Source organism: Halichoeres trimaculatus, unplaced genomic scaffold (assembly GCF_033239565.1).
Source record: "Halichoeres trimaculatus isolate MK-OKI-2021-1 unplaced genomic scaffold, fHalTri1.1 fHalTri1_scaffold_20, whole genome shotgun sequence".
Lineage (NCBI taxonomy): Eukaryota > Metazoa > Chordata > Actinopteri > Labriformes > Labridae > Halichoeres > Halichoeres trimaculatus.
In genome coordinates this window covers 8,661,328-8,891,470 of record NW_027437198.1, presented here as the reverse complement: position 1 = coordinate 8,891,470, position 230,143 = coordinate 8,661,328, and the positions used below count along the sequence as shown (strand labels likewise).

Here is a 230,143-nt window from a genome sequence, read left to right as displayed (position 1 = left end):
GTATTGGCTTGAAATTCGCTCACATGATAGATTAGACCCTGCTTTACAAACATTCTTAAGGAAGTTGTTATTTCAGACCCAGGTTTTGAATGGCAAGCCTTCAAAGTTGGTGAATGCTCTCAGCTCCTTCCATGTAAACAAATGGGAAAACACTTTTAAGGTTGGGCAGGCTGCCACATTTGGGCCTCTACACAAAAAAGTAAAAGTCGTACAGCTTTAAGAAATTACATGGTTGGATCCCTGACAAAATTTCCCACAAAAATACTACGTTTTTAAACAGATACAGTCAACATTTTGGCCTATATGACGAGTTGGTTGTAAACTTTTGGGAATTTGAATCCTCTCTCTGCTCTGATGATGTCACACACTAATTAGGAGTTCCCTGCAGCTGGTCATGTGACTCAGCAGAGGAATTAATACATTGTATCAACTGTTATAGCACTAAGAAGGCCAGAAAGGGATGAAAACCTGACCGTGGAGGTGACACTGGCATGAGGGACTGGCGAGAGCATCAAAATTCATCCAACACTGCCTCCACCTTTTTTTAGACAAACGCTGAATATTGCCATTTATCAGCACCTCTTTCTTAAAACTTCTTTGAATCCTTCCAGCTCTGCAGCAGTGTGATCATATCACAAACTCATTTGGAGTTCAGTGCAGCTGCTCATGTGACTAACTAAAGCTGGAAAAATGCTGATGTTTTCCCACACTCACATTATAAATATATTATCCCATAATTTCCCCTCTAATGACACCAAGGCACACTAAAACTCCTCTCGTTTCCACAAGGAATGTCGCACAGACATCAAACCAACGTCAAAATGTTTGTCTCATTGACACTAAAAAAATCATATGCTGACCTTTCCCGGATAGGAAGTCGGCTATTTTCCTTTAAAAATAACATTTCAACACATTTTTACCCTTTCTACTTTCATTCATCGCTTACTACACCCCCTAAGCATGCTCAAAATCTCACAAAAATTGGCACACACTTCACAATCGCAAAAGATGTTGATATGATACCAAACCTGACCCCCCAACATCCCATAGTGTGCTCTCTAGCGCCATCTAGGCACACTAAAATGGTCCCAGCGGTCAGTAGCAATGCTACTTGCAGCTTTAGCTAATTCTTATTTGACTTCACGGCGCGGGAAGATGAAACATGGAGACTGGAATGACACAAAACAACCCTGTTGTTTTTTTTTTTTTGTTTTGTTTTTTTTTTTTTAAATGAGGGTTTGAAGTGTTTTTGTTGGCTTGCAGAGTCCTGGGAACAAACCAAAGTGCGCTGTCTGAGTGAAAAGAACCTGCTCGTCCTGCTGTGCAGCGTTCCCCTCGTCCTTCCTGACATGTCTGAGCACAGACCTCCCCTCCGTCCCATCGCTCCCACTCTGCGTGAATGAGAAGAGAATGACAGAAAAAATGTCTGCGTATAAATCAGGAGTCTGTGAGTGAACAGAGGTGGCAGCAGGAGAACAGAAGCACCTGGAACAATGCGTCATCCAGGTCCTGTGTCTCAGCCTGTCAGAGTTTCTGGAAAGCGTCTGTGCCCCGTCACCGTGAACGGATTCTTCTGTTGTGGTGAAAAGCAGCATTTCAGAGCGAGGCCTGCTGCCGCATTGTTCAACAGACATTCCTGCTTTGCTTTTAGAGCGGAACAATAACTCTTTGCTGACTTTGTTCTGTGTGTTCAGAAAGCTCGAGTGCCTGCAGACGCCAAGCTGTTTTCATATTTGTGGTTCAAAGTTCAGTTTACATTCCTTCCCAGAGAAGCACGTCCCCATTGTCAAACACTCAGCAGGTGACAGGAAACATGCTGCTCTCTTACTAACCACGTCACCTGAGGATGCTTGGTCCCTTATTCTGCAACAATTACATTTAACTTACTTTGTGACATCAAGTTAGCTTAAAAGAGGAGTTTTAAGAGTGAAAGGGCTGGGAGGAATAACATCAGCGGATCTCCCACAAGTGGGATGTGAGATTCTTTAAAACACCACAGAAGAAGAAATGTGACAGGTGGGCTCTGAAACACAAGAAGGTGCAAAATATCAACAATAAAAAAAAGCTCAGTGCAGATAATCCCAAGGACTAACACACAATGCCAAATAACATGACAAAGACACAAAATACAAAATGATGTAGGGAAAAAATAGATTGATGTAAATTTCACAAAGACAAAAAAAATAAACTCTCCTTAAAAGATAACCGCCGACCTTAGACAATAACACTTCAAACAAAACACAAGATAATGCAAAAAAAAAAAGAATCCCAATACAGAAAATAAGAATAACAGAAATATATGAAGAATGAAAAGATTTATCAGTGTGATAGATGACAAAAAATCAAACCACCACTGCTGCTTTGAAATCAAAAGAGAGACAGAATAAGGAGTTGAGAGGAGAGACGAGGAACTATGAAGAGAAGCAGAATAACATTTAAATCACAGACACACGCATGCACACACACACACAACCTTTAGAATGACACAGAACAACTCAAAGAGACACTGAAGTAGCATAGACTAATTGTAAACAACATACTGAAATCAAATAAATTAATGATTCAAGAAAGTAGCATCCTGACTCAAAATAATACAAAAAAAAGAAAACAAAATTACACAAGAAGAGGTTTTTTAAATTACGTTTTTAAAAAAGTGGTGAAAATAATGTTTGCAGGTCAAAAAAAGGTCAAAATTAACCAAATCCTTCCTGAAAGGGTGGAGGTGAGACGTAAAATAAGTACCACAGAAGAAGACACAAAGGAAAAGGTGTCTATAGTTTACATTTGTTGCACTCTGTCGTTTGCAAACCCCTCAGGTGTCTTATAAACCATTAACAGGTGGATTTAGTGTGATAATAACAACAATAGGAGTAATACAGACATACAAATGAACCTGTCACACCAACAATGACGCAACACAAAATAAATCCTCTGAAGGTATTTGAAGGCAGTGAAAAGGTGTGACTCAAAAAGAATACAAAGGTATGAGTGTCCCGGCTTCACAACAGCAGAGAAAAGAGAGAAAAAGGGAGGGAGAGGAATAGTAATGCCACAGGCGGGGGGAGAGGCCTCAGAGGGAGGGAGAGGTGAGCTGCAGGTTAGCTGTTGGTGCTTCATTAACAGACTTTTGCAGCTCTGCAGGATTCAGGTGTCTCATTTTTACCAGAGGACTTCTGTGCTCTTTCCTGTCAGTCCAGTTCGTCCCTCAGGTTCACTGCAGACACAGTCTGTTTATCTTCAGTCTGTGGAAACATTCAGATCACTCTTCGTCCTGTTTTCTTCATCAACGTGAAGGACTCTGCAGTCAGAGGCTCGGTGGATTTCCCTTTGTAGGAGGAGGATGAGCAGTTTTCTGTTCTTCATCCTCCCAGCTTTGGGTGGATACGCTCTCACCTCGGTGTACCTGCTGAAGAATCCGCTCATTCTGCACAGGAGGAAACGCACGGCCTTCCACTGCACGCATATCTCACACAGAGGAGGTAAGACAGAGAGGAGGAGGTGCGTGAATCCTTCCACGCTCAGGGTGTCAGGGAGGGTTGATGAAGTATTTGTCTCATCTTGCTGCAAATGTCTTAAATGAGGAGAGAGTTTAATGTTTCAGCAGCCAGCTTAGTTTTGTAGCCTGTGACCCTGAACCCCTGAACCCCTCTGCTTGTTTCAGGATGTGGAGAGAGGATAGAGAGCACAATGGAGGCGTTCACACAGTGAGTATCAAGGAGGGCACAGAAACATGTCACATCAAGCCACAGGTCCAAAAATGGATATTTTATGCCAGTCACTTTTTCCAGCTCCCTGTAAGTGGACTGCACATTCATTTTTGGAGGGACAAAAGGAACACACAAATCGAGCATCCTAACTTAAAAGAAAACCCATTATCTCTTCAACTGAAATTCAAAACTGAGACAAACTAAAACATCAACTGTGTGAAGTTTCTCTGTTGAACTAATGACTATTCTACAATCATTTGATTTCTTAGCCCCAGATACAAGTGGACCCTAAGTTTTTAGAAGTGTTTGAAGAAAAAAAAACTTGTGTTAATGGCTTGTGTCTTGTGTAGATGGGCAACAGCTACAATTTTGTATGGCTTTAAAATGGACATCTGAGCACCTTCAGATTTACTGGTTTCATTGAGTGATTATTCAGCCTCATAAAATGCTCCACAGTAAATGATTCAGAGAGCAGACTGTGACGCAAACTTTGGAGGAACCTCAGCTCTCTGGTCGGGTTATTAATCAACAATCAGAAGAAAAATTTGAGCATTTTTATGCATCTAAGCTGCATGTTTTAATTTCTCATATAAAATTTGAGGAGATTGATTCTTAAAACTCTGACACTGCGTCTAACAAACACGTTTTAACTGTTCATCTCTCCTCTGACTGCAGCTCCGTGGCACAGGGCACACAGATGCTGGAACTGGACTGTCATCTGACGCACGACGGACATGTGGTGGTGTCACATGATGAAAATCTGTTTAGACAGACTGGACATGACGTCCCCATGTCCTCTCTCAATCTACAGGTCAGAGGTCAAGGGTCACAAAGGTCTAGCATCATATCAAATTTGTCTGTCAACTAATAACTCATTTATATTTCCCTTAAATCTCTTCAGATGGCTGTAGATAAAATCAAAATAATTAAATCATGATGATCCATCCACATGTTACTGTTTTCAGGACCTTCCTCTGTATAAGGAGAGACTGGAGGTGACATTTTACACAGGTGAGTCTGTCCTCCCATCCTGGAACTTTAATCATTAACAAAAAGCCACTTAATGTAGAAGTAGGTCAGTTGTGTGTGTGTGTGTGTGTGTGTGTGTGTGTGTGTGTGTGTGTGTGTGTGTTTGTGTGTGTGTGTGTGTGTGTGTGTGTGTGTGTGTGTGTGTGTGTGTGTGTGTGTGTGTGTGTGTGTGTGTGTGTGTGTGTGTGTTCTTTTCTTGTCTTCATATTTGTCTCCCCTCCCTCCTGCAGGGCGTTTCAGCAGCGGCGCAGACAGGAAGTTCGCTTTGCTGGAGGATTTGTTCAGGAAGTTCCCAGAGATTCCCATCAGCATTGAGATCAAAGAGAACAACAGTGAGCTGATAGAAAAGGTACAGTCCACCAAAAAATGTCAGTGCACGTCTGAGGTCCCTCTGATGCCCCCAGCTAGAACAAAAACACCATATAAAACAAAACTCTCAAGTAGGGGAGACTGGGGACAGTTGCAACAAGGGACGGTTGCAACAAGCCTTATTTCTCTAATCAGAAACATGCTAGAGTGATGACACTCACACTGCACATGCTCAGTTAGACCCTCTAACCACCAACAAGAGAGAGGCCATATTGAGCATCTGGTCCTGCTTCTATCAAGTAAAGTTGCTTTGGAGGAATGAAAGTAGCTTTTTTCATGAGCTGTTTTTTTTTGTCATACTGTCCTGACCTTATGTATAAGTGAATCCAAACCTATCTAGTTTGAATCACTGTTTGTTGACTATTAAATGACATGGTGAGCATGTGTCAATGTCAATATGGCTAGCTAGCACATGGCGTTTTGTCATGACTGGTACCATGGGGACAGTTGCAACTGTTTCAACTGTCCCCATGGTATTAGGTTAGTCATATTAGAAGAGACCACACAACCATAATTTTTAAGATTTTTAGTTCAACATAGGCAAAATTAATATATTTTATTGCTCATGATGAACAGAACAGGCAATCATATGGAGAAACTAACGCTAATGATAAACAGAATAATTTCCCAAATAGCTTGTTAAGCAAAAATGAGCAATTAGTTATTGTTGTATGTTGTATGTGTCATATAAACTTGTCATATGGTGAATGAATCATCTAAAAAAAAAAAAAAATAAAAAAAAAAATCATTTTTTTTGTCCCAAAATGCAATATTGAGTTTTTATAGCTTCAGTAACATCTGCACATTGACTCAAGGTAGGCCCATGTTTTAAACAAAACAAAACTAATTAAATACCTTAAAGCTGTACAGAAAAGAACATTGAATTCTGGGTCACAACATTAGTATTTGTTCTATTTAGACAAAACACTGAGGATAATTAGTGAAAAATTAATGTTTTTTTTATATGTTGCAACCGTCCCTGATCTGTGTTGCAACTGTCCCCAGGTTTGGGGTCAGTTGCAACATCTGAATTCCTCTATTCAAATGAATATTCTGATTAATATGTTATATGTAGCCATCTTTAAATGGTATGGGCATTTAGCAGACAGATGTAGGTTTAATATGTAAAGATTTAGTGAGACTAGTCCAAATATTCTCTAAGTAACTGAGAGTAATGTAAAAAGTGTTGCAACTGTCCCCAGTCTCCCCTATGACCTGCACATTTGTTCCCATGTCTGTTAAAATAAGTTTCAGATGCACTTTATCATCATCATCATCATCACAAGTATCATTCCTCTTGTCCACCTGTGTATGCAGGTGTCTAACCTGGTGAAACGCTACAACAGAGATGAGATCACCGTGTGGGCCACTGTGAACTCCAGCATCATGAAGAAATGCCGCAGAACGGTAAATCACCACCAGGGGGAGACAGAGTCACAGCTTTAAACACACAGTGTAATGACCTCATGACATTTTTTTCTGGCTTTAGATGCCACAAGAGCTTAAAACAGGTGAGATTAACCTGTAAACTGCTATGAGACCTCTCTCTTGACTTAATACAGTTCAGCTGGTTTAACTGGCCTGATTTTCATGGTGAATACATGTTTCCAAAGCAAGAACATAATCCGAAATGTAAAAATAAATTGAAAAAGGCGGTAAAAAAAAAAAGAAAATAAATCATACATGTTTGCCTTGGCACAAGAATGCAAAAACTCATCTGTGACATACAGTGACTTTCTATGAGCTCTGCTGCTGAGATAATATTTTCCAGAAGGATCTGAAACTGTTACTCAAGGTTAGAAAGCCTGAGAGTTTTGTGAAAAAAACATGCATCTACTTCTTATATAAGAGGGGAGATTAATTTCTGGTTTTATTTGTCCTGTTTCACAACTCTCTTCCCCCTTACTGTAGAACTGCTCCATGCCGTACAGTTTCACGGTGAGGCGAGGAGTTTGGATGCTGCTCCTTTTCTACAGCGGCCTGCTGCCCTTTGTTCCTTTGGGGGAGAGTTTACTGCAGTTCTACCTGCCACGCATCATCAACAGGTATGACAGCACAGACCCTTAGATGCTGAAAGCCTCAAATAATGACGCACTGGCAAAACAAGAGCTAATAATGGTTGCAGAAGAGAAGTCACAGCCATAACATGATACTGGAAACGCCAGTCATTCAGTCATAACAAATAAATCTAGAATATTAAAAAAACAACAACAACAACAAATAAGAAAATGTTTAGATTTTTATTTTTATTTTTAGTCAGATGTTTATATTTTTACTCGGACATGAGATATCTCTTTTTTATCCTATTTGTATAACTTGTTTAAAAAATGACACCTTGAGGATGAAATTTCATGCTACCTATGTGTAAACCTGTACTAGTATGACAATAAAGTTTCTTGGATCTTGAAAACACATCTGAACAAAATAGAAATTCAGAGAATTTGTGTGCTCTTGTGTGTTTGTACTGAGATAACTGTTTCTGATCTGTCTCTTTTTGTGTCTTTGTGCTGCAGGACGTTTATTCCTGAGAAACACATGCTAAGAAACAGACTGCTCATCGCTCTGCTAGAAAAGTGAGTCAAGTTTCGAAAAAGGACACTGCAGCCTTCCTACAGCAGACACATTAACATTCAAAACACAAGAACGGTGCCTTTCTTGATGAATTTATTCATGGTATCATTCTAGAGTCACGATGAGGAAGAGTCTTTTTGATCACCTGGCAGCTCGAGGAATTCAGGTATAAAGCTTTTCATTTCTCAATCATTCAATCATATTTACTCTTCCAAGTTCAGCCACTCATCACCAGAGCTGATCGTTTCTCTGCTGTCGGTAGGTTCATCTGTTTGTGTGCAACGAAGAAGAAGATATCAAGGCTGCGTTTGAAGTGGGGGCCACAGGGGTCATGACTGACTACCCAACTCTCCTGACAAACTACCTCTGCAGGACCAGAAGTCAGGACTGATTCCAGACACACCTGCACACGTCAGCAGTGACAACAAACTCAGGAAAAGGCAGCTTTAAAAAATGTGAAAGAGAAGGAAACACAAAATGTGTGAGTCCTCTCTTTTTGCCTGTGAGAGGATGAGTGGGAGGGTTAAACATTTGACAGTTTTCAACCCTTTATCTTAAAAACTAGGTTTTTCCACAGTCCTCCAACCACAGACAGTCAGTGTTTGGAAACACGTGTGTCTCTCTGTACGTTATCCCGAACTGCTGGAAGAAGATCTGCTTTGAGAGCAATGTAGAAAAAGCTAGCACACAAACACGTGAGACAAATATGTTACTTAAGCTGGGGTTTTTTTGTTTTTCGACCACAGAATTAAACACAAGTTACCTCAAACAAAGCCACTTTTCTCCATGTTAACCATATGCATGTAATTCTAGAGGACATAAACGTGTACATTCATGAATACCCCATGTAATCTGTGAGGATTATGTAGAAATCCCAATCCCTGTGAGCCTGAGCCTTTCTCATCATTTTTACGTCTGTGTGCCTGTATAAAATAATACTGTAGTTGGAATGGGTTCTCCTCAAAGGAATACTCGCCTGTGTTTGTTAGAGTTTTTCCTTTTCTGTCGTCAGTTGGCGTAAAAAGTCCAGTGTTTGGGTCTGGAGTTAATGTGCAACCAGCTGACATCCCTTTTCTCCTGATAAGAGTGAACGTGACTTTGTTTTGACTGTGTCTGAAGTTTAGTCTGTAATTGATCAGTTGAAGCTGGGTTAAAAAAAATAAACGACCTGAAACAAACCTTAATTAATACATTTTTTTTATTTCTATATTTTATTTGTTGTGATAAAAGATGACAAAGAACAAAAACAGTAGCACTGAAATGAAGGAAAGAAAGTACACACTTACTGATATGTGAGCACATGTACATTATATGTATGTACATACATCAAAGGATCACTTGTCTGCTATTCATGCATCATGAAAAATGGTTTTAAATGTGCAGTAAAGCTCAGGTGTGTCCTTATTTTCCCAGGCTGTGTTCAAAGTCCGGCCACACTGCTGTGATAATAATCAACCACCCTGTTTGTGAAACAAAGGCTGTATTTTTCTGCCCTGCTTGTTCATGCTCTGCCGTGTGACGATGAATTAAAGGCACATAAGTGGATCAGTAGATGCAAAGAGCAAAGGTTTGATTTAGTGACCTAGAAGAGAAACAAGGTTCTTGTGATCCTACCCATGGCTTTTTAGCTACCATTTACGGCTCAGAAAGCATGATCAGTCACATTTTTTGGAGTATAGCTGGATTAATGCAATTAAGTTTGGTTTGACTGACACATACTGGGACTAAATACCCTAAAAATACTGTGTTATTGTGCAAAATTCCACTGAGAGGGGAGGCTCTTAATAAATCTGATGATTAGTCAGAATTAAATCTGCAATTATTAATTGTTTGCTCAGTGCAGGGGACAAAACTTCACAGATTTAATTCTTAAAGTTGAAGATTTTCTTCTCAGTTTTTGATTGTAGAGAATACCTTTAGACTTTATACTGTGTATTGGATGGACAACAACCATAAAATCATCTTGTTTGGCTATTGAATTTTGTGATGCAGTTTTTTCCTGGTGTGTCACGTTTCCTCAAGTTATAACCAAACATTTTACACCATATATATCATTACTTATTATTATTATCCCTGTTTTGTCTGTTCTTATATAATGTATATGTTCAAATGGTCTCTCGGGGTAACCTTTTGGATTTGTGATATAGCTGCTCTGCAAATCAAAACGATGATCTAACCAAAGTGGAGTCCTCTTCAAACATCTTACCCCCTAAGATGAGTATTGTGTAAACCTGAATTGAACAGGGACATGTATCACTGATATGCTAATACTTTATCTAAACTCCCTGGCTGAAGTATGTTCACTGAAAGGAGGAAGGAAACCCTCTGCCGCAGGTTAGTAATACAAACATATCATAAAACCACAACAACCAAACCACTTCCTTTTACTCACTGTATACAGTGTCAAAGTATTACTTGATTGCGTCTTATAAAACGAATACCTTTTCTTGGAAAGTAGTAATTTTTCAGCCAGTTTGTGGGACTCAGGTGCACTAAATGATATGAAAATTAGCTAAATACGTTTATAAACTGTACAGTAATCAAACTGATAGCTACACAGGGGTCATATGAAATCGAATCTGATTGGTTGACCCACATTCTGAACGTCAGCCGCAGCCTCTTATTGGTGGACGGGGTTTGTTTTGCACTCTGCAGACTTCCTCCTCTGCGTGTTTTCATAAACAAACCACATTTTTCTCCCGCCGGTGCCGCAGCTCGGTCCTCCTACTGTCAGCCTGCCAGCATTGTTGGATTTTAGCTCCTGAATTTTAGCGAGCCCGCGTTGGGAAAGGTGTCAAACTGATCTAGTTGTTTAAAAAAGAGGCAGGAGGGTAATACAGAGTCTGACAGTCTTTATTGACCAAGCCGCCGCAAGCGCGTGGCCGACCGTTGGACCGAGCCGAACTGTCGAACATTTTCCCTTTTTATTGAGCGTTTTTTAGCCACCAGCTGCATTGGACTGTTTCATACACCTCCAAGGTCTACTGTGTTATCAGGTGAGTCGACCAAATAGGGAATATTCTACAATGCGCATCTGGGCTGCTGTTAGCTAATGTTTGTTGTGACAGCAGCGCTAGCTCGCCAGCTAACACACAGCCTGGTCTAGTTCAAAATTAGTACAAATGTATAACATATGAGGCCGTTGGTTTCATCATATGCAGACGGTCACCAGTGTTGGACTGTACAGAAATGGCGCAGCACACGGGGGCAGAGGCTTTGGATTTGGGTTAACTGATTGCATCAATTGAAGCGAGGACTGAGCCTGCATTCGCGTACTGTTGGGGTGCTTGGAGCTTTCAGGTTGGGAAGTCGTATTGTCCTAATGTGGGCACAACACGGAAACCACGAGCTAGATGTGTGATTAATTATTAACTCAGGTGACTCGAGGTCGTTACGCGTGAAAAGCGACGACATGATACAACCTAACACAATTCTAAAAATTAGTACAAAGCCGAAAATTAACTTGTGATACTAAAGACTTTATTATTTAATGTTGGCTTTTGAATCTTAACCGTTAGTTTCACGGCTGACCGACTTGTGTACAGACTACAGACTGATCCCAAACGCCGAATTATATTCCAGAAACACGTTTTCCCGATTATACCTGCAGCACGTGAATGCAGACTTTGTTTAACCATTATGAACCAGGAAACAACTAATGCAGGTAAAGCCCTCTGACCTTTCTGCAAGCCAAGCTTATCTAATGCACAACAATAAAGGTTTCAGTCTATTTTTACTCTGACTGAATGTCAGTCTGTGGAGTGATCTTAAAATGACACAGGGCTGCAGTCCAGATAGTATCTTACATACATCACCCATTATCATAACTCTCTTGAGCTTGAGCAAAACCTGTCTAAAAGGGACCAACCTAAGACCTATTATTCTTACAGCAGGATTGATGCCAAGAAGATTTACACCTGCTTGGACTTTGTCTTGAAGTTTTGATGCAAAAAAATAAAATAAAGTAAACAAAGAAATGGAATTGGGAGAAAGGGACAGCATTGCAGATCCAATGTAGGAACAGAAAGTGAGATCAGTGCTACCCGGCATTGCAAGAGTAAAAGAACAGGCTATGAATAATTGTACTCAATTCACTTTGAGTGTGTGTGCAGGAATTTGCTAAATCTTTTGTAGGAAATTAACAAAGTTTATAGCATAATACTAGCTCCAGTAAGCAAAGCTTATTAGGTAACAGTTAAAGACTGAAATTCAAAACTTTTCCCTTATCGCTCTTTCCCCTGGCATCAATAGTCCTCTTCATTTTTCAGTTAACTTGATCGATGAAGTGTCAAGCTTTATTCTTAACTTGAAAATGAGTTTTTGCTTGTAGTAGCGTACTATTTGTTTAACATTTGATAGTAGCAAATGCAAGTGTGACCAGCCAAAAGTTGTGGGTAAAGTACTACATTGATTGCCAAAATAAACATTGATGTGACCAGCAGCATGTGCCACTACCAGTTCATTTAAATGGGTCAGTTAATGTTTGCAGTTTTATTGCTCTTATCAGATGTATTGGATGATGAAAAAAAAACAGTATGCTTAAAATACCCTAGTTGCTACCGTTCTTACAGCAGACATTGCAGTCATTAGCTTTAACTATTCAATCTACAGAGTTGTACCCTGTATGTTAGCACTGCTGTCGCCTTCACAACCTCTCACCACCCTCCTCCTCCTCTTCCTCAGTCATGGTGAAGCTGACTAAGGCCAAAACATTCCAGGCCTACCTGGACTCCTGCCACCGTCGCTACAGCTGCGTGCACTGCCGCGCTCACCTGGCCAACCATGATGATCTCATTTCCAAGGTGAGTCTGCTGCCCTTTTGTTGTTAATGATCCTTTCAGGTGGCTCATAATAGCAAAGCTTTGTTGGCTTGCACATACTTTGGAAAGTAGTTTGACTGGAAGAACTGGACTTATCTGAAGCAAATCAGAGCTCTGCAGAATAAATGTTTAAAAAATGTACACAAAAATTAATGTCTTATTTTGTCATCTAATGTCCCTCCATGTCTCCTAGTCTTTTCAAGGCAGCCAAGGGAGAGCCTACCTCTTTAACTCTGTGTGAGTATTGTTTTATGTTAAATGTATCTACATTAGTGCATGCCAACTTCACAAATCTGGACATTTTTGTAGACTTCATCTTTAATTTTGACTTATTTACATGGGATCAGATAACTTCAGAGTGGGCTCAAACAAACTTTAACTCATTAAAGTAAAGAGAAAAACATTTCCCATGTGATCTTTTTTGTTTGGCCTTCTGTTCAGATCTTCCTTTGTATGCCTTTGTGGCGAAAAGAAGGTGGAGGATCAAACGTCTTCTTTGTTGCCCAACTTGTAATTTCTTAATAGTTGATTTTTACATCGTACCCATTGCCAAGTATCAGCCATGCTTGCTTAACCAGTCAACAGATAATTTGATTTGCTTTAGAGTGGACCTTGAAGTTGGGTGAGTTCACTTTAGTCACGCTCCCACTGGGTTAGTGGGTCAGAAATACACAGGCTCACTGTGATGTGAATCCATTAAATAATATAATCTAACTTAATCAGCATGTATTCACTTAAAGTTATCTCAAAGGTTTCTTTAAAAGAAATCATGTCCCCATTTGTTCTGGGAACTTATTGCAACACAGTCAGTGTGCTCACTCGCTGTTCAAGCTTACCTCAGACTTTTCTCAGTAAGCAGAGAGTTTACTGTGAAACGTTTTGTTTTTTTAAAGAGCTGCTGTTTGAAGACTCTGTTTGCTCGCAGGGTGAACATCGGCTGTGGTCCTGCAGAGGAGAGGCTGCTGCTCACGGGACTGCACGCAGTAGCCGACATCTACTGTGAAAACTGTCACACTACACTGGGCTGGAAATATGTAAGTCAGCCCCCTGTGAATAAAAAGATTAGCCAGTTTTGTGCTAGACAAATGAGTCAGCATAGTCCCTTTGTCAGATGCCTTTTATGTGGGTTTTGATTCAGGGTAAAATTTCACACATTGATGGAGCTCAATGTGGTCTGGTGCAAGAATTACATCCTACATCTTTGTTGCTTTGTCTCAGCACCATGCATTAATCTTGATCTGTGTGACTGAAAAGCAGAAGATCTTAAAGGGATAGTCCTTTTTTTTTTTTTTTAAGTGGGGTTGTATGAGCTCTATGTGACCACTAAGGACATTAGATACAGTAGAAAGGTGTCTCCTCTCCCTCTGTAAGACACAGACTGTAATCGATGGTGACGAGGCGCTAACAGGGAGAGACCGTAGCAAATTCAAAGGCTATTTTCTCTGCCTACAAGAACTAAAATCAAAAAGTAATACCACAGTTTAAGAGTACACTACATAAAATATTTTCTAAGTGCATTAAGTCTTCGGAAATATAAACATTTATCCAGACCCAACTAACTGGTCATGTGTCCTTCCGCGCAGCGCTAGTGCGCTCCTTCCCCCCTCCTCCTCTCAGCTGTAGGGAATGTAAACAAGCTATGCTTCAGGTGCCGGTTGTAGCCCTGTGTAAGTTTGATCAAGTATCATAATTCTTTTGTTTGTACTTTAAGGATTGTGAGGCAGCGTAGGACATTCAAAATGAGTGACTATGACAGCGACGATGAAGTTCCATTCACTTTGGAACCAAAAGGATACCTGTATGAACCGGAGTACACAGAAGAGGAGCTGCTACAGATGGCGACTGAAAGGAATACAGAGGAAACATCCACGGACATTTTTATATATATTATATAAATGTTTATATTTCCGAAGACTTAATGCACTTAAAAAATATTCTATGTAGCGTACTCTTAAACTGTGGTATTACTTTTTGATTTTAGTTCTTGTAGGCAGAGAAAATAGCCTTTGAATTTGCTACGGTCTCTCCCTGTTAGTGCCTGTTTCCTCGTCACCATCGATTACAGACTGTGTCTCACTGAGGGAGAGGAGACAACTTTCTACTGTATCTAATGTCCTTAGTGGTCACATAGAGCTCATTAAACCCCACTTCAAAAAAACTGAACTATCCCTTTAAAGCTGTTACTCAACTTCTTTAATGCAATACTTTTTTGCAACCTGTGGCCTTTTTGACGAGCAGTTTGCTCTCTCTTCAAAAAGTGTGAGCTGCTTTGAGGTTGATTCTTGTCCAGCCTCTTGCTCTGTCATTCTTCACTCTTTTCTTTGTCGTTAACCTCCCTTGTCCGGCCATAATTTCTGTGTTGAGATAAAAAAAAAAAAAACTAAAACTGGTCACAAGAATTGTTTTCCCAAAGCTTCTGGCTCTACTTCTCACAAGAGATAGTTCCTGCTCAACACAAATCATTGAGTTTACAGACAGGTTTATTCGAAGTATTAAAGTTACAGATTGTTCCTTTCATTCTTTGTCTATCATCAACAATCATTAGCACCAGGAATGTGCAGGAGACAACAGGAGCAGACCGGTTTTGTCGCCCCTACCTGGTTTCATAGCAGCTGTAGGGCCAAATGTGTAATTGTATTACATCTGCTGTTACAGAGCCACAAATGTTACGTGAGAAGAACAAAAGCCCCTTGGTGTAGACGGATTAATCCCTTTTATTATGCTGTTGAAAATAACATGGTGTAATAACAGAGAACAGCCAGAATTATTCACATAAAGGCCATAATTGGTCAAAAGCTTCAGTGAGGAGTTTTTTTAACTGGTTATGAAACAGGCTGAATGAACAGTGGTGCCTTTTTATGCGCTAGAAGGGAAAATATAACTTAATTTTGTCGTTTTAATGCCTGTAACTGCTGCAAAAGGACAACTACAACTACTGTCCTTGACTTTTTTTACAGCAAATGTTTATGTTCCTAAATCAAGTAAAGATTACTTTCAGCAGCATGAATAATGATAACCATCAAACAATGATGATGTTATGAGATCTTATTTCATAAGCGTTTTTCTGCCCCCCCTCTGCAGGAGCAGGCCTTCGAGCTGAGTCAGAAGTACAAGGAGGGGAAGTACATCATTGAGCTGTCCCACATGATAAAGGACAACGGCTGGGACTGAGAGGGAAGTCTTCGTCTTACTCCATGACTTTTTCACAAGTTGCATCCTGCTCGTCGTCAAAGGGTTCCAGTGTAGCTTCATCATCCCGCCTGTGTGCGGTCAGCCATCGCTGTGCCACACTTTCACTTCGTACAGCTTTGCCAAGAATAGCATGTGATGCCTTATCTTCTGTTCTTCATGTTCTTCAGTGATCACAACAACACATTTGCTGAGATTTCTATCCCAATTGGTAGTTGTGCTGAGACATGGACTGAGTGAGTAAAGGGTTTGTGTGCGAATGACTGGAAGACACGTGCGCATGTGTGTGTGTTGGATTTTAAAGTGCTTGAGTCATAAAACCCTTATAATGACCGCTGTTCATTGGGGCGGGGCCAATGCATGTCAAACAGTCTGACCGTTCAGATTGGGTGCAGATAATTAGGTCTTTTTGAGTTTAAGGTGCACAATTAGACACAAACGGCCAAAATCAAGTTAAGTCTGTAGGCCTCTTTAACCTGTAGATCAATTTTAAGTGATTTAAAGGTTTGGGACAACATGGGACAGTGGGAGAGGCTTGTTTTTTATCAGTGAATTCATGTTTTTTATATAAAAATAGAAACTGTTGTTCTATCTTTGCCAAATGCAATCAAGATGTTGAATTATTAGTGCTTAAACCTGCAAAAGTCTCTTGAAAGAATTCTAAAATTTAGAGTGTAAGTGTTTGAATGGATAGTTTTATTTTGAGCGTGTGTGTGTGAGAGTGTGTGTGTGCGTGCTGAGACGTCTTTAGCTGGATGCTTCTGAGATGCATTAGTTTGGGATTCACATCTAGAGTTTCCTGCACAGCCTGGGATATTGTCACTTTTTATTCATGCTGACGAGATCTATATTTCTTGTTTGTGTACAGCCTTACACCGAGCCACCCTTACACACACATTTACTCATTTGTGTCAGAGCAAAGTGTGATTAGGATTATGTAGCATATTTATGGCGATTTTTTTATGTCTGCTTCTTTCATTAAAGTGTATTATTTTAACCTAATCTTTCATTAAAATGCAGTGTGTCTGAATCCTGCAAAGTCCAGTTTTCTTTTCGGACAATCAATATTGATTTATAATGTGACATCCCAACACAGGTGTACTGAAGGTAATAACAAGCATTAATTTGATGTGAATGTATTCAAAGAAAAAGAGATGTTATATTGGGTATTTTTTAATCTTTGTTGTTGTTTCTCATCCCTGCATTATCCTGTGAAGTATACGTACTTCATTTATCACTATTTTATTACACCTTTCTTACATAAAAAAGAAAACGTCAGCATGTCACAGGAACTGAGAGGGAACGCCTGAATGCTCAATGAGCCAGCAGAGGGTGCTGCCACTTCACATCCGTCTGACCAGTTTAAAACATCTATTATGTAGTTAGTTTTTATAAACTGACTGCATAAATTGGAAGAAACTGCACTTAATTAAAAAAGAAAGTTATCTTAACAATGCTATACTTTGTTGTTAAAGTCCACTCAGTAGTCATGTGATTTGTAATGGCTTCATTAGTCAAGTAATGTTTGGAATAGAAAGACCAACGAATGATGAAACTTAATTCTAGAAAACTTTAGAGTAAAATTTAGTTGTGGCTTGACTCAACCATTGCCTGGAGCACTTACATTTCCCCTAATGTGGTCTGTTGATTGATGAAACTGCCAAACTATAAAGTGAAAACACAGGTATGCTGGTAATAGTAAAGAAGCTAATTTATTTCCACTTACAATAAATATAGATAACATATTAGTAAAAAACATTTATTTGGTCTCATGTCACTGAGCGTGTGCCACAGAGCAACAAATGGTCATTTAACGTCAGTCATACAAGATAAACTACAAAGCTCTTCTTACAGTTATTACTGGTAGTCTGATGGTCACATGAAAAAGCTCCGACCAGAAACTGAAACTTGCAGTGGAGAGGCTGCTGACAGTCATGTGTGCACTGTATTTTTTTTCTCATGTGTGATCTGATCTGCTCTCACATTTCACTCCTGAAAAAGTCTTTATTCTAAGTTTGCTCTGTAAGTACAATCTCATGACACAACTGAACTTTTTAGAGGTCACACTTAGTGACAGGCTGTGGGAAACTTTGAAATAATTACGCACAGAGGGGGATAATAATGTTAAAAGTTAATTCTTAAATTCTTATTAACATATTTAGGAAGTAACCATTGTCTCTTCACTTAAGAAGCTAACATTTGCATGAATAAAATAGTGCAACTCGTGGGATGATGTTTCTCTTGCAGTTTACATATATTCTACATTTGACCTACACTTGTGATAAAATTTGGCCTATGACAATATCAATTTAAAAATGACAATACATTCTATTTGTGTTGTATCCTTCAAGAATGTTTTTTGGCTAATGTTTATCTGGACTTTTATCTTAAATATGGTATTTTGTACATAATTATTTTAATGGTATAGATTATTAACAGACAGTTTTTCTCAAATGAGGTCTCAAAAATTATGTATTAAAAACTTTGACTATGAAGGCTTTTCAAGAAGTGTCATATGGGATATATGGACTACATTTAATACAATAAATCAGTGGAAAGGTCACACAATGTGGTTAAATAAGCCTAAACGTGAATAACATATTCTTTTTTGGCAGACACTAGAAACACAGATTCCCTTCCACAAAGTCACCTTGACAAAAATAGCTCCAGGATGTGTCATGTGTCACTCTATCGTAAATCGTAATAAAAATAATAGTATGTTAAAACCAATAAAACAGCGTGGTGTTGATGTAGATTAACCTTTCCCTGCCATGTTGTGTCATGATGGGAATAACATCCTGCAGGGACGGACAGATGATCAGCTAGCATAATGGACAGAGACGTTGTTTCACTACGCTGCATTCTCCTCTTCTGTGTGCCAGCTGTTGGAATTAGCTAATAAAGAGTAAAAACAGAATGTGTACTGGATTAGAAAACGTGTTTGACACCCATTTATAAATACACCAGCGGGTAGTGACCACTAGCGTTTCAACTGCAGTCAGTGCACTTGCAGCAGAAGATACCACGGTATATGCAAAGACTCTACAAACTACACGTTTAATACATTGTGATTTTATGACCTGCTGTTGAACGGAGTAGCTATAAAAATTTCTACCTATGGTTTTTAATCGCAACATTAGATCAAACGTTTGAGTTGACGACGGTGGTTTAATTTCAGGAGCTTTTTTGTGATGCGCACCCCCATGTTCACACAAATGGTTCCGTCCGAGGTGGCTGAGATCATGTGACTTTTTCCGTTTCGCCATTTTCCTCCTCAACACCGGTGATCTTCCTGGCAGCTACGTCTTCACCCCGTCTCAGTGTTTAACCTCTCCAGCGCTGACGGTGGGAAACGGGGAATACCCGAGACGAAGATCATATCCTGCCTTGTCGCTGCATCGCCCCGAGAAAAGTGCGAGAATGTCCTCTGAGGAGAGCCCCGAGTACTCGCCTTTCTTCGCAGTGATGGGAGCCTCTGCGGCCATGGTGTTCAGCGGTAAATACACCAGCTCCTTCATATGACATCTCACAGCCTTAGGTGGTATTATATAGCTAACAGAGTGTGATGCATTTTGAATTCTTGAGTCGTTATTATAATAATCGTGTTGATAGGAATGACCGCGTTGCAAAGGCGTGTCCAAATGGGTGGCCAGGGGTGGCACAGGCCCTCCTGACATCTGATTGGCCTCCGAAGTGCCACCCCAAGATCCAACACCCTGATTAGTGACATGTCTTGTCAGAGGCTGGATTCGTGTTGACATTAACTACTGAATTTCAGCAGGGATCTGGTGTTTTTTTGCATAGTCTTTTCTGGGTACTTAAAACTGTAAAAAAAAAAAAAAAAAGACTTTGAAAATGTATGCCATGAAATAGATGCATATGAATTTATGAAAATAATCAGTCGTCATGCAGTCACTGGGTTTGCTCATACCTCTGCACTATCAGTGCATCCTTTTTCTGAGCTCAATTATATAGGAACCTGGTAAGGCAGCGATACAGAGGGTATTTTAGTTTAAGATACTTTGTTTTTCCCTCTTTGGGGAAATTATTATTTTTTCACACCTGATCATGCCGCATGTATTTATGTGTGTGATGTCATATCTGGTATGTCTTCCTGCAGAATTGCAGTGTCCCAAACAGGCTGCATCTTATACACCAACACAACATTTAAGAGGGAAAGGGTTATAAATGTAATATATTTGTGTGTATGTATGCATATATTTATGCCACCCCTGCAGGAGTCGGTGCCTGGGTTTTAGCCACCCTCTACTACGGTGGCTGGACACGCCCCTGCTGTGTTAGTTTGAGTGATAGCTTGCAACAGCTCATGCATACCTGCCAGGATTATGAGGAAGATGAAGAGGGAGCTTTTCACCAACATGAATTTGCTGACCACAGACTAGCTCCTCACAGTGTTAACATATAACCTGACCATCTCCTGATGTGCCAGGTCATATCAGATCATAGCTGGGAGGATGTTTCCTAGCAGTTAATGGTCAGTGACTCATATAGCTGATCATCTGTAGTATGTCATGCTGACATTTTTACATTTTCTGCACAGAAAGATCCAGATCTTCTTGGATCACAACATAAAAACATTGATGCTGTTGTCTGGTCATCATCAACATCAGTATGGGGGAGCTAAAGGCACATTTCCCCTTTATTGCCATTTAAATTTCTGATCTGTTTTGAAAAGCTTGCAACAAGGCATAAAAAATTACATGAAATGCATAAATAATAGACATGCACCTATTTGTTGCCGATTTCCTTAATTTTTGGGGATCAGTGATTGGCCCATCTTTACATATGAAACTGATTTTATATATCTCCAGGAAGGTCTGACAGCCAGCCATTGTTGCTTTTTGCTCTGAGACCTAAAACTCACAACACTTTATTGGTTGTTTGAGTTAAACTGTTAAGTTTTTATTGTTTCACAGGTATTGTTCAATGATTTTCAAAAAAATAAGATTGGAATATTGAGGGAATATGCTGTCAGTTTTAAAAAATAAAAATCGGTATCAGCCCAAATTGGTATCAGCAGATTAGGCTTTTTAAAGATCAGTGACCGGTGCACCCCTAATAAATGAGCAAAGGGAAGTTATGTTACACATCTTTCACTTATACTATGGGATCACATAGACACAGAAGAGGCTGATATCTACTGAGACCTTTCTACTACTTTTGTAGAATAAGTTAGTCACAAACTAACAGCAGAAACCATACATCTTGAGATGCTATTTAAACAAAAGTGTAATTAACTTGAACAGGTCGCTGAGTGGCACACACCCAGCTGAATCACTTCACCTGTAGTTAAATGAGATTGAGTTTTATTTTAATGTAGGACAGAGAAGTTCCTCACACTGAGGTGTCGCTGAATTGTATCACATATTTCAGATGAGTCTGTTTTGTGGTTTGTATAATTTAATCTATAAAAAAAGTTTGTGTTATGTTTGATTCATTTAGTGAGTAAAGATAATATGTGCAGCAGAAAAGAGGTTTTTTTCTTTTTTAATAAACAGTTTAATTTCATTTCTTTCCCCTCCTGAATGTTGGAAACTTCTGACACAAAATGCAATCATTTGGGCAAAAAAATACCCTGAACCCCTTAGATGCATGGCAGTGATGTCTTGTTTGAAAGTCATTGCATTCAAGTGTTCAGGTCTACTCTGACCCAGATTTAAAGCCCATTGAGGATTAAAAAGTGGGGCCCATCCCATATCAGTTTTGTGTTGGATACACAGGGTTTTACACCCGTTTATCACAAACCTGTCTGCTCCCTCTGACTGATTTTACATCCTATCAGACCGGGCCCCCAATTCCTTTCTAGCTTTTCTCTGGGAACTCTGCTTCTCCTGTTGTAGATTAAACATTTCATCTTCTCACACGATGTCAGGTTATTTAAAAGGGAATCACACCCGGTGTCAGTCAGGTTCTGTTTGAGATGCCCCGTTTTTAGTGGCGCAAAGAGACACCAGGACTCCAGTTTGAATCTGTAAAACATTACCCCCCTCTGTGAGTTTCTGTGGGCGCTGTTTAAGTGTCATTACACTTTTTTTGTTCACTGTTGAATTGATCCAGAATTTCTTAAAGTGACAAAAAAAAGAATAGAGAGCTGCTGTTCTTCAGTGTCTGTCCTGTGTGGAGTAACTACACATTTTCAACAAAAAGAAAGAGAATTTGTGTTTAACTGTGAATGAAAATGAGTGAGAAAAATAGATTTTTATTTTTTGTAGGAGTGGTGTTTTTTGTGCTGTCTCAGATCTTAGGGGGGCAGTGACGTTGTCGGCAGCAGGGGCGGGGTGCACAGCACATGAGAGCGAATGTTGCATCTTCAGAGAGAAGGCAAACATGACGCGCAGAAATCAGACGCATGTGATCCGGGCAAGAGAACGCAAGCTTGTTTGTGTGTGTAAATACCAAGCGGCAACCCCTAGTCTTAGAGTATGAGACAATGCTGAAGTGCTAAAATCTGCTGTTTCTCGAGTGTCCGCTTGAGGCTGGCTCTGGAAGTACAGGAAGTCAAATATACACCAAGCCAAAGGAAGCCGTTTTCAAAGCATAAATTAACATATTTGCAGCCTGGTTTAAAAAACGTCTCCTGTCTGAGTCGCTAGCTTCACGATCGGCACCCACTGTACAGGGGGTGATTTTTTTTTTCTAACTCGCCCAATCAGAGGCACTGCTCAGGGTCACGTGACTGACAGGCCCCCTATAGCTGTATGCGAAGCCCTTGCCACTACCAATATGGCCTCGATAGCTGATGTGCTTCATTTTCCGTTTCAGAAACAGACAGGTTTAATACAGTCTATTGTAAATATGTGCACGTGTTTGTTGTCTGTGAGCTCGTTTGGGCGGAACGTCACTGTGCAAGAAACAATGTGAGGAGAAATGTGAACAAGACGATGTACAAACGACATTCAGTCATGCAAAGTAGATGAATAACGTAAGGCTTTTTAGTCTGTAAAAAAAAAGAAAAAAACACAAGGTATTGACCTTATCTATGAGAAAGCTCACTTTTTATCACTTCTGCTGTGATCTGGCGCTATATGGAAAAAAAATTAAACTGACTTTGAGGAGAGGGGGGCTCCGTTGGAAGGGCGGGTTGCCCCCCAATACACTGGTAGGGGAAACACCTTGTCACATTGGGTCTGATGATAGATATTGCAGTGTGATAAGTATATAAGCTAAAACTTCATTAAATGACATTCATTGTTGCAATATCAAAATCCATTAGGCCCATAGTCTACCGGATGCAAGAAAAAATAAACAACATGTAAGACTCATGATAATATTAATTATTGTCTGTTATATTCGTGTAGTATAGTTTTACTAAATCATGCTGCATTATTGCCTCTGTGTTATTTAAAGTCTGCACGTTTTTTTTTTTTCCTCCATGATTAATCTACAGAAACTGTCTGTGTTATCACATTAGAGCAGCTTCTCACTTGAGCATGGTGTCTCCTGCCGATAAAAAGAGACAATTTGTGCAACTCTGCTGCCACCAGATGTCTGTCATGGTACTTGAGGGAGACGCTCAGGAAGGAGATGTAGAGTTTTAGTTGGTTTTCCTGCCATCAGCAACCTCCCAGAGAAACAAACTGTTAACTGCTGTAACGGTGTTACCTCTGGGTGTCTTCACCTGCAGGGTGATAATGATGGTGTTACTGTGAGAAAAACCTGCAGAGAGAAGACATTGAGCTTACAGTTTTGATCATGATTACAAATAGCTGAAGTTTATTTGTGCCCCTTGTTTCCAATCCACCTCTTGTCTCTTCTTCTAATCAAATAAAGAAAATATAAAATCAAAGATCTTTTGACTGTTAACATCAGAGAAAGCATAGAAAAAAGGAACAATTAATGAAACAACACAAAGGAAATTAAGAAAGGATGCGCAATGAAGATGGACTGAAAGGAAGCAATAACAGGTTATAATAATGAAAAGGCTATTTCTTTTAATCAATGTGTGAGACAAGCTGACCTGACATTGTGTATTTAAGATGCCAGGGTGTTATTTAGATTCAGAGCTGTAAAGACCAACCATTTATCATTTATAGATTTTTTTCTATCGGTTTTTAAAGATGCCTTCAGATTTCATCCATCAGACGTTTGGTCTGCTGTCCTTCGACAGATGGCTCGCATTTTTATGTACGGAGGACTGACAGTCCTGCAGTCTGACACTTTTCTCTCTGTCTGTTACCTGCACGTCAGGCTTGGTATCCAAAATCAATCATCTGGATTAATCACTCTCACCACCTTCCGTCTGAATCCATATCTTCTCTGCTTTGGTTTTTGTTTTTGAGAGTAATCACCGACTGCCTGAACAAATAAATGACCAGCTTCCCTCTCCTCTCTCCTCCTCCTCAGCATTAGGAGCGGCGTATGGGACAGCAAAGAGCGGCACAGGCATCGCTGCCATGTCTGTGATGCGGCCAGAGCTCATCATGAAGTCCATCATCCCCGTGGTCATGGCTGGAATCATCGCCATCTACGGGCTGGTGGTGGCGGTGCTGATAGCAAACAACATCTCTGAGAGAGTCACTCTCTACAAGTAAGACGATGAGAAGAGTTTCTCTGATTTTCACCTCATAGACACTTTTAGACACAAATCCTCAAACCAGGCCATAAACTGCAAAACTGAAAAGCCACCAGGAACCAAACCATCTGAGTCTTAAGTTCAGTGAAGAACCAAGAGAACCAGAGTTTTGAAAACTAAACTCATCCTATAAGATACTTAAAGAATAGATGTCACTCAAGGAACAAAAAATAAAATTAATAGTTGAAAGCAATGGAAAATAAAAAAAATACATTAGTACAAGGTTTTCTTCTCTTGTTTTGAATCTGAGCTCTCAAACTGTGAAGAGCTGCTCTACATCAGGCTGGTGGCCACATAACTGTTGTGTTTTGTGCGTTGTCAGGGAGATTCAGCAAAAAACAAGTGTGATGTCAGTCAAAAATTAATCAGCAGTGCCCACACAGACTCACCATTCAAACAGCCAGATGAGCTGTTTTTAGATAGAGCTTTTTATCAGTTTTCAACATGAATTTTCACTCAGTTCTGTCCGTGTTTATTTGGGCCGTGATATTTGTTGTCATAAAGGTATTTACTCACACTATCTCAAGCTGGATGTCCTGGTGGCTTTAATGCATGTAAACATTTAAGACCAGGACACAAGTTAACATCAAAAGCCTCTTTCCAACATGCACTTGTGCCATGTCTGTGAATAGCATGATGCTACTCTGCCCTCTGGTATTCCTTCTGTTGCTGGGTTAGCATGGCTCGTCCATCTCATTGGAGATAGATCTTACGTTCCTACTAACGATGGATGAAAGGACAGGTCCATGTCATCACTTCTTAGCTCACACCTGAGAACCAGCACGTTGTCTTCACCTCCTTCTCCTCACCTTGTGGGAAAACATCAGGCCTTGCACCAGTTAGCAGTGGCATGCTACAGGCTGCTAACAGCTGAGTTCACATGTAAACAATGCAGCTATGGTTACATGTAGGATCTCCAGACAAACACAGGAGAAAAAGTAGTAAAAATATCACTAAAGACAAAACCAGTTTGGTGTCCATGACCAACAGATGAACCATACAAAGAAATGATCCACTCCAAATACAAAGATTACAAAAAAAATACAAAAAAATTACGAGAAACGGACAAAGAAGAGAGAGCTGCTGCAAAAGGCAGCCATAGCCAACAGGACGGCGCCTAGCAAGTAGTAGTAATTGCCAAGACTTAGCACACTTACTTTGTGCTGCTCATGAGTTATCAAACAATTGCTGCAACAGTGTCTGAGATCCTGTCACAGAGTCATGCTGTGTGAAATAATACGATACTCTTCTCTGGCTCTCTCCAACAGGAGTTTCCTGCACCTCGGTGCTGGTCTGAGCGTGGGCCTGAGCGGTCTGGCAGCCGGGTTTGCCATTGGCATCGTGGGTGACGCCGGTGTGAGGGGCACCGCCCAGCAGCCCCGGCTCTTTGTGGGCATGATCCTAATTCTGATCTTCGCTGAGGTGCTGGGGCTCTACGGCCTCATCGTGGCCCTCATCCTATCTACAAAATAAAGAGTCTGCATCAAACACCATCTCATTCATTCCACATCGAAGCAGCAAGAACAAATAGGAGATTTTCACCTACTTCCATTACACCCGCCGGTCTGACAGGACGGGATGGCGACAGAAACATGCTGGCAGTCAGATTAACAGCTGTGTCCTCGATAGGTGTGATCCTTCCATATTGTTTAAAGCCATCCAGTTGTGTCAGGTGTTGTGCGTACAGAACGGGCATGAAGATTTATTGGTGGTTGTGGGATGATGTGTGGACAGTCTGCTTGATTTGTTGTCTGATCTTAACCTGTACAGTGATCCAGAGTCCCTCCACCCCCTGTAAATGTAGTAACCAGTCTGTGCTGTGAGTGTGAATATCAACGTTTACCCCCCTGCCCATCCCCCACCCTTCTTTGGGTTTTGTTTTCTGTTGGTGGTTTTGATCATTCTCTGTTTGAGACTGCTGAAAATTTGTGCACATTAGTGTTTTATTTTTTCATGTTCTGTTTGGGGACCATTTTTGAATCACAACGGTGAAGAGCTTACAAGACATATTTTTTTTTCACTATTTATGGAAAGTTATGAAGATTTTGACTTAATGAAACTGTCTAAATGGAATAATACTGTTTATTGAAAACCCTATATACATCAAAATATATAAATTATCTGTGTATAGTTAGTTAATTGCACTGTGGGTAATTGTTCAAAGTGCTTGGAATTCCTCTGGATGTAGTGTGATTATTAATGGAGGATGTCCACATGTTGACATGGGGTTGACAGTGTGTGTGCAAGCGTGGTGTGTATGAGTGGCACGAGTGTGTGAGTGAGTGGGTTTATGTTTAATATGACATTCTCAGACACTAGTATCGTTTACCTGTAGTGCTGCTGTCTTAAGTTTTTGTTTGTTTTGTTGAAGGTGAGAGCTCACTGTTCAGCCATGCCTGTCAGATTTCCAAATAAAACTCAACCTCCTCCAGAACATCCCAACGAGCCTCTTTTTGTTCATTTCCTGCAGTGTCGCACAGCTGTGCAGCTCTTGTTTGCTGCCGTAAGCTGAAGATCACAAGTCAATTCTCTCAGCACAACACAACAATCTGCCCTGTGTGAAGACAAACATGTAAGTGATATACAGCAGGTCCACAGCAGCAGGATGTTTGCAGGAACCAATGAGGGGGAAAAAAAGGCTCAAAAAAGCTTCCAGAAGATTTCTGAAAAGGAACTTTAGAGAAATGTTGGTAATCGAAGTCTGAGCCAGCAATTACTGTAAGCTTTAATAAGTGAAGTTTTCAGCTGACTCTTAAAAGGTGGAGAAGATGTCTGTCCCCAAGACTCGGACTGGTAGGTCTAATTCCCGCAATACTTTGAGATGCAGAATTTCAGGCACCACAAGCAGGCCTGCGTACTGGGAGGATAATGTTTGGTACCTGCATTGAATATTAAAGGTGAGTGGGTAAGAAGTGTTTGCACCAGGTCTCTGACAAATTGAGTCTGTGAGGTTTTTTTTTCTCTTATTTTAATAAAAAAAGAAACCCTTTGGAATACAAAGCTGGAATAGGCAAAACTGAGGATAGCATGTACAAATATTTTGTTTTAGTATTTTCACGAGTTTTTACTCACTTAAATACTTATTTTCTGCAAATATTTTCCTTTTCATGAAGCTCTGTGCTTTTTACATTTTTTAAGAACTTTACACTTTTCAAAACTTAATAAAATAACAATAGTGTCCCCTTTTTCCCATAATAATCAGCTGAAAACATCCGATCAGTATCATCTTATAATAACTTATTACTGATTAAAAAACCTACCCAAATGTGCAAGAAATTGTTATAACCAAAAGAAGTTATATAACAAGATCTTAATGTAATGCAAGTGTTAAAGCAAATTAAAACTTACATTCACCATTGTGTTATGAAAGACATTTTAAGTGTTTTTTTTTTTTTTAAGTTGACTCTAACTGAATTGACTTAAATTAAATTGAAACACTTCATTCATCTACGTAGAAAAAGACGGTGCCCGTGAGATCCCTAGGAAAGTCCTCAGTGGGTTTCCTCACAACCAGGTTTCAGGTCCAACTTTTGGAAAAAAACAGTTTTTGCGTGCTATTTTTCAGGGCAAAATAGGCCTGTTTTAAGCTCACAAAAAAATAGCCCAAGGGCCCCCAAATTTCAAGGGTTTCGTCTGTGAGGTCCCCAGGAGCGTCCTCAGAAGGTTTTCTCAAAACCAGGTTTTGGGTCCAACTTTTGGAAAAAAAAAAACAGTTTTGGTGGGCCATTTTCAGGGCAAAATAGGCCTGTTTTTAGCCTTTCACCAAATGGACGGTAATCCCCCAAAATGTACCGGGTTGGGTTGGGGGCTGAGGACACACTCATGGGGACCTCACAGACCTCTCCTAGAAGTTTTGGAGCCCTTGGGCTACGTTTTGCCAGCAGGTCACACAGGAGGCTGCCACGGCCACAAATCCTGCTTATCGTTACTGCAAAAGACAGAAAGTTTTACCATAGTTCAAATTAAGAGGCCTACTGTTTTTTGATGGCATTAGCGCATTAAATTCTCTACGTGAACGTTACATTTGTAATGATGAACACACTTATTTCTTACACTAATTTTTAATTCTGCTGATAGGAATGATGTCTACAACAGGAAAAGTGTGAAGTTTAACAAATCACGGTCATCTTAATCTTGATTTTGACATTTAATATATTTTCATATTCCTATCACAAATAAAATGAAAATCATCCCCCTGCATCCAACAGATGATGACTTTCACAAGCCACAAAAATAAACAACTTTAATATTTCAGCCATTTCAGTCCTGGTATCCTGTGATTGTCCGTAAACACGAATAGCAAATACAACATTTTCCAAAAATAAAATCAATTAGATAGGATTCAATTGAGTGAGCCAAAGTGGAAAAACATCCTGACTCACATACAATGTCTCTAAATCCTAAGTTCTATGAACTCTAAAATGATCAAATAATGTTAATGTCATCATTAATTTTACACACCCTTTAGGGGTTATTCCAGTATCTCTCGAGTATCTTTGAGAAGAACTGATGTGTTTTCATTGTGAGCCTGAAATTAAGGTTAAGGGAAGAAGGTATCCCCTCCTGGTGATTGGCATCTCAGAAATTTACATATATATATTTTTTTTATTGTTGTTTGTTTTCAAGCTATTATTATTATTATTATTATTATTATTATTATTATTATGTTTTATTTCTTGTGGAATCAATTTTACATACCATGAAAAGTTAGTGCAGCCAAACTTCAGGGCCACCATATTTAGTGCCACCAATGACTTAAGGTTTTATACTTTTTTGGTTGAGTTTGATGATGAAAAAAAAAACGTATTGATATCTCAAGTCATCGTTTTGAGATAATTCCTGCTCATTGGATAAAGTTTATTATACTTAGGTAGAACTGCTATGAAGCACTTGTATGGTCATGTAAAGACTTGTTTCTTATTTTTTCCACTGTTTATGTACAAATTTTTCCCCACACAACGACAGCAGTGTTGAACATCTCTGTGTGAGTCCTCTGTCCCGCAGGGATCCAGCCTCTCTGTTTTTGTTTACGGTCACACTCATGTTAAAGTAGGTCATGGAAAGAGGAAGCTCAGCTAACCGCGCATGCAGTCTTCGTGAAGTAAACATTTAACTAAGGTGTCCTCAGGGAGCATCTTGTCTGAGGTGTTGTCGGTGGTTTTCCTTGAATGCAGTTCGTGGACAACAGTCAGGTAAAGTAAAAGCTATCATATAATTCAATGCTGTTAGCAGCGCGCTGCTAACAAAGCTAGTCGATGAGCTACCTTATGACAGCTAGCTTTGAGCCATAGCAGGGTTATACGAGTGCTGTCATCTTTTTCTAACCTCTCTGTTAAAGACAGTGGATACTAAGTGGTAAACGACATTTGTCAGTGTAATTTGACTAGTGATGCCTTTGACATGTCTGTTAACATGATAAAACCTGCACGGCTGGACACTAACGTGGCTAGGCTAGTTAGCTGCTTCGATTAGCGAGGCTAAAGATGAGGAGCAAAGCAAGATCTTACATTTAGGAAAAAAATGATTTTATTGCCTTCGTCAGTGATCTCTGAGCTGAGACAAGACTGCTAACAGTTGGTTAGAAACCATTTAGCGTCTTAACATGATGTGTCAGTCTCTACGATGGAGTGATAGTTAACAGTGTCTAAATTACTGGAAAATGTTTGATTTGAAGGGATGTTTTCTAAATGATCAGTTGTTCGGTTTCTTTATCTGCTAGAAGTGGTAAGGGTAAAAAAATGACCCTGTCGTTGTTTCTTACATTGTGACTTTTAAAAACACATCTATTCATAATCTAAAAATAAGGATACGACTGCTAAGCGTCTCTGAATAATACAGAAATAAGACAAGGACTGATGAACACATTTGAAACCATCTTGTGTTATAACCAAATATTTGTGTCGTGTTAAAAAAGGCTGGTAGAAGATTTTTTTAACCTAAAAGAATTTCAGTTTGTTTTTAGTACTTAAATTTGTCAAAAATTACAAAATTATGTTTAATAACAGGTGTGTGGCAGAGGATCACTTAATTGAAAATTGCACACAGTTTACCACACGCTGTTGGACTGTTAATAATATGAATATCGGGAATGTGAAAGCTAGTTTAGGCAAGAAACCCAAGCCACACTCACACATAGATGCCACACACATACAGTGGTGTGCAACATAAACCATGACAAGAAGAATTGTGTGTGTGTGAAATGTATAGTGTGCAGGGAGCCACTTGTAACATGCCTGTGTTTAATGAAAAAAAGTAAAAAATAAGCGCCTTTGAAGTTGATTGTCTGTCATGTCATTTTGCATTTTAGCCTCTGGACTGATGCAGCTTGTCTGGCATCAGGTCTGATATTGAACTGACTGGCAGGCTCATCCACTGGTCAGACTCTACTGCTGCCATGTCCAGGCGGAGCAGAAATAGTCCTGCTTGGCGATATGTGTGGGGCGGGATACGGCGGGATGCTGATGCACGTGCACTTGTTTTGGCCTCAGAAAGTGAAGAATGGAACTATGAGCGTTTAGAGGTGAGCATGAAGGGGGTGTTAACTAGGGCTGAACGATTTTGGAAAAAAATCTAATTGCGATTTTTTTAGACCAATATTGCGATTGCGATTTAGCATACGTTTATTTTATTTTATTTTTTTTTTGGGGGGGGGGGTGTTATCTTCTGCATTATTCACTTTACACAAGTTTTAAGTCATTTTATAGTATGACTTACCAACAAAAGATACTGATAGCATTTAAACATTTTTTTTGCATTTTTTTATTGAAAAAGAAAAAGGAACACGGGAATTTTACTGACCCTATAGTTTTCAGTAAGAGTAACAAACCATACAGAATAAAGTGATCAAGGGGTATGGCTCTACGACCTACTGGATGGATCTTTGTAGCCCACAGGGTTTTTTTTGCCAGAAAAAAACATCATTTTGACTTTTGCTGGTTTTAAGGGAGAACAAGTACAAGTTACTTTATTCCTTCCAGGTCTGTTTACATGAAACTTTTTTTTCTTCTAATTGCAGCCTTTGTGATTTGAAAATTGCATTCTATTACATTGTGATGTCGGTTTAAAATCGATTAATTGTTCAGCCCTAGTATTAACGTTGAAATCTGAACAGGTATAGCAAGTGTGTAGACATGTAAGTTCTTGTTAAATATTTGTAATGATGCCCTTTGTTTATAGCTTGTGCTGAACATGTACACTGTGTTCCCATAACAAGAACAAAGTTCACATAAGGTATCCACTGTGTACATTGATGCAGTTTTGTTTCTTTCCATGCTTTTTTCCAAAACGATTCATTTTTTAACAGTAAGAGGAAAGCTGTTCTGTGCCTGTATATCATAGCCAGACTTTGAAGATGTTTTGGAGATATTTGTTTTAACAATTATCACAGCAAAAAAATAGCAAAACCAGCACTATGTTGTTAGATAAGCAATCCTACTGATTCAGTCCATTTTTTGATGATGTTGCTCTTCAGTACAGTGATTCAGACTCTGAGGCCGACTTTTCAGCAGTGATGGTCCCTCCAGTGCCCAGCGCAGTGCCTGTCACCGGAGAGTCTTACTGTGGCTGCGATTCTCAGGCTGAGAGCAGCTATAACCCTCGTCTGCGAGGTTTTCACCAAGTCAGAGACTGCCACTGTGGAGAGGATGACCAAGGTATGGGACAGCTCACACCACTTACAGAGCTCTGTCGTGTGTTTACGTACAGATTGTATTAAATTAAGTTATTGTGTTTGAGTAAAAAAAAAGATAAGCCTTTGAAAAACAGCAACCCTCCGTTCTTCTAGAGTTTGACTGGGTTTGGGATGCAAACAGCCGATCCACAGCAACAATGCTGAGCTGTGACAATCGTAAAGTGAACTTCCACTCTGAGTACAGCTGTGGGACGGCAGCGATCCGCGGCTCTAAGGAGCTTGCTGACGGTCAGCACTTCTGGGAGATCAAGATGACGTCACCAGTGTATGGGACAGACATGGTAAGCCGCTATGTCTGACTGCTTATGACTGACCTGAGAGTGACATGTAAACCCAGATATCTTAAATAATACAGAGTTGGAATAAATGTTTTGTCCAAACTTTTATTTTCTTACAGATGGTTGGTATAGGTACTTCTGATGTTAATCTGGACAAATACAGACACACGTTCTGCAGCCTGTTGGGGAAAGATACAGACAGCTGGGGTCTTTCCTACACTGGTAAGATGAACAGCTGTTCTGATGTGTAACTGGTGGGCTTCTGTGTTGTATTGTGATTGCTGATAATGATGATGTGAGGCAGACAGACGGACAGAACCTGTCAACATTAAAGTTAACATTAGGGGTTAACAGAACAAAAGAGGAGAATGGACAGGACCAATCGAGAATAAGAAAGAAAACAGAGAAAATACAAAGAAATGAAGGGCTAGAAATCACAATACCAGACATATTTGAATCTTGAAGTCTTGACAGTTATCCATTGATGATATGTTAAAGATGCAGACACATATCTGACCCTGTGCTTCTTCTCTGTTGTAAGTGTAAAAGTAACATCTGTGATTGTCATCCTTTTTGCAAGGCTTGTTGCATCACAAAGGAGACAAGATGAACTTCTCATCACGGTTTGGACAGGGCTCCATCATTGGAGTTCATCTGGACACTTGGCATGGCACACTGACTTTCTTCAAGAATCGAAAGTGTATAGGTCAGTAGTTGCAAATAAAAGTCAATACTGGTAGATTCTAACACTTCAAGTATAAACTCACCAGTAACAAATCTAAACAAGACATCTGATAAAAAAGGGATCATGTGCAAACTTTAATACACAGCCTCTGAGAGTGGAAAGATTTAACACATCAACTCAAATCTTTTCTCTTTGTTCTTGATTCAGGTGTTGCTGCCACAGAGTTACAAAACAAACGGTTTTATCCAATGGCGTGCTCCACTGCAGCTAAAAGCAGCATGAAGGTGATCAGATCGTGCTCTGCTCCCACCTCACTGCTCTATCTCTGCTGTGCTCGCCTTCGCCAGCTGCTGCCAGACTGTATAGACACCCTAGACGTGCTGCCACTGCCTCCGGGCCTACGTCAGCTTCTTCACAACAAACTGGGTTGGGTGCTCAGTCTTAGCAGCAGCACCACAGAGGAAACACCTGATGGGTCTGAGCGCCCCTCACGCTCTCATGACCCCCCCTTGGCTGGACCGTCGTCCTCTGAGAGTGACTCAGAGGGCTGCACGTCAGACCCTGAAGCCTATCAGAGGAAGAGATGTCGTTGGACATGACTGGATGGTGTGATTCCTACCTCCTCGCCAACACTGGTAGACGTTACAAGTGGCATCTGATGGAGTGTTTCCTACCTGCCTCAAGTTTTCCCAACATTGTTATTCCGTATGAAGAAAATACAAACAGGGTCAGAGTAGTACGAAAGTGCAAAACTGTGACAGCAGAATTTCTGCCTGCAAGTTTTTACTGTGATCTCTCATGACATCCACACGTCTTCACGCTCATCATGCATTCAGTATCCAAAGCAGCTTCAGTAATAGGCTCAAAATTATGGTGTTGGTTATATTATCTGTTACTACATGTGTTTGGGGACTGTACAGTGTAACACTGAAGTCAAGTATGGCCACATTTTGGTCGTCATCGTGGCTTTTTTATTGCAAAAAAAAAGGGGATTCAAAATAAGAGAGTATATTTTCAGTGTTTTTATCATGTATGCAAGTAATGTATATCGTTCTTAATGTAAATGTTATCATTCATTACCAGAGTAATATGTTACATATTTTACTGGTGTGTATGACTTTCTGTTATATTGCCAAAGTAAAAATCAGAGGGACACTGTGTCCTGTAAAGGGGAACACACAGTAGGTAGAGTGCCGTAGGTTCAAGTTTTTTTTTTTTTTTGGTAACATTTCTTTTCTACAAGTAACAGCTGTAAGACAAACTCTTCAGCTGTCAAAAAATTGAAAACAAAATAGAATTAGAAGTAACCTGAATGTTCTCTGCCCTAAAAAGAGAAGATAAGTTTTATTTTTATTTAAAAACACAAAATTTCCGTTAAATAATATGGGAAAACAGTAAAAGTCATGTAAGCTTGTTGCTCAAATATGACCAAATATGACTTGACTAAACATGTTTTCTGCTGCAGGACTTTTAGATCTGGTCGCAAGAAATTTAAGTTACTAAGAAGAAACTGCTGCACATTTGCGTTAAAGTTCACCACTGTTACACTTTATATGTTTTTAAGATCTTTTTAAAATCGTTTTTTTTTTTGACAAACAATCTGATATCACAAGCAGTTTTAATGTCAGAACTCTGCGCTGATCCATTTATGCAAGCTTGTTCTCAGTTTCTCTAAGCCTGGCTCTATCACTTCCTTAACACAGCTTGTTTTTTTAGCACAGCCACACTCAACTTGAATCATTTTTGTATAACACTGGTTTTAAAAAACCTTTGATTCAAACATTCAACCACCAATTTTCTAGCCCCATGTTAAGATTTATTAAGTATTAATATGTTATGAGCAAAAAAAATGTTGGATTTGTAAATAATGTTAAGATTCTTTATCTCTTAGAGTATCAAACTATATAAAGATATTAGTGTTAAATAGTGATTAATCCTGGTGTTGGAGCATCGTAGTATGCAGGTTTCTGGTCTGATCATGTTTCACTCCTTTAGGTTCAAGTACACAATGCTTCGGGTACTATGCAATACAAGCATCTTATGTGATGACGTAGAAACATCAGTGTTTGAAAAGTCCTCCTTATAAAGGTACAGCGGACCATCACTCACGAGTAGTCTAACATGACACTCTTGTTTTCTAACTTATCCCTACAGACGTAGAAATGTAACCACCGAGTGGTCAGCTGTTGACTGGCAGTGTACTTATTGTCTCGTCTCACAGTACTTGTCTTCACATTGATGCATCCAAGCACTTTTTTCTTACTGTGTTACTGTAAATAAAGTCTTAAGTGTTTCTTCTGATGCCCATACTAATAATACTGTATGTAAAGACCTCCACTCGCCTTTTTCTGTATCAGCATGGTTTTCAGCTGAAAATAAAATGAATGATAAGTATGCACCAAGGACTGAATTTGTATATTACTCCTTTGGATTACCTTTTAATATCAAAATTTCTTCCAGGAAAGAACATGAGAGATAAGCTGAGATCACTAATGTTTTTTTTTATTTTCTCAACATTGCGGAACAAAAGTCTTCTGGCGTGTTCCCACGGAACTCTTTGTAAACGGACCAAGTGTGCAGTGACTGTCTACCTTGTGTTCGGAGGTCAAGTAGCTTTGGTGCTGCTTTTCAGTGAAATTCAGGTAAGTTATTACAAGTTAAACTGTATTATATATCGGGGATAGTTAAACAGGTTGTTGGTTGTTGTTGGCTTTGGAAATTTTTTCAAGAGGCCTCTTTTTAGAATCCAACGCTAGCTAACAGCTAGCTCAGATTAGCCCCCGGACTGAGAAACAACATAAAGATGTTTTAAAGCTTTAACTGCCTTTAACATATTTTCTCACCGCCTGGAAAAGACTGACCATGTATTATATTTTATTAAAATTTTGGGCTTAATTTTTAGTAGCTGGTGATCCTTTTGTTTTCTACTAAAAACGAGTCTGAATATCTGAGTTCCAATGAAGAGCCTAGAAGGGTTAGCTCAGTAGATACTTTCCTTCATGATGAACGTGTTGAATATTTTTTCGTCAGTTTTTCAGTGCAGAAAATATCCACAGTACATGATCTCAGTTAACTTTTTTTTAAAAATTAGTAGGGAGTAGAAATTCATTGATATCTTTGTTGTTTTTTCAGTCTTCACCTTATTGCCTCTCATTATTTTATGCTAACCTTATTTACATATAATTTATAAATATGAGCCGACGTATGCAAAGTAAAATAAGTTAAAGAGAACAATAAATATGTAACATATTTAGTACATCACCCCGTTACAATCAATGCTGCCTGTTTGCACATTAATAAATATTTAATGTAAAAAAGGCCACTGTGGGTTTGAATAATCTTCTTCACCTCCAGCAGGATAGTTGCTGACACCAGTCCATCAGTGGGGAGAATCCGCTGCACATCATACAGTCATGGTGAAGAAAAAGCGACTTCGTTTCATCGCAGAAATGGCTCGGAAGATTCGGGCATATAGAGAGCTTAAGTCCCGGCCACGAGAGTCTCAGAAGTACGCCCTGGACTATGAAACCATGAAGCGGCCTCTCACGGGGAAGATGCTGCCTGTACTGGCATGGCAGGACGTCCGCAGGGAGAGTCGCCTTTTCTCCCTCATGGCAGGCATGAGGATGTTTGGAGTGGGCCGTCTTTTCACCAGGAAGTCGTGGCTGGAAGATCATCCAGAGCCAAGCTACTGGCAGATCACCAAGGTCAAAGTGGACTACATGTCTGAGGTGAGAGCCAGGACCACATTCATGCACTACTGATGGGAGATTGAGGACAGTGGTATGTCTGGACTATTTTGGACTATCTACTATCTACTGGAGCGGCTTAACTGGGGCACTGACTCATGTGAGGGGATATAATATGTGTGCACACACAAGTGACACGTTGAGTCATACCCACCTCTCTGGACATGCTCTGGGGCAAAGTTATATTTTAAGAATCAGGAGAAAAACATAAAAAAAAATTTAAGGGGGTCTGATGAGACACCACTGATAACTCTGCACTACTCTTATTTTCTAGAACATGGATCATGGCAAAGCATGGGGTGTCCTCACCTACAAAGGTAAGTCTTGATCCTTTTACACTGGATTTGGAGCCAGGCCTTATGTACAATAAAATTCATCTTAGCAGCAGCAGTTTTTATTCAGGGTGTCCGCGGGTTCTTGAAAAGTATTATAAGTTGATAAATCAATTTTGGGAAAATTAAGGGCCTTAAAGAGTATTAAAAAGTCTTAATTGTGGTTTTATGAGGTATTAAGTTTCATAGGTATTTAAGCTTTGACCCAAAAAATATCCATGAATATTTATTTTCCTCCTTGCAACTGTCCCCTGATTGGGACGTTCAGCATTCAGCTGATAAAGTTCTGAAATAGAATAGAATAGAAAAGAATAGAGTTATTTTATAGTATAGAATAGAAAATACTTTATTTATCTCAGAGGGGAAATTCAGGAGTCACCACAGCATTTATGAAAACAAAAATAAGAAAGAGTATAGCAAGTGCAAAAAGGTCCATAAGAAATTAGATGACGACAGCCCGTCCACCACTCATCCACCACTCTCCAGCCCAGCCAGTCTCCACCTACACAGGTTATAGATCCCAAACTGGAAAAATGTTGTGTTAACAGCAGAAATCAATGGGGTCAGTAGAAAAATACAAAAATAAAAAAGAATAAAATAAAAAAAATACATAAAGACTCTAGTTACAATAAAATACAACAATAAGGATTGTGAGTGATATAAACACCAGCTATAAATTAATGTCATTTCTAGTTTCATCAAGAGAAGTTTAATACAACATTAAAGCAAATCACACATTATCTCCGGCACATGTCCTTAATTTTAAAAATGATTAAATAATTTCTCATTTTCTTCAGCAAGTTGGCCTCGAATAACTGCTGTTTCTTGTTGTGGGAGTGTCGATAAACCTTTAGTTTTATTTGTTCTTTCAAGCCTTATTCCTCCTTAGCTTACATCATTTCTGTAAAAATGTAAACTACAACTGTTAAAAAGTGGATTCCAACAACAACTGAAAGTTGCAATAAAGTCTTAAAACTTTTTTAAAGGTTTTTGAAAAAGTCTTAAAAAGGTATTGAAATCAACCTCAGGATTTTAGCATATACCCTGTTAGTGTTGATTATAATATGACTTGGCTGGTTTTGTGCTCTGCAGGTAAACAAGAGAATGAGGAGAAGGAAGTGGATAAGGTGATGTACCATGACTGGCGCCTGATTCCTAAACACATGGAGCAGCAGTTTAAGGACTTTGAGCCTCTCCCTGAGCCCCCGGTGCGCTATGTCACGTACCCTCCCCTGCTCCGCGCCATGCTGTTTGCCCAGCATAAGAAGCAGAGAGGCACTTTGATGACCGAAGAGCCTACACTACCCTTAAAGAGGGACGTGATACTCAATAAAGACTATTTCCGCACACAGGAGCAGGAGAGGCAGAAGAAAGAAGGGACAGCTGTGTGAAAGTCTCTAACCAGCTGTGTGAAGGCCTCCGATCTTGGAAATTTTGGACCAAACCAGTGCAGGCAGAAATGTGACCCTCTACTGTCTGAATTTTGTTAAAGCCTCAATGTCCAACAAAATCCAGGACTCCGCTCACTTCACTGTTGGGTTCACTAAAAGCAGCTCTGTGTGCCATGTATTTCTTGTTAATGTTGTTAATATTAAATAAGAGTTAAAGTAAAACGCATATCAGTGTTTTTTGTTTGTTTCAATGTTTTTGATTTGTTCATACACTACTCTTATGACCTGAAGAGTTCCTGGTAAATAAACTTTTATTCTGGGAGTCAATTTCAGGCACCTTCCTGTCCCACTTTCACAACTTTCATGTGCCCACACCCATAAAACATGCACCCAGTGCTTCATGCCAGCACAAATGTATATGAATTTTTACTTATTAAACATTGTATTTGTTGAGCTGGTAAGCTGCATACTGGTCAGTGTTTGCAGTCAAATTTTAATTCACAGATGACTTTAAAAAAGTTCGTTTTGAGTGGAAACTATTTTCTGCATTAATTCTTTTAAAAACATATAATTTAAACTTCTTAGTTCTCTTGTACACATTATCCAACTTCATGGTTGTTACACATGTTGCCATCGGACTTTTCTAAGCCTCGGACGTAAGTGCGTGCGTGTGTACGTTACGTATGTACGTCCTCCTTCGTCTCTCCTCCGGTTCGCCTCTCTGTCCACCGTTGACAATGATCTGCTTTTTTCTGTCTATGTTTGCCTTGTTCTTCAAGTCAGGTTGGTTTTTTAAAGGTCATGTTTACTTCTTTCATATTTCTCTGTAGTTAAAAATACTTCCATGACTCTAGACTATTTATTTTGTGCATAAGTCTCAGTTTCCTCCACCAATGATCTGGAGACACTGGCTGTCAGGACACGGGAGTGGAGTGGAGTTAAACGGTGAAACGATCAGGTTAAAAACCTGGGATGAGATGTTTGAAACTGTTCAACATGTTCAGCAAAGCTTGGGGAAGTCACCCGAGTATTAACCGAAGCTTTTCTGCCTTTTCGTAAACAAATGGAAAGTTTTAGCATGGAAGTTTTGAGCGATATGTGCGGTGTGCTTTGCTAGTTTGCAGTTTAAGGATGACTACTTACTAATTTATTATTTAAAAATTACTTTTACTCATTGTCTAGCCATTGACTGCGTATCCACGTGTCTCCGTCTGAGAACAAGTTGAGTCAGTCTGTGTTCGTTATCCTATTAATGATGCGTTCATGTGCTCCTCGGCTTTCTAAATGTTCACGTTCGGAAAGTTCTTGTTTCGGTGAATATACGAGCTTCTGACTTCGAAAGATTTGATAAAAATTTAGAATTAACGAAGGTGTTTATGAACATGATCACGTGACCTGAAAACACGATATTATCTGTTTTAGCGTTTTAATTCTAATCTGCTACAAAGACTAATTTATTGATTACCAAGGAACCAGTTCAAAGCGGTCAATTTCACTATGTGAATAGGGAATATGGAGGTATACTATGCTGTTATATTGGAAAATACTTTTATGTTGTTCGGTAAAATCAGCTCAATTTTTAGAAAAAATAAATTTCTAAAAAGGAAATTTATCATGAAAGTTGATCCAAACATTTTTTATCGACTTGCCAAGGCTGAATTTCCGATTGTTAAAACGTTACGGTGTGTTGTCCTCCTGATTTGATTACTTATTTCAATAAAAACAACTTTTTCCGATTTTTCCATTTTCACCTGAACGCACCTTTGCTACTGCGCTGTCATTGGTGCCTTCACGGTCCATATGCGCTGCAATGGGGCCGAGAAAAAGGTCACGGAGAGACCCGCCGCCAGAACTGGAAGATTTGGTAGTCAAACATGTTCGGATAGGAGAAAGTGGTGAGGAAAGACGAGCAGAAATTATCTGGAGCTGCAGTGACAGACGGGGGGAAACTGTACTTAGATTGTTGGCTTAAGGGAACTAAACATGTAGAGACCTAAAGTTCCAGTGTATGTGCACTAATGCATGGTGCTGTGAGCCTAATGTGTGTGCAGACTGTGTGGAAAGAAAATAAAAACTCATCTGTGTCTCCTCCTGACTAATAGTCCATGAAAAGGTGCATGCAAGTGTTCTTTTTGTTTTATGTGCACTGTAAAACTTGCTTGTCAAATGGACCAAAGCTCTTATGATTTTTTTTTTTAACTCATGTCATAATCTCTCATTTTTTCCAGGCTGGACTGGTGTGAATGAGCGCACATTCATCGCCGTCAAACCTGATGGCGTGCAGCGAAAGCTTGTTGGAGAGGTTGTGCGTCGCTTTGAGAGGAAAGGGTTCAAACTGGTTGGACTCAAACTTGTGCAGGTGTTGTGGTCTTCTCCCTCATCCCTCTCCGTCCGACGTCTGTCTTTATAAACTTAAACTTGATTTTTTTGGGGCAACCATAAGCTCATTTTCAAATGTTGTGTGTTTAAGGCCTCTGAGGATCTTCTTCAGAAACACTACTGGGACCTGAGGAGTAAACCCTTCTTCAGAGCTCTCATCAGCTACATGAGCTCTGGTCCTGTCGTAGCTATGGTGAGATTCTCCTTTAAACTGCACTTGATGTCACAGAGGGCTCTCAGATTTACCAATAACTTACCAAAAAAGTCATAGTTTGCTGTCCTTCAGAGAAAACAAAGACGCTTGAGTGAAGAAGGCTTGCACTTTACAAATCTTTAGATGTAAGGAAGAAAAGCAGCAGATTTCCACGGCAGTAATCTTTGTTTTCCCCAGATCTTCTTAGATTATAAATGTGATGCTTGTGGAAAATATTTGAGGTAGTCCTGTGTACACCAATCAAGTTTACTTGTGTGTGTTCAGGTGTGGGAGGGTTTAGACGTGGTGAGGACGGCACGGAAGATGTTGGGAGAGACAAACCCGGCAGATTCGCTACCTGGAACCATCCGAGGAGATTTCTGTGTGGAAGTGGGCAGGTGAGATCTGAGATAATTTACGGTATCCTCAGCTGTGGAAGAGGCTGACAGATGTTCTGTCACGTATAGATTTTAATTTCCCTGTGATGATAATCTGATTTTTTACCTGTCACAGGAACGTGATCCATGGCAGTGACTCGGTGGAGAGCGCTCAGAAAGAAATCTCTCTGTGGTTTCAACAGAACGAGCTGCAGTGCTGGGAGGACAGCAGCAGACGCTGGATCTACAACTGAAGTCTGCAGGTGTTGTGTTCCTTTATCCTGCAGGTGAACCAGTGTTTTTTTTTTTTTTTTTTTTTTTTACCTTGGTGTCTTTAAGGATACATGTCAGTAAAACTTTGAGTCAGATTTCACTGCTTTTCATTGGTTTTCTGAACTACACATCTGTAATGTGGTCTGGTTTTTATTTTGTTTAATGTCACAAAAGTTAAATGCACTTTGATCGACTGGTGTGGAGCAACTAATAAGACAGAATACAAGCTCCATATAAAGCCAAAGAAACACTTTACATTATAACAAAGTTGATAAATTGTTGTCTTTAGAAGCAGGAGGAGACAGCTGCTCAGAAACACAGAAACAGTTCACCTCAGATTAGGAAAAGAAATGCTTGAAGTCCTCAGGAACACGTTTACAACTTCTATATTTTGTGCAGTGATAATGAGTGATTCTGTAATTTAGGGTACATTTGCTTGTACATTAAGGGTACAAGCAATGACCAATTTTACAGTGGGTCATTTAGGTGATATTTCACTTTTATTTAATGTAGAAAGTTAACAGGTTCCATCATTTATTTAGCTAAAAATACTAATCATGTTTTGGAATTAGTGATTAATGTCAAGTTTGCTCTTCAAAATTAACACTAGAAAACATGTTTGTGAATATTTTTTCAGTATTTTTGTTTAAAATATTCATTAAAATATGACAAAGGTGTTCAAAAAAACTAGTTTAATAATTTATATTAGGGATAGACCGATTTTCAGCCGGGCCGATATCGGCGCCGATATTTGGCATTTTGGGGCATATCGCATCGGCTCATTTTTAATCCAACAGCTGATTTGAAACCCATTCTGAAACCAACAAGACTGTGTTGTTTTGGCTCTGATGCTTCTCTGCACAGAGTTTCGCCCTGTCTACTCTATGGAAGCCCTGGATGGTCATTTAAAATCAGTCATGTGAAACCAAACAGAAAATTAATTTGACTGCATTACATGCTGGTAAAAGGCAGCACAAACACAATTCTGTCCAGTTTTATTACAGTTAGATAGACATTTTGGAAAACTTTATTCACTGTAGAAAACTTTAGCGATTTATTATTTTAAGTTTTCATTAAACTTTTTAAAACATGCTGCTAAGCCTGGGAGCTATTCAATAAACTCATGCTTGAAGGCATTTGAATGAAGTTTGTATTGTTCAAATTTCTTACGCCAATGTTTTCACCCTGAATGCAAATGAATATCGGCTTCAAATATCGGTTATGGGTCTCCTTGCCTATTAATAATCAGTACTGGTATCGACCCTAAAAAATCCATATCGGTCTATCTCTAATTTATATGGATAAAATAATTCATTTTTGTGTGTTGGAGAAATCAGCGTCAACTGTGTTACCTGCTGAAAAAAGGCCTATAAATCAGCAATGGTTTACTCCAAAGTCACATGACGTAAATCAGTTGAGGTCCCATCCTTTTTTGTTGGGAAACATGAAGAAAGTGTTGCATATTTTAACTCCTCCCTAATTTCCTCCTCATCAATATTTCATCAATATGATTGTCTATTAAGGGTGCGCATTAACTGTTTGTCAACTGTGTTACCAACATTTTCTGCTGCCCTTACTATAGATGTTAAAGAAAACAAACTGTGAAGAAAATGCACAGAAATATAAGGTGATTGAGGTCAGGTAGAACCATGTTCAAGGTTTGCAGTTAGCACAAGAGCCAAACAATGGAGAAAATGTCAACGTGTTACCCATCATAAAATGTAATGCTGTAGGGTCTGTAGGGTCTGCAGCATGGTCTTGCATAGAAATGTTGAATAATTCTAAATTCAGTATTATATGGATTTATGTTGGAAAAAAAATAGTTACATCTTTTGTCCATAAAACAGTTGACAAAATTATGCTCTAACTTTCATTAGTAACTTAAATATTTAAGAATTCATTCAAGCTTAAGCTTGCCAACTATTGAATGTAGTACATTCCAGGTGTATCATTTGCAAAAAAATACTTAATGAAACAGAAAAAACATATTTTTTCACCTTTTTGTTTACCTGAAATGCTCCTCTAATTATAGAATCACTCTAATAATGTTCGCTGCAGGAGTCTCTACACCCTGAAATACTTAAATGAGATGTAATGCTCCACATCATGTTGGAGTGAAAACAGTTTGTTGCAATAATTCAAAAATGCTTAGTAAAAAAAGATCTCAGGAAAAAAAGAGGTGTTTCTGGGTTCGCTGAAGTTTTTCTAAAACATTAGATTATGTTTACGATATTTGATGAAGCAATAAAATGTTGTGATGAACACCAACTTAAAGGTTTTTAATCTGCTGAAATAAGAGCGTGCTTTATTTCTCAAATTGTAGGATATGTGGTCATGGTGTGTAAATGTTTTGGATCCGCTTCTGCTTAAATTTGCGCATCAGAAACACACTTCTGATCTTTTTATTCCTCTGAATGAGCATCTTTTTTTATTAATGGAAGAAATTAACCTTCACAAAACAAGTAATTGCCTTTTTTGCATGTTTTGTTCTATTTTTCTATAACTTTAAACATAGTTTCTTTCAGCGTGTTTCAGCCTGTGTGAGATTATCACCTCACTTTTGATTACTTGAATGTAGAGGTTTGAAATCGGTGCTTTGAAGCTCTAAATTAAAAACAAACTGCTCTGATTTAATGCTGTGCTCATCGCTCTGTGTTGTGTTCAGTTTTGTTACACTCAGGCTAGAATCACTTCATGACATTGAATCCAAAGTGTCAAAAACAATAAATCTTTCAGGTTTGGTTTGTTTCGTCTGTGTTGCATTTTGAGAAATCCACACAAAGGTTCAGTTTTCAGCACACAAATATGTTTAATATTTAATCCACACAGATAGATCGATGCATGAATCCATACTGAACAGAGAGGATGGGCTTCAGTGTGTCTGGAGATTTACAATAATCCCTGTACACAACATTAACGAGTCACTGATCACCTGCTTCACACTGAGCCAGTCAGAGGAGAGAAACCAGACCCAGACTGAACCCTCAACACGACACACTCACCCCCTGCGACTGAATGAGATAACCCTGCTCACACGACTTCTGACATCCACATCAGACAGCTGCACCGGGAATGTAAAGGGTCCGTTAATGCCCGCTGAGTCAGGGTAGAAAATGAGCAAAGTGGCAGGAAAATATTTTAGGAAACAGCCAAAAAAAGCCAAGAGATTTGTTCCAATTAACCTCACAGATTTAACAAGCCAAACTTTACATTCACCACAACCTGAAAGCAAATACAAGACCTGTGACTGGATTTGATCTGACCCCATAAACACCCTACATCTGTGAGCTCAAACAGGAAAATTAAAATCAGTGTCATCATTAACCTTCCTGTAGCTGCTTCAGGCTTTGTTTTGTGTTGTGTTGTTTTTGATAAATTTAATGCATGGCAGGGCTCAGGGCTTCGCTGTAGGACAAGGTGGAGGTTTCACAGGTGACAAACTAAGTGGAGGAAGAGGAGGAGGAGGGCAGATGCAGGACGTTTGAGGTAAATAGGAGGAGATACAGTGTGCTTACGGGGTGAATATAAGATCGATACAGAGGAGGGAGGTAGTTATGAGGCTGGGTTACAAGGCTCATGGAGATAGTTACAATGCCCTGGGAGGGACAAACATCATGGCAGGCAGATTATAGATCAGGAGGTACTTACAAGGCGTTAAAGTTACAAGGAGACGGGGCAGGAAGGGGTCGGATCGTTATACACGGCTTGGAGGGTCGTTTTAGAGCCAAGGGGGACTTTTACATGACCGGGGATAATTACAAGGTTTGGGCTGCTGGAAGCTTTCCGGGCGGAGGAGTGGGAGATAGTTTCATTAAAGGGGAGGGGGGCAGGTGAGGTGTGACCCGGGTGTCACTCAGGTATGTAAGACACCTGCCACACGATGATGTGGCTCCGCTCGGCTTTGCACAGTGCAGGTTTCATTTGCGAAGCTCCAGCGGAGGCGTCCCCTTCCTCCGTCTCATCATCCTCTCCATCACCTGAAGAGGACAAACACACAAACAAACATTCTGTTTCATTTTTTTCCCCCTATATTATCTTCAGTCTTTGACAAAAGGTACATTTATTGAGCAAACATTTGAAATGATTGCAGAAGTTGCTGTTCTCTGCCCTCCAGTGGTCAAAAAAATAAATTCAAAAAATCAAATGGGACAGTTCCTTACTGTAATCACTAGAGGGCAGTGACTATTGATTTTAATTACATCAACTCAGAAAAATCATATACATTTACACCAAAAAACGCATTTTTAAACCAAATATCATCACTTATACGGATGGTTAATGGCTCCTATGTTTGTGAAATAGCAGTGAGTGGACAGAAGAGATCAGCAAGTGGACAAATATTAGGTGAACAGACGTTTTTAGCAGAGAAATCTGGCATCTACCCAGAGAGCAATTTAAACACACAACTCTCACTTGATGCTCATGTCTGCATTATCTGTGAACACTTACCAGACTGACAGACCAGGATGTAAACATGTGTCAATAAATCAGAAACCCTCCAAAACCAAAAAAGCACACAGACTGCGGAGTCTGAGACCTGGTTCATATTAAAAGAACCAGAAAACTTCGTCCAGAGAACTGCACCAAATCAGATAAAGACGGGACATTTAATTATTCACCCGCAGACATGACTGGTGTTTAGGTGTCAAGTGTGACCCTGTTAACTGGTGACTCTGGGCTGTTAATCACTGATTCTGTTCACAGACTGCTCTGAGTGAGGTCGCCACCAAGCGGCAACCTCCGGTCTGGGAATATGAGACAATGTAGAAGTGCTAAAATCTGCTGTTTCTCAAGTGTTCGCTTGAGGTTGGCTGAAGTAGCGGAAGTCACAAACACACCAAGCCAAAAAAAGCCATTTTCAAAGCAGAAATCAACCTATTTACAGCCTGGTTCAAAAAACGTCTCCTGTCTGAATCGCTAATTTTACTACCTGCTCCCACTGTATGGGGGTGTATTTTTTTCTAACGGGGTCGTTCAGAGGATATTAAGATCGTGAGCTCCCCCAATAAGAGGCAACTGAGGGTCACATGATGGCCGGCACCCTATAGTTGTAGCCGAAGCCCTTGCCACTACCAATATGGCCGCTATAGCCAATGTGCTTCATTTTCTGTTTCAGAAATAGATGGGTGACGTCGGTGAGACTACGTCCATGTTTTATACTATGGTTGCCACAAAACTGCGCCCTCTGGTGGCTGGTTACAGTATAGGTCAAAAAGTCAAGCTCTCCAGTCTTTCAAGATCGGCTGTGGTCAAACTTTGAAAAATTAATACACCCCCTAGAAATGTTTCTCACGTCCGATTTTTGTAGTGATTTAACAATATTAATTGGCTGTCTTGTAATCAAGTTCTCTTTTTTTCAGAAAAGTTTTGTTTTTATTAGTTATAAAAGGTTAAAAACGTGGCTTTATGTCAAGTTTAACAATAATTGACAGCTGGCGTTGTTGTGTATTTTTTTGGGGGATTGTAAAATATGTCTGGAGGTAGAGTCAAGAGGTGGTTAGACTCTCAAAAAAAAAACAAATGATCATTCTTTTTGTCACCCAGCTCCACTCAGATTCTCCCAGAATCCCTCACAGTCTCTACTGCACAGACTCTGGCTGCACAACTGCTGCCAATGGCTGCGCCTGTGACGGGGGTATTTTGGCTTCAAAACCAATGGCGGAGCCACGCTGTCCACTCTGTATACAGTCTATGATACTGTCGGCTGAGAGTCACCATTTAGCATGGTCGCTATTAACTCCAAAACACCGGTTGCTCTGTGACGGTCAAAACCTGATAGACGTTGTAAAGTATTGTTTTTTAAAACGGACCACAGAACAACCGTACATTTTTATGCTGATAACAGGTTGAATTTAGTGTTTAAAAAAGCTAACTGGTCTAAACGAATGGAGCTAAATGCTGCCTCTGCGGTCAAGATGTGTGTACATCTTTCTGATGACGTAGGCTGATAATCCCACTATTCATTATAAATATTCCAAATAGTTAAAAGTGTTAACATGCAGAAATATCAATAATCAACTGACAGTGTCACACTTTTCAGATTATATTTATGTGTTTCATGAAGTGTCCTGATCACTCACCTATACGGAAGTCGATGTATCCCTCTCCTCCACTCAGCACCAGCACGTTTTGGACACTCTGGGCCTCCGTCTCTTGGGGCGCTGTTGAGCCCTGACCTTCTGATGGACTGTCCAACACACTGCCGTTCAGGGTGGCCAGGACATTACCTGTTACACACACACAGGAATCATAAACTGGTTAAAGACGAGGAGATGTACCTCTCTTTCATGGAATTACTCTGAAAAAAGAAGACAGGCAGAGCTGTGAGTTAGGTCTGATTTTACCAGCTTCAGAGTGTTTTTTTGTGAGTATAGATGGCTGAAAATGAAAATCTGCTTCATGCCTACCGGGTACTGAAACGAAGAACTTGACGGCATCACGGTGTCCATGGAAGCAGAGCTGAGCCTGAGCCATGGAGCAGTACGGGATGAAGCTGCCGGTGCTCTTCTCTGAGCCGTCGTCCCCGTACACGTGGATCACTCCTCCAGACGACGTGGGAGACACCTTATTGGCTGAAGGGGGAGGGAGCCGCAAAGTTAGAAACTGCAACCAGGAGTATTTGCAAAAAGTCATCCTTGGTGTCAAGAATTTTTACAAAATTTACACTTCATCAACTGAAAGTGAGATTTTTAAGAAAATCCAGAAAAAAAACTCAACTTAAACGCCTGCATGCAAACATTATTAAGATCAACATCATGCAAATCAACCAAAAGATCAAATCAAATCCAGAATATGATCACTGTCCTGCAGCTAAATGATCACAGATGAGAGAGACTAACTCAGAGCTGGATGTGTTTCAGTGTTTGTCACATCTGAACTCTTTAGTCTGCAGAAATGAAGAAGCTGTTTCAGGGAACACCGAGGTTTGAAGGCGGGTTAAAAAAACAAAAAAAAAAAAAAGCAAAAAGATGAAGGTCACGACAGTGGGGAGAGAAGGAGTGCTCCCACTTACCCCTCACACCAAGGAGCTGACCCCGGTGAAGGACCACGGCTAAAGGAGGAGGAGGAAGAGGAAGAGGAGAGAGGGGACAGTGACAGTTAGGGTGTAGAGTGAAGAGAGGAGGCAGAAAAACCGAGGATGGAGAGAAAGACGAGGAGAAAGGTGAAGGAGGACGAAGATAAAGAGGAGAGAGGACTGGAGGCTTCTAATTGGTCAGTTCAGTCAGCTAATAAAAGATGAAGCTGTTTCTGCTGAACTTTAACAGTAAACTGGGTTGCTAACTGTAAGTATTTGCTTGGAGGAAAAGACCTCCCTGCTAAAAAGCTGTGTGTTTTATAATCAGCTAACAGGAGCTTTAATTTCAAATCCTATTATAAAAACCTTAATATATTTTTTACTCATGGTCTAATTTTGCAGTCTTATTTTTTTAGACCACCAAGCTGATTAGTATTTTTTTCTGTTGCAGGAACAACAAAAAAGCATGTTTTCTCCAGCAGAGAGTTGATTCTTGACCCACTTTTTTAGTGTGAATAAATTGAGATAAATCAGACTCACTCTCTGTCAGTGGGATGGAGATGATCACGCCGTTTCCTGTTCCTACCCAGAGACGATTCCCACCAATCAGAAGAGCCGTGATTCGCACAAAAGAGAAGCCCAATTTGCCAGTCCCTGTGAAGAACAACAGGAGTTAAAATAACAGAAAAACATGTCTGACAACTTTTCTGTTTTAAGGATTCGTTCCAAAATTATCCCAGACGCTCTCACCTAACATTTTACTGACGTAGGGCTCGATGTCCACGTCCTGGAGGTGCTGGTGTGTGTGTGCGTGATACAGACGCAGAGTTGAGTCTAACCGAATCGACACCCACACACCGTCACCGATCCACGCTAGCTGCCGCACCTGACTCTCCCTGCGAGGGTGGGCGTCGAAAGATTTCTGTAGAGCGTTAAAACAAACAGAGGGTGGAGAAAATTAACATGTGATCCAAACTTTAACACACTCACAGATAACTTTTCAGATTCATGACTCACCTCGATCTGCATGCTCTTGGGCTGGATGACGTGGATCTTGTTCTTGTAGCCGCACCAGACCTTATCGTGGACCACAGCCATGCAGCGGATGGAGTGATGGGGCCGACCCAGATCCATGAGGTGGTAGTTTGACAAATCCCACTGCCCGTCTTTTCACCAACACACACAACCCAAAGATATAACTACTTTATAAAGTCAAAGAAAACTTTTGTCTAAAGTGTGTAAAATGAGGTACCTTCAGCTCTGTGGAAAATGGCGAGGGTCCCGTCAGCGAGAGCGACCAGCACTCGGCCTTTAACATGCCTGTAGTCAGAGAGAGACCAAGTGTTGGAGCAGCAGGTCGACATGAAAATAAAATCTTATTGTGTACATCAGAGGGGAACTGTGAGCTTGACTTACACCAGGCTGAGCACGGAGTCTTTGAGTTTGATGGAGTGGAGGCACTTCTTCCAGTTTCCCACCGCTGAGTGGACGTAGAGCCTTCACACAGAGAAGGAGACAGAGACTCTGAGATACTCCTCCACCACTGCAAAATACTGAAACCTAATCAAGTGTTTTTGTCTTATTTTCAGTAGAAGGTGTATTAATATGAGCTACAATTACCAGTCCAGGTAAATTTCTTATTTCAAGTTATTCAAAGACAAAAATAAGGTCTGAATTGTTTGTAACAAGTAAAAAAAATCTGCCAATGGAACAAGAGAAAAGTTTCTTATATTAAGAATTTATTCAAGTTTCTGGCAAATTTTTCTTGTTCCATTGGCATATTATTTTTTTTTACTTGACCTCATTTTTGTCTTAAAACAACTTGAAACAAGACGTTTTTCTGGACTTACCAGTTGAATGTAGCTCATATACAGTGTAACAAAATTTTTACTGAAAACAAGAAAAAAAAAGTTTTCTGGGACTGCCCAGTGCTTTCGCCATTTTGGAAAAATTGTTTGATTTATTCTTTGTCTCGGCTGTATAGGAGGTGAATCAATATGATACTCAGTAACAGTGTTTTCTCTCTAAATACTCTTTTCTTAATTGCACCAGAAGTTAATTTGGTCCCATGAGTTGTTGACCCTGTAATGACCCTGCCTGCTGCTTGTCTTATTGTATTTGGTTCTGTTGTATTGTCTATTTATGTCTTGTCCCATAAAGAAATTAAAAACAAAGTTAAAAAAAAAAGACAAGAACACTTGATAAGATTTCAGTTTTTTTGCAGTGATCTGAGCTAGGGGAGGCAGTGATTGTGTTTGTATATATCATGGATCTGTTTCAGCCGTTGTGACCCTCTTACCATCCGTTCTGGGCCCCGAGCCACATGGTGGGGGCCACGCTGGTAAAGTTCTTGTTCTCGTTCCCTGAGTCCTCTGACTCTTGAGGCTGAGAACTTTCCTCTTTGGACTGACCACTGCTCCTGTGGGGACAAAAGACACATTTTAGTACCAAAGCTGGCCAAAAACTGCAGTTCCTCGGGTTGCGGATGATCCTCTTCGTGCTGAAGTCTTCGTACCTGTCAGAGGCGTCTGTGAGTCGAGGCGGGGGGTCAGTGAAGACATGCTCAGTGAACGGTCCTGGAGGTCCGTGCTCGGCGTGGCCGGTTGTTGACTCGGGATTCTCAGTGGCCTCTGTGGCCTCCTCAGCCGACTGAGCGGGATGAATCTTCCCATTCATGGGGGGAGCGGTTGGGGCTGAAAGAGAAAAAACAAAACAGTTTCAAATATTTCACCTTTACACCAGATAAACTGAAATTCAAGCAGGAGTTAGTGTCTTATTTTTTATTTATCTATTATTTTTTGTTATTTTAGGGGCTTTTTATGCCTTTAATCATAGAGGAGAGGATGGTGGATAGAGTAGGAAAGCGGGCCAGAGTGGGGAGTGACATGAGGGAAACAGGCCGAGGGCTGCACTCGAACTAGGGATGGGTACCTTTCACATATGAAACAATACAGTATGGAAAATTGGCTTCTCTTCCACTTCCTCATAGTCACAAGGATGCATTCAGGTACCTGGACATGGTACTTTTTGATTTTACATGAATCGGAACCCGGTACTTTTGACAGAATTCAGTCAGTACCAATAACAGTACCTAGTTCGATACCCATCCCTCAAACCCGAACCGGGTGAACCTCACGCAACGCGACCCAAACCGCTAAACCACCTGCCTAAGTGTCTTATTTATAGTCAAATATTTTGCTTCTTTTGCCAAAAAATGTCAAAAAAGGAAACAAGAAAATAGTTTTATACAATTTGCAGATTATTTTACTTTTTACAAGCAACTCATCTTTAGTTCGTTGTCTTCATCTCTAATCTTGTAATAAGACATTTTCTAGATTCCTCGTATGAATGTGGCTCATATTTAGTCTAATAAGACTTTTTTTTTTTAATAGGACATAAAAACTTAGAATCAGTTGCTGCAGTGCGTACTAGAACAGACTGTCTCTACTCAAAACTCAGCTGGAGATAAAACAAGTTTAGGTTTTTGATTCACACACCTTGTCCTCTGTCCATGATGGGTGTGTCTGTGCGAGACGAACAGTTACTTTGAGCGACACTGCAGTTGGTGGCACAGCCGACCAGAGTGATTCCTGCCAGCATGCCCTCCACGCTGCCGGTGTCTTCACCTCCTCCTGCTCCTCCGTCTCCTGGATCCAACACGATCTCACCTGCTGGATAGTCGCTCTCACTGGCGGCTGTTACAAACACACACAGTTTGTTTTTTTATATCCCAGACATACTTTATCATTCATTTTATGTTCTGAAAACGAAATATCCCAAAAATTTACATTTCTTTTCTAGTTATCCCTTTTTGAAGGTCTTACTGGTGTTTTTGTAGTTAAACATAAAGATCATTGGCTTGGTTTCATTCAGACTACAGAAAGATTAAATGTGGGTGACAAAAAGAAAAAAAAAGTCTTGAATGTGAGGTTTTTTTTGTCTGACCTGGGACGCTGGAGATGCAGAGCACGTGGGCGTTGCAGACGTTGAACTGGTCGACCAGCGAGCCTGGCTGGTTGGCATCGATGATCACCACCTTACTGGCAGAGTGTGTGCTGGTGAGGATCCACACTCGGCTGCTCATGGTGTCCGTTTCCTGCAGCTCCTTTGACTGTGTGGGAATAAAACGCTCTCTGTCATGAATGCTTGCTGTAAACTCTGAAAGAAACACACTGAACACGTCCTCTGTTGTGATCCTACCTTCCTCTTCTCTGGAGAGCTGTGGTTCTTCTTCTCTCCATCCTCCTCGGCGTGCAGCGGGTCGCTGCTGCCGGTCAGCGCTTTGGTCTGCAGAGACTCCTGACAGCTGGCCCTCCATCCTGTCAGGTCAACGCCAGCTGCACACCACAACTACACGCACATGTTGATGAAAAAATAAGATCATGGGGAAGAATTTACACCTGGACTACAGGATGTGGATGAAATGAGCCCTCACCTTCCTGTTGGGGTCCTTCTCCACCAGAGGACGGCAGTAAACTGGAACAGGGACGTTCTTCATGCGGTTGTCTTCTTTCTCAGTGGTGGTCTATAAACAGACGCACAAACAGCTCAGGAGACGAACAAAGCAGTGAGAATTTCTCCAGAGTTACTGCACCCAGTGTTTGTCCATTAAAGGAAACTCAACAAGAATCACCTTCGCCTCTTTCCAAAGTAACTGCTCTCTGCTTGAACATATTTGGACAAAATGCATGAAGAAAGAATCCACTCCTGAACCCCAGCACCAAAATGAGACCTTCATTTCAGACTTCTCTGTATGAGGTTATATTTGTGCCACCAGAAACTGAATTTGAATTCAAATATCAAATTTGAAAAAGCATGATGTGTAATGGAATTTTATGTTTTGAAATTGAATTTATCTTTTTTAATTGAATCATATTTTTTTAATTGCATTTGAAACTGTATTTCACCTATGAAAATTCAACTCTCTTTATACTTTAAATTCAAAAACACAGAATTCAATTTCAATTTACAAAAGGCAGATTCAGTTTTAAAATTTAATTTCAATTCAGAGTGGCACGACCATTATGTCATCTTGTGTCCGTAGCAAGGTTATAATAGTTTTGGATTTGTCATTTTAGTTTAGTTTTAGTTAGTTTTGACATTTTATTTTCCATTATAGTTTAGTTTTAAAAAATTTTAGAGGGGCATTCTAGTTTTTATTTAGTTTTGATTTTTGCACCAAGGCTTAGTTTTAGTTTATTTTTAGTTTTTTCATACCTTATTAACCAGGTGCAGGATTCAAAAAGGTCAGAGTAAATATTTTGTCATACTGTTTATTTTCCAGTCCAACATAGTGCTCACTGCTCAGTCAATGCTGATACTGAACTGTTGTCTGCTGCCTTAAACACATGACAATAATATAAACTTAGTATAATAAATATAAGCATCAATTATATAAAATAATGTTGACAAAAATAACATAAAAATAATATTAACATAAATTATATAAAACAATATAATATGAGCTTCAATAAATAAAAACTTGGACTCTGTAACAATTAAACTCTTACAGTTGCTCTGATTCATTGCTCCACTACGTTTCGTTGCAGCACAGCGCACAGCCAGTCAGTGCAGTAAACAAGCACGTCCCTATACGCCGCTATGATGGTGCTGTGTGGCACTGACAACTGCCTAAAACTGTCGTTAAATTGGTTGGGAAAATGTGTCGGATTAATTTAAATCCTAAAGGCTATTAATATTGTCAAAAACTATAACTAAGGACATTTTGTCTATATTTTTGGTTAGTTTCAGTTAGTTTTGTGAACACAAGACACAGTTTTAGTTTACTTATCGTTTTTGTTTTCTTTTCTAGTTTTTGTTAGTTTGAGTTAACTGTAATGTATTTTAAATTTTAATTTTCTATTTTAGTTTCGTTTTTAGTTAACTATTATAACCTTGTGCCTGTAGGGCAGACCTGGGCAAACTACGGCCCGCGGGCCACATCCGGCCCTTTGTACGTCCCTGTCCGGCCCGCGTGAGGCCAATCATAAACATAAACATAAAACTCGTGCGGGTGCATATGTCTTAAAACTCCATCTATCACAGGCACTGAACAAGACATTTTGGATTGAATTCTCCCTCTCTTTCACTGGCTCAGTCAGTCTCCTCCACCCTCCTCTGTGTGCTATTACAAACCCGCAAGAGAGTGCCGTTGGTACACGCGCAGCGCATGTACGCGACGGCACTGTCTTCAGTACAACGATACGCGTTTCACTATTTTAGAGTCAGCCTTCTCACTATAAAATTCACGCTGCTCTTTCCTGATTGGAGAGGATGCTGCGTTAGAGCAGAGCTACGTTAGTCTAACTCACGACATGTCATGTCAAAGTTCTCCAAAAAAGAAAGGAAACAGCTAAGGCTCTGATAAAGTCTTCATCAACAAGTGCTGCACCGTTATCTGTCTCTGTCTCTGAGGTCTCCTGCAGCGTCTCTGGATCAAACCAACTAAGAGAGGGGGGTGGATGGTTTCTGAGTTTTCGATATAACGCCCAAGTACGGGACTTGATTTGACCTAGTAAAATATTAGAGCTCACAGAAGCATACTTAAATTTTGGGGACTATCAGGAGAAATCACAAGCCAGGAGAACAGCTGGAGAAAGGGTTTAAAAAATGGGAGCTTCCCTCCATATTCAGGAGTGTTGGCAGTCTGCCAGCACTCTCGATAGGTAAAAGTGAGTTCATGTATGACAGATATTGACAAAGACGAAAACTTAAGACATTTTCTCTTTCATTTTAGGATTCAATAATTGTTTTGTTTTTTTCTACTTGACCTATACACCACAATTTTACATCACCTAATATAAACATTTACAGAGTGCTTTATTCTTCTGATAATCAGTTCCGACGATTCAAAATATTTAATTTAGAGCATTTTACGATGGAAGAAAGTTGGTGGCCCTCTGACACAATTCAGGTTCCTCATGTGGCCCCTGGTAAAAATTAATTGCCCACCCCTGCTGTAGGGAGACTTATCGAGCAGATTCACAGACACCCTCTACATGTCCCTGGACCCTCCTGTGGGGATGAGTTCCATTAACCTGGGAAGAGGGAACTGGGAGTGACGCCTTCTCAAAATCAGTGTTAAGTCGGGAAAAAAAAAGTGCAGACGTACCAGGGCTGTTGTGTTAGCTGTTGTTAGCACGCCCTGCGTTTTAGTTCACAAATACCACACGAGGGATGTAAATAACACTGTGACAGCATTTCTACAAATATAAGTTGAACAATACTATGTATACGGCTGATTTAGAGTTACAAACATTTGTCAGAAGTGCTTATGAACTGATTATTACAGGAGCTTGATAACTGTTTAGAATGGGGGTCAGCCATCTTCGATTTTAAACTCCGGGTGGTGAGGGGCGCGTATGTGATTTCATTCATTTTTATACTGGCTATCCCTTTCGGGGTTGTGGGGCGGGAGCAGAATCGTAAACCTGAATCTGCCTTTTGTTAATTTAAATTGAATTCTGTGTTTTTGAATTTAAAGTATAAAAAGAGTTGAATTTTAAAGGGATAGTTCGGATTTTTTGACATGAACCTGTATGGCATCCTCATCTATAGTTATGTACATCAGCGCTGTCTTACCCGTCAGCGTCCTGTGACCCGAGATCGAAAGTAGTCCGGCAACATGGCTGGGGTCACGAAAAAAAAGCGATTTTCCTCTTAAAACAATTTTTGTTCAAAAGAGTGATAAATTTGCATCACAAAACTGCAAACTGGAAAAAAGTCAGACTCCGTTATCGCTTGGCACTACTTTCTAGTGCGTATCATTGCGCCGCGAGGTGCATCCAGCTGACCGGCGCGCGTTGGCACCTTCATAACAACTTAAAAAAGTTAACGATAACATCTCTGACTACGACACTGATGAAGATAACATTACATTTAGCACAGAGCCAAGGGGATATCTTTATAAACCCGAATATACTGATGCTAAAATTCGTCGGATGGAGTTAGAACGGGTGGAGAGAGACGAGGCACAGTCGGAGTCTTGACTTTTTTCCGGTTTGCAGTTTTGTGATGCAAATTTATCACTCTTTTGAACACAATTTGTTTTAAGAGGAAAAACGCTTTATTTCCGTGACCCCAGCCATGTTGCTGGACTACTTTCGTCTGGACCAAAACCGCACCAGATTTAGGGTCACAGGACGCTGACAGGGGTAAGACAGTGCTGATGTACATAACTACAGATGAGGATGCCATACAGGTTCATGTCAAAAAAGCCGAACCATCCCTTTAATTCAAATTCAGTTTCTGGTGGCACAAATATAACCATATCTCTGGTGTTAAACTAGGTTAGAGCTGTGAAGAACATATCCTGTAACTATGAGACATTAAGGGACAGAATAATCTGATGGAGAGGGTCGTCAGTTTGGCTCAGGGGCTGGAATGAGCGTCTATTTTCCATGGATGATCGTGCATAATGTTTCAGCCTCATACCTTCCCCTACCTTAATGTTATTAACAGACAATGAAAAGTTTTAAGGGTTCTGGAGTGGATTTTTCCTTGAAAAAATGACTCATATCAAAGCAGGATTTAGTAAATCATGATAAAATAAACATGTCAGGTCGGGCAGGTTGAGACAGACAGAGGTCAAAGGTTAAAGGTTAAAGGTTAAAGGTTGAAGAAACATACGCAGAGAAACAAAAAGTTCCTCAGAGAGATGCAGTCCTGAAATGTTACTCTTAAAAAAATCATGCCTCAAAACAAAAAAATCTTTTCTTTCTCATGCATTCCCAGGTTGCAGAGTCCTTAAGATCTGAACATGTCTTAAAAAAGGATAAATTCACCTCCATGTTCGAACAGTACAGTAAAGGCTATTTGGGTTATCTTCTGTTTTTGTTCTGGGTTTCGGGCTTTAGAGAGGAAGTTAAAAAGGGGAGAAGGAGCCGTAAATGCGCATGCTGGCACTCTGTCGGTCTCACTTGCCTGTTGTCTCTTCAGCGGGCTGTCCTGAGCGCTGTCCGTCTGACCTCCAGGCTGTGGGAGACCAGAGTTAGAGCCACCTGCCTACCAGCACACCCTGAGCCCCTGAGCTTTCAGAGTCTGCTGGCTTCAAAGTTCACTCTGAGGCTGTCACTCAGGGTCCAGATGTATTTCTGAGCATGTAGGGTTAATGTGTGTGTTAGTGTGTGTGTTTATGTGTATATACCTGTTTAAAGCGGGATGGTACGCTCCACCCACAGGCCTGCATGATGCCGTCATCACGGCGCATGTGCTCACGGACCTGCCTATACTGTTCACGTCGCTGCTCTCTGCGGGCCAACAGTGCTGAGTCGCTGAGGAGAGATGCAACACCGTTACTCGCCAGTCTGGAAGCAACGGAGGGAGGGAAGAAGAAGAAGAAGAAGAGGAAGAGAGGAAGAGCGAAGCGTTAGCAGCCGGCCAGCCAACAGCAAGAAACAGAGAGGAAGAGGTGTGAGGAGAGGGAGAGAAAAGCTGCAGCAGGTGCTACCAGCGTGAGTTAAACTCCCAGTCAGCTCAGACATCCATGTTTCAAACCCTACGACCTAAAAGGCCTCACTGCCAGTACAATTAGGATATGAGACACACCAAACTTCAAACGCTGATTGCTGAAGAATCAGCCAGAAGCATCAGCTTCTAAAGCTGCTGCAAGCGAGCAAACAAGCAACAAACCAGGCGCTCAGACTAAAGTGTGAGGCCGTGAGACGAGGTTCAGTGTTTAGTTAAACAAATCAGGCGCTCACTCCTCAGGGAAGAACTCCAGCGTGCGGTTGGAGGTGGAGATCTGACACATGGTGTGGCTGCGCCGCTGGGAGAAGCCGGCTGGTGAAGGAGACTTGTAGTGGATGTTGACGCTGTAGTACGGCCGCTTGACGGGCGGCGGGCTGGCGGATGAGCTGAAGAGACGAGCGAAGCTGGAGGAAGAAAGAGAGGAAGAGGTTTGTTTCATCACATTATTCACGTAAATATTTCACTGAAAAAAAATATCTGAAATCTTCTGAAGTGTTTTTGTCTTATTTTCAGTAGAAAATGTCTTTTTAGATTTAAAACAAGCCAAATTCACCTGAGCAGTCCAGAAAAATATCTTATTTCAAGTTATTTAAAGACAAAAATGAGCTCTGAATTGCTTGAAACAAGTAAAAAAAAAATCTGCCAATGGCACAAGAGAAAGTTACTTGAATTAAGACATTATCCTGGTTTCAAGCAAATTTTCTAGTAAATTTTTCAGTGTTGAAGTTCAGGGAAAACAGAAACTTACAACTGCCAGATGGTGGACTTCTTCTTCTCCTGGATTGGAGGACTCTCTCGGGACGCTCTGAGAGGACAGACAGTGTGAGTGAAAGGACAGAACAGAAGGATCTCACTGCAATCAAAGACACTTTGTCATCTTTCATTCATTGAACCTGATCATCTCTGTCCACCGTACGGCCTCCTGCAGCTCCATCAGCCTCTCTTTGTACTGATTCCTCTCCATCAGCACTCGGGCCATCTCCACACGAGTGAACCGCCGCCGCTGCGTCATGGTCATGTCACCGTCCTGCATGGGCGATGAGAACTGGGCACACAAGGGCACAGATTACAGAAAAATGTAAGAAGATGAAGAAACGTGACCCAAACAAGAAAAATTAAAAGGCATGCTTACATAATAAAACAAGATAACATTTTTTTATTTTGAGGATCAGGAAATTTACTTGTAGGATGAAAAGTTAGTGTTAAGAGTTGTTTTACTCACATCATCACCTCCTTCATCTTTAGAGTCTCGAGACGCACCGAGAGCCTCAGCTCGTAACCTGCAGCACAAAACCCCAAACCAGCGTTACACAGCTTTAATTTACATCTGAGGGCTTCTGTATCATCAACAGATTATAACACTTTGCTCAACAAATCAACTAAATAAAACTACTTTGAAAACTTCAGAGTCTAGTCTCTAGTGATTTTGAGCGTAATGTCACGGTAGAAAACCCCAGTGCTCACAGGGAATGTGGGGTTTCTGGGACTTTGTGTTTGGGAAAAAAAAATAGGAAAAACTTTTTCAAGAAGCTGAAAAAGAGAAAACTATGAAGATTTAATTTTTTATTACCTGATTTTTTGTTTGCATTTATTTCATGTTTGGTTTCTGAAATGTTTAGATCCTGAAGATGGAAGAAGATGTGACCTGAATTGAATGAATTGTTTTTAAAAATGCTAGATTATCCTGATCAGTAAATAAAATAAAATAAAATAAATAAAATAAAATAACATAACATAACATAACATAACATAACATAACATAACATAACATAACATAACATAAAATACTAAATAAAATAAATAAATAAAATAACATGAAAGAAAAAATACAATAAAATAACATAAAAGAAAATAGCATGAAGGAATAAATAAAATAAAACAAAACAAAATTAAATTAAACAAAATTAAACAAAATAAAATAAAAAAACAAAAACAAAATAACAAAAATAAATAAGTAAAAAAAGGACAAGATAAGATCAGTAGATGAGCAGATTTACTTCATCTGAAAAAATTCTGAGCCGACTCAGTAGAAGATGCTGCTCCTCCTGACACTGACTCAGACAATCAATCCAGGAAATTACAGGAGTGTGAAGAAAACAAGAAGCCATCCACAACAAAAACAGAGTTTTGTTTTCAGACCTGGTTTTCTTTTTAGGAAATATTTTCAAGACTAACAAAATTGGACACAGCAATGCATCTACCTGAGGTGTAAAATGTGATGTGCAACAGTGAGGAGGAAAAACTGTTGGCGCTACATTTTATTTTCAAAACACAAAATGAAAACATGAATAAATATGCAGCTGATCCAGCTTATTGCCCTGTGAGGTAAAAAGCTGATGTGGTGCAGGAATGTTCAGCATTTATTGTCAGGATGTATTTTGGGTCACGGCGGTTCAGATTACACCTCGACAGTTCAGTCTATTGTGTTGAGGGATGAAGGTTATTGTCCTCCTCCTTTCACTCCTGCAGGTTTGAGTCTCCCTGTCTGTTACTTTCAGCAAGTTTCTCAAACACCTAAAAAAGGAGCGTGCTGTTTTATTACAGTGAAGAGCGACTGAGTGAGATTTTCACCTTTTGAGTTCTTCCTCCAGCTCCTTCACTCGGGCGTCCACTTTGTTCTTGGACTGCCTCAGAGCCTCCAGCTCCTCCCTCAGCACCTCCTGCTCCCCCGACAGCTCGTCCACTTTGGCTATAAGGTCGTTTTTCACAATGTTCAGAGCATTTCTGCAAAAAGAAAGAACAGAGAGTCCTTCAGATGTGTTCACTCGTGATAAGTGGTTGTATCTGTAGACGTTAGATCTGCAGCGGGGAAACAAACGTTACACTTTTTCTTGCACAATATATTTACTGCACATCATCATGGCTTAATATTGACATTAATCTCCTCTTACTTGGTCTCGAGGAGCTGTTTGTTCTCCGTCAGCAGGTTCTCCACCTCCTTCCCCATCCCTGAAACAGCCAAGTCTCTCTTACTCTTCACACGCAGCACACAGCCTCCATTAAATAATACACCAATATGATGAAAACTCTTCTTCTTTTCATCAAAAGACAAACATTAAATAACTGAAAATTAATGAATGTGTGACTGATTTAGGAATAAAGTAACATGAAGCATAAACCAGACTGAGGTGGTGGGTTTGTTGTTTGATTTTAGGAGGAAGGTTTCAGAGTTTCACTTCTTGTGTCAAAGATCTGCTGAGGTCATTTTCACACAGTGTAGCTGCAAGAAACCTTCCCCTTAAATACATCAGTCTGTCAACATCACACATTGAGTCTGAATCAAGGTTTTTATCTTTTGAAACCATTGTTTTCACACTCAGCCCGTACATGTTTTAAGGAAACCTGATTTATTGCTGGTTAACTGACGTTTGTACATGCAGGCAGAAAGCACTGTGCAACAGAAGCCAAGCACACAAAGCTTTGAGCAGAATTTACCAACACAGGGGAAAAAGGAGAAAAGCAGACGTGTAAACACAGACAAACACTGAAAGCAAAGAGGGTTTTATACATCAAAGATTCAGGATCGTGTTGTCTGCAGAGGAAACTGTTGTGAAATGTGAGCTGAGTCTCACAACAGAGGCAGGCGTGTCACCCAGACTCTGGAGATCAGACGTTTTCACTCTTTTCATTAATCTGACTCATTAACACATATCACTTGTGCTCTAATGCCTGTAAAGCTTACAGTGAAAAAAAAACTTACTGGAAGCGAACAGAGGCGTTTCCTGTTTTAAATCTTGGTGTAAAGGTTGACAGTGATTTTAAATTGGATTAACAAATAAATTCAGTTGTTCCAGTTTTTATCACCTCAGGCTTTCATGCAAGAAAAAAATTGGTTTTATCTTTCAACGACTTTGAATGAATGATTCATGCTTTTATTTCTACACGGTTGGACGACTGTAATGCGCTCTATGTTGGTGTAAATCAGGCTTCCCTTGCACGCTAACAGTTAGTCCAAAATGCAGCTGCTCGTTTTTTAACAGGTGCACGACCACGTCACCCCGATCCTGGCATCCCTCCATTGGCTAAACAATTAATCAAATTTAAATCAACATTGCAATGTAATACAAGGCTGCAATTAAAAAAAAAGTTTTATCGTACATTTCAGAAGTGCAATCTACACATTTACATATTTCAGTGGTTGAGAACAAAAATTGTTTTTATTTATATTTCTGCGCTTTAGGCTGTGTTTTGTTACAGATGAGAGATCAGTCAGATTTTTATACATTTGATATGTATGTTCACACACTTGTTTTTCGTTTTATAAATAAGTGCCCTCCACATGTTGACATATTTCAATGACTGAGCCAGAGATTTGGTCTTATTTACATTTTTGCACTTTACTTTGTGTGAGACTAATAAAAAATGAGGGTTCATATTTTTTTAAATATTATTTTATATTATTCTTTTTTTTATATTATCCAAAAAAATAACAGTTAGATTTTTTTCCAAAACTGTTCAGCCCAACTTCCCATTTATTTTAGAAGTCATTTTAGTCATTTTTTAAAACATCCTCCACCCTACCGACTTTTAAATTGCATCTTAAAACTTCACCATGTGTTGTGTCATTTCTGTCCTTTTATATCTTTTATGGTCTTAACTCCTTTGTTTTCATGGCTCTCATTGGCTTCTATGTGTTATTTTAATTAACTAATTTATTTTATTGATCATCTTCTTTGAGTTTTAATGTGAAGCACCTTGAGAAACTTGATTGTTTTTTTTAATGTGCTACATAAATAAAGTAGATTGGATTGGATTAAACTGACTTTGACTTGAGTCTTGCTCTCCTGATTCACCATCAGCTTTCTCCAGGAGTGATCACTGATACTCATTCACCAAAAACCCTCTCACACAGTTTTCACAAGATTCTCAAATTCACCAAGGGTTGAGTTAACGAAAGACTGTAAGATTTTTTTTGTTCATCTTTAGTTTTATTTGATTAATTTTATGTTATCTGTTTTAAAATCTGGCCTGGGACTACAGATGGAAGCTAGTGTTTTTGCTAACTATGGCACACATACATGTTTGTTAATATACATTATAGTTATAAATGAAATAAGCAAACCATGAGAAGGCAGCAGAGCACTCTGGGATAAATATCAAAATGCATGTATAAACACATAAATGTTTTCAACTTTTATTTTAATCATACAACCTTTAGCTCTAACGGCAAAGTTTTTGAATTTTTTTCAAAAACAAATTTAAGAAAAATCTGAAGCGGATTTTGCTGAAAGAGGCCTGTTGTGTCTTTTTATAACCAACAGGAAGCCCTCAATCAAAAATCATACAACATAATTCAGCATGGGATTAGTAAAGGTAAATATAAAGCCACTGAAATAAACAAACACAAAGAGGGGAGCAGGAGAATGTGAAAGCTGGAGGTCAGGGAATGACGGGACGAGCAAACGTGAGCATGAGTGTTGGCAAGAAGCCTTACCGAAGAAATCATCACGGACTGGAGGCAAAAGAGGAGGAGGAGGAGGAAGAGGAGGAAGAGAGGGACAGGAAGTAAAGAGAGGAGAGAGAAAATGCTAATAAGCATTTATTGACTGAAGTTTGACAAAGAGCAGAAGCTGCTGTTTGGCACTGCAACAAAGTGAAGGCCTGAAAATAGTCCTGACTCTACAGACGATCGATCATAGTGTCATTGGAAAAAGTCCCAAAGAGAGTGGATTTCTAAGAGTGGACTTCATATTTGTATCTAGGAAAATTGATTTGGGTTTTTAATAAACATTAAAATGATTTCACCGTGACTTTAAAAAGTAAGGAAGCCAGGAGGCATGTTTGACATGACCCGACTGATCAAAATCTGAGAAGGGTCTGGCTGCAGACCTCACCTCTAAAGCCTCAGTCCTGCAGATCTTAACCTCCGCTGTCAGCCCTGGAAATGTAGTTTATTACACGTTTGGACCAGAAATAGTAACATTTCGTTTCACACAGAGAAAACGGTAGCTGACCACTCTGTAAAAACGTCAACAACACTACATAAATGTGCTGTTAGTCTTAATATGCTTAAGACAAATGATTAGGGATGGGTACCTTTCACATTTGAGATGTTACGGTACAGATGCCCGGTGCCTGGCAATTGGTTTCGGTACTCAACAGTAACAATTTTTGGTACTTTTGTGTGTTTATGTGGTAAAAAAATATCAATTTGTTTAATAATAAAATATATACATTTTTTCATTTTAACATATTTATTCTTCAATATATAACCTTGTAATGCTGTGTTCGTGTCCAGTATGGAAAATTGCATACTCTTCTACTCTCTCACAGTCACAAGGATGTATTTAGGTACCTATAAAAGTACCTAATTCAGTACCCATCCCTATAAATGATGATGAAACAATAAAATTGAAGTGCCTTTTATTTGTTTTTATTTAAGCTTCATCAGCAGGTTTTTTTCAAACTTAAGAGTTTATCTCCTCTTTGTGACCGAATTAAGTGTTGGAGTGTGTAAATAGGATTCAGGATTCAGCGCGTTATACATAAATGACTAAAACTGTGAACTAGAAGTGACTTTCTGATTTTGTTTTTAAATATACTGCTGCTACTCGAGGCATACATTATTAATTATAAACCAGGATTGGAAAGCAATTTTATTTTGAAATTGTTCATCTTATTTCCAGCCTGATAGTGGAGGTTTAGGTCTGCAGGATAGGCAGACCTGTCAAGTTTTGGATTTGAAAATAAGGGAAATTTCCAGTGTCTGCTGCTGCCTAAGAATGAAGATTAGGTAGTTTCCTGGCCTCAACGAGAGACTAACAGCTACGAGGGTATAGGGTGGAGACGTGAGGCCTGCCGCCAGACTCTGTTGGGGAAAAATCTTAAGATCTACAAGCAGTAAAAAAAATATTGTTCTTTGTTGTAATTTTTATGATCTGTTAGCTCTGATTGAGTTTGAAGAGTAGAGAGGAGTGGACAGAATAAAAGAAAAAACAAACGCATGCTCAGATACACACCTGAGAACTCGCCTATGGGTGTCACCAGCAGAAGCACATAAAAGGGAAAAACAGAAATGGGTGAGAGGTTAGCAGATGGACAAGAAGTCGAGTCAAATCTCCCTTAAATTTCTGCTCTGATCAAAATCAGGATCAACAAATCAAAACCAGAAACTACCAGAATCTAATATTAGAAAGAAAAAGAAATAAAATTCAGCACAACCTGTCAACGTGTCTAAAAGTAAGAATAACACTGCAACAAAATCTGGAAAAATTACAGAAATTAACTTAAAACCATCCATGATGGGTTATACTGAAGGATCCTTTTACTTTGAAAGGGAACAAAAGTAAGAACTAGAAACTAAACAGTACAAGTAAAACTGCATAACTGGGCATGTGGGGTTTGGGACACAGCCAATGAAGGACTTTTAGTTTTCTCAGGAAGTGACGCAGTGATGAGCTGCTGGCATGGTGTGTCGACTGCCTCAGCCATGCAAAACAGTCGTTAAGTCAGAGCCCGTGCAGCGGTGCATTCACACACACTCACACTGAGCTCACACCCTGCAGCACACGCAAAAATAAAACTGGCTTTGTGTGAAGCACACATGCATCTGCCCTTCACTTCTCCTGGGGCAACGTTTCCTCTGGCATCAGTGAGAAATAAAACTCTGACAGAGGAAGGAGAACAGATCTCCAGCTTCGATTTCTTCAGTTCAAGGTGAGCAGTGATGACTTCAGGAGGAGACGACGGAGCAAACAGTTTCTGTGCGTTTCCTCTGAAGTGATCAGTTTAACACTGCTTTAAAATTACTGCTCAGTGTTGGAGCAAAAAGATGTCAAAGTCCTGCTCATACCTAGCAGCTCGGCGCCTGCATCCACATCGCCGATGATGTCCGACTTGGCATCTTTAATCTCATGGTAGAGAGAGTCAGTGTTGATGCCGAAGGCCTCGTTCACAATGCCCTGAGACGGGCTGAAAAATGAGAAACAAACAGAAAGAATAAAGAAATATCACTAATCAGAACTCAGACTTCTGTTAGGTAAACAGCATCAAAGCCATACACACGATAAGGCGGCTCAAGCAGAAATTCCAAGTAGCTGAAAAAGCCGAGATCAAAGAGCTTTCTGAATCGTAAACAACAAAAGAGTAAAATGTCTGTTTTGGTTTAAGTTAATCAGAATACAACACATTAAAGCCATGCTGTGTAATGATACTGCATCACAAGTGTTTTGAGTTCAGCCCAAAATAACCTTCAAACTTTCACCTCTGAACTTCATCAGAGACATTAAAATTCATTTTCTTCTTTGTCTAGTTTTTGCTTTACTGTCTTTGAGCCTTTCTCTTCTCTTTTATTTCCCATTACTTTAAGTCAATCCATCCTTTTACTTACTTCTTCTATGTTATGTTGACATATTACAGTTTTTCTCAGTTGCTTTTGTTCATTTCTTGAATCATCCTCGCCATTTCCAAAACAGTAAATGCATTTCTCACAACAGTGTGTAAAGGGTACAAAGCACCATGGATTACCTGCAAAAGCCAGTCTCCTGCTCAAAATCCTTTGTTCATCACTCAGAGGTAAATTTCTGTGCCAGTGAACGTGTCAGCATCAACGTATTGTAAATTGTAAGTTACATCTTAGTGTGTGTGGGAGATGGATTACAAGAGACTGGACAATATTCACATTTTCTCTTTCACTGTTTGTGCTGTGATTTGTTGACTGACCCCATCATTGATACAGAAAGGAGAAGAAGGAGCTGCACAGCACAAAGAAAAAAAATAGAAATGTGAACATAGATCAGTCTCTTTAGGGAGAACTGTTCATGCAGTGCTGTGGAAATTACAGATCAGTGCAGTCTTCCTTCACCTCCTTATGTTCCTGTTTGCTGAGCCACAGATTCTCATCCGCATCACAACAAAGATCTCTGTGCACAAAAAGTCTGAGTGATTGAGGACACAGTTTTTCTCCCAGCTTTTGGCGGCATCCTTCAACTAACCTGGGATGGCCGGACAGATCTTTATTGCCCTTTACAGGAAATTTCCACTGTCTGTATAGAGGAAAGTACACAAAGATGACCAGGACTGACAAGACTGACCAGTTGATGGTTCATGAGATGAAACTTTGAGCTATTTCAGAAAACTGGTTGATCAGTGGTTGATCTGATGCTTCACACATTTCCATTTGATGATGACTTGTTCAACCTTTTTGCATGTAAAGACTTTTGTGATGAACTCATGACCAAATATTGTGGGGAGTGAGATTATTCAACAGAGACCCATGATAATCCATTTTGATCAACATGACAAAAGCAGCTGATAATGTAGGAAACAGCAGATAATTATACAGAATCATTTGCAACTTGTTTAAAGAAATGAGAAAATGCTTTTTCGATGTGAACAAGTGACACAATGATGTGAAGATTGAACGAGTAGTTTTGAAAATTTAAATTCTGATCTGAGAAATGAACCAAAGCAATGGAGAAAAACTGTAATGTAGTTACTGTAGTTACTTACTTTTATTCAGATTTTATCTTATCTGTGACTCATCTTTGTTTCACTTTAATCCCTTCACTTGTGCCCTTTTAGGCCTTAATTGTTTTATCCTTTGCTCATGTGTGTTATTCTGATTTATCTTGGCTTTAATATTGTTAATACTTTATTATCATGTATTAATTTATCATCATTATAATTAAATCTTTTGCCCTGCTTTTTGTTTTTAATTGCCTTTGATTCCCTTCTTCTTCTTTTTTTCGTAATGAGTTTATGTTTTTAGCCTGTATTTCAGTCCTCATGCTCTTATTTTATGTTACATGGTTCTTGTATTGTCTGGGTTCATATGACTTGTGCTATATAAATATAAAAATACAGTTATTATAATTATTATTAAAGGAACATTTATGGATTTAGAAACTGCTTCAAGCATTGTTCTGGAAGAAAAACTTCCTTTTTGGGCCAAATTGCAACAAACCTGCACACATCCGGACTGTAACCTAACCCAATTTCAACGAAAAATTAATCCAAGAAACTATGTTCACTTTGCTTGTTTTAGCCTGGGCTGGACTTCTATGAAAGCAGCCGTAGCCTGCTGCTTCACTTCCTGTCGTCTTGTGAGTCTGATTTAATGAATCCTGATGGTTTTGACAGAAAGTGTCATTTTCTGCTGGTCATGTGATGCAGCTACACTTTGTTGCACCTGTTTCCTCCTCCGTACACTCGAGGGTCTACGCACATGTCCAGCTCAGGGGTCGAGTCGATGATCTCCTGAAACTCGGACCACTCATCGCTGCTTCCCATACCTGGAGGGAAAAACAGACACAGATGAACAACCTGTCTGATAAGCTTTAGACCACTCTGGTGCCAATTTTCAGGTCGCCTCACCGATGCTGACGTTCCTTGTCTCCTGAGAAACCTGCACCTCCATGTTCCGGCTGAGCCTCTTGGCACTTTTCCTGCGGTTCCCGGCTCTCATAGCATCGAACTCTGAGAAGCCCTCGTTGATTGGGGTGACGGCGGCGGACGGGACAGAGGAGGTGGGTGTGTTGGACTTGCTTCCTGTGCTGCTTGGTGTGGCTGCGACTGAGTCGGACTCTGATCCATCCTCCTGGGTGACGATTGATGGTTATGAGACGACGACAGGGAGCAGGAGACAAAAAGTAAATGTCAGAACTTTACAGTGGAGACATGGTCAGGTGTTTTCCACATATGAAAGTTTCTTGGAGCTACCTCAGACTTTATTTAAGATTTTTTTATTCTTTAAAGTTGAATATGTTTTACCAAAACAGATCCTTTATCATCACTATAATTATTTACATCAATTTGGAAACATAGAACGTTGAAGACTATTTGAACTTCCAGTTTTGGGGATAGGAGATCAACTTTGCTACTGAAATTTGTTTTTCTGAACTCAAAGCTTTACTGTGTCTGATTCATCAAGTCTGTTTTTTTTTCTTATTATCTAACAAATAAATTTCTAACACCACATGTTAAGTGTTACTAAGTCACTAATTGGTAGTTTTAGATCTGTGATTCTCAACTGGCGAGTTGTGACCCAAAAGTTGGTCGTGGGACTCTGCTTGGGCAAAAAAAAAAGTACAGAAAAAAATCCTGTGCTTTTATTTTGAAGAGGATTTTTCATACAGCAGAGTGTCTTCTAATGTCCCATAAAAACAGGCTGAAAAAGTGTGTTGCAAGTACAACAACTACTTCATACGTGGACTTTCTCAACTTAAGGACTAAGGCAGTGGTTCTTAACCTGGGTTCGATCGAAACCTAGGGGTCCAGGGAGTCGGTCTCAGGGGTTTGGTGGAGCCTCCGCTGCAAGACACACCTGACTCATTGTGCCAATTTGTGATGAAACACCCTGCTTGGCCATATTTTAATCCATATTAACTATGATAGGCCAAAAAAGAAAGTGGTCAGACGAATATGTACAACATGGATTCACATGTATCAGCTTCCTATTTGGATGATTTGCAATGCCAAGTTTAGCAACTATCATCTCGCACCAGCAAAACTAAAGGAAGTGGCACTTGCCAAGGTGAAGCCACACATATCTGAACTGGTCTCTCAAAGCCAACAGCAGAAGTCACACTGATTTGCAGGTATGTAATTTGCTGTGAGTTTATGCACTGTGTTGGTTGTGTTCTTGGAACAAGGTGATGTTCAGGCACGGTTCATTTTGTGCACCAGTAAAAAAACATATACCTATGTCAAATTCATATTATATTTTTCAGTAATGAAGGGTTCGGTGAATGCACATATGATACTGGTGGAGTTTGGTACCTCCAACAAGGTTAAGAACCACTGGTCTAAGGAGAACAAAACCTCTGCATTTTATGAAGCGAAGTGTCGGCTCATGAAAGAATGAACCCAATAAACCGGAACACTAGGGATGCATTGATATGAACATTTTGGGCCGATACTGATATTAATATTGTTCTCATGGCCAATTAATTGATTTAACCAATATCGATATTGGTAAGAAAAAAAAACAAAAACAACCTGAGGTGATGTGTCGGGGTAGTTCAGAGAGAAAAAGTGGTGCAATTGTGAGAAAAGACGACGATAGAGAGGATCTAAGGATGGAGTGCCCAAGATGAACACGATCAAAAAAAAGTAGGTTTAGTCTGTTTTTTTTAAATTAAAAAACAGGAAGAGACATAAAAAAGGAAAGGCCACTCTTTTTGGGTAGTTTTGGTGTTTACAAAGTCATAGAAAACAGTATTATTTGGGTCTTGCGAGTTACCAATAACATATCAGCTGATACCGATACGTAAAAAAAATGACCAACATGGGCCGATGCTGATATTGATACCGATTTATTGTGCATCCCTCGTTCCAGGTCCTCTGTCTATGTGGTTGTCCCTGCTATCAGGTTTATATTCATATAGGTAACCAGTGTAAAGCTGTAAGCCGTAAATATGATTATTTTTTGCGTTTAAAAAAGGGATGCACCGATATGAAAATTTGGCTGCTACCGATATTCGGTATTAATATTGTTGTTATGGCTGATTTACTGATATTTACCAATATCGATATTGGTAAAACAAATCAAAAACAATCTGAGATGATGTGTCGGGGTAGATCAGAGAGAAAGAGAGGCCTGATTGTGAGAAAAGACGATCATGGAAAGGATCAAAGGATGCAACGGCCAAGATGAACATGGTCAAAAAAGTACATTTTGTCTGTTTTTTGGATCAAAAACAGGAAAAGAGACAAAAAGACGAGGGTCCACTCTTCTTTGGTAGTTTTCGTGTTTACATAGTCAGGGAAAAAATATATAATTTGGGTCTTGAAAGTTCGTTCAAGATCCTCTGAAAATGGTGGCAGCTAATGAGTATATATAGGCTGATACCGATAACAAATTGGTCGATCAACTTCTACTTCTTCTCTGGAAGTTTCAAAAAGGCAACAACATGAAATCTACAACGTCCACTTATTGTCTTACCTGTTTGATTCTCTCACAGATAGATACATTTTGGGGGGAAATATGCCATCAAACAGAATGAGTAGCATAGAGATACATTTATAAAACAAAGGCTCAAACGTAAACAGAAGGACACATGGCAGAAGCTCCACGATCACACGGTAATACAATCACAGGACCAAAGAAAGCTTCATGGGAAAACATGGCCCCCTGCTTGCTTGAGTCAACGTGTAAACCTTAAAACATCTGATTTAAAGCTTAGATTACTGGTGATGTGAATATTAAAGTGACACAAGCAGGCGTGGAGGGGGTGGTCTGTGTGGGTGTGGCTAGCAGGACGGGCAGTAGCAAGGCTGGCCCCTCCCCTTTCCACTCCCCTGGATGTGGAGTAGGACAGGGCTGCTGTCTGTCCCACCTGATAGGCGGAGCGTAAGGTAGACCGACCGAGCTCGCTGACCTGCCAGATGTCTTTCCCGGGCACCATCCTAGCCCCCCCGAGACCCCCACGTACCATGCCCTCGCCGCTTGGGTACAGGCTCAATGATGGCGGGCGCTCCGCTTTGCTGCTGGCAGAAAACAAAGACACACAGAGAGGAGGGGAGAAAGGTGAGGGTGAGTCTTCATAACTCATCTCTTAGGTTCATCAGTTTCTCTTCTGCTGGGCTGTGTCCTGTCCCGGCATGCAGAGGATGCAAGGTGCACACAAACCAGACGATGATTTCTGAATGCTGAAACATGGTCAAACTTTTCAGGAAATAGTCTTGATAACTTTGGATTCAGATGATGGAGTCAGGATGGATCACTCAATAAGCTAAAGCACAATCTTTGTGGGGCGACAATTGCTGTGTCTCTCAATCTTTCATCCCCCTGGTGCTGTAGTTCTGAGCGACAGCTGGTTGTTATCAAATCCCTTTTCTTTAAGTTACTGAATATCTAACTACCTCCACTAAGGAGGTTCTGTTTTTAGGAGCGTTTGCCTGTTTATCTGTGAACAACATAACTCAAAAACTAATGCACGGATCTTGATGAATTTTTCAGGAAATGCTTAAAATGAGATAAGGAAAAAGTGATTAAATTAACTCCACCATAAATGGTCAGATTGCTTTGCAAAACAATACAAGACAAGGTCACCATAATTTCTGATGATGTAAAAGTACGACCCTGATCCTGGCAATATTCTGGATTCTAATTTCCTGAACATGAAGTATGTACTGGGTCATTATAATTTTCAACATTGTCAGGAAACAAATTATCGTATAAACCTGCAACTAACACCAAATTGTAGCAGACAGTCTGCTGAAAGGGAGTATAACATTAAAGTAGGACTAAAGTGTTGGTGACAGTCTGAGTGATTTTCTACTTTACTTTGTTTTCATCATCATTTTTTTTCTTTCTGTATTGACATGCATAGATTTACTCTGCGTAGTTAAAATATTTTTTTTCCTTCAAAGCAGACACAATCAATATCTTTACAAATGCTTCCTCTTTGCATTATTTTTGCAGGAAGAGGCAGACAAGCAGAGCAGGCAGACAGAAAGATGGACAGATGAGGGAGAAAGAGGAGAGGAGCAGACAGTAAAGAGGAAAATATGCATCAGATTATGCACATTGCTCATCATGACCTCAGACTCATTCCTTGTTTCATCACTAATACGTTCATTAATAGCTCCACAAGCATTAACAGCAAACACCTGAGTGGGTGTTTGTTCAGAAAAAGACGAGGGGAATCAGATCACATTTCAGGTCAAAGCAGGCTGATTTGAAGGCTTAAGGGAGGAGGAGGAGAAAGAGGAGGAGTAAGGACAGCTGTTGGACCAATGTTTGATTTACCTTTTCCTCCATGAGTGGCGTTGACTGAAAAACAGCAGCACAGAGACCAAGCCAGCGAGACAGACAGACAGACAGACACCGATTAGAGAAAGACAGGAGACAGAAACGAGCCAATGACTCATGAAACAAACAAACAAACACAAACACCTGTTTACTTTAAAAAATCCTTTAAGCCCAATCATTATTTATAAACATCTATTAGTGCTTTAATTTTATTACAGTTGAAGATCTGCAGGATTCGGACATCTTCAGATGAACAGATTTTAAGCTGCACCAGATGTCCCACTCCCTGCCTGGCACTACGCTCACATCTACACCCTGTGCCGCCAATTACAAGAGTTTTACTGTAAAATCTACTGTTTAGACTCTCTGACCATGTCCAGAATGGCCACCTCCTCAACAAACAAACTCAAGGTTTGATTGCTGTCATGGTTTTTGAACATTTCCTCTCCTCTCTGTGAGTGGGCGGTACCAGCTGTCCATCACAGCTCGTGACAAAGCTCCAACACAAAGAGCACATCTACACATGCAAGGCCTGGTACACTTAGGACGAAACACACACACCGGCAACATGATGAAAGGTGAAAGTTATCTTCTAAATATACACACAAGAAGATATGAGAGGGACTTTGCACACCCCCACACACACACTCATAAAAGGACTCACGTTCGTCCACAGCCGGGGCCGTCTGATTGGCTGTTACTCCCCGCCTGCTGCATTTTGGACCGCTCTATGTGCTCGACGTACGTCTGAATCATCTGTGACCCACAATGGCAGGACAGAAAAAATGTGTCACCACAACATGAACGCAATGATGGCGTTTGAGGGAATTAACACCAACAGGTTAAGTTTCCACTGCAGGTTATTCTGGCATGTTTTAGGAGCTGGTTTTTGAGCTGTCGCTCTTACCTCAGTGTGGCGCTGGTGCAGAGCATTGTACTCTTTCTTCATGTCTGATTCTCGCTCCTCCAACCGAGTGACTGAGAAACAAAGACAGAAAAAAACAGATACATATATATTTTTTAATTAAACAGCTGAAAATATGAGGCCAGTTTGTTTTCAAGAACTTTCTGATCAGATATGGGGAAATAATAACTTCCAGCCAGATGAAAATCTTGAGTAATTTCAAAACAGCATTGCCAATTTTGCTCCCTCGTGTCAGCTACACTTAGTATAACTGTGCATGTGTGTACTAGTCACTTCACAGCCGACTGCTTTTCCAACTTTGGACAGTACAACAGAGAGCTAGCGAATAGACTGGTCCTGAATCCAGGCGCATTACCAACCATCCGCCAACAAACCTCGGACCCTGGAAATGTGAGTATTTTAAATGCTGTGTGCTGTGGAGCAGATGTAAGAGCTTTTCCTCAGTGTCCCCCCTGTCTCTGTGTTAGCTTCAGGATGCTAACTTTAGCTGTGGTTAGCCTGTTGTTTTAGCCTGTAATGTTACGGTAAACGAGCTTTGCTGTTTTCTAAACATTGAGCACTCGGAGCTCGTGGCGCTGCTCTCAGTGACGTGGAAGAGCAGGGCGGTATCAGCGGTGGCTCATTTACATATGAAGGTCACGCCCACTAAATCAGAGCGTTCTGAACTGAGGGGCTATGAGAGCCTGGAAACAATGCTGCTGTGCTTAATTTATTGGCTTTTTGGGAAAAAAAAAAACATTTTATTACCATTTCATGAAGACATCAATGATCCATATTAAACTGCAGATAAGGAGCAGAATATGGCACCTTTAAGAAACATGAAACAAATGTGGCAAATAATGATAAAAAAAAATGTTTTCTATAGGTGAAGCAAGTCAGCAAAATGGGTCCAAGTATGAAAATAAAAAAAATATGAGAAGCTAAAACTAGGACTAAACGATTTTGAAAAATAATCTAGTTATAATTTTTTTGGGACCAATGTGATTGTGATTCAGCATGCGATTCTTGGAGGGGGGACATTTATATTCTGCATTATTCACTAAAAAAAAGCACTCAATCATTTGACTGTATGACCAACAAGACATAGTATACTGTCAACATATCAACAATTCCTTACTGCACTTTTTAACTGAATAAGAAAAAGGAACACTGTGAAGTTTTTCTGACCTCCAGTTGTCAGTAAGAGTAACAATCCATACAGAATGAAGTTCATTGGGGGTATGACTCTGCCAGCTACAATCATTCTGTGTGGATCTCTGTAGCTCACAGGGTTTTTGCCAGAAAAAAAAAAAACACAGCAGACTGACTTTTGCTGGTTTTGAGGAAGAAAGAGTATAAGTTACTGTATTCCCTCCGGGTCTGTGAACATAAAACTTTTATTCGTTTTTTAAGTGCAATCTTTGTGATTTAAAAGTTGCATTCTATCATATTGCAATGTTGGTTTCAATTCTGTCTCTGTTTAAAATACAGTTCAAATGTCTTTTTCCATTTTCCTCGTAACTCAAGTAAAAATGCGTCCTCAAACTTTGGTGCTGGGTTTATTTTCCATTTGTATGTCTGTGGAAAGTCATTTTGTAAAGCTACAGGGACAATTTAAATCAATCAAAGCACCATGAGAAGGGGTGCAGATGGCCTGGCGGTCTGGGTTGCACCCCATGAGGTTCGCCCTTGAGCGTGTCTCTCATGTTATCCCCCACTCTCACCCTGTTTCTGGCTCTGATTAAAGGCATGAAAAGGCCCAAAAAATATCTTTAAAAAAACATCTTGGGAAAAAAATGGATCAATTCCGGGTTTTACTCTCTGACTTATGTTCCTGACTCAAAAAAACGTCTTTTATCTTAGCAAATTATCCTGTCTGGTATCTTATATGCCTTCTATCTGAAATTTTCATTCAGCAGACAAATATGTTAAACCAAAACACGTTGAATTTGTTGCATAGACTGTATATAGAGTGGGCAGCGTTGCTCCGCCATGTACCATTTTTCGGTTTTGAGGCCAAAATACCCCTGTTACAGGTGCCGCCAGTAGCAGCCGTTGTGCAGCTAGAGTCTGCGCAGTAGAAGCTATGAGGGACTCAGAGAGAATCTGAGTGGAGCCGGGTGACAAAAATAATATATATATATTACTCTCTACCTCCCAACATATTTTACAATTCCTGAAAGAAAATACACAAGAACTGCAGCTGTCAATCAATGTTAAACATGACGTAAAACCTTGATTTTAACCTATTATAACTAATTAAAACAAAACTTTTCAGAAAAAAAGAGGACTTGAATACAAGGCAGCCAAATGATATCTTCAAATCACCACAACAATCGGATGTGAGAAACTTTTCTACGAGGTGTAATGATTTTTTTAAGTTTGACCCCAGCCCATCTGGAATGACTGGGGAGATGGATTTTTTGACCTATACTGCAGCCAGCCACCAGGGGGAGCAGTTTTTGTAGCAACCTCACTTCTAGCCGAGCAAAATGACATCCTTTTTTTTTTTTTTTACAGTGTATGATTAGTTGTAGTATTGTCTGTTCACTCACTCTGGTCTGAGTAGTTCTTCGTCTTGAGCTCTTGCTGTTTCCCCTGTAGCTCCAGAAACTCCACCTGCACCTGCAGATCCTTCTTCTCAGCCTCCAGTGCATCCTCGAATTCTATGAATTTCTGTGGGAAGAGAAATGAAGAAAGGTAGATAATTCTTCTGGTGTAAATCCATGCAGGAGATGGTGTGATTATAACAGATGGCTGTGAGGTGTCAGGGTGAGAAAGAATCTATTTTTGAAGAGAAACTCTTTGTCAAATACATCAGCCGGCTGCACAGTGAACACACACACAGCATGTTACTGAGGAACTAGTATTTGTAAACACAGAGCTACTTCCTTTCCACACTGCCTGTTTGGTTTTTTTTTCATAAAGCTGTTCACAATGACGTCCTTTTTTTTCAGTCCACAAAGTCCTAATACTGTAATCCTTTGAATGCAGGCGGACCATGCAAACCACCAACATGCGGCAGATACACACCACAACAAACGGCTGCAGCTTTTACTACATGACTATCAGTAGACAGTGGAAACCACTAAAACTGTGGAGAACAACAGTCTCTGTTTGTGCATCAGTGAACAAAATGCTCCTTTCAGCTACCGACTGTCTACAACCTTCACAGGCACGAGGAGATAAAGGATCACATCAATCAACTCTTCATGTGGCTCACTTAAAAAGATGCTGTCGAAAATTCACATCTTTAATCTTGTTTCAATGGTCGTCTTTTTTTAGAATCGCCTAACTCTGTTCTTCACCTTTGACCTGTGCAGTAGTTTTCCTCCAGAGCAGCACAGCTACATGTAAAATAATCTTCATCCTCTTCCACAGTAACGCCTTTCACGCACAATCCTATATCCACCACTTGCACTTAAACCCAACACCTAAAGCTCTCAGCCTGCAGAGTGTTTGGTATCAAAGTGCACTGGACCTGCATCAGACTGCCGTGTAGTTACACCACAAGTTTTCACAGCATGAACGAAGTGTGCAGGAGAAAAGAGACAGAAATGTGGAACCAAGGGAGCGTATTAGCATCCCTCCTGGATCCAAAGCGTTATATTTCACAGCTAACTGTCACCAGTTAATGTGAGGTTAGCTGATAGCTAGCTTAGCTTCATCTGGCTGCATCAGCATGGAGTGAAAGCAGAAATATCACATCCAGACCCCCATCCAACAGATCAGTACACACCTGCTGAGAAAGCATTTGTTTGCATTAAATATTTTTCTGATGTGTTTATTGCAAAACACTTTGATTGGAACGATTTTAAAGCTGCACCCAGAGAAATGTGTTCACAGGTTCCTCAGGGCTGAGATGATCAGTCTTTATCTAATATCAATCAAGGTTTTTAATTTCTTAATAAACTGTAATCCTTGATGTCTGTGAAGGCTACACAAGCAGACGAGGAGCTGTGGCTTTGTTTACCATTAGCTTCAGCCTAATAACCTTGTAATCTGAGCCTTTGCTCCTCTCTGTGTCCTGTGAGAAAAGATGCTTCATGTTTTTTTCCTGAGGCTCTGAGCTTCTCCCCCTCTGTACTGCTCTTTCTTTTCATCATCCTCCACCTGTTTCCCACCGTCTAGCCTCTGCTTTGACTCGCCAACACTGCAGCTCCCCAAACCTCAGACTAATTCTTCCTCTCTGCTTCTGTGTTTTTTGTGTGTGTCTGCTCCTCATGAGCAGAAACCAGGTTACAGTGTCATGCAAAGCCTCCTCAGTGTGCAGTATTGATTTCCTATGACTCCCCACCCCTCAAACAGTCCCATCCCCCAATTACACCCCTTCAGTAGACTCAGGATGAACTGTCTAGTTTTTCTTTTGTTTTTTTTTTCCGATCTATCGCCTAACTAGAGCACAGATTTAATAAGACACCTTTTTCTGACAGAAAACAAATTGTGAAAACCCAAGTAAAAAGCGAGTCATACTCTATGGATACATTTTTTTAAAGCCTGAATCAGTCAAAGTGCTCTCTCTGAAATTATTTCAGATCTACATGTTAAATTTATTTTCTTTTGGTGTGACATGGAGTAAATATTGGTGTTCTTAGTGAATGAAATGTGGATAGAAGAATGAAAATTTAGTATAAGCTAGGGTTGCACCGATCACAATTTTGCGGCTGATCACTGATCACGGATCTTTAAAAAGCCTGACCTGCCAATACCGATTGATACGACAGCATATTAGGGCCACTAAATAAATTAAATAAATAAATAAATTTTCGAGAAAAAAACTCAAAATTTTGGAGTTTCTAAAGTCGCAAATTTACAACTTTAGAAACTAAAAAATTTGCAAGTACATTAGGTGGAAAATTTACAGTTCAATAAACTAGTAAATTTGCAAGTTAATAAAGTCACAAATTTCGGAATTTACCGGTCTATCAAGTTGTAAAATTGCGACTTTATATACTAGTAAGTTTTTGAGTTCAATAAGTCATAAACTTGTGACTTTACAAACTCAAAAATTTCAAGAATTTTATTTTTGAAAATTGATTTTTTACATTTCTTTAAGTGGCCCTTATACGCCATTGGTGATTTGGGCCGATACCGATTTTTATTTTTTTTATAACTAACAGCATATACCTTCAATGTTCCAATCTTATTTTATTGAAAATCATGAAACAATACATGTGAAGCAATAAAATCTTTATGTTTTAACTTTAACAACCAACAAAGTGTCCTGAGTTTTAGGTCTCAGAGCAAAAAGCAACAATGGCTGTCTGTCAGACCTTCCTAGAACGTTTATAAGATCAGTTTCATATGTAGGATAGGTCAATCACCGATCACGGTTCCCCCAAAAAATAAGGAAATCGGCACCGATCGATCGGTGCATGTCTAGTATAAGCGTCTCCTTGTTGAACGTGTAGTTTTTGTTGAATATGACAGCTTTGGGTTTACTCATTTCTTTTCAGTTATTTATCTACTTTCATTTTATAAACATGTTAGAAAGATAAATTTCCAACATGGCAAAAACTGCTGCTGAATGTCTGGACCTGTCCGCGTCTTGATTTCAGACAAAACCTGTTGTTACCTGCAGATTCTGTTGGTTACACTATAACCCTTTTTTCTCCCATACACTTTTTTTCATGACATTTAAAGACGATTAAAGAGGCTAACACAGATATTTAAATACAAACCAGACGGCTTTTTCTAAATTAACAGCTTACATTAAATACAAACTAGATAGAACCGACATGGTGAGGAAACGCAGCAGGGGCAGAGATGATGAAACAGACTAAGAGCTGAGCTAAGCTGATAGTAGCTGGGCTGACTGTGATACTCTGAGGCCTCTTTGGATGGGAGGAGGATTAAAGTTGCTTTATGATGTCTGCTGGATCCCACAGAGGCTGTGACAGCGGTCAGAGAGGAAAAAAAAGAAAAAAGAAAAAGAGAAAGCAGATTTCCTGTAGGAGGAGTTCAGCCGGTAATGCGATAGCTCCATATTAATGTCCACTTTTGTTGTTTGTGTTCCTGTTTCTCGCCGTGTTTCTGGAGTGAACGCCCACAGAATGTTCTGTTTACTCTGTTCAGGTGTAAGAGCATTGCTGAATGATTTTGCATGAATGTTATCACGTCCTAACTTTATGTTCACATACTATCTGCAGCTGAGTCATTTGCAACTTGGATATCAGTTAGAGGGCTCAAAATAAAGCAAATTCTTGATTACTGCAAACGTCATATAATCATAATACAGTGACTGTAATTCTGTATCTAGTCTGCACTTTGTAAAACCGACTTTTAGGATATAATACATAAAAAGTTGAGTATCATTATTATTTTATTGCATATTGAACAGGTGTTGTAAAATTGAAAACACATCTCTGTTTCTGTGACAATATTGATACAACTCTGGCTGTTTGAAGACGGATGGTGAATGATTAACCTCTGATTATAAAATCATCCTTCCTAACGTGCATATTAACTTTGCTTGAACCAATACTGAACAAACATTCCTGTACACACATGACCTCAGACACACACTTAACCCATTCTTTGCACTGCTTCTGTCTGGTCACAGTTACAGTCATTACCTGGAGTTAGGTCTGCTTTACCATAGCATCACTCAACACAAACACAACTCTAATGTATGTGGATGTATCAGGTGTCTCCAGTGCAGTTATGTTGTTCTCTATGATGCATTTACAGTAGGCCTATATAAAAAAAAATGTATTTACATATCGAGGCTAATCTTTCTCTGGAAAAGTTAAAGATATAACCTTTTAAAATTTAATTTACCAATTTACTGACTTATACTTCAACATGGTAAAATTTAAACATGACAAGCAGGAAGACTTAGATTCAAGCCTTTACTCATCATTTTGAAGAAGTTTGGGGGTATTTTTTAAAGCTTTCAAAGGGAGTTAGGGGGGAAAAAGATAAATTAACATTCTGAAGTGAACACAGTCTTAAGGTTAAGATCATCCTTGACTTAGTTTGCCAAAAACTGTTGATCAAGTGTAAGAAGCCAGTGAGGCTTCTAATAAGCTTGACACAGACATGTCACAGGCACTAACATGAGTCACATGGAGCCGGATTAGACAGAACACCATGACAGGAGGAAGCAACGTGGAGTGGGTGTGTTGATGCGTGTGGGGCCCCTGACACATCCAGGGGGTCACTCACCTCCTCAGCCTGCTTCCTCAGCGCTTTCTCCCTCTCATACTGGGTGATGAGCTGCTCGTTGTCCTCCTTCAGCAGCTCCAGCTCCACTTCGTGCTCCTGGTTCTCCGTCAGCACCGCGTCCAGGTTCTCCAGGACGTTCACCACCAGCGGCATCAGCTCCTTCACCACCTCCTCATCGTAGCTGCGGATCAGACGCTCAAACTCCCGGTAGATGCTGTTGGCCAAACCCGAGACCCGCTCCGACATCACAGACCCGGAGCCGTAGTCGTCCTGGTAGACCACCTCGTCTATCTGCAGCTCCATCATCTTAGCAGCTGGATCCGGGTTCTGTTTCCAGATGAGGGGCTGTGATTACTGCTTTAAGGCCTGTGAGGCGAGTTTGTCACAAGGTAGAATAGGCTCAGAGCAGAAAAAGGGAACAATCACTGTCTTTACCCAATAAAGAAACCTTTAAGCCATTTTGCAGCAGAACAGATTCACTGAACGCAGACGAGCTGTTGTTTTGTGCAACAGCGCATAACCTTGAGCTCGTTACTGAAAAGACTGGCTCTGATATTTGGATGTAAAGGGGCCCCCTCCTCCTCCACCAACAGCCCGTTGTATTGCCTCCAGGCGCGGCCCAGCTACTGCTCTCCTCCCGCAAAAAGCATCTGATCCGGGGAGCGGTGGATGTGGGGTGGGCCGGCCTGTGGATCGGCCCTGGGTGAGTCCATGCCGAGAAACGAAATGCCTTCGTCGATGATTCTGCACCTGCCTCTCAGCAGCCGCAGCCATGGACCCCGGCCATTACAGGCAGGGGTAAATAAATAAAATAATAAATATGTAAATAAATAATCTAACTCTGCGGATCCGCCTCTATGACACCGTTTCCTCCATGTTTTGTTCCCTTCAGCAGGCTGCCGATGCTGCTCCCTGGCTCGGGCGGTGATGGTGATGTCTCCCTTTGGGAGAGGCTCTCCCTGCTGTTCAGATGGAGGAGCCAGCTGACCGAATCTGGCTGACGTCACGCGTCTGCATTGAGCAAGCGAATTCACTGCGTCAAGTAAAGCACGCAACACCGGAAACAGACGTCAATATTTCAAAATAAAGCAACAACCTATGAAAAATATAGGCCTAAAGCCCAAAGCTTGACAGAAGCTTGTCAAATCCAAACAGTAGAGTACACAGACTTTTATAAGGACAAGGGTGGAAAGAAGCACCACTACAAACCAAAGTTATAATATATGATATTTTTTGTGCCCTACATTTTTTTAAAGCTATGTTCTATTTTCTTTGTTCTCTCAAGCTTTGGACACAAGAAATTTTAAAGAAAAAGTTACATCACAATGTGTGTCAATCATTAGGATAGCAGAACTTTGATAATTCATTGCTTCTGAAGCTTCATCCATCCCGAAAACCAAAAATCTTGAAATCTACATGTAATAGTTTTTACTTATTTAGGCCCTTTGTGTCCCCCATTTCAAATGAAGTTTACTTAACAGGCCGAGCAATCAAACATTAAAAGCTCTTTGAAATTAAACAGTTCTTTAAAGTTTCCCCAAAAAAACACCATAGGGATTCCTACCATAAATACATCTAAAAACATACATACTTGGCCCATAATATCCCATTGCTGCACATCTTGTGGTCATTTAGGAAATGTGATTTAATCTGAGCTGACATCAAGACTTTTAACAGCACCAGAATTTTTCTGAGAACACAAATACTTCAAACAATATCGAATGTAATGCCTAATTCTTGACATCTTTAGCCGTTTCATTCATTTTAGTAGCTACTTTTAATTTGAAAGTTCAAACAGGAAGTTTTAGCTTTACTTTTCCTCTCACTTGATCTCATTGAGAAGCAGAACCTGGTTCTAAATTTAATAATAATGACATTGCACTCTCAGAAAATGAAATGAAGGCATCTTTACCCAAACAAACAGAAGGAACAATAAAGAACCAGACACTGAAAAAAACTCTGATTGATTATTTTACAGCTAAAGGGTACAAAAAATTAAAGGTGGTGTCCAATGTTTACAGATAAGACATCCCAACTGACAGAATAAATATATCTTTTTACACTGGCCATGAAAAATCTTATATTCTCAAGTTGCTGATCTGCGCTTACATCCAAGCTGTAGATCAAATACTGGTCTGATGAGGGTCAAATATGAGAACTAGATGTGACACGTGCTGGTTCACACTACAGGAAACTGAGTCAACATTTCCTCTCCTGAAAAAAGTAATCATCTGGCCGAGAGAGCAAAAACAAATGTAAAGGGCAAGTCTTCAGAACAGCTTCTTCTTCTTCAATAATCATCTTTCCTCCATTATACACATCTGCAGTGGACTGTCAGGGTTTTTAACAGCACCTCCAGTCGATGCTGAGCCCAACAACAAATATAGTGAAATGTTCCAAACTGCTTAAAGTGCGCAGCAACAGCTTCTATTTTTAGTCATTAGTCACAAGAGGTTGCCTTTGTTTGATATTTCACATAAACACAACCCCGTAAAAAGGTTAAGAAACTTATGAGTCCAAAACTCTGTGGACTCTTTCAGATTAATTTATAAAATTATTTAACTGCGAGAATTACTTCTTAACATGTTACGAAGAGTAGTTACAACTTCATGACCTTACAGGCAGAACAGCACATGACATCCCAGACAATAAACACCAGTGAAGGAGCTGAACGCAAACATCTTTCACTCTCACTCTGACATGTTTAGCTTGGGCTATTGTTTGCTGAGGAGAGGATCAACAAAAGAGACAAAACACAGTCAATGAAGCAGAAAAACTGCAGATAAAGGATCCAAACTGAAGCCAAATGAGTCTTAACCACCGCCATATTTAACAGCTACTCTCCTGGTTCACAATGTGTAACCCTGCTCAGGCCTAAATTATTAATCACCACATTGTACTCCTCAAACTGACACCCTGAGGAGAGATGGGTGCATGAATATACATGAATGAGCAGGGCTGGAAAATCAAACATTGAGAAACTCCAAATGGAAGAAACTTAAAATCTACTTTACTTATTTTTTTTTAACTAAGACTTAAACAAAATAAACAATCAGTGGTATTTCTTAATTCCTGCAGTAGGTGGCAGTAAAATGCTGCTAATATTTTACATTTTACACTTTACACCAGTCATGAGGAAGGTGGGTGGCAGTCTCAGCCTCGCTGCTTGGACAGTGGAGCAGGTTCAAAGATGAGGTTTTAGTTTTGATCATTACTCTGGTATAATTTCCTTTTACCTTTTTTATTCATTTCAGCATTTAAGTTGAATAAATCTTTCACTGAACTTGCTTAGTCACAATGCACTTTTTGTTTCGGTACTGAAAACCATAGAATTTGATGGTTTACAGTCCGTAGAGAAAAAAAAAAATCCGCACAATGAGGTTAGTTTTAATTGTTCAGGAAATTCAATTTTCAATTTTAAAAAAATACTTTTTACTTTATTTTTATGCTAAAATACATTGATGGATCCCATTACTGGGCAATTTTCTGTCGTCCTCTGTTGACTTCATTCTGAAGTAAATGTGAGTAAATCCAAAGTAGAGCTGTAACAGTTGACCACAGCCTATCTGTGCAAACGTTTATTATTTCTGGTCTGTACTAAAAAGAGATGAAAAGAAATTTAGTAAGGATGACAAAATGTCGTAACAAAGCTAAAAAAACACATTCCTCTCCCAGGCAAAAAAAGACCATTATGGCTTCCCCCCTTTTTTTTTTGGTTGAAGTGCTGCTTAAGGCCAAACTTGAAATAGAGGAGTATCTGTGTCCAAGTTATGCATGACATTTTTCATCTTCTAAAAGTACCCTTTTCAGCTAGTACACCCATTTTTATATTATCAATGAGTTCAAAATATTTCCAGATGAAATGATATTTTTTGGTAAATAAACAAAATAAACAGACTCTAAATGCAAAACAACAGTTTTATTGCAATACACAGGACTTCTTTCTTCTGCTGCACTCATTGCCTGCCAGGCACATCAACACAGGGGACAGGCCGGCATCAGAATACCATAAATGTGCTTTATGAAGTGGATGAGAAGTTGATTATCGATGAGCTCACCTGGACTCAGGTAGGCCCCATGCTTGTCCAGAGTTCACTTGTTTCAGCCGTTTTAATTTAAAACATAAACAGAGGCCTACCCCAAGCAACACAAAACAAAGAGGCATGTTTTCAGCGAAAGCAAGCAATGAGGATGAAGCAGAAAAGTACCTGCTCAATACAATGCACAAAATCAAAAATGGAATTTTTTAAGGAAGCAGAAATATTTGAGTAAACAACCGCATTCATCTTTGTTTCATTCTTTTTTTTTTTTTTTGGTATCTTTATCTCTGATCAGTTTGTGATCAGACGGCAGGTCGGTGATGTTGGGCACAAATGAAGGAATACTCATGAGAAGGCAACAAAGAGAAGATGCTGAGCTGATATAAGGCTTTTGATTACACAGTCATTGGTTGTATCCTAAAATACATTATTTTAAGAACAGCTAAACAAAATGATTGTATAGAGCCATTCTGGCAATGCATAAAAAGTGGCACTAGCGGAACTTCTTGAAACACTTAAACCAGCGAGAAGATCCATTCACCTCCCCCTGACTGAATGCCTGAACGGTGAGGCTTAAAACTATCACCTTAAACTTTCACACCAGGATTTTGGCAACATTTGAAATGGAGGACTGCAAAAAGGCTGGTCATCATGAAAAAAGAAGCAACACCCAAACCACTCCTGCAAAGATTTTTTTCATGATGACAAATAATTGCGCTTTAAACCAAACTTAAGCATGCCTAAAGAAACTGAGAAAAGCAAAACATTGAGATTGAACCACATCACAGCTTCAGTGATTAGGTAACAGCTAAAGTGTTGATTGATAATTTGGTGATTGTATGATCGTAGCTTTCAATAAAGATGTGAAGGATCGGACAATAAAGCCAGACAGGATTGAAAATGAGACAACGTTGCTGATCAGGAACCGGGTGTGAAACAGAAGTTCCTGGTCTATGTTTAGATTTGCAGCTGAAGTAACCGTGAAGGGAGAGAGGTGTTGGAATGAGAGAACATTATCAGGAGAGCAGAGGGGAGTGTATGGACACAAACAGGAGGTGTGTTCAGCTCATCAGTAGAATACCACACTTGACTTTCCTCCAGGGGGGTTGAGGACCCGGTTGTGCGAGCGAGGTTTGGGGCCCAGATGAGGCTCGTGGTTCTTCAGTTCTTCGGCGATCTGTGCGCTCTGAGGAGGAGGTGAGGAAGATGAGGGAGAGGGCTCGGGCTGAGGGGGGGTGGCAGCTTCAGTAACAGGCTTCTCCTGGGCTGGCGCTGGGGGGGCAGCTTCTTCCTTCACTTCAGGCTGGCTGGCTTTGGCTACAGGTGCTGGGGGAGGAAAAAAGGCTTCCAGTAATGATGGGAGGAAAATAATATTCTAAAATTGTGAAACCAAACAAAGAAAACCACAGTCGCGGTGCAGCTGTGCCAGCACACACACACGCTCTCTCTCTCTCTGTACTTTAATTTTCCAGCCGTTGTAAATCCTGTTGGTTTTTACAGACACTGATTTAACCAGTTTATTTAAAAACAGAATATTTTTATTCTCATTCCTGTCAAAAAGCCACAAAATAAATACAGTCATGTGAACTCTTTTGGTTGAGGAAGCTCACCTGGTGATTCTGCTTCAGGTCCCACACTTAAATTGTCCTGAAAAGAACAAAAAAGATGTGAATATTCTTATTGCCGTGAACTGAACAACTCAAAATAGGTTTAAAAAATAAATAAATAAAATAAATTACACTGTATATTTAGATCAATGCCTTGTGATGTGGCTGAGCATTTTCTTTGTAGTCTTAGAAAATCTTATCACATGTGCTCTGTGGAAAGGATCAAACAAGTCACAGCAGGCAAGCGAGCAAAACCCACGCTCTGAGTGGTCTGACGGGGTGTGAAGCTATAAAACCTCCACAGAAGAAGCGTTTTCAACTTCAAAAAGTAATTGCTTCAGTAAAAAGTGCATACTTTGTATGACAGAAGTTAAAGCCTTTTTGTATTTCCTTTTTTATGTCCAAACTGATTTTATTCAGCTGTGCGGAGAAATAAATACACATGCTGTTAAAAGAGGTAAGCTTCCTCTCTAAGTTTCCCCTTGTGAGCTAGCTGAATCTCTAAAACTGCACAGTGAAGTGCTGCTCGGCTAAAAAGCTTATCCAAAATCTTCTTAAAATTCCTTTTTGCAGGATAAACATCCTGACCCACCATGCTTTCTGAGTTGCAAGCAAACAGCTGTATGAAGAGCAAACACCATCACTAGCCTCAAAAAGAGAAAATAATGATTTGTTAAAATGTGACTGCTCTGAAATCTACATTGTGTCACCTTTCTGGAATCATTGCATAATAGACACAGCAGTCTGAGCTTGCACAAACACTATTGATTCACAGAGAAAACAGACTGATACAGGAAGGTGAATTCTTACAGGATGCCACGGGAAACCAATACATGATAAAATAGGTGATGAGTAGACTTTTGTACCCTACTTACTCAGCAGAGTTAGTGCTAAATACATTTGTAGGTAGAGGCTCACTGGCTGGTGTGAAAATGCAGAAGGTAAAGGAGAGAATAAAATAAGCAGAGAAATATAAAACAAACCCAAGAAAGAATTTAATGTTTGTGCACAGCCCACCTTTGGCTTGTTTGGATGGCTTCTGCTTGGGCTCAGGACAGGTTCACTTTCTGCAGCTCCAAATATGTTGCTGGTTGGTCCACCTGGAGGCATGGGTTTCTGTGCTTGAGCTGGAGCTTCAGGTTCCCCAAATATTCCACTACTCTTCCCACCTATATGAGGGATTACCAACATGTGTGTAGTGTTTACTACTGTTCTGCTAATGTACTCTTTGCTATTTAGTTAAGTGTTAGGCAAATTATGATGACCTAAACTTTACAGCTACTACACAGAGGAAACTGATAGACCATATCTGGCATGCAAATGCCATGGTACAAACATCCAGAGATAAGGCAGTAAAGATGACTGAGTATTTTTCCACAGAGGACTAGACTGAAAACATACTTCACTACATCACATTCGTCACACAATCTGAAGTATGAATGGTTTATATATTTTGGAATTATCACATCATAGTAGCATATTTCACACCCTGGACACTGAGTAATGCTTTGACTAGCCTGCCTCTGCACATCCATAAGCCTCATCATGCAGGCCTGACCTGGAGGATTGGAGCGTCTGGGTGCACTCTGAGGCTCCTCTGGTGAAGCAAAAACTTTAGAGGCCATCTTATTAGGTCTTCTTGATGCTCCAGCATCGTCTTCATACCCCCCAAACAGGTTACTGGAGCCCCCTCCAGGAGGCCGCAACACCCTAAAAGGTAGAAAACAATACATTGCCACATTGAAAGATCACATTTGGACAAATTACCTTGTGTAAATGTGATGTGGCACAGGCTCAAAAAAGACAGGGGATCTCTGATAACTGTTTAGTTGGAATTCTTTACACTGTAAAGCTATTTGATTTTCCATGAACCCTTTTGTTGTTACTCTTCAGGAAAATGTTCAATCATTTGCTCATTACAGGTGCTTTGGTGCTGGGACTTTCTGCTTTTTTGTTGGTCAAAAAAAATCAATAAGGAATAATTTATACAAAAATAAATGGTTAATTGTACATTACAAATGTAGTTTATAGCTGCTCTAAGCTAATTTGTTGCTGATCTGAGGTTGTTAACCCTTTACTCAGGGAAAGTGAAATAATGTGTTCAACTCAACGAAGCTAATGTTTACAGGGAAATCTTTTTATGTGCTGACATACAACACACACAAAGCTTATGTGAAAACACGTATTAACTTGGCTATACTTACATCACAGTACAACTTGTACCATAGCTAAATAACATGTTGTCTGATTATACAGCCGGTAAGGCGCCATGCGTCTAAGAACCCTCAGTTTGTTAGCCATGAAGCTGTAATTTGTCACTTTATTAATAGCCACACCACATCTAAACCATGCTAATCTGCAAAGATGACTCAAGTACTGACACTCTGGGGTCAGAAACAGGAAATAAAACCCCTTTTAAGTCGAACAATGTGTCTCTCGGTCCGTTGTTGGAGTACAAAGAGAAGCAGTCTGAAGAGGATTTCACACTTCCGCAGGGCACAAGACAACGCCTGCTGTTAGCTACATGGCTAATACTTGACTTTACAATCTACTGAGGCGAGAACTGAAACTATCACCCACTTAAACACAACAAACTTGCAGATAATAAGCTCAAAATTCATTTTCGACACAAATGGGTGACAGAAATTGGTTAAAAATGCAGAGGCGGATACAGCTACGAAGAGCTGCTGTCATACGGTAACCCACATTAAGATACCAGCAGACCGACCGACTTCTGCGCTCGAAATAAACACTATAAACAAACAATTAAAAGTCACATTTTCTATACATTTGTATATATTTTACCTCGAACTTGGTTTGGAAGAAGAGTCCAACCCTTGAAACATGTTCGTCGAAGTCATGGTGGTTTTGTTTTGAGCCTTCAAGTTTCCGAAGACAACTTCGTCAGTTTGCCAACTGGACCAGCAAGTTCCCCCAACTGCGCATGACCAGTCCGACTCCACAGGGAGGAATTTCAGACCATCCCACTGTGTGACACGGAGGAATGTAACTGGTCCACTGCCAACCTGCTGAGTGTGGGGTGCGCTCGTTTTAGTGCTACCAGTTGCCCCACAGCTGAAGTGTTACGGATAATAATCACAATGGGAAAACTGCGTTGTAATTCATGGGGTTCAACACCATTTGACTAAACACCCACTAAATTTCAGTAATATAAACAGCTCAAAAAACGAAAATGCATCTTGAACGTGAAATTTGAAATGAAATCACAAACTACTTGATACGCTAAAACATTTCTTCAAATACCCAAGTGTGATTTTTCTAGATTTTGTATGGAATTATTATCAAAGATTGGATTTTCTACGCGTTGTCCTATAGACAAAGCCATGCTTCCACTTCTTCTTTTTTTGTATAGTCTAAAAAAAAGTGTAAAATCAATTTTTAAAACATTTTGCCCGGGTGTTTTTCGGTGTACGCCGGAAATTATTTCAACTGCATTCTGTGGGTGCCATTTACCTATTCGACATTCAAAGTGTCAATCACTCTCTGGGCGGAACTTACTGTTAGACCTGAAAGAAACATCTTGACGACGATACAGTTTCTGTAAAATAACGTTTCATAATGTTAGAAATATCTTTTCTAACCTAGGAGGAAAATCTGCCCAGTACTTTGAAAATATGTATATCAGGAAACTTGTACAGCATGACAGGAAGAGAACATTCATTGGTCCCTCGCATGAGTTCTCGCTCTTGTGATTGGCGAAAATTTTTGTCAGTCAAATTTAACCGTCGTCCTCGTGTACTTCCGACCAATCAAATGATTTGTTTTCTAGTTGTAGTAGGCGTGACTGAGCGCGTGGACAATCGAACTGCTGGAGCTGTCATCAGTTACAGGCTACAGTTAGCGAGCAATGCTAGCCTGTCTCTCGTTTAGGAATACCACATTTTGGACTGAACTGCAGGTAATTTATAAACTTTGACAACATTTTAGACATATCAAAATGAACCCGATCCACTATATTCTGTTGTAATAAGTGCTGTTTTTGTTTATTTGGCTAAAACAGCGATAGCGGTTGTTAGCCTAGAAAAGGGGCTAAGCTAGGTCCCACGTTATGTATGAAGAAGTCTGTTGCATCCCTGGACAGCTTGTAATAACAAAGTTGACCATAGCTTTTACTACAAATTAGCTCTAACTTGCAATACACTGCATGTACGTTCCACGTACAGTAGCTTTAGCAACTAGTATACTGTTTTATTATTAAGCTTTTAGTACTGAAGCATTACAGGGTAGTAAAGTACGTACGGTTATAAAGCAGTTTGTGTTTTTATTATGTGTCTGTAAGATTGTACTGCAAGTTCAAATTTAGATTAAAACAACACACAGACACTGTTTGTCATAATGTATTGGCATTAACATATTTCCATTACAGTTAAATGTTGATTATCATTCGATTTGAGACAAGTAAGAATTATCTTTATCAGTATTTTCCTGTATAACTTTTGTTAGATAGATTGTATCTTGCAGCCTTTAAATTTGCCTGACCTCTGAGAGCTAGCTTGACAAAATCGGTTGTGTGAATGCAGATAGATGGGGGTCATTGGTCTTCTTTGTTTTAATCAAGCTTCCAAATGATTTGTTTTCTAGGTCTTTCTTTGTTTAGCAGTTTCTTTCTATCACCTATTTGCAGTACCGTCTTCCTGATTATTCCAACAACAACAAACAATGTGTGATAGGGGATCTAATTTTTGTTTGTATTCCTTTGATGTGAATTTATCAAAACATATAATACAATGTTGCACTGTCTGGCTTTGACGTACAGTGAATACACAAAGCCTGATTGTAGTGATGATGATGTATGATAAATTGTTTGCATGGTGTTTTAGTAATGTTAGCAAATGGAGATTTGTTGTAAAGCCTCACTGTGGCAGGATATTTATGAAAGATATAGTTTTATAGACATCAATTCTGCATGCGATGGTGACGTAGGGACAAGCAAAGTTCACTTGCATACAGGTTAATACAACTGAGAGTGATTATCGGCTCGTATGAGATAATCCAACATAAAATACGGCTATAACCTCTGTTATTCATGTGGGAAATATCTGTAAACCAACATAGGTTTAATGGTTTTATTCCTTGTTTCTAAGTTGTAGAGTAATGTTTTGTGCTGATAGAAAACAGTTGAACTGCGCAGAGAGTTCAGCTTCAGTCGAAGCAGAGCAAGAAGAGGGCAGAAAGCGGAGGGATCGCTATCGGTTTTATTATGCTCAGTTTGGTCAGTATTTGTCGATATAACCGGTCGGACTCATGGTGAAAAGAAAGAAGACATCGCCCGGTACCGAAGAGCATGAAAATGGGTAAAATAATATTTGAAATAAACACTTTCTTTAGAGGTCGAATGCACCGAGGGGTTTCGTTGTCGTTTCTGCAGGGCGCTAAACTGAAAAGCGCTCGCATTTGAATTTAGTTGAAATACAACCTAAAAAATGCCTCTTTGAGCGGAAAGGTTGTTCGTAGGACACTGCTGTCAGTTACTCAACTGTTTCAGTTGTTGAATCTAATTTAAATGAAGATGTAAAATTGAAATATTTGGTGTTGTTTTGTCGGGACTGGAGAGGGGATTTGAAACAAACAGCGGCGGCCATGTTGAGAGACAGTGAACGTCGTCTTTAGAAGTTAATTTTGCACACCGCTTTGCTCCTAATGTGACAATTTGTCCCTGAATGTGTTTTGGCAGCATGACACTGGGCTCCAGGGAGGGGATCGGTGTCGATGGGAGGAGGAATCCGTCCAAAAAGCCCGAAGGTTGCGACGAGGAGGAGAGCGGAGAGCAGGCGAGCGAGGAGCGCAGTACAAAGGGAGACGACGGAGTGGAGATTCTTAATCCATCAGCCACGGCTCTCAGCCCCGGTACAGCTCCGGTCCTCCCCGCCTCTCCACCGAACCGAGCCGTTCTGGGCTCGACCCAGCATCCTCAGACCTCAGTGGAGGCCGCCCCTCAGTGCCAGGACCAGCATCATTTTCTGCGATCCAGCGTTCGACCTCCGAGCAAACGGATCCGGAAGGATTCAATCGGCTCGGCCATCAATGGACATGGCGGGGCAAAATCGAAAGGTACAGTAGGTGACCAGTCCAGGAAAAAGTGTGCATGGGTGGGATAAGCAGGGGTCCGATCACAGATGTAACTGTGTCACTGTGTCTGTTTATCTGTGATGGTGGGCACACTGGTGTTTTTGTTGCTGTGTGTTCCCTCTGGGCTGCTGACTGCTTGTACCCAGGCTGCTCCTGCCTGAGTTATTACACCATCCTGTAAACAGTGTGGGTGTAGAGTCACTATTAAAACTTACATTGAAATAAGACTGACATCTGACTTTTAATAGACACGTGAAAACAATTTCATAAGTGCAAAGTAGTTTTGACTGTTTTTATAATGTATGGGGAAGAAATATCAGGGTCTAGGATACCTGCACAGAAATAACAAGACAGAGACGCTGCTTGCAGTTTGTTTTCCGGGGGAATGAGGAAAAGGCATGAAGCTCTCTCGGTTCTTTGCTCAAAATCAATTGATTCATTAACGCAATTACATTTATTAATTTTCCACCCCCAAAAAACTTTCATTTGACCCAAACTTGCCAGAACCTCTGTGCATTACATTCATTTCTCGTCACTGGTGAGATGTAGTAGTTAAAGTGGGTTTCCAAGCAACCCCTGACCTAAGGATTTTTTCAAGTTGTTCCCGATTAAAACATGCTTAACACAGATTAGGATCTGCCTGGTATCACTGTAAATGAGGTATTGTTTAGTCCACCTGCCTGACCTGTTTACTGAGATGCCCTCTGCTTGTTTGTAAGTCTGAAACTCAAGCATCACACCCCCAACCATAAACCCGCATTCCCTCACTCAGTTATTCTCACAAAAAATGAAGGATAACTCGCCGCTGATGTGTGTGAATATTCTGTTATTATAACATAAAAAATGTCTTTTTAGACTTGAGTCTCGAGGAGCAGAACATTCAGAGGCTCTCAAAGAATTTGTGAAGTCTGACAGATTTGTTGTTGTTGGGGAGAGAAAAAGTCTGCAATTGTTTCATCAAATTTATATTTAGATTGGCAGAGTGTTTTGATAGCATGCTATATCGGTCCACATCTATTTTGATAGAGACACTTGTATGTCCCATCCTGTGGGCAGCCACACACATTTGCATCTGTAAATGAACACCCATTTTGGCTGAAAATCTACAGTTGCAACAGCACCAGCCTCTGTGCTTGTGTTAATGCGTGCTGGCTTTGTGCTCTGTGCTGGAGGGAGCTCGGCCATTGGAGCCCACCACCAGTGGGTTTTGGACTGTGGTACTGTGGACTGATTGCTTTTCCTGCCTTCTTGCCAGAGCTAAACCGCAGAAAGGGAAGCTCTGCAGGTTCTGCAGGGTGAAAGCATTGAGCGTGTCTGCATGTATTTAAACACCACACACCTCAGAACTATAGTTGTTTTTTTCCTCCATGTTTAACAAATCAACCAGAGGAATCACACAATACATTTGGCTCTGCTGTGTTATATTCACAGTGTTTTTCCTCCAACAGCGTGATGACTGATGGATTTGTGGCTGCACTCTCTCTTGTGTATTACAGGAGCAGAAAACGGCTCTTCCTCCCAGGGGACTGTGGGACAGTCTGGGCCAGTAGTTGGCTCAGCAGGAGGAGTGTCAAAGACCTCGAAGGGGCAGGGGTCCGCCGAGAAGGAGGAACAAGCGGGAAACCAGAAGAGGGCTCGTCGACAGTGGGAGTCTTGGAGCGCTGAGGACAAAAACAGCTTTTTTGAGGGACTCTATGAGGTGAGAGACAGGTCCAAATAAATTGCGATAGGCTTGTGCGACTTACCAAGACATTTATTGAATGTCTTCTGTAGTATCTGCTGTCGTCTCATATGCATGTCTACTTTTTTTCTGCAGCATGGGAAGGATTTCGAAGCCATTCAGAACAACATTGCAATGAAGTACAAGAAAAGAGGCAAACCAGCCAACATGGTGAAGAACAAGGAGCAGGTCCGACATTTTTACTACCGGACCTGGCACAAGATCTCCAAACACATCGACTTTGCTAGTGGTGAGCTGCTTTTAAGAGGAACTCTGATACATGTCGCGGGAAAATGGGGAGTGCAGGAATATTTTCTTGTATTGGTTTCAAAGATATCAAGGGCAACACCTGGTTATTCATAACTACTGAAATATTCTGTCTTTTGTGTTAGGCTGGGAACTTTTGTCCCCAAACATATGCTTGAAAATCACTGCAGTGAAACTTGAGCTTTTTCCCTGTACTAAAATCCCACCTTGTCTCTGTTGCTTCATCTTCACATTGCCTCCTGCAGCTATATTGAGACTTAAACCATTTTTTCTCATCACAGTGTACTCCAGAGCTCTCAAGAAATCCTCTCAAGAGCTCTACGGTCTCATCTGCTACGCTGAGCTCCGCAAAAAAGTTGGAGGATGTAAGTAAAGATCCTGCATGTGTTTTTCCTATGCATGTCATGTCATCTTAGTTCAGGACACAAGGGATGTGATTAAAGTGTGTGTGCTCCTGGCCATCAGGGGGCAGCTGCTCTTGAGAGATGATGTTGTGAACATCTGTGGTTTTGTGTTTTGTCTCTGACAGTAATGGATGATAAGAACGTGGCAAAGCTCAATGAACTCATCCAGCAAGGGTAGGTGGATAGTTACACAGAAGTAAATGCTCTTGACACTCCCACTATTTCCAGTTTTTTTTTATCAAATTGCGACAATAAGGAATTTTAATGCAGACTTCTGACATCATAAAATCAGCTTTTTGATTGTAAAGATCACATTCATGAAAACACCTCTATAGCCAATGTTATACAGAGATCCTTCTTCTTCCTGTGTGATTTAAGTGATCCTGAATGACTGTAACTACAGAGCTCACTCATGTTGTGTCTGTGTGTCCAGGGCCACAACTGTTCGCTCCAAAGGAAGGAACCTACGAATCAAAGCGCCGATGTGCCGCGCGCTGAAGAAACTCTGTGACCCAGATGGTGAGCAGACCATCAACATGCACTTTACATGCTGTATAAAGTAAACAAACATCAGAGCTGAGTTTAGAAACAGTGGGGCTGATGAGGCGCAGGGTTTGTGTGGGCGGGGCTTTGGCAATAACAATGGCAGCATGTGGGCTTGAGATGTTTCTATGGTTACTTTATGGGAGAAGTGAGGAGGAGGAGCAGGAGCTGCCATAATACGCCTCTTATCAAAAACAAAAAGCTGCAAAGACATGATTTTAATTAAAGACAGAAAATAATGAACCAAAACCATCACTCCTCTTTCCATCATAGCGTGTAATCAGAATCAGTGCTTCTGTGTGTTTCTGCTTCACATCTCCTTCATTTCTACTGATTACTGTCCTTCTGCTGCTAATCATCATTAGAAGCATTAAACTTTGTAAAAGATTCACTTTCTTTGCACCAGTTAAGATTATTTGATTTAATTTTTATCAAATTATAACTTTTCTACTGAACCTGACTCTAGGCTTCATGTGCTCTGTGTCTTGTGCCCCCTGCAGGAGTGAGTGACGAGGAGGACCAGAAGCCGGTGCGTCTCCCATTAAGGGTAGCCGTAGAGCTCCAGCCGCGCAGCAACCACTCCTGGGCCCGAGTGCAGAGCCTGGCCCACAACCCTCGCCTCAGGTCAGATATGCCCACTAAGTAACCATCGGGAAAAGGTCGATTACTGTTGAAGCATCTCTTGTTAGCATTTCAAGGTTGTGTTAATGATGAGCTGTAGTGCAGATGTTTGAAGCTGTATCGTAATGAATTGAAATATTTTTTTTGTGTGTGTCAAATCTTTCAGTAACTCATATAACAATCTTTGCTCTTTTATTTGTTCCCGTCTTTGCATTCTGCTTATTTGAAAGCTTCATTTCTGCCTCAGCTGCGTTCTTTCAGAGTTGCACTACAAGCCTATTTTTGTCATGGGAAACCTTCGGAAACATTTGTCCTTTTGATCAAATAAAGCAAACAATAGAGAACAAATAAATCTTGTTTCAAAGAACTCTGAGTGTATGAATGGCAAATTTAAAGTTGAGCAACTGCTGTCCTTCATTTTTTGGAAATGCAGAATGTGTTGGGTGCTTGAAAACAAGATATCACAGCAGCTCACAAATTCAAAATGTTCTCTTTTTGTGTCTTTTGTGCTGCAGGATGGTGGTTGAGCTCCACAGGAAAGTCTCCAGCCTCATCGAGTATCTGAAACAGAAGTGGGCGTACCACGACCAGCGAATCGTATCCTTTCAAACATCAAACAGAGCCATGAAACATTCATGCGTGACCAGTTACTTATGGTGTGTGTTTTCAGCTTCACACACTGACCCACCCTCTCTGTTTGAGTCCTTGACTCTGACCCTTCAGCTGAAGAGTCTCATGGAGAGGGAGGCCCTGGAGACAGGTCAGTCCACTGCGGTTTCTCCTAGCAAATCCCAGCAGGAGGAGCTCTTCCTTTTCCCTGCTGAGAGCAGCACTTTGACCACACTACCCGGTGTGGCTCGTGTGGTTCACTCCAAGGCGTCTTGTACTGTACACTGGCTGGAGAGCGGCAAGAACCGACCTAATGCAAAGGAACTGCCAGCAGCTCAGATTCTAGGTATCCACTCGGCTCCAGCACTTCGGACTGGGACCAAAGCTGGACGAGGAGGCCCTGGTGCAGCAACTGCTGGTGGTGGTGCTTCAGTGACTGTGTTAGGTGATGGTCGCCGGACTGAGACCCTTAACTCTGAGCCTCCACAAGATGGTGCTTCAAAGCCAGAGGAAAAGCGACCTTCATCTGTGTCTCTCCCTGTTTCCTCTCAGCACGTTGTGGCTCCCACTGAAGAGGGTCCCAGTTTGGGGCCTCCTGAAGGAGGCAAAACTTTGACTGAGGGGGAAACCAGTGGGTGTTCAACAGCAGCCAGGAGCGTAGAGAACATGTGTAGTGGCTCAGAAGCATCATCAGAGCAGTGCAAAGAGGAGAACAACACCAGCACGTCCTCCCCAGAGACCAACCAGACGCCTCCAGCCAAACCTGCAGCAGTTGGAGGCTCAGAGGAGGGGCTATCACAGAGCTCAGCACCCCTTGTTAAAGAAAGGGCAGTGGAGCAGATCAGAGAGGAGGGCTGGAGCGTCCGGGATGCAGAGAATGTCACTCTCGCTGAGCTCTACCTGATGTTTGGGAAGCCTGGAAAGCTGCAGCTGGAGTACGAGTGGCAGCCTGGAACAAACAACCAGGAGGACGGACAAACCTTCACACAGCCAAAACCACATCGGACTAACCGGGTTCTGCGCTGCCTGCTGAAGCTGGTCGCCACCGAGGTCAACCCTAAACCACTGGTAGGGATCAACTTTCACTGCTCTGCTGGATTTTAGGTTTATTCAAACACAACATTACTAATGAAGGAAGCAGCTTTAAGAAAATGCTGTTTTAAAGTGTCCCTCAATCACAACAGTTTGCAGGATACATCCATAAAAATCCCCCCAGATAGATGATGGTTTGAAATAAGGAGGTTTGGGTTTTTACTTGAAAAGGGCAAAATGTCATATTCATTTTTCTCTTAGTTAATTGGATTTACGTATGTTCAAAGTGCTCCTTAGAGGTCTCACTTTAAAGCTCATTGTTTTGGTATCTTGTCCTCCTCTCCAGGCTCCAGAGCTCTGCTCCACAGCCACATCCCCACTGAAGACCCAGCAAGAGGAGCAGAGCCAGGCCCTCACACCTCCAGGGAAGGGCCCCATAGCAGGCATTCGCAGCCCCAACTGTGGCCGACAGCCGGCTTCCCTCAGGGGGGCCAGAATACACCTGCCCAACGCCGGAGCCTCTGGTATCTCTCACATTCTGTTCATCTGTTAACCCGTTTGTTTTTTTATGACTGTTGTTCAGTGTGTCTGGTGTGTTACGAGGTGAAACAGTTCATCGTTGCTCTTTGTTTAAAGGACGTGTTTGCTGTTTAAAGACATCAAACGTTTTCTCTCACAATAGCCGTCTAAACACGACACATCCATCTTGTTCCTGTGTTCTTCAGGTGGACGAAACCTCCCTCGCTCCCTGCTGGGGTCATCGGCGGGCAGTGAATCAGAAGGCGGTGTGTTTGCAGTCCCCACCACGCTGCCCCCCAACAGCTCCAGACACAACAGAATGTTTTCCCCCAACAAGGAGGCAGAGCTGGCCTTCAGACAGCAGCTCGACTCCATCAGTGTAAGACAGCGACACTTTGTTTTTACCGCACATTCAAAGCCTCAGCTAGCGTGCAATGCACAGGTATGAGTGAAATGATTCTCTGTCCTTGCAGATGCAGTCAGATCTTTTCCTCTCCAGGCAAAGAAAACCTCGAAACCGACAACTTCGGAAACCACTTGTAGTCCAAGTAAGAGAAGACAAGGACTTAAAAACTTCACTCTGTTTCTGATACTCAGCTGATAAATGTGTGCCTTCTCAGAGTCTTGTCTGTGACCTGTGAGTTAACCTGTGTCTCCTCTTTCTGCTCCACAGCGAACACTCCTACCCCGAACTACAGGAGATACTCCTCAGCACGTCTGCTCTTTCTCCATCCTCTCCAACTCCTCAGCCACAGGTACTCCTCCAGTTTAATGTCAGCTCAGAGTGAAGTTATAAATCTGATAGATCAAGTGTTTCTTTGGCCTATGCACATGTCACCCCTGGAAACATAAACTCCAATCTGCTCTTTGTGCATAACTAAATGATTGTTTTCTATGTCAATAACAGCTCTGCTTATCTTTCTGTCTCACTTCCTGTTTCTTCCCTCAGGAACTGGATCTTTCCGGCCAATCCACACTCGCCTGGCTCCTCCCACCCGCCCCCTCCTGTCCAAAACTGCCCCTGCTGCAAGTAGCTCTGCTGCAGCCAATCAGCTCTCCAGTATGTGTTGCTTTTTTAAAAACCTTTTTTTTTAAGTTATGACTCTTTTTTGCTGGGTTGTGTGACTAATGTTGATGTGTTGAACTTCTGAGTCAGGGTGTAAGGTTTGACATTTGGTTTCTGTTTGTCATCTTGTTTTAAAAACAGATGATTTATGACATTTTTCTTTTCTCATGAAATCAACAAAACAAAAACAAAAGAGGAAAGTATCTTTTAGAGATCTGTCACACCTCCAGTGCTATCCCTGAGGAGTATTTGTCCCTCTGTTGATTCACATTTGTCTTAGGCCATGTCCACACGTAGCCAGGTATTTGGGAAACTGCATATATTTTTGTACGTTCAGTCCTGTCATCCACACAAAACCGCAGCTTTACGTCACTAAAAACAATGTTTTCTAAAAACCAAAGTGAAGATTTGTGGACGCTGGTAAATGGAGTTTTTGGTTTCCAAACGTCACAGCTGAATGTAGGGATGGGTATCTTTCACATTTGAAATGATACGGTACAGATGCCCAGTACCTGGCAATCGGTACCAATTTTCAGTACTTTCTTTGTGTTCATGTGGTAAAAAATATCAATTTGGTCTAACATTAAAACTCTTTTTTTTATTTAACATATTTGTATAACCTTGCAGTGCTGTGTTCATGTTCAGCATGGAAAATCTCCTACGCTTCTACTCCCTCACAGTCACAAGGATGCATTTATGTACCTAAACATGGTACCTTTTGATTTTACGTGAATCTTGACAGATTTGACAAAACTCAGTAGGTACCAATAAAAGTACCTAATGTGGTACCCATCCCTAGCTGAACGATGGGGGCTCATTCTGATTGGCTGGCACAGGTTTAAGTCTTGAAAACGATGATCATTATGGGTTTGGCATGCCTCGAGCCACACTCACTGGCGGATTTACCCACTGCGTGTGGATTAAAGTATTTTTTTAAATGAACGAGGGGGGAATACTCGTTTTTGAAAATACCTGGCTACGTGTGGACATGGCCTTAAACCTCCCCTGGATTAAAACTCCACATTGAGTTCCAGTTTCAAAACATAAAATATTTGTTTCATTACTGAAAAACTGTCACTTAGTTTCTATGGTTTTGTGGGAGATTTTTTTGGTGCAGCAGTAAAACAAAAAACAATCCAATCAATCAAACAAACGCCTTATTGTTTTTTGTTACAAGGGGCTGATGGATTATAGCAGACTGTGCTTTAAATACTAATAATAAGAGCAACACACAGACAAATAATATGAAAACAGATTAAATATTAAAAAAGATTAGAGTTTATATTAATGAATAAATAAATGGACTAAAATAAATCCTTCAGTAAACATGATACAAGGTCAGCCTTTAAGAAAGGACAAAGATGCCTCTGAAGTTGTCCAAAAACATGTTGGGACGCAAACATAAATACTGCTGCTGTCTGGAGGATTTTGATCTACAGCTGATTATAAAAGTTTGAAAGAGTTAAAGTCAGAAGACCCAGATCAAAACAAGCTGTTTTGTGTTTTTATGTCATTATTCAAGTTAAATTTTTTGGTAAGGTTTCCAACCACGACAAGCCAGTTGACCTTTATAAAATTCATAAGGTCATTACTGATGTGAGAAATGCTCTGAGTTTCTAAATTGTTGATTTTCTTTCAGGTGCCATCGACCTGGCAGCCAAATCTGCAGGTATCATCCCCAGCAGCCCTCGTCGAGAGCCCAACTCTTCCTCCGTGGAGAACAGTGACCTGCTCCCCTCCACTCCCAATGTCGACGCTGAGCCGGACCCTCAACTCATCCAGCACATCCCTGAGGTCAGCCACGCTGTGACACACTCACATACACACGTACAACATCATGCAGAAGTGTTTATGTGAAGCATCCTGCTGTCCATCTTCATCAGGTTAACCTGTTACTCATCTCTGCTGAGAAATTAAAACCTCAGATAACAGAACGACGGCTCCAGTTAAATTGTTGAACTTGTTTGTTCGCAGAATGGCGTTCCCCCTCCGTCTCCTGAGGTGACCGGAGGTGGCGACTCTCTCCTCTCCCCACCAAGTGTTGCCTCGCTCCTCGACATCTCTCTCCCAGGGCCGCCTGAAGAGGCTCTGGCCCCTGGAGAGCCTCAGACACACATCAGTGACTCTATCATCGAGCTTGCCATCAACTCTGCTCATTACGGTGTGTTCCTATCCATCCTCTAAAGCTCATGTGGAAATGTGAAGCACTAGATTAGAATGTTGGAAAGACTGTTGATTGATGTGGTCACATTGTGTCGTGTGAGAGGTCGTGCTGCATGTCAGGTGGTTTCATAGTATGTGACAACTTTGTTGAAGAATATACGCTGACATGGAGCTCTCTGAACTCATGGGATGAATTGTTGTTGTCTCCAGGTGAGGAGGCCGTGCTCTCTCCGGCTAAACTGAGCAACAACGACGGCTCCAAACTCTTATCCTCGTCTCCTTCAGTCAGCCCATCCCGAGGCTGGATCCCCTCACCCAGCCACGACCCTCAGTGGTACCCCAGCGACTCCTCTGATTCCACGCTAGGATGCCTCCTCTGTGAGTCTCCCTGCTTCTAATAAATATACACAATAAAAATACAGAATATTCAGTCACTAATTGATAAAAAAAAACCTAAAGATCCTGATTCTCTTTTGACACATAACACCAACACAGCTGCAGACTCTTCTCCTGCAGTGATGTCCCAGGAGGTTGACTTTGTTTTGGTGTGTTCTGTCAGTTTCATTCACTCTTTCTGTTTCTGTCTCTGTTCCTCACAGCCAGCATGGTCTCTCCTGATAAGAGCAGGCGAACCACCCTCACCCCCTCTGGCCCCTCCAGTGGCACAGCTCTGCTTGGTCCAAGCCTTCTGGACTGCAACTCCCATGACTCCTTTCAGTCCCGTGGCCTTCCTGATGTGGCAGAGGTACGACTGGGAAAACTGTCATTTGTTTTCTAGGAATCTGCAGTTTTTATTCTCACTTTTTCTTTTTAAGGTCCCGTATTCTGCTCCTTTTCTACAGTTTAATAAGGATCATTGATGTCTTCATGAAATGGTAGTCACATGTTTTGGTCCAAAAAGCCAATAAATCAAGCACAGCAGCATTGTTTCCAGGCTCTCATAGCCCCTCCGTTCAGAATGGTCTGATTTAGTGGGCGTGGCCTTCATAAGTAAACGAGCCACTGCTAGGGATGGGTACTGAATCAGGTACTTTTATATGTACTGATCGAACTCTGTCCAAAGTACCGAGTACCAATTCATGTAAAATCAAAAGGTACCATGTTTAGGTACCTAGATGCGTCTTTGTGACTGTGAGGGCGTGGATGAGAAGGCAGTTTTCCATGGTGGACAGGAACACAGCATTTTAAGGTTATATACTGAAGAATAAGTATGTTAAGTTGATTTTTTAATATTTTGTTATTGTTACTAAACAAATTGATATTTTTTACCACATAAGCACAAAAAAGTACCAAAAATTGGTACCGTTGAGTACCGATACTGATTGCCAGGTACCGGGCATCGGTACCGTATCGTTTCAAATGTTAAAGGTACCCATCCCTAGCCACCGCTGATACCGCCCGCTCTCACTCTCACTGAGAGTGGCGCCACGAGCTCCAAGTACACAATGTTAGGAAAACAGCAAAGCTCGTTTACCATAACATTGCAGGCTAAAACAACAGGCTAACCACAGCTAAAGTTAGCATCCTGAAGCTAACACAGAGACAGGGGGACACAGGGGAAAAGCTCTTACATCTGCTCCACAGCACACAGCATTTAAAATACTCACATTTCCATTTTGTCGGCGGATGGTAGGTAATGCGCCTGGATTCAGGACCAGTCTATTCACTAGCCCTCTGTTGTACTGTCCAAAGTTGGAAAAGCAGTGGGCCGTGAAGTGACTAGCACACACATGCACAGTTTTACTGAGTGTAGCTGGTACATGTCCTTGATAAATGAACTCTAGCCACTTAGTCTTGTCTTCTTCCGAGATGGGAAGCTTGTGCATGGAACTATGTGGCTCTTAACAGCCAAAAACAAAGCAGTGAAGGCTCTTTAACTCCCCGCTGCTGGAGAGATTTCTCTCCAGCAGCGGGGAGGGGAGTGGGTGGGGAGGGGGTTCGGGGGTTTCTGCTTTCGGTGGACCAATCAGGTCAGACTTGCTCCTGATTGGTCAAAAAAGGAAATCACTGACATCAGCAAATCCCCAAAATCCAAACAGCTTGTTTTAGGTCAGGATTTTACATTCACAAGCACTGCTAAGTACAGGTTTTGTCATCAAATATCACATTTTGTGGGATGGAAGGAAAGCCAAAGACCCACAAATTTCACTAACAGACTTAATAAAGTGATTTTTGCAGAATATGAGACCTTTAATCTGTGAAACTTGGATTATTTTTGTACTCTGGAAATATGCATGTTTCATTTCTTACTCAGATGTTTATGAAGAGATTGATCCACACCGCCTGTTTGGACACATTTGAAGCTACATCTTCTGCATGTTGATTCAAATCAGAAGTGAGCAGGTTTCATGGCTCCTCCAGCTCTCTACATCTGAATGTCTTTGTGTGTTCTTACAGATGGACTCTCAGCTGGCTTGTATGATGAGTGAGAGCAGTGTGGACTACATCGCTCGCTTCAATGACCTGGCTCAGGAGCTAGCTGTGACAGAGCCCTCCATCCCCCCGCCCTGAGGAGGAAACAACCCGGATTCACCAACCAGCATCCGTCTGGAGGTTCCTTCTCTTTGCTCGGACTGTCACCACTCTGTGGACAGAAGCCCCCTGAAGCCATCCCTGCCCTGTTTGTTAAAGTGCAATAATAATGGAGAACCTTGATGATTGTTCAAGGAGAGTTTGAAAACATTTGGTTTTGCTGAACTGTTTCTTTAAGGTGAAAAACCCTTTAAAAGACAAACACTTCAGAAAATAACTGCGTTTACAAAACACAACCTCATGTAAAGGAAATACTACGCCATATCTGAACAAAATATTTCAACTGATCTGTGTCTCTTTCTGCTCTGTGTGTGCGCGCGCGCGCGTGTGTGTGTGTGCGTGTGTGTGTGTGTGTGTCTTCTCTGTCGAATCAACCCGCAAAATGTGTAGATCTGATAAAATGTGCAGTTCAGATCCCAGCTGGTGGCAAACAGCAGCTGGAGGCTGATGTTTCAAATAATGGCAGCAAGAAAGAGGTGGAGTGTAGCGAGACATGTTGTGGATTTTTTTATATTTCACTTATTTCTGTTGCAGAATGTGGAGCATGACACAGCAGGTCAGGTACAAGTGGAAATCTGCTGCCCTCCATTTCATGAGCTCTGAATCAGTTCAGCTTTTAACGTCTGCATTTGAGTAACATTTTTGATAATGCCCGAACACTTACATTTTGAGTTCCTCGCAGCAGTTGATGGGATCGTTGTTCTTTGCTAACATGACAAGAAACTTATGGTTTGCAGAGTCGAACGAATCCCAGAATGTGACGCCCAACTTGAGCATTTTCTCCTGTACTTCTTGGCTGCGACAGGAAGTTTCCAGTCCGTTTGTTACAACTCAGCCTGAAGTGACGAGATCAAACACTAAAGCCATAACCGATGCCCTGCTTTAACTTATTTCAGTTTGGAAGTGATCCTTTTATCAAATGTCAAACCGGTCAGTCAAAAAGAAAACCCACGCTGCATTTACCATATTTTTCCACGTTTTTTTTGCCTGTGAAATTTAAAGGTGCTTTAAGTGCTCCATCTTTATGCTCTACTTTAGTTTCATTGAAGCTGTCATTGACAGAAAGCGACACATGAAATCCAGACTCATTGCATCCTCATGTTCTCCGATTTCAACCAGCATCATTAATATGCAGTATTTTTAACTTTTCCTCAAACATGTTTGACTTCATCTCTGAGTGTACATTTAAAGGAGAACTCCTGCTTCTCATTCCACTAACAGGAATTTTAACCTTGGATTTTTTTGAAGCACCTCGAGGGGGTTTTGACTCTGAGCTCCTCTGATCTGAAAATGTTTCGTCTTCTCACACTAGAGAACAGAAGAAGAAGCAGGTTTGTCCTTTTTTTGTTGTTGAAGGATTTATTTGTACAAATGTTGATTCCAGTATTCACTGCGCTTTTGTAACATATTGTACATTGTTATTTGGGCTATTTATTGTTAACACTTCAGAAATTGTTTAAATTAAAATGAAGATGACATCTAAAAAAGGAGAAACCCTGTTTAAAGTTTTCAGTTTGTAAGAGGTGTTTTTATTCTGTGTATAAAGATAGTTATAAAACCTGTTTGCGTGTGTTGTGTTCACTGATGGAAACCAGTTTAGAAATTAACGTTTACCACTGGAGCTTTAAGCCTTGAGCTAATAACCAACAGTTAAGGTGTGTCTCTTTCTTTCCCAGAGGTTTCTGAGTGGGTCCCCTGACAAAGAGAAGACATTAAATCAGACAAATCACTTCTACATGGAAACAGTAGAAGTTTGCACGAACAACACATTTTTTGGTGTTTTTTTCATTAATAGGTTTTTGTAAGTTGACAGATGTGGACGAAGCAGACAGACTTCAGTCTTACGTAAGAAATTATCTTGATTCTGCAAATATCTAGTCATATGAAACACTTCCTTCCTGTGAGCAGTAGTTTGGTTTACTGCAGTAGGATGGGACATTAAATGGATTTCTTCTATCTTCTTCAGCCTAAACCTGCACAAACTGATGATACAGGTTGAAAGGTGCTTTTCCGACCTGAAAGCACTAACATGTTTATGTTTATTAAACATTCCACACAGTAAATCTAAAGATACTGGTGGAAAGGATGAAAAGCACAGCAGATGTACTGTGACGACACTCAAGTCTCTGGTTTCACATACAGCCTTGAAACAGTCTCTTGACCCGTGAGAAGCTGCGTCTCTTCACACCTCCTCCTCGTTTACAGCGTCCTGAGCACCTTTCACCCTTTGATCCTCTGTCCTTTCCCGAGCTGGCCTCTTTCTGTCTCCTGAATCACTCGTCTTTAGCTTTGAGCTCCTTGCGTGCACGGGAGGACATGAGTTTGAAGAAGAGAGCAGGCCACAGAGTGCGGAGGTAAACAGCCAGGGTGGGCAGAGGTCCTGCCAGGATGACATCTTTGCTCCTGTGACGAACGGCTCTTAAGACGGCCTGAGCCACGTCACGAGGGTCACGACCTGATGCGGTGGTTTTATCCAGAACTGAAAAAAGGGTCAACAAAAGACAGCCAGCATCAGTAAACTGCTACAATGGTCAGTCTTTCATTCCTATTTAGAACATATTATTTTATTTCATACTTTTCCTTTAGCCCCTTTGATACACACTAGATTTGTTTTTGAAGTCTAAGGAAAACCACTTTGATCATTTGCATTTATTTCAGCAGCTGTGGAAAAAGAAATCGTCTTCTGTATAAAAACTTACAAATAATTATTTAACAACAAATTATTTATTATTATTTCCAGCGCCTCACCTCCATACTTGGATCCATCTCCTGTGACTGCGTTTACCGACAGGTTGGTTCTTATGTACCCTGGGCTGATGACAGTCACCTGGATCTTGTAGCGCTCCATCTCAGCTCGTAAACAGTCGAAGTAGGCCTGAGTGGCATGTTTTGAGGCTGAGTCTGATTAAATAGAGTGTAAATTAAAGTAATACTTCAAGTTCATTAATCAGTAGAGATTTTAAAAAGTGTTTAATTTTATTGAATAATAAGGGAAAACTTACAGGCTGATCTGCAGGGTATGGATATCTTTCCCTGGACACTGCTGATGACAACGATGTGGCCGCTTCGCCGGCGGACCATAGAGGGCAAGAGAGCTGTGAAGGGACAGTAGAGGAGATACTGAACTCAGTTTCAAGCCTTTGTTCTACTTTTATCCCTTTGTCTCTGGATTTGTGAAGTTAAGGTTTGTATTTCCTTAACTCTATTATGTCTTTCCATTGCTGTGAATCTGTTCTTATCAGGGGATATTTTTCAGGGATTGCCTGATCATAAATTACAAGGTAATTTGAGAAGAAAATAAATCTATGTGCAAAACCAACATGAGGTAATATTATGTTTCTCACTCTGCTCTGACCTTGAGTGAGAGCGATTGGTCCAAAGTAATTTGTCTCCATAACATCGCGCTGAACTGAGATGTTTGTTTCCAGGATGCTGCCACGGTAACTAATTCCAGCGTTATTAATGAGTACGTCCACTTGACCATAACATTTCAGGATCTCCTCTGCAGCTCTGTCCACTGAGGCCGAATCAGCCAGGTCAAAGGTCACAGTTTTTGGAGTGTGAGTCTGTATGATCAAACAGATCAGAACATTTCTTTTAAACCTCCCTTTTATTGCAGGACATCTGTGAAAAATTACCATTCATTGCTCTGGACTCAAATAGAAACCTACCTGATGCCAGTGTTACCATCTCTTAAAACATTCTCTTTAAGAATGAGTGAATGAATAAGCTGCATCAGCAGTGTACATACCTGCTTCTGTGAGCCTGCTGAGCTGGCTGTGAGCTCCTCCACCACCTCCTGCAGACGAGCTGCATCTCGTCCACACAGCACCAACCGAGCACCTGCAGCGTGGAAGACCCGAACACACTCTGCAACACAGAGACGAGAGCTCCATATGAAGTTAACATTATTTGCCAATTGAAACAAAAATGTCTGCTGCGTCTTGAATTTTCAGTTTAAGGGTTGAAGTAGGGAGCTCACCTTTCCCCAGTCCTGAACTGGCCCCTGTGATGACCACTACAGCTTCCCTGAGGTCTGCGCCAGGTCTGAGGCGGACCAGGATCTTATACAGTAACCAGAACCCGGCACCTGCTAAAACCAACTGAAGCGCTCCTCCTCCCATCACACGTTCCATGGCTGCAAATCTCCCACTTCACTCCACAGGAGCTATCTGCAGACAAAGCCTATATGAGGAATACTGAACAGAGACAAAACAAGGTCTATACCCTAACATTTACATAATAAATGCAAACAAAAATAAATACTATGCAAATGTACAAAGAAATAAATGAAATATCTACTGCAATCTAGTGAAAGAGTAGTAGTAAGTAAAACAGTAATAGTAAACTCAGTTTATTTTGCTTTGTTGTGTCCAGTATTATTATAGGGAAGGCACCAACAACACATTTAAGAGATGAGATTTGCATGAGAGGAAATAGGCGAATTATATTAATTTAAAGCTCAGTTCTACACTTCTTCAGTTTTTCATATGAGGACACCTTTTATGGAGGTTGTCGTTTCAACATGAAGGCTTCAGGCTGGAAAAGAACAAAACAAAGGGGATATTTCCCCAAAGAGCTAGCATTACATGCATGCACATTCATCTTTTGCGTTTTGTACATTGACTGACATTTTATCTGAATCCTAACTTATATGTGAACACAAAATATACAGCTTTACCTTAAAATGAACACAGAAAATAGTATAGGCTTGACGTTAAATTTTCGAGACATTGTGAGTTTTAACGTGCACAACGTAGAAAAGTGACGTAGATAACGTTGCTAATGCTAATGGTAGCTATCTTTTGCACAATGAAAACCTCAGATTCAGACATTTATCTTCTGTTATAGATTAACACTCACCTTAAGAGCTACCCTGAAGTACAAACAGCAGCGTGAGTCTCTTCCAGGATCACTTCCGGACTCAACCGAAGGGTAGGAGGAGTGCGTTTATCGTCTTGCGTTCACGTGACGTCAAAATAGTCGGATAAAATATATATCACTCATACTTGCATGTTGTAATCATGTAGCTTCGTGCTGATAAGTTCAACATAACGGTTGAGACATGTCATATACTAAATTTCCACATTTTTTAGATACAAAGAACATTGGACAAAAAAACAACTCGGGAAAAACAAACTATCCGAGGAGCACTCCAATGCAGCAAGTCGCTCGGAACTGTGGGAAATGAAGTAATCCAAAACCAACAGAAGGCCTTGCAGCACAAACGCAGCCTTTGAAGTCCTTACATGTAAAAGTTTCTCTTTTGTAAACCAAGATTCTAACTTGTGTGCAAGATATTACACTGCAAGTTTTAATCTAAGGGTAACAAGTTTATTATTTTGTGTATCATTCATATACAAATTATCTTGTGCACACAAGCTATCATCCTGTGTGCACAGTTTAAGTTAATTATGTTGTATGGACAATTGAAATATCTTATGGGAACAAGTTATGTGGCCACAAGTTTGGCTTCTTTAGATGCTGTTTATTTTTATAAGAAAAGTTGAAACAGCTGAAAGTGAATCTTCGAACTTAATCAGTAATGTCTATTTTAATGAGTTTATGTTTGGATTCTGAATACACTCTCAGAGAGTCTGACAGTGAGCAGCAACTTCTCAAAGCTTCGGACTTCCTCCTGGTGTCCTTAAATAAATCTGTGTTGAATAGATTTACTGTGACTGTAAACCTGGCCTGTCATACATCCATTCATTGAGTTAAAGGGAGGTCCTTCACTCCTCAGACCAGTATATCCACCTTAATATGGATAACTGACAGCCAGCTGTGGGTCAGCTGACAGATAATGAAAGTGCTCTGGCCTAAAATCAGTAAACTGTAAAGCCTGTGAGGCCGTTCCTCTGTGAGCTCAGATCTCTGTTCATGCTGCCTCAGTTCATCCTACAGAGGAATGTGTTTGGTAAGAGGAAACTGCATCAGTGCATTTGACTTTCTTTAACTACAAAGCGATAGTGTGACAGTGTGGACAACAGAGTTGAGCAAGTCTTGCTCTTAGTTTTCAAAGGTATTGCTTTCAAACATTCTTTTTGTAATTGCCAGGGGATGATCAGTACCAGTTGTTGAATATTCACTATACCAACTTAAGTCTTTACCTTGAGTATAACACACTCTAGATTAATTTTCCATGTCATACTTCTTACAAGAGAAGTGTAGGCAAGGCTTTTACATTATGGCGATCAGTGACTTACAGTTGTGTTCCCCATCAGGTTAATACAGGAGACAGGTGTGAATAAATGTGAAGACTCATTAATGAAATGTTCTAACAGTACTTGAAGCTGCACTGCCAACACTGCAGAAAGATCATAGGCAGCAGTATAAGATCATGTAATGTAGCCCTTTTGTACTGATTTTAAATATTCATTTGGGAAAATCTTCGCTTAGACCTTCTATCACTTTCTAAATCGATAATCCTGCGATCAAAGCAATGAAAGTGTTTGTCAAAGTCATTGGAAAAAAGAAATTTCTAAATTCCATTTTATTTTTCAGTTGCTGTAGTCTCTTGTGATATCACAACTCATCCTTTAATTCACCTGTATTTACTTCCATCATCTCATAATTAACGTGAACTCCCCCAAATTTATAGAAAACATAACAAGCACCATTGGATAGACATATACAACAGAGTAGAACGTCCTGTGTCATCTCTCAATTTAAGATTCAAATTTGAAGGTTTGGCCTGCTTTCAATGTAATATACATTATTAGCAGCATGTCTGAAATGGTAACTTCCAAGAGTTCAAATTGTATTAGTGTTTTAAAAGAGCACATCGAGCCACAGCGTTGTCAAATAAGGTCTTTCTTTCACCCTTAAAGCAAGAAATTCTACATAAACAAGACACAATCTCAAAGAAGTTGCAGCTACTTGCTCTTTTCTGGACATTATGTAGAATCCATTTAATGAAAAATGTAAAATAAAATACAGAAAGTGAGTTTGAAATATCCTAATGTTTAATGAAAGGGTGATGTGCTGATCAGCAAGAAAGAGGTACAGTAAAACTACGAGGGAAAGGGGGAGAGAGCTTCATACTCAAAACATGACTGTCCATTTCATCTCCAATACCATCCAGTCCAGGGGAACTGCTGCTGTACCCTTGAGCACTAGCCGTTGAGTGTCAAGTATGCCAGTGGAGGGCTCGGGGAGGGGGCGCAAGGGTACTACAGAGATAAGTGTGCTGTTGATGTCACAAAGAAGTAAAGGAAACGTAAGGGAAAACCAATTCCATCTAGTTTTAACTATATCCCTCTGATCAAAGTTCAAAATGGAAGCACCCACCACATGTGTTGGGCTAACTGCTGGGCCTTATTGGGACTTCCACTTTCTTACATCTGGGGGTGGATAGGTTCTGTTTTTTTGTTTGTTTTTTCCTTTTTATGTTGGTTTTTAAACCCTCTTCTGAGTGCACTCATACTGCATAGAGTTCGTAGATCTTCTTGGCGCAGTACGCCAGGGCAGCCAGTGCTATCGTGTTATGGAGTCTCTTTCTGTGGATGTCATCCCTGCGTACCAAAACCACAGGCGTCGAGGAGGTGAGTGTATGCAGGGGCAGCCGTGAGAGTTTTTGGCTGTCGTATTCCACCTGGTACTTGCAGCAGGGGTCAAACTGCCATGAAATTCCGTAGAGGGCAGAGCAGGCCACGCTGAGGGCGCCGGCAGGCAGCGCTACATAGCGCGAGTATTCGACGGGCAGTGAAAGGGGCGTCAGGAGGCACGCAGCACCTGACAGCACGGCCGTCTTATGCAGGCAGTTGCCCACAGTAATCCATCGAGCCGTCTCATCTCCGATGCGTGTGGGCTCAATAACAATGTATTTATACTGGGCCTCCAGTGCCTGCTCCAACTCGTACTCAAACTGGTCCTGTGCATTCTCTCCATTGTAGATCTCATGCACAATGTAGCAGTCTGTCGCCGCCATCACTCCCCTGTGCAGAGAGAGACATACAGCAAGACACAGTGAGAGAAAGCAATCATGACTTGATCAACAAAAGGCTGGTTAACCAAAATATACATCACTTCATAAGTGAGATGTGATGTGAATGTGTTATTTCAACATGTGGTCTCACAATGAAATCAAATCGTTGTTTATAATAGTGTGTCTGTGTATCAGTTGCTGTGTTAATTTTGAAGTTTGTTAGGAGTTAGTTCTATAACTAAACAATTAAAACAACAGCAACTTTATAACAACATCATCATATATTAGTTTATTGCTTTTGTTGTTTCAAAGGAACAGCGTGAACTGTTATGTCATATCCTATCTTTGTGTCCTACATATTCAGTGTCTACCTCCCTTTATAAGTTTTAGTTATTTAATGTGCAATATAAACCAAGAGCTCATGCTATATTCATGCATATAAACAACTTTAATATTCCAAAGCTGTTGAACTACATCTACATGCACTGCACCCTGCAGTTTTCTACAAGTCTGTCATTATGTGCTTTGTTTGTCTGTTTTCTATTTGCACTATTTGTTTACTTTTGTCTTTACTAGTCTTTGCACTACCTAGCACCTGATCTGAGAGAAATGTTAATTTGTTCAGCTGCATGCAGGATGTGTTTGAATGTATGACAATAAAAGTTGAGTTGAAATAAAGGCACAAACTGTATTGAGTTAATCACAATTTCCAAGAAAAAAACAATAATTGGGTATGTGATCCATTCTCACTGTTAACTTGGGTCTGTTAAATGTTCATTTAAGTAGATGGCCTAGGTGATTGCTGGCCCATTACTAAATTTTTATGAAGCCCATTTCATGATAAATCATTTTAGGAGTACTAAAACTTGTTATGCATGCAGCACTTTCAGCCTTTTTTAACTTGTTTTTAGTCACTCTCTGATTTGTTATAACAAGGCACTCTACACTGCCAGCCATAACATGAGTGTGCAGTGCAGAGTGTTCCCCTTGTGTAGAGCATTTCAGTGCTTGACCTCTAACAGTACAATGCAACTTAACATTTGATAGGATTCATTTTTTAGATTGTGCTTAAGTTATACTTTATTGTGATTTTTATTATTACTATTCAGATCCAGAATAAAGACTGAAACACAATTCCTAAATTTAGCAAAAAATACGTTTTCAAAATTTAAAACCTGCCTTAACCTTTCCTCCGTAGTTAAATAAAGAAATAATGTCGTAGGTTATTCTAAAACTCCAAACTACCGCTTTCCCTCGAACTTCTCATATATCTTTGGTAACGTGGGGTCGGTGTCATCACTCTGAGGCCTTCAGCTCTTGTTGACAAGCAAACCTTAACGACTAACCAGCTAACAACACAGCGGCTGTCCTCTGCTACAAGAAAATCGAGTCACGGGGTACAAAAAAGTAAGGTAAAACGCCTACTGGTGGTTTTTTTTTTCAGGACCACCATGCCACGGACATTATGTTCCTTTGCGTCAGTTAGATAACACGGGCTAACTCGCTGCATTGTGGAAAGTTGGATGACTGAAAGCTAAGTTGTAAGCAATCTACTTTCAGAAAAGGTCGACAAACACAGCAGTTAGCTCAGTAGATGTTGTTTCATGTGTTAGCGTGAGTACGTCGCACCGATAAACAGCTAAACACAACTTTTCCTACAGGTGATTTGTCTGCAGGTGAAAAAACCAAAACATCACATGAGCAGCTAGTTTGTTTCTTTGCTAACGTGAGCTAGCTGTACACGTTAGCATGCTAACATTAGCTAACCACCGGTTAAAATTCAGACTTGACGTGTTGGCATTTCACTATGAACCCAAATGACGCGCATGTTTGAGACCTCTTCAATGAAGACGGCAAGAAAATTGTGCAACATAGGAAAAATAAACGCTTTAACAGCCAAGATGTAGAGTAACTGACCTCTCCCTGCTTACTGGGACACCGCGCCTCCTTCCCAGCGACGCCATGTTGGAGATACAACAGTGATTGCAGTTGACGTATGAAAGCGCATACACTTCTGGGTAATGTAGTGTGTCGATGTAGTGAGAGCGCCACTTGAAATGTATTGTAGACTGCAATTCCCATTGTGCTATACGGACAGAAGACCTTGCGTTACGTATTTTATAATAGCCCATGCAAGTTTGAGAGGTCAGAGCATACTCTAATTAAACCCAGTTCAAATGAATTCAAGCGTGCATGTTTGTAATGTAAATTATACACTAAATATAGCAAACAAAACGTCAGTTCAGCCATTCGGAAGGGAGAGTGCATGCATCAATGTCAACTGACAGTATGATGTAAATGTAACAATGTGTAATTTAGGCATTAAGTTTTGTAATAATATTTGTGTTTGGTCTGCAGACACCTTGCTACTCACCCATATTTTGCCCTCGTGCGCTCTGCCGCTGAGTTCCCCTACACCAGTTTAAGCTGCCCGTCCGCGTGCTGAAACCTGACACGCTGTGGATGTAACGACTATAATGGCTCCGGTCAAGAATGTGGGATCAGCTGAAACTAAGCGCTCTGAAAATGACAACTGTAACAGTTTCCAGGCAAATGAATAACGCATCGATGCGTCTAATGGTTGAAGCCTCCAAAGTAAACTAAATTGTAGACCATGGCATCCATACAGCATTTTGAATTTTTAATGATGTGAATGAAAATTGCTCGACCTGCAACTGGCCAGAAATGTGTTGAAGAAATCATGTCTGTTAAAATCGTAAACAATCTCTGTATCTCATTAAGAATAAGACTTTTTTAAATTTAATCACACTTTAATAAATCAAGATCACAGTGAAGATGAAAAGCTAATTTCCCAGTGAATCTTGCTATATTTTTTGTCATTCCAACCACTGCCACTAGGTAGCGCCAAATCCACTCTGAAAAACGGAACAGCCGCCTGTGATCTCCATTGCGTGATGCTCTATGTTTATTTTGTAGAAATGATTTTGTTTAAGTTTAACAGCAAACATGTACAGTTTAAGGTATTCATAATCTCTGTGGACTTAATAAAGTCAGCTAATCAGATCAAATACCAGCACTGAGAGGTCTTTAACTTCCTAAATAACTTCTAAATTTTGTCTGCGGTCTATTTTCTCAAAAGACAAAAACTCAAAAAATCTTATTTCTTACCTCATGTAAATTGAGCTATTAAACTTCTACTGTTTTTTTTTTTTTTTTTTTTCGCAAAAAAGAGCTAATAACAGCTAAAGTTTTAAGTAAGACAACGATTTATACATTGTAAAACATGCCAACATAAAAATTTCCGAGACATTTTGCTGAAAATTTATTGATAGACAACAACCAAACATAAGTCTCCATCACAAAACAACAAAACAAGGGTTGTTACATTTTGGCGCATTTGGTGGAGCCATCAGTTCAAAGCTTCCTTTCAGGCAAACACACAAATATGAACAAAAGACAAAAAACAGGTGTATATAGAATAGAATAGGTGTATCACCTAGAGAAAAAATTCAGAGTGGAAGGAGTTTCCTGTTGTAACCTTTAAATGATGAAGCAGACAGGGGGTCTGTCTGCACGCTGATGATTATCTCGACAGTGTCGAGTAACCTGAGGGATTTTTCTCTACAACACTTTTGATTGTCACCAGCAAAACACTCCCAAAGAGCCAAAAGGGAGATATCAGTAAACCTGCTTTTGTCAGTAAGTTTTCCTTCTTGATGACCTTTTTTATTTTGATTCATCAGCTGGCGTAAGAAGCCATTATAGGAAAGAAAAATCCAATGAAAAGAAACAGTGTATACGCTCCTGGCCACATTTCCCTGCCCAGGGAATGTTACAGTGCAGTTTCATGATGCTGGTATTCAACCATATCCACATCGAGGGTTTAAACCACACAATGATGAGCTTCAGACTCAGTTTATCACATGTTTCTGTAACATTTAACACACACTATGGACAGAACTATGACTCAGTGTTTTCTCTTTGGTTTAAAAATCCCTGCACCAGTCCCTGATCAATTCTTGATGTAAATAACAAACAGTGAATTCCTATTACTGGGCACAATGAGAGTGGACATTTGGAATGTGGGGAAATAACTTTTACTCCACAATTTTTTTAAATGACCCGTTACCCAATAAATGCATTCCTAAGAGTGTGATTACCTTGAAAAAATAACTCTTTTCAGAGAAAGATGTTTGAAAAATAAATTTAGCATTTGAAATCTACTCAACAAGGAAGGGAGCAAAATGAAAACAAAACAAAAAAGCAGAAGAATATCAAGAGGGCAGAAGTCATCACAGTTGGAGCATCAGTGTCTCCATTGAGACACCACTGGCAGCCATCTTGCAATGCTGCCTTCAGCTTCCAGTGAGGGGAGGAAACGGAATTTGCATCCCAAGATGTGAACCACAGCTGGTCACAATCATTCCTAACTCTTCACTTTCAGACAGTGGATTGGAGGGTTTCTGTCTCAGTGAACGGCCTTCAGATTTAGTTAGTTTATCTGCGCGTGATTTTTACAACCTGTGACTGGCTGGTGCACTTTCCGTTTCTTGTTATTGACAAACTGATCCCATCATTCAGCTTATAGACGTCTTTCCTGTGAGACTGCTCGTCTCTGGAGTCATTTTAGGTCATGTTTAACATTTCCTGGATGGTCCTTTTTGAATATTGGCCTGTCACTCCAAAGCATGCTGCAGCTCAGTCTGCTTCCTGAGGAGTCTTTTTCTCCGTCTTCTCTGTAGCAGCAATGTTCGCTCATTGATAAATATGTTCAAAGTACTGAGGCTGAGGGTTCTCTTTGACATATTTCTGAATGTACCAGCAGGTCAAGTGGGCTTTCAGATCCTCTTCCACCACAAAATCCATGGCTGCCTGCCATCACAGAAAAAGAAACACACATCAAACTTGTTTTCACAGGTACTCCAGCTGGATCAGATCTTTGAAAAAGAGCTCCCCTGCACATTTTCACATCTTTCAGGAGCCACAACAAAGCTGATAAGTTGTAAGCAACAAAGATAATTGTTCTTTGATAACACACATTGTTAAATTGTGCTAACTCAGAATGTTAATAATTTTTCCTCAGAAACCTTAAAGAGAAACTTCCTATCTCTTTATTAGGATTGAGTTATTCCAAAAGAGATTTTACCTTGGCCAAATGTTTGGCTATTCCTCTTCCTCTGTATGCATCAGGAACTTCAGTATGCTGCAGATCCACTGTCTTCTTCCCCACATATTCATACAGAAGAACTGCTCGATCATGGGATCCTGAAGGCAGAAAGAAATCAAAGTTCATGATTTGTTAAGTTTTTTTCCACCAAAAAGATTATACTTACCTTGCCTGTGCCTGTCAAAATTTTGAGGGTCACCCTAATAGGGATTCAGGATCAGTTTGGTGCAGCATTAATCTAGTTTTGTCAAGAACTGCTGCAGTGAGGAGAGAGCTGAGCCTGAGGGTAAATGTTTTGATTTACTTATTGATCTATCTTCATGACCTTTGGGTTGAGCCTGAGAGAATTAGACTGCAGATACAAGCACCCAAAACAAGGGCCTGAACTCAGCCTTAGGGATAAATTAAGAGGCTTAGACATCCTCAGGCCAGTCAGAGTACAGCCATGATATACATTACTCCAAAACCAGTTCAGAAAGTTTGAGGAATTCACCCTTCTTCCAATTACTCTATTGATTAATAAAAAAACAAAATTATCTGACTAAGTCAAACACTAAACTGCATTTTTTAAATTATTATTTACATGTATAGCCTCTCTCCTGCAGATTAGCTCGGGGCTACAATATTGATAAAGTTGCTTAAACAAGTTGCAGTCTAGTAGTCTACATATCAATCAACAAAATTGATACAGAGTGAGCCAAGAATGAGTGCTGAGACACAAAGAAGAGCGTTTGTGTGGAAAATAGTTGGTGTAGCAGAGTGGAGAGAGTGAGTGATAAAGATCTTTGTTCAGGAAAGAATGACTTTACCCACTCTGCTATAAACACACCTCAGAGCTTACATGATCACTCACCTGGATATTATATACACATCAATACATCTGTATTCTTGTGTATCCTAAACTATTATAGTCAAAGTCTAAAAAGGTTGTTAAAGGGATCTGATCTTTACGGTCATCTTCTTTTTATTTAATCATAAACAAAGCATTTTTTTTTAAATGGGGAGGGCTTTCCAGAAGAAGACTGAAGGAAAAGACAAGCTTACAAAGTTATAGGTGAAGACGTTGTGGCCTTTTTGAACTTTGAAACGAAATAAAACCAGAATCAAGCCTTGACATTTACGACGTGTGAAACTCACAGTGTGTTAGTGTTTGAAATGGCAGCTGGATTCATCACTCGAAGCTTGACGTCGCTGTTATCTGTTAGGAAATCTGCAGCAGTCTGTGAGCTAACATTAGCCTGTTAGCATGCTAATGTTTACATGTTGCACTCACCGTTCAGTCTGATGACAAACTGCCGGCGCTTCCGGTCGTGTTCTACCTGAATCTGGGAGCTGTTCGGGTCCAAAACATTGGGCTGTGCCGCCTGAGCCCCCTGATCCATGGTGGACGATGACTGATGTGATGCTAACCCGAAATGGCTACATGAAATGATGAACAAAAACACTCCATCCAACGAGATCAGCTGTGAGGTCACGTGACGCACAGCCAATCAGCGCCGGCGTACTCGAAGAAGAGGAATAGTTCGGATAAATACATACAAAAGGAAGTTATTCCCTCAAAGTTTATCATTTCTCATGCTCAGAGTCCAGGTGGATGAGATTTTGCTTAAAAAAAATCACAGCATTGTTTCAGGTGAATAAAATGGTTACCCCCCAGCCTGGAAGAATCCTGGACACAACATGAGGTTTGACTCCCACTCCCCCCACTCCTAAAGCCAGCAGGTCTAATGAGGGTGAGTTATCTTTAATCATCTTCACTTGTGACTAAAAAGCCTAAAACACACAAAAGATATCTAAATGAATTCTAAACGTTCCTATCAGAGAGTAAAAACTAAAACAACAGAAAAACATGTCTATTGACTCCCTAACCTGCTAAAAAGGAGGAATCAAATAACACTACTCTCTCTTACACTGCTGTTAAATGTAAACTTAACATTCAAATTCTAACAAATAATCAACCCATCTAGCAATCAGCACCACTCACATAATTTGCTAATCTAAACTTCAAACTACACTTTTCACTTCTGCTCTGTTGGGAATGGCAGAAAAACAGCCATGCTGTGGCACCAGCATTGATGTCCACCTGCACCCAATCCAGGAGAAGCAGTTCTGCTCATACTGGCCAATCAGAAGCCGCACCTGCATCAGCACCTGATTTACCAGCATTTACTGGCTCCAACATACCCAAGATACCCACACTTTACAGGGGAGGAGACAGAGCTGCAGAGCTACCTTTGGTATGTCTGTGTTTGTTTTTTCTTTGTTTCATTTTATAATGAGGCTGTGGATCATATGGGTAAGTTACATTCAATGACTATAACTATTCAATCTTTATTTGGTTAAAAAGATAGAAATAAGTAAAATACCAAAGGGATCCATAGGTTTCTATTTACAAATTTTCAGATTGAAGTAAATAACTAAATAACTTGAAATTTCAACACACTTTAAGTCTGAGCTTGATACAATGATTGTACTCTCCATATGAGAGTGTCCGATTTCTAAATAATTTTTGAATTAATGATGAATAAGTAACTGTTAATAACTGACTGTTTACAGTTTGGCGGTGAGCTTTGCTTCCTCTATCTACAGGCTGTAAGATGCTTTTCTTGGCCAGCCATTAAGATTTTGCTAGCACTAGTTTCACTTTATGTACAACTTTTAAAAGTTATCTTTAAAAAACAAATTTACTTCAAAATTCAGGATTTAATTTTTGAAATTATATATAAATATATATTTTTTAAAAAATGCATCCCTAATGTAGCCCTGATCCTCTGTTGTACCTCTAAGTCTTTATATTTAAAAGTTTCACCTGTCCATGACTAAAGCATGACTGCGGATGCTGCTTTGGTGATAACACACTTGCCTTTCTCTCTTGTTATTTATGCAGTTTTTAAGATTTAGTACAAAATTATAAACGTAAAGCTTTGTAGAGTCGTATCTGTATGGAGATGTAGTCAAAATTATTCAGTGAGGCTGGCTCAGGCTATGAGCCTTTTTCATAATACCCAGACCTGCTTGTGCCCCTGTTTGTTCTTCCAATCCTTTAATTTCTGCCTCTCATTACATAAACTTTCATCTTTGAAATCTTTAAATAATCAAACTATTTTTCACTTACTATTTATTATTTCATCTACATACACTGTTAACTAAAGGACCCATTAGTTTAGGCTCTTCATGTTACATTGACATTTATTTTGAGAGGACAGGTGAGGTCATGGCACAGTGACAGGTGTTTCTGTGTGTCCTCAGAGCGACCAGAAGTTAAATCCTCCTCACTTTGATCTCAAACAGCTCCTTTAATAACCCTCTCTCTCCTGTGTGTGCCTGAATTTACTCAGATAAAACCAACACTTTGTCTTTGCAACAACCTGATAAAATATGTGGCAACTCCTTGAGATTTTCAGAAGGTACGCCAAGTTCACTTAAATTACAGAAGCGTAATCCTGTTAAGCCCGTGGGTTAATCCTGCAAACTCTTCTGGAGTTTGGGATTATGTGTGCGTGAGTGTGTGTGAGTATATCTTTGTGACACTGCTGCAGACCTGTTTGTGATTTACTCTCTCAAACTGTAGCTGCACTGAGAATAAGTATAAAAGGGTCAAAATATCACCCTAAGGTTTCTATTTTATTGAAAATTTTCCTTTCTTATTTTTTATTTATTCATCCTTTTTCTCAAAATGATGTCCAAGGCACCAAGGTGAGTCAAAGATATTAAGCTTGCCTTTTGAATGACTTTTATTCCTGAATGGCATTGCTGCTTTTGTGTCATTGCTTCTGGAAGTGGAATTACTTTTTTCCGGTTTTGTTGTGCAGAAAATTCAAGTTAGCTTCTTTTATTTAACCATCACCATGTTTCTACATGAAGTCTGTGGGCAATAAATTCTGTCTTAATTTGGTTGAGACTAATGTGGTCTGAATGTTTTAAAGCCTCCACTTTTGCACAATCTTGCTAAAGTTTCCTGGCACCTTCTTGCTAACTCTGGGCGTTAATTCTCTACATAAAAATAAACATTACTCCATCCTTCAGAGGTGTCCAGCCTCACAATCAAAACCACTAGCAGGGATGTGCAAAAAAAAAAAGAAAATCAAAGCAAAGAGATATACAAGCATGAATGACAGTTTTACACATCAGTTTGAAATCTAAACTTTACAATCTAAACTCTCCGTAGCACACTGCTGTCTTCAACTGCCCTTATGTAACAGCGCCAGGTCTGAGTGTGTAAAAATAAAAAAGTGCAGATAATCTCTGAGCAACAGCAGTCACTGCTGACACAGATGTTTATGAGCTTCATCATATTTCTATGAATATGGAAAATGATAAGTAATGACTTAAGAATTGTTTGTTGACAATGGTTGTTGTGTTGCAGGTGGCAGGAGACCCAAGTGAACTCTAACAGCAACAAACCTGCACAGAAGACCACAGGAAAGGTGAGCTCCTGGTCCACACAGACACTCAGATGAGCTGGTTTGATTATTTGGTGACAGCTGTAACGTTTCTTAAATTATCATAATCTTTTGCTGCTTTTATTTACTTGTAATTGAGCTTAAATCCATCTGTATTTACTTTTGTCTCGATATAGCCCCTCAAATATAATGTTGCCTTTTGAAGATCTTTTTATCATCCAATGTGCATTAATTGATAGCTTACATTATTTTGCTGTATTTTCCCCTTATCTAAGTAAATATTTTTCACAGTGTCAAGAATAAAATCAATAGTTATAAAAAATAGAATTAAGTTAATGTGGGAAATGCAGCTCAGTGTGCTCTGCATGAAGGGAAAGAAATCCTCCAAAGCCACTAAGTGAGATTTACATCATAAGGATATGTGACCTGCACATTTTATTTATTTATTTATTTATTTATTTATTTATTTATTTATTTATTTTAAATAAACAAAAGCCAACATGCAGTTTTAAACAGTTAAATTCACTCACTGAAGTCTTTGCTGTGGACATTGTAACAGCTTGTGTTTTGGCAGCTCGAGGTCATTCCCTTTGCCTGACATCAACCCTGCAGCAGCGGTGTCAGACGTCAAAACTAACTCCAGAAACAATCCATCTTCAAGCTAATGGTCTTGTTTGCTTTGGTAGTTCATTAAGAGGCATCAATATTAATCTAAGTCTGTAAGCAGTCTTAACTCTTCACTGAGGCTTTGAAATGAGAGGAGAATAAATATCACAATAGATGTGTGTGTCACAGAATGGAAAATTAAAACCAATTGGATATAGAGGGATTATTTGTTAATAAACAACGGCGGATGCGCGCGCAACTTGGGTGCAGAAGCACTGCGGAGTATAATGGTTTCAACCGATGTGGAGGAGATAACCACCAAAAAACACGTTTTTTAACTTAATGTCATCAATTTGACGGACGGCAAAATACTTCCAGGTTTGCTAAATAGCAGTGAGTGGACAGAAGAGATCCGCAAGTGGACAGATAGCTATGAGGTAGACAGACGTTTTTAGCAGAGAAACCTAGCGTGTACCCAGAGCGGAAACACAACAGTCAGTCGATGCTCATAACTGCTTTATCCGTGGAAACTTATCAGACTGTGACATACCAGGAAGTAAAGATTGTTTAATAGTACTCCCTAATTTTAATTTGGTCATAAAATCTGTTTCTGTTAATCATAATTTATAAGTTCACTCATTATTTACTGTCCATATTGAATCCATGTTTGGTCAGCACCTCAGCCCCAAATCAACTTTTTCATTAGGTAAGCAAAGTCAAATCAGTATTTTGAGTATCAACAGTTATTATTGCTTGTTCGCAGTCAAACCTGGTTATCTGAGGTTAGATAAAGAGCACATTTAATTACACACAGGCAGACGTCACTGGTGTATCAGTGTAAAGTGTGACCCTGTTAACTGGTGACTCTCGTCCGTTAATCCGGCTGCCGTCCATGCTGCCGTCGGCTGAAAGTCACCAGTTAGCAAGGTCGCTATTAACGCCGAAACACCAGTTGTGCTGTAACGGTCGAAACTTGACAGAAGTTGCCTCTATTGTGTAATATTGTTTTTGACAGCTATCCACAGAAAAACCGTACATTTTGATGCTTCTAACAGGTTGAATTTAGTGTTTAAAAAACGCTAACTCGTCAAAATGAATGGAGCTAAATGCTGCTTCTGCCGTCGAGATGCGTGCGCATTTTTATGATGACGTAGTCTAACCCCTCTTTACTGTGAGAAAAGTAAAATACAGCTCCTCTAACTAAACCCAGATTTTATGGTTTACCGGTTGGTGTTGAATTAATCAACAATACCTGAAAAACAGATTCCCTGTCTTAAATCTTCTTTCAAAGTGTTTTAAGATCACATCTTTCTTTTTAACATCCTCATCTTCCTTCATTAAAGCTCATGCAAACTGTAAAGAGTAATTATATGTGTTATATTGTTCTATTGTTGCCTCTGATTTCATTAGAGCGTGTGCACATTTTTCTGGACGTGCATGCCCCGTGCTTTGATTTATATCTCCATTAATGTCTGGAGATTAGGTCGAAGGAGTTACGATCAGCAGAGTGGCTCCGTCAGGCCTCTTCAGCCTCCTCATTGATTCCTGTGTCTCCTCCTCCGGCCTCAGATTGATGGCCTCTGCAGTTGTTGAGGTTGCATCTTCTGAGAATATAAAAGCTGCACAGAATGTGATGGCTTTCCAATGTTCAAGTGTAATTAAGTTTAATGTGTGTGTGGTGTGTGTGTTTGTTTGTCCTAGTGCGGTCACAGTGTCGGTCAGATGGTACTTAAGCAAATTAAGAGCTCTTGTGAGGATTAAAAGGTTTCCTCCAGTGGTGATTGGATTGTATGTATCAGGGTCCAAGTTTGGGTGAGGCTTTATGTGGAGGTGTAATGTTTGATATTTCGGTTTGATCATCTTCAGGTTTTGACCCCACAGAGCTGTCAGTTTGTGATTTATTTTCCCAGATAAGCAGCGTCTGCTCTGGCTGTTTCTTTCTCACAGGACGCAGCAGCCTCAGCAGCACCTGTGAGCAGTGGAGCCAAACAGGGCAGCAACAGTTCATCTCGCCCCGCAGTGAGACCTGGAAGGAGCAGCAGCCTGGGCAGAGGTGTGGAGTCGTCTGGAAGCGGCAGCAGAGCTGGAGGCAGTTTGAAGAGAGGCAGTCAGCAGAGTCTGGTCAGCCAGCAGGGCAGCAGAGCGACATCTCGCCCTGACAGAGCAGCTCTACGCCTCTGCAGCAGCCGCAGCTTCTCCTCCCTCAACACCTCCTCTCTTACTGCTGCTCCATTCTCCCGGAGCAGCCGCTCTCTGAGCAGACTCGACCAAAGACCCAGCAGAGATGGTAAGTTCACTCCCTATCTTTAATCTATCAATTTTTGTTCCTCTTTTTCATTTTCAAATCATCCAAAAATTTGTCAGACTTTCCAACTCATGCATCTCCTGAAATTCTTGCATGTGCTGCATTTTCTTCCTCTGAAGAAAGTAAAACTTGTATTCTTGCTGCTGTCTCTGTCACAGATTCAAATCAAACTGCAGGAAAAGGAAAAAATACAGAAAACAAACCCCAAAGCTCAGGCCAGCAGATCAGGTTTGTTTCTGGGTGTTTCTCAGAGAGTATCAGAGGTTTTGAGTGTGTCAGTGTTAGTGATGTGATAACTGCTTTGTTCATGTTCCCGTCACTGAAGGCCTAACACAGATCCCTGTCAGGGTGATGATAGCGAGAAAATGAAAACATGCACCTCCTCAGAGACAGCCGAGTCGTCATCCTCTCTGGTCTCTGCGTCTGAATGTCATCATCACTGCAACAAAGTCAAGAAACAGGTCAGTTTACGTCTTTAAACTGCTCTCAGAGTAACAGCCAGCTCGCACTGATCCAAAGAAGCTACATGAACCAAAATGTGGGTTCAAGTTAAGCAGATATATTCACGTACTAAGGGTAACCACAACAGATGTTTATGGTTAAAATAAAACTTGAATCTTGTTTCTAAAGCCCCCAGATACTCACCTCTCAATCTAACCCGTGACACTAATTAAAGACATCTCTTTTTCCACAGAGTAGAGATGGAGTGTACACGCTCCTAACCTCTGGGATGAGACGCAACTTGGTCCATGCCATGTTGAAGAATGTGAGGCCCGGCTCCACACCTGACGTCACATGGTACAAACATTTTGATAATTCATTCAACTTTGATGTGTTTAAAGTATGGCTGTAAACTTCCAGGAATTTTCAAGATTGGAAACTTTTCATAGGAATTTTTAGGAGAATTTTTATTAACTGTATTTATGTGGTAATAACAACAACAATAATAATAAATAAATAAATAGATAATAAATACATTTTATTTGTGAATGCCTTTCAAGACACGCAAGGCCACCTTACATCACAAGTATAAAAACAAGAACAATCAATTACATAAAAACAACAAACAGCAGAATTGAGGACGTCAAGGTCAACCAGAATAAGCTATGAGAAACAAATGAGTTTTAGGCAGGGTTAAGAAAGAGGAGAAACATTTTGGTTTGTCTGATTCAATCTTTTTAAATGGCATAATGAATTAATTTTTAGGGGAATTCCCTTATCCGAGCGTAACTCTCATGAATACAAGCAGAAATATTTGTCATAAGTAAACATATAAAGCAAACATCCCTGATACTTGTATAAATGACTCGAGTCCATTTTTCAAACTGTAGAACTTTAATGTTTCTTTCACAGAGAATAAAAGATCATTTTGGATCACATTTTTAGTGTTTTTCTGTATTTTTACTGCAGTTATTCATGTTATCCACTACTCTGAGACATCGTTCACAGCTAAAAAGAGTGTGAGATAAAAATTTAGTGGTGATTTATGGAATTTGTGGTCATTTGTGGTCATGAACATGACAGGAGGGTTAAAGAGGGAATATAGTTTTTCTTATGCAGTGTCTCAAGAAGCTTAAATCATGGCAGATATTGTAAAATACTTCTCGCCTTCTTGTATTAATTCCTCGTGACGTCTCGTTAGGGCCTGTTTGAAACAATGACCCAAAAGGTAACAAACAAAAAATGTGATAAAATGTACTAAAGACTAAACAATCTTAATATTCCTGATATCTGTGTTAAATGGAACGTTGAAAAGGGCACATTATTTATTGTCTGTGGGACTGCCCTGAGATTCCAAAGTTCTGGACTGAAGTCATGAAATATATTTCTCACATCACCTTGAATACAATATCCAATTGTCCTATGTTTTATATTCTTAATTTGTACCCAAAGGACTGTGTGTTCAGCAGCAAAGAGAAGAAAATTACAGACTTATAAAGGCTAGAGGCTTGATTTCTCTTTGATGGAAAGATGTTAAGAGCCCCTCCATTGATAACTGGCTAAAAGAGATTTGGAACCGCTTTCTTGCATTCTTAAAGAGGTGTAAAATTGAGAAGCTTTGGTAATGTGGAGGGGATACGTCTTTAACTGTGTCCAATTACAGATGCTGCAACCCATTTTTTTTTTTTTAAGGGATGGGGGGGATTATTTAACAGTTTGATGGATCTATGTTACATTATGTTTTATGTATTTTGTCAACTTGTAAAAACCCAAAAGACACATGTTCATTAAAAAAAATGTAATAATTGGTTGATAATGTAACAAAAGTGCTGAGCCGGAAATGTAATAAAACCCAAACTGTAAAAACTGACCAGAAATGTAACAAGTTGTTACATGTGGGCAAAAAGTTAAAAAGTTACGATGTTATACCACTGAACAATGACGCTGATACTAGGTTTAAAAAGAGGCAACAAGTGTCACTAAAATACATAATCGAAATGACTGATATTTATTTTCTGCACAGAGGGAAAATCTGACCTTGAAGAAATGAACTGTGGGTAAAATTTAAAGTTTGTCTCTTCCCTGTCAGCTCGGCCTCAGAGCAGCAGCCTCTCTCACATCAGCCTGACAGTCTGAAGAAAACCCAGCACACACACAGCTCGGCAGAAAACTCTGCAGAGGAAACACAAGACCAGCAGAAAGAACCCAGTCTGCAGAGTCCTGCTGATAAAGACCCATCTACAATCACACCCCCCTTCTCCCCAAACCTGTCCCCCATTGAGCCTGCACGAGCTGCTTCCTGTTTGGTTGAAGTCAAAAAGACAGGTGAGGTTTGCTCACTCATCGAGGTTGAATCTTGATTCTTCTTTTCCTTATTCAAGAGCATTTGGGATTAATATGTTAGGAATAGATCCAGTGAAGAAACAACACGTACTAAAATGATTTTTTTGCAGGTGAATCCTCAACAATGCCGTCAAACGATGACTGTTTGAATAAAGAGTCAAACATGCAGAGGGAGGAGAAACAAGTCTCACAGCAGCAGAAAACTTGGACTCTTGTCAAAGAGGTGAGATCACATTAGATTGTTTTTACGATGAAGCACTTTTTTCCGGTTGAGTCAAAAAGTTTGAAGAAGAAAAACAACACTCTTTTGAAAGAGAAAAATATAAATACTCAATGACATTTTATCAATTTTCTCCACAGCTTGAGCTCTCACAGAGAGAACTTTCTCGACTTCAGATCTTAAACAGGAAGTTGCAGGATGAGCTTCGACAACAGAGGGAGAGTCATTCTCCTCCACAGGTAACATGCTCAAACATACGTAGTTAACACCCCCTGATGTAAAAGCTGCCCTGCGTCTGTCATTTCAGCATGCAAAGCTGAGTTTATCCAAGTCAAAGCTCCTTTTCCTCCTGCAGGGCGATAATCTTTCAAACGGATCCCCTGAACAAGCCCTGCAGCGGCTCCAGAAGATGAACCATGACCTCCGCTCTGAGCTGGAGGCTCTGAAGAGGAGTCAGGAGGAGGCCAGAGAAGCTGAACTCAGGCGAAGAGTCGACCTCCTGGCTCAGCAGGCGCAGCTCCTGGTCACAGGTGACGCCACGGCTCTCGCTCAGGCTCATCTGGAGCAAGACCGCCGACGGTTCCAGGAGCAGCGGGTGGAGTGGGAGCGCTGTGTGTCCTCCCTGAAGAGTCAGCTGAGTGCTGCTGAGGAGCAGAAGAAGGAGGCGGAGGCTTGCTTCACACAACTGCAGCAGGAGGTGCAGGGCTACCACAGTCTCCAGGAGGAGGCCGAGCGTTTGAAGGAAAACCTGCAAGACATGAAACATCAGCTTCAAGCCAACGAGGAGGCGCAGGCTCAGAAAGAGGTTCGTCTGGAGAAACACCTCCTGTTACTTCAAGCCAGTCAGGACAGGGAGCGGAGGAGTCTGGCTGCCAGCCTGGCACAGGCAGAGAAACACTCACAGGAGCTCCAGCAGAGACTGGACCGGGCTGAAGAGCAGGTGGGGAGCCTGAGCAAGACTCAAACCTGGACCAAGGAGATCGAGACAGCTCAGCAGCAGCTCCAGGAGGAACTGACGTGCACAGTGTCAGCTGTGCAGAAACTCCAAGAGGAGAGGAAGCAGCTGGAGCGACGCTGTGAGGAGCTGCAGAGTCAGCTATCAGAGGCAGACGGGGAGGTGAGCCGGCTGCAGAGCCGCCTGAAAACAGACGAGACGCACTACTACAACCTGGAGCACTCGTATGAGAGGGTTTGTGAGGAGCTGCAGGTGGTTTTAGGGAAGTTGAAGCAAAAAGAAGCAGACACTCAAGAAATACGAGAGGGTTACGAGGGGCTCCTAGACAGGAAGGAGCAGGAGCTGACGGAAGTCCTGCTGAAGATGGAGGTGTTGGGAAACAGCCTGGAGGAGACGGAGGTGAAGCTGAATGAAACCATTAAAGCATGTACCTGTTGCTCCTCTCAGCAGAGAGATGAATCCTCAGGAGCTCAGAACAATGACCCCCTCAGGACCAAAGTTGACTCGATTGCTGTCACAGCAGGAGACGACCCGGAGAGGTTCATGTCCGTGATTCAGACTCTTGAGACCAAGCTGTTTGTAACAGAGGAGAAACTGAGGGACATCATGCAGAGACTGGAGGAAGAGCAGGGTCACACCACCTGTCAGGACCCCCACCTCTGCTCCCAGCTCACCCAGAGCCGGGCCAATGCCCAGCACCTGAGTCTGCTCCTGCACAGCCAGGCCAAGCGCAGCCAGCGCTTCGCTCAGGTGACGGAAAACCGCTGCAGGATGCTGCTGGGCAGGTTTCAGGTGGCGCTGAACATCGTACAAGCCTGCAGAGAGAAGCTGCAAACCAGCCCCATCAATATAACAGAGTTCGAGAGGCAGCTAGCCAGTGCTGCCGCCTGCCTTCAGCAAGGAGAGAAGGATGCAGAGAAACAAGTGCATGAAGCACGAAACGCAGGCAGAGGAGAGGACAAGATCCTGAATGACGAAGCATCGCCGGAGAGAAAACCTGCAGAGGAAGAAAGTGTTGGAAAGTGTTTAATGAGGGAGCTTTTTGTGATAGAGAAAATGGTTTCAGCCCTTCAGAGTCAACATGGACTAATCCACTCAGAGCCAGGAGAGCCTGAGGCGGGGTTTGCAAACAGCTACAGAAACATCATCTCACAAAGACTAGCTTTAATATCAGACAGGACTGCTCAGTCTGGGACAGCAGACGGTGAAAACAGTGAATCTTTAGAAAGCAGCATCCACAGAGTCTGTGCTGAAGCAGAGCTGACGTATTCTGCCTTCAGACTCCAGCAGCAACATGAGAGCAGCACAGACACACAGTGTCAGGGAGCAGAGCATCAAAGGAAGGGTCTGGGAGACATCAACCCGCCTGAGCTGGCTCCTTATGAGGGGAGAGGAGCTGAAGGAGCTGACGCCAAAAAAGCAGACCCTGAGTGGCTACAGAGACTGATTCCGCGGCTACAAAGAAGAGCTGAGAGTTTACGCCAGCTGTGCCAGGAGACTCCTGATGGCGGTGCAGCAGAGGGCAGTGTGGACGTCAGCATGGAAAACGCTCCTGTAGCAGACTTAAACAGGATGCAGGAGCAGGTGAAGATGGTTTATTTATCAGAGAGACTGTTCTTGGATTTCGAGCATCAAAGTGTGAAGTTAAAAGAAAAACTCCACGCTCTGTGCAAAGACAAAGATATCTTATTAAAGAAAGAGCAGGAGGCTTTAAATCACACTCTGTGCCAGCTTCAAGAGGACAACAATGCATTAAGAGAAGAGCTGGAGCGGGCTGAGCTCAAGATCATCTCCGTAGAAACCGGGAACCACAGACTCCTGAAAAACATGCAGGAGATCGAGGACTACCACGAGGAAAGGATGAACAAGCTGGAAGCAGATTTTCAGGAGAAGATAACAGAGCTGCAGCAGATCCACGAAGAAGAGATGAAATACCTGCACGGCTACTACACCAAGTCCTGTTTGTTTAAGGAGACGCCGACTAAAACCTGCAGTGAGGCGGCTGTTGTCAGTGACTGTTCCTCCTCCTTAGCTGAACAGACTGTGACGAAGAAGAGAAACAAAGAGGAACTCCGAGAGCAGAAGATGAGCGCAGATTCAGAAGATGGGCAGGTAAAAATACACTTTGTTTATGCAGCAGAAAACTGTGTGTGGAAATACTGATGTTACTAAAGCTCCTGTGAGCTCCTACGTTAAATGTTTATGTTGGGTGTAGGCCCCCTGTGATGAAAATCTCACCTCTCTGGAGGAAATGCACAGACAGCTGATCAGTGACCTACAGCGGCAGCATGAGCAGGAGGTGGAAGCTCTTCTGAAGGAGAAAGACCAGCTGCTGCAGGAGGAGACCGCCGCCACCATGGCAGGTAAAAATAAAAAACTCTGTGAAGTATGTAGAGATAGTTATTTGTTAATGAAAAGATGCTTCAAGAACAACTTTACACTTTTTCTCAGTTGCTTTGGTTCATTTCTCAGATCAGAATTGAAACCCTCAAAACTACTTGTTCAATCTTCACATCATTGTGTCACTTGTTCACATTGAAAAAGCAGTTTCTCATTTCTTTAAACAAGTTGCAAATGGTACAACTCTCAGCTGTTTCCTACATTATCAGCTGCTCATGTCATGTTGATCAAAATGGATTATCATGGGTCTCTGTTGAATAGTTTCACCCCCACAACATTTAGTCATTGATAAGTCTTTACATTCAAAAAGGTTGAACAAGTTGTCATAATATGTCAAACAGCTTTCCACACATTTCCATCAGACTTTTTCTAAATTTGTTTAGATTGGAAAATTTCTCCCTGGTCAGTCTTGACTTTATCTAACAAATGGAAATGTGTGAAGCATCAGATCAACCAATGATCAACCAGTTTTCTGAAATAGGTACCGTCAGTATGTCTGTGTACTTTCCTCTGAACAGACAGTGGAAACACATTTCCTGTAAATAAATAAAGATCTATCAGACCTGTGGACCATGTTCTCTATCATCAGCTCACAATGGCCAAAGTTGGTTAAAGGATTCAGCCAAAAGTTGGGAGAACAACTGTGTCCTCAATCATTCAGACTTTTTGTGGACAGAGAAGATCTTTGTTGTGATGTGGATGAGAATCTGTGGCTCAGCAAACAGGAACATAAGGAAGTGTAGGAAGACTGCTCTGACCTGTAATTCCCAGTTTCCCTAAAGAGACTGATCTATGTTCACATATCTACTTTTTTTTCTTTGTGCTACGCAGCGCCTTCTTCTCCTTTGTATCAATGATGGGGTCAGTCAACAAACTACAGCACAAGCAGTGAAAGAGAAAATATGAATATTGTCCAGTCTCTTGTTGTAATCAATCTCCCACAGACAATAAGATGTAACTTACAATTTACAATAACCGTCACCAAAACTTTAGGCATAGTTTACATCAGAATGTCCTTTCAGAGAAAAATGTTAAATTGACAACATGACTCAGCACTTTGACTGTCCTATCCATACACACTGACACGATGACTCGTCATTCTGATGCACTGACACGTTCACTGACACATTTACTTTTGAGAGATGAAGTAAGGATTTTGAGAAGGAGACTGGCTTCTGTAGGTAATCCATGGTGTTTTGCTATTTTTACAAACTGTTTTGAGAAATGCACTCACTGTTTTTCAAATGGCGAGGATGATTCAAGAAATGTACCAAAGCAACTGAGAAACAGAAGCATATGTTCGTCATGAAAAGTCTAAACACATGAATTTACTCAAGGTAAACAACAATGCTTCATGTTGTTCCTCTGCAGCCATTGTGGCGATGAGGAGAGCTCACAAACAGGAGCTGGTGAGGAGTCGACGCTCTCAGCACATCAAGGAGAGCGCTGACATCACACAACTGCACGTGGAGCACGAGTGAGTGACTTTTTCTCCTTTCACTGCGTTAGTTTTATAGTCAACAGCTGGCTACATCCTGCTGCACGCTCACACCTCGGCCCTTTCAGTTTGAGGATTTGAGTCAATTTCCCCACAAGTATAAATTTATCAGCAGCGATCATTTCTTCCTCTTCCTCTTCTTCTTCTTCTTCTTCTTTGCTTTCTTTATTCTTCTACTTCCACGTCTTTTCCTTCTTCTTTTCATTCTTCTTCTTCTTCTTCTTCTTCTTCTTCGCTTTCTTTATACTTCTACTTCTACGTCTTTACCTTCTTCTTCTTTTCATTCTTCTTCTTCTTCCTCGCTTTCTTTAGTCTTCTACTTCTACGTCTTTTCCTTCTTCTTCTTTTCATTCTTCTTCTTCTTCTTCTTCTTCTTCTTCTTCTTCTACTTCTCTACTTCTTCTTTCTTACATGGTGCACTTGCTCAAACATTGTTTCTTTCAGTCATTAACCCCACTGTTTTAAGTGAGTGTCTTTTTTGTGGTTTGTCCAAGAACATTTTTCATGTTTTTACTGAGTGCAGGAGACTCAATGAATTTTTTTTTACTTTTTTAACCAGTGTTAATTGATTTTTTAGCATTGATTTCTCCAGCCCTGTTTTCATCTGTAGTGTTAAGTAAAATGAGAAGAACTAGAAAAGCACTCAGAGAGCACAGACCTCCACCAAGCATATTGTGATTGTCACCAACACTTAAGTCCTACTTTAATGTTATACTCCCCTTCAGCAGACTGTCTGCTACAATTCGGTGTTAGTTACAGATTTGTTTGATAATTTGTTTCTTGACAGTGTTGAAAATTATGATGACCCTGTACATATTTCATATTCTGGATCTTGGTATCCAGAATATTGGCAGGATCTGGATCACACTTTTACATCTGTCAGAAATTATGGTGACCTTGTCTTGTATTGTTTTGCAAAGCAATCTGACCATTTATGGTGGAGTTAGATACACATATGGTGGAAACGGCCCTATCTCACAATGATGAAGAATCCTTTAAAAAAGATCCTAGATCTAGACAATGATAAAGAATACTTTAAAAAAATCCTTGATCCAGACGGTGATCCGGATCACCTCCAAAATTTAATCACTTCTTCCTTTTCCCATTTTAGACATTTCCTAAAACTTCATCAAGATCCGTTTGTTACTTTTTGAGTCATGTTGTTCATAGACAAACAGACAAACTCTCCCAAAAACACAACCTCCTTGGCAAAGGTAGAAATGTCTATGCTGACTTCAGATTATTAAAAATCGCACACAAAAAAATCTTCTTCTGTTGCTGCTTTGCGCTGCAGGAAGGAGCTCCAGATGCTGCAGAAGGAGCTGGAAGTGTTGTCGGTTCAGCACACTCAGAAGTGTCTGGAAAACTCCCAGCTGAACAAAGAGCTGCAGGAGGAGAGACAGTCATCCATGCAGTACCAAAGAGAAAACCAGGAGCTCAAGAAGAAGCAGGTAGAAACTTCTTGTGGAGTGGATCAACACAAGAATATTTTCTATTTCCAAAGCCACTTATGAAACTCACCTCTGCATCTTCTTCCTCTTTGAAGAGAGAAACAGATGAGGTGACTCAGCAGTATTTCTCTCTGAATGGGAATCAGCCGGACGTCGCCCCTCAAGGAAGCGACTTCTATGAGATGGAGGTTTGTTTCTTCAAAGGTTTTTCATAATCTAAGGTGATAAACTGTACTTCATTTGTTCATGAAATCATAACACTGCCTCCTTGCTTTGTTTGTTTGTTTGTTTGTTTGTTTCAGGTGATGCTGAGGGCCAGAGAAGCAGAAATGCAGTTCCTCAGACAGGAGGCTCGCTCGTTGAGGGAGGAGCTGAAGATTGCTCGAATGGTATAAAAACACACGTGGTTAGTTAAAGGAGATTTGATCAGTGAAGGGAAAGGGTGATTACATGCCTGGCACCTCTATATGTGTGTGACAGGACAAACTATACGCTCAGAACAAGCTCAAAGCTCTCTATACGAGCAGTCCAGATGAGCCCGATCAAGACGTCAACAAACAGCGTGAAGATTTCAACCTCTCCACTTTGTCTCCGGACAGAGACGCTGCAGCTCAGAGCCTCGGTGAGACACTTGATCACAAAAAATGACCTTTATGTCCAGTTAGTTGAGTGGCACAAACACTGGAATCACAGAGGAGCCTATTTTGAGACAACAAAATCACTGCACTAACACTCCATTTTAGTTGAGAATTGGAAACGATTAATTTCTTAGAATTAGGAGCCGTTTCCTTAATCGACTCTCCCTCTGCTTTTTCTTCTCTCCTCCCGTTTCCTCAGACGACACCGTGACACACACAAACAACGCCGCTTTCCCAAAGAAAACAGAGAAACCACCCCTCAGCCGTCAGATCAGAGGACTGAGCCCACAGGTAGAGCTGCACTAAAATGTGAAGCCAAATGAAGATAAGGAGATTTTATTCCTTCTCCTGTTTCTCATATTTCTGTTTTTCTTCTGTGTTTTCAGAGTTTAACTGAGGGTCTATCCGCCCAAGAGAGAATGAAACTGTTCGAGTCGTAGGATCTACTTCTGTCTTTAATCACTTCAAACTGTTTTTATGAAAAGCTTCAGAAAACGTTATTAACACATTGTACCACTAGGTGTCACTGAACACACCACAAGGCTCCATCTGAGGCTGTCATCACGTTCAGGTTTCTGTTTTAAATCTTTAGCAAAGGAAAAAAATAAATCAAAAAAAGAATTTACCAAACATATTTTTGCTGTGAAATAATGAAGAATCATTTTTTTAATAGGCACATTTTTTAATATAGAAAAAAAAGTTTGTAATGTTGACATTAAGACATTGTACTGTAACATTATTTAATGTAAAAAGACAATAAAAAGATTAATTCTTATTTTCCTTTTGTACAATCATAAAAAAACAGTCCATATGTTTTTGATATTTGAAGATTTAAGTGATAAAACTGCTAAATGTATGAGCTCATTTCAAAAACTTCATCACTGGAATAATGCAGTAGATAGATAGGAAGGCCAACACAACAAAGAAATATGGTTTTCGTAATACATATCTGTGTGAAAAAAAAAAGTTAAAAAAGATGTAGAGGATGCTAACAATTTAGCCAACATGTGGTTAAAAATAATGAAAATAATAAGAAACCTGTCCCAGCACTTATTTACAGTTTTTCTTGGTTGATTTGGTACATTCATCAAAAAACAAATCATCCTCGCCGTTTGCAAAACAGAAAGTGAATTTCTCAAACGGTTTGTACAAACATTAAAACACCATGGATCACCTGCAAAAGCCAGTCTCTTTCTCAAAAATTCTTAGTTCATCCCTCAAACGTAAATTTCTGTGTCAGTGAACGTGTCAGTGCATCAGAATGATGAGTCATCGTGTCAGTGTGTATGGATAGGACAGTCAAAGTGCTGAGTCATGTTGTCAGTAAAACAGTTTACTCTGAAAGGACGTTCTGATGTAAACTATGGTTTAAGTTTTGATGACAGTTATTGTAAATTGTAAGTTACATCTTAGTGTGTGTGGGAGATTGATTACAAGAGACCGGACAGAAGTCATATTTTCTCTTTCACTGCTTGTGCTGTAATTTGTTGACTGACCCCATCATTGATACAGAAAGGAGAAGAAGGAGCTGCACAGCATAAAGGGAAAAAAAACAGAAGTAGAAATGTGAACATAGATCAGTCTGTTTAGGGAAAACTGTTCATGCAGTGCTGTGGGAATTACAGGTCAATGCAGTCTTCCTACACCTCCTTATGTTCCTGCTTGCTGGGCCACAGATTCTCATCCACATCATAACAAAGATCTTTTCTGTCCACAAAAAGTCTGAATGATGGAGGACACAGTTGTTCTCCCAACTTTTGGCTGCGTCCTTCAACAAACTTTGGCCATTGTGAGCTGATGATAGAGAATATGGTCCACAGGTCTGATAGATCTTTAAGTCCTTTACAGGAAATGTGTTTCCACTGTCTATACAGAGGAAAGTACACAGATATACCTGCGAGTTGATAGTTCATGAGGTGGACCTTTAAGTTACCAATAACCAAATGTTGCGGGGGGTGAGACTATCCAACAAAGACCCATGATAATCCATTTTGATCAACATGACAGAAGCAGCTGATAATGTAGGAAACAGCAGAGAGTTGTACAGAATCATTTGCAACTTGTTTAAAAAAAAAAGAAAAAAGATTTTTTTTTTGAGTAGCACAAGTGACACAATGGTGTGAAGATTGAACAAGTAGTTTTGAGAATTTAAATTCTGACCTGAGAAATGAACCAAAGCAACTGAGAAAAAATGTAAGTGCTCAAATTTCGATTTTATATCATCCATACAACAAAAACAATTCATATATTTAATATTTAACATACACACATAAATATTTAGCTTTGTTGGCACTGCCCCTCTTAGTTTAAATATGCAAAAACATCAAAATACCCTTCCCCAAATCACCATGCAAGTTTTGATGTTGCTCAACTACCAGCTCCACCACAATCTAAGACTAACATGATGCTACTCACGGTAATTTAACATTTCCCAGTTGTTGGTCCTCCAGGTTATACCAACCACCCAGTGTGAGACCTGGATTTCTGCTTTCAACCAGCTGCAGCTCATCTTGCAGTGACAGTGTGTGACTTCTGATGAACCTGAGCCCTCAGCTAATGAGGAAGCTGCTGAAGTAGAGAACTGATGTCCTGGACCAAGCTGAACACACACTCACACACCTCATTAGAGCAGCATTGAGCCTGCACAGACCCTGCAGGTGACAGCAGGCTCTCTAACAGCACAAAGTCGTCACACAGGAGCAGAGTCAGGTGATTGGAGGGTTTCAGGGCAGAGATACATTTTGCAATCTCCTCTCAGCGACTGTTCTGGTAACTACCACTGCTGAATATGGTGTTGACATTTAAGTATCGTGCCTCATGTTACCCAGAGATATGATACAGCTTGCCTGAGTTAACCTCTACATCTTGACATGCATAAACCCAGGATCACCTCAGCTTTTATTAATGTGTTCATCAATTTTTGTACATCATATGTCAAATTCATGCTATAAAAAAATCTAAATAGTTGGTCTTAATGTCAAAAACTCCAAAGCTTCCTGTGTAAACCATTCCTCTAAGTGTTCGTAGTGAGGGCTTCATCCTGATGTTGATCTGCTCCTCAGTGTCGTATTCCTAAAGAGGAATATCACACCTCATTAAAACCCAACACTTTCCCCTCCCTGTGACTGCGGCGTGTGAAACTGCTGCCATGTGAGCTGACACCTTAAAGAGCAAAGCTGATTCTTCATGTTTTCCATCATGGATAGAAGTCTTCGCCTTTTTGTCCTTGGAGCGCCCATAAAACAAACACGCACACAATGTCTGCACTGGTGTTTTCTGTTTTCCACTCTGCAGGTAAGATTTCCAGACATAAACAAGAGCAGAGAGTGAAGCTGGACGAATGAATACTGTACTGAAGGTGAAACCATTTTACCAGAGCTCACTCACTGATGAGTTGTTCAGCAGATATCTTATAGGAAATCCTTTCTTTTAGTTGTATAAAATGTTAGTTAGTTTTTCTGTTGATTTACACCAGAATGATTTTCAAATAAAGGTCCCATATTCTGCAAAAATCACTTTATTAAGTCTTTTAGTGAAATTTGTGGGTCTTTGGCTTTCCTCCCAGCCCACAAAATGTGATATTTAATGGCAAAACCTGTACTCAGTAGTGCTTGTGAATGTAAAATCCTGATCTAAAACAAGCTGTTTGATTTTGGGGACCAACGTCAGCGATTCCTTTTTTGACCAAGAGGGAGCAAGTCTGACCTGATTGGTCCATCAGAGCAGATACCCCCAAACCCCCTCTCCGCTGCCATCACTGCCATCAATGCCATCACTGCTCTGTTTTTGGCCGTAAACAGCCACGTAGTTCCACGCACAAGCTTCCCATCTCAGAAGAAGACAAGACTAAGTGTCTAGAGTTCATTTATCAAGGAAATGTTCCAGCTACACTCAGTAAAACTGTGCATATGTGTGCTAGTCACTTCACAGCCGACTGCTTTTCCAACTTTGGACAGTACAACAGAGGACTAGCAAATAGACTGGTCCTGAATCCAGGCACATTACCAACCATCCACCAACAAACCTTGAGCCCTGGAAATGCAAGTATTTTAAATGCTGTGTGCTGTGGAGCAGATGTTAGAGCTTTTCCTCAGTGTCCCCCCTGTCTCTGTGTTAGCTTCAGGATGCTAACTTTAGCTGCAGTTAGCCTGTTGTTTTAGCCTGTAATGTTACGGTAAACAAGCTTTGCTGTTCTCTAAACATTATGCACTCGGAGCTCGTGGCGCCGCTCTCAGTGACGTGGAAGAGCGGGCAATATCAGCGGTGCTCATTTACATATGAAGGCCACGCCCACTAAATCAGAGCGTTCTGAACAGAGGGGCTATGAGAGCCTGGAAACAATGCTGCTGTGCTTAATTTATTGGCTTTTTGGACCAAAACATGTTACTACCATTTCATGAAGACATCAATGATCCACATTAAACTGCAGAAAAGGAGCAGAATATGGGACCCTTTAAGTTTACTGTAATAAAAAGGTCGTTCTTTCCTCTTTCTTTAAAGACAAGTTCAAGATGAGTGTTTTTTATTTTTTAATAATGAATTTTCAAACTACAGGAAAACATAAAAGCTATTTAGTGTTACTAAAACAACAAATGAAATAAAGTTATTCTTGTTGTTTATAAATGTAAACTTTCCTCCCTGTGTTTCTGTGTTGCTCTGAACCTGTACTATCACAGCACACCTGCAGTTAGTTCTGAGTTTGTTGGGAGTCGTTGCCCCACAAACGCTCCTGAGCGTCATGACTGATTAGCAGCTGATGCAGAAACACTAGTTTGCACAGGTGCACCTGCTGGAGCTGCAAAAATAAGTGGCCCATTTAGTCATGCAAAGATCAATTACTGCAACCAGCACAGAGGGCTGCTTGCTTCCCCATAACACACCACATCTCAGGTGTACTTCCTGTAAACAGGCCTGTGATGGAGAAAACAAAGAAAAACATGGACAAGTTTGTTTATCCTCTTTAATTTGAATCACAGTGTTACAAAACCAGGTCTAGAGGCGTGTGGCCTACATGCAATTTGTTGTTAGAACCCAAATTTGTCAGTTTCCATGACAATGGATAAATCCTACGACATTTACCTGAGTTAAATATAAGTTTGGCACCAAAATCAGTTCGGCAGCTCCAGCCCTCAGCACGGAGGACGATGAGGCTGACTGATATTTGGGGAAGCATTTTGGTAACTCACCTCCTTTGAAGCATTTAAAATAACCAAGTAGAGTTTAATACAGACCACCTTAAAAAGCCTTAAAAATAACCTCACAAAAAATGAGTTGGTACCAATTCTACATCAAACTTTTCTTCAGAGAAAAACAGATCTACAAATAACTTTTAACAGGACCAGGCCTGAATCTTTCATCTTTTCATCTGTACAAACAATCAGCGAGATTAACACCGATGATGGTAAAACAGGACGTTTGCACTCCTACACTCTTTGAGTTATGAAAAAAAAAGCTTAGATTTCCACCTGTAAGAGGCAGAAAAACCAAACTGTGTCCTCTCACAGCCGGAGGAAGCTGAGTTTTAACATCCAGAGCGCTGTAAGAGCTCTGAGCACTTTGTTTTCATGAGGCAGGAAGATGATTTGCTTGGTCTGGAGCATATTTAAGAACTGGAGCAGCGAAAAAAGCTTCTTGACAAGCTCCCTAAAAAAGTCCAGGACTTTTGTACTCGCAGTGTTTCTTTCTGTGTGGTGGGTGCACAACGCCTCTCCACCCCACTCAGGTTGTTTTTGTCGGTGTTGGCTGCCAGCTCAGGCTTTCTCCACAGAGTCTCTAGTGTTTCTGTTTGCCATGTCTCTTCTCTGTGATCGCTGCTGTCCTACACTGACAGGCCACAGGCAACAGTTGTACAGGAGTTTGCTTATTTTCTGAGACGGAAAGTCCTTTTCTGCTGTTGTTTACAAAACTGGTGTTACATTTAAAAAGGGATCAGAAATACTTCATGTGAAAGAGCACATCTTGAAAATCTTGGCAGATCCACTCCTCTACTATCTATTTTTTAGTTTCTATTGCATGTGACGTCTGGACCAATCAAATCAGGCCATCTTATGATCACACAGGTGTGTTTTTCCAGTGCAGATTTTGAACTTCCCTCCTTGAACAGATTGCAAATGTTGGTTTTTGAGCTTATTTTCATTTTCAAGTTAATTTCTCTCATATCCTAAATGTCTTCATGTCTTTTCGTCATTTCATTATATAACACTTGTTATGAGTGATCTGCTCTGATGGGTGAATGAAGGAATCTGGGTCGCCCCTCATGGTGACCTCGTGTCAGAAAATAGCCCCCTTAACTGCCCTCCTGGATTCCCCAGTAGAATATAAAGCATTACATGCTGCCGTCTCTGGTGCTCTTCCAGGGAAAAGCATAAAAAGTGCCCTCTGGATTTCCTTACAGTAGATAAAATGTAAAAAAAAAAATTGCCCCTTTGTGCCTTATTATTTGGTTAATATTAAAAGATTCAATTTTAAATGAGCAATGACCTTCAGCAGCCTGTGTATGCTCCTGGTGGAGATAGTTCTTAAGATTGGCTCTGAGTGATGCAGAATAAAAATAATCGATAACTCCCCTGAAGTGTGTTTAAGTTTGCATAACAAGCCTGTTTCCAATTGGATGTTTCTGTTGAACAAAGAGAGGAAAAGTCAAAGAGTAAAAAGTTCTGAAGTAGCACAGACTCCTAAAATCTCAGCGTGTTTGTGTTGTGCTTCATCCTATCTGTGACCACAACATGACATAACCGTGAAGTAAGAGGAGTGTGTTTCTGAAAGCTGATCAGATGCAGAGGCTCGTCCTCAGAGTCTGCATGTATGGCCCACTTAATTGTGCTGCAGTGAGGCAAACTTTAAATAACTCGCAGAGTTCGAGCAATCCACTGGACCCTCTCTGTCCCCATAGCACACTGCACATCCCCATCTGGTCCATCATCTCAGAACTGAACGCATAACCCATTTACAGGCCTGACATCACAGTCACAGTGTGGTAACAGTATCACAGCATGGTCGAAACTCAACAGCACACAAGAGCACACAAACACACATACAACACCTGTTTTTTTCAGGTCTGAAAAGCTGAATATAAAGGTTTTTTCTTTTAAATACTGTTGGAGTAAAGCAAAAATTTTTGCTCAAAAATTATAAAATCTATTTGTTAAAGGTCCCATATTCTGCAAAAATCACTTTATTAAGTCTTTTGGTGAAACTTGTGGGTCTTTGGCTTTCCTCCCAGCCCACAAAATGTGATATTTAATGACCAAACCTGTACTTAGCAGTGCTTGTGAATGTAAAATCCTGACCTAAAACGAGCTGTTTGGATTTTGGGGATTTGCCGACGTCAGTGATTCCCTTTTTTGACCAATCAGGAGCAAGTCTGACTTGATTGGTCCACCGGAGCAGATACCCCCGAACCACCTCCCCGCCCACTCCACTCCCCGCTGCTGTTCAGAATGCAAACACGAAGAGCTGCTTTGTTTTTGGCTGTAAACAGTCACATAGTTCCATGCACAAGTTCCCATCTCAGAAGAAGACAAGACTAAGTGGCTAGAGTTCATTTATCAAGGAAATGTACCAGCTACACTCAGTAAAACTGTGCATGTGTGTGCTAGTCACTTCACGGCCGACTGCTTTTCCAACTTTGGACAGTACAACAGAAGGCTGGAGAATAGACTGGTCCTGAATCCAGGCGCATTACCAATCATCCACCAACAAACCTCAGACCCTGGAAATGTGAGTATTTTAAATGCTGTGTGTTGTGGAGCAAATGTAAGAGCTTTTCCTCAGTGTCCCCCCTGTCTCTGTGTTAGCTTCGGGATGCTAGTTTTAGTTGGGGTTTGCCTGTTGTTTTAGCCTGTAATGTTACTGTAAATGAGCTTCGCTGTTTTCTAAACATTGTGCACTCGGGGCTTGTGGCGCTGCTCTCAGTGACGCAGAAGAGCTGGGCGGTATTAGTGGTGGCTCTGCGTGTTTTTGAGGACACTCCAGCTCAGTGGGCAGTTTATTATGTTTTAACAGCCAAGCGGGTTGTTATATGTGTTTTGCCAACCAGGGACTTAAGGGGGGCATGTATAGATCTACACACTTGTTGTCTTACTGTCTAGGAAACCAGAGCAAACAGCACGAAGTCTGACATAGGTCAGATATTTTTTCCCTTTTATAATCAGAAAACTGACACTCAGACGTCCATGGCTTGGCTTCTTTGGAGGCCAACATGTTGCGGCGTGACACACACCTTCCATCCATCCATGTCAGAGCCGTCTGATGGCCTCTCCTGAATCTGGGTCAGACACGTATTGGAAAACACTGATCTGGTTTCTGTCTTTGAAACAAACACAAAGAATTTGAAGAACTTGTTGGGAAGATTGCCCAGATGACCCTGGATGGTCCTCTTTGTGCAGTCCACGTTTATTATCACTTTCTGTTTATTTACTCTAAATAACAACATACTTTTATTATAATGTAATTTCTTATTCCTTTAAATTCAAATAAAGCTCCTTAATTTTTTTTTTTTTTTTACCTCTTTGGTCAAATTGATGTCTCTTAAATCCTCTCCAATCTTGATCTGTATGTGCGTAAACTTAGTTTTCAGACAGAAAAAATGATCCTGTTTCTTTCAATGATCAATAAATCACGAATGATGAATATCAACAAAGTTTGTCCTCACCATGCTATTACTTGCGTTGTGGTTAAAGTCATTAAATTTTACACTAAGAGAATTTCTTTATCCTAATATGCTTGTATGTTTTTGTGGGTCATTAAGAGACTGGGTCACTGCTCATTTCACTCTGGTTTGAAGCCAGTGAAAAACTCCCCACAGGAGCTTTAAAAAAATTTAAAGAGATATAAAAACCTCAGAGGAGAAACATCTTAACCTTCAGGAGAGAAATCAAGAGTATTACTCTGTCTCTGGAGTTCACGTCCGTCCTAATCAGACTGTCTGGTTCCTTCAGCTCGAGCATGCTGACCAGCCCTGCATGGAGCAACACATGGCAGGGGAGAAGCATGTAGTCTCCAAATGCCAAGTTTCTACAGTGACACGATGAGAGGGAGGGGGAGGACGAGAGCTGAGCAGTGAGCAATAGTTCACTGGATGTGGGATACGGAGTGGGATCTGCAGCAGAAAGAGATCAGATAGCAGATCTACTCAGAAAGTGTGAGACTGTCAGCTGCACATGACTCTAAAATAAGCTTTGAGGAATTGATTTTTTGATTGGAGAGGACCCTGAGGGCCACGTGAGCTCTACACACATTTAATTTGGATTGCTGTGATCAAGTCGTTGAGCTATTTTAGGGGTCAAAATTATGCTTTCAGTGCTTTGCTGAAGTCCTTTTCCAATCCTTGACTGTTTCTGATCAGCTGGATTTCAACTGAGCTGTAACTTTGGAGGACTCAACAGGACAGGAGGAGGGATTTCCTAAAAAACTCAGAGGTATGGACATGATGGTTCACAGTGGCTGTTTACTTTTCTGCCTTGGGAGAGTAGAGTGGTTTTATCCGTAACAAAGGAGAAGAATTAAAGGAAGCCTGAGGAGGAAGATGCAGTAGCTTGGATAAAATCTAGAAGATCTTGAAGAAAACAGAAGTTAAACTTCACATTTGTCGGAGCTCCTTGCATGAAAGGTACGTGATTTTTTTTATTCAAGGTGAGAAACATAAATAAAATCAAGGAGAAAAAACTCCTTCTTGGACCTAGAGTTTTGGAGAATTTATATGATACGAGACCAGTTTTCATTCTTTAGAAGACAAACAGACCAGTCTGTACCCTCAGAGAGGCTTCTCTGAGAGCTGAGGAGCTGTCGCACAGAAAATCAGATATTAATATCTTTGGACACTCAACAGTCTGCTTCCTAGCAACTAGACCTTTGAGGAACAGCAATTATGGTACAAAACACTCACATACAATTGCATGTATGACAGGGGGAAAAATGACATCGTAATTACTATCGTCATCCAAGAATCTGAGCCTCAAAATTAGAAAATATCTCAACTCTACTCAGAATAAAAAGTGTGTAGACAGACATTAGCTACTTTATAAACAAGCTTCTGTTTGGCTTCCTGCAGGATATGTGGGTTATATATTTGTGCTTAAGGAAAACAACTTGAGCAGGTTTTAGCAAATCTTAAATAAAGATGAGATCTTAGTCGCTATATATCTAAAATATCATATTTTTTTCTTTTGGCCCAGTTGGGTCTTTGAACGAATTATGAAAAAAATAAAAATAAAAAATAAAAATAAATAAATAAATAAATAAATAATAATAATAATAATAATAATAATAATAATAATAATTATTATTATTATTATTATTATTATTATTATTCAGAAAAAAATAAATTAAAATAAAAACATAATAATAATAATAATAATAATAATAATAATAATAATAATAATAATAATAATAATAATAATAATAATCATAATAATAAATCCTCCTGATACCTAATAGTCCCATATCTACCTGGATAATAATTGTATTTGGTCACCTTGGCCTGATCTGTAGCTGACATGTTGCCCCCCTCTGTCCCTGGAGTCTGCGGTGATGGTGAAGCAGCGTCGTGTTTTATGACTTTGAATGAGCAAAGTTCCACCAGAGTCAGTGAGATAATCCTGTAAAATAAGACGTGAAGTAGTTAGACATCAATGAAACAACATCCAGCTGAAATAAATACCCTGCAGTGTTGAATGTTCAGGGAATTAAATATCATCAAAGCCCCCTTGAGGAGCTTTTAGCTGCTTATATTACTTGAAAAAGCAAACCATACCGTCAGGGGGGATGACTGATTATATCCATGCATTTATTTATAATATGTGTTAGAGCCATCAGCTGGTCGGTGTCAGGAAACGCGATGAACAGCCTGCTGCAGAAACAGACATTTTCCACAGCAGAGTGATATATGTCACAGGTACAGACAATTATAGACAGCAGGAGGAGGCGGAGGAGATCCTTCATCAGGTACATGAAAAGGTCAACATTAGCATAAAAGAGGAGAGAGGAACATAGGGGGCGCTATAACTGATACAAGAGCTTCATGTTTTGCTGATGCAGGGTTTGGTGCATGTGTTTGTTATTCCCTGGTCTCCTTCCAGGGCCCAAACACTGACAGGCTTGTTAGGGTAATTGGTGACTGCAGGTATGAGTTGTTTGTCTCTATATGTATACGCTGTTATTAACTGATGACACATCTAAGGTCAATCCTCCCACTCCTTTAAAAGCAGATAGATTTATTTATTCTGAGTGAGATTAACAGACCAGATAATAAGATCCATGAATCCTACACGTTTCAGTGATACCCTGATTTTTCCTCCAGGGCTACCTGGAGAGAAAGCACCAATTCCAACTATGTCGGCAGGAGTTGGTGCTTTCTCTCCAGGTACCCTAAGTGATCACCAGATCTCCATCCGAATTTCAGATCCAGAACAATCTTTGTATCGGCTGTATCACTAAACAGCATTTTAACACTGCAGCAGACTTATTTCCTGCGTTACAAGGGGGAAAGAACCAGGCAGGATCACCCATAAAACTACAATCTACTGTACGCTGATGACATCACTCCTCTTAATCCCACAGAGCAAAGACAGAAAAAAAAAAACTTTCTGAACAGAATTCTGCACAATTAGCATTAACCAAGAGCAACTAAGTGTCTCCTAGGGTTGCAAGATTTGGGGAACTTTAAAGTTGGGAACTTTCCATGGGATTTTTTGGGAAGTAATGGAAATTCAATGGAAATTATATTAACTGCATAAACATGTCTAAATAGCAAACATTTTGGTTTGTTGTAAGTAGTAATGCATGCAAACGTGTCTTGTGCAATATATTTAAATTACATTATAAAAGAATTTTCCCTACACTGACAACAATGGAATTCTTATCAAGTGTTTCTGTTTACATTCAGTATAAAATGTCTTTTTAGACTCAAAACAAGCCAAATTCACCTGACTAGTCCAGAAATGTCTTGTTTCAAGTTGTTTAATGACAAAAATGAGGTCAAAAATGCTCGGAACAAGTGAAAAAAAAATCTGCCATTGGCACAAAAGAAAAGTCACTTGAGTTTAGACATTATTCTGGTTTCAAGCAAAATTTGTAGTACATTGTTCTTGTTCCATTGGCAGATTTTTGTTTTACTTGTTTCAAGTAACTCAGACCTTATTTTAGTCTTAAAACAACTTGAAACAAGACATTTTCCTGGACAAGTCAGGTGAATTTAGCTTGTTTTAAGTCTAAAAAGCTATTTTTTTTACTGAAAATGAGACAAAAACACTGATAAGATTTCAGTTTTTTGCTGTGTAAATGAGTCTAACTCAGATGTAAAATGCTGGATCAAACGTGCTTGGAATTTTTTGTATATGTGTTTCATAGTGCACAGTTGAATTTGCATTACATCATATTGTTTCAACTAAGAAAACTGGCACAATTTCTGAGCCAACATTTCCAGGAATTACCTTTTGACCAAAAAACCTTTCTGTATCTCAGTCGTCTCCTCAGCAGTGCCAGTCCCCTGCCTTTCTTTCTGAGCTGGTATTATTTTCCGGTTCAGCCTCTCTGGGGAGCCACACAGCCTCATCTCAGCCCTCCAGTGACTCTAATAGTTGTGCCAGCTGGAGGAAACAGAAGATACGTCATGTAAAATGGCAGGGCATTGGATTAGCTGGCTATTTCTGTACCTTGTTGATCGGAGAAAATGTATTGTTTTAACTCAAGAAAAAACTACCGGGACAACAGAGGGAAGGAGGAAGAACAAATGGTGTTTAACCAGCAGACTTTAAAGCAATGTCAGCTTCAGGTTTAACTCACACCTTTCCAGGTTGTGTCCAATATGCAGTTTAAGTTGAACTGAACCATGATCATTGCCGTGATTTGATGATGTTTTCTTTCTCTTCCTTTCAGGACACTTCTGAGCCTCTCTTCTTAATTCCCTCTGACGCTGATCTTGAACTGGACGGATCTGTTAAGTTTCCCATGAGCCTGGTCAGCTTTGCGTGAGCCGGGCTGTTTGAGGCCCCGTGGCGGTGCCCCTCCAAGGCATGAGTGTGGGAAGGGCCCACCACCACAGCTTCCTGTCCTGTGAAGAAGAAGGCCTGAGGCTCAGCACCATGCCTGCCGTGGGCAGCTTCGGCAATGGGAAGATTCACACCAGACGCAAATACCACAGCCGGTTTGTCGCCAAGACCGGCCAATGCAACGTTCACTTCGCCAACATGGACGAGAAGTCGCAGCGGTATATTTCGGACATTTTCACCACATGTGTGGACATCCGCTGGCGATACATGTTCCTCATGTTCAGCCTGGCGTTTGTAGTTTCCTGGCTCACCTTTGGCCTGGCATTCTGGGTAATTGGACTCCTTCACGGTGACATGGACCATATAGGTGATGAGAATTTCACCCCGTGTGTCACGCAGGTCAACACGTTTGTGGCAGCTTTTCTGTTCTCCATCGAGACGCAGACGACCATTGGGTACGGAGCTCGCTGTGTGACGGAGGAATGCCCGGCTGCTGTCTTCATGGTGGTGTTTCAGTCCATCATGGGCTGCATCATCGACGCCTTCATGATTGGCGCAATCATGGCCAAGATGGCGAGACCCAAAAAGCGTGCAGAGACTCTTCTATTCAGCCACAATGCAGTCATCGCTTTACGAGACGGGAAACTGTGCCTCATGTTCAGGGTCGCTAATCTGAGGAAGAGCCATATCGTTGAGGCTCATGTGCGAGCTCAGCTGGTCAAACCTCGTTTCACAGAGGAAGGCGAGTACATCCCCCTGGATCAGATCGACATGAACGTAGGTTACGACAAAGGCACTGACCGCCTGTTCCTGGTCGCGCCGCTCACTGTCATACATGAGATCGACGAAGAGAGCCCGCTGTTTGGCATCAGTAAGCAAGATCTAGAAACATCTGACTTTGAAATAGTTATCATTCTTGAAGGGTTAGTGGAGGCCACGGCTATGACGACGCAGGCTCGCAGCTCGTATCTGCCTTCAGAGATTCTGTGGGGTCATCGCTTCGAGCCCGTCATCTTCGAGGAGAAGAGCCAGTACAGAATAGATTACGCTTACTTTCACAAAACTTTCGAGGTGCCGTCCACGCCCAGGTGCAGCGCCAAAGACATGGAGGAGAGGAAATTCCCAACGTCTGGTGCCAACTCCTTCTGCTACGAGAACGAGCTGGCCTTCATCAGCAGGGATGAGGAGGATGAGGATGAAGAGAAAGACAGGAAGGGTTCATCGGATTCATCGAATGAGCAGGCAACTTCTGGTCGTGATAACATGTCCTCCCCAAAAGAGTCAGAGATCTAACCTTTAGTTTTCATTTGTGTTTCTTTTTGGATGCAGTGGAGCATCATGGGACGTTCCCTATGACTGTCATTTTTCTGACATGAGGACCCCACCAACGACATTTCTGCCAAAGGTAGAGAAACTGATTCTGTTGTACATTAGTCCAATAATGATCTGCTTATCAAGGTGGCACAAGAGAGATAACCAGGACATCTCTGTTCGCCGCTGCTCCTACGTGAGTCAGATGTGTTCTCAGGTTAGAGGAGACACATGATCCCTCCAGTGAGCTCAGGGTCTATCCCCAGACGTGCTCAGGAGGATCTTGATCGAATGCCCGTACCACCTCAAGTGACTTCTTTCAGCATGAAGGAGCCAGGGTTGAACTTTTCTCAGCAGGTTGATGTTTGTGCGTGTCCCTGAGATGGTTACAGAGCTTTATCACAGAGAACGGACATGTTTCTAACTTCAGGTGGTGGTAGTCATAACGTGCATGACCATAGCATAGTTTTATATGGATGTTTTCGGAAGTGTTTTAGTGAGAATGTCTGTAGGTGCTGTTCACAGTCCTGAAGTTTAACCTTTAAACCTGAGTGTGGAGTGAAGTTTTGACAACTTAAACAGGGGGAATTAAAAACAAAAAGGAATTTTGATGACTTTTGGGTACAACTGGACTTTAATTATTATATATTGTATGATTTTACTGGAGGACTTTGTTAGTTGTATGCACTGTTTCTGTTGGGGCTGCATGTAACAGCAGGACACAGAAGAAAAGGTCGAGGTACTCTGTCATCAAGGTCCATCAGTGCAACGTCAGGAAACACGTCTTTAAATTTCACCTGTCTTTCATTTTCAGAACATTTTGACCTTGGTGTGTGTGTCTCTTTTACAGCAGTTAACCAGAAACTTTTTGTCTTTGGCACTTCTCTGGATTCATTGTTACTCCTTCTCTATATTCTCCCATTGAATCAAATGGAGATAACTTAAAGGTGCTGTGAGGACTATTCAGAACACTGTAGTGTTTTGACAGGATGGAGTCTTTGTTTCCCATGAGCATCATCACCAACTGTTGTATCAATCAATCAATCAATCAATCAATCAATCAGTCTGTAATCGTTCTGAATAGCGCCAAATCATAACAAACATCTCAGAAAACTTTCCAAAAACATTAACAGGTCTAGACCAAAGGGCAACATCCAGTCAGTAAAAATAAAGGTCATGCTGAAGTGCTAAAGTTGCTGTTCATTGAGAATCCGCTTGAGGCTGGCTGCAGAAAGACCAGAAGTCACGTACACACCCAGCCATAAAAACAGACTTTTGCAGCATTAATAAGTATTTTTACAGCCTGGTTCATAAAACAGAGGAGGCTGTGTTGTAAAGTTCTGTATTTGTTTTAAAGCATAGAACGGTGAGCAAATCCTTCTTTTTTAACTCTGCTTTTCTTTGTTCGAGACAAATTTCTACATGATGCAAAGCAATGAGGTAATGTGTTAATTCAAGATCACTTATAAAGTCCTCACAGGGCCTTTAAGTGACTGAAGATTAAGTTTGATTTCCACATGACTCACTAAACATTACATCTCTGGTTTCAGGCAGTAGTACTCGAAGCAGGTTAATCAGTAGGAGCAGCCAAAGCTCTCCGGCCTCTATTAGCTCATTATTCTAACATTAGCAGAATGAATGGGTCACAGAGACTCTCTACAGCTCAGTTTGAATGTTTCAAACAGACTGTTGTTCTTACATAAGCATTTTGACACGTCATGCTCTGTGACTCCTTTATGATCACATGTACAGCTGCAAATATTAACTCATTTCAGACCTCAAAGAAACCATGGTTACCTGCACTTTAAATTAGCTTTAAAGAATAACAGAGTATTAAAAGTGATGTTGACTTTCTTTGCTTTCTTTTTTTTTTTTTTTTTTTTTTTACCCTGGTTTCTTCCCTTTTTAACAGGATGGGTACAGGAAGATATCAGGTCAGACTGTGTTCCTGGGTTTCTTTGTCCCAAGAGAGGTGAATTATTTTCTCCCCCCATTTCTCCTAACAAAAGCTCCATGTGGGTTAACTTACACAGCAGACTGCAATTTCAGCAGAGTCCAACACATTAGTGTTTCTATCTTGCTGACTTGTGCTGAAAATATCAGAATTGGGTTACTCTAGAAAATAAATCCACATCCCTCGGCGTTTTTTTTATTTACCCTGAGCTGGGCCAAGTATCTTCAGCATGTTTAGAAACATGTAATGTGTACATTTATCTGGACATTATTGTAAATATTTTTATTTTGTTTTAGGCTTTATGGGTTTTACAGTCAAATAGAAGCTACTGATGAATTATTGAAGATATAACTGTTAATCATCAGTTTCTTGAGCAAAGGAGGAACATTTTCTTGGAGTTGAATAAATCTCCACTCACCTCTTCATGTCTTCCACTAAATGCAGTTCAAGTGATCCTGACTCTGAGTTGCACCAGGTTTCTCCCCATGGGATTTTTTGTTGTTGTACAGAAAACAATAATTCATTGAATCGATTAACAAAAATACTCTCCTGTTTATTACCAAATAAAATTAATCCTCACAAATCTGTTTTCTTCTCCCCTGCACTGTAAAAAAAAAGGTAAAAGCACTGGCAGCAAAGTTTCCAGACAAATACTGTTAAATTACAGCCAACTCAATCTACAGTAACTTCCTGTGAAAATACTTTTTTTCACATGTACAATAAAAAAAAATTGAAATGCATAAAAACAAACTCTTTACGTAAAACTCAATATAAATGACTGCAGATTTACAGTATGAATATGAAATTTTAGAGTAAAATACTATTAAACATTTTTCCCCTAAATTATTACAGTCAAATGCCTTCAATAAAGTGACATTGCAAAGAGTTCTGCAGAAAAGTATCGTTATTTTACAGCAAAATACTTTTTGTTATGATGGTGTTTTGTAACCGTGAGTGAGGAGGGCACACAGAGGATATAAGACTCTGCTAAACATTTAAGTATTGTACTGGGGGAACATGCTGCCTGTGCAACACTGCATGGACCAATATAGCAAAGACAATCAACACATCTAGTTTATCAGAATCAAAACAGGACGTAAAAATCACTGGGTACAGGGTCTGCACAATGGAGCACAGACAGGCAGCCAGTCTGGCCCGTGGGTCACGGACAGCTGGTTCACGATGCGGAGCACAAACAAGTAATGCCCCCTGTATAACAGGGTCTCCTGTCCACAGTGTTTCCTCCTCACTCATGGTTACAAGCTCTGTCACAATGAAAAATATATTTTGCAGTGAAATAAAAAGAAAAAAGTAAAATTTAGGACAAAAACTGATGGAAGACAAAATGACCAGTAATGCATGAGAGGAAAGTGTTTTTAGGAGAAGGGCTGTGTGTTCTGTTTGAAGGTTTTTTGTTTTATTAAAATTTGTCTCTGATAAAAAAAACAAAAAAAAAAAAAAAAAAAAAAACTTATTTCTGTATTTTTACTTTTAAAGTTTTTGTATATAGTTCTGTGTTACAGTGTTTGACTGTAATTTTACGATATTTGTCTGGAAACTTTGTTGCCAGTGCTTTTACCGTTTTTTTCTACAGATTTTGATTTTTTACAGTGAAGTCCTGTATTTCTTTAATTAGTGAATTGCAACCATGAGTGAGGAGGGTACAGGGTTCAGCTGGCAGAATACCTAAAAAAAAACCATCAAGGATGTCATTTTACAGATAATTTCTGTAATTTTTCAGTTTTGTATAATGTTTTTGAAAAACTAAAAAAAAATGCTTTAAAAATTAAAGGTTGATAACCAAAATTTTTGACTATGTAAAATTACTGAAAATATCTGTAAATCTATTATCATTTTGTTGTTTTATAAGAAAACAGGAAAAATCTGTTTAAGATTACAGACCATTTTCAGTAAAATTACATTTTTTTTAACAGTGTGAGGAGAACAGGCACTAACTGCAGAGATATATGAACAATAGGTGTTTGATGAGTCTAGCCTATTTGTAGTAAATCAAGTCAAAGCAGTTGTAGAGGAATGAGTGAGCCAGGCTTTTGATAAACACGGAGGAACAGGCTGTGATTTATGGATGTGATTTGGGGGGGGCTGTATCTGGTTGGGGTCAGAGGTTTCTGCTTTCACTCTTATGCAATCAATCAGGCATGTCTTTGCATGAACACACAACACTTGGCAGTCCTGCTTGATTTCACTGCCCTGTAACCTTGAGCACTGAAATAGAGATCACACACTCCCTTTAACACACACATACACAAACACTCACACACAACCAAAACAACAGCTTCAGACAATCAACAGGAGCAGTTTACAGAAAATGATTGTTGTTAATGAATCCAGCGGCTGTCCACACTCAGTCTTACCTTTGTAGTCATCGAGTGTCCATACAGGGCGCACTCATGTCTGTGAGTATGGTTCAACAATAATGGTGATCAGGTCTGATCTTGTGTAATTATCATTAACATGACCTCAGAGCTCACACACTGCATGTGATATTTAACAGGTAATTCAGCACAGCAACATAAAAAACAAGGAATTGTTCAACCCCTCTGTGTTAATAACCACCAGGAAGCTAATCGAAGGTCATCAAGAGTTTAATTTCTGGCTTCATGAGCGCTGAAAACTCTCCGAGATGTGCTGTACCATGGAAGGAGCTCTGAGAATAAACTGGGATCCTTCCCACCCACTCCACAGTGTTGGAGGATGAGGAGCGTGGAGGGTCAGTCTTGCAACATGCAGAGTGGGCTGCTCAGAGGTAAATTCAGCCTTAATTGCTTCGGCTCTATTCCTCGCTTGTTTCCTTTAGCTGCCTGGAGGAGGTGGAGGGTGGAGAAATAAATAACATGATGCAACAGCTGCACTTCCTGCCCTTCGGCCAAAACTCCATCAGCCTCAGTCAGACCGGGAGATGTTTCAATTAATAATCAATGAATTATTAATATTTATTGTCATGCAGCTCTTATCTGAGGTTTAAAATCTACAGTTATATTACTTTTGGTTTTTATGAAAGCACAGAGTGGTCACATTAGGTTTGGTACATTTTGTCTCTTCATAGAGAATTATCCTTTGGCTGCTGTTTGTCTTGGTGTGTGTCTAACAGGAAAGTGACCACCCATTTAAGAAAACACTCTCATGTAAAAAGATCTGAGTTACAGTCAGCCTGTTCTGGTGGGAAATAAGAGTTCACGGGTAAAGGTGGCTGAAAATAAATCTTGGGGCGTGCCATCAGGACAGAGCCAGTCTGAGCATCTTCTGGGATTCATATTGTGCGCTTTCTTTCCGTTCACGGCTGAATCAGACGGCTGGAGCAGTGTCAGATTTTCATTTTTAGGGCTGTGGACAGCTAAGAGGTGAAAGATGAGGCCTTGTGAACAGAGGATCACTGGTGTGAATACACCGCCTGCTCTGGGAGGATCTGACAAAGTAAATAGATTATATAATGAGGGAGTGTTATTCAAAATATATAAACTATCAAATAAAAGCTACACAAAGAAAAGTAAATTCATACTGTTAGCCACATTCGTGTGCGTGTGCGTTAGTGTGTGTGTGTGTGTTATCTCCTCCCTCTGGAGTGTTTCCCTGCCATAAGCTTATTGCCAACATGAACAGGTGAAGAAAACACGTGTCTCCTGTCAGCCTCTGACGTGATTCAGCAAACATCAGTAACAGGTGAGAGCTGTTAGAGTGTTTACAGCACTCATTACAGTCTGTTAGAGCCAGGGTCTACCGTCTGATCTTCCAGGATCTCTGTTTTTTTTTTTCTTTCTTCTCATGGAGACATCCATCCTCCAGCTGATGGCATCACTCAGCAGTGCGAGCTGCTCCAGCCTCGGCTCCTGCAGACGTACAGTATTTGATTACAGAAACAGGCTGATTGGATTACAGGAGGCACTGACTCGAATACTTGGAGCAAACACAGACACACTGAAGAACTTCCTGCTGAGGATGGACAAGCAGAAGAATCCATCAGGGTCAGTCTAGTTTATCTCTCTGAAATAGCAATCAAACATGAGATACAAAACAAAAACAAATGAAAAAGTATCACATAAGGATCTGTATCCTGCTTCTAACACATCACAGAGATATAAGGTTTGTTGCTCAACTTATTTCCAGTGGTAGTGGACAGACTGTGGTTTGGGTATTTTTTTTATATTATTTCTGGGTCTAAATATTTCTAACATAGTAAACAAAGACAAATACCGGGGGAAAAAATCGGGTTCAGTAAAGGGTCCAATTCAATTGCACAACAGGCAGAGGTCAAAGGTCAACTCACATTTACTCCTCCGTCTGTACTTAGAAAAGAGTAGAAAAACTTATTTGTCTGCCAAAAGTGACAGAAATAAAAAGACAACACTAAAAAAATATATACAAAAGCAAACACTCTATTCAGAGACTCTTTAACAAATTAAATACATTTTTTAAAGATGTTTCTTCATTCACCAATGGAACCTTTAACGCCTGCCTTATGGCAGCATCTACTTATCTAGAGATAAACTTGCTGGCCCTTTTTTGCTATTATTTCTCATGACACAAATTCTGTTCGCATCATAATTTTACACCTCAAAAAAATATATTTTTAATACTGTTCAGAGAATTTAATGTTGAACAAGAAATAGCAAGATCTTTGTGGTTGCAGAAATATGACTATCACAGGTAAATCTTCAACTATTAAAGTTTGAAAAAATAAAGATTAAACTTCTTACTTTTAATTCCTCCTCTCTCCCCACATAGAGCCACATGTTGAATAAATGATCAGCAAAGGTCACTCACAGCATCTTTGAGAATAGATGACCACCTGACCTGTAAAATGACTCTGACTGCAGCTCTCTGCTGCCCTCATGTGGTGAGTGAATGTCTTCTCATGGAGCTGGACAGTTTTCTGTACGAGACAATATGCAGATTTCCTCAGTGGAGAATATGAAGTAGAATCTTTAACTTGTGCCTCCTTGCTTATTAAAAAATGGTTTATGTCTGATAAATGATAGATACCACAAAGGGATGTTTTTTTATTAAATACATTTTAATTACATAAATGACAGTATTTTGACAGTCTGGCCGTTAAACACGTTGATACCGCTAAACATAACATGTAATCTGGTTTGGTGGAATCGCACAAGAAAGCCAAGCATTCCTTTTTTCCTCTCTTTTTTGAGTTTTGTGCATGTGTTCATGTTCTGCTTCTTCTTTGTTTCTATAGTTGTTTGATTTAGCCAGCCACATACAACCACACCTCCTCCATTTCAGCCCTCCTCTCACACACCCTCCCTGACCCCAAACCCCACTGCAGTTTCTGTTTAGCCCCAGTTGCACTCATCATCATCTGAGTACGTCATGATTTCTGTAACAAGGCCGGTGCCGATGGTTCGGTTTCCGTCTCTCAGAGTGAACCTCTGGCCTTTTTCCAGAACCATTGGCTGGCGAAGAGTGAGTGTGAGGGACGCGTCCTCACCAGGCATCACCATTTCCTGAAAGGACACAAGAACACAAGAACAACAGACAGGTCAGTGGCTGGTGTCTTTTCAAGCAGCAGTCCTCAACCTTTTTTGTGCCGGATTAATGTCAGACAATATCATCACAGACAGGCTATTCTTCTGTCTTCTCACTGGCTCTTTTACCCTGTCTAAAGAAACTTTCCAAAGCTGTTTGTTTTCTGTCCATTTTGCTGGCTTGGGAGGCTTGGGATCAAGAGTACATCATAATCAGGTATGACAGATGGAATCTGATCATGTTTCAAAATAAAATATAGTTCAGAATCAAATAATAAATCAAAGTGAAATCATGTAAGTGTTTTTTATGTGCGGCCCGGTACCAATTGACCCACTGACCGGTACCGGTCCATGGCCCAGGGGTTGGGGACCACTGTTTTAAAATACTCTCTTACTTCCTTTTGATACTGATGGATGCAACCTGAAGGAAATAGATACACATACTGTGAAAAAAAAAAAAAACTTCTTGCCTTAAATAAGCCTTAGTAACAACTATTAGTCCAAATTCACTTGTTGTGGACACACACAGACCCACACATATTAGTACAAACCTTGTCTTTGGGCAGAGTGATCTTGCAGGCCATGTCCCAGGTTAAAGAGAACATGACGGGCATGAAGTTGGTGACAAATGGCTTGTGTCTGCCTCCCTCTTCCTTACTCAGAACGTACACCTGTGGAAAAGGGGACACACACTTCAGTGTTTCTACCATTTCTATCGTTTCTTTCAAATATTATTTTTCAACATCGCTGGCAAAAGCCCTGTTTCCACCAAGCAGTCAAGTTTGGTTTCTTCTCAGCCCAGCACACACTTAATGGCGTTTCCACAGACTAATCCCGGGCCAAAATAACCAAGACCACCTGTTCTACTTTTTGCTGCCTTTCTGTTGGAGTGCCAGACATACCAAACCAAGCCCAGAAGGTGGAGCTACAACACTGCAGACCGTTCATTTGTTGAAAGAATCGTCACTGTGCTATAGCAGCTGCTGTAGTTCTCCGCATGGCAGCCTTCTCTGTAGGGATGGGGACCTTTCACATTAGAAACAATACGGTACCAATGCTTGGTACCTGGCAATCAGCACCGGTACTCAATGGTACCAACTTTCTGTAAAAAATATCAATTTGTTCAATAATGAATTTTTTTTTTTTTCAATTCAACATATTTATTCTTCTGTATCTATCCTTGCAATGCTGTGCTCATGTCCAGCATGGAAAATCGCCTACTCTTCCACTTCCTCACAGTCACAAGGATGCATTTAGGTACCTTAACAACTAACTTTTGATTTTACATAAATCGGTACCTTGTACTTTTGACAGAGTTTGGTCAGTACCTATAAAAGTACTTAATTTGGTACCCATCCCTACTTCTCTGGCAGGCTTAACTGCTCCAACCTGTACCAAACCGTACTGATCTAAACCAGACTGCTTGGTGGCCATGGGGATAAATAGATATATAAAAAACTACGACCATCCTGCTATATGACACTCTGATGCCACTCTTGCTCTTTCAAAGGCAGACAAATACACCTCAGAGCCTTTCTGTGAATTCTTGAAGTTTGGCTTTAAAACTGCTGAATAAAACTCTTCCATAACTAACGTGGCTCTTTGTCGCATCTAAAAGCTACTTTATTCACTGACTGTTCAAAATGTTATGACTTGATCATAACAACTGGCTAGAACAAACCTGGGCCTTGACTTTCCGGTGAGGCATGATGGATCCTGGTTTGCACATCACCATCCCTCTCCTCACGTCCTCTCTCTTCATTCCACGGATCAGAGCGCCCAGGTTATCACCAGCCTCTGCCCGATCCAGAGATTTGTGGAACATCTCGATACCTAAAGCAAACCAGGCATAAAGAAGGTGAAACTCTTTCTCCATTTAGAGCACAAAGTGCTTGAGGCTGTTCATTAGATTATTTGTATAAGCAGATGAGACTCGTCAGAAAGAGGCTAACCAAACATGTCTTAAAGGAAAGGTATCAGTTCTCTGTATTCATCCTTCATTCATGAGCTTTCTCTTCCCTCACCTGTAACAACTGACTTGAAGCTGCGATTGTGTCCAACAAACTCAGACTCGTCTCCTTTCTTGATGACTCCTCTCTCCAAAGTTCCTGTGACCACTGTACCTCTGCCTGAAACACACAACAGTAAAAATGTTTATCGGAAAGAAGTTTCCACGCCACAACCATCAAGTTCAAAACTGATTTAAACAAATATCTGAAATCTCAAGAACAATAACAGAGCCAGCACAGGCTGATTCTAAAAGTAAAATTGTTTTTATACCTGGGATTGAATATGCTGCTTCAACGGGCAGGAGGAAGGGTTTATCCAGCTCTCTTTTGGGCAGAGGAACATAAGAATCCACAATTTCCAGAAGCTTCAACACTGCATTCATACCCAGCTCAGGGTCTCTGTCCTGGAATTAAAAGTTAAATCACATTCAGATGTCTCAGACTGACTGCCACTATTTATATATGAAAATTTACAAAAGACTACTGATGATATTTTCTAAACAAATGTAACAGATAAGCAGCTCTGCACACTCACCTCCAGCGCACAGAGGGCGGAGCCGATGACAACAGGTGTGTTCTCGCCATCATAGCCAAACTCTGTGAGCAGCTCACGGATCTCAATCTCCACCAGCTCCAGCATCTCCTTGTCCTCCACGGCGTCTGCCTTGTTTACAAAAACCACCACATGTTCGACTCCTATCTGCCGAGCCAACAGGAGATGCTCTCGTGTCTGAGGCATCTGGCCATCAGTGGCTGCCACTACCAGGATGCAGCCGTCTAGCTGGGCTGTGCCTGTGATCATGTTCTAGAAAAGGAAGCAGATTGTACCAATTTCATCTGCTATCTTTTGAAAATGAATATGCTTGAAACTTTTCATGCAAAATGTGTCTTAAACATCATCAAAACTGTGTCATGATCATGTCTTTCAAGATGATTAGTACATTTGTAGGAGATTACCTTCACATAGTCAGCATGACCGGGACAGTCTGTGTGAGCATAATGTCTGTTGGCTGTGGCGTATTCTACATGGGAGGCGTTGATGGTGATTCCTCTAGCCTTCTCCTCAGGGGCGTTGTCAATGTCCTCATACTTTTTGTAGTTTGCCCCACCAGCGTCAGCCAGCACTGAGTTTCAAATAAATAATCAAACAAACCTGGTTCATGCTTCTGAATTTCAAAATCTTAACTTTATTGGAAAAATATGGTCATCTAAGCCACATTAGAAGTAAAACCCTGAGTAAATCCACCTTTTGTGATGGCAGCTGTCAGGGTTGTCTTGCCGTGATCTACATGGCCAATGGTTCCAATGTTAACGTGGGGCTTCTCTCTGCTGTATGTCTTCTTGGCTTCTGCTGCAAAGGTCCGTCGACTCAGAGGCACAGCACACTGCAAAGAAAAAGGTAAGTCAAAGCATTAACCAGCTGCACAACCCACATCAAATCATAATCTGACTGTAGTTTGAGTTCATACTTACTAATTTGAAGGAGCTATGCAGAAGGCTTGGCGAAGACAGCTGCAGGGCTAAGAGGAGAGACACCAGAAAATCAGAACAATGAGGATCTAATGAATAACTTATTTGACAAAATGAACCTACTCAACTCAACATATAAGTCCAACTGTATGATATCCTGTTACCACAAAGAAGACTAGTATTTCCTGCTATTTGCTAACAATGTGTCGTCTATCTTTGAGCGCCGAACATCTATGCTATCAATACACGCGAGTGAAGTAGTGTTTCTCTTGCAGTCCTTTTACTGGTAACAGTCGTGACACGGTGTGAAATTATGCATCGCATTTAAGAACCACATAGGTAAGACCAGTTGAATACAAGCAGCGTTGTGTTAGCTAACAAACTACCACGAACAAGCAGAGAAGACGCAACGAAGTAATTTTAATCCCATAAGCTGACTTTGTTATCCAAACAAAACGCTGGTTTATAAATCCAACATCTAATGATATAAACTGGTTCCATCCTCAGTCACTTGTCAGTTGTAATCCTTTGCTAGCGGTGTAGTTAGCTAACAATCTTTGGTAACGTGACCTTGCTCTGATATCGGAACAGATAGCATCATCCATTCACTATGATAGTTTATATTTTTTGAGACATTCAAAACATGAACGTGTGCAACACACAAAAAGGACTTATTTTACACAACAACAGTCATGTCAGTGGAAATATTGCAGATGAACTAAATGATTTTTACCGGAGAAACATGCACGCAGTCCCACAAGCGCCGCCATCTTGGATGGTTAGACGAACCAAAGATGATCAATAATCAAGAGCATACCCGACAGCCCAAGCTGACTTCGGTGGTGTTTTTATTCGGTACGATCTTATACCCATCAAATAAACCTCAACGACGACAACGTATGCACCTAGAAATCATGATTTTGTCATATTATGACAAAAAAGACATCAAAATTGTTTTTAGCACCCAAACTTACAGTTTTTAAAAACTTTTAATATTTTTATTATTATTATTATTTTATTTATTGTTTATTTATTTTTTATTTTTATTTTTTTAAAGCTGAGTATGGATAATATGCCTTAACTTCTTGAAAAACAAAAAAGGAGTTATATATTCATTCCTTTTTCATCCCTGGATATTTTAATATCTTATTTGTTTTGGGGGGTTTTTCATTACAAAAACAAAAAATAATAACCATAGAGATATTATCATTATTATTATTACCATTATTATTACTATTATTATTATTATTATTATTATTATTATTATTATTATTATTATTATTATTATTATTATTATTATTATTATTATTAACAGAAATCTAGTTTTTTTTTGGTTTTTTGAACGCGATACCGCTCTTATCTTTACGTATACTCTTCGAAAGTCTTACGTACAAACGTCAGTGGTTTACCTTAAATAAGCTAATATATCCAATTTTCGTGTTGTTAAGCTCAAAATTTTCGCCACATCGAGAACTTTCGGAATTAATTTACGTGATTTAAAATTCTGAATATGTTCAGAAAAAGTGTAGCCCAAGTAGCTGCTTGAAGTATGTAAGATAACAGTGATGCTACTTTGACTTACGGTTTTGTATAAGGTTTACGGTAGAGCATGGCAGCCCCCTTGCCACTCATGAGATCAGCTAGCTAGAATATTCTAGCACTTACATGTTTCTCTGTTTAAAAGGAAGACGGCATTGTATGTTGGTTGAATAGAAACAGTGTCACTTTATTCAACGCGGTTTGTCGGACTCGTAAAGGTAGGACGGATATCGGCATTTCTATAACAAAATATAACGTTTTCTAGAGCTGAACGCTAATCTGTAGCAAGCGAGGTTAGGCTATGGTTATAAAGCACTGTTATGTGCGATTATTATCTTTTATATTAATCATTACTCTAGCGATTTTAACTAATACTATGTGGTTAAAGAGGTAGTTCTAGACTTTAAAGTTGTGGTAAACTTAATCTCCATCTATCTTAAAGTTTTCTGTGTCTATGTTTGGGATCTTTCCCTGTTCAGTACATCCTCACATCATGCCCTAAATTCAGCTGTCCTCGTCAATCTGATTCGTGTTCCTCTCCTCCGTAGTTTTTTCCACATTATGGCAGAAGACAGGCGGGGCAGGAGGTATCCCCAGAACCTTCAGGGAGTCCTACAGCTGGCAGTGGAGGCTGGATCAGCCGCAGAAGGACCTGAACCACTTGAGCCCATGTCAGAGGAGGTGGGAGCCTTTTCATTAAAAACATCAAACTTAATATTTTTTTCAGGACATTCATACTCCTAACTCTATCTGAACCTAAAACAATAGAAATTTGTTCTCCATGGGTGCTTCTTAAATCAAATCCTGCTCAAGTCTATTTGGTTAAGCACTCTTTCTTCTGTTTGAAGGTTTCGTTTATTAGATACATCTCAGCTTTGTCCCATTCACTTGTGGTCACATGCTGTTTAAAGCTGATTTTCAGTCTCTACTTGGACCCATGAAGACCTCATCTTTGAATCAAACATAAACATTGTTGTGCTTATTCTTTTCCTCAGAGGAAAACATGGTTGAGAGATGCTCTGGCAGATGTGTGTAAAGGACAGATGGATGAAGTGCAGCAGATGAAACAGTGTTTGGCAGTACTGAGTCAAGACACAACAAACAATGGGGATCAAGAAGGGGAGGAAGAGAGAGATGATGATGAAGAAGATGAGCGAGAGGCAGCTTTTGAGGTGCTCTCAGAGCTGTGTGAGAACCTGGACAATGCTAGAGGTATGTAATGATAGTTTTGAGGTTGATCCATTTCAGGTGTTATATAGATTACATGTTGGCGATCCACGCATGAAAGAGCTGAAAAATAGCATCTGTCTCCATCCTGTCCTTTTCTCCTGTTTCTTTTCTCTGTAGACCTGATGGTTCTTGGTGGACTGGAATTGTGTCTCTCCAAGTATCTTTGTCATGCTCAAAGTGGACTGAGGTGGCGTGCAGCTGAACTTATCGCGTCCTGCGCTCAGAACATGCCACAGGTGCAGATCCACCTGCTTAGCATCGGAGCACTTCCAAAACTTTTGCAGCTGACAGACTCAGACCCCAACCCTACCGTCAGAGTGAAAGCTCTTTATGCTGTGTCCTGTAAGTATCAGCACTGTAAAGGTGACATTTATAACCACCTGGCTGCACACACGCCTCTTGTTTGCCGGTGGACCTTGGAAAAAAAACTGTAACTGTCATAATCTGACTTCAGGTCTGATTCGGGAGCAGGAAGCAGGACTTCAGGCTTTCCTGTGCCACGATGGCTTCTCAGTGCTGATGAGAGGGATGCAGTCAGAGAATGAGAAGCTCAGGACCAAGTCTGCATTTCTTCTGCTCAATCTGCTGACGTCACATCCTGAACATAAAGGTGCACCCAAAAGAAGCCTTTCAACAAATAATTTTGATCATCTTTGGATACTAGAGTCTCAAATGTATTTGTAAGATCTTTGTTTTTGACATAATTCTTTGTCTTTTACCTGCAGTCACGGTTGTTTCCATGGGTATGGTGCAGCAGCTGGTGTCTGTCCTTCGTACACCACACTCACCTTTCCATGAGCATGTGCTTGGTGCTCTCTGCTGGTAAAAAGAAAACCTATTTCATTCTCTTGAAAGTTGGCATAAGGTTGCTGATTAACTTATTTCTAATCACCTGTTTGTGTTTTGGATTTTTGCAGTTTGGTGGAGGATTGTCCACAAGGTCTCAAAGACTGCAGGAATTCATCTCTGGGTCTGGATGAGTTACTCAAGCAGCGTTCAAGAGAGCTCCAAGGAAAAGAGGAGAGTCAGGTAATTCTGGTGTTAAAAAACTTTTTATGAAGGATGTGGTTTAACTCCTGTCTGGAACAAAACAGCACTCATTAAGTCACTTTTTTTTTTTTATTTAGGAAGAACTGGACTTCTGTGAACGTCTGAGAGTAACGTGTTTCCGCGGACAGCAATCAGATGACAATGGCATGGATCGTTGAAGTTTTATTTATCTCCCCTGTTGTAGTTTCAGTGTGCAGAGATGTAACATAACATCTATAACCCAGATTATGGGTGTTTGGCAGCATTTGTCTGTTACGACGGACATTACTTTTTTGTTGAATGTGATCCAGGACCTGGATTCTGCTGTGTACATAATTCTAATGTATAAAACTCTTTTTCAAGTCAGCTGTTTTATTTTCAGTGTTTTTAAGCTCATATATGTGATGACACAAACATCTCCCTCAAAAGAATTAGATAAAGTACTTTAAATGTAAAGTGTTAATTTTTGATACTCAGTATAAATAAGGAAATGTATAACTTTATGTGTTGCATTTTGCTCTGTCTAAAGCCTCAAAGCTCAAATATCTTCTTATGATTTTGGTCCACTGTTTGAACATCACTCAAACATATGGTATATACATACAAGTACAACCTTGCTATTTTTTAAAGTCTATATTTATTTATTGACATAAAGAATGGGAGTAATTACAGACATATAATGACTGGTGTACAAGAGAAAAACATTGTTATAACATGTAAAACTTTCACATTGATGAAACAGAAACTCTGCAATTAAAACTTGTTTAAATCACTCAAAGACATTTCTCTTAGCTGATGTTTGTTACCATTCATCTCTTATAATTGTTTGACTTGTTATTAAGTTACAACTTGGACTTTTAGCACAATCACAAGGACACATGAAATAAAAAAGGGGATATATAAAATATGACTGACTTCAGGCTGCTCTTTTATTCTACATACTTTAAGCTTAGGGTGTAGCTTTCTAAGCTGATCAGAATGGAGACATTCTCTAAGCTTGTCTTCTTTCAATAGTATCCAGCTGCATCCCTGCAGGCCGCAATCTCACAGCTGCAGTCCCACGGCTGCTGTTTTCTCGCAACAGCGCCACCTAGTGAATTGGAGTTGTCCTTCAGCTCATGGCGGTGATTCTCAAAATCTAACCCATTGGAGATGTTTGCGGCGTAATTGACCAATAGTTATGCAATGATAATTAGCAAAAAGTCTGTTAACTCATAATTAGACATATTAAAACATATATATATATATATATATATATATATATATATATATATATATATATATATATATATATATATATATATATATATATATATATATATATGTAAGGTACATTTAACTTAATCTCACAGTTTCGTGTTGGTGTTTTGCAGGGGTTGGGCTAAATAAGTTAAGATAGTGTAATCAATTAACGTTAGTTTAACAGAATCCTCATTGCTTAACATCAACATTACACAATGATCTTCACTGTTCATTTTCTACATGTTAATTTTGATGTAAAATTATCCAACGTTTACATAATTTTTAAACAAATAAAAGTATAGGCTACATGTGGCTTCGGTTTTTCCAAGACAAGCATTTCCGTAATACACTGCAAACATGCGACTGAGTGCCGTGCAACTGAGTGCCGTGCGACTGAGTGCCGTGAGACAGCGGCCTGCAAAGCTGCAGCTGGACCCCTCTCTCTTTTTTTCCTGTGTTTGTTTTTTATATAAAAACTCCAAACCTTAGCTTTCAAAAGCAATTCATGTTTTTGACTGTGCAGGGAAGATATGTTAGACTTTAGGAGTGCCACAGGGATCCGGTTTAAGACCTCTTCCACTTTGCAAAATCATCCTTGTTCCTCACTGCTCTCACATCTCCCACAGCAATAAGCAGCTGTGCCAAATAATATGTCACCATAACAACATGGTGACCGTGCTCCACTGGGGGTATCGCCTTAAAAACCTGCAGAGCCAGCGACACGTCAGACAGCATGAAAAACAAGCTGCCCAGCAGTGTTGCTGTGTGTCTGGTCCTGACGGCTAGCATCCCCATCATACTGATCAGCAGGATGTAACCTCCGACACCTGGAACTATGAATTCAGAGTCCGGGGCCTTCTGCAGGAATGGATACAGGAAGGTGTAGAAACCTCCTCCCACCAGAAAGAGGATGAGATAGAGAAATTTGTTCAAGGAGGAGGAAGACTCTGGGGAGTAATGACTGGAGAGGAAGGTCAGAGAGTAGAGAAGATGGGCCATAGCGAATGCACCCATACCTGGAAGAGATGAGAAACATTGAGTGAAATTCATGAAGCCATGACATTTATGATGAAACAAGTTTAACTTATTTATGTAATCCATAACATCCTAAGTTTTTTGCAGGATGGACAAATGTAAGATGTATCATTTTATATTGTACAATGTACATGTGCATGCTAATAAAAATGAAAGACTGGGACTTCACTTAATTTAAAATTGTTGAATGTTTAATATTGCTTTTTTAAATAGAAGTAAACAAAAAAAATGTAAAATGACTTGATTGATCCAAATTATGAACATTTTGCAGAGCTTGTTTTGTTGATAACATTATTGAGTTAAAGTTTGTTAGAATTTCATTCAAACTATGAATTTCTAATATATTCTGCTCTGTAAAAACCCCTTAAGCACTGATTTCCTGCATCTAGGAAATCTTTGGTAAACTCATAAACAAACCTGTTGCTTACCATGCAGGAAGAATTCGGGCCACACCAGGCAGCAGTCCCCGATGGCAGAGAACACCAGCCCCCCCACCACACCCAGGACGCTCTGACCTCCGTTCCAGCTCAGCACTACAAACGCCAGCAGCAACGTGGGCACAGATTTGACGCCGGCATGCATGATGGACGCTGGCAAGTCAGGAGTCCACAGGTAGAAGTAAAAAGCTGCAGATGCAAAGAAAGGCAAGAGGGAGAAAAGGAGGGTACAGGACTGAGAGAGACAGAGAGACAGGAAGAAACAGGGAGGACAATCACTTTGTGGGTTGAAATTTAGGGTAATATCCAGAAATTCTGCGATCCTGAATGGAGATATTTAAAGTTAATAACATCAATAAGTTACTAATGCTTGATTAAGAAGAAATGATTTGAAGGTACCGTGTTTCTCCTCTGCCGCCTGTCATAAGCATCTGTCTCCAGGATGTCCATCGTCTGAGAGCTCCAGCTGATGTCTCAGATGGATGAATTTGTCCTGTTTGTCTCCTTCTCTTGTCTTCAGCCTCCTCTCACAGTCCTGGAAAGCAGCTCCTGTAATCCTCAGATGTTCTGCTCTTGCTCTCTCCCGTCTGAATCTCTGCCGTGTCTCTCAGTCTGCTGGAGCTTCACAGAAATGAACCTTGGACCGATCTCTGCAGTCTGATTGTACTCTGATAATCGATTTCCTTCTGGACAAACAGCTGACCTTTGACCTCTCCAGCTGGAATATATTGGTGACATCAACATGAAGGGAGCAAAGTTGAGCAGGCAGTTAACTCATATGTGATAAAGGTTGTTTTCCTACTTTATGTGTGAACTTGTGATGATGCTAGCAATAAAGAAGAAACTGGAAACATTCCTCCTTTGGGGAAATCCTTTTAACGGCCTCCAGGTGATGAAAATGAACAATCCAGCTCTGGAGCATCCATGACAAGTCCTGTACAGGGTTTTTTTTAAAGAAGGAAATTTATATTTTGTGTAATATGCAAGTTCAGGGTGTGTTGATGAAAAGACAATTGGAGTTTTTTTTTTCTTTTAGTTTTTTAGTTTTTGAGAGGGTCACACTGATTTAGATTTCATGAGAAAAGGGCAAAGACCTCTGTTTTTATTATAACAAAATGAATTATAAATAAATAAATAAAAACAAAGTTGAGGTTATGAAATAGATATATTGGAAATTAAAAAAAAAAAAGAAGTGCCAAAAAAAGGGTAAATATTTTGTTTCTGTCACACAAAGTTGGTTGCATTTTACTCGAATGCACCTGAAACTGAAATTGCATGAATGGAAAAAGGAGGAGCCACACATTACAGGCCTGACAATTATTAACTGACATTTCTGAGCCAAACTTTGCTCCCTGCTTACCCACAATCCCCGAAGTCGTGGGCTGTGTCATCGTGATTCGCACACCGCACTGGAGGACTCTGGGATTATCTGGTGAGTGAAGCAATAAATAGCGTGACTTATAAGAGGAGAATGAGAGAGATCAGATAGGACAGAGGGGTCAAAAACAACCTATGTGTGTGTGTGAGAGAGATATGTGTGTTTTGGTGTGTGTGTAAAAAAAAGTTGCACTTTTGCTTTCTCTGCAGAGGACATGGCGATGAGCTTTTCTTCTCAGAGAATTGGAGTTGTAGGATACGGACATCTAGGTCTGAAATTCCTCTCCAAACTGTTGTAATCATTCTTTCTTACGAATCAAATAACTGTCTCACAAAATCTCCTGGATTTGTCTTCCTTCAGGGCAGTACCTGGTGGGGAGGATCCTCAAAGATGGGGCTGCTCTGGGTCTCTCTTTGGCTTTTGTGTGGAACAGAAATTCAGACAAACTCAAAGGTTTAGTTCCTGATGACCTAATAATCAGTGACCTATCAACCTTTGCAGAAAGGTGCAAACACTCTCACGTCATATAAACATGTGAGCTCAAACTGAAGCTAACCCTTCTCTACTACCACTGTGCTACTATAAAAACCAACATAAATCTAATGCTATATTTTTAATTTCAGGCGTTGTGATGTGATCATCGAGGTTTGCCATCCACTGATAGTCAAGGAATTCGGGCATCGCTTTCTGTCTCAGTCTCATTTCTTGGTGAGTGTGTGTGCATAGTTTTGGCTTTGCAATGCTATTTGATGAGAGCTTGGCCATGATTCCTTTTGATGAAAAAGCTCACAGATTTGCCACTTTACTGCATAAACTAAAGAACAAACTGGGGAATGGACAGCTTGTTTCAATCATTCAGAGCCTTTGTTACTCCTCCTCCTCTCAGGTGGGCTCTCCCTCAGCTCTCTCTGACCCTGATCTGAACCAGCAGCTGCGTCAGGCTTCTGAGCAGTTTGGAAACACGCTCTATATCCCCAGCGGTGCGTTATGGGGAGGCCAGGACATCCAGAGGCTGAATGATAGCGGGGGCTTGAAGGTAAACTCAGGTAGAATGAGCATGCTTTGTTTTTTAGTCCAGCTGGTTGCATGAACCCCACAACAGAATCAACTGAATGAAACTTTTATCTTTAGGTGTTTACGGCAAAATCTTTTACACTCTTAAACATCTGGTGTATACAAACCTTTAAATCATTTCACATCTGTTACATCTTACATCTTTATCCGCTCTCTGAGGATGTGTTGCAATATATATATATTTTTTACAGCTCTAGAGTTTCATTTATCAGATGCTTTTGTCAAAAGATGCAAAACACAAGCAAGAATTTAGACAGCAGGGAAAACCTAGTTAGTGCAACAAGTGCTACAAGTTATTTGGCTGCAAGTGCTGCCATACAGTGGGGAAAATAAGTATTGAACATGTCAACTGTTTTCTCATCACATTTATTTCCAAAGCTGCAATTCAAACAAAATTTCTACCTGACATTGGTATTAATTCAAATAATCCACACATGAAAAGAAATCACACCATTCAGACAACAATCAACAAGCCAACTGCATGCATTGCTGCAACAGTGTACCTCAATCTTCAACAAAATTCAGTAATAGTGCTAAAAAATCACAAGAGCTGAGTCTTAGACCTTCTGACTCATTCTCCCCCTGAGGACAAAGAGGAGAAGGGTCAGCTTAAGTGCACAATTGTTTCCTGAACAGATGAGTTCTCAGACTTCTCTTAAAAGTAGAAAGAGACTCTGCGGATCGTATAGAGTTAGGTAATTCATTCCACCATTTGGACACAACAGAGGACAAGAGTCTGGCTAGTGATTTGGAGCCACGTTGGGCTGGGAGCACATGGAGTCTTTAACAAGCAGAGCGGTGGACCAGAAGGAGTGTAGACCTGGACGAGGGACCCCAGGTAGGCAGGAGCCATTCTTTTCAGTGTTTTGTAAGCCAGAAGCAGAGCTCTGAATTTGATTGGAGCTGCTACTGGAAGCAAGTGAAGGGAGATTAACAGCTGGGTGATGTGCGCTGTTTTGGGCTGCTTAAAGACTTGGAGTGCTGCTGCATTCTAGGTAATCTGCAGAGGTTTAAATGCACAAGCAGGGAGGCCTGCTAGGAGGGAGCTGCAGTTGTCACAAGAGCCTGTACACAAAGCTGCGTGGCCATCAGGTGGTCATCAATCATGACACCCTGATTTCTGGCAGTTTGTGGCACAAGTTGATTGGAATCAAACAGGACATTGATCTGTGGTGGAACCGAGGGACAAGCTGGAAGGACAATGAGCTCAGTTTAGCTGAAGGTGGCGTTCCTTCATCCATGTAGAGTTACCTGCCAGACACGCTGATATCCGAGCGGAGACAGTTGTGTCATCAGGTGGAAAAGACAGGAAAAGTTGAGTGTTGTCAGCATAGCAGTGGTAAGAGAAGCCATGAGAGCGGATCACTGCACCAGGTAAGGTGATGTTTAAGGAGAAGAGTAGGGGACCAAGCACTGAACCCTGAGGTACCCCTGTTGATAAGCCATGTGATTTAGACACTTCTCCTCACCATGACACTCTGAAGGATCTGCCTGCAAGGTGGGACTTGAACCACGACAGCGCAGATCCTGAAATGCCAAGTTCAGAGAGTGTTTCTAGTGTTTCTTGTTCTTATTCAGCCACATTTCTCTCTTTTAAATCTGTGATAACTCTTATTTTTTTAAGGCGTTGTTTATTAGGATGTCCAAGCATCCCTCCTGCTTCAGGCTGACAGGAGACATCCTCTCTGAGTGGACGGAGGACGAAGGCAGACGTGTTTTGTTCAAAGGCTCTGTGGCTGAGCTTTGCCCGCTGGCTCCAAACAATGTGAACACCATGGCAGCAGCAGCTGTGGCAGCGGGATCTCTGGGCTTTACGGGTGTTCAGGGGGAGATTGTGTCTGATACAGCGTAAGTCCTGGACACCTGACTGACCTCATGTAACCCTCTCACATTTGAAGCTTTAACCCCTCTTTATGCCTCATGCAGGTTGAGTGACTTTCATGTAGTGGAGGTGGAAGTAACCGGGCTTGGAGGCTTCTCGGTCCACACTGTGAGGAGGAATCCAGCCAAACTTGGAGCGGTTACCGGCAGCGCAACGTACAACTCCTTCTGGAATAGTTTACTCAGTGAGTCCTGCATGTTCACCAAAGTCTTTGTAAGAAATTCAGGCTCAGAACACAGGCAAACACAGAGGGTAAATTAGATAAAAAAAGACACATTGAAGAAAGCAGGAGTGAATATAATTGTGCTAACTGGAAGAAACAGAAACATTGAACGTCACATGTCTGCCTCATTCTGCTCTACAGTGCATTAATTTTAAGTTACAGTAAGTTTAATGCTTAATAAATGTCTCCTGTCTATTCAAGGCTTGTATGTAACTTTTTAACCACACATGTAGTATTGTTCTTAAGTCAGAGCTAAAAATAAAAAATCTCTTTTCTTGCAGTTTGCAAAGGTCATGGAGGCCGCGTTTACCTGTGCTGAATCAGATGAGGAGTCTGCTGGATTTCAGTCAGCACAGAAATAGAAGATCCACATCAAAACTTCTCACATATCAGAGGATAAGATGTGAGGATAATGTCCCAGGATCAGTCTCTTACCGATAACGCCACCTCAGATTTTTTGTTTCAATAAAGTGTGTGCATACAAAGAAAGAAGAGCCAGTGATTGTTTGTAAAACACCAACAGGTACATATATTTAAACTTTATTATAAGTTCATCTGGTGCAAGATTGTAACAAATGATCAAACTTTTACAGGGAGTGTTAGTTCACACCTGGTAAAACCGTTTTCCTTCCTGTTTTCTTCAAAAACTGACAGTCAAAATATCCTCCACTGTCCTTCACCTCAACCTATTTTCAGTCCTCTTTTCTTCAGCCTGTCTCACCTCTTTCTTTCACAAATAAATACTCATAGAAGCAGGGAAACCAAGAAATAATATCTTTATAAAGGCACACACACGCTGAAAAACAAAAGGAGTGTGAGGTTTTTGTAGGTGGCTGATGCTGAAAGGCTGTGATGCACCGAGGTCAAACACAGAGACGTGTTTTCAGGATGGAACAGCTGTTTCCTGATACTTTCTGTTCACGTTTGTGTCTGAACTTTCATTTTCATTCAGGGACGTTTTGCAGTAAATAAGGCATTTAACGGAGGACGATGAAGAAATGCTACAGCTGAGATGACTTTAAGTCAAACTGGAGTGCAAAGAAAAAGTGCTTGGCTGTCTTTCATGTTTAACAAGGACGGTTGTTGATCCTGCTTTGATTGTGTGAGGATGAAATGCTGGTTTCCCTGCTCGGACCCACTGTAGAATCAAGTAAAACCTTCCAGAAGCAATTATTATTATTGTTTTAATGCTTTACACCTACTGTGTAATCCAGTGTTAGTAAACTACAAAATCCAGCCACTGTAATTTGTCCGTGTCGAGCTGAGAGTGTCGCTCGTTGTAGCTGCTGCGCTTGCTATAAAACAGGTTGCACTGCTGGTGGAACTGAAAATATATCAAAAAATATCAAACTGATTGATGTTTTTAAAAAGTCTGAGGTACGCACAGGTTGGGAAGACACTGACAGTGAGGCAACGCACAACAAGCGAATATTAAGTTTTCACTCACACAACGGCACCCTTTTGAAAAGTTTTTGAGAACATACAGAGGTGGTCTAAACGACAGTCATGGATTAAGTTTCATTAGTGCGGTTTAGCATGAACTGTATGTGTGTGTGTGTGTGCGTGTGTGTCAGTTCTTCTCGCTTTCATCGCTGGTCCCGTTGGATGTTTGGACAGCAGAGGTCTTGTTTTTGAACGGCAGGCCGTAGGGCTGGCGGATGTTCACCCGGTCCTTCTCTGCCTCCAGATCTTCGTCGTAGCGTTCGTCTTCATCGTTGTCCTCGGCCTCGCTGTGGTGGGGGGAGGAGTGGCGGGACAGAGCCGGAGATGGAGGCACTGAAGCCGGTCGGGGGTAACGGAAACCTGAGGTCTGAGGAGCAGGAACAAAAGTCATCAGTAACTCACTGGAGCTTAAACATAAAGGTGTAACTGAACACAGAAATACTCACTGAAGTGGGTGCGTTGAGTTCATAAAGGTAGGTGTCAGGGAAAGCTTTAGCCAGGGCCATGTGACGAGCAGAGACGTAATACTGAAAAATAAAAAGTTCATTTGTCTAAAGCCACCATATGAACGAACAAACTGAGTGGTTCAGGACTTTGGATCTTACCCTCCCGAGGTATCTCCAGTCCAACAGATCGCTTAGTCGCTCGGTACGGTTCCTCTGAATGATCCGCTGGCGCCGGCTCTGCTTACAAAACTGAAACAGGAAGGAAGTGAGCTGGTTGCATGACTCGTCGACTCCTCGGAACCGCCGGTCCAGGATGTAAATACCTGCAAGAAGAAAGCAACGATAACTTTAGAGTACGTTTTTCAAAACGAACTTTAAAGAGTTAAGAGTTTGTGAGAAACCCACCATACGCTGAGGGGTCTGCTATGTGCTCCTCCATGAAACAACCGAAGCCTGACAGGTTAGTTGAGATTGAAGGAATCCCCATGACAGTACACTCAGCTGAGAAGGACAGAAACAAAGAGATCAGGTTAACTGTTTATCAATATAAGATACATCCACACAGGTTCATGAGTTCCTGATTAGGATCAAGTCTTACCTGGTGTGTAGCCCCACGGCTCGTAATATGAGGGGAAGACGCCAAGGTGGCAGCCTCGCACAAACTCCTCGTAATCCATCGGAAGTAAAGGAGAGGTGGACGAAAGGAACTCTGGATGGAAGATAATCTAGAGAAGAGAGGAGCTGATCACTATCAGGACCCCAGATCATCCAGTTTATAGAAACACCAATATACTACATATACTATATGCTAGGTACCGCCCTGTTGGCTATGGCTGCCTGTTGCAGCAGCTCTGTCTCTTTCTTGTGATTTTTTCGTCTCTTTTTCGTAATCTTTGTATTTGGAGTGGATCATTACTTTGTATGGTTCATTTGTTGGTCATGAACACCAAACTTTTTGTGGCTTCAGGGATATTTTTACTGTTTTTGCTCCTGTGTTTGTCTGGAGATCCTACATGTAACCATGGCCACATTGTTTACATGTGAACTCAGCTGTTAGCAGCCTGTAGCATGTCACTGCTAACTGGTGCAAGGCCTGATGTCTTCCCACAAGGTGAGGAGAAGGAGGTGAGGATGATGTGCTGGTTCTCAGGTGTAAGCTAAAAAGTGACGACATGGACCTGTCCTTCCATCCATCGTTATTGGGAACGTAAGATCTATCTCCAATAAGATGGACGAGCTAGCCATGCTAACCCAGCAACAGAGGGAATACCAGAAGGCAGAGACTGAACAGACTGCTGAAGAAGCTCAGTCCTGGACCCTGTGGAGCTGGAGGCTGGCCGAACTGGAGAGTGGTGGACGGGCTGTCATCATCTACTTTCTTATGGACCTTTTTGCACTTTCTTACTTTTGTTTTCTTGAGTGCTGCTTTGACTACTGAATTTCCCCCCAGGGACAAATAAAGCATTTTCTATTCTATTCTATTCTATTCTATTCTATTCTATTCTATTCTATTCTATTCTGTTCTGTTCTATTCTATTCTATACCTTAGAATCTAATACATGTTGTCTTTAAATCCTAACCAGTTTTTTAATCCCAAATTCTGTAACACTGCTGTGTTCCTCATCGTTTTCTGGTTAACATGCACACAGAAGACAGCAGGAAATCTCTAAGAGCTACAGGAGAATCATTTTCATGGGGTAAACTGTTAGTGAACTATTTTAATCCAGAATACCTTGACTCGGTCCGCTGAGCTGTTGAAAAGGCCGATACGACGGACGGCGTTCAGGATGGGGTCGCTGCTGTCCTCCAGCATGTTGTGGGTGCAGACTGGAGGCTGGCACTGTCTCTGGGTGGCAAAGATGGCTCTCTTCATCAGGGTGAAGTCCTCTTTGTCCATGATCTTTGACACATCGGGGAGCTGGCCGCTAATGAGGAAAAGATTGTTTTAGACTCAAAGGATACTTATACAGGGTGATGCTGAAATCCCGAGGTTGATTTCAAAACCTTTTTAAGACTTTTTAAAAAATCTTTGAAAAACTGTAAGACCTCACCGCAACTTTACGCTGCTGTAAGCAACCCATCTTTAACAGGTGTAGTTTGCATTTTAACAGAAATTAGGTAAGCAGAGAAAGAATAAAGGGACACACATTTTTCCACATCACATCACATCGTTACTTGAAATTTTCTTTGCAGATAGATGGACTGATTCATTGTCCTACATCCTGCATATCAATCTTTCCAAGCTCCAATGCAACTTCACTGGCCGAATGCTTTACAGCCCAATCAGGGAACAGAGGTGGGAGACGACAGCGGGCACCGTGCATATTTGAAAACAAAAGCAATATGAATTGGTCTGTGATGAGTGTGAGGAGCAGAATGATCACCCAATCACTAGGTGCACATTGTTGAGTCTGGGCGGGGATGTAGTCCATGGGCTTACACATACACACACATGAAGTCACATGGCACACACAACCTTGGACTCAATGCCTTCTTTGGCTCTGTTACAGTTCAGTGACATTTGTGCAAGACTTAGAGTTTTTGTCTGTTGTTATCATGTGCTTATATGCTATTTTTTTCTTGATCTCAAACTACGCCCCCTGCTGGAAATAGTCTGAAATGGACCCCCCCCCCCCCCCTCTCTTCTCCCAATATTGTTATTTCATACCTATTGCAATGGTGTGCTGGGTAGCTGGCAAGCTTCTAAGTTGATCCCAAATCCTGTCTGTTTTCTCATGTCTAAGTTTGTGTTCTTATATGTCTTGGAAGGGATATAACTGAAATGAAATTTGTATTCTGATTCTGATTCACTTAATTTGAAGTTTCAGCCCCTGATAACCTTTTCTAATGGCTCTTACCCAGATGGATTGTTTCCATGGTGGATACATGGAACTGTCTGTCTGGTGTGTCAGGTTAGCTTCAAACAGTCTCAGGGAGGAAAATAAATATTCATAGATACTTTTGGAGTCAAAGCTTAAATACCAATAAAATATAATACCACATAAAATCACTATTATGATTTTTTAAATACTTTTTAAGGGCCTCAATTTTCCAACAATTGATTTATCAACTTTTAATACTTTGTAAGACCCCGCGGACACCCTGTTATAGGATAACAAGTAGCATCAGCAGGGCCCTCTTTGGGTACAATTTAGTATTTGCACCTCTGCACTGTGACTTTTTATCTTAAAATCTGTTTAAAGAATATTTTATTTTATTATTGTATTTTGTTCTATTGTATCTTATTATTTTGAATCTGCTTTTTAATTACATTTTAATTGTTTTCCCTATAAAGCCCTTTGAATTGCCTCGCAGAAATGTGCTATATAAATAAATTTGCCTTGCCTTGTGTTTTGTTCAGGTCCCTTTTTCTTCCTTAAGGAAAATACTATGACTGGACTATATTTGTAAACTTCACTGGGGATGCTGGGTTAATCAATTTTACAGAATTAGAAAGTATTTGCAGCTCTGACAGAAATCATATTGACTATTTTCTTTTTTAATAAATGGGCCTTTTTAGTAAGTTGTCTTAGAGTGCCTTTATATCTTTTGATCGTGTTACTCCACAGTTTGTTCCACATCCTGTTTGCTTCATAAGAATAAGAGAGGCGTCATCTTACACTAAAAGTGACTCATAGAGTTTCTTTCCGAAGCGTTCCTTCACAGTCTGAGCAGTATCCCTGTCAGGGACGAGAGGAAAGAGATTAAACATTGTAAATTCAAGAGTTCCTTGTAATCGTAAGTTAGATACTTTATATTGTTATGTTTCACAGAGCTAAAAATAAGAAGCCATCTCACCAGAGCTGTTTCCTGACCGCCTGTCCCTTCAAGGTTTCCACATTGAAGTTGTTTGTCCGAGCTGGCATGATGAAGAACGCAATGACAGTGACGTCGCTGTGATTTACCTGCAACAGGCAGAACAAACAGGATTATTGTAAATGTCAAAACATTAATACATGTGTGTATTAAGTCGCAACTCGATCAACACACACTTACTCTGAGAAGATAGTTGAGTCTGGCTAAAGCCTCCAAGAAGATGTCGGCTCCTTTGTTGGAGAACTCGTACCTTCCAGCGATGAAGAGGAACAGACACTTGTCCAGGTTGAAATCCAGGTGTCTAAAAGTTACACCAAACACAGAGTCTGTCACAAACGGCACGGGTCACTTATCTGAAGCATCAATCCTATGATTGAAGTGTAACAAGAACTTCATTTGTCGTATTTGTGCTTTCATGTGTGGTGTGATATTTCTGACCCGTAGAAGTGTCCCCGGACAAACTCTTGTATCCGGTTCTTGCTCTGAGCGTGGAGGTTTTGAAACTCATGCACAGCAGAAAACTTCTTCACATTGAGTCCATTAGGAGTGACGATATCTGCAGGGAGATGGGATGGATTTAGTAAGCAGAGAGTTAGAGAGAGGAAGGTGAAGGTTAACTGCTAACTGATAGCCACAGTAAAAAAACAAAGACGTTTTCATAAAGCCAGACCTGTTTGCCCAGTCAGCAACACATGAGAAAGAGAGCAAACCATCGAGGAAGTTTCTGTATGTCACACATGAATTCACCTCCACACACCTGGTTTCCTCTTGAGCAGGTGCTCTGCTTCGATGGCTGTGATCTGTGACACGGTGGTGAAAACGTGGGCACAGTGCGCGGCTGCCCGCTCCAAACAGTACCGATGATAGATCTGTCTGTCTCCTGCTTCTTTGTCCACGTTAAACTGACCCACAGCAAAGCAGGGAGGAGAGAAAGACGTTTGATGTCATTTAAAAATAAAAGACATCAGTCTGATTTTCTATTTAATTCTCTACAAATTAGAAAACCGCTCAGAGAGCACAGACCTCCACCAAGCATATTGTGATTATCACCAACACTTTAGTCCTACTTTAATGTTACACTCCCTTTCAGCAGACTGTCTGCTACAATTTGGTGTTAGTTGCAGGTTTGTGCAATCATTTGTTTCCTGACAGTGTTGAAAATTATGATGACCCAGTTCATATTTCATATTCTGGATCTTAGTATCCAGAACATTAGCAGGATCTGGATCGTACTTTTACATCTGTGAGAAATTATGGTGACCTTGTCTTGTATTGTTTTGCAAAGCAATTTGACCATTTATGGTGGAGTTATATACACATATGGTGAAAACGGCCCTATCTCACAATGATGAAGAATCCTTTAAAAAAGATCCTAGATCTAGACAGTGATCCAGATTACCTCCAAAATTTAATCACTTCTTCTTTATCCCATTTTGAACATTCCCTGAAAATTTTATCAAGATCTGTTTGTTACTTTTTGAATTATGTTGTTCACAGACAAACTCTCCCATTAACATAATCTCCTTGGTGAAGGTAACTGTAACCCTCTATAACAGAATACACACAGAGAGACACACATACGTCTGCAAGCCTGTTATAGAAGTCCACATTTCCAGCACACAGGTATCGTCCCAGCAGAGTGGCATGAGTGGTGAAGATGGTTGCAACAGGAAGCTGTCTGTGTCTGCACAAAACCAGGCCCAGGCCAGCCAGCCACTCGTGGAAGTGCGCGACGACATGTGGAGGCTCCTCACTCTGAGCTGCAAACTACATCAAAACACATCCACATTAGATGACCAGCCCTTTTATGTGTCTTTTTAATCTATGCATAGTTGTGATTTCATTTTATTTTCACATAGTGGTTAATAAGACATTTAGCTGACCTCTCCCAGAAGCCAGGCTGTGAGGAAGCCAAACAGAACAGCATCGTTTGCCTCACGGTCAAACCACGGCACGCCAATGTCACAGAGCTCCCAGAGCTCACTCTTCCAGGTGTCCAGAGACCAGGCGGTGAACCCCACATCGATTAGGATAACGTAGGGGCTTCCCTCGATGAGCCAGCGCCCAAAGTAAACCTGAGTCATCATGAAGAAAGCAGGTGGAAATTACTTAATCAAACTCACAACAGCCAAGCAGTTAGTCCACTGCACAATTATTACTTTACTTGGAGAAAAACGACACTAAGAAGTGATTCAAACATGGAAGTCGCTGTTGTGGACCTTTTTTTTGAACAAAAAAAAAAAGGTTTCCAAGATCTGAAGGGTTTAGTTTCATGCTTCAGTTTCTGCTCTCTTTGGTTTCTTATCTAAAAGTAGCCACATGTATTTTCAAGGCCCCTGTCTCACTAACAATAACACATTTCATGCATGCTCTCCAAGATTAACCTTGAAGAATTTTGTCATGTGACACAGACAGAATGTCAAGGCGATCTATGAAAACAAAACAATCAGAGCACTAAAACAGGACTTATCTTTGAAACTGGGCTCATGATCGAAGAGAAATAGTTAACTAGCTAACTAGCAGTGCTCTGGTGCTCATCTGTCCGTCTAAAGGTCACATGCTTTAGGGTGAACTACTCTGGAAGGAGGCACCGTGCCTTTCAAATAGAACCAGCACCACTACAAGCCTTGACCAATGTCTCCACAGCTCTCCCAGAGTGACACAGCATAAAGCTTAACAAGCCTCTCACTCCCTCTCACACACACACACACACACACACACACACACACACACACACACACACACACACATGCTGACAGTCATCTATTTTTGGAGAGTATTTCTGAGAGACAGAGAGAGAGACACTGATACAGCCTTTAACCTTTGCAAGAAATGTCACAGGGTTTAGAGATGTTGTCAGATACAGCAGAGGGACGTGGTGGGTGATTTTTTATTAGCGCACATTCACTTCACATTATAACTTTAACTCTGAGCAAAAAGGATAAAGTGAAACTCACACTCGGAGGCATGTGTGTTTACTGAGTATGTGTGCTAGTACCTTACACCCACTGGAGTTCATCTTGTCAATGGTTCTCTTGAGTGCAGGGTTTGTGGGCTCGATCAGCTCCACCTGAGTGCGTACGTTGCTCTCCACGTAGGGACCCACCAGGAAATAGTTCTCCCCCCATTCCTCTGAGGTCAGACGGGCTTTGGTCTGGATGACGGTGTAGATGCCTCCAACTTCACACAGGCAGCAAACATGTCACACAAAGTTGAGATGGACATATGATGTGATTGAACCTGATATCTACTGTAAGTATTATGTAATATTAAAGGTCTTACGTAAAGTTACAAATCGTATGTGGAGAAAAATGTGTAAAATAAAACTGTTTACAATGGACATGTTTTCTAACGTTCATTTTTTTGGGCAAGCTTTTACCAAGTTAAAAATAAAAAAGAAAAAAAAAAAAGAAAAAATAAGACTACACATCAACACAAGTGCCAAACACTGGTTCACAGAAACACTCACCTTTATTAGCAACCTCCCATGCAATCTCAAAGAGAACAGCATCCTCCAAATCGAACTCCTCATCCCAGTCTTCCAGTCCTGACAGGGACGTGACTGACAGGCTGCGGGCCAGCGGCATGCTGGGTGAAAAAAACATAACACTTTGTTAAAAATTTTAACCAAACATCTCTGGATGTCTGTGAGGATCACATAGGACACCTTCTGTTTTTTGTTTTGATACCTTTTGAATTTTACTGAATAGTAAATGCAAGTTAAACAGAATCACACCAGATAGATTTAAAGTCAAAAGGGCACCTCTAATGTTTAGTCATTAATGTCTCTACACCCAAATTTCTTAAGAAGTGTGAGTAATAACTATGCCATCACCCAATTACACACTTCCTATTTCATAACAGTATTACATTAAAGACCTGTAGTACTAGAAAAATGACTCAATCCTTTTCACGATTAAGAATCCAAGTCATCTCTGCCAGGACAGAAAGTTAAGTAATTCTAGCAAAGTAACAAACCTAACATTTAGCTTCTAAAAGCTCAGTCCTGAAATGTGTGACAGAGAGTCAACTCTGTACTATGTTCTCTGTGTACAAGCAGAGTCAAAGGGTATCCCCTCCTGTGCACATGCAGCGTCAAGTATCTCACGTACTACACATCTATTTGTTTACAAAAACCACACGTTTGCTCTGTGCTAAAACTTCAATGAGGAACCACACCAGACATACATTACACAAGATTAATGATCAGGCAGTAAAGACAGTAAAAAAGATCAATAAGGGAGGAGTGCATTCCTTCTGATTGAAATTACAACTCTGTGTAGTTCCTGCTTGCAGGAATGGTGCAACCACCTTAACAAACTGGGGGAGTGGCGTGAGGGAGGACACAGAGGTGGGGGGACAGCTCAGACACAAATCAGGTATCAACTTGATCCAAAGCGGATCTTGTTTACATGCTTCAATAAAGTTAATTGTGTAATCATGGAGTGTTGAGACAAGCAGAAAACTACAACTGAAGCTGAGTAACATTCTTCTTGTATAACAATCCTGTCTGCAACTTTCACATTTTTCCTTCACTGCTCACCAGGAAGTTAGTCTGCACTGATTCTGGCAAATTGCATTATTGTAGCTGAGTGGTTAGAAATTCCCGGGTTATTGTGCTTTTATTGCTAGCAAAGAGACTCATGGGAAAATGACCTGAGTTTGTCCAGCACTGTCAAGGACAGGTACAGGCTACAGGTTGATAAGGAGAGCTGTTAAAACAGGTGAAAATAAAAAAAGCAAACTTTTTCAAGACTTTTCCTCATTAGGAAATTATCTTTGAATGGTTAAAGACATAAAAAGTTTAACTGCACATGTTTTGATTTTAAAAAATGTCCTAAAAAAACCTTAGGATTACATCTAATCCCCCTCACTAAAAAATCCCATGTGTCCTGCTCACGAGGTTTCAAGTTTCCAATCATATGTTGCATACTGATTTGATATGGGCTCTCAGAATTAACGTGTGGTTAGGACATCTGCCTCACGTACACATGGCTGGCACTCAGAGTATACACAAAGAAACTTTCCACTTGAAACAACACCTCATACTGCACAGAGAAGACCAACCATCCAAGGAAAGTAAGAAAGAAAATAATTCTGAGAGTGAAGGGACTCTGAGCCCCAGTTTTGTGGGACAAACACTGAGAATAGTTCCAGAGATTTATTTGGTGATAAAGTATAGAAACAAACCAAACTTAATCATTATGATTTTAAATTCCCTGTGCTAAAACTAAACATTACTTTAGCCCACTCTTCTCTTTTACCCAGACACCATTCAACAGATGATTAATAATAGACAGCTAACACACCCACATTAGGTATCACTATCCACTATCATCCCCATCAAGCCTCTTTGTCTGTAAAATTCCCCTTTAAGGAATATTTTGGATGTCCAACAGGCCTACAGGTCAGGGGAAGGGTAAGTTCCCCAAATCTACACAAGACTTCAAGCAGCAACAGTCCCCTGACAGAAAAGCCCTCAGCTGTTGATGCATGCTGCTGAAATGCACCGTGTGTCTGTACTCATGATTTGTGGAGCGAACGTGACTTCAGGCACCTACTGCAAAGCAGCTGCGGAAACGCGCACAGTACATTGCGTCCTGGTGCGCGCCCCCGCCCGGCTAGGAAGTATTCAATTAAAGTCATTTCTGGTAAATATGAGACAGATGCAGACTTACCCTTAGTTTTTGTCCTTGCTTCCCGAAGATGAACTGTACATTGGCAGCTGTCTTGGTCTATCCTAAAACAAGAAGGCAGAGCAGAGACAGAAAGGGGGCGGCGGCTTCACTTAAATTCCGGCGATTCACATTGGTTTGGTACGTCTGCTGTCAGGCAGAGGGAGAGGACGCTCACAGGCTGCCATTCAGGAAGATATTGGTTCTCAGCTGTGTTATTATTCATGAGCTTCTATCACATTGGCCCCTATGTCCTCTTTGCCCCCACCCCTGTGCACAATAATGCAGGAAGTGGGCGTTTTCGTCAAGCTCCTCTCCCCATTGGTTGAGAGCAGGTTGAAGGGAGTTGCAGGGGTTGGTGGATTAACATTTCATCCAAACAAATGAGGGAAGCCTGTGGCAACCTGGCAACTTGTTTTCAGCTGAGAGGGGAGACGAGTAGCAAAGTTATTTATACTACCTTCAAAGGGTCACGTAGAGCATAGTTTGGGGAAAACAACGTGACTTGTGACATTAAGTAACACTACGTGACCACATGGTTCAGATGGTTAGGGTCTATATTAGTAAAGCAGCTGAGTTCAGGAGAGTGTCCCAGAGGGGGTCTCACTGTCATCAGGACAGGAACATTGATTCTGGTGAAGATCTGCACGGCTGAAGTGTCACTGAGCACTGTCACACGACCAGCATTAGTCCGGTGTTATGGTGTGACCTCTGACCTCTAATTCTATGAGTTTATGTTAAGTTTATGTTTGTGTTATGGAGGCACGAAGTGCCCTGATTTACATGAAAAGGATGTTTATGGTTGCTGACATCTGGTGACATTAGCATACATCTGTTTCCATTTATGAAGTCTCACTGTCTGAATTACATTTAAAGAGGAGAAACTTAGATTTAACAGCAAGTTTTGCTGCAGTCTCATACAGTAAATCTAATCTCAGGCCTCTGTTGACCACAAAATAAAGAAATTACTGAAACTCCTTCAGAATATCATGATTATCTTACCATCAATTAATGGATATCTTTAAACCATTTTTCAGAACGTAAACCTATTGTTTCATCATGTATCTACAACAGTCAGGCAGTGAAAGTACATTTTTTCTCTTCCTTATTGGCTGCCTTTTTTGAACAAACTCCTTACATAGATTTGTAAATTTTGAGTGCATACTTTAAAAAACAGCCAACTAATTACACTGAAAATGTATTAAAAATGAGAAAGGTAAAATGCTCACAGCACAACCTAATAAATTCAAAAGTGGTTTAAGTGGAGTTGCTAGGGGTGCCGTCTATTTCTTTCATACTTTTCCCCCTACATTTTGTGATTTCTATTTTCACGTCTTAAAATTAATAAAAACGTTGTAAAAGGGGTTATTTCGGCTAATCTGTCATGGGTTTTTAATTTATTTTTTAATTTAATTTTTTTTATACATTTTTATTGAAAATTTTAAAACAAAAAGAATACTAAATCATATAGATAAGTATTTGCCATGGGTTGTTATTAAGTTTTCCCTCGCTCGCTGTTTCACGCGTGCTTACGTCATTTCCCGGAAATGCACTGTCTACAGCAACTACAAGGTATCGACAGGCTGTGCTCATGTTGCCTGTATTGCTGCGGCCTACTCATGACGTCAGTGTCTATTCCTTTGATAATGGGTTGAGTGGCTAAACGGAAATTTTCCGCGCTTTCCGCGGTGAAAGTTCACAAATTGAAGAAGAGTGGCGGGAGAGGTTGTCATCTGGGGGCTATTGTAAAGAAGTTGTCATCGTTCTTAGGTTTGTATAACTCTCTCCAGGTAACGAATCGCTTATGGTTATCCAGACAGTTTTCTTGGTGTATGTTTGGGTAAGATTAGAATTGGCGCGAGGCTACTCTGTGTTAACAGCTCCTGCTAGCATGTTTCTTTTCCTAGTTACGAGAACAAGTATCTGCTCATTTTTGTCAAAACTTGCATAGAAATGACCCACAATACACCCTTCATTTGTCTTTATTAGTCACGATTGCGTCCAACAGCATTGAAAATGTCTTATGGACTTAAACGACAGTAGTTTGACGCTAACAAATAGTTAACTGTTAATTTTGTTTGGTGAAGTAAACTCGAGTAAGCAGTTAGAGCAGCAGCAGCCATGTTCACAACTGATTATGCGGTAGATTGTCCCCACTTGTTGGTGCTTGTTATTAACTGCATGACATAGTTCATGACAGTGTCCCTGTTATGTCGACATAAACAACAAACCGTGTTTCCTTTGCATTTTATCGTTGTCAATATTTTACTTGGGGGTTGTTGTCATGTACATTTGCTTAACAACAACCTCCAAGTCCTCAAAGAGTGTGTGCTAATGCACTAAGTGAAAAATATATACTTGGTCCATCTCAAAGTCGCTATCATCTTTACATTTGCCCAGTTTTCCTGCTTTCAACTCATCAACTTCAAGATTACGTCAACAGCTTACACTGGAAAGAGATAAATGATATTCACTTCATCTTTCAGTGGTCAAAATGTTGTGGCTGTTTTGTGCACATCACCTTCCTTTTTCTGAGTTGGTTCCTGCTTTCAATGTGTTTTGCAGACATGGATTTTAAAAGACGCAATGGTGGCCCTGTTCTGGGTGGTGCCACCCAGGCCAAACGAGGCAAATCGGGTGGTGACTGGGAGGACAGTCCGTCACAGTTTGAGGAGGAACTGTCCATGTTTGATGATGCAGACATGGAGGCAGAGGAGATGGAGGGACAGGCAGGTCATGATGTTATTCCTGTAGGTGAGTGTTGTGCAGAGTGCACATGGGTAGAGGTTGAGATGCTTAAATGATGAGCAGATCTTGTTTACAAGTATCAGTATTTTACAGATTTTTACCCCCTTCTTTTTTCAGGTGACCTTTTTTCAGCAGACCTCAACCCTCGATGGCGACGACCAAATGCTCCTACACTAGATGCATCATCTGACTCTTTGGTGTTTCAACAGATTGATCTTGACTATTATTTAGGTAATAAGAAAAAGGGTTGAAACAACATATCTCAGGAAACTTATATCCACACACAGTTTTGATGCTGCACATCAGAGGAAGTGGTCTCCAAGTTGTTTTCCATGTCTTTGTTGTGCAGGAACAACAGTTGTTGGTATGCCTGGTCAGTCGCAGGGAAAAGTCCCGATCATTCGGATGTTTGGAGTGACAGACAGTGGAAACAGTGTGTGTTGTCATGTCCATGGCTTTGCACCTTACTTCTATGTTCCAGCACCGAGTGGTGAGTACTAATCTGCGTTTTCTCGAAAATGGAAGCAGTTTTATTTTGAAGTCACATTTTTTATCTGTGGGTTTAAATCCTGCTCTTTCTGTGTCACTAAAAAGGTTTGAAGCCTGGTGATCTCGGGGAATTCAAAAGAGAGTTGAACAACGCCGTTCTGAAGGATATGAGATCCAATAAAGACAACATCTCTGTGACAGTGCTGGCTGTGGACATCACACGGAAAGAGAGTGAGGACAAGTGGCTCTGAAATGCACACGCTTATGCTGGTTACATAACACAAACAATGACAACACCTTTTCCTTTTTTCCCCTCACAGATATGTACGGGTACCATGGGAAGCGCGTTCTTGATTTTTTGCGGATAACCATGGCGATGCCTCGACTCATCGCTCCAGCAAAGAGACTCCTAGAGCAGGGCTTCAAATTCGCACACTTCCCCATACAGGGCTACCAGTCCTATGAGGCCAATATAGATTTTGAGATCAGGTTTGTAGTTGTGTGTGTCTGCATTTGTGTTTGCTCAGCTGTGTAAAACTGTTTCAGGTGAAGTTAACAGATAGTTTTTTTTTTAATTATTTAACTTTGGGGTTTAAAATTTGGCACAAGTTGTTAGTAATTCTAAATCTAAAAGCTGTATTGTCAGCCGAATGTTTCTCCGTGTGCCGTCAGGTTTATGGTGGACTGTGACGTTGTCGGCTGCTGCTGGATCGAGCTCCCCAAAGGAAAGTACAGAGTGCGTGAAGAGAAGAGCATGGGGGAAACAGACTCTCAGTACCCAGGGAAGGTGGGTCGCGTTTCCAGCTTGTTTTTGTTGACGTGTGGCTCCTTATGTTGACAAATTTGTTTTTGTGAAAGGAGTCTTATTTTTCTTCTGTTTTGTCCTTCAGGTGTCTTTGAGTCAGTATGAAGTGGATGTTGCTTGGACAGATTTGATAAGTCACCCTGCTGAAGGAGACTGGCAGAGGATCGCACCGCTCAGGGTGCTCAGCTTTGACATCGAGTGTGCAGGAAGAAAAGGTGAAGAGCATCTCGAGTCATTCATTACCCTTTTCACATTATTCTTTATTAAACTTGATGAAAAGCAAACAAAGAGTCTGACTTTGGTGTTTCTGCTTCCCTCCAGGAATCTTCCCAGAAGCAGACAAAGACCCCGTGATTCAGATAGCGTCCATGGTGCAGCGGCAGGGCGAGACGGAGCCGTTCATCCGGACTGTGTTCACCCTTCAGTCATGTGCCAGCATCGTGGGCTCTCAGATTCTGTGTTTCACTCAGGAAAAACAGATGCTGCAGGTACTGCTCTGACTCCAGTAAGACACTGAAAACTATACACACTTCAGATGTTTTGTTTTGTTGATTGTTTTGTGTCTGTTTTTTTTCTCTGTGAGCAGAGCTGGGCAGAGTTTATGAGAACAGTGGATCCAGATATCATCACTGGATACAACATCCAAAACTTTGACTTTCCTTATTTGATCAACAGGGCCGCAGCTTTAAAGGTGAGCTTGAGTCTCATGTTCTTTTCCTGCTTGTACCAGTTCCTAAAAAAATAATACAGAGCAATAAAAAATGACGATGTTCTCTTTTCCTTGTTTTGTTTAAGAAACTTTTATTTTCTTTCTCTTTTTGGTGTTCAGGTGAATCTCTTTCCCTACCTCGGCCGTGTGCGAGGTATCAAGTCCGTCTTGAAAGACTCAAACTTCCAGAGCAAGCAGATGGGCCGCAGAGAGAATAAGACAATCAACATGGAGGGTCGGGTTCAATTTGATCTACTGCAGGTCAGATAAAAGGACTTTGTAAATAATATTAGAGCCACTGAGTAGTTGGTCTGTTGCCGAGTTTAAAACATTTCCAGGATTAACAGCTGATGGCTGTCTGATCTGTGTGTTTCTCTCAGATTCTTCTCAGGGACTATAAACTGCGCTCATACACACTGAATGCTGTGAGTTTCCACTTCCTGCAAGAGCAGAAGGAGGATGTGCAGCACTCCATCATCACAGACCTGCAGGTAAAACACACGCCTTGTTACACCTGATAACTTGATAACAGCAGTGAAGAGAGGCTTTCTTCTTGAGGTTAAAAAAGTGATTTCATCTCTTAAAAAATGACATCTCCTTCCCTTTCTCCTTCATCACAGAACGGTAACGAGCAGACCCGTCGTCGTTTGGCCGTCTACTGCCTGAAAGACGCCTACCTCCCGCTGCGTCTGCTGCAGAAGCTGATGTGTGTGATCAACTACATGGAGATGGCCAGAGTGACAGGTGTGCCGCTCACCTACCTGCTCTCACGGGGACAGCAGATCAAAGTCGTCTCTCAGCTGCTGCGACAGGTAAGAAAAGCTCACATGAGAAGCTGAATCGGTGCAAAGATGCAGGTTTAAAGATGGAAACTGAACGTGTTTGTACGTCTTCAGGCCATGAAGCAGGACCTGGTCATGCCTGTGGTAAAAACAGAAGGAGGAGAAGATTACACCGGAGCGACTGTCATCGAGCCAGAGAAAGGGTGAGAGCTCCTGCTGTTTGGATGAGTGTGTGACCTTACTGCTCCTGGTGTTTGGGTAGTTCAGGATTTTTATGTGTTGTTGCATTCCTTGTTCTCCTCTGTGCAGGTATTACAGTGTTCCCATTTGCACCCTGGATTTCTCCTCCTTGTATCCGTCCATCATGATGGCTCACAATCTGTGCTACACCACGCTGCTGCAGAAGGGCTCCACAGAGAGACAAAAGTGAGAAGTTCTTTTGATTTTGAGCTTATGAGGCTGAAAAATTTCCTTAAAATTTTTGGAGATTTGTGTTGGTCTGAATGAAATCCTTGCAATGGTTAGCGCTGCAGCCTCACAGCAAGAAGGTCACTGGTTCGAATCCCAGCTTGGCTGGTGGGCCTTTCTGTGTGGAGTTTGCATGTTCTCCCTGTGCATGAGTGGGTTCTCTCCGGGTACTCAGGCTTCCTCCCACAGTCATGCTCACCAGGTTAATTGGTCACTCTAAATTGTCCATAGGTTTAGGGATGGGAAACGAAAATCAGTTCCTGTTGAGAATCGATAAGAAGTGTTTCAATCCATCACTATCGTTAGCCTTTGTGCTTAACGATTCCCTTATCAATTCTTTACATCGTGCCGGAGCCGCAGGGCCTTACGTTGACTTGTCTGCTGCAGCTATCTTAGCTGAGCAGTTTCATAATGTTTCCGAAGAAAACTCTGATTCAGGATTTTCAGCTTGAAGTTTTACTGAAGAACTGACTTCATGAAGAAATGTACATTACTCTCTCTCAGGAGTTTCATATTCAGTACATTTGAAATGGTATAAATTTATATAAAATTTACCAAAATAACAAAATAGCTCAAGTTTGACGCTAGCGTATATGGGAAACTGCATTGATATGCTAGCAGTTAGCATACATCAGTATAACTTTAGCTTCAGAATACAGTTTCAACTTTCATCACAGAAACATATCAAATAAACTCTTTGTAAAAAATACAGAGAATTTCAAATGTCAAAAGCTAACAGGCAGTTGAAAGGCTCATGGCTGACTTCATAACTACAGAAAGCTTCCAAACAACTTAAACCATTGCCATATTATTATTATATTTTACAACACAGTACATCAGTGTCACATTGTGTGCACTTTTTACCTGTTTCTGTATAATTATGCCCAGAAATCCCCAGACTCAGGGACCAATTACATTTTATTCACTTACAGTATAAACTCAATCTAATGTTGTTGACACAGAAAACCTGTAAAGCTACTTATTGTACCAAGAAAAATCACAACAGGAATTGATAAGGGAATCGATAAAGAATCAGATCCATAAGCAGAATCGATAAGGGCATCGGTATTGACAAAATCTTATCAATTCCCATCCCTACATAAGTGTGAGTGTGTGAGTGAATGGTTGTCTGTCTCTGTGTCAGCCCTGTGATTGACTGGTGACCAGTCCAGGGTGTACCCCGCCTCTCGCCTAATGACAGCTGGGATAGGCTCCAGCCACCTGTGACCCTGAACAGGATAAGTGGTTCAGAAAATGAATGAATGAAAGAAAGGGTTGTAAAACTGAGGGGATGTCTACACGTAGCTGGGCATTCCGGAAATCGCATATATTTTTATGTTTATGCCTGTCATCCACATGAAACCACAGCTTTATGTCACTAAGGATGATGTTTTCTGAAAACTCTCGTCAAAATAAAGATTTTGGAAAACTCCGGTTCTATGGTTTTGTGTGGACACCGGAAAACTATGTTTTTGGTTTTCAAATGTCACAGCTGAATAACGGGGGCTCATCCTGATTGGGAAAACACTGCCAAACATGGGTTTGACATGCCTCGAGCTGCACTTACAGGCAGGATGGATGAAAGTATTTTTAAAAACAAATGCTGTGGGGTGGGTTATTTGTTTTTGGAAATGCCCGGCTATGTGTGCACAAGGCCTAAAAATGTTTAGAGTTGTTCTCAAGAGTGACACTTTTTTTCGCTGTGTGTCTAGTCTGCAACAGAATGAAACATCTAAAACAAAAGTCTGATCTGAAACACAGTCATGTGCAATGTTAGCTTGAACTTTTTGAACCATCATTCTTCAATCATTGATTAAATCTCATTATGTCTGGTATAAACATGATAATTCGATATCTGATGTTTTGTCTTGTTTTGTGTCTCCAGTCTCTCTCCGGACGACTTCATCAAGACTCCCACGGGTGACATGTTTGTGAAGAGCTCTGTGAGGAAGGGACTTCTCCCTGAGATCCTGGAGAACCTGCTGTCCGCCAGAAAGAGGTTTGAGTCGTCCAAATGAGTCAGTTTATATAAAAACAGATCAGCGCATTTCTTCACATGCACATCCAAAAACTGCCTTCCTAACTTATCTCACTCTCTGTGCTCAGGGCGAAAGCTGAGCTGAAGAAAGAAACAGACCCTTTCAAGAGACAGGTGCTGGACGGCCGACAGCTGGCCCTCAAAATCAGCGCTAACTCTGTGTACGGGTTCACCGGTGCACAGGTGGGGAAGCTGCCCTGCCTGGAGATCTCACAGGTGAGCAATTCAGTCAGACTCTCAGGCTCAGATTGAATTTCTGACATTTTTAGAAACAGAATTGTTCATAGTCTGAAAAAAGCATCAAATAACTTAAAAGAATAACAGCTGAATGTTTAAAAAGAAAGGGGTCTTGTTTGTGTTGTAATCTAGTTTGTTGTTGGCTGATACATCAAGAAGCAGGTTTTTTAAAGGAGCATTTCACAACATCAAACCTAAACTGCACTAAAACATGAACCCCAGCAAAAAGGGACAACTCCTTATCCCCGTTTACAGTTGTCAAGTGATCAAAAAGACTTAAGTTGTTTCCCACCTGACTTTCTGCACAGACATGAAGTTAGAGCAGAGACAGTAAACAACAGATGTAAAGCAAAGATAGGGGGAGTAACAGAAACCACAGAACAGGTGGGATCTGAGGAGTTAAACACAAAGACCTGATGTAAGTGTTAAATCATAACAGATGGTTTTGTTGTAGTTGTGATGAGGGCTGACTCTATTTCTCATGTGTTTGTGCTCTTCGGCACACAGTACGTCACTCAGTGGTAAACATTTTCTTTAATCTGGGTGATGGCAGAGTTACTCAAGCACCACTTGTGTCCAGATTTTTAAATTTTCTATTTCTTTCCTTCTCGTCCAGAGCGTCACTGGTTTTGGTCGACAGATGATCGAGAAAACCAAACAGTTAGTGGAGTCCAAATACACAGTGTCCAATGGTTATCAAGGAGATGCGAAGGTGAGGAAAACACAGAAGTGCACCAAAACTCATCTTTACCAGAAGCCTTTTACACTGCAAAAAAACTGAAATCTTATCAAGTGTTTTTGTCTCATTTTAAGTAAAAACTGTCTTATTGCTAGGGCTCAGACCTCATTTTTGTCTTTAAATAACTTAAAACATTTTTCTGGACTGGTCAGGTGAATGTGGCTCATATGGAGTCTAGAAAGATATTTTCTCCTGAAAATAAGACAAACACACTTGACAAGATTTCTGTTTTTTTCCAGTTTAAATCTGCCTGTGTCTTTCTAAACGATGAATGTTTTGATATCTTTAATCTGTAAAGGTAATCTACGGCGACACAGACTCCGTGATGGTGAAGCTCGGAGTCGGGACAGTGAGGGAGGCCATGGACATCGGGAAGGAGGCAGCAGAGTGGGTGTCATCGCACTTCACACCACCCATCAAGCTGGAGTTTGAGAAGGTATCATTTTAGTCTCCGGGATTTATTAAAGAAGTGATTGTTTGATTCAGCTGTTTCTAATCAGTCAGAGCGGATAGAGACATTTGAGTAACAGGCACTTCTCATTCACTGAAACAAATTTCAATGTTAAAAATTGACCAACATTGTAGATGAAACTGCATTTCTGAGAATTGGGCAACAACTATAAATTTCAAAAGGGCACAAAAGCTTCTTCAGGCTTGTTTGCATCACTTCCACAGGTGTACTACCCTTACCTGCTAATCAACAAGAAGCGCTACGCAGGTCTTTACTTCTCCAGCAGCGCAGACACACATGACAAGATGGACTGCAAAGGCATCGAAACCGTCCGCAGAGATAACTGTCCCCTAGTGGCCAACCTGATCAACACATGTCTGCAGAAAATCCTCATAGACAGGTTCAAAAACACACACACACAAACACACAAACACAATACACTGGGCAACAGAATTTTTGTTGAGTAAGGTCTGATGGATGTTTTTTGCAGAATCCAAAACTGATCTCAGTTTTTCTCTATCACATCAAGTTTTTGAACTATAGGATCCCTGTTTTCTTAAAAATATGAAAATACTTTACTTAACAGATATGTTCTTGTTTTATAAAACTCCTCAAATATTGACGTACAAAGACATATGAAAGAAACAGGCATGACTGCAATGTTTATTTAACACTGTTATGTTTTTACAAAGGATATGGCGAATGGATGAGCTACAGGAGCAGACATGATCTGGAACAAAGGAAATATTTACCTATGTAAATATAACGCTGAGATAGATTAGTTACAAGCTTTGAAAACTAAAAAACAGCATAAAACAGTATGACAGTATGCTCATGGTTACTGGTTAGGAGAAAAGCACAGATCCTCTAAATTCCTGCTATGCTAGCTTTCTGTTTGCAGATATTGATCGTACTGACCTATTGGGAGCTGCACACACCTCTCACCACACTGTCTCAATTGTGACTGCACAGACAAGTTTCCACATAGCTGTAGATGAGTCCAATTGTAATCAGCTGGAGAGTCTTACTACAGCTAATCAGAGGGATTTTGCTTATCTGGAGGGTAAGCCGTGGAGAAAAAAAAATTGACTTGCTAGAAAAAAAACTGACTGCAATTTTGGAATCAGCATAACAATTTTGGTTTTAATCAGCTTAAGAATCGAACTCAACAGATTTTTTTTTTCCAAATTGTTCCTCAGTGTAATCAGTGCATTCCTTCAGCTCCGGGGTTTGTTTTTTGGTATTGAACTCTGCTGATGTGATGTTTGCACAGAGACCCTCAGGGTGCTGTGGATCACGCCAAAGAAGTCATCTCAGACTTACTCTGCAACCGCATCGACATCAGCCAGCTGGTCATCACCAAGGAGCTGACACGCACGGCTCAGGAGTACGCTGGAAAACAGGCGCACGTGGAGCTGGCTGAAAGGTAAAAACACACACACACACACTTTGACTTTATTCAAAGAGAAGTTCTTCAGTGTGATGTGTGAGCTGACCATTTAACACTGACTCAACAGAATGAAGAAGAGAGACGCTGGCAGTGCCCCCAACCTGGGAGACAGAGTCCCGTACGTCATCATTAAAGCTGCAAAGGGAGTGGCAGCATACATGAAGTCAGAGGTCCGTGGTGTCGTCTATAATCTGGGAATAATCTCCCTTACTGTTACTTTAATCTAACAAAACTTCTGGTTTTCCACTGATTGATTTAGGACCCCATTTATGTGCTGGAGAACAACATTCCCATTGACACACAGTACTACCTGGAGCAGCAGCTGTCCAAACCACTGCTGAGGATATTTGAGCCAATCCTAGGAGAGAGCAAAGCGGAGAGCGTTCTGCTCAGTGAGTCCAGGAAAACACTCGCCTTGAGGATTTGTTACGTCTTGAACTGTAGTAAAACTTTTTTCTGGCTGTTTTTCAGAGGGTGACCACACGCGCTGCAAGACCGTGCTGACCTCAAAGATCGGGGGTCTCATGGCGTTTGCTCAGAAGAGGAGCACCTGTATCGGCTGCAAAGCCGTCCTCAAGACAGACGGTGTGTTTTCTCAGAGTGAATTCATTTAATCTTTACTGTTTAACTGACACTTTGGGGTTTAAACATGGACTTCTTTCTTGTAAATCTTTGCAGCTGCTGTGTGTGATTTCTGTAAGAAGAAGGAGTCTGAGCTCTACCAGAAGGAGGTAAGAAACAACCCAAAACTTTATGGATTGTTGACAGGGTTTGTTTTAAGGAAGTCCAGACTCTTATATTTGTTAACGTAATTTTTCATCTTAATCTTTTTTTTCACCCTATTATCAATCCTTGTTAAAATTAGCTTTAGTGATTTACCCACTTTACTTCGAAAGCTACTGATATTTTTTCTAAAAGTCTGAAACAAAAAGAGTCAAAGCATAATGATATATTTCTTTTTTTAGTAATGTCCAAATGTGGATTATTAAAGAAGAAACTAGAGGCCTTATTTAGTAATCATACTGTATTTATTTAGAAATAAAGCCCCAGAATTTATTTACAGGAATTTAATGTGACCCTCTTTTACACACATTAAGGTAATAGCTGAACGTCTGCGTTAACGCAATCAACATTTGTTTTGTGGACTCTCACAGGCTGTTATTGTCAAATTAAATTAATTTGTTCATCTTTTAATTCTCAATCACAATTTAATTTTGGGTTGGAAATTTTGATTTAACAGAAGATGTAAGATGTTTTTAAAGACTTATATAAAATATTCAGCTTAGTTAGTCTCTGAGGAGTTAATTTTGAAATTATTTTGGAAGTGCATCATGGGGAAACAACAAAATATATCTCCAATGTGTACCACAGGTAAAGATATAAACTGATATATCTATTTTATGGTTATGATTGGTACTCAACCTTACAAACTCTGATCTGTGAACTCCAAGCAGTAACTTAATGCAAGGGTTCTCAAGCTTTTTTAGACCAAGGACCCCTTTCAGGTGAGACATTTTTCCAGGGACCCCCCCATTATCATAACATTAATGAGCACAATATCAATACTATTCAATAATGTATTTTGCAACAATAGAGTTAAGCTACATTAATACTTTGTAATTATTTTTATTTTGTAAACATTGAGAAAATCTTGACTCCAACATTTAGAACTCCAACGTGAATCAGTGGTGTGCACAGAGGGGGGCCCAATTGTTGAAAAACTTGCCCTCTCAGGAGCCAAAACATGTGCAAAAGTGCCATCCTGGTTGGCAAAAAAAACTGCCCTTTTGGGTGGTTAGAATCTGATAAACTGATCTCTTGGGTGACATTAACACATGTTGTGTGTGTGCATTTTTTCTTCTTTTCACCCCTGCCCTACAAAAAGTCTGCACGCCACTGCACCAAAGTATTTTTTGGTTTTGAGGTTTTTTTCTAGTGTTGCAAGCTATAAACTGAAAGACTGTCATGATCACATGAGAATTGACCTCATGGCAAAAACTAAATTGGGTAAGAGTACTGGGAAAAAAATGCTGATTTTGGTGGTACAAGAGATCTCAGTTGATATATTTTTTCTGTGATATAGCACACTTTTAATTTTTTTATTATTCTGCAGACCCTCAAGCTATGATTCACGAACCATAGTGAGAAACACTGACTTAATTATTTGATCACTGCCTCCTTACTTTGCTCCAGTCACTTAAAGCATACGCTTTATGTTCACTACAGGCCAAAGCTCCACCAAGTGTTCAGTGTCAGAACTGCCACTGAAATAAAACCCTGCTCTCCTTTAGACAGTAATAAAAACACCTGAAAACAATCTTTTCTGTCATCACATTACACTAACATTTCTGATCTGGTTTCAGATCTTTCACCTGAACGCCCTGGAGGAGCGTTTCTCTCGCCTGTGGACTCAGTGTCAGCGCTGTCAAGGCTCGCTCCACGAGGATGTGCTCTGTACCAGGTACATGTTCAGCAGATATTTATATTATCTGTTAGCATATGTAAAGCTCTGTGATGATAAACACACTCTCCCCTCTGTCCGCCTGCAGCCGGGACTGTCCCATCTTCTACATGAGGAAGAAGGTGCAGAAAGATCTGGACGACCAGAGCAAGCTGGTGTCTCGCTTTGGATGGTGAGACAAACACACAAGCCGACCTCTCACTCCTCTAGGTTTTCTTCTTTACCTTTTGGTGCCTGTGTAAATATCTATAAACCACACTATTTCTATGTTTGTAATGAATAAAATGACATTAAGTAGTTTTTGTAAAATAAACTCCAAAAGCAACATGTGGTTCCTCTCTGTCAAGTTTAATCATCAGTTATGTAACAATCTAAAAGTGACAGAACCTGTTTGAGTACATGACACATCCGATCATTATTCAAATAGTAAAAGTGAGTTCACTTCCAGAGATGAGGAGAGGAAGTTCAGACAAACCTCCAACAAATATCTTCCTCATCACTGATCTGAAAACAAACACAAACTGACCTTTGAAGGGACAAACTAAAAATTGTTGGTCTTCCTTTTTTTAAAGAATATTCACATGGAAAGTGACTGCATATAGATCAGGTCCCAATGCGCCACATTCTCATCATAGATAGCGTGTCAGAGAAAACCCCAGCGTTTTGGGAGTTTCTTCAGAATATCCTCCAGAGACCTTTTCAGAGGAAAGATCAACAAAACAGACGAGTCGTAAAAGCTGAAAACATTTACTTGTTCGTTACAGCAGGATGCCTGAAAAATCACACAACAGATTGAGTTTTGCATCTTTTACAGTTTTCTGATTTTGATAGTTAGACAACGAGATGAGATGCTGCTTGTTTTATAAAATCTTTTCTGGATTGATTTATTGATTGTTAGCAGGATGCAGCTGAAGTGAACTCACTGAACAACAAAAACTGTTACCAGCTTTTATCCAGCATTTGTAAAACAAGGGACTGTTGTTTAATGCTACAAAAATAGATTTTTTTTTTTTTTTACAATATGACGTTAAGTCTGACAGCAAGTGACTAAGAAAATCAAACTCTGCTATAAAAAAATGAATGTCCTCATATAAAACTAACCACGTATTCAGCATCAGTGTGGTTAACATGTTAAATTTACTACCACTCAGTCTACGTATATGGTGTGGAATAAAAGACCCAAACAACACTGGGACTGGCATGAAAAGTGGATAAAAAGTGGACTTAAACCAAAGCGTGACCGTGGAGCAAACAGCTGAGAATCTGATAACAAACTGACTTTTTGACACAGCGTCTGAAAGCTCTGGCAAAAACTAGTTCTTGGTAGAGTTTTAAAATGGCACTGACTAGTCTATAATAAACACGAGGAGAGAATAAAGTGCACCGAAGAGTCTGGAACACAAGTTTGAGGTTCTTTTAGGTGATGTGTTCAGGGTCATCGGGAGAGAAAAAGATATGGGGGAAAAAAAAGACATGAGGGAAGAAGACTTTTAAAAACGAAAACATAACAGTATTCACCTTCCACAGGAGTTAAAAAAGCATCCTTACAGTCTGACTGTCTATTTTAAAGGTTAGACATGTACCAAATAACCACAGAGTAAACAATTCATGAAATGTGTTTGGTCCTAGAATAATGTAACAGATCTGGATTAAACAGGTCGACTGATCTGACAATGCAAAGAGCAGCAATGTGCCAAAGTGATCCTCAGACCCTCACACTGGAGTTGAACCATCAGTAAAAAAAAAAAAAGAGAGAGAACAAAAACAAAACACTGACTGGAGAAATGATGCTGAATTATTTTTTTTGAGTCTGTATTAGATTTTTTTTGTGTTGTTGAGAAACTAAAAAAAATCTAATACAGACTCAAAAATAGTTTGCTCTAAGGTCAAATCCAAAAAAAAAAAAACTAAAACCTGCAGCTTCAAGTTTAGGTGTCAAAAGAAAACATTGAATTACCAGTGTTAGAGTCTCTGCTGCACAGTGGATGTAACAACGGAAAATCTTGGGAATCTGTGACAGCAGTGAAGATATGATTTTTGTCTTTGCCTCTCTGTTTTGTACGTCTCCGACAAAACAGAGGATGGAGAGGTGCAGTGTGTGAGTGGGAGAAGAAACAAGTGCTGTAAGAGAAACTGCTGCACGGTGAGTGTCTGAGCGTGTGAGTGTGTGTGGTTTGTTATAGTATTACACAACGTCTCTGAGTGTTCTTCTTGCTCTTCTTGTTGCTGCGGTTGGTCTCCTTGTATCTTCTAATCTCCCGCACTAGTGAGTAGAAAGCCTCCTCCACGCCCTGCAACACATATCAGAAAATTACAAATCTGAAACCTACGTTCATGCACAGAATTTTTATTGTTTAAAGTTTTATTTAAATGCAGCAAACTAAATACAGGCGTTATTTTCCGTGTATCTACCTGTCTGGTTTTGGCGGACGTCTCGACAAATGGCACGCCGTAGCTTCGGGCCAGCTCCTGCGCCTGTCGCGTTTCCACCGTGCGAGTGCTGAGGTCGCTCTTATTCCCCACCAGCACCATGGGAACACTGTCACTGTCCTTCACCCTGTTGATCTGCTCTCTGAGGAGGAAACAAACCCAAACATCAGCATATAAGAAACTGAGCCTTCTGAGTTGAAATTATAGATTCAGATTATTCAAAAGCAGAAACTTGCTTTGAGAAGCATGAAAACGCGTAAACCACATTTGCTGTTTGTCTTGGTTTACTCATGATGACTTCGATACTTCATGTACCTGTAGAGGTGAACATCCTCAAAGGACTTGGTGTTATTGATGGCAAACACACAGAGGAAGCCCTCTCCTGTCCTCATATACTGGTCCCTCATGGCGCTGTACTCCTCCTGACCTGCAGTGTCAAGGATGTCCAGCAGACAGGTCTCTCCATCGATCACCACCTGCTTTCTGTACGAGTCCTGCAACCAGGGAGCGGCATGATTACACAAGCAGCAGAAAAACAGCATGTGCAGAACGTCTGCCAAGAAACCTGACAGTGGATTGCGTCACTTAAATTCCCGTATTCTTCTGATGACTCTGCTGCATCGTGTAGGAACACGACATCGCTGAATAGACTGACAGTAAGAAACTCCAAGTTTATTTTCCCACCTGCACTAAACTTGACTCAACTTACAATGTCTGGAGAGATTTACAGCCAAGATTTTGCTGCTGAGCTGATTTAAACTGGTTCATTTGAAACTAATGAGGGCTTATGGGAGAGCTGTTTGCTTTAGTGGCTTTCAAAGAGGCTTAACTTTGTTCAAATAAACTCTCAGGGGGATCTAGCAGGTTTTCTTGAAGCATATCTGATACAACAGGTATTGGCTTAGTTTGTATTGTAATGTTTAACTTAAAATGTATTTCTCCAAGTGACAGCTGTTAAGTATTTACTTTGTAGCATGATGCCTGTATGCAGAAAACTGCCCTTTGGATTTAGAGTAGTGAGAGGAAAGACCTTTAATGCTTTAAAGGCTGTGTAAGTCCCATTTTTTAGTACCAACAAATGTAAATATGTTACATTTACTGATAAAGAATGCTACAAGCAGCTGTTGCAACACAGCCAAAAGATTTTGGTTTTAACAAACAGCCTCAAACAAGGCCAAAAAGGCTAGACTCCTTGCCTCCAAAAGGATACCCCTGTTTAACTCTGTTATTGGTTAGTCTACTTTATAATGATTTCTGCAAATGCATCATAACTTTTTAAATATGGGACTCTGACTTGTGAGGAAAACTTTGCTATTCCATCGTTTGCAAGTTTTTTTTGTTAAATGTACTTGTTAAGATTTAAAGTTTGTAAGTTTTGGTGTTATGGTGTACTAAAATATCTGTGCACATGAGAAATCGTGCATGTAACAATATTTGCATACAACCTTATGGCCCTTTCTAACATACTAAATATTTAAGGCCAAAAGGGGAGCGGAGCCCTTTTCCTCTGCCTGTTATTCAACGTCTCTAAGGAAGAGTAACATCATATCCTGTGTCATAGTCCACTATCAGGGCAGTGGCTCTTTTTCTTCTCTCACTGTACTTTCACAGGAAATTTTCAGCTACATAACACAGTTCTTGGACCCTGTGTGATAGTTTGTCCCTCACCTCGATGGTTGGATCATATTCATCAACGAAGTGGTTCTGGATGAGCTGGATGGTGAGAGCGCTCTTTCCCACGCCTCCTGCCCCAACCACCACCAGTTTGTATTCGGTCATACCTGCCAATGTTACATCCAGCAGAGAGCCGTGAGTTAACATCCACTAAGAACCAGGTGACAGACAATAAGTCTGAACAGTTCATGTAACAGTCTGCTTCTTCCTCCCCTCGCTGACATGGCGAAGACACTGACCCAGATTTATGGAGACAGCCCTTAAGTCTTCCTGCACAGTGTTCGTCATATTTACCAATGAAAGACTGAAAATGTTGATGTTTATGTGTAGAAACTATTAAAAAGACGTACCTTCCTTTAGATTTGTTACAGTATGAAATAAAAGCTGACTTCACGACTGGATCTGTGGGATTAGCATGCTACATAACGTTAGCCCGGGACGATTTCCTCATTCAAACACCTGTGGAAAAACTTTAATATCCAAGCGTTAACTGTTTTTACAACGTGAGAAACGTTTCTAAAAATGAACGGAAAAGTTTGCTAGTATTTACAAAAATCTAGGTAAATGTTAAGAATAAATAAAAACAGAAAAATACTGCCAGTTCCTATTAAGTCTCCATTGCGATTCATTGAAAGTAGAGCGTTTTCACGTTAATCCCCTCGCTAGACAACCAATTAAACCGCAGCATACAGATAAGCGTCTGAGGGGCCCAATCATATCACAGGTTTGAGTGTTGACCCCGCCCAACTCTAGCAAACCTATCCAATAAGAAACGGGAGCAGACCAACTTGGGCGCGGCTTATTAAAAAAATCACCCAACAGCAGAGGTGAAAAGTAGACATCCACATCAGGGACCAGTGTGCCTTTAACTCCACCTAAAAGAAGCAGTTACAAGGAGAATCTTTCATCCGATTTCAAGAGTAACAATTCGAGGCAAGTGATGCAGTTATTATCGAAGACAACCAATGAAAACTTTGAACTCTTATTTTGAGAAAGAAAGCGGAAGTACAATTGTCATACATAATGAAAACTAGTTAGTAAATTGAGTTCATTTGCTTTTTCCTGCCCAATAAAACTCAAGACAAATCTATACATGTCGCACTCAGACCAATGATAAATGTTTTTTTTTCGCTCTTTTTACAGCTCAAACTGTGGAAATGTATCGAAAAGGTGAATTTATTTGTCGTATCATTTAATTCACATTTTATCGCACTTTGCATTTTGGCCATAACTGACAGTCATGTGTGTGTTGACCGCCATCTAGCGGCTAGAGTTTCGAACTGCAATACTGCATAAAATTGATCAAGATCGCGCAAATCGGGAAAACCCTCACACCATAACTTCCGGTGGCATATTTACAAATAGCACTTACATTTATTTATTTATTTAAACTAAACTGAAGTATTTAAAAGCCTAGATATAGAAGTAATTCTATATTTTTGATTATAAAACTTGTTTAAACAACCATGGACCTCATAAGCCCCAGGGAAAGGGAGGTGGAGCTTGAAAAGTCATAATTTAAGATTTTTTTTTATTTTTTTTTAATGTAACAAGAAATAAAAGTTTACCCTTTTATTGATGCCAATATATGTTTTAAACAGTTGTAATTTAAACAAACAGAGCAGAAAACATGTCCCACCCTCTACTCAGTCATCTTCACTCCCCCTATCTGTGACGACCATGTTTCTCTCTCACTATCCCACTGAGTGCATCTGCTCTCCTATCTAATCTTTGCCTAAAATCACAGAGATAATCCTGCATCCATCTGTCCCAAGAGAAAGACAGAGAAAGACAGAAAAGTGACATTGTGCAGTAATGATGTAAAAAGAAAAAAACTACACTACTATAATGCATCATCATCATACTTGGGCTGTTAAACCCAGATGACATGACTGGACTGAAATAGTGACATCATTATAAATTGCTTGAATTTTATTATTCACAAGGATATCTCACATATACATCTTTTTTACATATAATATTTTCTACACTTTGCATGTTTAAATATGATCAATTCTTTTTTTTTATTTTACACTGATTGCTGCCAAACTTTCCAGCAAGAAGAAGGAGGACAACACTGGAACAGCCATTAACTGAGACAAAGAGATTAAAAACACACTGATACAACACTTATGAAATGAAACTGTTCACAGGATGAATCATTCAAGTCTTTTAAACATTTCACTCAAGACAAAATGTTACATTTTCTTCACCACTTTCTGAAAAAAAAAAATCCCAACACATTTTTAACATTAAACCCTTATCTGACCAAAAAACATTCCAGCAGATCATAATACTCAGACAGTAAGCTCAAGTCCCCAAGACAAATAGAAATGTGTTTGTTTTATAGCTTCTTTAACGGAAAAAGAGCCGTCTGCAAATGTACATTTAAACGTCAGATCATTACTGTGCGGTGTGTTGGCATGAAGAGGGAGTCCAAGCAGAAGGAGCTGTGTTTCTGTGTGTGTGTGACTGTGTGTGTGTGAGTGCATGCACATTTAATACGCGAGTATGCTGGCTCTGTGTTTTGTGCTGTAATGTGCAGATCGTACACTGTGACAGACTCTCCTGTATGAGGATGTCAGAGCACGCTCAGGAGAAGCACATCTGGATTCTGTGCTCTGCCAGCTGTCGGTGCATCAGCGCAGAGGGTGCTGCACTTAAAGGGTGTTAGAGGAAGGGTGTGATGTGACTGTCACAAAACCTTTGGCCACTCCCCCTGATGATATTTACGAAAAGATCCCCCCTTAAAACACTCCATGTGTGTGTTTCACACCTACAGCCATGTAAATAATGAATAGCAAGCCACCACCGCTCTCTGATCAGCGTGCAGGAACACCTGACTGTGCTGCGTCAAATGAGGTGTGTGTGTGAAGGGGGAGAGGGATGGCCCTGCTCATTAAGCATGCTCACTGCACAATGTTTCAGCACCTGCACCCAACACAACAACACACTCACTGTCACACATACAAAACACACACACACACACACACACACACACACACTCGTATACAGACATCTCAATAAGCTCTGACCCACCAACTTGAACATGACTCACATAAGGGTCCTGAAGACGTGGAACCAGCTTCAACAAGGAGGAGAGGAAAGAGGATCAAACACAGAGGAGGACAGAGGGAGGGACACTGAGACAAAGAAGGAGGCAGAAACAGACGCAGAGCACTGTGATGCCAGGGAGAACTGTTGTTCTTCGCTGGTTAAGCAGAGAAACGAAAAGCAACTCTCCTCTTCATTCTGGGCCACCTCTCTAATGGGAGACACACTCACACACACACGCACACACACACATACACACGCACACACATACAGAGTCACCAACATCAGATGATTACTCATGTGACCCATGAGCCAAGCTGGACGTGACCCAGTTAGGTCCAACCCAGGTGAGATCCAGCTAGACACCACATGCAGCTGTGTGTATATACAGATACTACTGCATATATTCAATCACACACACACACACACACACACACACACACACACACACGCACTGTATCGTATCTCTTACCATTTGACCGATATAAAATCTCAGCACTTTTCTCCTCTATAAATGAATAGTTTACATGTTGAATAGAACATGCAAACACTCTAAACGACGCACTTTAAATCTTGTTTTAGAGCCTCAAAAAAAGAAACTAAAACTAGGTAAATACCTGAAAATGTGTGCGTTTAATGTGAGAGTTAATTCATATAATGACCAGTATTTCAGATGTTTCAACAGTGAAGACTACGAGCTGATTAAAAGACAAAGCTGTGGATCAGACATAAAAATTTAAATACAGCACAAGTGCTCGTGGCTGTAAGCGCTGCTGTAAAAGCAAAAGTACTGACACACACACACACACGCACATCTGAACACACACTCTCCTCAGTGATGATGTTGTGGAAACTGAGCTCCTGACCAATCACAACAGAGCTCAAGAGCCGACAGAAGGAAGTGTAAATCTAGTTTTTGTAGTGAATCCTGTTTGTGTTAGTGTATATAAAGTTCTTCTGTACACACATGCACATGTGCACACACACACACACACACACACACACACACACACACACACACACACACACACGCACACACACACACACACACAGAATGGGATGAATCAGATCCAGACTTCTGATCTGTGCACTGTGAGGTTTTTAAGACAGCACACAGCAGGTCCGCCCAGTACAGCAGACGCTCCCTCCCCTAATGAACTCTTCTTTTCTTCTTTATCTTGGCATTTTATACTTGCTCCTCCTCACTCCTCTATGTTAGCTCCCTCTCCTTTTCTCCTCCGTACATGTAGGAGTTGTATCCAGGTGGTTGAACATACTCCTCAGACTTATCCCAGTCCGACACCCATCCAGCACCGCCTCCTCCCCCTCCTCCTCCTCCATTCGATCCCACTCCCTGCTGTTGGCTCATGGCTCCGTACTGCCCGCCTCCGCGGTAGAGCTCCTCTGTCTCATTGGCCAGTTCATCCTCTCCGATGATGCCGCACTTCTCCTCGCTGGTGTCTTCTATGTCGGCCCACGGCTGCTTCTCTCCTGATGCAAAGAGTCCTGACAGGGGAAAACACAATCGGTGTTTAGACTGAGGTCTGCACTCTCCTCTAAAACATGACTCCAGGTCAGAGCTTACCGTAGAAGATCACTCCTCCGTAATGAACCACAGAAGCTATGAGAAAGACGCCCTGCCACTCCTCCCGTGTCTGAAATGCAGACAGAAGTCATTCATCAATTTACCTCAAACTTTTGTACAGACATTTAAGAAGTTATGTTCTGTTTTTGAACAGGTGAATGTGTTTTACCTTGTGTTTGGTCATGGCTCCCACTATAAGAGGACAAACCATCCCAGATAATGTTCCTACTCCGTTTGAGATGCCCATCAGTATGCTGGCGTATCGAGGGGCGATGTCTAAGTGATTGACGTTAAACCCTGTGTGAAAGAACAAAATCAGCCCAAAACTACCTTTGTTTTTTTTAGGCAGGGGATTGGATACCTGAAAATTCATTTGGGGGGGAATATTCCAGAGGTATTCTATTTTACTCATCAGGCTGATTTCTTCTTCTACTTCGCTCACCTGAGATTGCAAATCCACTGAAACCCACAGCCAGCACCAAGAAAGAAATGGCGACACCTTTAGTGTGAGAATATCCTACCACCAAAAGGAGCGTGGCCTCCATCCCGAAACCTGAAACACGCCCAGGAAAATAAACCATGAAAATAATGTCAGTGAGAGAAACTGTCCCTATGAGATCTTTTCTGGGGATGTACTTTAACAAACTCTGATTTAGCTTTTATGTAGTTCTAAAATACGAATCTGTTTGCAGCATTTTAAACGCACTGAAACATGTTCAGAAAAAGATGCAAACATTTGTTGAATTTCAGAAAACCTTTAAAATATCTTATTTTTTGAGATGCCTGTCTTTCATATAAAAATACAGATGCAGAAGTATCAGTTAGTAAACACAACATTCAAACTGAGCTCCTCCTCCTTGGCTCAGTGCCAGCAGCAGCACACACCCACTGCCTCAGACCGTGATTACGTGAACACACTCACTAGTCCAGCAACCACCTGCAGCATCGCATCTCGAGGATGAGACCAGAGAGCCATGCACCGGACCTGGCATGTTAGCCCAAGCTAATCATGGGTATTTGACGCGTACCAACTCAGGTTGCTCTTTGCCCTGTACTGCTGAGTGAAAGTCGAGATAAGCTTCATGAAGTTTGGGAAAAAGTTTTATTTGTCTGGGGTTTTGTTTTACTTTGGTTGTGTCATTCTGCCTCTATGCTACATCCACTATTGTAGCTGCCCTGATTAGCTTTCACTCACCATCATCAACATGAAAACTCACTTGCACTTTGGGCGCTCTGTGATTGACTGATGTAACCACGCCTACTCCCCACCCAAAGACGTCCCAATCATCAACATACAGGCAGGAGAGGGGGTTGAGGCAGACACTGACACTGATTAACATGGATAGAGGCTTAGAAAAAATGATGATTTCGCAGGATTATTCCTGTAAAAGTTGACTTTATTTTTTTTAGGAAAATCCTGGAGACAATCCTGGAGACTCTACCTTTAGGCTTCACTAATTGAGAGCTATCCCTATTAGATTCATCCCTTGCACATGCGCAGTCCTGAAGATTTCTTTTGCTACACTGTAAACGCACAGTGACCTCTCTTAGGTCTTAGGTCCATACAATTGATAAATGATACCTGCGTGACCCAGGAGCTGACCTCATTCTTCCTTCACCTTATCTTAAGAGGACTCCAACATGAAGAATTGACTTAATCACACCTTCTAGTCCTACAGTCCACCATGGGCTGCCTCCACCTTTCAGACCATCATGGCCTGTGCAAGGCATGGATCATGTCAGCTTGGCCAGCACCACCTGGGCTGTTTCCAGGGGCAGTGAAATGCTGGAGTTTCCTCCATCTTGGAGCTGGAGCGAGAGTTGGGTGGCAATTGGGCAGGTCACAGCATTTGGGTTTGTTTGCTGGTGTTGATGTTAAATACTTGTATAAAGCTAATGACCTCAGGTGTGATGACCACACTGGTTTTGCCCTTAATCCAACTGTGTTAACTCTAGGGATGGGTACCTTTCACATTTGAAATGATGCGGTACCAATGCCAGGCAAACGGTATCAGTACTCAACGATACCAACTTTCGGTACCTTTTTGTGTTTATGTGGCAAAAAAAATATTAATTTGTTAAATAATAAAATGTATTCAATTTAACATTTTTATTCCTTAATATATAACCTTGTAATGCTGTGTTCATGTCCAGCATGGAAAATCGACTACTCTTCCACTCCCTCCCAGTCACAAGGATGCATTTAGGTACCTAAACATGGTACCTTTTGATTTTATGTAAATTGATACCTGGTACTGTTGACAGAATTTGGTTGGTACCAATAAAAGTACCTAATTCTGTTCCAATCCCAGTTACTCAGAGTGGGTGAAGCCTATAACATGACTTAGAACACTTGTTGCGTATTGTAACCCTAGAGTTCAGGTTAGAGGCACAGCAATGCGAAAGAAATTTTCAGCACTACACATGTGGAAGGTATAAATCCACTAGTGATCGCTCTTAAGGGGCGAAGCCTTGATTTATAATGTCTGGGGTTATGATACAATATCAACTTTTTAAGATCTGCAATTTTTATTTAACCTTTATTTTTTAACCAGATTTTTAAAAAATAACCAGTGAGATCAACATCTCTTTCACAACAGTGACCTGGCAAACAGGTCAGCAGCACATGTCACAAAAAAATATATTGAGTAGTGGCAATATACAATAAGTTTGAAGACACATATTTTTGTGTGAGGGTCTGCCTAAAGAGCTGCTGCGTCCCTTGTCATGTGAGTCTTTTGGAAGTGTTTGTGTATACGTGTAAAAGGTGGGTCCCCCAGGTTGATGACATTTGCAGGTGCCGCCGACAGAGAAGTCTTTTGATGTGATTGGTGCACAGTGACAAACACGTGGCTAGCCAATCAGAGAAGAGCACCCTGCAAATCAGCTGAAGAGCCTGCTGAGTGTGTCAGTCAGCAGCAGCTGCCTGAGATAGAGCTTTACTCAGCTGTGTTTAGAGACTCCTGATTGAGTTTGTTCACGTAGCAGTTAAAGCACAGAGGTATCACTGAATGTGAAATTGCCAGAAACAGTAGTTGATTTTTTTCCCTTTTGTCTTTTCATTAGTTCTCCAACCATCACTCTTTTCTGCTCAACAGACTCACCGCCACAGTTCATCATCTTCCTCACGTTGGTGGTGGACATCAGGTTGTGGGTCCTCAAGTAGTCCGCCAACTGGCCTCCAATAGGCACGATGATTGTCATGACCAGGTGAGGCAAAGCTGACACTATCCCCACCTGAAAAAGGAGGAAAGCAGAGAGAGTCTTAGTGTGAGTAGGAGAACCAAAGTGTCAAGATGTGAAATGCTCTTTCATTACATGACTTTGAACTACCTTTTGCTTGGTTTCAAACAATATGCTGCACTGTAAAGACTTTGATTCTCTTGACTTTAAATTAAAAAAAGATGCGACAGAGGAGATAAAACCTCACCTTGCTTATCTCAAATCCAAAGACTTCCTCGAAGTAGGCTGGCTGGCTGATGAGCAGCAGGTAGAAGGTCCAGCTCCTGCAGAAGTTGGCTACGATGATGGCATAGACCGGCATGGAGGTGAAGAAGTGTCTCCATGGGGTTTTAAATTTCTGCAACCAAAAAGAGCAAGACAGTTACTCAATATTTAAATTATGTTATATTCAAGTTATATTTGTGTGACAGAGAAAATCGAGGCACATACTTGGAGAGGATTCATGAATGCCGCAGATTCTCCGATTGCATCTTCAATGTACTTCCTCTCCTCAGGTGTGATTGTAGGGTGGGCTGCAGGACTCTCATAAGACACCAGGATCCAAAACATGTACCAGAATATCCCAAAACTGCCTGGGAGAGGAGGAGATGGACAGGGGTTGAGAAAACTTTACATTTAATATCTTTCAGTCTTTGAGAAAAAGGCCAAAACTTCCCACTCAGACATTTACACTTAATTTTTTGGGAAAAGAAAATACTTGTGCGTTGATTTTAAATTATTTGCTTGTTAGTTGTTCTAACTTGTGCTATGATAATAGAGATACTAACCATAGACATAGAATACTGAAGGCCACCCAGTGTATTGCACCAGTATCCCAGCTAGAGGCATGGCCACCACTGCCCCAGCATAGGATCCTAAGACGGTGTCAAACATGAGAGTGAACAATTGTGAATAAACTGCATTAATATGTCTCCCCCCAAAAAAAACATTTTTCCATGCTGACACAAACAGAACTTCACCAGGAGATGATATCTGCTCATATTGAGTTTTTGGGAAATGTGAAACTTTACCACAAAAGGCTGTTGTGGCTAATCGACTTCTCTCCAGAGGAGGTGCCCATTTGGCCCAGATCCCGTGGCAGGCTGGGTACGATACACCCTAAAAGACACAAAATAGTCAGGGTAAAAAAAAAAAGAAGTAATGTATGCGTGAAGCAGATGTCTGCAGCCACATGTGCATACGGACACATACTGTACCTCAACAAGGCCCTGGCATATCCTGACCAGGATGACACAGCTGTAATGGCAGCGAGCAGCAGATGGAATCAGCATGTTGAGGGTGGATGTGGCCACGATGGCAAAGCCAAACACTCTTTGACACAAAAACAAAGGGCAGAATGGAGAGTCATGGTCATGGTTTTTCGTGACTGGAGTTGCTTGATGTGTAAAATCTGATAACGACTTTTTTTGTTTTCAGAATATTTGAGTGGGAAGATGTGGCTCCATGCTTAAGAAAGGAATACGAGCATGACTTAAAGTTTCTAGCAAGGCCTTTATTTAAGGAGAATATAGAAATTGTATAACATTCACCTGTTGGCTGCAAATTTTTGACATATAAAGCCACCCGGGATCTGTGTGACGATGTAGCCCCAAAAGAAGGAGCCGTGGATCATCCCCACCGTCTCTGGGTCCCAGGTGAACTGTGCAGCCTGCAGAGAGGACAGAACGTAGGAGAATATCCAGAGAGTCACTGTTTATTTTTCAGAAGGCGGAACTTAATGTGTGCCCTACCAAACATAATACCAGTTGGATACAAAAATAATTCTGGTTTCAGTTTGACGTGCGGATTTGGCATATTTGTAGGTACAAAGAAAAGGTTAGAAGACGTTTTAACACAAAGCTGGCCAAAAATGCTGCTTGTCACCAACACTTTCGTCCGACTTTAATGTTATACTCCCTTTCAGCAGACTGTCTGCTACAATTTGCCGTTAGTTGCAGGTTTGTACGATAATTTGTTTCCTGACAGTGTTGAAAATTATGATGACCCAGTACATACTTCATATTCTGGATCTTAGTATCCAGAATATTGCCAGAGTCTGAATGGTACTTTAACATCTGTCAGAAATTATGGTGACCTTGTCTTGTATTGTTTTGCAAAGCAGTACGACCATTTATGGTGGAGTTATATACACATATGGTGAAAACAGCCCTATGTCATAATGATAAAGAATCCTTTAAAAAAATCCTGGATCCAGACGGTAATCCGGATTACGTTTAAAATTTAATCACTTCTTCCTTATCCTGTTTTGAACATTAACTGAAAATTTCATGAAGATCCATTTGTTAGTTTTTGAGTTATGTTGTTCACAGACACACAGACAAACTCTCCAAAAAGCATAACCTCCTTGGTGGAGGTAAAAAAAAGAATATAAGCTTACTCTGAACCATTTATAAGAATTTTAATCATATATGTGATGCTATCAGCTTTTGTTACTCACCACCAGTACTTCCTTGTTGCCTCTGTACACAGTGTGGTCGTTCACCATGCTCACGATGGCCACGCCTAGGTTGCACCTGATGCCGAAGGAGATGCAGAACCCCAGGCCAGACAGGATGGCGATGATGTAGCGCCTCGGCAGGCCAAAGCAGGTGCAGTCCACCACCGGCAGCTCCTTCTCCTCCACCAGCTCGGGGCGGCCCTCGGCTGATAACTCGATGGTTTCTCCATTGGCCTGTCGTTTCTCGATCAGCCTGAAAGGAGGCAGAGACGGAGGTCCTGAGACTTTCAGGGACACTGGAGGTAATCATTGTTGCTTTAGAGGAAAGCCTCTGCTACAGTTTAGAAGATTAGAGCGCACAGAGGTCTGAGTTCTTTATTGGTGTCAGCTTGAGGCTCTGGATCCTTTGTTTTTAGCTGATTTTTGACTACAGGTCTACAAAAGGCAAACGCAAAAAAGGTAACCCTCTTTTTACATTATCTGCAGCGATGAATACAACACAACTGCCTGGGTATCTCTGTGGGCAGAAGTTTACTTTTTTAAGCTTTTGATTGGAGATTTGATATTTTAGTGGGTTAAACATTACATATTAGGCCTATAGCATCAATAATAAAGTTTTTCCTGGATGCATTTTTTTTCCTGTATAGACTTTAAAATTGTCTCCTTTTCATGTACTTTCTTTTTTTGCGTGTGCACACACACACACACACCTAGTATGGCCATGCAGACCACATGCTCCATGTTGGGGTCGTGTCTGACTAAGTGTGTCTCAGCGGGTGGAAGCAGCTGTCACTAGTAGAGGAGCACATTTCCATGGCGTCCACTTCTTCACAATGCCATGTTGGCTGGTTCAAGTGTCTACATTTATTTTAATAACTACACATAGACACAAATTCTTGATCTAAAGAATGTAACAAATGACAGTTGTCAGTATTTAAAGTATTGTTTCTCAAAAGCATCCATTCTCTTTATGTTTTATTGTTGGACCCTGCGCTCCTTTTAAAATCTTTTAATTAACGATCATTTTGTCTGATTCTTTATTCTCCAGGCTGTTACTCACTTTTTCCAAGTCTGTTCCTGTAAAATGACTAATGCTTCTCTTTTCCTCAGGAGTCAAACAGAGAAGTGAGGAGAGCAGCCATCTGTGTATCATAACCTCCGTACTCTTAACAACACACACCCTCTCTCTGTCACACACACACACGAACAGCATGCATATGGCAGGCAGTGCACACTCTCTGCAGACACATTTTATTCTCAGGGTAATGCAGACACACATCCTCTGAACACTCTTGGTGTTCAACGTAAAAAAGCCCAATCATGACAGGGATTTCTTTCACGTCTGCTTCCTCAAAGAGAGATATGACTTCTCTAAGTCCAGAAATCAAAGGTTTACAGCCCTGAATGCTGCTCTCTTCTCTGAGCAAGCATTCAACACACTCTGCCTCTCCTGGGTGGTGGGCTCTCAGCACACTAGAGCTCAGAGATAACTTATTCACGCACGCTAACACAAGACAAGTCAGACTCTGACACTGCTTAATTATTTAAGTGTTTTTGGGTGGGATGAATTATTCACTTTAGCTTTTACACCATATTCTGTCAGTATCTATCTATCTGCTCGCCTGCATGTCTGCCTCTGCATCTATACCCTCTGTTTCTATAATGTGAACATGGATTTCTCTCCCTCCCCCATTTCATACAAAGTAGAATCTGCATAATCTCTGTCCACACACATCCCAGTATACAGAACAGATAAAAGACAACCAGGTTTTATATCCTTAAATTGTGCTTTGAATCCTTGTTCAATATTTTTTAATGCAAAGTTAAACACATACGACAACAGTAAAGTAATACTTTGTTAAGCAACATTTTAGAATTTATCAGAGATTACAGCGGCTGCATCCTCTCTCTCATGCTCTCTGACTCTCCCTCTTAATCTGTCACAACATTCAGATTAGGATTACAAAAATGATTTACTTCCGGAAATGAATATGGGAGGGAAGACTCGTGCAGGGCGTGGCTCTGGAGGCCTCTCCTTCCATCACGACACTCTCCCTGAGTTTATGTCAGCGCTTTTTTCTGTGTATTTGATTCAGATCAGGTTGGTTTCTAAAGGTTTAATGGTTTAAAAAAAGAAAGAAAACATTTCTGTGGATTTATTTGAAAAGGTTTTACGTTTTCACAGAATTAACCAGTTTTGCTGAGAGTGTGGTGTTAAAGAATTGACTGTCTGAGCCTCTGTTGTTACTGTTTTAGCTGCAGCACATCCAGGAACATGATCCATATTTAATAGAAAGTACACTGGCCTCCAGACATGCAGTGAGTGCACCACAGTGCAGAAAAAGGAAGGAAGCAGCTCCAAAGTCTGTTCTTTAAAAAAAACATCTGATCACGAAAACTGATGCGACACACAGTGTGTGCATTGTTTTCTGTCTGTATGAAACAAATGTGCTGACATTCCCTCTGAGAGGAATCTGTATCTGACTTCACCGTGAGTGCAGGGTGCATGAGGATCCTCATTAAAACTCACAACAGATTGCAGCCTGACACCTTCACATACGCTACCAGCTAACGAGGCTAGCCCACAGCAGAAATTACTGTTAACTACAGATGCTGCCCACTGAAGGGCAACCTGACCCACATGTGTGAGCGTTTGTCTCAGAATAGCTCAGGGTCTCCCTGTCTCATTTTGATGTTGTGGTTTACTTTTAGTCACCAAACTGAAGCAGTAATTCGAGATGAGAGTTTTGTGGTGTGTTTATGTGTCAGTCAGTACAAGTATGACACACACAGCCACCGCTTTGTCCCAGGACGTTACCCTTCGCGTGAGGCTCACAGCTTCCAGAGCTTCCTCCCACCTGATTGGTCTCAGCTGGCAAACGATTAATGAGCGAGAGAGCGCGGGCAGGCAGGAGAGCCATGACCTCGGGCTCTCTGAAATATCATAATTACAACATTTACAGGCTCAGCGGAGACTCAGTGACACTCACACCTCAAACTGAGATCAGAGCCGAGCTTCTCACCTGAGCACGAGACGCAAAGTTCAACCTGCAACATAAAACCTTTCAGGACACAACTCCAACAAAAAACACCAAACCTTAGATTCAAGAAAAAATTAGACTAAGCTAACTTTAATATAAGTGGATGAATAAATTCAAGTATGGAACAAAATGTAAAGTTTTAGTAAATTCTTACTGATTCTCAGCTTGTAAATACATTTTTCACCCTTAAATGCAAAAAAAAATTCTCATCTAGATGAAAAACTAATAATATAATACTGTTTTTTTTTTTTCTGGGATTTTCCCTGAGTAAGATGATGATCACATGCTGTATTGATTGACCAATCAAAACCACTGAATATAGCTGAGCACTTATGTGCATCCTCCAGGTTCTTGTTCCAAAGTCAAAGACTTAAAACAGGAAACTAAACAAGTAATATACCTATTTCTTTAACCCACTGGCACATTTTTTCACTCTTTACAAGAATTATAGGCAACACTTTTGTCTCAAATATCTTGAAATAAGACATTTTTGGGACTTTTAATTGAATTTAGCTCATTTTAGGTCTTAAAAGACAATTCTTACTGAATGTAAGACCTTGTCTTTGATTTTAGCCCACAGTCTACACAGTTACTAGTTTTCTATTTCTGGGTGTATTTGATCATAGCTCACCAAGGGGCAACATCCTGTTAGTAAGAATGAAGTTCATGAGGAAGTGCTAAAAGTTGCTGTTCATCGAGAGCCCGCTTGAGGTTGGCTGCAGAAAGACGTTTGATTGTCCAATCAGAGACACAGCTCAGGTCACGTGACTGACAAGCCCCCTGTAGCTGTTTGAAATGAAACTTACAGCCGGCGTACTAATGAATGTGGCTGCGTCCGCGGATTGACAGACCGAGGATGTCGCGGAGCCTGCATCCATGTTTTATACTGTCTATGTATTTCACTTGAAAATATTTTTTTCCATTTTTTTCATCAACTGACAGGACATTTAACCCCTCACACGGCTAAATGGTCAGAAATTGAATGTTGTTTGTTTTGTCTTGAAGTAATTTTCCCTCCAACATCTCAGATAACGCAGCGCCTGGCACGTGCTGGTTGGCGACCTGGGACCTTTGTTACCCTGTATATTAAATTCACCAATTCACAGAGCGCTCTGTGTAATCCTCTCATAAGAGGATGATAGAGACTGAGTGAGGGAGACAGCCATGGAGGTTTGACAGTAAATTATTATATAACACCAGGCGCCCTGCTGGTTATTTGTCCACATGTGTGCTGGATTTATCCTTCATTGTGCTTCAAGTAAACCCCTGAGCTTTTCTTTCCTCATGTCAGCGCAGAAACCACCACTCTGTAATTGTCGCTCAGTTGTTTGGAAATTTGTGCAGCAGACTGAAGTGGGATTTTAATTTCTGAAATGGAGTTTCAGCACCTAGTTTGTAATTTGGATAGTGGTGTCTCCCCCCCTTCCTCTACGAGCAGTTCACTCTCCCTGAAGAGAACAGATTGGGTCTCGGTGGGACTGTGTCACCCAGGGAGACACCCTCCTCCCCATCCTGTCACACTGTTTTTTTCTCTCTCCTGTAGACACACACAAACAGAGACACACACACTCTGCCACAATGTTCAAACATCCACTTGTGTGACCTTCACAGTCACTTAGCATACTACTCCCTTAACTCCATTATAAACACACGCACACTTCTTTTTATTCTTTATATCAGTAACAATGAGCTGGCTCCTGATCTTCATTAGCTGTAAATAAAATTCTTTCATTTGTCTCAAACTCTACAATTCATGGGAAAAAAATTGAAGTAATCAAACAGTTTTACAAACATGGCCTTTTGTGTATTTTCCACACAGCCTCTCTACCACTGTCAGCTCCTGGATTCATGAGTGATGTTTTTACGCATCAACTCCAATGGCTGCCTGCAGATTAGCCATCTTTACGCTTCACATCCAGTCCAGCACCTCTATGTTATCCCTGCCATGATCACAATGTTTATACTGTAATCATCACGACCCCTGAGCTCATGTGAGGTAGCCATGTGAGAGCTGTTATTTTTCCATTTCATCTGAAAACTACTCTTTCTCTCATCGACTGCAAAGATTCAGCTTTCCAAAAATATACCCAAGGAAACCCCTCTGATTGTGCACATGGACAGAGAAATGAAGCCAAGTAAGCAAAGCTGCTCCGCCCCTGAGAGCGTTTAAGAATTCATGCCCAGAGTAGTGACATATATTATACAACACCTGGCAGTTATTTTCAAATTAACGGGGAAACATATGCAATTTAATATTTTGAAGAAGGTTCTGCAGCAGTTGCAAAACTAAGAATCGCATAAAGATGAGGTCCATCCTCTCTGAACCTCATGTGAATGTTTGATTGGGAACACTTTCCAGCACATTACTTTTAAAAGCAGTCATAAAGGTGATAAGGAGACAGCTGTGGTGTGATTATATTAGATGAAAGGCAGTGGAGGAGTTCCTTGGTTTAAGGAGAGGAATAGATGATGTTTATTGTTAAATGTTAAAGTTGGAAAAGTGAGAGTCGAGTGTGCACTTGACCTTACAGTGCCGGGGCTTATGCTTACCTAGTGGAGTTTAATATAGAAACAGGAGATGCATTCTGATGGAGAAAACGTTTAAATAATAGATGAACTTCTGGCTGCTTTCATCAGGAGGGATTTTGTCTGTGAGGTGGTGAGATTGCACACAAGCAACTACTCACGGTGCAGGGTGGTCCCGGGCTCAAGATGTGGTGTTTTCATAAAAAATCTCACCTTTTCTTGCAGATCATGCTTTACACTGTGAGAACATGCAACCAGAGTTCAGGGGCTTAGCCGAGGAAACGCCCACTAAAACCCATCTGGATCTTAAACATCACAGAATCAGCCGTGTCTGTGCACACGCATGGCACACGACCAGCAAGAGAGAAAAAGCCTGAGATTTGCATGTCTGTTAATCTGGGAGACCTTGATAGGCTGACACTTGTCTGCACTGGTATCTCAATGGATGGATGGATGAGAGGATGGAGGCAGGATGGAGGAGGAGGAGGAGGAGGAGGGAGCGGCTGGAGGAAGTGACATGGGCCGGGATGGAGAGAGTGGGAGGGGAGAGTTTAGGGATTTGCGTGGCTCGACAGCTGGACTGAAAAACAGGCTATTTCAGGACGGGATTTATACGTTTGGTTGCTACCTCAAATCCTGAGAGAGTAAAGCTTAAAGCGATGGTTATTGCATGAGGTTCTATCAGTGTCTTTAATCTCTCCTTTTCTACTGAAATATTGCCAACACACCAAGCTCTGCTGCAACTTTTCACTGATAATTAATTTAGATACATCAAAACCTTAGAAAACCAAAAAGGTTCGGCTGCAGACTCTAGGTAATATTTACAGATTTCTTTTATTTACTTTGATTATTTCCCAATAAAATAAAAACCTTTTTTTCTGTTCAATCTTTTCCCACATTAGACAGGAAATTGATAGAAGGAAATCTGAGAGCTAAAAGCCAGAGAACTAAATGTTTGTCTTTTAACTGAAAGGATTAACGGATATCCAAGAGTTGCTTCATCAGTCAAAGGAAAAATAACTTCATACAGATGTTAAGTATGGAGGATCATGCCATCCCGTTTATCATTTTTAGGTTTATATCAGGTACACATATAGTATCAAACCTGTAATATGAAACCATAGTCACAGTGTGCTGATATTTTTGTCACATTTAATGATTAATCTGTTTCAAGTATCTTCTCCATTAAAAACAAAAAAACCCTCAAAAGTTAAAGGGATGGATGGATAGATGGATGAATGGATGGATGAATGGATGGATGGATACATGGATACATGGATACATGGATACATACTTTCGACTTTGGTTGAATCTGCTCCGCGCTCTCACTCAGCCAGGCCGTGCCAATAACGCACGGATCCATTATGTAACCACACTTTCTCCTCGTCTCAAACATCAATGCTGTGAATCCACTTTGAGCCGGGCCAACTCTTTCAAGCATCAGCCAAAGTATCTTTTATTAATCTAAAAAAAGACGTTTACGCAAGAAAGCATCAAACCAAAACCTCTCTTTAGTGCACACGCACTCTATGCACTTTTCACTTTCGGATTATAAATGTTCATACTGGGCTCTAACTGTGGTATTCCGTGCTATTGTTCTCTAAAACACACTCAAGACGAATGAAATAAGCTTTTTAAAGCACTTCTGTCATTTCATTCATCTTTATGAACGATGCGCAAAGCTGCACCTTTATTGCTTCCTCCATTATGTTTGCGGCACAAACTCAACATGCACTTAAAGATAAAAGAAAAAAATCAATAATTAGAAAACTTTTTCTGGATTTGATAGTAAAAGTAAGGACGGCAGATGGGACTCCATACCAGAATGAACGTTTCTGCCCCTTACATCAGAAACTATCCTCTGGAAACGCGTGAATCAGGAAAAAGTCAGGAGCACAGTGGTGGATATTTGAAAAAGCTGTACCTGTTAATTTTCCCCAGAGTTTTGGCCGCCGACGCCTTAAACCTGTCTGGTCGGATCTCCATCCTTGCAGTTTCTTGACCCGGCCGGTGTGCTTATGTCCCGCGCGCCCTACCGTCCTGCCCGAGCGCGCGCCTCCCTCTCCCCCTCTGTTCGCTCTGTCGCGCGCACAGACAGGCCACAGGAAGTGCAGGCCTTTCCCATTTACTTATACGGATTACGTTCATCTCTGTTTGGAACGGATGGATTTCACTGCATGATTGAAATTACTGGCAAGTTATGTGCAAACCTTTTGTAAAATTATTATTACAACATTTACTGACAGAGGCAGTGAAACCCAGGCGGTCTGAGCCAGATTACACAGATCATACAAATGACTTTTCTGTTCTGGATACAAGGGCAGGTCAATTTTTGTTTATTGTCAGCCACCCTGTCCTATTTTAACAATGTTTTTCTTTTTATCTAAAGGCTTTGGTGAGGAACTTTTGGGTTATGATTAATTTGGTGCCCCCTGTGGCTAAAGAGGTATATCTCATAGCGTGCAGAGCTTTACCTTTTACAGTCAAACTATCAGTACATCTATATTGTAAATTTAACAATAAACTTTACAGAAATGGTAATGAGATCAGTTTCTCTGTAGGTGTAACAAGTGATGATTCTTAGAAATTAAGTCAAACTACCAACCTTAACTACAAAAAAAATTTCAGTGGCCCTTAACTCTCTTTTCAATTATATTCTATTGGTTGTTTCATCATAAAGCAGAGTTTTAGTAAGGTGATTTTGCAATGAATTAGTATAACTCCCCCAAAAACAAACATTTATGTGACCTCAAAGCAAATGTATTTATTTATTTTAATTCGATTTCTATTCAGAGTTCAAGTTTTAGGTAGCTAAATATGTGTACAACAAGTTAAATCAAAACAGAGTGATTTAAAAAACAGAATAATGAAAAATGGGAAGAAAAATAAATAGTTAAATAAAGCAAAGGAAATTTAATCAGCTCTGCTCTATGAAATGTAATAAATTGATTTCTCTTTAAATCAACCCGTCCCTTCAATCTTTAAACATTTATCAACCAAGAACTAAAATATTGACTTCTCTATAAACTTCACGGTCTCTAAGTATCAATCAAATAATAACACTTCTATGAAAGTTTGTTATTCCAAGGTGAGGTGAGTGTCAGCTTTCTGTGGTAATGTGTAAATCACAATTAAAGCACATCCCATCAGTTTGCTGCCATCTAGAGGTTTATTGAAATCTTCACCTCTTACAGTACAATACTGCTACTCTGAGCTCTTTACCAGCATGAGTAAAAAAAATTGCTCTGGTATTATGAGGTAAAATATTAAACATACATATAATGCAAAATAAAGTTATTTCACTTAAATTTAACATCCAAACTGTTCCACATAAAAAAAAAAAACAAATGTTAAAATACACACACACAAACAAACACACACATGCAATTACATCACAGTTCATCTAGAAATATATATAAAGCATATTTTGGCTGTCCCTACCTTCATCATTTTATCTGACATGGTGATGATTCCACATGATGTAAGACGATCAAACAAATTTGAGATGAACCTGGTGAATAAACTCTCTGAGGCTGGTCAGTCCCAGCTCTAAAGAACAACATAAACTCTTTCTTCACAAAATATAACAGCTTCTTCTTTGTCATGAGTCAGGGAGTGTTTCCTTTTCTTGTCAGGGGAATAAAAGGAGCAACAAGAAGGAGTAGAAGCAAGTAGAAAATCTAAAATGTTTGATTAAATTGGCTATATACATAATATATAAATAGTTACAATATTTGTCAACACAGTCTACTGATCATGGAGGATGGGAAACTCTCTGAGAAAACCCCTTCCGTACGCTCCTAGAGACCTCAGAGACGCACGTTAAAAATTTCGGAGCCATCAGGCTACGTTTTGTGGAGTTACAGCCCATTTGGTGGGAGGCTAAAAAAAGGCCTTCCTCCAAAATGGGCGGTAACTACACAAAACGTAGCCCAAAGGCTCGAAAACTTCTAGGGTGCGTCCGTCAGGTTACTAGGAGCGTCCCCAGTGGGTTTTCTCAGAACCGGGTTCGGGGTCCAATTTTCGGAAAATCAGCATTTTGCGCAGGCATTTCTTCAAAGGGAATTAGGCCTGTATTTAGCCTCTCATTAAACTGGCCGTAACTCCACAAAACGTAGCCCGAGGGCTCTGAAACTTCTAGGGTGCGTCCGTCAGGTCACTAGGAGCGTCCCCAGTGGGTTATCTCAGAATCGGGTTCGAGGTCCTTTTTTCGGAAAATCGCGTTTTTCCGCGGGCATGTTTTCATAGGAAATTAAGCCTGTATTTAGCCTCTCATTAAACTGGCCGTAACTCCACAAAACGTAGCCCGAGGGCTCTGAAACTTCTTGGGTGCGTCCGTCAGGTCACTAGGAGCGTCCCCAGTGGGTTATCTCAGAATCGGGTTCGGGGTCCTTTTTTCGGAAAATCGCGATTTTAAATAGGCATTTTTTTATAGGCAATTGAGCCTGTATTTAGCCTCTCATTAAACTGGCCGTAACTTCACAAAACGTAGCCCGAGGGCTCTGAAACTTCTAGGGTGCATCCGTCAGGTCACTAGGAGCGTCCCCAGTGGGTTATCTCAGAATCGGGTTCGGGGTCCGATTTTCGGAAAATCGCGATTTTCCGCGGGCATGTTTTCATAGGAAATTAAGCCTGTATTTAGCCTCTCATTAAACTGGCCGTAACTCCACAAAACGTGGCCCGAGGGCTCTGAAACTCCTAGGATGCGTCCGTCAGGTCACTAGGAGCGTCCCCAGTGGGTTATCTCAGAATCGGGTTCGGGGTCCTTTTTTCGGAAAATCGCGATTTTAAATAGGCATTTTTTTATAGGCAATTAAGCCTGTATTTAGCCTCTCATTAAACTGGCCGTAACTTCACAAAACGTAGCCCGAGGGCTCTGAAACTTCTAGGGTGCATCCGTCAGGTCACTAGGAGCGTCCCCAGTGGGTTATCTCAGAATCGGGTTCGGGGTCCGATTTTCGGAAAATCGCGATTTTCCGCGGGCATGTTTTCATAGGAAATTAAGCCTGTATTTAGCCTCTCATTAAACTGGCCGTAACTCCACAAAACGTGGCCCGAGGGCTCTGAAACTTCTAGGATGCGTCCGTCAGGTCACTAGGAGCGTCCCCAGTGGGTTATCTCAGAATCGGGTTCGGGGTCCGATTTTTGGAAAATCGCGATTTTCCGCGGGCATGTTTTCATAGGAAATTAAGCCTGTATTTAGCCTCTCATTAAACTGGCCGTAACTCCACAAAACGTAGCCCGAGGGCTCTGAAACTTCTAGGGTGCGTCCGTCAGGTCACTAGGAGCGTCCCCAGTGGGTTATCTCAGAATCGGGTTCGGGGTCCGATTTTCGGAAAATCGCGATTTTCCGCGGGCATGTTTTCATAGGAAATTAAGCCTGTATTTAGCCTCTCATTAAACTGGCCGTCACTCCACAAAACGTAGCCCGAGGGCTCTGAAACTTCTTGGGTGCGTCCGTCAGGTCACTAGGAGCGTCCCCAGTGGGTTATCTCAGAATCAGGTTCAGGGTCCGATTTTCGGAAAAAATCGCGATTTTCCGCGGGCATGTTTTCATAGGAAATTAAGCCTGTATTTAGCCTCTCATTAAACTGGCCGTAACTCCACAAAACATAGCCCGAGGGCTCTGAAACTTCTAGGGTGCGTCCGTCAGGTCACTAGGAGCGTCCCCAGTGGGTTATCTCAGAATCGGGTTCGGGGTCCTTTTTTCGGAAAATCGCGATTTTCCGCGGGCATGTTTTAATAGGAAATTAAGCCTGTATTTAGCCTCTCATTATACTGGCCGTAACTCCACAAAACGTAGCCCGAGGGCTCTGAAACTTCTTGGGTGCGTCCGTCAGGTCACTAGGAGCGTCCCCAGTGGGTTATCTCAGAATCGGGTTCGGGGTCCTTTTTTCGGAAAATCGCGATTTTCCGCGGGGATGTTTTCGTAGGAAATTAAGCCTGTATTTAGCCTCTCATTAAACTGGCTGTAACTCCACAAAACGTAGCCCGAGGGCTCTGAAACTTCTAGGGTGCGTCCGTCAGGTCACGAGGAGCGTCCCCAGTGGGTTATCTCAGAATCGGGTTCGGGGTCCTTTTTTCGGAAAATCGCGATTTTCCGCGGGCATGTTTTAATAGGAAATTAAGCCTGTATTTAGCCTCTCATTAAACTGGCCGTAACTCCACAAAACGTAGCCCAAGGGCTCTGAAACTTCTAGGGTGCATCCGTCAGGTCACTAGGAGCGTCCCCAGTGGGTTATCTCAGAATCGGGTTCGGGGTCCTTTTTTCGGAAAATCGCGTTTTTCCGCGGGCATGTTTTTTTAGGAAATTAAGCCTGTATTTAACCTCTCATTAAACTGGCCGTAACTCCACAAAACGTAGCCCGAGGGCTCTGAAACTTCTAGGGTGCGTCCGTCAGGTCACTAGGAGCGTCCCCAGTGGGTTATCTAAGAATCGGGTTCGGGGTCCTTTTTTCGGAAAATCGCGATTTTCCGCGGGCATGTTTTTTTAGGAAATTAAGCCTGTATTTAGCCTCTCATTAAACTGGCCGTAACTCTACAAAACGTAGCCCGAGGGCTCTGAAACTTCTAGGGTGCGTCCGTCAGGTCACTAGGAGCGTCCCCAGTGGGTTATCTCAGAATCGGGTTCGGGGTCCTTTTTTCGGAAAATCGCGTTTTTCCGCGGGCATGTTTTAATAGGAAATTAAGCCTGTATTTAGCCTCTCATTCAACTGGCCGTAACTCCACAAAACGTAGCCCGAGGGCTCTGAAACTCCTAGGATGCGTCCGTCAGGTCACTAGGAGCGTCCCCAGTGGGTTATCTCAGAATCGGGTTCGGGGTCCTTTTTTCGGAAAATCGCGATTTTAAATAGGCATTTTTTTATAGGCAATTAAGCCTGTATTTAGCCTCTCATTAAACTGGCCGTAACTTCACAAAACGTAGCCCGAGGGCTCTGAAACTTCTAGGGTGCATCCGTCAGGTCACTAGGAGCGTCCCCAGTGGGTTATCTCAGAATCGGGTTCGGGGTCCGATTTTCGGAAAATCGCGATTTTCCGCGGGCATGTTTTCATAGGAAATTAAGCCTGTATTTAGCCTCTCATTAAACTGGCCGTAACTCCACAAAACGTGGCCCGAGGGCTCTGAAACTTCTAGGATGCGTCCGTCAGGTCACTAGGAGCGTCCCCAGTGGGTTATCTCAGAATCGGGTTCGGGGTCCGATTTTTGGAAAATCGCGATTTTCCGCGGGCATGTTTTCATAGGAAATTAAGCCTGTATTTAGCCTCTCATTAAACTGGCCGTAACTCCACAAAACGTAGCCCGAGGGCTCTGAAACTTCTAGGGTGCGTCCGTCAGGTCACTAGGAGCGTCCCCAGTGGGTTATCTCAGAATCGGGTTCGGGGTCCGATTTTCGGAAAATCGCGATTTTCCGCGGGCATGTTTTCATAGGAAATTAAGCCTGTATTTAGCCTCTCATTAAACTGGCCGTAACTCCACAAAACGTAGCCCGAGGGCTCTGAAACTTCTTGGGTGCGTCCGTCAGGTCACTAGGAGCGTCCCCAGTGGGTTATCTCAGAATCAGGTTCAGGGTCCGATTTTCGGAAAAAATCGCGATTTTCCGCGGGCATGTTTTCGTAGGAAATTAAGCCTGTATTTAGCCTCTCATTAAACTGGCCGTAACTCCACAAAACATAGCCTGAGGGCTCTGAAACTTCTAGGGTGCGTCCGTCAGGTCACTAGGAGCGTCCCCAGTGGGTTATCTCAGAATCGGGTTCGGGGTCCTTTTTTCGGAAAATCGCGATTTTCCGCGGGCATGTTTTAATAGGAAATTAAGCCTGTATTTAGCCTCTCATTATACTGGCCGTAACTCCACAAAACGTAGCCCGAGGGCTCTGAAACTTCTTGGGTGCGTCCGTCAGGTCACTAGGAGCGTCCCCAGTGGGTTATCTCAGAATCGGGTTCGGGGTCCTTTTTTCGGAAAATCGCGATTTTCCGCGGGGATGTTTTCGTAGGAAATTAAGCCTGTATTTAGCCTCTCATTAAACTGGCTGTAACTCCACAAAACGTAGCCCGAGGGCTCTGAAACTTCTAGGGTGCGTCCGTCAGGTCACGAGGAGCGTCCCCAGTGGGTTATCTCAGAATCGGGTTCGGGGTCCTTTTTTCGGAAAATCGCGATTTTCCGCGGGCATGTTTTAATAGGAAATTAAGCCTGTATTTAGCCTCTCATTAAACTGGCCGTAACTCCACAAAACGTAGCCCAAGGGCTCTGAAACTTCTAGGGTGCATCCGTCAGGTCACTAGGAGCGTCCCCAGTGGGTTATCTCAGAATCGGGTTCGGGGTCCTTTTTGCGGAAAATCGCGTTTTTCCGCGGGCATGTTTTTTTAGGAAATTAAGCCTGTATTTAACCTCTCATTAAACTGGCCGTAACTCTACAAAACGTAGCCCGAGGGCTCTGAAACTTCTAGGGTGCGTCCGTCAGGTCACTAGGAGCGTCCCCAGTGGGTTATCTCAGAATCGGGTTCGGGGTCCTTTTTTCGGAAAATCGCGTTTTTCCGCGGGCATGTTTTAATAGGAAATTAAGCCTGTATTTAGCCTCTCATTAAACTGGCCGTAACTCCACAAAACGTAGCCCGAGGGCTCTGAAACTTCTTGGGTGCGTCCGTCAGGTCACTAGGAGCGTCCCCAGTGGGTTATCTCAGAATCGGGTTCGGGGTCCTTTTTTCGGAAAATCGCGATTTTCCGCGGGCATGTTTAAATAGGAAATTAAGCCTGTATTTAGCCTCTCATTAAACTGGCCGTAACTCCACAAAACGTAGCCCGAGGGCTCTGAAACTTCTAGGGTGCGTCCGTCAGGTCACTAGGAGCGTCCCCAGTGGGTTATCTCAGAATCGGGTTCGGGGTCCTTTTTTCGGAAAATCGCTTTTCCGCGGGCATGTTTTAATAGGAAATTAAGCCTGTATTTAGCCTCTCATTAAACTGGCCGTAACTCCACAAAACGTAGCCCGAGGGCTCTGAAACTTCTTGGGTGCGTCCGTCAGGTCACTAGGAGCGTCCCCAGTGGGTTATCTCAGAATCGGGTTCGGGGTCCTTTTTTCGGAAAATCGCGATTTTCCGCGGGCATGTTTTCGTAGGAAATTAAGCCTGTATTTAGCCTCTCATTAAACTGGCCGTAACTCCACAAAACGTAGCCCGAGGGCTCTGAAACTTCTAGGGTGCGTCCGTCAGGTCACTAGGAGCGTCCCCAGTGGGTTATCTCAGAATCGGGTTCGGGGTCCTTTTTTCGGAAAATCGCGTTTTTCCGCGGGCATGTTTTAATAGGAAATTTAGCCTGTATTTAACCTCTCATTAAACTGGCCGTTACTCCACAAAACGTAGCCCGAGGGCTCTGAAACTTCTTGGGTGCGTCCGTCAGGTCACTAGGAGCGTCCCCAGTAAGTTATCTCAGAAACGGGTTCGGGGTCCTTTTTTCGGAAAATTGCGATTTTCCGCGGGCATGTTTTAATAGGAAATTAAGACTGTATTTAGCCTCTCATTAAACTGGCCGTAACTCCACAAAACGTAGCCCGAGGGCTCTGAAACTTCTTGGGTGCGTCCGTCAGGTCACTAGGAGCGTCCCCAGTGGGTTATCTCAGAATCGGGTTCGGGGTCCTTTTTTCGGAAAATCGCAATTTTCCGCGGGCACGTTTTCGTAGGAAATTAAGCCTGTATTTAGCCTCTCATTAAACTGGCCGAAACTCCACAAAACATAGCCTGAGGGCTCTGAAACTTCTTGGGTGCGTCCGTCAGATCACTAGGAGCGTCCCCAGTGGGTTATCTCAGAATCGGGTTCGGGGTCCTTTTTCGGAAAATCGCGATTTTCCGCGGGCATGTTTAATAGGAAATTAAGCCTGTATTTAGCCTCTCATTAAACTGGCCGTAACTCCACAAAAACTAGCCCGAGGGCTCTGAAACTTCTAGGGTGTGTCCGTCAGGTCACTAGGAGCGTCCCCAGTGGGTTATCTCAGAATCGGGTTCGGGGTCCTTTTTTCGGAAAATCGCGTTTTTCCGCGGGCATGTTTTCGTAGGAAATTAAGCCTGTATTTAGCCTCTCATTAAACTGGCCGTAACTCCACAAAACATAGCCCGAGGGCTCTGAAACTTCTTGGGTGCGTCCGTCAGGTCACTAGGAGCGTCCCCAGTGGGTAATCTCAGATTCGGGTTCGGGGTCCTTTTTTCGGAAAATCGCGATTTTCCGCGGGCATGTTTTCGTAGGAAATTAAGCCTGTATTTAGCCTCTCATTAAACTGGCCGTAACTCCACAAAACGTAGCCCGAGGGCTCTGAAACTTCTTGGGTGCGTCCGTCAGGTCACTAGGAGCGTCCCCAGTGGGTTATCTCAGAATCGGGTTCGGGGTCCTTTTTTCGGAAAATCGCGATTTTCCGCGGGCATGTTTTCGTAGGAAATTAAGCCTGTATTTAGCCTCTCATTAAACTGGCCGTAACTCCACAAAACGTAGCCCGAGGGCTCTGAAACTTCTTGGGTGCGTCCGTCAGGTCACTAGGAGCGTCCCCAGTGGGATATCTCAGAATCGGGTTCGGGGTCCTTTTTTCGGAAAATCGCGATTTTCCGCGGGCATGTTTTCGTAGGAAATTAAGCCTGTATTTAGCCTCTCATTAAACTGGCTGCAACTCCACAAAACGTAGCCCGAGGGCTCTGAAACTTCTAGGGTGCGTCCGTCAGGTCACTAGGAGCGTCCCCAGTGGGATATCTCAGAATCGGGTTCGGGGTCCTTTTTTCGGAAAATCGCGATTTTCCGCGGGCATGTTTTCGTAGGAAATTAAGCCTGTATTTAGCCTCTCATTAAACTGGCCGTAACTCCACAAAACGTAGCCCGAGGGCTCTGAAACTTCTTGGGTGCGTCCGTCAGGTCACTAGGAGCGTCCCCAGTGGGTTATCTCAGAATCGGGTTCGGGGTCCTTTTTTCGGAAAATCGCGATTTTCCGCGGGCATGTTTTAATAGGAAATTAAGCCTGTATTTAGCCTCTCATTAAACTGGCCGTAACTCCACAAAACGCAGCCCGAGGGCTCTGAAACTTCTAGGGTGCGTCCGTCAGGTCACTAGGAGCGTCCCCAGTGGGTTATCTCAGAATCGGGTTCGAGGTCCTTTTTTCGGAAAATCGCGATTTTCCGCGGGCATGTTTTTCGTAGGAAATTAAGCCTGTATTTAGCCTCTCATTAAACTGGCCGTAACTCCACAAAACGTAGCCCGAGGGCTCTGAAACTTCTTGGGTGCGTCCGTCAGGTCACTAGGAGCGTCCCCAGTGGGTTATCTCAGAATCGGGTTCGGGGTCCTTTTTTCGGAAAATCGCGATTTTCCGCGGGCATGTTTTAATAGGAAATTAAGCCTGTATTTAGCCTCTCATTAAACTGGCCGTAACTCCACAAAACGTAGCCCGAGGGCTCTGAAACTTCTTGGGTGCGTCCGTCAGGTCACTAGGAGCGTCCCCAGTGGGTTATCTCAGAATCGGGTTCGGGGTCCTTTTTTCGGAAAATCGCGATTTTCCGCGGGCATGTTTTAATAGGAAATTAAGCCTGTATTTAGCCTCTCATTAAACTGGCCGTAACTCCACAAAACATAGCCCGAGGGCTCTGAAACTTCTTGGGTGCGTCCGTCAGGTCACTAGGAGCGTCCCCCGTGGGTTATCTCAGAATCGGGTTCGGGGTCCTTTTTTCGGAAAATCGCGATTTTCCGCGGGCATGTTTTCATAGGAAATTAAGCCTGTATTTAGCCTCTCATTAAACTGGCCGTAACTCCACAAAACGTAGCCCGAGGGCTCTGAAACTTCTTGGGTGCGTCCGTCAGGTCACTAGGAGCGTCCCCAGTGGGTTATCTCAGAATCGGGTTCGGGGTCCTTTTTTCGGAAAATCGCGATTTTCCGCGGGCATGTTTTCGTAGGAAATTAAGCCTGTATTTAGCCTCTCATTAAACTGGCTGTAACTCCACAAAACGTAGCCCGAGGGCTCTGAAACTTCTAGGGTGCGTCCGTCAGGTCACTAGGAGCGTCCCCAGTGGGTTATCTCAGAATCGGGTTCGGGGTCCTTTTTTCGGAAAATTGCGATTTTCCGCGGGCATGTTTTAATAGGAAATTAAGCCTGTATTTAGCCTCTCATTAAACTGGCCGTAACTCCACAAAACGTAGCCCGAGGGCTCTGAAACTTCTTGGGTGCGTCCGTCAGGTCACTAGGAGCGTCCCCAGTGGGTTATCTCAGAATCGGGTTCGGGGTCCTTTTTTCGGAAAATCGCGATTTTCCGCGGGCATGTTTTAATAGGAAATTAAGCCTGTATTTAGCCTCTCATTAAACTGGCCGTTACTCCACAAAATGTAGCCCGAGGGCTCTGAAACTTCTTGGGTGCGTCCGTCAGGTCACTAGGAGCGTCCCCAGTGGGTTATCTCAGAATCGGGTTCGGGGTCCTTTTTTCGGAAAATCGCGATTTTCCGCGGGCATGTTTTAATAGGAAATTAAGCCTGTATTTAGCCTCTCATTAAACTGGCTGTAACTCCACAAAACGTAGCCCGAGGGCTCTGAAACTTCTAGGGTGCGTCCGTCAGGTCACTAGGAGCGTCCCCAGTGGGTTATCTCAGAATCGGGTTCGGGGTCCTTTTTTCGGAAAATCGCGATTTTCCGCGGGCATGTTTTAATAGGAAATTAAGCCTGTATTTAGCCTCTCATTAAACTGGCCGTAACTCCACAAAACGTAGCCCGAGGGCTCTGAAACTTCTTGGGTGCGTCCGTCAGGTCACTAGGAGCGTCCCCAGTGGGTTATCTCAGAATCGGGTTCGGGGTCCTTTTTTCGGAAAATCGCGATTTTCTGCGGGCATGTTTTCGTAGGAAATTGAGCTTGTATTTAGCCTCTCATTAAACTGGCCGTAACTCCACAAAACGTAGCCCGAGGGCTCTGAAACTTCTTGGGTGCGTCCGTCAGGTCACTAGGAGCGTCCCCAGTGGGTTATCTCAGAATCGGGTTCGGGGTCCTTTTTTCGGAAAATCGCGATTTTCCGCCGGCATGTTTTAATAGGAAATTAAGCCTGTATTTAGCCTCTCATTAAACTGGCCGTAACTCCACAAAACGTAGCCCGAGGGCTCTGAAACTTCTTGGGTGCGTCCGTCAGGTCACTAGGAGCGTCCCCAGTGGGTTATCTCAGAATCGGGTTCGGGGTCCTTTTTTTCGGAAAATCGCGTTTTTCCGCGGGCATGTTTTAATAGGAAATTAAGCCTGTATTTAGCCTCTCATTAAACTGGCTGTAACTCCACAAAACGTAGCCCGAGGGCTCTGAAACTTCTAGGGTGCGTCCGTCAGGTCACTAGGAGCGTCCCCAGTGGGTTATCTCAGAATCGGGTTCGGGGTCCTTTTTTCGGAAAATCGCGATTTTCCGCGGGCATGTTTTAATAGGAAATTAAGCCTGTATTTAGCCTCTCATTAAACTGGCCGTAACTCCACAAAACGTAGCCCGAGGGCTCTGAAACTTCTTGGGTGCATCGGTCAGGTCACTAGGAGCGTCCCCAGTGGGTTATCTCAGAATCGGGTTCGGGGTCCTTTTTTCGGAAAATCGCGATTTTCCGCGGGCATGTTTTAATAGGAAATTAAGCCTGTATTTAGCCTCTCATTAAACTGGCCGTAACTCCACAAAACGTTGCCCGAGGGCTCTGAAACTTCTAGGGTGCGTCCGTCAGGTCACTAGGAGCGTCCCCAGTGGGTTATCTCAGAATCGGGTTCGGGGTCCTTTTTTCGGAAAATCGCGTTTTTCCGCCGGCATGTTTTAATAGGAAATTAAGCCTGTATTTAGCCTCTCATTAAACTGGCCGTAACTCCACAAAACGTAGCCCGAGGGCTCTGAAACTTCTTGGGTGCGTCTGTCAGGTCACTAGGAGCGTCCCCAGTGGGTTATCTCAGAATCGGGTTCGGGGTCCTTTTTTTCGGAAAATCGCGTTTTTCCGCGGGCATGTTTTAATAGGAAATTAAGCCTGTATTTAGCCTCTCATTAAACTGGCCGTAACTCCACAAAACGTAGCCCGAGGGCTCTGAAACTTCTAGGGTGCGTCCGTCAGGTCACTAGGAGCGTCCCCAGTGGGTTATCTCAGAATCGGGTTCGGGGTCCTTTTTTCGGAAAATCGCGATTTTCCGCGGGCATGTTTTAATAGGAAATTAAGCCTGTATTTAACCTCTCATTAAACTGGCCGAAACTCCACAAAACGTAGCCCGAGGGCTCTGAAACTTCTTGGGTGCGTCCGTCAGATCACTAGGAGCGTCCCCAGTGGGTTATCTCAGAATTGGGTTCGGGGTCCTTTTTCGGAAAATCGCGATTTTCCGCGGGCATGTTTAATAGGAAATTAAGCCTGTATTTAGCCTCTCATTAAACTGGCCGTAACTCCACAAAAACTAGCCCGAGGGCTCTGAAACTTCTAGGGTGCGTCCGTCAGGTCACTAGGAGCGTCCCCAGTGGGTTATCTCAGAATCGGGTTCGGGGTCCTTTTTTCGGAAAATCGCGATTTTCCGCGGGCATGTTTTCGTAGGAAATTAAGCCTGTATTTAACCTCTCATTAAACTGGCCGAAACTCCACAAAACGTAGCCCGAGGGCTCTGAAACTTCTTGGGTGCGTCCGTCAGATCACTAGGAGCGTCCCCAGTGGGTTATCTCAGAATCGGGTTCGGGGTCCTTTTTCGGAAAATCGC

General features: G+C 41.1%; 22 protein-coding genes across 46 annotated transcripts; 12 read left to right on the top strand and 10 right to left on the bottom strand.

The window, feature by feature from the left end:
* Positions 1-1,324: 1,324 nt before the first annotated feature.
* Positions 1,325-8,949, top strand: gdpd3a (glycerophosphodiester phosphodiesterase domain containing 3a). The gene is made up of 10 exons (XM_074696680.1): positions 1,325-3,479; positions 3,662-3,704; positions 4,383-4,518; positions 4,673-4,718; positions 4,967-5,085; positions 6,423-6,512; positions 7,017-7,150; positions 7,619-7,678; positions 7,791-7,842; positions 7,939-8,949. Exons 1-10 carry the CDS (start codon positions 3,341-3,343, stop codon positions 8,065-8,067), a joined length of 948 nt encoding a protein of 315 aa, XP_074552781.1. The 5' UTR covers positions 1,325-3,340; the 3' UTR covers positions 8,068-8,949.
* Positions 8,950-10,319: 1,370 nt separating this feature from the next.
* ypel3 (yippee-like 3) lies at positions 10,320-16,522 on the top strand. The gene is made up of 5 exons (XM_074695821.1): positions 10,320-10,672; positions 12,360-12,478; positions 12,690-12,733; positions 13,422-13,530; positions 15,578-16,522. The coding sequence occupies exons 2-5, from the start codon at positions 12,362-12,364 to the stop codon at positions 15,665-15,667; spliced, it is 360 nt and encodes a 119-aa protein (XP_074551922.1). The 5' UTR covers positions 10,320-10,672; positions 12,360-12,361; the 3' UTR covers positions 15,668-16,522.
* Positions 16,523-18,936: 2,414 nt separating this feature from the next.
* atp6v0ca (ATPase H+ transporting V0 subunit ca) lies at positions 18,937-26,714 on the top strand. Its single transcript, XM_074697647.1, has 3 exons — positions 18,937-19,181; positions 24,050-24,233; positions 25,547-26,714. Exons 1-3 carry the CDS (start codon positions 19,106-19,108, stop codon positions 25,749-25,751), a joined length of 465 nt encoding a protein of 154 aa, XP_074553748.1. The 5' UTR covers positions 18,937-19,105; the 3' UTR covers positions 25,752-26,714.
* Positions 26,715-29,271: 2,557 nt separating this feature from the next.
* Positions 29,272-35,325, top strand: spsb3a (splA/ryanodine receptor domain and SOCS box containing 3a). Its single transcript, XM_074697542.1, has 7 exons — positions 29,272-29,470; positions 30,586-30,798; positions 31,750-31,930; positions 32,062-32,249; positions 32,366-32,468; positions 32,827-32,952; positions 33,139-35,325. Exons 2-7 carry the CDS (start codon positions 30,673-30,675, stop codon positions 33,528-33,530), a joined length of 1,116 nt encoding a protein of 371 aa, XP_074553643.1. The 5' UTR covers positions 29,272-29,470; positions 30,586-30,672; the 3' UTR covers positions 33,531-35,325.
* A 153-nt stretch (positions 35,326-35,478) lies between these two features.
* On the top strand, positions 35,479-38,625 carry mrps34 (mitochondrial ribosomal protein S34). Of its 2 annotated transcripts, none has more exons than XM_074696907.1 (4): positions 35,479-35,573; positions 36,289-36,662; positions 36,955-36,997; positions 38,105-38,625. In XM_074696907.1, the coding sequence occupies exons 2-4, from the start codon at positions 36,345-36,347 to the stop codon at positions 38,401-38,403; spliced, it is 660 nt and encodes a 219-aa protein (XP_074553008.1). In that variant the 5' UTR covers positions 35,479-35,573; positions 36,289-36,344; the 3' UTR covers positions 38,404-38,625. The 2 variants fall into 2 exon arrangements, with proteins under 2 accessions (XP_074553008.1, XP_074553007.1); XM_074696906.1 differs by having other exon boundaries at positions 36,286-36,662.
* Positions 38,626-39,085: 460 nt separating this feature from the next.
* nme3 (NME/NM23 nucleoside diphosphate kinase 3) lies at positions 39,086-41,990 on the top strand. 3 transcript variants are annotated; one of them, XM_074697634.1, is made up of 5 exons: positions 39,086-39,186; positions 40,632-40,762; positions 40,874-40,975; positions 41,261-41,373; positions 41,489-41,982. In XM_074697634.1, the coding sequence occupies exons 1-5, from the start codon at positions 39,087-39,089 to the stop codon at positions 41,604-41,606; spliced, it is 564 nt and encodes a 187-aa protein (XP_074553735.1). In that variant the 5' UTR covers position 39,086; the 3' UTR covers positions 41,607-41,982. The 3 variants fall into 3 exon arrangements, with proteins under 3 accessions (XP_074553735.1, XP_074553736.1, XP_074553737.1); XM_074697635.1 differs by lacking the exon at positions 39,086-39,186 and adding an exon at positions 39,218-39,361 and having other exon boundaries at positions 41,489-41,990; XM_074697636.1 differs by lacking the exon at positions 39,086-39,186 and adding an exon at positions 40,199-40,298 and having other exon boundaries at positions 41,489-41,990.
* A 2,399-nt stretch (positions 41,991-44,389) lies between these two features.
* On the bottom strand, positions 44,390-81,858 carry mapk8ip3 (mitogen-activated protein kinase 8 interacting protein 3). 21 transcript variants are annotated; one of them, XM_074697611.1, is made up of 34 exons: positions 80,875-81,857; positions 76,263-76,383; positions 73,711-73,781; positions 73,468-73,559; positions 72,801-72,824; positions 71,386-71,536; positions 68,423-68,645; positions 68,238-68,340; positions 65,901-66,019; positions 65,068-65,079; positions 63,543-63,560; positions 61,000-61,057; positions 60,680-60,832; positions 59,331-59,388; positions 59,002-59,153; positions 58,857-58,913; positions 58,342-58,512; positions 57,786-57,945; positions 57,563-57,613; positions 53,076-53,165; positions 52,841-52,990; positions 52,586-52,751; positions 52,138-52,335; positions 51,156-51,333; positions 50,940-51,059; positions 50,057-50,137; positions 49,893-49,960; positions 49,658-49,806; positions 49,391-49,562; positions 49,181-49,294; positions 48,638-48,676; positions 48,033-48,197; positions 47,706-47,852; positions 44,392-45,602 (listed from the first exon to the last, which is right to left on the bottom strand). In XM_074697611.1, exons 1-34 carry the CDS (start codon positions 81,178-81,180, stop codon positions 45,475-45,477), a joined length of 4,065 nt encoding a protein of 1,354 aa, XP_074553712.1. In that variant the 5' UTR covers positions 81,181-81,857; the 3' UTR covers positions 44,392-45,474. The 21 variants fall into 21 exon arrangements, with proteins under 21 accessions (XP_074553733.1, XP_074553718.1, XP_074553725.1 ...); XM_074697615.1 differs by having other exon boundaries at positions 57,786-57,912; XM_074697616.1 differs by having other exon boundaries at positions 68,274-68,340.
* A 3,307-nt stretch (positions 81,859-85,165) lies between these two features.
* Positions 85,166-89,485, bottom strand: jpt2 (Jupiter microtubule associated homolog 2). Its single transcript, XM_074697568.1, has 5 exons — positions 89,327-89,485; positions 88,080-88,231; positions 87,539-87,690; positions 86,525-86,561; positions 85,166-86,240 (listed from the first exon to the last, which is right to left on the bottom strand). Exons 1-5 carry the CDS (start codon positions 89,380-89,382, stop codon positions 85,984-85,986), a joined length of 654 nt encoding a protein of 217 aa, XP_074553669.1. The 5' UTR covers positions 89,383-89,485; the 3' UTR covers positions 85,166-85,983.
* An 834-nt stretch (positions 89,486-90,319) lies between these two features.
* cramp1 (cramped chromatin regulator homolog 1) lies at positions 90,320-105,646 on the top strand. Of its 2 annotated transcripts, none has more exons than XM_074696268.1 (20): positions 90,320-90,440; positions 92,217-92,593; positions 94,108-94,310; positions 94,428-94,581; positions 94,880-94,963; positions 95,128-95,176; positions 95,436-95,521; positions 96,046-96,169; positions 96,682-96,763; positions 96,890-97,843; positions 98,154-98,331; positions 98,533-98,705; positions 98,800-98,874; positions 99,000-99,081; positions 99,276-99,386; positions 101,032-101,186; positions 101,367-101,553; positions 101,766-101,933; positions 102,155-102,300; positions 103,953-105,646. In XM_074696268.1, the coding sequence occupies exons 2-20, from the start codon at positions 92,218-92,220 to the stop codon at positions 104,064-104,066; spliced, it is 3,501 nt and encodes a 1,166-aa protein (XP_074552369.1). In that variant the 5' UTR covers positions 90,320-90,440; position 92,217; the 3' UTR covers positions 104,067-105,646. The 2 variants fall into 2 exon arrangements, with proteins under 2 accessions (XP_074552369.1, XP_074552368.1); XM_074696267.1 differs by lacking the exon at positions 90,320-90,440 and adding an exon at positions 91,637-91,836.
* An 81-nt stretch (positions 105,647-105,727) lies between these two features.
* On the bottom strand, positions 105,728-109,075 carry dhrs7b (dehydrogenase/reductase (SDR family) member 7B). Its single transcript, XM_074696269.1, has 7 exons — positions 108,951-109,075; positions 108,070-108,259; positions 107,839-107,957; positions 107,443-107,653; positions 107,090-107,182; positions 106,836-106,988; positions 105,728-106,566 (listed from the first exon to the last, which is right to left on the bottom strand). The coding sequence occupies exons 2-7, from the start codon at positions 108,221-108,223 to the stop codon at positions 106,361-106,363; spliced, it is 936 nt and encodes a 311-aa protein (XP_074552370.1). The 5' UTR covers positions 108,224-108,259; positions 108,951-109,075; the 3' UTR covers positions 105,728-106,360.
* A 1,489-nt stretch (positions 109,076-110,564) lies between these two features.
* On the bottom strand, positions 110,565-114,555 carry tmem11 (transmembrane protein 11). The gene is made up of 3 exons (XM_074695873.1): positions 114,389-114,555; positions 113,932-114,100; positions 110,565-112,024 (listed from the first exon to the last, which is right to left on the bottom strand). The coding sequence occupies exons 1-3, from the start codon at positions 114,390-114,392 to the stop codon at positions 111,508-111,510; spliced, it is 690 nt and encodes a 229-aa protein (XP_074551974.1). The 5' UTR covers positions 114,393-114,555; the 3' UTR covers positions 110,565-111,507.
* Positions 114,556-115,296: 741 nt separating this feature from the next.
* On the bottom strand, positions 115,297-118,627 carry natd1 (protein NATD1). Its single transcript, XM_074696675.1, has 3 exons — positions 118,416-118,627; positions 117,122-117,240; positions 115,297-116,847 (listed from the first exon to the last, which is right to left on the bottom strand). The coding sequence occupies exons 1-3, from the start codon at positions 118,522-118,524 to the stop codon at positions 116,731-116,733; spliced, it is 345 nt and encodes a 114-aa protein (XP_074552776.1). The 5' UTR covers positions 118,525-118,627; the 3' UTR covers positions 115,297-116,730.
* A 591-nt stretch (positions 118,628-119,218) lies between these two features.
* On the top strand, positions 119,219-135,147 carry LOC141809339 (uncharacterized; the record flags this gene model as incomplete). The annotated part of the gene is made up of 18 exons (XM_074696326.1): positions 119,219-119,379; positions 121,509-121,569; positions 124,099-124,438; positions 124,615-124,684; positions 124,782-124,917; positions 125,151-125,254; positions 126,987-127,222; positions 127,351-127,463; positions 127,601-127,699; positions 127,816-130,527; positions 130,631-130,778; positions 132,187-132,292; positions 133,608-133,764; positions 133,860-133,952; positions 134,067-134,153; positions 134,245-134,386; positions 134,602-134,693; positions 134,789-135,147. Coding segments are annotated over 18 exons (4,911 nt in total), but the record flags the coding sequence as incomplete, so codon positions are not given.
* An 8,347-nt stretch (positions 135,148-143,494) lies between these two features.
* On the top strand, positions 143,495-152,033 carry kcnj12b (potassium inwardly rectifying channel subfamily J member 12b). Its single transcript, XM_074697282.1, has 2 exons — positions 143,495-144,012; positions 147,279-152,033. Exon 2 carries the CDS (start codon positions 147,416-147,418, stop codon positions 148,682-148,684), a length of 1,269 nt encoding a protein of 422 aa, XP_074553383.1. The 5' UTR covers positions 143,495-144,012; positions 147,279-147,415; the 3' UTR covers positions 148,685-152,033.
* Positions 152,034-155,667: 3,634 nt separating this feature from the next.
* On the bottom strand, positions 155,668-160,499 carry tufm (Tu translation elongation factor, mitochondrial). The gene is made up of 10 exons (XM_074696635.1): positions 160,367-160,499; positions 159,637-159,683; positions 159,410-159,548; positions 159,121-159,287; positions 158,699-158,968; positions 158,435-158,567; positions 158,179-158,283; positions 157,836-157,987; positions 156,706-156,825; positions 155,668-156,133 (listed from the first exon to the last, which is right to left on the bottom strand). Exons 1-10 carry the CDS (start codon positions 160,401-160,403, stop codon positions 155,963-155,965), a joined length of 1,341 nt encoding a protein of 446 aa, XP_074552736.1. The 5' UTR covers positions 160,404-160,499; the 3' UTR covers positions 155,668-155,962.
* A 695-nt stretch (positions 160,500-161,194) lies between these two features.
* On the top strand, positions 161,195-164,338 carry hspbp1 (HSPA (heat shock 70kDa) binding protein, cytoplasmic cochaperone 1). Its single transcript, XM_074696700.1, has 8 exons — positions 161,195-161,390; positions 161,721-161,853; positions 162,168-162,384; positions 162,520-162,744; positions 162,857-163,012; positions 163,128-163,224; positions 163,320-163,431; positions 163,530-164,338. The coding sequence occupies exons 2-8, from the start codon at positions 161,734-161,736 to the stop codon at positions 163,608-163,610; spliced, it is 1,008 nt and encodes a 335-aa protein (XP_074552801.1). The 5' UTR covers positions 161,195-161,390; positions 161,721-161,733; the 3' UTR covers positions 163,611-164,338.
* Positions 164,339-165,237: 899 nt separating this feature from the next.
* Positions 165,238-166,595, bottom strand: tmem86b (transmembrane protein 86B). Its single transcript, XM_074695736.1, has 3 exons — positions 166,545-166,595; positions 166,137-166,380; positions 165,238-165,689 (listed from the first exon to the last, which is right to left on the bottom strand). Exons 1-3 carry the CDS (start codon positions 166,593-166,595, stop codon positions 165,238-165,240), a joined length of 747 nt encoding a protein of 248 aa, XP_074551837.1.
* A 1,142-nt stretch (positions 166,596-167,737) lies between these two features.
* On the top strand, positions 167,738-171,068 carry aspdh (aspartate dehydrogenase domain containing). The gene is made up of 7 exons (XM_074697367.1): positions 167,738-167,792; positions 167,884-168,028; positions 168,147-168,231; positions 168,410-168,559; positions 170,222-170,445; positions 170,524-170,663; positions 170,984-171,068. Exons 1-7 carry the CDS (start codon positions 167,738-167,740, stop codon positions 171,019-171,021), a joined length of 837 nt encoding a protein of 278 aa, XP_074553468.1. The 3' UTR covers positions 171,022-171,068.
* Positions 171,069-171,228: 160 nt separating this feature from the next.
* On the bottom strand, positions 171,229-182,265 carry gys1 (glycogen synthase 1 (muscle)). Its single transcript, XM_074697050.1, has 16 exons — positions 182,086-182,265; positions 179,877-179,995; positions 179,406-179,587; positions 178,291-178,482; positions 177,989-178,174; positions 177,165-177,309; positions 176,846-176,963; positions 176,588-176,708; positions 176,390-176,496; positions 176,212-176,271; positions 174,324-174,516; positions 173,190-173,316; positions 172,997-173,092; positions 172,751-172,914; positions 172,592-172,672; positions 171,229-172,512 (listed from the first exon to the last, which is right to left on the bottom strand). Exons 2-16 carry the CDS (start codon positions 179,992-179,994, stop codon positions 172,273-172,275), a joined length of 2,130 nt encoding a protein of 709 aa, XP_074553151.1. The 5' UTR covers position 179,995; positions 182,086-182,265; the 3' UTR covers positions 171,229-172,272.
* Positions 182,266-183,708: 1,443 nt separating this feature from the next.
* pold1 (polymerase (DNA directed), delta 1, catalytic subunit) lies at positions 183,709-195,805 on the top strand. The gene is made up of 27 exons (XM_074697003.1): positions 183,709-183,852; positions 184,648-184,836; positions 184,948-185,061; positions 185,180-185,320; positions 185,425-185,550; positions 185,640-185,808; positions 185,992-186,106; positions 186,210-186,339; positions 186,446-186,612; positions 186,711-186,815; positions 186,954-187,094; positions 187,214-187,324; positions 187,454-187,645; positions 187,730-187,818; positions 187,925-188,041; positions 189,969-190,082; positions 190,190-190,337; positions 190,975-191,070; positions 191,396-191,533; positions 191,773-191,948; positions 192,822-192,974; positions 193,066-193,168; positions 193,258-193,390; positions 193,470-193,583; positions 193,677-193,729; positions 195,362-195,459; positions 195,548-195,805. The coding sequence occupies exons 2-27, from the start codon at positions 184,650-184,652 to the stop codon at positions 195,633-195,635; spliced, it is 3,318 nt and encodes a 1,105-aa protein (XP_074553104.1). The 5' UTR covers positions 183,709-183,852; positions 184,648-184,649; the 3' UTR covers positions 195,636-195,805.
* A 219-nt stretch (positions 195,806-196,024) lies between these two features.
* LOC141809809 (GTPase KRas) lies at positions 196,025-200,249 on the bottom strand. The gene is made up of 5 exons (XM_074697005.1): positions 199,914-200,249; positions 199,558-199,670; positions 198,205-198,383; positions 197,872-198,031; positions 196,025-197,750 (listed from the first exon to the last, which is right to left on the bottom strand). Exons 2-5 carry the CDS (start codon positions 199,666-199,668, stop codon positions 197,637-197,639), a joined length of 564 nt encoding a protein of 187 aa, XP_074553106.1. The 5' UTR covers positions 199,669-199,670; positions 199,914-200,249; the 3' UTR covers positions 196,025-197,636.
* Positions 200,250-201,166: 917 nt separating this feature from the next.
* slc17a7a (solute carrier family 17 member 7a) lies at positions 201,167-217,513 on the bottom strand. The gene is made up of 13 exons (XM_074697004.1): positions 217,374-217,513; positions 209,883-210,135; positions 208,975-209,093; positions 208,642-208,756; positions 208,456-208,543; positions 208,213-208,299; positions 207,875-208,017; positions 207,633-207,782; positions 207,307-207,439; positions 204,645-204,755; positions 204,372-204,499; positions 204,203-204,272; positions 201,167-204,123 (listed from the first exon to the last, which is right to left on the bottom strand). The coding sequence occupies exons 1-13, from the start codon at positions 217,433-217,435 to the stop codon at positions 203,828-203,830; spliced, it is 1,755 nt and encodes a 584-aa protein (XP_074553105.1). The 5' UTR covers positions 217,436-217,513; the 3' UTR covers positions 201,167-203,827.
* Positions 217,514-230,143: the final 12,630 nt, after the last annotated feature.

Bases quoted from the DNA above. Each gene is read 5' to 3' on its own strand.
- gdpd3a (XM_074696680.1), top strand. From the start codon at position 3,341: ATGAGCAGTTTTCTGTTCTTCATCCTCCCAGCTTTGGGTGGATACGCT. The intron at 3,480-3,661 runs GTAAGACAGAGA...TGCTTGTTTCAG, and splicing joins GCATATCTCACACAGAGGAG to GATGTGGAGAGAGGATAGAG. The intron at 7,843-7,938 runs GTATAAAGCTTT...TGCTGTCGGTAG, and splicing joins TGGCAGCTCGAGGAATTCAG to GTTCATCTGTTTGTGTGCAA.
- ypel3 (XM_074695821.1), top strand. From the start codon at position 12,362: ATGGTGAAGCTGACTAAGGCCAAAACATTCCAGGCCTACCTGGACTCC. The intron at 12,479-12,689 runs GTGAGTCTGCTG...CATGTCTCCTAG, and splicing joins ATGATGATCTCATTTCCAAG to TCTTTTCAAGGCAGCCAAGG. The intron at 13,531-15,577 runs GTAAGTCAGCCC...CCCCCTCTGCAG, and splicing joins CTACACTGGGCTGGAAATAT to GAGCAGGCCTTCGAGCTGAG.
- atp6v0ca (XM_074697647.1), top strand. From the start codon at position 19,106: ATGTCCTCTGAGGAGAGCCCCGAGTACTCGCCTTTCTTCGCAGTGATG. The intron at 19,182-24,049 runs GTAAATACACCA...CCTCCTCCTCAG, and splicing joins TGCGGCCATGGTGTTCAGCG to CATTAGGAGCGGCGTATGGG. The intron at 24,234-25,546 runs GTAAGACGATGA...TCTCTCCAACAG, and splicing joins GAGAGAGTCACTCTCTACAA to GAGTTTCCTGCACCTCGGTG.
- spsb3a (XM_074697542.1), top strand. From the start codon at position 30,673: ATGTCCAGGCGGAGCAGAAATAGTCCTGCTTGGCGATATGTGTGGGGC. The intron at 32,469-32,826 runs GTAAGATGAACA...CCTTTTTGCAAG, and splicing joins CTGGGGTCTTTCCTACACTG to GCTTGTTGCATCACAAAGGA. The intron at 32,953-33,138 runs GTCAGTAGTTGC...TTCTTGATTCAG, and splicing joins CAAGAATCGAAAGTGTATAG to GTGTTGCTGCCACAGAGTTA.
- mrps34 (XM_074696907.1), top strand. From the start codon at position 36,345: ATGGTGAAGAAAAAGCGACTTCGTTTCATCGCAGAAATGGCTCGGAAG. The intron at 36,663-36,954 runs GTGAGAGCCAGG...CTTATTTTCTAG, and splicing joins AAGTGGACTACATGTCTGAG to AACATGGATCATGGCAAAGC. The intron at 36,998-38,104 runs GTAAGTCTTGAT...TGTGCTCTGCAG, and splicing joins GGGTGTCCTCACCTACAAAG to GTAAACAAGAGAATGAGGAG.
- nme3 (XM_074697634.1), top strand. From the start codon at position 39,087: ATGTACGTCCTCCTTCGTCTCTCCTCCGGTTCGCCTCTCTGTCCACCG. The intron at 40,763-40,873 runs GTGTTGTGGTCT...TGTGTGTTTAAG, and splicing joins TTGGACTCAAACTTGTGCAG to GCCTCTGAGGATCTTCTTCA. The intron at 41,374-41,488 runs GTGAGATCTGAG...TACCTGTCACAG, and splicing joins TTCTGTGTGGAAGTGGGCAG to GAACGTGATCCATGGCAGTG.
- mapk8ip3 (XM_074697611.1), bottom strand. From the start codon at position 81,180: ATGATGGAGCTGCAGATAGACGAGGTGGTCTACCAGGACGACTACGGC. The intron at 73,560-73,710 runs GTAAGAGCGACA...TGTGGGTCACAG, and splicing joins TGCACCAGCGCCACACTGAG to ATGATTCAGACGTACGTCGA. The intron at 68,646-71,385 runs GTGGGACAGACA...ATCGTCACCCAG, and splicing joins CCTTACGCTCCGCCTATCAG to GAGGATGGATCAGAGTCCGA.
- jpt2 (XM_074697568.1), bottom strand. From the start codon at position 89,382: ATGACTTCGACGAACATGTTTCAAGGGTTGGACTCTTCTTCCAAACCA. The intron at 88,232-89,326 runs GTAAAATATATA...TCTACCTTTTAG, and splicing joins TCTTCCAAACCAAGTTCGAG to GGTGTTGCGGCCTCCTGGAG. The intron at 86,241-86,524 runs GTGAGCTTCCTC...TTCCTCCCCCAG, and splicing joins ACCTGAAGCAGAATCACCAG to CACCTGTAGCCAAAGCCAGC.
- cramp1 (XM_074696267.1), top strand. From the start codon at position 91,787: ATGGTGAAAAGAAAGAAGACATCGCCCGGTACCGAAGAGCATGAAAAT. The intron at 94,582-94,879 runs GTGAGCTGCTTT...TTCTCATCACAG, and splicing joins ACACATCGACTTTGCTAGTG to TGTACTCCAGAGCTCTCAAG. The intron at 96,170-96,681 runs GTCAGATATGCC...TTTGTGCTGCAG, and splicing joins GCCCACAACCCTCGCCTCAG to GATGGTGGTTGAGCTCCACA.
- dhrs7b (XM_074696269.1), bottom strand. From the start codon at position 108,223: ATGGAACGTGTGATGGGAGGAGGAGCGCTTCAGTTGGTTTTAGCAGGT. The intron at 107,183-107,442 runs GTCAGAGCAGAG...GTCCCTTCACAG, and splicing joins ACCAATCGCTCTCACTCAAG to CTCTCTTGCCCTCTATGGTC. The intron at 106,989-107,089 runs GTAAGTTTTCCC...CTATTTAATCAG, and splicing joins CATACCCTGCAGATCAGCCT to ACTCAGCCTCAAAACATGCC.
- tmem11 (XM_074695873.1), bottom strand. The intron at 112,025-113,931 runs GTCAGTTACTCT...CTCTCTGCACAG, and splicing joins GTCCCAGTAAGCAGGGAGAG to GGGAGTGATGGCGGCGACAG.
- natd1 (XM_074696675.1), bottom strand. From the start codon at position 118,524: ATGGATCAGGGGGCTCAGGCGGCACAGCCCAATGTTTTGGACCCGAAC. The intron at 117,241-118,415 runs GTGAGTGCAACA...TTCTGCCTTCAG, and splicing joins GTTTGTCATCAGACTGAACG to GATCCCATGATCGAGCAGTT. The intron at 116,848-117,121 runs GTAAAATCTCTT...CTGTGATGGCAG, and splicing joins TAGCCAAACATTTGGCCAAG to GCAGCCATGGATTTTGTGGT.
- kcnj12b (XM_074697282.1), top strand. From the start codon at position 147,416: ATGAGTGTGGGAAGGGCCCACCACCACAGCTTCCTGTCCTGTGAAGAA.
- tufm (XM_074696635.1), bottom strand. From the start codon at position 160,403: ATGGCGGCGCTTGTGGGACTGCGTGCATGTTTCTCCG. The intron at 159,684-160,366 runs GTAAAAATCATT...CTCTCCTCTTAG, and splicing joins ACTGCGTGCATGTTTCTCCG to CCCTGCAGCTGTCTTCGCCA. The intron at 158,284-158,434 runs GTATAAAAACAA...TGTGTGTTTCAG, and splicing joins AGCAGCATATTCAATCCCAG to GCAGAGGTACAGTGGTCACA.
- hspbp1 (XM_074696700.1), top strand. From the start codon at position 161,734: ATGGCAGAAGACAGGCGGGGCAGGAGGTATCCCCAGAACCTTCAGGGA. The intron at 161,854-162,167 runs GTGGGAGCCTTT...TCTTTTCCTCAG, and splicing joins TTGAGCCCATGTCAGAGGAG to AGGAAAACATGGTTGAGAGA. The intron at 162,745-162,856 runs GTAAGTATCAGC...ATCTGACTTCAG, and splicing joins AGCTCTTTATGCTGTGTCCT to GTCTGATTCGGGAGCAGGAA.
- tmem86b (XM_074695736.1), bottom strand. From the start codon at position 166,595: ATGGACATCCTGGAGACAGATGCTTATGACAGGCGGCAGAGGAGAAAC. The intron at 166,381-166,544 runs GTACCTTCAAAT...TGTCTCTCTCAG, and splicing joins GGCGGCAGAGGAGAAACACG to TCCTGTACCCTCCTTTTCTC. The intron at 165,690-166,136 runs GTAAGCAACAGG...CATCTCTTCCAG, and splicing joins GCCCGAATTCTTCCTGCATG to GTATGGGTGCATTCGCTATG.
- aspdh (XM_074697367.1), top strand. From the start codon at position 167,738: ATGGCGATGAGCTTTTCTTCTCAGAGAATTGGAGTTGTAGGATACGGA. The intron at 167,793-167,883 runs GTCTGAAATTCC...GTCTTCCTTCAG, and splicing joins TGTAGGATACGGACATCTAG to GGCAGTACCTGGTGGGGAGG. The intron at 168,029-168,146 runs GTGCAAACACTC...TTTTAATTTCAG, and splicing joins CTATCAACCTTTGCAGAAAG to GCGTTGTGATGTGATCATCG.
- gys1 (XM_074697050.1), bottom strand. From the start codon at position 179,994: ATGCCGCTGGCCCGCAGCCTGTCAGTCACGTCCCTGTCAGGACTGGAA. The intron at 177,310-177,988 runs GTATGTGTGTCT...GCTGTGGGTCAG, and splicing joins TCTATAACAGGCTTGCAGAC to TTTAACGTGGACAAAGAAGC. The intron at 174,517-176,211 runs GTAAGATGACGC...TTTCCTCATTAG, and splicing joins CTCTATGAGTCACTTTTAGT to CGGCCAGCTCCCCGATGTGT.
- pold1 (XM_074697003.1), top strand. From the start codon at position 184,650: ATGGATTTTAAAAGACGCAATGGTGGCCCTGTTCTGGGTGGTGCCACC. The intron at 191,071-191,395 runs GTGAGGAAAACA...TAATCTGTAAAG, and splicing joins GTTATCAAGGAGATGCGAAG to GTAATCTACGGCGACACAGA. The intron at 193,391-193,469 runs GTGAGTCCAGGA...GCTGTTTTTCAG, and splicing joins AGCGGAGAGCGTTCTGCTCA to AGGGTGACCACACGCGCTGC.
- LOC141809809 (XM_074697005.1), bottom strand. From the start codon at position 199,668: ATGACCGAATACAAACTGGTGGTGGTTGGGGCAGGAGGCGTGGGAAAG. The intron at 198,032-198,204 runs GTACATGAAGTA...TTTCCTCCTCAG, and splicing joins GAGGATGTTCACCTCTACAG to AGAGCAGATCAACAGGGTGA. The intron at 197,751-197,871 runs GTAGATACACGG...TATGTGTTGCAG, and splicing joins CGTCCGCCAAAACCAGACAG to GGCGTGGAGGAGGCTTTCTA.
- slc17a7a (XM_074697004.1), bottom strand. From the start codon at position 217,435: ATGGAGATCCGACCAGACAGGTTTAAGGCGTCGGCGGCCAAAACTCTG. The intron at 208,300-208,455 runs GTAAAGTTTCAC...ACACCGTCTTAG, and splicing joins AGCCACAACAGCCTTTTGTG to GATCCTATGCTGGGGCAGTG. The intron at 204,273-204,371 runs GTAAAACACATT...TCTGCATTTCAG, and splicing joins GAGCCATGACCAAACACAAG to ACACGGGAGGAGTGGCAGGG.